At 40.1% G+C, this 288,358-nt stretch overlaps 4 protein-coding genes, 1 long non-coding RNA gene and 1 pseudogene across 17 annotated transcripts; 4 read left to right on the forward strand and 2 right to left on the reverse strand.

Moving 5' to 3' along the window:
* Positions 1–11,117: 11,117 nt before the first annotated feature.
* On the reverse strand, positions 11,118–41,923 carry Gen1 (GEN1 Holliday junction 5' flap endonuclease). Of its 8 annotated transcripts, none has more exons than XR_010052061.1 (15): positions 41,707–41,845; positions 37,277–37,506; positions 36,255–36,441; positions 32,471–32,647; positions 29,372–29,482; positions 26,652–26,725; positions 24,239–24,327; positions 22,919–23,069; positions 22,255–22,291; positions 21,414–21,494; positions 20,368–20,498; positions 17,790–17,851; positions 16,524–16,572; positions 14,999–15,148; positions 14,228–14,365 (listed from the first exon to the last, which is right to left on the reverse strand). XR_010052061.1 is itself a non-coding variant. In XM_039111944.2 (14 exons), the coding sequence occupies exons 2-14, from the start codon at positions 37,435–37,437 to the stop codon at positions 13,044–13,046; spliced, it is 2,727 nt and encodes a 908-aa protein (XP_038967872.1). In that variant the 5' UTR covers positions 37,438–37,506; positions 41,707–41,845; the 3' UTR covers positions 11,118–13,043. The 8 variants fall into 8 exon arrangements, 5 of the variants coding, with proteins under 5 accessions (XP_038967872.1, XP_006239958.1, XP_063117719.1 ...); XR_005505464.2 differs by having other exon boundaries at positions 14,231–14,365; positions 15,005–15,148; XM_039111944.2 differs by lacking the exon at positions 16,524–16,572 and having other exon boundaries at positions 11,118–14,365; positions 15,005–15,148.
* On the forward strand, positions 23,063–30,939 carry LOC102547959 (uncharacterized). The gene is made up of 2 exons (XR_005505801.2): positions 23,063–25,482; positions 25,604–30,939. It is a non-coding gene; the product is annotated as an uncharacterized LOC102547959 (long non-coding RNA).
* Positions 41,924–42,252: 329 nt separating the features above from the next.
* On the forward strand, positions 42,253–96,718 carry Smc6 (structural maintenance of chromosomes 6). Of its 6 annotated transcripts, none has more exons than XM_039112188.2 (27): positions 42,253–42,391; positions 48,016–48,158; positions 50,281–50,398; positions 52,717–52,822; positions 54,619–54,755; positions 55,372–55,433; positions 57,388–57,468; positions 58,300–58,401; positions 60,405–60,524; positions 60,617–60,715; positions 64,035–64,181; positions 64,581–64,669; positions 64,843–65,007; positions 65,462–65,640; positions 66,269–66,473; positions 68,984–69,098; positions 69,419–69,579; positions 71,690–71,825; positions 72,885–72,965; positions 73,862–74,032; positions 75,815–75,952; positions 78,720–78,865; positions 80,700–80,825; positions 85,359–85,464; positions 91,544–91,696; positions 93,591–93,688; positions 94,759–96,718. In XM_039112188.2, the coding sequence occupies exons 2-27, from the start codon at positions 48,021–48,023 to the stop codon at positions 94,871–94,873; spliced, it is 3,294 nt and encodes a 1,097-aa protein (XP_038968116.1). In that variant the 5' UTR covers positions 42,253–42,391; positions 48,016–48,020; the 3' UTR covers positions 94,874–96,718. The 6 variants fall into 6 exon arrangements, with proteins under 6 accessions (XP_038968116.1, NP_001101484.1, XP_006239960.1 ...); NM_001108014.1 differs by having other exon boundaries at positions 42,288–42,411; positions 94,759–95,269; XM_006239898.5 differs by lacking the exon at positions 42,253–42,391 and adding an exon at positions 42,665–42,803.
* A 5,445-nt stretch (positions 96,719–102,163) lies between these two features.
* On the reverse strand, positions 102,164–222,999 carry Vsnl1 (visinin-like 1). Its single transcript, NM_012686.2, is given in 4 exon segments — positions 102,164–103,427; positions 107,958–108,173; positions 171,676–171,842; positions 222,774–222,999. Coding segments are annotated over 3 exon segments (576 nt in total). The 5' UTR covers positions 171,838–171,842; positions 222,774–222,999; the 3' UTR covers positions 102,164–103,229.
* Positions 223,000–241,662: 18,663 nt separating this feature from the next.
* Mrps10-ps1 (mitochondrial ribosomal protein S10, pseudogene 1) lies at positions 241,663–242,254 on the forward strand (annotated as a pseudogene).
* A 3,439-nt stretch (positions 242,255–245,693) lies between these two features.
* Rad51ap2 (RAD51 associated protein 2) lies at positions 245,694–252,646 on the forward strand. The gene is made up of 3 exons (NM_001399054.1): positions 245,694–248,769; positions 249,329–249,403; positions 252,281–252,646. Exons 1-3 carry the CDS (start codon positions 245,718–245,720, stop codon positions 252,397–252,399), a joined length of 3,246 nt encoding a protein of 1,081 aa, NP_001385983.1. The 5' UTR covers positions 245,694–245,717; the 3' UTR covers positions 252,400–252,646.
* The last annotated feature ends 35,712 nt before the right edge of the window (positions 252,647–288,358 follow it).

Below are 288,358 nucleotides of genomic sequence, written 5' to 3' on the forward strand. Positions count from 1 at the left end.
CACCAGTCAGTATTCGCTCACTGAACGCTTTCTTTGCTAATCCCTGTGTGGATGTTGAGGATTCAGAAACACTAGATGCTTGGTGTAGTGTAGAAAAAAAATGCAAACAACCCCCAAAACACTGCCAGGTAACATTTCAAAAACATATAAGGAATAGTAAGGCCCCAGAGAAACAATGTTATTAGAGTATTAGAGTAGATGTTTACATCCAGTTTTCCATGAGTTAGCAAGTTGGTAAAGTAAAAAGGGCTAAGGTATTAACTCCTGAACAAGATTCTGAGGAATACAAAAATCAAATTTAATTCTAGCATCAGCGAGGAAATGGAAGAATTTTTAGAAGATAAATATTGTATTTCATTGAGGTATGGATAATAATCTTGAAAATACAAAAAGCAAAAGTCACCTAGGATGGTAAGTTACTCCATTTGAATGGCTTTTCAAAAGACAAGGGACGTATGCATTTCATGAGCAAAGGCATTGATCTCTGCTCAGTGAAAAGCAAGTGCTTTTGAGAGGCTAACACTTGAGCTTTACAACAGAGAATGCCTCATGCTGAAACTAGAGACTGCCATAGCCATCTGAGCTATGGAGTTCCTAGGCTACATTCTGCAAAGAAAGTATATTGCTGTGTATAGGTTCCAGTGGGCTAGGGAGAGGCCATGCATACAACAGTTGGTGTACTAAGATATTTCCTAGTACTCTGTACACACAAAACTTAAAAGTCTTCCCTTTTGCTTGCATTCTAGTTTGGGAAATAGATAATAAAAAGTCACAAGCAAACAACTGCACAATATGTCAGGCATTGGTAATAGAGCTGTAGATTGTGGTAGAATTATACTAAAAAGTCAGGAAAGATGTCCAGGTCTGAGGCAAGAACTGAGTGTACAAAACATATTTACAGATACAGAGAATCTCCTCCACTAAGTAGGAAATCTGACTTCCACCTTTAGTGGTTTTTTATTAAAAAAATAATATGTTTACGGGCACCCTGCATGTATGTCTACACACCACGTACATGCCTGGCACCCCTGGAGGCCACAAGAGGGCATTGGGTTCTCTGAAACCAAGTTAGAGATGGTTGTGAGCTTCTGTGTAGATGCTGGAAGTTCAACCCAGTTCTCCCTAACCACCGAGTCACCTCTCCAGTCCAACTTTAGCATCATTTTAACCCAAATGGCCTAAAGAAATTCCTTTTAAACTCACAAACACATCACCAATTGCCACACAGAATGTAAGAACTATGCAGGAAAACTGCGCTTAATAACTGTGCTGGGTGACTGGATGAACATTAGTTACCAATTGTAGTTCTGCAAATACATTATACACTTTCCAGAATTATAACCATAGCTCATAGGTTCTTAGGATCTCTTTTAGGGTGCTAACCTGGTGAGCTTCCTTTTTCCAGGTATCGCTACCCCATATTACCTAGTACAGGATTTTTACTCAAAGGCAGTGTTTGGGCTCTATTTAGCTTGAAATTAAATCTGAAATGCTCTTCCAAATGATAGTACCTGGCATCTATCATCTGTTAAGTGCCCCAATGTGCCAGCAGTGGCAGTTAATTTACAGAAATTAAAACAGGCTTGTAGGATGCATTCATCACTTAATCTCTAGGGCCTAGTGATGTCTATCACTTAATAGATGTGACATAAATATTTCAATGAGTCTCAGAAAGGTGAGGAAATATCTGGGGAAATCTGTAGCAGAAAAGCCCTTGAGCAGCTCTCTGCTCCCAAACCCCGTGGGAGAGAGACCTCACCGCCTGATCAGGTGGGCACTCCTGAGGCTGCAGAGCGGAGGAGACCACCAACACTGCCCACCCCTGCCCACATCCCTGGCCCAAGAGGCAACTGTATAAGGCCTCTGGGTTCCCGTAGGGGAGGGCCCGGGAGCGGCAGGACCCCTGCGCCTGAGACACTGCCGGAACCTGAAGGAAACAGACCGGATAAACAGTTCTCTGCACCCAAATCCCGTGGGAGGGAGAGCTGAACCTTCAGAGAGGCGGACACGCCTGGGAAACCAGAAGAGACTGCACTCTGTGCACATCCAGGCGCCAGAGGAAAACACCAAACGTCATCAGAAACCCTGGTGCACGGAGGCTCCCGGAAGGAGCGGCACAGATTTTCCCGGTCGCTGCCACAGCGGAGAGGACTTAGGCAGTACCCCACGAGCAAACTTGAGCCTTGGAACCACAGGTAGGACCAATTTTTCCCCTGCAAGAGACCTGCCTGGTGAACTCAAGACACAGGCCCACAGGAACAGCTGAAGACCTGTAGAGAGGAAAAACTACACGCCCGAAAGCAGAACACTCTGTCCCCATAACTGGCTGAAAGAAAACAGGAAAACAGGTCTACAGCACTCCTGACACACAGGTTATAGGACAGTCTAGCCACTGTCAGAAATAGCAGAACAAAGTAACACTAGAGATAATCTGATGGCGAGAGGCAAGCACAGGAACTCAAGCAACAGAAACCAAGACTACATGGCATCATCGGAGCCCAATTCTCCCACCAAAGCAAACACGGAATATCCAAACACACCAGAAAAGCAAGACCTAGTTTCAAAATCATATTTGATCATGATGCTGGAGGACTTCAAGAAAGACATAAAGAACTCCCTTAGAGAACAAGTAGAAGCCTACAGAGAGGAATCGCAAAAATCCCTGAAAGAATTCCAGGAAAACACAATCAAACAGTTGAAGGAATTAAAAATGGAAATAGAAGCAATCAAGAAAGAACACATGGAAACAACCCTGGACATAGAAAATCAAAAGAAAAGACAAGGAGCTGTAGATACAAGCTTCACCAACAGAATTCAAGAGATGGAAGAGAGAATCTCGGGAGCAGAAGATTCCATAGAAATCATTGACTCAACTGTCAAAGATAATGTAAAGCGGAAAAAGCTACTGGTCCAAAACATACAGGAAATCCAGGACTCAATGAGAAGATCAAACCTAAGGATAATAGGTATAGAAGAGAGTGAAGACTCCCAGCTCAAAGGACCAGTAAATATCTTCAACAAAATCATAGAAGAAAACTTCCCTAACCTAAAAAAAGAGATACCCATAGGTATACAAGAAGCCTACAGAACTCCAAATAGATTGGACCAGAAAAGAAACACCTCCCGTCACATAATTGTCAAAACACCAAACGCACAAAATAAAGAAAGAATATTAAAAGCAGTAAGGGAAAAAGGTCAAGTAACATATAAAGGCAGACCTATCAGAATCACACCAGACTTTTTGCCAGAAACTATGAAGGCCAGAAGATCCTGGACAGATGTCATACAGACCCTAAGAGAACACAAATGCCAGCCCAGGTTACTGTATCCTGCAAAACTCTCAATTAACATAGATGGAGAAACCAAGATATTCCATGACAAAACCAAATTTACACAATATCTTTCTACAAGTCCAGCACTACAAAGGATAATAAAGGGTAAAGCCCAACATAAGGAGGCAAGCTATACCCTAGAAGCAAGAAACTAATCATCTTGGCAACAAAACAAAGAGAATGAAAGCACACAAACATAACCTCACTTCCAAATATGAATATAACGGGAAGCAATAATCACTATTCCTTAATATCTCTCAATATCAATGGCCTCAACTCCCCAATAAAAAGACATAGATTAACAAACTGGATACGCAACGAGGACCCTGCATTCTGCTGCCTACAGGAAACACACCTCAGAGACAAAGACAGACATTACCTCAGAGTGAAAGGCTGGAAAACAATTTTCCAAGCAAATGGTCAGAAGAAGCAAGCTGGAGTAGCCATTCTAATATCAAATAAAATCAATTTTCAACTAAAAGTCATCAAAAAAGATAAGGAAGGACACTTCATATTCATCAAAGGAAAAATCCACCAAGATGAAGTCTCAATCCTAAATATCTATGCCCCAAATACAAGGGCACCTACATATGTAAAAGAAACCTTACTAAAGCTCAAAACACACATTGCACCTCACACAATAATAGTGGGAGATTTCAACACCCCACTCTCATCAATGGACAGATCATGGAAACAGAAATTAAACAGAGATGTAGACAGACTAAGAGAAGTCATGAGCCAAATGGACTTAACGGATATTTATAGAACATTCTATCCTAAAGCAAAAGGATATACCTTCTTCTCAGCTCCTCATGGTACTTTCTCCAAAATTGACCATATAATTGGTCAAAAAACGGGCCTCAACAGGTACAGAAAGATAGAAATAATCCCATGCGTGCTATCGGACCACCACGGCCTAAAACTGGTCTTCAATAACAATAAGGGAAGAATGCCCACATATACGTGGAAATTGAACAATGCTCTACTCAATGATAACCTGGTCAAGGAAGAAATAAAGAAAGAAATTAAAAACTTTTTAGAATTTAATGAAAATGAAGATACAACATACCCAAACTTATGGGACACAATGAAAGCTGTGCTAAGAGGAAAACTCATAGCGCTGAGTGCCTGCAGAAAGAAACAGGAAAGAGCATATGTCAGCAGCTTGACAGCACACCTAAAAGCTCTAGAACAAAAAGAAGCAAATACACCCAGGAGGAGTAGAAGGCAGGAAATAATCAAACTCAGAGCTGAAATCAACCAAGTAGAAACAAAAAGGACCATAGAAAGAATCAACAGAACCAAAAGTTGGTTCTTTGAGAAAATCAACAAGATAGATAAACCCTTAGCCAGACTAACGAGAGGACACAGAGAGTGCGTCCAAATTAACAAAATCAAAAATGAAAAGGGAGACATAACTACAGATTCAGAGGAAATTCAAAAAATCATCAGATCTTACTATAAAAACCTATATTCAACAAAACTTGAAAATCTTCAGGAAATGGACAATTTCCTAGACAGATACCAGGTATCGAAGTTAAATCAGGAACAGATAAACCAGTTAAACAACCCCATAACTCCTAAGGAAATAGAAGCAGTCATTAAAGGTCTCCCAACCAAAAAGAGCCCAGGTCCAGACGGGTTTAGTGCAAAATTCTATCAAACCTTCATAGAAGACCTTATACCAATATTATCCAAACTATTCCACAAAATTGAAACAGATGGAGCCCTACCGAATTCCTTCTATGAAGCCACAATTACTCTTATACCTAAACCACACAAAGACCCAACAAAGAAAGAGAACTTCAGACCAATTTCCCTTATGAATATCGACGCAAAAATACTCAATAAAATCCTGGCAAACCGAATTCAAGAGCACATCAAAACAATCATCCACCATGATCAAGTAGGCTTCATCCCAGGCATGCAGGGATGGTTTAATATAAGGAAAACCATCAACGTGATCCATCATATAAACAAACTGAAAGAACAGAACCACATGATCATTTCATTAGATGCTGAGAAAGCATTTGCCAAAATTCAACACCCCTTCATGATAAAAGTCCTGGAAAGAATAGGAATTCAAGGCCCATACCTAAACATAGTAAAAGCCATATACAGCAAACCAGTTGCTAACATTAAACTAAATGGAGAGAAACTTGAAGCAATCCCACTAAAATCAGGGACTAGACAAGGCTGCCCACTCTCTCCCTACTTATTCAATATAGTTCTTGAAGTTCTAGCCAGAGCAATCAGACAACAAAAGGAGATCAAGGGGATACAGATCGGAAAAGAAGAGGTCAAAATATCACTATTTGCAGACGACATGATAGTATATTTAAGTGATCCCAAAAGTTCCACCAGAGAACTACTAAAGCTGATAAACAACTTCAGCAAAGTGGCTGGGTATAAAATTAACTCAAATAAATCAGTTGCCTTCCTCTATACAAAAGAGAAACAAGCCGAGAAAGAAATTAGGGAAACGACACCCTTCATAATAGACCCAAATAATATAAAGTACCTCGGTGTGACTTTAACCAAGCAAGTAAAAGATCTGTACAATAAGAACTTCAAGACACTGAGGAAAGAAATTGAAGAAGACCTCAGAAGATGGAAAGATCTCCCATGCTCATGGATTGGCAGGATTAATATAGTAAAAATGGCCATTTTACCAAAAGCAATCTACAGATTCAATGCAATCCCCATCAAAATACCAATCCAATTCTTCAAAGAGTTAGACAGAACAATTTGCAAATTCATCTGGAATAACAAAAAACCCAGGATAGCTAAAGCTATCCTCAACAATAAGAGGACTTCAGGGGGAATCACTATCCCTGAAGTCAAGCAGTATTACAGAGCAATAGTGATAAAAACTGCATGGTATTGGTACAGAGACAGACAGATAGACCAATGGAATAGAATTGAAGACCCAGAAATGAACCCACACACCTATGGTCACTTGATTTTTGACAAAGGAGCCAAAACCATCCAATGGAAAAAAGATAGCATTTTCAGCAAATGGTGCTGGTTCAACTGGAGGGCAACATGTAGAAGAATGCAGATCGATCCATGCTTATCACCCTGTACAAAGCTTAAGTCCAAGTGGATCAAGGACCTCCACATCAAACCAGACACACTCAAACTAATAGAAGAAAAACTAGGGAAGCATCTGGAACACATGGGCACTGGAAAAAATTTCCTGAACAAAACACCAATGGCTTATACTCTAAGATCAAGAATCGACAAATGGGATCTCATAAAACTGCAAAGCTTCTGTAAGGCAAAGGACACTGTGGTTAGGACAAAACGGCAACCAACAGATTGGGAAAAGATCTTTACCAATCCTATAACAGATAGAGGCCTTATATCCAAAATATACAAAGAACTCAAGAAGTTAGACCGCAGGGAAACAAATAACCCTATTAAAAAATGGGGTTCAGAGCTAAACAAAGAATTCACAGCTGAGGAATGCCGAATGGCTGAGAAACACCTAAAGAAAAAGCTTCAACATCTTTAGTCATAAGGGAAATGCAAATCAAAACAACCCTGAGATTTCACCTCACACCAGTGAGAATGGCTAAGATCAAAAACTCAGGTGACAGCAGATGCTGGCGAGGATGTGGAGAAAGAGGAACACTCCTCCATTGTTGGTGGGATTGCAGACTGGTAAAACCATTCTGGAAATCAGTCTGGAGGTTCCTCAGAAAATTGGACATTGAACTGCCTGAGGATCCAGCCATACCTCTCTTGGGCATATACCCAAAAGATGCCTCAACATATAAAAGAGACACGTGCTCCACTTTGTTCATCGCAGCCTTATTTATAATAGCCAGAAACTGGAAAGAACCCAGATGCCCTTCAACAGAGGAATGGATACAGAAAATGTGGTACATCTACACAATGGAATATTACTCAGCTATCAAAAACAACGAGTTTATGAAATTCGTAGGCAAATGGTTGGAACTGGAAAATATCATCCTGAGTGAGCTAACCCACTCACAGAAAGACATACATGGTATGCACTCATTGATAAGTGGCTATTAGCCCAAATGCTTGAATTACCCTAGATCCCTAGAACAAAGGAAACTCAAGACGGATGATCAAAATGTGAATGCTTCACTCCTTCTTTAAATGAGGAAAAAGAATACCCTTGGCAGGGAAGGGAGAGGCAAAGATTAAAACAGAGACTGAAGGAACACCCATTCAGAGCCTGCCCCACAGGTGGCCCATACATATACAGCCACCCAATTAGACAAGATGGATGAAGCAAAGAAGTGCAGACCGACAGGAGCCGGATGTAGATCGCTCCTGAGAGACACAGCCAGAATACAGCAAATACAGAGGTGAATGCCAGCAGCAAACCACTGAACTGAGAATAGGTCCCCCGTTGAAGGAATCAGAGAAAGAACTGGAAGAGCTTGAAGGTGCTCGAGACCCCAAAAGTACAACAATGTCAAGCAACCAGAGCTTCCAGGGACTAAGCCACTACCTAAAGACTATACATGGACTGACCCTGGACTCTGTCCCCATAGGTAGCAATGAATATCCTAGTAAGAGCACCAGTGGAAGGGGAAGCCCTGGGTCCTGCTAAGACTGAACCCCCAGTGAACTAGACTATGCGGGGAGGGTGGCAATGGGGGGAGGCTTGGGAGGGGAACACCCATAAGGAAGGGGAGGGGGGAGGGTGATGTTTGTCCGGAAACCGGGAAAGGGAATAACACTTGAAATGTATATAAGAAATACTCAAGTTAATAAAAAAAAAAAAAAAAAAAAAAAAAAAAAAAGCCCTTGAAACTAGGCATAGCTGACAAAAAAAGCATTTATCATTGTTACCCCATGGAAGAGAGTCTCCCTCAGTGTGAACTATGGAAGAAAGCCTAAGGACTTCAGCCTGACCTCACAAAGTCTGTAGCAGAGAAGTCAGAGAAGGGGTTCAGTGTGGAGGCAAAAGAAAAACCAATTTGCAGGGCTCAAGTAGCCAGAGGCAGACTTTTAGTAGAATATTTGAAAGCCAACACAATGAGGTGATGAATGCAAATATAAACAAAATTTCATAAGAGAAGTCTACGCACAGGTGTCATGAGTCTATCAGCAAGAAACCAGAACATACAACAGAGACTTTGAGAACAGCCAGGACAGTGAAAGACACCTTGAAGAGGGAATGAAAGCTGGTGTCACACCCGAGACTAGTGTCCACAGATTTATAAGGAATCCAGACCACCCATTCCTACCCCATTTTGTTACCTTTATTTCATAAAACTCCAAGAGCACCTATGAATATTATGTATTTCCCTGGATTACATGGTCCTATCTGCCTGTAACAATGCACAAATCAAGATAAGGCACTTGGGAATTTTTAATGGGATATTTTCCTAAACATTCAAGACATGGCAATACAGTTGCCAGAGTTGGTGGAAGCATTGCACAGAACTTAGCTGAATATTTACCACAGCTGGCACACAACGCACGTCAGTTTTCCTTTCTTCCTTGGCAACTTGGGTGATTTCTACCTTGTGGCTATGAATAGTAATGTCAGAGTCACTTGTATACTTTTTTTTCTTTTTTCAAATGTGGTTGTATGTTTTCACTGAGTATATGTCTGGGAGAATTACTTGGTACCTGATATTGAAGAACCATGAAACTTTTTCAAAATGGCTTCCTACCTCACACTTTTACTACAGTGGGTTATGAAGTTCCAATTTATGTTCTTGGCACTATTTTTTTTTTTTTTAAGTTTAGCCATCCTAGCAACTGTGAAGTGGGAACTACTGGTGGCTTGCATTTATATTTTCCCAGTTGACTGGAAAAATTTTCATATATATGCTTATTAGCCCTTTTTTTTTTTGCCTTTAGAGCAGTCTATTTAGGCATTTTCTCATTTTTAGTATATGTGCTGCCGAAGCGAGCACCATTTTCTCATTTTTAAAATTATCTTTTTACTACTGAATTGTAAGAGTTCTTTTTACAGGTAATTTATACCTATGATTTTGAATGTTTTCTCTCATTACAGACTGTTAACACTTATGCCATTTAAAATGTTTAGATAAAAATCTAGGGTTTTATGCCTATGTTTTAAAAATTTATTCACTTTACATCCAAATATCAGCATTCTTCTCCTTCCAGTACCCTTTCAGAAATCCTTCCCCAGTCCCTCTTCCTGTATTTTGAGAAACCCCCTTCTGGGTGTACCCTCCCCCAAAACACACACACACACACACACACACACACACACACACACACACACGCATGCACACACCCTCTCCCATTGAGGCCAGCCAAAGCAGCCTAGTTAGGAGATGATCCATAGGCAGACAGGCAACAGGCTCAGGAACAGACCCTGCTCCAGTTATTGGGGGACCCACAAGAAGACCAAGCTGCTTATCTGCTACATATGTGCAGGAAGCCTAGGTCCAGCCCATGTATGTTCTTTGGTTGGTGATTCAATCTCTGGGATCCCAAGGGTGCAGGTTAGTTGACTCTGTTGGTCTTCCTGTAGAATCCCTGTCCTCTTCAAGTCCCTAGGTCTGTTTTAATGTTGTATTCAAGAAGCCCTTATCCAATCAAAAACGAAAGATTTCAGCCTCTTTTCAGATTTTTAAATTTCATATATATGCATACGCATGTGTGCATGTGTCCCAGGATGCCTAGCTTTGGATCCTAGATTTGGAGTTATAGGTATTCATGAGCAACCCCACATGCGTAGTAAGTGTTCTTATTGAGCCATCTCTCCAGCCCTCAGCCTATTTTACTTTCTCCTAGAGTTTTAGATCCCAAGTTATTGATTCAAATTGCATTTAAAAAAATGATATGAAGGCTGGGTGGTGGTGGTGCACATCTTTAATCGCAGTACCTGGGAAGCAAAGGCAGGTGAATTTCTGAGTTTGATGCTAGCATGGTCTATGTATTGAGAAAAGGACAGAACTGTCCTCTCCTTGGGACAGACGATGAGAACTGCCTTGAATGGAGATGTGATGTCCTCTTACAGAGCAACGGTTCACAGGATGCAACTTCTGTGACATTAGCACCCCTCAACTGATTATCAGAAGCTCTTCAAAACTTTCTTTTCTCTTGAGTATCTTCATACCAAGTTTGCTCTTGGTACATCTGGTCTGGACCTCTGCAGCATCTGTCTAGAATGCCTTTGAAAACCTAATTTAGAGTTAATTATTCTACCCAGCCTGTTATAAATGGATCATTTGTTTCCATCACTGAGAAACATGGAACTTCAAACCCTGGTCTCAAGTCATTTTCTAGTAGAGGTAATAATGGACAGGATAGAAAACCTAACCTGTTGTTCTCTTGTTATCTTGTATTAACTTGCAAATATCACTCTTGTCTAATGTCCTACAACCACTTCCCCACTATTGTAAACATCTATTGCTCAAGGGCCTATCTTTTCTAGACAACACAGTTTCTGTACCGTTCTTGGTTTTGAGAGCAGGGATGGGGCAGTTAAATGAACCAGGCACCTGAAAGGGAACAACTTTATATTTACCCTTTGTCCACCAGCTGCATAGATATTTGGTAATGTCCTGGCCTGTGAGCTGAAGATATTACAGGCCTGATATATATTATATTAGTTTCTAGTGGATTAGAAGTATCAGTGTCAGCATTCCCCTAGTTGGAAATTCATGCATACATCAAGCCTTGGATTTGAAATGTTGTTAGTTCCCAATAGGTCTGTGGCCATTTCATGATTTACTATCTACCATGAGTACTCTTGCTATTAGATGCACCTGAAGAAAGAAGTATGAGGTAAGGATTAAAATCGTTCTTACACGAACAGCCAAAAATTCCAGAAGCATTTATTGAGACTTGTTTCCCCACTGAATTGTCTTCATACTGGCTAAAAATTCAACTGACCATAATGTGAGGGCATATTTCTAGACTCAATTCTGTCCAACTGATTTAGCATTTATCTACACACCTACCCTTATATCAGTATAAAATATTTAAGTTAAACAGCTTTGTAGTAATCAGGAATCAGGAAGGGTGAATTCTCCAATTGTCCCAAGAAGTGCTATTTTGTTAAATTTCTATCTGAATAATGAAATCAGCTTGCCATGTTCTGGGGGTGGGGAGAGGAGCAAACAGACATGAGATCGATGGGATTGGATTGAAACCAAACAGTTGTTTATCTTCCTCTTCATTGGTTAGTTTTTCCAGACAGGGTTTTTCTGTGTAGCCTTGGCTGTCCTGGAACTTGCTCTGTAGAGCAGGCTGGTATCCAACTCTTCCTCCCAAGTGCTGGCAAGTAAATGCAACAGTCTAACAGTACCACCAAGGTAAGTCTTCTGAGCCACGATCTGCAATGTCTCTTTTTATTTACACTTTCATTTTGTCCATTGTTTTTCAATGGTCACTAATTTTGTCATGTTCAATGTGTTCATTTTCTTCATGTTGTAAACAGAGTAACTTTAATCTTCTTGGTTAAATTTCAGTCATACACTGAATATACAGAACTACAACTATGTAGTTAGTAAACTATTTTTTGAATTTTGCAACCTTGCAAACTTACTCTTCACTTTTAATAGTTTTTATTTTGGTTTAAAAAATTTTTTTTTTGTTTTTTCAAAACAGGAATTCTGTGTAGCCCTGGCTGTCCTGGAACTAACTCTGCCTACCAGGCTAGTCTTGAATTTAGAGATCCACTTACCTCTGCCTTCCAAATGCTGGCATTAAAGAAGTGTGTCACCAAGCCTGGCTTGCTTTTAATACGTTTTTGATGGATTCCTTAGGATCCTCTACTTTCAGGCTCCAGTCACATACAAACAGCTGTAACTCTACATGCCTTTAGGATTTTTACAATTTATGTAAGATTTAAGACTTATAGGAATTAAAGTCAACATTACATGCAAACTAAAATTTAAGACAAAAGGGAACAGTTCTATAGATTACAAACAAAACAGAAAAATAAAATCACAAGAACCAAACTGGAAAGATGGGATCCACACCATTACTATTATTACTGTGTGATCCTGAGGAAGCTTCCAATTCTCTTTTGGTTTACATCTGATTTAAAATATTTCCTGCTTACAGTGCCTGTGAACTTCTGAATGTATATAAGGTAACTTTCCTTACCAAGACTTCACAATCACACTTCACTACACATCCTCTTCCATTTTCACTCCTCAAACATGACATTACTAAAAGTGGAAGAGCATGCTAATGGTTCTTTAACATGAAGGGGAAATACAGCCATTAGGAAGGGTCATAAAAGATACTGCAACACCATTATAAAGTGTTACCATCTTGAGGATGGCTAGACAGTAAACAGTTGCTTTAGACCCTAACATAAGATGAACAAAAAATGATAAAGCATTTACTTTGTCAAGAAATAATATGTTAAAGCTAGATAATATAAAGATACCTCAAGAAGACATTCAAATGTTCTAAAAAAAAAAACCATTTCAAGTTGTCACCAGAGGCTCATCTTTTATAGTCAAAATTTTAATTTTTTTCCTTTCTTAGATAACTGAGATTGGTCTGACAATCTCCATATACCAGAAGATGACTTTGAACTCCTGGTGCATGATCCTCTGGACTCTTTTAACCTCAGACATGCTGTGATTATAGGCATGAGCCACACCTAGCTGTTAACATTTTAAAATTACAATTTTGATTTAAATGGCACATAGTCATGTACATTTTCTACCAAACCCAAGTTTGCTTGGCTTCTGCTCATGTTACCAGCATTTACACACATTAAATTTAAGTATTATAAAGTCTACTTTGAGTGTTCTGGAACCTGAGCTTTAACCTCTGGCGTAAAGGGAGAGGACTTTCCCAGCAGTCAGCAGAGTCCTCATCCTTGTTATGACATTGTAGAAAACTCTGGGGATTTCTTGCTGGATCTGAGAACTTGTTTTCTTCATCTTCAGCTATTTTAAAAGACTCAGTACACAGTTTGGTTTCGTTAGATTCATCTTTCGGATTTCTGTGTTTGTTGTGAGTACTGTCTCTGTCATGGACTAGGCTATGATTATGAGAGCTGTGTTTCAATTTAGGAGCAGTATACTTAGCTTTCCAGGACACTGCAGCATTCTCTTCATCTGAGGAATCTCTCTTGAGGCAAACACTACTCTTCTTGACAAGGTTCTTAGTTTTCACATCAACTTTTGGATTATGAGGTACAGCAGCAGTTGGCAGCCCAACTTGAAGACTGGAAGTCTTTACTGCTTCGTCATTGAAAGAATAAGGTAAGGAAGTATTCACCCTGAAGTTTTCTTGAAGGAAGTGGCTGTCTAGAACTTTAGAGTTTCTGAGCTCTTTCTGAAGATATACCCCTGTAAGATCCTTCGAAAAATGGGATGAACCACCAGAGCTACTGTAAGCAATGCAAGAGTGATTCATTGTTAGGGGTAAACTTTCCAGGTCAGCATCTGCTCCTACATTATACTGAGGGCATGAAGATTTTATATGTATTCTTTCCTTTAGAGGCAAATCGTGAAGATGTAAACCAGTGATGCTGGAAAGGAGATGCTCTTCAGGACCACTCTTCTGAAGACCTCTATTGGACACTTTGTTGCTTAAGGTACATTGTTCTGATTCATATGACAACTGTTCAAAGGCAGGAAGGATGGCTGATGATTCAGGTTCTGATTGTAAATCTTGAGAGAAAGTGTTTCTTTGAACTGCTGGAGAATTACTAAAAGAAGTACCTGCCCAGTCAATGGTACTCAAGTGTAGATCAGTAATCACAGAAATATTATGGGATGAAGAACTGGGCTGACTACACTCTGAAACTAGAAAATTACTGACATCTTTAGTTTGCTTTACAGCCAAAGTTCTTGGAGAAGGCATTAACTGTTCTTGCAAATTCAAACCAAGAGCATTTTCAGGGGAAACAAAACTACTCAATGAGGGAGAAGTAGACTCCTGTGCTAAAATAGGATCTGGAGAAATTTCCAAATCAAATTTGGGATTCTGCTTGGGGAAGGCTTTTGATATAGGTTCTAAAGTAATAAGTGACTGGGAACTGATCACATCATCTGATTCTGGTAGATGGCTTCCTTTGGGCTTAATTTTTATATCTGAAAAGAAAGAAACAAATATCTTTCCTTTTCTTCATTAGGGTAAACAAACAAACAAACAAATACAAGAAAAAAAAATCAAGCAAAAACAAAAATAGTACCCTAAACCAAAAAGTTAAACCACTAATCTAGGTAAGATTTTTTTTGCCCACCTCCACCCACTACCCAACACATTCCTATAAACATTGTAAAATATTTTCTTTTGGAAAAATGTCATTATTGAGTTACTTTCCTTACTAATCTCTGAGGGGTAAAGAAAATGAACTTACAACACAAAACATATTGGCAGGAGCCGCTCTAAACTTAGCGAGCGATAGCATCACAGCACACTTGTATCCTGTACTTAACTTATTCAAGTGAGTCAACACAGTGGTGAGCTCCCAGCACTGTTTTAAAAGGACGAGTGTGGGGCTTGGTACAAGATGTAGAGATAGAATACTTGGCTGGTAGGCCCTAAAGTGTGGTCCCAGCACAGCAGCACCAAAAGATCAAGTACATGAGGACACAGAAGCAAGAGCACTGTTCTCACTCTTGATTTACAAAACTTTCAACTAAATGTAGACACGATCAGGATCAGTTCAGACAGGTCAGGTGACTCTCCAGAAACACTAGAGCATGGCACATTCAACATACCCTTACTTTTCTGTTTCTTCCCTTTAGTTTCTGACTGTTGTTTCTGGTAGATAGCTACAACTTCAGGATAGGCTGCTTCAAACAGTGATGCTTCTTCGATTGTAAGGAGATCCAGTCCTCCAGGTTGTGTATCTTCTACCGAATAATGTTCTAGATTAAAAATATAACAAACAAAGCAGACAACTAAAGATTTTAAAACAGATAGATAATTCACCACAAACCTTGCTCTACGACGCTGTCGTTTCTCTATTATTTATTCCTGGTAGTTTCATACAGAAATAGAGTATCCTGCTCACTTACTGTAACCTCCTCATTGCTCTTGCTGGCTGCTGGCTCTTTCCTTCCTCCTCCTATCCTCATGGATTTTGTTGGTGTTGATTTTTAAACTGACTTTACTTCCTTTTCCTATTAAGATCTGAAAGGGAGATTTCTTCTCACGTTAAAACTTTAAATTTTCTTGTTTCAGAAACGGCAGCATCAGTTGAGAGAACAGATTCTATCCAGTTTCCTTCAAATTTCATAACTTTATTTTCTTTAAGGCTGAATAAAATGCTATAGTGTTATTTAGTATAATTTTTCATGATTTATCATTTACTGCTATACATCTAGATTGTGTCTTATCTAACGTGACTACAGTAACAATAAGTATGTATGTTTCTGGAAGGACAGTCCTTTGAGAATCTGCCTAGGATTGGCATAGCTGGATCCTACAATAATTCTATTTGTTTATTTAGTTTTCCTACTTTTTAAAAGGAATTTCTATGCTGATTTACACAGTTAGCTGTACCAATTTTACACTCCTACCAACAGTGAATAAAGAGTTTGTTACTCAAAAAAAAAAAAAAAAAGATGTAAAGAGTGGGTATGAAGTATTGCTATGACAGACCTGACCATACAGTTTTGGGGAGGATTGTGGAAGGACTTTGGAACTCTGGGCTAAGCTCTATAGGCTGTTCTGAAGGAGCTTGGAAGATAAGAATGTTGAGATCAATGCTGAGGAAAAAGGCCTGGCTTCTGAGGTTTCAGAGAAAAATTTGAGAGTTCCCTAAAGACTGTATGGGGGTCATTGCTTTTCTGAATTAAGATTTTTGTAGTTCCAATCAGCTGAAAAATCACAAGAAACAGCTGTGATTGATAAGAGACCAGTGCCACTGAAGAGAAACCCTTGCTTTGCCGGAATAACTGATACTTCTAAGATGGGGATGAGAAACTAGTGGTGATTAAGAGTGAATCAGCAGAGAGGTGGTGGCACACACCTTTAATCCCAGCACCAGGGAGGCAGAGGCAGGTGGCCAGCCTGGTCTACAGAGCAAGTTTCAGGACAGCCAGGGCTACTCAAAAAAAAAAAAAAAAAATCCTGTCTTGAAAAAAACAAAACAAAACAAAAAAGAAGAGAGAACCATTGAGTGGCTGTACCTTTTGCAGGCAGCCAAACCTGGTATTATGAGCGTCACCTAAGTGGTTGATTTTGAAGACCTGAGGGAGTTGTGGAGAAGAGCTGAGATTTGGTACTGTGAGGGCTTACAGGAGGTCACTGGTGAAGATGAAGCATCTGTGCAGTTCAAGATCCAGGACTGAAGAGGTCATGCAGAGGTTGCGGTTCAGCACCATGGAAAGAACCAGGAGAGGCTATTGGTGAAAGTGCAGCCCAGTGGCAGCGGGAGAGGACTGGCAAGGAGAGCAGCAGCTCTGACATCAAGGCAATCTATGCGACATACTCATATCACATAGCAGCACTTATACTCATATCACACAGCAGCACTTATACCCATATCACACAGCAGCACTTATACTCATATCACACAGCAGCACTTATACCCATATCACACAGCAGCACTTATACCCATATCACACAGCAGCACTTATACCCATATCACACAGCAGCACTTTGGAGTCCCAAACCTGATCTGAGTTCTATACTGCTGAACTTTGGTTTGACTCGAATGTGACTCCAACTGTGCTCTGGTTCTTCCCTGATAGAGTAAGAAATTATTTAATTTATTTTGATTTTATAGGAGCCCACAGTTAAGAGACTGGATTTTTAGAGTTTTCCATAGACATGGGATTTTAAAAGAGAAGTTGGAGATTTTGTTTTGTTTTTGTTTGTTTTTTTAAGAAACTGAACTTTTAAATATTTGAATTGGTAAAGGTTGTGGAATTTTTAGCCTATGTTTGTATTTTGATATTAAAATGAGGTAGAAGGAAAAGAACTGAATCCTGCAAATTGTTCTTCAATCTTCATTTACACTATAGCATGCCCTTGTGTGGCTGATCCCCATAATCCTATACATAAATACATAAAAATAAAAGCCCATGAGTCTGTGGTCATTTCCACCCACTTTTCTGGTCTGTAGTCCGGAAGCTGATCCAGAGCTCACACTCTTTTGATGTTGTAGCAAAAGTACAAGTTCCTCTTAAAACTAGATATAATAGGGGAAAGGGAGAAAGTTTTTAGCTACTCGTCACTCACCCCCATTGCTTTAGAAACAGCTTAATATAAGACCCCAAAGACAAGACAGTGGTGGAACCAATTTCTTAAGAAATACAAATCACAACTACTTTGGCATTATTTCCAAACATTAAAGAAATGTCAGAGACATTAAAAGTAAAAGCACTTGAATTTTATCACCTTTATTAGTCAATATGTATTTAAAATAAAAAGGTAAAATAAAAACATAAAATTTATAGTGCATGTGATTTTTCATAAGCATGTATGTATTTTATATATTCGCTACTTTACATTTGAATCAAATGCTATAAATTAAACATTCTGTGTATAACCAATACATACCAGGCTTTTCCCATTCTATTTCAAGACAACAGACTCCATTTCTGATTCGAGGTTTAACAATTCTGAAAAACAAATTCATATTACCAAGGTCTAAATATACAAATTATTTGTAAAATTTTAGCTTATACACTTCAATCTCCATTAATATTCGATGTAAAAATATAAGGAATTACTGCCTACATATTCTTTGGAAATAATTGAGTAATTTCATTGTGAGGTAGAGTTGAAAATCGTTGGATTTACTCAATATGTGTGTGTATTATATTTATTCATTTTATTTTATGTGTGAGTGTTTAATCTACAAGTATGTAGTTGTATATGTACCAGCTGCATGCCTGGTGCCCAAGGAGGTCAGAAGAGGGACTCAGATGCCCTGGAACTGGACTGGCAGGTGGCTATGAACCAGCAGGTAGATTCTAGGAACTGAACCCAGGTCCTCTGCAAGAGCAACAAGTGTTCTTGACCTCTGAATGGTCTCTTCAGTCCCCATTGTATTTTCATTATTATGGAGTATCGCTTTTTCAATGATTTCTGTTTTAAAGTCTACTTTGTTACACTTCTTTGGTATTTGCCTACTAAATCTTAAATCTTTGTTTTTGAACTTTGTGCACATAGTTTGCATTTTTTGAAATTTTTAGTCTTCACTTATCCAATGTAATCTGTATTTTTTAAAGTTATTTATTTTATTATATGAGTACACTGTAGTTTTCAAACATACCAGAAGAGATTATCAGATCCCATTATAGATGGTTGTGAGCCACCATGTGGGTACTGGGAATTGAACTCAGGACCTTTGGAAGAACAGTCAGTGCTCTTAACCCATGAGCCATCTCTCCAGCCCGTAATCTGCATTTTTTTTTTGGTTCTTTTTTTTTTTTTTTTTCCCCCCCCCCGGAGCTGGGGACCGAACCCAGGGCCTTGCGCTTCCTAGGCAAGCGCTCTACCACTGAGCTAAATCCCCAACCCCCGTAATCTGCATTTTTTTTTTAATTTATTTATTATATATAAGTACACTGTCACTGTCTTCAGACACACCAGAAGAGGGCATCGGATCTCCTTACAGATGGTTGTGAGCCACCATGTGGTTGCTGGGAATTGAACTCATGACCTCTGGAAGAGCAGTCGGGTGCTCTTAACCGCTGAGCCATCTCTCCAGTCCCGTAATCTGCATTTTTATAGACAAATTTAATCCACTTACATTTATTGTGACTAGTGAAAGCTGGACTCATTCAAAACTCTGTTTTATGTTAGCAGTTTTTTTCTTTGCTACTCACTTTCTCTTTCATATATACTCTTGGATTTTAACTGTAATTCTGTAATTATTTGAATGTCATTATATTTCTAGTAGTAACATATCCATACACAACAATCATAATACTCTCAAAAAATGTATTAAAGATTTAAGACTAACATTTGAAATACAATCTAAGATAAAGAGCTATACCATTTATCAATCGTTATGTGAATATAACTATGCACGTGTATAATTTCACTCAGTTCATTAAAAAAAAAAAATTGACCAATGTTTCAGCCCACATTTTCCTCCTGGCTTCTTCACTCTGTTTCTTGATGTTTACTTTTTAAATAGTACTTTGTAAGCATGTGTGTTTGCTTGTTTTGAGAAAGGGTTTCACTATGCAGCCCTGGTAGGCCTTAACTCACAGAGATGTGTTTGCCTTGGCCTTCAGCTCTGAGATGAAATGAGTGTGCTATACTTAATAGTTTTTTTTTTTTTTTTTAAGACACAGTCTCACTATGTAGCTCTGGCTGTCCTGGAATACATTATGTAGACCAGGCTGGCCTCAAACTCAGAAATCCTCCTGTTTCTGCCTCCTGAGTGCTAGGATTAAAGGTGAATGCCACCACTGCACAGCTGCTTAATAGTGCCATAATGAGAGTCTCATGCAGTAAAAATCTCCCAGTCTTCAAGTACATGAAGAAGCCTTTACTATGAATGGCAATACCAGTCATTTTTACTTTACAGAATTACTCCATCATTTTCTACTTGTCTTCTGGTTCATTGAAATAATTCTGTTCAACCTGGTTCTTTCTGTATTTTCTGTTCATTTTTAAACTTTTTAAGTAGCATGCTTTAGAAGTTGGAAGTATGTCAACAGTTGAATTTACTATGCTGTCTTGAGTTTGTTGTGAATGTGAGGTCTTAATATGCTTATAATTTCTGGGTTTTCCTCCACTTTTGGAAAATAGATACCATACCCATAGGGAGCAGTATTAACACTTCTGATTATCAAATGTTCAAGTGGAAAGAGTTTTCATCACAAAATTCCTTTTACTAATAGTTTTAAAATTTATTTTAAAATTGAAATACTTATTTAAAAAATAAAAATTATTTTTTAGATTTATTTTAAACATATTTGTTTTGCCCACATATATCTCTGTATCACAAAGATGCATGGTGCCTACAAAAGCCTGAAGAGGGCATCAGATCCCCTGGAGCTGGAGTCACAGATGGTTGTGCAGTGCCATATGGGTGCTGGGAAGTGAACCCTGGTCCTCTGCCAGAGCAACTGTTCCTCTTAACTGCTGAGCCACGTCTCCAGCCCCAACCACACATTACCTAATTGGCTGTAGTTGATTGGAAGTCTTTCTACCAAGTTTTCTTTCTATCATGTCATAGCGGGTCAAAAGCACCAACAATTTTTCACACGCATAGTGACTGGGCCACTCCATTTTTTGAACAGTAAATCTCTATAAATACAGTAAAAATAAATGTTAAAATAAATATTAATTTTAAAACAAGAAATACTCCCAAGACAGTATTATTTTTGCTTTAAGAGTAGTGCTAAAGTAATATTAATGAGCATATTTCCAGAACAAAACCAACGAGCTCCCTAAGGAGAAAGTGACAAAGGACAACATGGTTGAGAGGGTTCTCTATTCAGAGTGCCAGTTTATGTGAGAGAGGGTGGGCTAAGCTCCTTGACACCTTCTAGGCCATTTTTCAGTCTGTAAATGGAGAGAATGTAACTCTGTTGACAGATTAAGTAGATTAAGTGGGAAGACATTTAATAAGTATAATAGTTGTCAGCAAGGTAATGTGCAAGTAGATTCATTGAGCCATCTTTTCCCCTAATTACAACATCAGAGGTTAAAATAATTTCATTTAACACTCATGGTGATTTGATGAGGTGGTGATATTACTTCTATTTTTTTTTTTTTTTTTCCGGAGCTGGGGACCGAACCCAGGTCCTTGCGCTCTACCACTGAGTCAAATCCCCAACCCCATATTACTTCTATTTTAAGGACATTTCATATTCAGTATATTTGATCTTAGCTGGCACCCCTTGCCCTGAACCTTCTTTCGTAGACATATTCCTGGATTCAATTTGTCTGCACATGGTAACTGAGACATCTTTCTGAGAAGCAGTCTGTGTTTGCCTTATGGTCTGGAAAGTATGGATCTTACACAGCCAAGGGGTAAAGGTTAGAGATGAATACTGAATAACAGTGGGGCAGTCAACAGATACCTGCTTTAGTTCTTAGAACAGTCAACACTTATCTGTTTTAATTTTTAAGTCTCCTCTCACACATGGAAGCTAACAGCCTTCTGATCTTCCTTGAATCTAATTTTGCATTATTAAGTAAGAATTTATTTTCAGATACCTGAAACAATAATAAATCAGGTCTTTGGTACCTGATCGGTTTTAACAGTTTATTCTTATTCGAAAGGAATTCTTGGATGACCTAAGTGAAAAATAAAAAGACAAAAAAAAAAAAAAAAACAGGGATCAAGATTTAAAAGTAACTTTTATTCTCCTGTCCTCTCCAAAGGCTTTCTGCCTCCTTCTGCTGACCTAGGCCTAATCTTGGAAGCTTCTAGGCTCTATACAATCTAATCTAGGCCTACACCTAGCATGTTTTCAGCCTCTGAGACTTACTGCTGAATAAGCTCACCCCTTCCAGTTCTTTCTGAATTCTGGCTGGCTGGTTCATCTCAGTTGTTCTGCTCTAACTCCTCTCCAAGCTGACTGATTTAATCTGGCTTCTCTCTCTGTCTCTCTGCCTCTCCTGAATTGCTCCTTGGCCTCATACAAACCTTGGTAATCTGTTCTAATCTGGCTTCTTCTCATTCTCTAGCTCGATCTGTCTTCATCTGTGTCTAGATTGTTCTGTCTCTACAGCCTGTGTCTCTGTAACTGTCCCAGTAAAACGGCCTCTGAATTCCAGGAACTCAATTCTACTGCCTACCCCTCAACTCACTGACTCAACCGAACTCACTGAAGAGAACTGCCTAGCACTCAGAAATCTGCACGCCTGTCTCTTGAGTGTTGGGATTAAAGTTGTGTACTGGACCTAAGCTTCTCTTTATCTGAAACTTGCTCTATACCAGGCTGGCCTTGAACTCAGAGATCTGCTTGCCTCTGTCTCCTGGGATTAAGGGCCATGTTCTGAATTAAAATTTCTCTACACAACAATTAAAAAAAATACACAATTGGATCATTACCTCATGGAATGGAAATCCTTCGCAACTGCAAGCTTTCCTAGAGGTAAATTATATATTTTATCAATACAATGAGATAATTAGACAGACTGAAGTCTCATCCAATCTCCTTGTTTTATAACAAATATCCACCTACAGTATCGTATATACAATTATCAGGCCTTTCTCTGAAAAACAAATTGCTACCTTTTCAGGTAAAGCTTTATTTTTACTTTTTATAATATTTAACTGTGTTTCTGTGATTTTGTGTGGACGTGTGGGCAAAGGTCAGAGAATAGCTTGCTAGAGTAGGTTTTCTCCTCTACCATGTGTGCTCTGGCGACTAAATTCAGGTTTGGCAGCAAGCATTTTTACTTGTTAATTCATCTCCCCAGCCTCTTAGATGGATTTTTTTTCTTCTTCTGGTTTTCTTGAGACAGAGTCTCATGATGTTACTCTGGCTGGCCTGGAACTTGGTATGTAGACCAAGCTGGCCTCTCTGCCTCCTAAGTGCTGGGAATTAAAGGTGTGAGTCCCCATGACTAGCCCAGATGGATGAACATTTTTTAACTGAATGAAGAACACAGTATCTTCTAGACATATAGGTGAAGGTTATTGGTAAATCAACCAAAGGTATTTATACAGGTCATAACAAAAAAAAAAAATTAAGTGGCTAAAAGAAACTTACTTTTTAATATTGTTTTCTATTTCATTTAGTTGCCTATTATGGTCTGTCTGGTGCCATTCACAAGGACAGAGGTATTCATAATCATGTGGTTCACAGTATCTATCACTTTTACATAGTGTGCACCCATTGCGTTCATGATCCTTAGGAGAACCTTTTTGGAGACACAAAGATGTGTGATTTTTTTATTGCTTTGCAGAATTGGCTTCAATATACCCCTTTTCTCTCCTGTCATCTAAAATTTCAAAGTTAGTATTGTCTAGTACAGTGGGTTTCAGTATGCTTAGGCTGAAAGAATAATGTATCCCATAGTAGTTCCTAGGACAAATTATAACTTACTATCATGAATCTGCTCACAAAGTACTCATTTATTTGAAGTATTAATTAATTTATATCCAATAATGGATTAATAATAAAATCTTTCTGGCTTATATAGTAGCTACAAGGTAGGAAAGTAGAATGTTATTAATAGTAAGAAAGATTATTTTCTTAATATAATATTCATGAAGAGCTTCTTTACTGAGCATATTAAAAGACTAGCCACTTTGCCTTCTCTGCCAGTGTGTACTCAGTTACATGAGAGCTCTTTAATGCTTGGAACAGGAAGAGTATCATTGCAGCACAGGTATGAGTGGGACCCTCCTTTCCTTTGAAAGCAAACACAATCAGTAATATTTTTTAGGTTGTGGTTTTTTTGTTGTTGTTTTGAGACAAGCTCTCATGTAGCCCAGGCTGGCTTCAAACTCTCTATGTAACTAAACATGGCCTTCAACTCAATCCTATGGTCTGTACTTCCCAAGTACTGAATTACAAGTATTGAGTGTGTATCACACTCAGTTCATGTTCAATGCTATCTTTTTCAACTAAGACTGATGATGATCCAACCTATTTTCAACAAGAATGAACTAATATTAGAAACTAGTTTTAAGTCATTATCCATATAAAAAAATTTACTACGGGACAATGGATAATTAAGCATATAAACATAAAACTTTGTGTAAAAATATGATGGTTTACCTCCATTTTTCTGTAAGATTTGTATTTTTTATAAAATAGATTCATATCTCGAAAACATGATTATTTTAAAATCTAAATAACTGGTAACACAGTATGATATTTTACTCATTCTATATTTATCATTGCTATAACATTTCATTTATCCAACATAAAATAAATGTTTGCACTAGCTATGTAACTCAACTTCTGACTCTAAGGCATTTCCAAGTAGTGTCTTAACAAAGGTATAAGAAAGTATGTTGAGAGCAGAACTGGGCAAATGGATTCAGACTCGAATATTCTGGAGTATTTCCTATGCCTGCTTACCTGGATGGGAACACACCGAGCAGTGAACCACTTTTTTTGCTGCTGATTGTGGAACAGAGTAGCCAGGTTCTTCAGTCCACTGGTTAAACCTATTATTAGAAAATGGTTTAAAAAAAGAAAGAAAAAATTGAGTTAATTAAAATAGAGTCACAAATGTCAGTTTATCATATTCTCTTTAACCTGTCAAATTACTTTTTCTTTGGTGATTATAAACTCACTTGCTTGGCCTGGGAAAATGTTTAGTTTTTCTACAAGCTTTACATGTGGTTCCAGGTAGAGAAGAATTCCAAAAGGAGGCAGAACGTAAACACCTATATGTTTGTATAGATTATATCTAATCACACTCATTCTGTTCGTTTGTTTTGTTTTGTTTTGTTTTCCTTTTTTTGATGAGTTTGTCAGGGTCAAAATAATTTGTATATGCCTTTTTTCATACTGTTTCTGTGTGCCAGAGTATAAAACAAGCAGAATCATATGAACAATCATTATTTTGAATGAGAAATAAGGGTAAAGAGTAATTTAATGCCAGGTTTTAAGAGATATACATGTAGAGGGGCGTGGTGGTGCATGCCTTGGACCCCAGCACTTTCGAGGCAGATCTTTGAGAGTTCAAGGCCAGCCTAATCTACAAAGAGAGTTCTAGGACGGCCAGGGCTGTTATACAGAGAAACCTCGTCTCAAGAAAAACAAAAACAACCCCCATCCCCCCATAAACTTAACCAACACCAACCAACCAAAAATCCAAAAACCAAACAAACAAAAAGTGTGTATGCAACTGCTAAGATTTTGAGTAACAAAAGTTTTGATTTTGGCTGATGTTTCAGGTTACCATAATACTATCAAGGACAGCTAGATACTTCTGAGAAAGCATTAAGTGAGTTCAAAGGGCAATGTGTGGTGCTGAGGTAATTAATTAGCTGTTGGAAATTTTGATTCCATTTATGAAAAACTAAGTATATTAAAAATCTATAGTAATAGTTTCTGGATAAATGACAAAGCTTCAAAGAATAAAAAAATAAGGAAAATAATATAAATTATTAAAATTAGGAGAATGGATAATTATAAAAGATAATTATATGGTTAAATGATTCCAAATAGTACATATTTGCTGATACTATTTCAAAGAGAGTAACTTAGAATTTGGTAAGTACCATATTTACTTGTATTTCATTCTTTATTTATTTTTATTTTCTTTTCCCTTTTTTCGGAGCTGGGGACCGAACCCAGGGCCTTGCGTTTGCTAGGTAAGCGCTCTACCACTGAGCTGAATCCCTAATCCTTCATTCTTTATTTTATTATAAAGACAATCGAGAGGGTTCCTTTAGTCATCCCCATGCCAAACTGTACCATCTCTTTCCGTTTCAGCACAGTAACCACAGAACTCTATGAGAACGTGCTGGAGACTTAGCTCTACCAACAGCTTTACAGCTGGAAGAGAAGCACTGAAGGAAAGAGTGCAGTGATCTGAAGGACTCTCCAGGTGTTTCTTCTCTTTTGCCTCCTTAGAGTTTCTTCTGAGGCACACACCACCTCAGAACTAATTAGGGGCAATCAAGACTATGTTCAGCTTCCCAGGTCTCTTTTCTTTCTTATTTTATATCTTATTGTCATCTTTTATAAACTATTGCTTTCATCAAGCACATATAACTACAAGTTTTTAAGAGAATAAGTAGTTTGTAAATTTCAATGTAATCTGTATCTTAACCACATCCTCAGCTGTACCACTCAAATTAGAATTAACGTATTACTAAATGTATAGCAGCAAGACAAGGAATAAAGCTAAAGTCTTTTAAGTTTTATTGTAGTGTTGTGTATGCATGTTTATACAGTGTGTTTGTGTCTTGTCTGCTGTGTATGTGCGAGTGCAGGCAGGCATGTATATGCCACTCTGCGTATGCAGAAGTCAGAGGACAACTTTTATGCATTACTTCTCTCTATCACGAATGCTAGCAATCGAATGAACTCAGGTGGTCAGGCTTGTCCTGTTACCTACTGAGCCATGTAGCTGGCCCAAATTAAAAGCTCTTTATCAATTTTACTTGTTGAGTATTCAGCATGCAATATTGTATTTCATTTATAGAAATTAATGTAGTACCAAAGCATCAAATACAAAATTATTTTAATGTTATGTTCATCTTTACTGGATACCAATGATCTGAAACAGCCTATGAATAATGCACACGGTTATAATGATACACTAGCCCTCAGACTGTGCAGTGAAGCAATAGGCACCACACACTTAAGAGCATTAGTGTGAGCATATATCCATTTCCTTCCTTCAAAAGACTTCAAGGTAAGTAAAAATTAATGACTGAAAACGAGTAGTTCAAAAACAACCCTTTCTGTAGTAGGATTAACTACTAAGTCCAACAAGCACAAATGTCTGATATGGAATAAAAAACTGTTTAGTTACCTCTGAAGCAAACTTTGACCTTTCAAAATCTGCAAAAGTTTTAACGCTTGTTCTTTTCCAACTCCAGGCACTCCCTTCCATAAAGTGGAAAAAAAACCTTAAATGTTAATAACAGGAATAATAGGGACACATATAAAGAGATAGAACAGTGACCAACCGCATTTTTACACAGCATATTTAAGAAAAGGTTAGCCTGTAATTCCTATTGCTCTATGAACAAACTGACACGGTGTGTGAGGCAGGGAGTCTGAATGGCTTTCTTCAGTCATGACACTGCTTAGTGCAGCAGCAATAGCACTGCACGTGTGTGTTACTAGACAAGGACGATGACTACACAGCTCACAAACAAGTAAAGCCATAATAAAAACTAGCACTGCTATAAAACAAGAGCAATCCTTAAACGTCCTTGATAAGTTGGTCAAGCACACATTTTAACTGCTTTTGAGCTTAAAGCTGTGGATTGCTTACTGCACTCTCCTTTGCCACATTTATTGTCACAAGGGACAAATGTATAAAGGTGGCTTTTAGCATTCTGATTGTCTTTGCATTTATTTACTTATTAGTTTGTGTGTATGTGCAGGATGTGTGTGAGCATGTGTGATGCTGGGGACAACATACTATGACAGGGACTGCCAGCAGTAGGCCCGTGACAGCTCCTTGTAAAGAAGGGTGGTCCTGAGAAGCAGGAGACACATCCCTCCAGAGGACCCGCCATCTGAAATAAGAGGCTGCCTGCAGTAGGCCGGGATGGAGACATCTCAGAAGCTTGAGGCAGCTTCTTATAAAAAAGGGTGGCGTCTGGGACCCTGAGAAACAGGAGACATCCTTCCAGGGGACCCGCCATCTGAAATAAGAGGCTGCCTGCAGTAGGCCGGGATGGAGACATCTCAGTAGCCCACAGCAGCTCTTAGTAAAAAGGTTGTTCCCATTTCTCCTACCCTTAGCCCTGGACAACGTCTGTATAGACTTCATTCGTGCATGACTGCCTTTCAGTTGGCCTTGGTGTGCATAATTATTCTATTATATCTGTCTTCCCTACTTCTTTCTTCTTCTGCTCTGGTGAATTCTGTAAAACTAGATGTTCCTTGATGTAATGATTCTTAAACAATTGGAAATTGAGGCATAGGGCACAGCACAGCCCTAATGGCTCACTCAGGTGCATGCTGTGTGTTCTCATCTTGGAAACAATGAAATAATTGCACAATAGTAGTTCCAGATTAATGCTTGACTTGAAAAGAAACTTTAAAGAAGTTGTTAGAAAATGAATTAGAGCCAACATTGGGACCTTAAGAAAGGAAAAAGTTGGGGTTGGGGATTTAGCTTAGTGGTAGAGCGCTTGCCTAGCAAGCGCAAGGCCCTGGGTTCGGTTCCCAGTTCCGGGGAAAAAAAAAAAAAAAAAAAAAAAAGAAAGGAAAAAGTTATTGAAGTTAGGAAATAAGTTTTACATAACATTTGAGAGTGGTTCCTGGATAAGGAAGTATAGAATATATAAAATTATATACTAGTAAAACTAAGTCAAAATACTGGCATTCTTATAAGAGTCATTATGTGCAAGGAACAGAGAGCCAGCAGAACTACTGAGTTAAGGGTTAACTTGATTCTTTCTGGCCGCTGCCTGGCAACTTTGCCCATGTCATTTATCATTAGAGCTTCACAGGAAAATGCAAGTAGCTGACCTCAGAGCTTTGAGCTCTTTAGTATAATAAGTCAAAAGTTAAAGTTTAAATAATGATAAGTTTACAATTATTATTATTTTGGCCAGAGGCCTGGGAATAGGGAAAGCTTGAAACTTTGAGGAATAATTGTAATTCTTAGTTCTTTGTGGGATGTGGTTATTCTTTTGAATTTGATTTGGCAATGATTATACAATGTCTTTTTTCTACCTGCTTTTGGATTATCAATAAAAGACTGGGGCAAGAGAAAGGCTGCAGAGTAGATGAGAGAGCAAATGTGAGAGCAAATCTCAGAGCGAATGAGAGAGCGAGTCTGAGAGCAAATCGAGTGCAAGAGCATGAGAAGAGCATGTGCAGAGTGAGTGAAGAGAGAATGTGAGGTGTGTATGAAGAGTGTGTGTGTGAGTGAAAGGAGTGCGTGTGGTGTGTGTGAGATGTGTGTGAGGTGTGTATGAAGAGTGTGTGAGAATGAAAGGGTACTGAACAGAGGTGTGCATGAGTGTGGGAATTCGAGAAAAGAAAAATGCAATAGAAAAAAACAGTACGCAAAAAAACAGAAAACAAACAAACAAACAAACCAGAGAATGCAGAGTGTGTGCAGCCTCAAGCTGAAAGAGAGGGAGAGGAAGAGAGAGAGAGAAACTTTAAGCCTTGAAATTGCCTGTCAGTTTGTACCCAGAGTAGTCTGTGTATGTTTATTATGTGCCTTCCAGATATCCCTGCTTCCAGTTGAGAACCCCGAACCTGTGTCCAGGCTGGACCCCGGCAATGTGCTATGGCACAGAGGTCAATTTTATGTACTTGGCTTTCCCCTTCACCTTTATGTGTATCGCAGGCATGGACTCAGGTGGTCAGGCTTGCGGAGCAGTCAGTGCTTGCAACCATGGAGCATCTCATCCACCCAACTGACTTCTGTTAGTGACTGTCTTATACTTTAAACGCAAATGAATCCATAATTATATGCCCAAACTATGCTCATGAATACACACACCACATGTGAAATATGAAAGAAAGATAATGAGAAAGCGATGAATGAGCTCGGCTTGCCTTCGGAAGGTAATCACAACCAAGAAGTACCGCCAGTCCCACCAGAGCATCTCGATCCAAGCCTAGCTTACTCTTGATAGATGATACCGTGTAACAGTCAACATGTGGATCCTACAGAAGAAGCACAGAAGTTTTATCTTCAAAGCGTTTTTTGTTAAACAGAAAGAATCAGTTGTCATTTAGACCTTTTCTAAAAATTTAAACAAGAAAATTATACTCATCACAACAGTATGGATAGAATGTTACATTTCAATGAATGAGTAAAGGGGAGCTGAAAGGTCCTCCCTATCGGGCATCTTTCCAAGTCCTGGAATGTGTCTTGCATGTTGCTGTGGAGAAGGGAAGTCATCAACAATGTAGCCCAGCTGTGAACCCTGGCAGCTACTACGATGACCAGCATGAGGATTGAATACTGGCACAAATGTTCTGAGTGTAGCCAGCTGCTTTATGATTAGATCTAAGACTCACCCTCCAGGAGGAAACACATTCCTGGTACTGTGTAGCTGCCTGAGAAGCCATGGTTAGGGAGCTCATAGGTCCCAGAGGTGAACCTACTATTATTTTGCTCAGTGGACATAGTATTGAACTGCCTTATAAATTTGCATCCGGTATCCATGGATTATTAGAGTTCTGGGACTTTATTAGAGAGCAGTGGGCTTTATGTACAGAGAATAAGTGTATGTACAATATATCACCCTTCCTTTCCCCAAGGCTCAGGGACTATGGTGGAAGAGTGTGCAGAAAGATTGTTAAGCTAGAGGTTGGGAGGACAGAGGAAAAAGAGTGTCTCATAAACACAACAGAGCCACTGCACCTGTAAACTCACAGCAGCTGGCTTGCCTGCCAAAGCTGAGGGCAGTCCACATTTCAGCACTGAGCAGCACAAGCAGGAGAGGCGCAGGAGCCTCCACCCCTAGCTGAGGAACCATTGACAGCTGATGGTTTCTGTGGGAGGGAGAGTCAATTTCCTCTAAGGGTGCAAACTCTAGTAGGTTGCCGGGTAGATAGCACATACCCAATAGTATATGGGCATTACATTTTTTTTTTTAAATTTGGTCAACTTAACATAATCTAAAGTCATCTGGAAAGGTGAAACCTCAATTGAGGAAATACTTCAGTAAGACTGCTATGTAGGCAAGTCATTGGGGGTGCTTTCTTAATGACTGATGTTGGTGGGAGCTGACTGTGGATGGTGCCATCTTCCATGAGTTGTATTTAAAAAAAAAAAAAAAAAAAAGCTGACCAAGCTATGCGGAGTAAGTCAGAAAACAGCATTCTCCCATGACCTCTGCATCAGTTTTTGCCTCGAGATTCTTGTATTGACTTCTCTCGATGACAAGGAAGTATGAGTCAAATAAACCCTTTTCTCCCCAAGTTTTTTTTTTTTTTGGTTGTAGTGTTTATCACAGCAACAGGAAGCAAACTAGGACAGAGAGAGCAAGGGCGGCAATTAGATCTGGGAAGAGTGGGTGCTTAGTCAAAATACATTGAACTCATGTATAACAGCCTCAAAATTTTATTAAAAATATTATATTAAAATAAGATAAACCTTCATGGTAGGCAATTTCTTTTTCTCTTTATTGCTTTTGGTATCTAAAAAGTACAATGTATGGTATATACTGTAGAAAAAAACCATTTACTATACTTATATTACCTAAAGTTAATTATTAGTAGCTTGGTACACATTCTTCCAAAAAACGGTATTTTTCTGATATTTGTTATTAATATTTACTATTAACTTTTAAATAAAGGTAGAATTATATAAAAATACTGTTTTGCAACATTTCCCCCAGTAATATGCCTCGGTGTTATTTGAAGTCAGTAGCACATCTCCGCCTTCCCCTTTTGAGACAAGGTCTCAACTGAACTGCTGTAAAGCAGGCTGCCCTGGAGCTCAGGGTCCTCCTGGTATGTGCCACCTACTCTAAGACATACCTGTGACCGTGACTACTCAGTGACTCACACTGATTCCCTCTCTCAGTACCTACAAGCATGTGGAGAAATGGCATGAAGCTTAGCCTTGCTGGCCCTAGTATACCAAACGATTAGGTGTAGGCTGCCATGTACACCCTCCATGTCTGCCCTCCTCCAAGTGGCTGCAATAAAACACTAATGGCCGGGAATCCCTAGCTAGTAATCACAACTGTGAAACAATTAAACATTCCTGAATGAGCATTTGCTTTCTAATTTTTATACTTATTATTACTGTAACAAAGAATTCCCTGCCTTGTATCCTTCTTCTTGTACATTTGGAGAAGTTCTGAGGATTAAATACTGAAACTGGAATTTCTGGGACAAAATAATGCATTTCCCACATAATTTTATATTATATTAGAGGAAGACTCAAATTTTGAAAAGAATAAACTATTTGGCGATACTTTACTTTCTTTAACTTACATTTTCTTATTTATTTGTATGGGCCTGTGTATGGTCCTGAGTGAAATGGAAAGAACCACTTGTGGGAGTCAATTCTTTTCTTCCACCAGGTGGATTCTGGGAATCACACCCAGTTAAGGGCCTGTCTCTACTGAGTCATTGTGCTGGCCCACAATGCCTTTTAAAATAGTTTTTAATTTACTTTTCAGTAAGTAATTAGCTTTACCATCTCTATCACTTCAAAATAGTGATTACAGGGTTGGAGAGATGGCTTAGTGGTTACTCATACTACTCTTAAAGGGAATCCTTGTTCAGTTCCAAGTACCCACGTCAGGCAGTTGACAAATTCCTGTACCTAAGGTGGATTCAATGCCTACATTCATAAGCACACACTTTCCACCACATACATACAAATAACATTTAAAAATTAAGTTTAAGGGGTTGGGGATTTAGCTCAGTGGTAGAGCACCTGCCTAACAAGCACAAGGCCCTGGGTTCGGTCCCCAGCTCCGAAAAAAAAAAAAAAGTTTAAAAAATTAAGTTTAAATATATATTATACATTTATTGCATAAAAATTTAAAACGTTTTCTAGCTTATTGAAATGTACAGTGATACTTTAAATTAGTAAACATTTAGCAATAACTATTTGCCACGCATCATGGAAGCACTTTATATACATTATCTTAGTATAAAAAAGTATCAAGAGACAAAGAAAAGCTATACCTTTGTGTTCATGGTGAAATTCCTGTACACAGTCTGGGCTCCATAAAGGAAAGCATCGCCGTCGTTGGTGAGGCAGCCGTCCACATGGCCGCTGGCATTAAGGTAAGCACACATGGCCTCAGCTTCCCCCGCAGCCTGGACCCAGGGCATTCCTAGGCACTCTAGCATTTCAAGGCACTGAAACAAATACGTGCAAGACTGTCAACTTTTCTGAGGTTTAATTTACTTCTACATTTAAAACAGTATAGTACCTGTCTTCTGGATATTAAAAAATGACATTCAAGAAACGCTTAAGAAATCTGGCATTAAGAAGGGATTGCTAACCTTTTAGGTGAAATAATTAAAACAATAATTTGGTTATGCCTATTTAATTTTGAAAATATTATCTTGCAGGAAGCAACACTGAAATACTGAGAATTCTACATTACTATGGTTGGTACTGACACAGTCTTTTCATTCTAAGAGGGAGTGAAAGCATTCTATCTTTCAGGGAAGCTGATTAAGCTTAGATCAGGAAATAAACAACTCTAAGGATTCAGGAAGTCCCTGACCTTGACTAGTGATTAGGCTTTTCCCTTCTAATGAATATTTAGTATGGACTGTTGGGAAACAGATTAGCTGGGCTGCCTGGAAGAGACAGACTAAGCTGATACTCGACCAACTGAGCCAGCCGGAATGGACACTCTCAGCCTTCTAAAACCACAGCAGGTTATGCAGTGCGCCCCGAGAAAGTTAGCAGCCTGTAAGAGCTATTGCCTGTATCTGAGCTACTTTTGATGACAGTTGTCTTTGAGTTGTTCCTGTTCCTCTAACTGACCTCTTACTCATTCCTGTAAGTACCCCACCCCCACCCACAAACCTCATAAGTTCACCAAATTGGATTCTGGTAGTGTCCTTTCTTTAGTTTGTCATTGGTCCCATACCTGGTAAGCACTTCCCACAGATAGCGTCATACAACAGTGGGACAACTCTCACAAAGCTAAGTTGTTGGTTCCTCCTAGGAAATCAAATACCCTGCAAAGCGGTTTTATCCTTTTATGATGCATAAATAATCCACTGTGAGATTCCACTGGGTCATGCCTTTGATCTTACTGAGTGTAGCCATATGGACTACAATAGTTCACTTTTCCTTGCCATTTACAGTTTACAGTCCTTTCTGAATGGAAGAAAGCTGAATACGAACAAAAGAGGCTAGGCAAATGTACTTCTACAGATTGTCAGAATAAACACCCATTGCTCAGGATGTTCAATTTTATGTATAATATAAAACAAAAAAAGGTGCCAGATGTAGCCCACGTCTAGCAACAGTCTCAAGACTTAGGCATATGACTTTGGGAAAGCATTTTTGCCACCAGCATATCATCTCTCTTTACCCTAGCTAGGGATTATCTTTTCATACTAAGCAACTTTGTTTCAGCTTTTTGTGCTATTGAAATTCAAAACTCTTCAAAGCAACAGCACAGGAGTTTATGATACAGCTGGTTGCCTTTTATCCTACTTATTCTATTGGATGGATTTGGCAATGATTAATTTATATTTTTCACCTCCTGGGAGTGCAGAAATATGAGCCGACTGATAGGTGAGTAAAACGGAATGGACAGGAAATGCCTAAGAGTGCCGTACTGACTGTAGTACATGAGTAGGAGCGGAGCAGTTCCCTTAGAAGACAGAGATACAGCATGTTTAATAATTCTAAGGGTGAGATTCACAGATATTTCCAGGAACTAATTTCACAGGAAATTGTTAGAATGCTGTACAGTTGTTTACTTCAACTATTAAGTCATTAAGTTTGACTACTCAGTAACTAACAATTATTTAAAACATGAAAGATCAGAAAACAGCAGTTCCAGAACCACTATTTATGCACTGTCTTCTAAAATATCTCATCATATTAAATACCCTCCCTCTATGATTTTTAAAGACAGGATCTCACTCTGTAGCCCTGGCTGGCCTTAAACTTATAGACATCCGGCTGCCTCCCGAGTGCTAGGATTAACCATGACTGGATTACATATCTTTGCTTCTGTATAGTGCAAAGATAAATCAAACATCCAGAGTTCTTTTGTGAGTATCAAAATTGCTCTCCTGCCAGTACTTGTAGGAAAGTAGTTGGTGAGCTATCATTCTAAACCAGGTTGTGCTGAAACACGCCTTTAATATCAGTCCTTGGCAGGCAGAGGGAGGCTGATCTCTAAGTTCAAGGCCAGTCTGTTCTACAGAACAAGTTCCAGAACAGACAAGACTATACAGAGAAACTCTGTTTAAAAAAAAATTCTAGAATTTCAACTTGTCAATTCTAGTTTAAATAATTTTATTTGAAATCTCAAAATGGTAAGAAAAAATTACACACCAAGAAAGTTCATAATTTCATGAATAACGGAGAAAATTTAAAATGTAAATGATACACAGTCATACGAGCAATTCATAGTCTCATGCACGTTACATAAACACCATAAGTTATAATTTCAAACAGAAACAACTGGGAACTACCTATATAATGTGTTAAGTGAAAAGCCAACAATGAGCTATAACTCCTTAGAAATATACCGTGAAAGTCTCTCCTAGAAATGGCTGCATAAACAAAAGTGGAAGACTGGCAATAACAATAGACATGCTAACTCAAAATGGGGGAAATCTCATGGAATCCCACTCCTTGACAAAGAACTCTAGGCAACTCATGACTGCTGATACAGGGAGAGTTAGCCTCTCCCAGAGATGTACCCCATACTAAGTAATCAGCCCTAAAACCACACACAAACAGTAAAAATGAACTCGGCAGGTTGTATTTGTATATTTTTACAAACTTTTACACACACACACACACACACACACACACACACCCCGATAAAGAAAAAGAGGTTATCTATTTGAGGAGGATGCATTGAAGGAGTTGGAGTGAGGGGACTTGGAGGGCTGGAAGAAGGAAAGGGAGAGTGATATAATTATAATTAAAATTAAAAAATGTAATTTGATGAGGGAGGATCATGAATTTATGACCATTTTAAGATATGTAGCCAGTTCCAGGACAGCTTGGGCTTTACAGCAAGATCCTATAACAAACAAAACTTCCTAAATCCTGCTGGACAGCCTTCAAAGTGCCAGAAGCTACCATGCTTATAGCTGGGGAAAAGCTACCTATAGTCAGTCTGTCTGTCTGTCTGTCTGTCTCTTAGACTTGCATGCTACAATATCAACTTGCTAGGTAAGAGGTGCTTACTGTAGTGACTGTTAGAGGGACAACCAATTGATCTCTGATGAATCTGAGGTGCTTTCCATCGAAGCCTCTGGTATTACAGTCCAGGTAATAACTGGAGAGGGCATAGGCATAGAACCTACTACTGTTGCTTTGTTAAATGGACATGGTATCAAATTGTCGCCTAAATAGTTATGTTTATACCCATAAACCAGTGATGCCCTTAACCTTGATCAAAGAAGCAAACAACTTATAGCCGTCATGCATTCTGAAACTGCTGGAGTGAAAAGGAAAGATAATCAAATCCCTACCACGGATTATTTACTGTAGACATATTTCTCAAGCATTTATAAATCACCTCAGAGTAATACTATCCCCATTTTACTAAGAATTAAGGCGCAAATAAGTTAAAAATCCCACCCAGCATTTCTAAATGTCAGTGCTAGAACATGGCCTCAGGTCTGTTTTACTCTATTATAAACTCTCTGTACATATTGCTCTTGTAGTCACAACTTATACGGTTAATGAGTGTAAGTTTATAAAATATCCTTTAATTCAAATAAAAATTACTAGTTGAATCTGAATGCTCACCTCTCGTAAGACTGACTTAAAATGCGATCTCCCTGTTTTCTGAGACCTCGATTTTCCAGAAGGCCCGTATCGAGTCTGAGTCCTCTTGTTCATGACATCAGCTTTCAGCTTTGGTGGCTCCCCTTCCATCACAAACACCAGTTTTACATTCATTTGAGTTAAATATGAAATACGAAAAAATAGGTTCCTGAAGCATACAAATTAGTAACATATTAATCATTATATTGATAATAAGACCCAATAGCAGTATGAAAAATGGTTTAAGAACATTAGGTTAAAACGCTGTTCAGTTGAGAACATTTTAAGACATTTATTTGTGCGTGCCTGCATGTGTGCATGTGTGCATGTGCGCCTGCGGTAGTGTGGGCACATGCACGCCCATGTACTTATGGGGAGGTCAAAGAACAGCTTGCAGGAAGTGGTTGCACTGTTCCACCATGTGGGTTCTGAGGATCACACTCAGGCTGTCAGGCCTGGTAGCAAGTGCATTTATGACTGAAGCATCTCATTGGGCTGGTATTAAGATTCTAAGAACAGACAAGCATATGACATTTAAGCAGGGGCAATTTTTGACTATACACACTGCTATCTGAAAACTGGTTTGGAGGAGAGGTTAAGAACAGGCAAAGGAGAGTAAAAATACCATTCCACCAGCAGAGATACTGACAGAACATGAGGTTGGCAGACAGCTGGACACCGAGAGGAAGTTGTGAACACATAGTGTATTCTGGAAGTGAAACTGGCAAGAATGACTATGGACTGACTGAAGATGAGAGATCAGACGGGTGATAATGGCCTCTGAGCAGCTGGCTTTTAGTAAGTGAAGCATGCCAGTGGAGATAGATATTTGAGCTTTAAGCTTAGAGAGTAAGAAATACATATCTTAAGTCATCAATATAAAAATATTAAATCAAGGTATATTAAGTATATTTTAAAACTCAAAATATAAGACAATTTAAAAATGTTGACACCAAGACTAGCCACACAGTGACTCATCCCTACTCACAGACCCTTTACTATACCTGAGGTGGGGCTTCATGACAGTTCCAATCATTTTCTTCACTGTCTGTGCCTCGCATACCCAGAGACTCAAATCAACGGCAATGGTCTTCCCACAAAGATCCTGCAAGTGGATATGTTGCTTTACAGGCTCCAAAATTTGCCACAGGTCATTCACTCCCATCCTGATGGTTGATTATCTGGTGTTATCTGAAGTACACTTAAGCAAGGAATCACGGAAGCAGGCAAACAGCTAAAGAAACAAACAAAACAAAACCAACCCCCAAATCCAAGGTTAGTTCATAGAAACTGATGAAAAAATAAGGGGGGAAGAAATGATGTAAGAAATACTGGAGAAAAATGGAGTTACTTTTTTTGTTAGGTTTTTTTTAAAGATAAGGTTTCTCGGTATAGCATTGGCTGTCCTGGAACTAGCTCTGTAGCCCAGGCTAGCCTCAGACTCAGAGATCTGCCTGCCTTTGCCTCCGAAGTGCTAGAATTAAATGTGTACACCAGGACTGCCAAGTCAAGTTACATTTTTATTACAGGTATTGTTTTTAATTATATGGCTATACAGCTCACAGTGGAAAAAATGAAATTTAAAACATATTTTAAAATTAATGCTAGTCTTTTTTTCTTGTAAGGTACAGGAAAACAGGAATAAACCGCCTTACACACTGTTGTCCTGTCTGGGTATTTTTTTCAGATAACTTTTCTTTATTCAATATCTACGCCTATTTTTCATTTCCTTTGTTGTTACTTGCTAAAGATATATAATGTGTACAATAAAAATTAAATCTGACTACATGAACACAATTCAGATTATTACCCTCTGAATAATGAACTTAATTAATTCAGCCTAAAAATCTAAGGTAGATGGCAAAAATATATTAAATTGAAAGGCCATTATTCATATGCAGAAACCTTCTGAAAAGTCTACATTAGAAATCACATGCAGATGCACTGGAAAGGCTGTTGTATATAATTCCATCAGTTTTCTGAACCTTGATTTGACAATGTACAGTCCTGCCATGAGTGCTACTTTGTGCACTTATTTTTTGTAAAGTGTATAAATATATATGGCCCCGTTATTTTAGAATACAGAATACACAGCAAGTACTAAGTAGCTAATTGGGAGCCTGATAATTTATTTTACATCAATATGTTCTGCTTGCTGTAACACTGGCAGATTGAGTTAATTTGAAAAGTTGTGGTGAATTCTGGAAAGAGCAGGAGTACATTCATTTTCTAAGACATTATTATGAAGGTAAATAACATTTATAAAGTGCAAGCAATTAATACACATTAACACCAGATAAAATTTGGGGGTGAAATTCTCTGTATTTTTGCTTTAATTTGTGACTTACACTGGATACCTAAAATGACTCATTTTAAAAGGAAGGATAAAAAACACTAAAGATGTCTAAAATCGTGATAAGGGATCATTTTACAAAAAATTAAAATTACATATAATACATGTTTACATGCACACAAATATATTTTATTAGTTACATATTTATATATTATGTGTTATACCAATTGTAATGACAGTGCCCCCTGCCCCAAAATAAACATACTCATAAAAATCCTAGTGCCAGGCACTGTCAGTCAGGAAAGACCAAGAGATCCCAAAACAATATAGACTATTGCTGTGACCTTGGTAAACTTACATATATTGCTCTTGGAAACATACAATAAATATCTATTAGTGCTTCTAGAAGTTCCTATAAGGCCATCAACCATTCACTAGATAAAACAAACTACAAAAAGTATGACTAGAACTACAGTAAGGAATAAAAGCATGAGCATATAAAATCATAAATTCATATTCTAAAACAGTATCACTGGGCTGGAGAGATGGCCCAGGGATTAAGAGCACTGCTGCTCTTCCAGAGGCCTGATATCAATTCCCAGGAATCACATGGTGGCTCACAACCATCTGTAATGGCATCTGATGCCCTCTTCTGGTGTGTCTGAAGACAGCAACAGTGTACTCATATATAAAATAAATCTTTACAAATTTATATAAAACCCTGTTTTCATGCATTTATTGTGGTTATTTTATAAAGATATAAAGATTAAGTTACCACAAAATTATGTATTATAACTGTAATATAGAACAATGTATACATTCGTATATAATTTTATAAATATACACACACATAATGTATATGCTTTGTTTTGAGACAATCTAACTATGTAGCTCTGGCTGTCCTGAACTAAGTGCTTGTCTCTTTCCCAAATTCTGGGATTAAAGATATGTGCCATGTTTGGCTATTTTAAAAAATACTACTTTAGGATTTTCTCCACCATTTCTATAATCTAAGTTTAAAAAGCCATTGAAGAGTGGCCATTAAAAACAATCTTAGTAATTCCAAAACAATGGTATGAAATATATATTGTATTAAAAAGCACATACGACTTGTTTTAAAAACACAGCTAAGCCACCATGCCCTGCTTTCTTCATTTCTCTGAAGTTATATTACATGACAATAGATCCTAAAAGATTGTGAAGTTCTAAAAAGCGACCAAATGGAACAGTGCTTAAGATGTATAACTACAAAAAAAGACAGTACAGAGAGTTCTTGATTAGGTCATAATTCATACTTGAAGGCAGATTAGCATTAAGTAGACCTTAAAAATACTATTGCCATTAAATCCTCCAAGACTATGTAAATTTGTGTCTATACTCAAACCTCTTATATTAACTACTGCTGTCACTCTCGTGATGTATTACTGACAAAATGTGTCTTCTATCACATTTCTAATTTTTAAGAGTTGTGAAACAAAGGAGTCAACAAAATCATAATTTATAGCAAATAGTTTTATAACTTACTAATAGTTTCAGTGTATAAAAAAGAGCACTGAATTTGGAGTGCATAAAACTAGGATTTAGGTTTTGGATCAACTGTATAGTCTCAGAGAGAAAACAAGCTTTTCTACAAAGGTGACATACTAAACAGGATAGATAACAAGATTCTCATAATCTTTGACTCTGGTAGCAGGAATATCCAGATTATGGCTTGAAAGACGTTAAGTTGCTATATTAACAAAGACTTAAGAATTTACCTCAAGTTAAAACAAAAGCAGATCCTTTGATGTAACCATATGGTGGCCCATAAATCCATTTATGCTCTTAAAGCTTCCTTAAAAGCTATTAAGTTTCTATTGGTTAATTATAAAACTGAACGAGGTGAGAAAAACAGACCCTTGCTAATTCCGCTAATGAATCAAATGTAAAGAACATAAAAAGAAGTCAGTAGCTTGATTTATGCAAAACTACATTTTATTAAGGCAATTTTTTTTTTACTTTGTCAAAGTTTAAAGACAGGACAGGAAATTACTAAATTTCCAAATTCACATTTAGTTAACTCTATTTTTCAAATAAAATTGTCAAGTAGTATAAACCTTCATCGTGCAGTATTGTATCTGTAGAGAATTTACCACATATTTTCAGCAGGTCGTGTGCTGTTTTAAATTTTTTTTCAACTATATTGTCAGATGAATTTAATTTATTTGAGGCTCATGTTTCATTTGCCTACCAGTATTTATTAGGGGTGTAAGTAGGTGCTGGAGATGTGATAATGATCAGATTCTGGATTTAAATAATATCTTAGTAGGGTGAGGCTGTGGAGGGGAAAATTAGCATTTTAATCAGATGATAGCAGTGCCAGAAGAAATCAAAGCACAGGAGTATAGAGAAAAGCATCCACTAAAGCTTCCCGGAGGAAGTGACATCTAGGGAAGAACTTACCACTTGTGTTTGTCATTAGCTATTCAAGAGGATGGTTCCGCTCCACATTTTGGCCTACACTGACTGCATCACACTTTTCACTAATCCACAATAAAGAACTCAATATATTTTACTTCTTGAAGTGAATGGTAGCTCTGAACAAATGAATTTACCTCCTTACTGGAGACCTGAGGATACCAAGGTTGGGGTGGGTGACCCGACAATGAAGTGAACAGTGAATGTCATTTCCCCGCTCCTGACATAGGAGGTAAGACTGAAACTTGGCAGCGAGGTTACTTGCTTAGGTCTGCATTATTGATGTGAAGTTGTGTAAAGACGGAGTGGATGATTAACACCGGATTGAGAAGCGAATGGAGATGGGCCCAAAACAACTTTCATTTGGATATTTATTTAAAGCGATGTCCACCCTAGGGTGGAGCTAGTAGGGGAGAAAGGACTACATACACAAACCCAAAAGACACAAGAAAGTGGTAACTGCTGCAAAAAAATCTAGTTTTACAACTGCAACCATAATGCAGAGCGGTGTGAGTGGGCATCGGGGAAGGTCGCCCAGATGGGCCTGAACGAGTGAGTGTCCTCGGAGAAGGGCCCTGGGGACCCTTTAGGGCAGCTGTGGAGACGAGCTCGCCCTCCCGCCAGTGTTCTAGAAGCCGGTAGAAGGGCCAGGCGGCCGCCTTCTGCCTGTCCCGCGGGACTTACCCAGACACCCCCTCTTCGAGGCTGTGGAAGGAACACTTCTGTCATGTACCAATCTGGCCGCCAGGAGTCTAATAACTATCGCTGCCCCTAAGTTCCCGAATTCCCTCAAACCAAAGTTAAAACAAACAAACAAACAAGACCAAAGGGCGGGGAAGCCTCTCACAGCACTCCCAAGCACTAAGCTCCCGGCAGCAGTTCGAATCCAGCGCCATCGCCATTAGTCCCGCCCCTTCCGGGAAACCGCTCGCTTTCCTTCCAGACCCGCCTCGCCCTGCCCTCGGCGTTTCATTTTCCCCTCTTGCAGTCGGCCCTGCGGACGCATGCGTAGAGCTGTTGCCAAGGCGCCCGGAGATCTTCCCACCCGCCTCCCCAGCGGTCTAGATCCGCCGCAGAGGGGCGCGTGCCTCCTCGCTTCCCCACGCTCCCGCCTGCTGAGCGCACTTCCGGTTCCCTCTGGCCGACTAGAGCGGCGCGAAAGCCCGGGAGCGCGCAGGCGCGAGCGGAGTCCGGGGGCGGGGAGGGGCGGGGCGCAGGCGCGGACCGTCCCGCGGCGGGCGCCTGTCTGCAGGGCTCCCGCCTGCATTCGGGCGGGTGTGCCCTGCTTGGCGGCCGAGCGGTGGCCGAGGTCCGACGCCCTTAGGGTGGCCTTCGTGTCGTGACAGCCGTGCGGACTAGCTTCCCCGAGGTGACCGCGACTTGTTGGAGGTAGAGTGAGGGCGCGTGCTTCCTCTCTCCATGCCCGGAGCCCCATGCCTCGGCGAGCAGCCTTCGGCCCTCCTGGAAGCTGCGGGCTGCGGGCTGCGGGTGCTCAGGGTCGGGCCTGGGCGCGGGCCGGGAGGACCTTCGCGCCCTCGGAGGAGACGCAGCTCTCCGCCGCGGGAAACTTGGCCGTGGGCGCCGGCCCGCCCTCGCGCGTCCCCAGGCGGCCCGGGCGTTGGCGGGCAGCCGCAGAGGTCGGGCCCGGACTGAGGCCGGCGTCGGAGCTGGGTATTCCACGCGCAGGCACCGTGTGTGGGGGGGCTGGAAATGCCGCTGAAATCTGAATTTGCCGTTAAATCCAGTTTCCCTGAAAGACCACTCGGATGAACCAGACTAGAGTAAATCATGTTTGAATGGTTTGGGTGGCATTTCTTGCTCTTCATTACAGGGGAATTGGAGGGGGAATCGCAATTGGCAACTCTAGAAAACAGAACCTGAGGATAGAGAAAGGAGCTTAGGAGAATAGGGCTTGAGTAAGGCTACTGATTCCTAGAAAGAGCAGCTATTTGACATTTAAAAGCCCGAAAACAAGTTATGTGAACCCTTAGTGCAAAATGATTAGAAAGAAGACTAAGTTTGCATTTTAAAGGCAAGCTGTTCTGAGATTTCTGTTCAAAGTTAGAAAAGCCCCTATCCCCTGACTCTTAGGAAGGCTGATGTAGTCTTTTTAAATGTATAATAGTATATGCAGTGGCCAGCAGCTAGTTTTAAGGGAGTTGTGGGTGATGGGGGGAATCTATTAGAATTTCTCCTTAGACACCCAGTTAGTATGTGAAACTAATTTTTTTTTTAATGTTTAAAATCCGTGTAAATTCTTTTTTTGGGTGTGGGGGGTGTGAGTTGAAGAATGTAGTGCTCTTGGTAGACTTGAGGTCAGTCCCCAGAACCACATATGGTGGTGGAGCAGGCATGTAATCCTATCACACAGGAGGTGGAGGCTAGAACATCAAAAGATACTCTGCTAAGTAGCAAGTTCGAAGGCAGCTTGGGTTACATGAGGCCCTGTCTCAAAGAAAAAAAATTTTTTTTCTGCCCTGGAGATGGTGGCTCAGGCCTGTAATCTCAGTGCTCAGTAGTGGCTGGAGTGAGATAGTGGACAGTTTGGGCTACTGCAGAATTCCAGGCTAGCTCAGGCTACAGAGTAAAATTGTCCAAAAAAGAAAAAAACAAAACAAAACAAAAATCGTTGTCTGAATGGGTGTAGAAAGTTTAGAGACAAAGCTTACTTGTAATTGCTTAAAAACATGCTTTTGTTCCTCACAGAGGTAGTGTTTCTTTATTGAAAAGTAATGCTACCTCTTTACCTCTTGGTTCTAAGTCACAGGACTCCTGAAAGATTAATTCACTATGAAGTATTCAGTATTGAGCTCAACAGGCTAGTATAAACAGCATATGTTGAGTATTAGTGTAAAACAAGTTTTCCCCCACAGAGGTTAATTTTTCTAAGTGCCACGAGTAGAATTTTATGTAAAACTTGCCTAAATCTTGACTGTTTTGTTAGGTAAATCAATTGAGATGTAGTAGGCAATCTAGGAGTATTATTCAGTGATAGACTGCCGCTTTAACATGTAGGCACCTTGGATCCAATCTATAGTGACCCCTACCTAAAAGGTAGTTGACTTACTTTCAAGGAATAATAGATAATTTAAAAATTTACTGCAGTAGTACATGCATTATATTTGAAGTACTTCAGATTTTTATTATTTTATGAATGGATGGTTTGCCTGCAGGTAGGTCTGTACCATATGCATGCCTGATGCCCATGGAGCTGTTAGATAATCTAGGGCTGGAGTTATAGCTGAGATTCAAGCTTGAGTTATTGGGAAGAACAGTGCTTGTTACCTCTGAGCCATCTTTCTAGCCAATTTACCATACTTAAATGTCACAGTTGTTTTATATACATACAGTAGTAAGTCCAGGTAACTGAGGCTCCAGTGTGGTCAGTTAGACTGTGTGTGTGTGTGTGTGTGTGTGTGTGTGTGTGTGTGTGTGTGTCTGTGCCTGTCTGTCTGTCTGTCTTTAAATTTACAAGTTAAAGTAGTTATGTCTTTTTCCACCCTGCATTCTTTTCTTGGTCACCAAGTTCAAACTACTTTTTGTAATTTTCTTTCCTCCACTTGTGGATTGATTCCTATTGAAGTGTATATTTTAGGGTCTCAGGGTCTATCCTTGGAACACTTCATTCAAACTCAAGTGTTTGCAAACAAAACATGTATTACCCTTTTCTCTTGACAGATATACCATCTGTTTATAATGGTAGGTAGTATTAGATGAGAAAATGAAGTTTTGAAGCAAGCCCAAAGGAACAGTTAAAGAATGTAGAATTCTTTTCCTAGTTTTTGGAACTAGATTCGGGAAGATAATAGATTGTCAGTCACTGAATGTGAACACATTGTTGGTTAAACTCAGTTGTGTATGCCAGGAGGAACCTAGACATGAGCGGTTTGACTTATGTTTGAGACACTTGAATTGGGATCTGTTCTGCCAGCATGTGTCTGCAGCTAGTTACTAAGGTGGCACCATGGAAGTTGAAGTCTTACATTTGAGCCCCAGTTTTCCACATGGTAAAATAAGGACATGATTTATGTCTTAAGTCAGGAGAGTTTATTGCAGAGCTAAGCATGGTTACTCAACAGTGTGAATTCTAGTCACTTAGACTTTACCTAGTCTTCTGGACTGTTGGGCTTCACCTCCACCCCTTCATTCCTAAAACTGTTGTAGTTTCCTTGAGCATTTAAAAAAAGAAAACTGTCTACTTTGGCATCATTCTTAGTGTATTCCCTCAGTTGCAGAAGATACATTTATTTAAAAATAGTTCTAATAGTCATAGAATTAAATAAGTCTAATTCTGTTATGCTGGACACTACTGTTAGTCTCTACTTTGGCATTAATGGGAAGTATGAATTGTAATTAAAGTGCAAGAGGCAAAATTTGATAATCCTGCTAAAACTTGGAGGAGGATCTCATTAAAATTTCATCTGTATTTAAATGCTTCACTGAGCCCTTAGTTACTGATTTCTCTTTTTAACTTTTTTTTTTTTTGGGCATGTTCCTCACTATTCTTACCTTGAAGTTTTGCTTCATATAAGAGAAGAAATGATACTATTATTTGGTGTTTATTTGTTATAATCCCAGCACTTAAGATCCAAGATAGCCTGGGTTATATAGCTAGGCCTGTGCTAAACAAACACACAAACAAACCAAAACATCAATTTTTTAAAAAAAATTGTAGATATGTAAATAAACTGTATCGCTCTATCTGTGTACACAAGATCTCTGAGGAACCTTTCCCCTTTTGTATCTGTTGTGTCTTTTATCTCGTTAGTAATAACAGCCTTACAATGTTTTTTTTAACCTGTATCTCACTTTCAGGACATTTGTACATGTTTCCTGAAAGTCTGTCATCTTTAAATCACAAAGTGATTCCTATTCAAAAGGGAGGATCCTTCAGTGTCTCTCAGATGCAAGTTACTTTGGAAACCTAGAAGACTGCAAATCCCAGGCTATCCCCAGCAAATAAAAAACAGCCTCAATATGAAGTGTTTGAGTGTAGTATCTTTTGTGTAGTGTAGACTGTTATGTACATTGTAAACTCATCATGCTTGGTCTAGTAGTGTACCTCCCTTACCCCAGTTTTACTTGCCAAAATGCTTTCTAATGATGAAGCACTAAAGTCAGTCAGGCCTTTTCTGATTGCTTTCTGTCAGATCATCATCTGTTAGTCATTAGTAAATATGATGCTTGAAAGGCATTTAATGTTGGGTAACCAAAAAGGAATTGTTTCTCTGTTTAGTAATTCATAAAGGAATAGCGAGTGGACACAGAACCTGTTGCTGGGAAATAATGACCCGGTGGCATTTGGGGAATTTAAATTAGCCACAAGTTGAAACTAACATACATTGATTCTTGCTATTCATTATTGGGGGGGGGGTAGGTAAAAGATGTTTGATTTTTAAGATTTGGCTTTTATAAGAGATTTAAGTTAAATATTAAATTACTTGCAAAGAAATATGTCAATAAATAATTATGATTAATTGTAATATTCCCTAGAAAAGTACTAGTTTAGGTTACATATCCCTCAGACACTAATTTCTTTTTTTCTTTTTGTTTTTTTTAGACTTTCTTTTTTTTTTTAAACGTATTTATTTTATTTATATGAGTACACTGTCGCTGTCTTCAGACACACCAGAAGAGGGCATCAGATCTCATTACAGATGGTTGTGAGCCACCATGTGGTTGCTGGGAATTGAACTCAGAACCTCTGGAAGAGCAGTCAGTGCTTTTAACTGCTGAGCTATCTCTCCAGCCCTAGACAATGTTTCTATGTGTCTGTCTTGGAACTACTGTGTGTACCAGACTGGACTCCAGCTCAGGGATCCACCTGTTTCTCCTTCCCAAGCGCTGGGATTAAAGTGTTATCACTGTGACCAACTGCTAATATATCTTTTATAAAGATACTTGATTTCAGAATGGTACATAGTTCAAGTCCTTTAAGAAGTGTGATTTGCTGGTTCTCAAATTGTATGAAACTGCTTTTGAATCACCTGAAATCTTACTTAGACTATTATTCCCATGCTCTAACAGGGAGCCTGAGATCTGCGATTTTCCCAGGGTATAAGATACTGTTTTCTGGTCTTTGGACTACATTCTGAACATCAAGTCTACAGATTATTTTATGGCCCTCATGTCCGCACTGCTCTAACTTGTAACAAAGCCAGTGCCTGTTACCTGACAGTTTGCAGAGCCTGGTGCAGGAGTTTATGAAACACTGCTGAGTGCACCCTGGATTCTGCCCACATCTGCCTGACATAGAATGTGCAATTGTGTTTCTTTGTTTCAGAAGTTTTCGGTTTTAATTTCTGTTATAGAAAATATTGATAGATGCAAGTCAAAACTCTTCGAAGTCTCTTGTATTATTTAAGTATTTGGTTTATGACAATCAAGATGAATTTTCTAGGGAAAAGGGAAACCACTAGTTGAAGCATTGCTGCTTCAAAACATGTGCCTTTGGGAAATAATTCAAAAGGCAGAAAAAAAAGTTTAGTATTACTTTTTGTTATAAAAGTTGGATGGTTGTAATAATTTCAGGAAGGAGTGTGTCTTCTTTGTTAATGGGAAACTAGAAGACAGCCTTTCACCAATAAAATACTTTTCTCCTTAGTGGATTTGGGAAAAAAATATTCATTTGGGCTCCTACTAATTTAGTTATAGCCATGAATAACTATGAATTTGTTCCTTTAAGACAATATAAAATTACTTTATCTGTATGAAAATTAGAGGTCTAACTCAAGCCTGGAGTGACTAACAGCGTCTAGGTTGTGTTTCTTTTTGGAGGCTGGAGGGGGAACTGTGCCTCACTGTTTTTCTAGTTTTTTGACTTCCACTCCTTAACTCCATGTAAGGTGAAATACTTTTATTTTTAAAAGAATGAATAGGCATAGTACTTAAAATTAAGTAAGTTTTGTGTGATGTCTTTTGTTTACTGTTTATTGAATCGTCTTTATATGCTATCCTTGACTTTTGTTATTGTTACTATTAACATTTGTTCAGATCTGATGGCCAAAAGAAAGGAAGAAAATTTTTGCTCTCCTGAAAATGCTAAAAGACCAAGACAGGAAGAACTGGAAGATTTTGATAAAGATGGAGATGAGGATGAATGTACAATTTCTTTCACAAATGGAACCTCCACTTTGGTAAGTATAGAATTCCAAAATAATGTTTTTCAACTGATTTGTTTTTCATGATCATTTTATATGTCACATTTTAAAATAATTTGTAGTTAGGAGGAAGCAGTAAGAGTTTTAGAGAGCTGGGTAAAAATAGCATCTGATATGGAAGTTTGTGTTAATAATTACAAAAATTAAAGAAAATAATGGGAGAAATAACTGTCTTCAAATAAAATTGGCAAACCTGTAGTAAGACCAGCAAAGGTAAAAGAAAAGACATAAATTGTCAATGTCATGAATAGAAGCGGTGATTACTGGCTTGACCCTATAAACTGTTTTAAAAGAGTAAGAGCATGTAATTGTCCTTCACACTTTTATCTGAGATAGCACTATATACTCAACGAAACGATAAAGTATGAAATGGTGATATCACTAGATGGCAAGAATGAAGAGAAGTGAATCATTTATATATTGCTGATGGGAATGTAAATTGTTACCACTATGAAGAAGTTTGTTCCTCTTAGTACAAAGCATAGAATATTTTTAATAGCTCTATTTACAGACAGTTAAATTAAAAATAAATCCACATGTGATTTGGTGACTATCCTATGGTAATCTGTTTCATGAAATACTGCTTAGCAGTGACAGAAAGTCAGAGCCTGACAGAGGCCACAGTGGACAATTGAGCCAAATGAAAAAGAGCAACCCCAAAGGTGATGTTTTGCATATGCTTATTTACTCGGCATTCTCATAATAACTTTCACAGAAGTAAAGAACAGATAAGTGGGCAAGTGGTTGTGGTGGGTTGAAGGGGATGTTATCATACTTATGATCCCATACAACGTGAGAGATCGCATGCAGGAAAACATGGTGTGTCTGTCTAGATTGTCCGTGAAAGTGTCTTGCTCGAGATACTATGCTTTCTTGAAATTTTACCATTAGTAGAAGCTGAGTGGAGAGTACATAGGGTCTGTTTTCTTAATAATTGCATGTGACTACAATTATCTTAAAGTAAAAATATTTTTTAAAAATTCCTGAATTATACCCGATATTCTAATCATGCAGTGATGTAAATAGTTCTCCTTTTTGAGGAGATATATGGCTACAATTGAGATAGACTTTGTAAAGAACCCATAAAAATTGCTGATCACATTAGAGTACCCTCTAAAATTATAAGGACTAGCAAAATATGGTTGTTTATTCTGGTACTTAATATCTATGAAGTCAGGTGAGTGTTACTAGTCACATACTGATTAAACCATTTATAAACTTAATTCTGACATCTTATAATATGGGAGGTTTTTTTTCTGCTTTACAAATTTGGGAATCCTACCTTTTGTTTTTTGTTTTGTTTTGTTTGATACAAACACAGGGTTTCTAGGTGTATCCTTTGTCTGTTCTGAGACAGTCTGGCCTCGAACTCATAGCTCTGCCTGCCTTTGCCTCCCAAGTTCAAAGGCCTTTACCCCCACCTCCCGGCTTGGAAATCTCACATTCTTTTTATATTACTTGAGCTCATTCAGCTCTTGTAAGTGGCTGAAACAGAATGCCAGAAAGAAAAGCATATGCACAGTACTGTTTAGATTCTGTTATGGAAATGGAATGCCATATTATGGAATTCCATGTTCAGACCATGGCCAGATAGTAGTCCTCTTTCAGAAATATTCTAAAAACAGTTTTGTATTTTATAGTTATACTCCACCAGTACTTCTCAGGGAAGTGGAGGTGTTGTTCTCTGCCTCCCACAGTATTGAACAACAACTGAATATATTTTTTGGTTGCTACACAACTGGAAGACAGATGCATGCTACCAGCATCTATTGTGTAGAAAAGAGATGTAGGATTCTGCTTAACGTTCTACAGTGCATAGGACAGACTCTGTAGCAAAAAGTATTTGACCAGTAGTAGTGTTAGTTTTGCCAATGTTAAGAAAATGCTTGTGATATATTTGCTAGATCTTTTAAAGACTATAGAATTAGTGTTATCCTAAAGAAAATTCTCACTTTATTTACTGTTGGTCATTAAAATTACTATTGCACATGTGATATTACTTCATTAATAAATACTACTGATCTGTTAGATGCTTGGGTATTAATAATGAGTGTATTAGAATGATTGATTTTTTTTTTAATTCCTTTATTGTTAATAGACTGCAGCAGAAGTTGGAATAATTGAGAGTATTCAGCTAAGAAATTTCATGTGCCATTCAATGCTTGGACCTTTTAAGTTTGGTTCTAATGTCAACTTTGTGGTTGGCAATAATGGAAGTAAGTGCCTTTGCCCTCTTTATACTCTGTGTTGTGAGGACAGTGCATGAGCTTTTTCAAGTAGCTGACTATTAATGATAATAGATATTTAGGTCTATCCTTTATGGCTTCCCAGGATTTATTCAATTTGCAGTTTAAGAAAATACTGAATTAATCTTAAGTGTGATATTTAAGTAGTAGATATAAACATTTCCTATTTTTTGTTGTCTTTTAGATTTTTTTAAATGTGTATGAGTGTTTGCCTGCCATGCATGTATGTGAGCCTCAGGATGCATTGCCTTCAGAGGTTAAATCCCTTAGAACTGAAGTTACAGATGATTGTGAGCTCCATGTAGGTGTTGGGAACTGAACCTGGGTCCTGTCCAAGAGCAACACATGCTCTAAGTCACTAACCACACTGTCTCATTTTGTCTTGCTGCCATTATTCCTTCCTTCTACCGCCCTCCCTGCCCCTACCCCTTCCATTTTCTTAAGATAGAATCTAAGTTATGTAGTTTAGACTCACCTGAAAGTACTAGGCTAAGGAGCCCTCTGTCTCCTCAATAGAAATGCACCATAGCAACCTGGTGTAAACACTCGATAGGGTGCAAATGAAATGCCTTATAAATCCAAACTTGGAAGTAACAATTCCACTGTTGTGATTAATGAAGTTCTTATGAGGAGAATCTGTGCTGGTACTTGAATGAAACTTAAAGATTCTTTAAGACTTATTTGTCAAGAAGTTGAGATGCTCTAGTCACAGATGGCTCATTCTCAAGTGTTCAGAGGATAGAAGATATATATGGAGAAGAAGGCTTAACCTTAGGTCGTTTTATCATATGGTACATGGTTGGAAAGGACAGGATATGACATAAGAGAATTGTATTCTATGCTGTACTGTTGAGCATCTGAAAGACTTGATAAAGATTTTAGAATTTTACTCAGATGTCAGAGGGTAGCCAGTTAAAAATTTGTGAGTGATGAGTAGAAATGGACCAGATTGTTGTGACAGACCAGCTACATACTAGGCAATGAAATTAGGTGTGTGTAACTACACAGTTCCTTTCTGTATTATTGCTGCCTTTGCCATTTGGTGATGAAGGAAGAGAATTGGGCAGGAGAGAGTGAATAGAGAAAGGGATATTTATTACAAAGCGCTTGCAAAGTATACTAAGTAAAGAAAGGATCATGATTTCTTTATAAGAGTTTTAATGATTTCTTTTATAAATCTTAATAAAGGAGAATTAACTAAAGCATTATACCTGGCAAGTAAGGAAAAGATAACTAAGAACTTGAAAGACATTCCAAATACTAAATCAAGGTAATCATTAATTTATATTGGCTAATTTGGTAGTATGTTATAGAGGATAACACATAGTTGTTAATTGATTGGTGGATGATGAAATTCAGAAAATACTATTACCTGTTAATTAAGAGATTTTTAGGGGTGGAGATATGGCTTAGTGGTTAAGAGCGCTGACTGCTCTTCCAGAAGTCCTGAGTTCAATTCCCAGCAACTACAATGTGGCTCACAACCATCTGTAATGGGATCTGATGCCCTCTTCTGGTCTGCAAGCACACATGCAGGCAGAATGCTGTATGATGTATATATAATAAATAAATATTTTTTTAAAAAAGAGATTTTCAAAGTGGAGTTTTGGTGTTTTATACCTTTTAGAATAAAAAGAACTGTACTTCAAAACAGTTAAACGTAAAAGAGCTAGAAAATATTCAAATTAGAGGTTAAAATATTCAATTAATTTAAAATATTAAGTTAAAACTGTCAAAATATTAAAAATATGTGATTTTTAAAGTGTTTTTTCTCTAATGTGTTTAATGAGTATATGTGTTGATTCTGAGAATGCATCATATAAGGAAAGAGACAATGTTCCTTCCCATGTGGAGTCTAATACCTGAGAGCTATTTTTAAGTATTGTACCTAAAATTTATCATGAAAGTAGTAGCCACAATTAAATTAATGTAATAGGAAATTATGTAAATTCATTACATATGTAAGTGTAATTAGTAGTTTTATTTAGTAGTTTGATGTAGTTGATGATATCGATTGAGTTTCAGGTTGAAAAGCATTGACCACTTTTCCTCCTCTCATATTGTGTGTAAAGATCTGGTATCTGAAATGTATGAGTTTTTCCTACTGGTGGTAGTGAGGTATTCTTAATGCATAACTTTCCTTAGTTTGCCACTTTACCACTGGAAGATAATTATAATTGAATTTGTAACTTTGAACTTGAGTTTGAGACAAATTCTCAGATTTTTTTAAATAAAGTTATAAAGTCAACATTTTCTGTCTCTGAAGTTTTCATTATGTGCTTTTTTAGGTGGGAAGAGTGCTGTGCTCACTGCACTCATAGTTGGTCTTGGTGGAAAAGCAGTTGCTACTAACAGAGGATCCTCTTTAAAAGGTTTTGTGAAAGCTGGACAGAAGTGAGTGAATGGTTCCTGTTTGAGGGTTGTTTTGTTTTGTTTTTTTAATTCCTTCCCTATAGAAGTTTCTCCTCCCTCTCTCCACCTAGTCCCTCTTCCTCATATACCCTCTTTCCCAGGTCTACTCCTCCTCCTCCTCCATTTTTCCTTCAGAAAAGGGCAGGTATCAGGAATATCAACCAAACATGGTATGTCAAGTTGCAATAAGACTAGGCACAAACCCTCATATTAAGGGTAGATGCTTTTATTCTCTAGTAAGCATGCTTTAGAACCCTGGATAGTGGGTATATCCACAGGAGGGATTTGTATGTTAGTCCTTTGTCCTGCCCTTGTTACCAGCATGGCCTTCTGCTTCCTGTTTTCTTCTAAGCAGATAGATAGCTTGATTACTTGATACTACACATTACCCACTTAAATTTGTTATTTTTTAAGGAAGAAATCTCAGCAGCAAATAGCAGTGAAAATAATTTTATGGTCGGGGATTACTAAAACCTGAGAAACTGCCTTAAAGAGTCACAGCGTTAGGCAGGTTGAGGACCACTGCTTTATTACAAAGGATCGGTGAGTTATCTAGGAAGGTAGATCAGGACCTGAGAAGTGAGAGGCTAGGTTTACAAAGTGAAAGACTTGGGGCCATTAATTTAATATGAAATGTTATTTCAGACTTAATTTTCTTTCTGTCTGGCTGTATTTGTGTGTGATCTTCCTTCTTTGGGTCTCCTCTCCCACCTCCCCAGTCCCTTTTCTTGGTTGGTTCTGTCTTGTTCTGTCATGTTCATTCTCTTCTTATGATAACTGAGTATGTGACTTTCGTCTGTGGGGTTTATGTTTCCTTTCTTATTCTTTGTCTTGGTCTTGGCCACTGAGTTTATGTGTGAGAACATTTACTAGTTTTTCGGTTGGGTATGTGTGTAGAAAGGGAGTTTTGTCTCTTGTCTCTCTGATTCAGTCAGTGACTGGCGTATATGACTCTTTCTGTCAGTCAGTTAGGTTCGCTTCCCTAAATCTTCTGTTGTGTGCACCTGCTTTTTTCTTTAGACTTCATTGTCTCACCAGTGTTTTGCACCATATGGGTTTCTCTGTTGAGACCTCAAAGCTGTAACTAATGAACCATCATTTTTTGACTTGGTCATGTTGAAATTTGAATTAAGAAAAATTATTTTGAAGTTATTTTAGATTTGCAGAAGTGTTGTAGAGATAATGCAGTATTTCTGCTGTATTTGTCACCCAGCTTCCCCAGTGTTGACCAAGGGTCACTAAAATGTCCCTAAGGAAACTATATAATTCACATTAATGCATAAACTTCTTAACTGATGTGTACAGGCTTATTTTCCTGAACTTGAATTTTAAAAGAGAACATGACTATTCCATACAGCCTTATGTATATTCTACACAAGTTTTGGAACTGGGGATGTAGACCGATACGTGGCTAATATCTTGCCAGGAGGGAAGTGGGGGGAGTATACAGCAAAGCTGATGTGTACCAGCTGTTCTAACACGAGCTGGTGGGGGCCATTTTCATTCAGACCTCCAAGTTCCACTCTGACCATAGGCTCATAGCCATATCAGTGCAAAGCTGATTTGTACATCATAGTCAATTTTTGATGATTGTTCTCAACTTTATTTTTCTGTCAGGTATAGAATGTTTCTGACAGAGAGACACACAAAATGATAGACTAAGACCCTTGCTAATCTTCAGAAGCATTAGGCGGATTACTTAGGGAACTTAAAAGTTTTGGTAATCTAATGTATTTGCATTGTACCATCCTGTAATTTGGTTAACCTCGTTGTTTCAGCTCAGCAGATATCTCAATAACATTAAGGAACAGAGGAGATGATGCCTTCAGGGCAAACGTGTATGGTGACTCCATAGTTGTGCAACAACACATTAGCGTGGATGGAAGTCGATCTTACAAACTAAAAAGTGAAAAAGGTTTGTTGGTTTTCTTATTTCTTACAAAACGTTAGTAAACAGTTCAGAGACTTCTTGTGATTGTCCCTACAGTATCCTCCTAGTCTCGTGGGGTCTTGTTTTGTAACCTGCTTGGTTGTAAAAATAGTCACACACACACACACACACACACACACACACACACACACACACACACACGTAAGTATGTGTATATATTATATGTAGTTGCTGCTATAGGGCATAAAGTCAGCACCATGTTTAACAAAACTAATTTGTGAAGTAAGCTGTGTCGTTTTGTTTTCAACTATTGATTTCCTTTTTTCCCCTTGGATGTCTACGGCTTAGAGCTAGCAGAAAGTAGGAAAGGGCACAAAGGAGGAGGGGAAGTTTCGTTATGGAGGAAGGTATAGGCTGGGAACCTAGGGAAGAAATATGCACCGTGACTGCCTGTGGGCTTTTTCCTTCCTCTCTATTTGGACAGGGACTTATGTGTCACTCTAATACTACATATATTTACTGCATTTTTTTGTTTGTAAAATTGGCATGACAAAAGGTGCTCAGTATTTGCATTTTGTAGATAATTGTGTATTTTCCCTGCATTTTACAAGGAGACTGGTCTTTGTGTTTTTATAACCAGGCACCGTGGTTTCTACAAGGAAGGAAGAGCTGATCGCAATTCTTGACCATTTTAACATCCAGGTAATTGCTAAATTTGTTTTTCAGATTAATTAATGAAGCTATCATCTTATTTGGCATGTTTATAAGTAAATAAGATGGCTTCATGAGTAAACTTATAAAGAATATGTACTTTATTTTTAGTGAACCCCCTTAAATTTGGCTAATTCAACTCATATTTTTAGTGCATTGTTTTTGTTAGCATAGTCAAGAATATCTTGTTAAAATGTATTTTAATTATGCCATAAAAATCCTACCTACTCAAGAGGCGTGACCTATGGTAGTGCTGCTGATCCAGGGTTGGTGGCAAGGTGTTTGACAGTAACACTGGGTCTTATTTTCAAGGTCACGTAGTCAGGCAATAGTGGTACACACCTTTACTCCCAGCACTTGGGAAGAGGCAGGCAGATGGATCTCTGCATTCGAGGCTAGCCTGGTCTACAAAGTGATTTCCAGCACAGGCAGAGTTACACAGAGAAACCCTGTCTCCCAAACACACCAAACACCCCCCCCCCCCAAGAATTCAGATTAAGATCTAAGAAAGCATTGGAAAACATTTTTCTTGTGCTCTCCCTCTTTTCCTTCCTTTGTTTTTTGAAATAAGGACTGAATATGTAACTTTGGCTGTCCCAGAACTTGATATGTAGATCAGGCTGAGATCTTCCTATTTCTGCCTCTTCTTCCAAGTGCTGGAGTTGGGGTTGGGGATTTAGCTCAGAGGTAGAGCGCTTGCCCAGCAAGCTCAAGGCCCTGGGTTCCCAAAAAGAGGAAAAAAAAAAATTCCGAGCACAAAGTGCTGGAGTTAAATATGAGTGTCATTACACTAAACTGTAAGCATTTTTAAAAGCAATAAAAAGCCCCAGAATTTTCCTTAAAAGGTACTGTTTTTTAAAAACACTGGTTTACCTTAAAAATCAACAGTTGTCATTTTTAATGGTAATAATGAAAGTTTATTTTATATATTTTAGTAGTCAATCATAATTTTGTTTAAGCTATGGCTTATTTAAAATGACTTGTGCTCCAAATGTTAAATAATATGTTTTCCACTGTTTTTGTTTTTCTATTATCCTCAAAAAATTCTAAAGACCTGAGAAATCATAAAGCACTGATGTGAGAAAAACAGTAGTTGCCATCAGTGTTCTGATCACAGATAACTGGGTTGAACTTTTTTGTGTAATGTAAAAACTCACCAAGTTGCCCAAGGCTATACGTGGGGGATAAGGGTAGGGGTGGGGGGGTGGGGGCGGATAAGAATGCCGGAGGGCTATCTCACATGCTAAGTATTTACATATGTGTCCTTTGATGCCGGCTACATTGAATGGTAACCTGTATGAAAGGGAAGCCTATTTTTCCCTTTGTGAGTGTGTGTACGGGTGTGGGGGTGGGTATACGGTATGGGTGTGGGTGTGGGTGATATGCATGAACGTAAGTGTGTGAGTGCTCTCTGTGGAGGACCAAAGTTGACACTGGGTATCCTCAGTTGCTTGCAACTGTACTGAGTCAGTGTTTGTCATTGAACCTGAAGCTTACCAGCTCCTCCTGCTAGTCTACCTAGCAGGCTCACCCTGCAGAGCCTTTGTCTCTGTTCCCTAAATGCTAGGGTTAAAGTTGGCTGCTTCCTGATTGACTTTTTACATCCGAGGGTCTGAATTGTAGTTCATTTGCATGCATAGCAAATGTTTTACCCACTAAGCCATTTCACTCATCCCTGAAAAATCTAAGAAAAGCAGGTAAGAGGCTTCTTGAGCTTATAAGTTCTGTAGTAGAATACTGAATGTGACTGCAGTATCTTTTGGTATTGTTCAGTTTTGAAATACTACTGTGTTAAAAATGTGTAACTGTTTTTTGTATTAGTCTTAATGCTATATTATTACTAATGCTTTGATTACAGCTTAGTTTTCTTGATTGATCATTTGGTTTGGTTTAAAGCATTAAAATGAATATTTTTTTAATACCTTTATTAAAATATTTGTTTCAGGTGGATAATCCAGTTTCCGTTTTAACACAAGAGATGAGCAAGCAATTCTTACAATCCAAAAATGAGGGAGACAAATACAAAGTAAGAGACTGTAAGCTAAGTATAAACCTAAGGTTGTGCTTTCACATACATATAAACTTGCTCATATAATGGGCATTGAGATTTTTTCCCACTTAAAATAATAATATAAAAATACATTTAAATTGCCAAGTAAGATGTAAGTATGGGACTGGAGAGATAGCTCAGTGGTTAAGAGCACTGCCTACTCTTCCAGAGGTCCTGAGTTCAATTCCCAGCAACCATATGGTGGCTCACAACCTTCTGTAATGGAATCAGATGCCCTCTTCTGGTGTGTCTGAAAACAGCTACAGTGTACTCAAATAAATAAATAAAACCTTTAAAAACCTCAAATTTAAAAAAATAAAGAACTATGCTTATTTTTTTTTTAACTTCTATATATATAAGTACACTGTAGCTGTCTTCAGACACACCACAAGAGAGCATCGATTCCATTACAGATAGATGGTTGTGGGCCACCATGTGGTTGCTGGGAATTGAACTCAGGACCCTTGGAAGGGCAGTCAGTGCTCTTAACTGCTGAGCCATCTCTCTAGTCCCTAAATTTGAATTTTTGTTCTAAAATAATACATTATTATTTTTTCAAATAATATTTAAGGAAATACATTGAAATGGACAATTGGCCCATACATAATAACCTCTTAACAAACTTTAAACCATTTAAAACTTTAAAAGATTTGTTCTTGGTGGTTTATGTGTATGTGCTTACATATTTAATACCTTTTGTGTAACTGTTTTGGGAGTTTTGAGGGCCAAATTTTCTCTTTGCTTTTACACTATAAGCCTTGTAGGATTTTGTAAATCCTAATTGTATTTTTGTTTTTGTTGATATAGTTCTTCATGAAAGCAACCCAATTGGAACAGATGAAGGAAGATTATTCATATATTATGGAAACGAAAGAAAGAACAAAGGAGCAAATAAATCAGGGAGAAGAGGTGTGTAAATACTGTAAAGCTTTTTGAGATGAGTTCGTTCCTAGATTGCTTAAGGTAAAAGTGTCATAAAATTACATTCCTATTTATATATCTGTGCCTTCATTTAATGAATGGCATTTTTTATAGCATACTGAAGTATATGACATTTAATTTTTACAACTAAGGCATTTTATATCTTCATTTTTGTTTTGTAATAATGGGTGTGTATATGTCTTAGTTCCCCTTTTAGACTAAACTAGTATATTGTATCATATCCCTTCATGTATAACTAATTGGTTGTGCAAGGCATCACTGATTCTTACTATAAATAGATTGAAATGTATAAATACATTACATTGGGTACAAACCACAAGCTGATGTTAAACATAATATTCACTTGTAGTATGATGGCTTATCACATCAGCAAGATACTAACATGTAAGTGGCCAGTGGTTTGCTAGCTGCTGTCATACCATATCTTAACATTTTAGTCATCAGGCTAATTGCTTAGATCTTTGCCTTGTTTTGTTTTTGATTTTGTTTTTCAAGACAGGGCTGGCATTCCTGGAACTCAACTCTGAACACCAGGGTGGTCTCAAACTTAGAGATCTGCCTGCCTCTGCCTCCTAGTATTAGAGTTAAAGCTATATGCTACTATTGTCCGGTGAACCTTTGAATTTTTAAATTAACTCCCATCAGTCATACCCTGTTTCATTCTGTTTTAAACAACATTTTGAGTGGCTTTAATGGTAGTTATCAAGGAAGAAGTTGGTTATATTAATTAGAAATATAGGAGTAAAATTTGTTCTTGATGACATTGTTGAGTCCAAACATATAATATATTTTATTTAGATGACTCAGGAAAGGCAGACCAACCCCGAACCATAAGAAGAAGTCATGGGAGCCATATAAGCAAGGGAAGAGAGAATTGAGAAGGAAGTGCTCAGGGTTGAGAGATGTAAATGTTGACAGAACCTGTCACTATTAAGTTGCAAAGTCTTCACTGATGTCTGTGGCAGGGTAGGTTTCAGAAGTGAGAAAAATAGGAGCCAAATTTGTAGAGATAGGAAGTGGAACGGATACAGATAGTTTTCATGAAACTTGGCGAGAAAGGAAATAATTGTAGAAGTGGAAAGTAGTGCCCACAGATAGAGAATAGTGGTTTTATTTGTAAGTGTGAAAGAGAAGTGAGACTTTAGGCTCCAAAGCGGGGAGTGGATAGAGACTAGACCTTTTCGATAAACAGGCCACCTTTCTTCTGCTAGTCACTGCAGATGACTTCTGTAGATTTGAAAGTAACGGTGCTGACAGTTGCTGAGCTTTTCCATGTGCTGAATTGCACAGCCTCTGAAGGCAAAGGGAAGGTGAGTTAGTGAGGAAACAAGGAGGCAGTGTGTGTACGTTGGGAAGGATTTTGGGATAGATTGAAATGATCTTAGAAACAGGAACATAATTGGATAGGGAATCAAAGCAAATTTGTAGTGTTAAGGCCAGGTTGGATACAGATGAGAATGAACAGGACCATCCACATAGGTGTAAAGAATGTGAGGTCTACAAGCCATCTAATAACCTGTTCTAATGATAGGATATTTTGTATTTGTTTCATTTATTATTAAAAGAGAATTAGGACTCATTTGATTTCAGGGAATAATTTCTTCTCTTTCCAGTATCTGGAATAGTTTCTGGATACTTGTTATGCTTGGTTTGGAAGATCAGGCTTGTTTAGCCTTTTGAGAGGAATTTAGTGATATGGATATATAGATAGGGAATTAAGCAGGAAAATGACAGGGAAGCTTGAAGACTTCTTGAACAATCTTTTCCTCTTAAGATTTGTTCATTTTTATTGTGCCCAGCTTAGCAGAATTATTGTATTTAGCACAATTGTACAAAAATTTTTTTTTTAATGAAGTCATTTTCTAGTACTTTTGTGTAGTAACAGTTTAGGCATTGTTTTAAATACATGATACACAAAATGTTTCCTTCTGATGTTAATAAAAAGTTATCTTTTTTTCCCCCCTTTTAAGCGACTTACTGAGCTAAAGCGCCAGTGCTTGGAGAAAGAGGAACGTTTTCAAAATATTGCTGGTTTAAGTACAATGAAGACGAATTTAGAGTATTTGAAACATGAAATGGCATGGGCTGTGGTAATTTTCACTCTTGTTCATCTGTATTCATGTAGAGAAGTCACGGACTTCATTCCTGTAGTTGTAATAATTGGTATATAATTACATTGCAGGTCAATGAAATTGAAAAACAGTTGAATGCTATTCGAGATAATATCAAAATTGGAGAAGAACGCGCTGCCAAACTTGACAGGAAAATGGAAGAGCAGCAGGTACTTAGGGCCTCCTCTTCAGAGATACAGTTAGTTGAGTCATGAGGTTGCTGGGGCTGGTTATGACCTACAAGCCATCGATCGGTATTATCTGTACTCAAATCTGTTGAACTTGTACCAGACCTGTACTTTTCCAAACACTGCTTGGCAACTGCTTCTGTCACTTGAAACAGAATTGTATCTAGCTGGAGTAGCCCTATCTGAGGCTTGGCCTGCTTGTGGGCACTGGGACTTGGCTAAGAAGTCGAAACACTGAGCAGTGGAGAGGTACCGAAATAACTGTCAGGTAGAATAGCACTCAAGTTGAGTGTTAGTAATCTGAAGACATTAGGACTGAAAACTTCCAGGACACAGTCAAATGACCCAGAATCTAGATTTCATGTCAGGTATTTCCTAGTGCTACATTTTGTATTAGATAACTTGTCAGATTTTAACCTGAGATTTAAAATGTCATTAGAAAATACTGTATCTGAAATTTTAAAGTCATGAAATCCTTCACATGGATGTAAAAGTTTCTAGAAGATTTCCAGAAGACTTTTTTTTATTTAAAACTAGTCAGCAGGTCATGTCTTGCAGTCTTGTGAAGGATATAGATATAGAACTCATATACTGTGCAATTTACTTGTTTAAAAATGTAATTTAGTGGATTTCAGTGTATTCATAGGCTGTGTAACTGCTACGTAAAGATTCCCTACATTTTCATGCTCAAAATATAACTTGTAGTTTCTTTGATCTTTATAGGTAGAGCTTAATAAAATTTTTCTACTACCAGCTCCTTATCACCTGATACTAAATGATAATGAAATTCATTTTAACAGTTTTCTGATGAACATATAATTTTACCTCATCGACTAAATGCAAACTTGTAAATAAGATAGGTATACATGTTCATTTTTATGTAAAGGATTAAATCTTGGCTCAGTATTTGATTCTGTGGGACATATAGCATCTTTAATAGTTTTTTCAGAGTTTATTGATAATCTTGATATCTTGGTGCTGAGTATGCCACTTTTAGTATCCATATGCAGTACGAAGTAGCAAAAGGCTTTTTAGGCTTATTTCAGAAACTTGGAAATTTTGTTCTAACCTCAAGGAGAATTTTTTTTTTTTTTAATCTATGAGTACACTGGTGCTTTCTTCAGACACACCAGGAGAAGGCATTGGATCTCATTGCAAATTGTTTTGAGCCACCATGTGGTTGCCAGGAATAGAACTCAGTACCTCTGGAAGAATACTCAACTGCTGAACTTGTTTTTCTTTTTGGTTTGTTTGTTTGTTTTTTGTTTTTGTTTTGTATTTTAAGGAGGAATTTTTTAATCAATATTTTGATTTGTTTTTATGAAACTGCAGTCAGAACTTGAACAGTTTAATAGCAACATCCTAGCACAATGATAATTCCTAGATACAGTAATTTGATATAAACTAGGAATGCTGTTAGGAAGTTGTGAAAAGTCTTAAGCCATTATGTTGCAATAAGAACAGAAAACTACATATACAACAAAAATACGGTGGTTCATAACATAAAACTCTCAAACCCGAGTTGAGGTGTGTTTTAGGCAGGTTTATTGGTGTTATGTGATGTAATGGTGTGTATAGTACAAAGCGCATGTATTGTGTGTTTAGAACTAAGTGTAGAGTGACATTGCATGATCAGCATGGGCAGATACTGTCAGGAACACCTAGAATTCATTATATATTTGATTTTCTTTTAAGTTTTTGTCATTCAGGAGCATTTTGCTGTTATCACAGTTTTTGGGATTTCAGCATTTCATTTACATGATGTCATGTGTGGTTGCAATTCAGTTGAAGAAGCAATGCTTTATAAAGTGGCCCTTCCTCATTTACTTTGTATGTCAGTGTGGATTACTTATGTCAGTATCTTATTCACCTTTACTTAAGGAATTTCTAACAGCAAGTATGATTGTAGTATAGGATATATTCTCCCAGCTTACTGCTTCTTGTCTTTCTTCAAGACCACAGATGTCTTTACTTTTAAGGATTCTGTTGTTAATCCATATGTGGAAAAATAGTAGCAATGAATAGTACATTTGCTTGGCCATCCCTGGGCTATGTTTCTCACATCCTCTTCCGGTAATGGAAGTTCAACCCTTCTTACTCTAATTATCTTGTCTTAGTTAGGGTTTTACTGCTGTGAACAGACACCATGACCAAGACAACTCTTATAAGGACAACATTTAATTGGGGCTGGCTTACAGGTTCAGAGGTTTAGTCCATAATCATCAAGGCAGGAACATGGCAGCATCCAGGAAGGCAGCCTGGTTCAAGAGTAGCTGAGAGTTCTATATCTTCATCTGAAGGCTGCTAGCAGAACACTCACTTCCAGGCAGCTAGAATGAGGGTCCTAAAGCCCACACTCACAGTGGCACACCTATTTCAGCATGGCCACACCTTCTAATAGTGCCACTCTCTGAGCCGAGGAGCATTTACAAACCATCATATACCTCAAATTTTGTTCCTGACATAGTAGTCCAAAATTTTCTCCCAAGTCTGTTTATCCTCTTGGCCTTACTTCTCAGCTTGTAGTAGAAGAAGTCCTTAAGTACGTTCTTCAGAGGTATTTTCTAGTTGAATAATAAAGCCCAAGTTGAGTAATAGATGCTCACCTCGTTTTCAAAAGCTAGCAGTTGTGAAGAAAGCTATAGGGCTTGCTTCTGTGTAAACATTTAGCATTTCTGTAATAAATTATAAAGTTGTAGAGGGTAAGGACTCTATTATAGTGATAATATATCCTTCCTACCATTCATTTTTTTTTTAATTATCAAATTTATTTGTTATGAGTGTTTCACCTGCATGTGTGTCTGAACCACATGGCTGGTGCCCATGGAGGCCAGATGAAATAGATCCCCTTGAACTGAAGTTGCAGATGGTTTTGAGTTATGGCTGCTGGGAATTGAACTGGGCCTTCCGTAAGAACAGTAAGTGTTCTTCACTCCTGAGCCATCGGTTTGATTGCCTAATATCTTTTTGCTTTAACTTTAAAGGCTTCATCTCATTCACTTACTTGTTATGTGTGTATGTGACCGTGTGTAAAAACATATTTATAGCATCCACAGATGCCTTGCATCATGCCAAGGGATCAGAGGACAACTACAGAGTCAGTTCACATCAACACATTCATTCTCAGGCTGAACTTTGGTGTCAGAATTGGCATCGGGTGCCCTACCTGTTGAGCAATCTCGCTTAAACCCAGACCTGATATCTTTGGTAAAATTAATTTTATTGCAATGTGAACTGTTGATAAGTTTTATCCTTTTCTTTGCATTAATGGAAAATACAGTAATTTTTTTTTCCCTTAAAGGTCAGACTTAATGATGCAGAAAAAAAATACAAAGATATACAAGATAAACTAGAAAAAATTAGTGAAGAGACAAATGCACGAGCACCAGAATGTATGGCCTTGAAAACAGATGTCATTGCAAGAACAAGAGCCTTTAATGATGCTGAGGTGGGAGGAATCTTCTAAATTTGAGTAGTAAATGCTCTGTTAAACATCATGACTGTTGTGTTAGCTTCTCCTTTTCACCTCTCCCTGCCAACACCACCTAGACAGGTTCTGTGTGCTGTGTAGACTTGGCTGTTTTAGAACTCCATCTATGGACCAGGGTAGTTTTTTTACATGATGTCATGTGGGGTTACAATTCAGCTAAAGATGCAGTGCCTCTTGGGATTAAAGGTGAGCCTCACCAACACCAGGTCTATTAATTTGTTTTTTAAATTAGTGTCTTTTTATCCAGATCAAAATATGTTCCATTCACTCATTAAAACATGTTTCAAATGGTTATGGGTGTGCTTTGGAATGTGTATTTCTACATGTTACTAAAATGTGTTTAATGTTTTTTGTTAGGTTTTATATAATCGTTCCCTAAATGAATATAAAGCATTAAAAAAAGATGGTGAACAGCTTTGTAAAAGAATTGAAGAGCTGAAGAAAAGGTAGTACAATAAAATCGAATTTCCATAGTCACCTCACTGTAATAATTAGGCACTGTGGAGTGGTGCATCTTTGTGTTGATTTTAATGAAAACTGTTTACAGTAGTAGCTTATGCTTTTTAAATCTTTTGTTTTTATTTAACATTTTTTTTGTTTGTTTTATTACTCTCCTTAGTACCGACCAGTCATTAGAACCAGAGCGATTGGAAAGGCAAAAAAGGATCTGCTGGTTAAAAGAGAAAGTAAAGGCCTTACAGGATCAGGAAAATACAGTCAATCAGGAGGTTGAACAGTTCGAGCAAGCCATAGAAAAGGACAAACAAGAACACGTCCGAATTAAGTAAGTTTGTCCCTTATATAAGGGGAGAGAACTTTTTTTGTGATAGTAAAAAAGATCCTTTTGAACTTGATTTGAGTCAGGGTCTCATTGTGTAATCCTGACTGACCTGGAAAGCACAGCATAGAACAGCTTGACCTCTAACTCAGGAACACCAGCCTCCCAAGTGCTGCAACTCAAGGCCTGTGCCACCACACTGGAAATGATAAAGAGGTAGTAAAAGTATGTTTCTAAGACTTACATTTCAGCAACGCGGGATTCCCAGTCCATTACTGTTGCATCACTTTTTATGTGAATTTGAGAACTGCTGGCTACTGTTTGGTAACTCATTTATTTATAAATAAAAATCCCATTTTTAGCATAGCAAGATTATTGGTTAACATGGAACTATTTTGGACAAAGCCCTAATATTTGTGTATAATTTAGCACATAATGTGTTTATATTTTTATATTTTAGGAGAGAAGATGTAGAAGTGAGACATACACTCAGCTATAATCAGAGACAATTGAAAGAACTGAAAGATAGTAAAACTGATCGACTAAAAAGATTTGGTCCTCATGTTCCAGCTCTTCTGGAAGCAATAGATGATGCTTACAGACGGAGACAGTTTACCCATAAACCTATTGGCCCTTTAGGTATTTCCCACTACTTCTGAGAATATCATCAATATATATTCTTAGTTCTAGGAAGTATTGTATTTAAACTAGCTCTCTAGGTATGTATAAGCTTTAATTACACTAAGGGGTTTTGTCAGCGGGGTAGGAGGGACAAGAGTCTTTTATCTAGTCGAGAACTCTTAATCCCAATCCTCCTGTGTCAGCATCCTGAGTGTCTCAGTTACAGGATGTGTTATCACTCCTGGCTCACATATTTAAACATAATGAGAAAGTCACTTTAAATACCTACCTTTCCTTTCCTTCTTTTAAAGTCTAAAACAGAAGAGAAAGAATTTAGGGAAAGATTGTAATCAATTAACCAGACAACCTGTAGACATGAAGCTGTAGGAAACAGACAAAAGCAGCTCTACTCTCCGACTCATGTACTCTTTATAACAAGACTTCCTTCTCACTTGTTACTTCAGACAATGTGGTTTCCAGTCCAGTCCTCTTAGTTCCAAAGTCCCTGCTCATTTATTTTTATTTGTTTCTATTTAGGTTTTAGAAACTTTTTGGTCGAGTTTTTCTAGGGAGTGATCTCTCTGTAGGACAGTATTACTTAAGTGTTTATAAATCTTGTGATCTTTTTGTGGGGGATCACTTTTAGGTGCTTGCATTCATCTACGGGACCCTGAACTTGCATTGGCCATTGAGTCTTGCTTAAAAGGACTTCTGCAAGCCTATTGCTGCCATAATCATGCTGATGAAAGAGTACTTCAGTCATTGATGAAAAAGTTTTATCCACCAGGGACCTCTCGACCACAGATAATCGTTTCGGAATTTCGGAATGAGGTATATGATGTGAGACTCAGGTAATCAGATAAATACTGTCTCTGGTTTGCTTACTTGTGTGTGTGGTTGAAAAGATGTTTCATAGGATGCTTGCAGAACTGTTTTCTTCTAAAGGGGATGATATCTAAAATTCTTATTATCTCTAGCTGACCAGTCCACTTTATACAGAGAGAGGTATGTGAGCTTGCCACAGTGGTGTATGCCTATAGTTCCAATTACTCAAGAGATATTTTGAATGTAGGACCTAGAAACCCACTGCAAAATTAAAACAAAAAAGAAAAAGGTGAAATAAAATAAATAAGAGTCCAAGATTGCATTTTAAAATATTCTTTCCATCTTCACTTTTGTCAAAATAATACTATTTCTGATTATTTTGTAAGTCTCATACTACCTCATTCTTTTCTGAGTAAATTTATGTAGAGACACTTAATTACCTTTGTATTTACTAAGTATTAGTAAAATGGATCAAAAAATATAGGATATAGGTTAATTCAAATGAGGGAGTCATTAAGTTATGTTAGGTAAGACAGAAGAGGTGATAAATGACTAGCCTTTTAACTAATGAGTTTGTCAAAGGACAGAAACGCTTAATTGCAATTTCTTATGTTGAAAATGACCTAATGGACTGGTGACCTGCATGGCTGGTGGGTGCCATATGGGGAAATAGGAAGATGTTCTTTAAAGTTACACGAGGGAGGATGATGCCTCCATGAACCTGCTGTTGCTTGTTTTTATTAAAGATTTATTTCGTTTTTTAAACTGTCATTAAGTAGGGGTCTCGGTTTGTACAAGTGAATAATAGTGCCAGAAAAGGGAGCTTGATTCCCCAGAGCTGGAGTTAAAGGCAATTTTGAGCCACTTGATTTCATGCTGGGGTCCTCTGTAAGAATGGCAAGCACTCTTCACCACTGAGCCCTCTCTCTAGCCCTTGTTCATTCATTTTGGGACCAGAAAATAGTCCTGAATAGTCCTGTTGTACGGACTGCTTGCTGTATGACCTGCCATGGGAGCCCTTGGTGAAGGGAAATCCTTGTCACTGCCAAACTATTATGTGGTTTTCCAGACTGTGTTAACAGAGACTTAGCAAAATAAAGTCTGATTTACTGTGAAAGGTTATAAAGCTGAGCTAAGTTTGCGCAGTATATTTGAAGTTTCCTGAGAGGTAGGTGAGTTCTGAGGGCCTTGGGAGTTGCGTAGGAGGCCTGGAAATTATGCTATTAAAAAGTTTAAACTAGCTGCTGAGAATCACTGAGGAATTTGAATGATACTCCACTAAAGATACAAAGTCTATAGTAGCTGCAGGATTTTTTTTTTATTAATAATACTTCTTTATAGATGTCAGTAAGAACGTCTATTTTTATTACAACTGAAGGAGATTGTTTTGAATGTGTAGGTGTGATAGGAGGAGAGAAGCAGTTGAAGACACTCGAGAAATTAGTACAAAGTGTGGTCTAAGAAAATGTAGAACTGGCTTTATGAAGTCTTCAGGCTTAACAGGCTTAACCTAGGAGGAAAAATTTTGGTAAGACAGAAATTATAGAAATTACAGTTTCCTAAAACAGGTCTGGTTGATGACACAGTCAGTGGTTTAGTTGGTATCAAGTATAAGGTGCTAAAGTACAAAGTTATTGAATCCCTGGAAGGATTTGAATTGTGGTATTTTTATTGTTGACTGGCTATTGCTAAGAGCCTTGAGTAGGTCTAATAATGTTGAGCTGACTTAAGTGTTCTGAAGGAGACTTGTGTATATGTGTTTACTTTGTAAACTGTGGTTGAAATATTAATATAACAATGATATGTTTTAATGTAAAAAAGATCAGAACTATTAGAACATTGCCTGTATCAGTTACTTAAGATGTGCTTTATTCATTTAGGAAAGGATTGTTGGTTAGCAAGCTCTCATGACCTGCTTGCTTCCGTGGTGGGCTTTACAGCTCTGTCCAGCTTTTTATGTGTATACTGAGCATCTGAACTGAGCTTCATATATGCAGATCAAGCCTTCTTGCTGAGCCATCCCCTTTGCTGTTACTCAATGAAATAACTGTTGAGCTATTTAAGATGTGTCTTAATTAACTAGCCTTTATGTTTGTGTATAGTTATACGAGAAATGACTTAGAAATTTTAACAGTGCAACTACTATAATCAATTTTGAACATGATGGTTGTGAGTTTTGGTTTAAATATGTATTGCCTACTTTAAATTCTACTGGCCACTTAACTGTCTTTATGATATTAGGGAACTTGTTACACTCCCTGAATCATCCTCATCAGAAAAAGCAGGATAGAGTATGTTATAGTGGTTGTTAAGAGATTATATGAGCTCATATTTCTATGTGCTTAAAACAGTGTCTTAACTCTGATTTAATGTAATTGTTCAGCAAATAAACCTTAAAGGTTAAGTGTTCAAATATCAGATATTTTATATTCTTTATTGTCTACTTACCCATTAAATTATACATTTTGCTTTTTATATGTGTGAAATTTGCTTGTGTTTAAAGTTTGTTGAGTTGCCCTCCCCCTCTGTCTCCTAGAGCTGCTTACCATCCAGAGTTTCCAACTGTTCTGACAGCTTTAGAAATAGACAATGCTGTTGTTGCAAACAGTCTGATTGACATGCGGAGCATAGAGACAGTGCTGCTGATCAAAGTAAGGCCAGTGGTTCATATACTTGCCATTTAATAATCTTCATAGCTTATTTTTTTCATAGATACGTTTCACTGTTATACTCCTATCTCATCATGGAAGAATCTATAGGATAATATAGCATTAGTTGGTTTGTGCAGTTTGTTTCCAATGGAACCGTTGTCAGTTTTAGTTGTTTATAAAGTATTTCATAAATACATTATTATGGGAATTATTTCAATGTTTAAATAAAAATACTTGAATTTTCTTACCAGTGGGTAAAAGTTTTATGTGCCCCAATCAGAATGGTAGTGTTTTAAAAAATAAATACTTTTTTATTCTAGAATAATTCTGTAGCTCGTGCAGTCATGCAGTCCCAAAAGCCACCCAAAAATTGTAGAGAAGCTTTTACTGCTGACGGTGATCAAGTTTTTGCAGGACGTTATTATTCATCTGAAAGTACAAGACCCAAGTTTCTAAGCAGAGATGTGGATTCTGAAATAAGGTTTGAATTCAGTGCTTCACTATTTTATTCCCACTGTCCACTTCGGGTTCCATTTTCTGTGATTTATTTATTTAGTGTTTGGTCTTAAAAATGTCTTTAACTAGATATGGAATTCAGCACTTACTTTGACAACAGTATTTAGGACCAAATGCATAAAATAAAATGTTCTTAACAGTTCTTCTACACATTAGATGTCCTTCTGCACTCTGTTACCTGTCCTCAAGCTGTAAGGATGCTCTGCACTAAGCATGTGAACTAGCGCTTGCTTGGGCAGCGTGTATACTGAAATTGGAGCTGTACAGAGGAGACTTATGTGTCTCCTGCAAAAGGAGAGATTATGCATTTGTAGCATTTCATGTTGAAGCAATAAAGATTGTACAGGAGCTGTATCACTGCTCACCATCGAGTTACAGTAATTTTATTTTATTTTTTTAAATTAACAAGAGTCCAGCATGCTAGGCTACTTTCAGACACAGACTTCCTTATCTATCTTATTTATAGAGGTACATTGTTTGAGAGTGCAAGAAAGAAGGTCAGTTGATATAATTAAAATACTGGCCTGGGAGAAATAGAGCTGATAGAGAAGACAAATTGAGAACCTAAAAAAAATAATATAAAAATCATGTCCTAATTATAGACAGGGGTTTACAGAAAACAGTTTTTGATACTATAGCATGCTTTTCCAACTAAACTAATGCCACTTGGTAAATTGATGGCTTCGGCAAGAGTTAATGACTGAGGGTGTATTCAGGATGAGTGAATTTCAGATAAAGGTCTGCTGCTGCTGCTGTCCTGAGGAGAAAGGATCATTAGTGGAGTAGCGTACTGCCTACCATGCATGTGGTCCCAGAGTCATCCTCCAGCACCACTCCAGAGGAAAGGAAGGAAGAGAAGAGGGGTCATCTAAAAAAGTGGGCCAAAATAGAAGGATTCTAAGTAACTCACATGTGGAAGAAAATGAGGAGTTTGTTGAGGGTTCTCATTTTCAGATATTGAATTGAAAAGTAGCATGAAGTTATTTCAAGGTTTTGGAAATTTAAGATTTCTTGAGAGCGGTAGAAAAAAGATGGTGAAAAAAACAACCCACCAAATGGATGTTGTAGCACTTGGCTTAGTTTTTCATCTCAAGGCAGTCAGTCTCCTGTTAGGGAAGTATGTATGATGTGTAAACAGACTCTTAGAGTGATTGTATGTTTACAAGTATGTTTTTTAAATTGAACTTCATGGTAAACAATTTGATAGACATTACTGAAGTAGTATACTTTAGAATTGTCTTTCATTTGTTCCTTCAAACAAATATTTAGTGCTTGCCAAATGTGTTAAGAGAGAGTGGGTAATTTATTCATGAACAGTGCTGTGGAAACCAGCAAACTACAGTGCAAAATTAGAGACTGATAATACATTGATCTGAGTCAAGCAACTTGTATACATAGCTCATGAGGTAACAAATGTTCTTTGTCCATGTGTAAATTAGTAAGGCAGAACACTGTAGCATTTGCTGGACTGCTGCAGAAAGCCTTTGTGGTTTTCCTCTTTGTTTTCTTTTCCTTCTATTCCATATATATTAGCATTATTTCTTAAACAAAAATTGTTATGCTATTTTTTAAATCTCCTCTTACCACTCTGTGTGTGTGTGTGTGTGTGTGTGTGTGTGTGTGTGTGTGTGTGCGCGCGTGCGTGCGTGCCTTATCCCCCCACCCCAACCCCCCTGCCCTAGCTGGTAAACATTCTTCCCCGACCACATTTGTTTTTCTATAGTTGTGAGGCAAAGTATCTCGTCCTGTTCATATTTAATGTTGCAGTATAGTCTAGCTTCTCATTGAGGGATTGAATCTTTATCCTGTTTCTGCTTCCACCTAACTCCATGCATAATTCCTAGAGCATAGAATTCATATTACAACACTTGATAATCAAATAAAGTAAAAGTTCTTTGGATGATCTTTTGACATTTCTGCTAGTTTTCACTAATAATAACTTCTTAATTTGATAGGATTAGAGAACTGCTTTAATGGAATAGCGTTTTGTAAATAAGTTCTTACAAATAAACTTTTCTTGTTGTAAAGGAGCAAGATATCTGAGAATTAAAGTATTTTTTATCTTCTCTATCAAGTGACTTGGAAACTGAGATTGAAAATAAAAAGGGCCACATAATGAACCTTCAGCACCGTCTGTCTGCTCTTGAGAAGGATATTAAACGCAATGAAGAACTTCTTAAAAGGTGCCAACTACATTATAAAGAAATAAAGGTAAAAAACTAATAGCCTTTGGTTTTCCAACTTAACATTTCAGAGTTAATTATATAATTTTGTCATTCATCTCAGATATTTTGACTTCAAGCCAGTCTTTAAAAGAACTTTCATTTATGTGTTATATTAATTAGGGTTTGTTTCTATTGCTGTGATAAAGCATCATGACCAAAAGCAACTAGGGGAGGAAAGGTTTGTTTCAAGCTTAAAGTTCCACATCAGAGTCCATCGTGTAAGGAAGTCAGGGTAGAAACACAAGACAAGAATTAGAGGCAGAAGCTGATGCAGAAGCCATGGAGGGATGCTGCTTACTAGCTTTCTCTTTGAGACTTGTTCAGTCTGTTTTCTAAGAGCACCCACAACCACCAGTGAGGGTAGCCCTGCCCACAGTTAGCAGGGTTCTTCCATATCAGTCACCAATCAAGACACTGTACTACAGATTAGCCTGCAGGCTGGTTGGGTGGGGTAAATTAACATTTCTTCTTCAGATGATCCTAGCTTGTGTCAGGTTGACATAAACTGTCCAGCATATGTGTGTTGTATCTGTCAGTACTTTAGATTTTTTAAAAGTTAACATAAAGTTTTGTTTCTTGATAATGTTAGGTATAGTTAAAAGCTACCTGTAATTTAAGAGAAAAGATTAGTAAAAATGGTGGACAACATTACAGTGCTTTTCTTAAAATAAGTGACTACATGGACTTCGGGACCTCCCGGGGATTATTTGGCTCTTTGGGAAACACTGGATTTTTATAGTAATCTTTCAATAATTGAAAACAATTGGATATTTTAGAAAAGCATTTGCTCTTCCTGACTCAACAGTGTGATGACTTTGAGTCCTGAAGTAGCTTTCTTCTGTCCTCTTTGTGTGGAAGTGGATCAGTAGTAAGACGCTGAAGGCGGAAGCACATGCGTGTGTCTCCCTCGGTCCTTTTAACAATGGCGCATCCCTCTTGTCAGCCGCTGCATGCTGCCGGGTTATATGCATAGTAGATCTTGGTGCTTTCATTATTCTTTCAAGGATTTTTGTTTTTTAAAATTCTATATACTTTTCTTTTTTAGATGAAAATAAGAAAAAATATTTCTGAAATTCGGGAACTTGAGAACATAGAAGAACACCAATCTGTAGATATTGCAACCTTGGTAAAATACTTTTCTTCAATTTAAATGTTAAAGAATAAAACAGTAACTTACTTAGCTTAGTGGCTTGTTCACAAGTCTCACTTTTAAGAAGATCCTTTAATTGTAGCTATTCTATGATTGCCATTGCCCTTCACAGACATACTAGATTTCATCTGAAGTATGGCTCTGGAATTCTCCATTCTGTGTATGAGACTTTCCTTGTGCCACATAGGTAAATGTTAGTTTCTCTGCAAGGACTGAGAGATCAGGACTGACTGTGTTTTCAGTCAGACAGAGTTGATCTTTCTGTATTTCATTTCCAGGTTTATGTTCTACCTTAATTTTTAAAATTTTTTTGTGTATTTTAATTTTTTAGGCATCTGCGACATTCTATTCAACTTTTTTCGGAATGCAACAGACTAGGCAGATAATTCATGTCCTACCTAAGTGAGTGGCACTGTATCTGTCACCTGTCGTAAGCCGTGGGCAGAACCCGACGGTGTCTGTGCCGCACAGCTTTTGGCTGTTGAGTTTTGTTAGTAGTCATGCTCCTGCTTTATCTTTATTGATAAACTACCTTAAAGACATAGGCCATGTCTTCACGGACTTTTACTTAACTGCTATCCCATTGTCACAAAATACATACTGATATACACTGAGTGTATCATGATAATGTGGTAGCTTTTGATTGTACTTTCAGACTGAGTATTTTTTTTACTTGACTGCCAAATGGCATTCCTTCTTTTGATCCTTTTTGTTCTACGTTGTAAATTCCCATTTGGAATATGAAAATACTTTACTTGTTTGTTTATCTTAGCTCTGATTTTTGCTGTTTTTCTTTCTTCAGAATTGTCTATAAATTTTTTTCTTTTGGATAACTTGTATTTAATTTAACTATATATTTAAAATGTTATCAGGAAGATGAAGCGGAGGAAAATAAAATAAAAATGCAAATGGTGGAGAAAAATATGGAGCAACAAAAAGAAAACATGGAGAATCTTAAAACTCTAAAAATTGAAGCAGAAAACAAGTATGATACAATTAAATTGAAGATTAATCAGCTATCAGAGCTAGCAGATCCACTTAAGGTATTACATAATTGTTATTCTGTCTTCTATGTCTTTTATGCTAGAGCTTATTCAACAAACTCATTGTAGTTTGCCTTAAAGATCCTTACTGGTCAGATATAAATATAAACATAAATTCATGAATTAGGTCAATTAATAGAAAATAGTCTGCTCATGTTTTTAAAAGAATATATAATGAGATCATAACCTTAACTGCTTGTTTATCCACAAGAAGCAGCAGAAATAGGGGGTGTCTTTGAATGCCTGTTGTTTCTGTCCCCGCCTGAATCTTCCCATCTTTCCTTTAGTTATTCATGGTTTAGCAGCTGTGAAAGGCAGTTTGAAGTAAAATGTTACTTAACCCAATTATCAACACATTGCAGTAAATTTGAGGCTGATTCCTTTGATGTGTTTTGAGAGAAAGTCTCTCTATATAAACTTGGATGGCTTTGAACTAACACATCAGTCCACCTCCTGAGTGGTAGGGTTAAAGTCATGGCAGTGGACTGATTTTCTTTGACTTTATTTTTAGCATGTACTATTTATGACTAGATTTGGGGAATAAAATGAGCTGAATTAAATTAATTAATTATAAATTGATTAGCTAATTATAAATAAATAAATTAAACTGAATTTTAAGCCATGTTTGATAGGTTTGCTATCCTATATCTTATTGCCGATGCCATTTCTATGAGTAATTCTTTATTTTCAGAATTTGAAATTTTATTGATAAAGGACAATTCATTGGTAAATAAATTATTAGGGTTGTACAATTTAAGCATTAAAGTATAAGAAAAATAAAAGATAATATTTACTAAATAAATAAGAAAACAGGTCCTAGAGAAAATAAGCATTAACATACAAAAACCCCAAGAATGTAAAAAAGACAAAGTTAGTATTCTGTTTTAAAATAAGGAATGAAACTAGTAAATCTCAAAACTTGAAGAATGTGTAAAATAGAATTTGGTCTCAAGAATTGCAGCAGTGCCAACAATAAAAGTGAGGTAACGTTTAAAATCTTAGGCTGACAATGAATTGAGTAGGGTCACCTAGCACAGTCACGATGAACTAAAGCGGAGAAGGAAGAGTAACAGGTAAGTTATGCACTCAGGAGACTTAGGGAAGAGTGAAGAGCAAGCTGTGTTTTGGGCTGTTTCATTCGTTCCTGTTTCTGCTTTGGTGTGTGGTTAGGACACACTCAGGGCTTTCTGTGTGCGGTGTAAGCACTGAACCCCTGAGCTGTTCTCTCTGCCTACAGTGTATTTTCTTGTGCTCTGAGTTCGATGTTTGAATTCTCTGTGTTAGTAGCTAAGGTCAAACAAGCTCTGGACGTGGGAGTTCAGTAAGTTCAATAAAAGGCAGTAAGAATTTTCTACCTTAGCTGTGTGCCTGGCTTCAAATCATTGAAAGGTAGGAGCTGTGTCCTTAGGTAAACCAACCTGTTTTTAATCAAGTACTAGCAGGAAGTCCCCCCCTCCTCAGAATGTCACACTGTCAGTCACAAAACCAAGGTGCTTGTCTAACAAAGTAATTGAATTCCTAATCCTCCCACCATGATACTACGTTATCAGCTGCCAGATCCAGTGTACCTGCGGGTGGGTGTGTCCTCCGGGTCTGTGTTATCTGGGGCGGGCGGTTGTTAATGATTCTTTACCTCTTGGCCAGTGAATGCTTTTTCTCACAGAAAAGTACAGCAGGCACTTATCCACCATGTTGTTTCCTATCTATTCCCCAAAGCTCCACCACACCCATGCTGCTGCTTTGATCCTTTCTTTATAGATTGTTTTGCCTTTATTAAAACAGGATGAATTAAATCTTGCTGACTCTGAAGTGGATAGCCAGAAACGGGGAAAGCAGCATTATGAAGATAAACAGAAAGAACATATGGATACCCTAAATAAAAAGAGAAGAGAGCTTGACATGAAGGAAAAGGAGCTACAGGTTATCCAGCAGTTTTGTTTTTGCCTTCCAAATTATTTTATCTACAGTGTAAATTGTTAAAATTTTTGCAATTTTTCTAGTTTTTGTTATTCTTACTTTTTTACCGAAGCTGGATTTTTTTTCTCCATACATTATATTCTGATTAGTTTTCCCTCCCCAACTCTTCCTAGATCTTCTCCACTTCTCCCACCCAAATCTACACATTTTCTTTCTTATTGGAAAGCAAACGGACATCTAATAATAGTAAAACAAAAACTAGTCAGAATACAACAAAACAATGGAAAAAAGAGAACCAAAGAAAAAACACACAATTCATATAGATGTCAAGACACACATTTTCACACACAGAAATCCCGTAAGAACAAAATTTGAAGTTATAGTGTAAAAGCAAAAGAGCTCTAAGGTTAAAAAAGTCCAGACAAAGCATTAGAAGCAGTAAAACCTTCAATGAGTTTCTTTTGTGTTGGCCGTTTACTACCTGCTGGGCATGGGACTTACCCATGAGTGAGCCCCTTGGAGAAAACTAGTTTCTTTTCCTTTGTAGGTGGTTATCATTTGGAGATAGCTTCTGGCTTAGGCATGGAGCATTATGTCTCAGCCCTGGGACCTCATCTGGCTTAGATAGCAGTCCTGTTGTCTGGAAGGCATTGGGGTTTGTTTGTTTGTTTGTTTGTTTGTTTTGTGTTCTCTATCCCCAACGAGTTAAAGTCTTTCTGACTTCTCTTCTGTGGAGTCCGTGATTCCTGAGAGGAGGAATTTAACAAAGACATCCCTTTAGGATGGTGTGTTCTAGGGTCTCTCACTCTCCGCACATTGTCCAGCTGTGGGTCTCTATTTGTTCCCATCTGCTGCAGGGGAAAGCTTCTCTGATGGTGGCTGAGCAAGGCACCAGTTGACGAATATATCAGAATGTTGTCAGGAGCCGTCATTATTGCTGTTCCTTTAGCAGAACAGTAGTAGTAGTGTTCAGGTTTCCCCCAGGTCCCTTGTCCTACCCAGTCTCAGGTTCTTGACCACTAGGCAGTCAGTGCAATTTCTGGGTTCCATCTCATGGAGTGGGCCTGAATTCCAATCACATAATGATTAGTTCATTCAGCTTTTGTGCCACCATTGTACCAGTGTATATTGTATGAAGGTCACTGTTGTAGGCTGAAGGGTCTGTAGCTGGGTTGGTGTTTAGTGTGCCTTTTTTGTAGTGTGCCTTCCAGTACCGTGAACAGTAGTCATTTGGGGTGAAGTCTCCAGACAAACCCCAGTTAGACTTCTCCATGTTCAGTGATTTGTGTAGGTGTTGTCTTCAGCAATAGGCCTTACCATCAGTTTGTGGAGAGCAACCAAGAGCCTTGACGGTAGCCTGGGTTACTTGGTGGTTTCCAAGAGGTCCCTCAGGCCAAGAGTTTAATTAGATGTAACCTATGAGGATTCATTTAGTGGCAAGCAGTGTTTAGTTGGTGCTTTTGTCTCTCTTTCACTTGGTGACTTAAGTTTTTTTCATGTATGTATGTATGTATGTATGTATGTATGTATGTATGTATGTAAAGTATCTATTGTAATCTTTTTAGTTTTTAATAAGTAGCTATAAAGTGCTGACATTAAGTGGCATGCCCTTAAAAACGTATGCTTCCCTATGAAGTTTCCGTGCATGTTTCCTTTTGGTTAGTTCTTTTCTGCTCCCTATTCTCCTTTGTCTCTCTGCTTTCCTTTCTCTCCTATACTCTTTTCCCATCCTTCCTTAAGACCCTTTTTCTTCCATGTCATATTTCTAGAAAAAAACAAATTGTCTTTGAGTTTTTGTTTCCTACAAGGTAACATGTGCTTCTGTGAACTGACAGAAGACTTGGTGACTCTTGGAACATGAGGATTAACTAGACCAGATGGTCTTCCATTGTGTCTCAGAGGTTGAGAAAATGGCTCTCTCAGTTTGCAAACCTTTTTAAGGGCATGCCATTTAATGTCAGCGTTATGTCTGTGCGTTGCTGGGGTATATGCTGACTGAGTTCAGCTCCTGCCAGCTGTGCCTGCTCACAGCTAAACAGGCACTGCGTTTTTAGGGGATAATGGAAGGCAGTCAGTTCTGTTGTATGTGCTGAATTCCATCTTTGCTTTACGTCACAAGGAAAATGAGCGGAACTCCTAATTTGTTCCCCTATTTGTTTCAGACATTATACATTAGATTATGATATAAGATCTATATTATATAAGAAAATACTTAGCATTTTCTTCACTACATAGAAGCAGGAAGGTCTATGCATGTGTCCCACACTTGTCTTGTTACATGGGAAGCTATCACCAGCCTCAGCATCCTCACATCACCATTTTACTTTTTTTTTTTTCACTAGGAAATGGTAGAGTTCTTAGAAGTTATTAGTCTTGTGCATGGGGCTATTCTTTTCTTTGAACATTTCTAATGATGTTTAACTTTGTCTCTTCCATGTAAAACATGGATAGAAACACTATTAATATGGGGTGGAGAGCTGGCTCAACAGCTAAGAGCATGTTAAAACACTTGAATCTACTTCTCAGCAGCCACACCAGTGTTAACAATGGCTATAATTTCAGCTCTAGGGGGAGCCAACATCTTTGGCCTCCACAGGCATCTGTACTCATGGACATATAAATAATTAAATACAGTAAATCTTTTAAGAAAAAATGCTGACAGTAAATATGTGTCTTAAGTCTAAGTTTATTTTACTTTGCATATTTGGCAGAATTAGTAAAGTGAATTCTGTCAAGAAAAATGTAAAGATCTAAACATCTCTTTTCTTAGGAGAAAATGTCGCAAGCAAGACAGATCTGCCCAGAACGCATAGAAGTAAAAAAATCTGCATCAATTCTAGACAAAGAAATTAATCGATTAAGACAAAAAATTCAGGCAGAACATGCTAGTCATGGAGATCGGGAAGAAATAATGAAGTAAGTAGTCTTTAATTTTTTATTTTAGTGTATTATCCATAGAAGATGTAAGACATGTTTTACATGTAAGTTTAATTTGGATGAAGATTTACTGTTGGTTTGTAATTGCACTGAAGTACTGTGTTTGATGAGCACAGTAACAATGAACAGTACCTTGTGGAATGAAATTTTAACATAAATGCAGTTTATATTATATTACCATTCATACGGATGGGAAAGTGTTCAGCTTCATAGATGATCAAAAACTGTTTTCCATATACATGAGAATGACTGCAGTGAAAACATCAATAGTCCAGGTCATCAAGGCTTAGTGAAGTGGGTATTCTTACATTACTGATAAAAGAAAAGGCTTTAAGAGAACTAGAAGAGCTTACAGTATTGCTGTCTATTTACAGAACTTTGGACAATTATCAAATCGTTAGCCTTACTTCATTTTTCATAATAAGGTTTTGTTATAAAAATCAAATGTAAGAATCTATAATAAATAGAATTTAGAGAAAGCAGCTTATAGTTGTTAAAACTCTTCTGAAAAGCATTTAATGAGTATAAATTAAAATGCTTTACAGAATATATGTTGCAATTATAAGTGAAATTTTACATTTCTAATGTAGCAATCTAAAATGAGAAAATATTGTACTAATTCCTTAAATAGGTTTTTTTTTTTTAAAAAAGGAAATATAATGTTAATATTATATAGCTCTGAAGAATGGTTTAAAAAAGTAGAAAAACTCGAACTTTTGTACAAAACCCCTTTTTGGGTCACAAAAGGCTAAGAAAGAGGTCCAGCAAGATAGCTCAGCAGGTAAAGGACCTGTTGCCAAGCCTGATGACCTGAGTTCAATCCATCATGGAAGGCAGGCACTGGCTTCATTGATTATCCTCTACCTTCCACATGTGCCATGGTGCCACATGAATATACACACAGAAAATGTCTTTTAAAAACAAGTTTAACAAAACAGGTGATCTCAGCTTCATTTTCAAAACAGTGAGGAAGAATCCAACTATTCAGAAATTTTTGTAGGCAGTACATCTCTAAAAAAAGTTTCTAAACTGCATTATTTGGCTGTGGATGCCACTCAAAAGTAGTATACTTAACTAGCATAACCAGGGCTCAGGGCTCAGTCCTCAGTACTGCAGTTCTGTCTGTCTGTCTGTCTGTCTGTCTGTCTGTCTGTCTGTATGTCTGTATGTATGTATGTATGTATGTATGTATTATGCATGCATGCATGCATGTATGTGTGTGTGTGTGTGTATGTATGTATATGAATGAGCTGAGGAGGGGGAGTGACAGGTGTAACAGTTCTTGCTGTGCAGTCACCATCTTCTGAGTTTGGATTCCTTGCACCCTTGCACCCTGGTGTGGGGATACCTATCTGCACGTCAGGCTGTTGGCTTTCCTTCCTTTGGCACTTTTGAGTAGCAATGCCTTCCTTACCTCAGTTCCTTACTTAGCTTGTTTAGGATGGAGAGGTTCCAATACTGTCCTTACGTCCTATCTTTCCCTTATTGACATCTATTACTAAGCAAACCTTCTGGTGTGACCCCATTGTTTTAGAAGGTACTTCCTAAGGTCCGCCCTCTGACCTTACCTGAGTACTTACGCACATACATTTCCCATCCAACTGCATTTTCTAGGCTCGGACTTTCTTTTCCTCTTCATAGTCGTATTGTCTCTCCTGTAACATTCATTCTTTGTGGGAATATACTTTGACTAGAAATTCATGGAATTGGCTGTTCTTAAGCCCTCTATATTCTTCCTTTTCCTTTTCTTTCCAGTTAAATATTTTTGAGACTTGTGTGTTTGTATTTATTTACTATTTTATTTATAAAATAGGCAGTACCAGGAAGCAAGAGAAACCTATCTTGATCTGGATAGTAAAGTAAGGACTTTAAGAAGGTTCATTAAATTACTTGAAGAAATAATGACCCATAGGTACAAAACATACCAACAATTTAGAAGGTAAGTGCATTTTAAAGGTATGTCTCTTTTTGATTGTTTTCAACTATTTCTATCTGAATAGTCAGGTCTTTCCTCAGTTCAGCTCTATGAGGTACTGTGGAAGCATGATCCACGTTGAGCATTCTGAATCTGTAGTTAAGCTGATCTGAAAGGACTTTAACAACAAGCTCACCCAGCTTTTCCACTGTTAGGTAACTTTTACCAGCTAACTCTCCGATGCTGTTTACCTACCTAGTAGGTCGTTTGGGTGGGAACTCAGTGGTACTGAAACAGTTACTCTAGGACAGTGCATGTTACCAAGGGATGTTATTTGGGCTTATTAAAGCAGTATCTCAACTACTTTATCATGTTCTACTATTATGGTAGCTCCATGATTACAAACCTCTGTTTTCATGTAGTATCTTCAGTGTTTATAACTGTGCTTGTTGTAGTTGGGGCTAGATCAAGGAAAGGAGCTATTAATAACATACCCAAAGATGCACAGTCTCTGAGGAGTAAATATATCCCCCTTATACCAAAGAAGCAGGCAGCCGGGGCTGGGGATTTAGCTCAGTGGTAGAGTGCTTATCTAGGAAGCGCAAGGCCCTGGGTTGGGTCCCCAGCTCCGAAAAAAAGAACCCAAAAAAAAAAAAAAAAAAAAAAAAGCAGGCAGCCCACCCACCCCACCCCCGCCCCCCAAACAGAACAAAACAAACAAAAAAACCCAGAAGACGATATTTAGGGGATATAACCCTTTGTTTTCCTCAGTCCCTCAGTAATGCTTTTTCTTCCTCTTTAGCCCAAAATCTTCTATTGTGTTTTTGTTTATATAGTGTGTGTACATGTGTGTGTGGAAGAAGCCTGAAGTTCATAACAAGTGTGTTTCAACCCCACCCCCCACCCCCCACCCACACACACTTTTTAAATCTCTAGCCAGCATCTTTTGCTGACCCAGAAGCTCATCAGTCTGGCTAGGCTGCCTGGTCAGTGAGCATTAGGGATCCACCTGTCCAGCCACTAACCCCCATTATTGGGGCTAGAGGAATATGAGACTACGTGTGGGCTTTTAGATGCTTCTTGGGATCCAGTCTCAGGTCTTCACACTTGGGTGGGCACTTCAACCGCTGAGTCATCTTCCTGACCCTGAAATTCTACAATTTTTAGGCAATAGAAATAAATAAAAATACACATAGCTGTTGTATATGTGGGGACATTCAGAGGTACCATTAATTTTTTTACATTTATTTGTATATTTATTTGGAGTATGTATGTGTACTGTATGCTGTGGCATGACCAGTAGAGATCAGGGTAGTTTGTAAGAGTCAGTTTTCCCTTTTACGATTGAGTCTTGAAATTGACCTCAGGAGCTAGGTTTGGTGGCAAGCCTTTGTACCCACCATGCTGGCCTGTAGGTGAGGCTTTAATGATAAAATGTTCCGTCGTAGTCCTGAACTAAACTACAGTAAACATTGGAATGCGTGTTTGTAGTTGTTGAGCTTTTAGAGTGTTCCTAACGGGACACAGTAATTGTATAATTTGTGGAGTGCAGTGTGACATCTCAATTCATGTACATAGATGCAGCTAGTATGCAAAGATTACAGCAGGGGTTGGCTTTCCCACAATGGTAGGTATTTATCTTCCTGATGGAAACATTCACAATCATGTTTTCATTTTCAAATATATTTTTAGAACTTGAACTAAACAGATTGATTTTTATCCTATTAGACTGCCTTGAATGTTTTCTTGGCAGACTCTATTTCCGGCTGATTTTGTGCTAGTTTGGCACTCTTCTAACCAGTGCTTCTGAGTGCAGAGGGTTCACTAGCCCACAAGACATGAGCTGTCCCTGCCTCTGAGGTTTCCGTGGGACTTCTTTGGGTATCTCTGTCACTGTTTCTTTCCCACCTCAGGTTCAGGTAGTCTCCAGAGAGCGTATACTGGTTAGTACTCTGCCCTCATACATCCTCCACGGTTGTCCTGCTTCTCTAGTGCTCTGTTCTCTAGACTTTCCCCTTAAATACATTTGCTTTGCTCTTTGGTGAGTAGTCATGTTGAGGGTACTTACAGCGACCAATTAGTTTTTTTCCTGTTTTTCAGAGATCATTTTTACTGGAACTGCCTTTGCTATTTGGTGTCCAGTCAAAGTAGTTTGTCTGGGTTTTGAATAGGATTAGAAAAATTAGATACAGTTCCTGTTATTATTTACTACTAAACAGAAGTAGTATATAGTCTCTGTAAAAGGACTGTGTGTGTATGTGTGTGTTACGTCTTAGTTTCTTTTCCTGTTGCTATGATTAATACTCTGAGAAAAGCACCTTAAGAGAGAACGGGTTTATTTCTGCTCACAGTTCAAAGCAGCAGGAATTCAAAGCAGCTGGTTGTGTTTTATTCACAGTAAAGAAGCAGAGTGAAGTGTGAACTCATGCTGCTCTCTTCACTTCTTAGGCAGTGCCAGGATCCTGTACCCAAGGAGTGCTGATGCCTGCTTTTAATTAGCCCAGGACAGATAATCTGTCACAGGCATGCTTGGGCCTATTTTCCAGATTATTTTCGATTGTTGAGTTGACAACATGGTGTATTACTTAATAGACCCTTTAACACTGATAGGTTTTTCTACAGTGTTTACTCAGTTATAGAACAAGAATAGCCAATGTGTTAGAATCATTTCTCTCTCTAGCCTTTGTATTTTAGAACAATTTATGATAGAAGGCCTGTGAATGGAAGCAGCCAATAAATATATTGGAGTACTGAAGGTCTTTAGTAGGGGGTTCTGGAACCTAATTACCAGTACTGTAGCAGCAAAAGAAACTAAAAAAATCCAGACTTCCATATCCTCTAGTATGGGAAGGGATAGTGTGGTTTAGGACAGGAAACAGTGGAGAAATATTCATGCTTACTTTACTCATTAATGAGTAAAGGTGATAAAAAATATTTGTTATTTCTTATTCACCCAGACCTTACTCTGAATACTGTGCCTTCAGTAAAAGGGACCAGGGTTCCATGGAGAGAAGTGAGTGGCTAGTAGCAAATCTGTGTGGGGAAGATGTAGATAAGTCTCTTGTGGCTCGCTGGATCCATCCTCCCTTCCCCCCAGCTCCAACCACGCCCGCACAGTGAAGACAGAAAGACTTAGGAGATGGCTGTTTAGTTTCAATGGAGGACCCAAGGGCTAGGGCTTGAGGTGCATATTTTACATATCAAAGCAGACCTGGCCTCCAGATTTTCCCAGCATCCCTACTCGGCATACTCTGCTCCCAACCCTGAACTTTCCAGCCGACAGGTTGGGCTGCCTTTCCCCAGGAAGCTCTTCCCTGTGTAATGCAGACATTTTGGTCTCCTCACCTGCTCCTCTTTACTCTCTGAGTGCATGTCCCCTTTCCTCTTCCTTCTCTCCCTCCCCATGGTAACTTCCCTGCTTAGGTCCTTGGGGCTAGTGAACACACCCTTGAGCAGCTTCCCAGTAAACCTGGATTTTATCCAATCTGGCTTGAATCGGCTCTTTGACCTGTAGAGCAACAATTTATCAATAACTTAAAGGGCTTTCATTGGCAAAATCTGGGATAGTCTGAGGGGCACAGTAAAGATAAGAACTGAAGTCTCAGTCAGTAAAGCACTTGCTATGCAAGCATGAGGACCCAAGTTTGAGCACCTATTTTGTGCCCTGTATAAAAGCTGGGCACAGAAGAGTCAGGCACCATAGTGTATATTTATAATTTTGTTCATGGGGAGGCACTGTGGGGCTAATAAAAGAGCTAGCTAAGTAGACAAGCCCCAGAGTAATGAAAGACTGTGTCAAAAATAAGGTTGACAGAGCTAGAGAGCTGGCTCAGCAGTTAAGGGTTCTGATTGTTCTTCTGGAGTTCAATTCCCAACGCCCTCATGGCAGCTTTTAAGCATCTATAACTCAAGTCACAGGACCTATTGTCCTCTTCTGGACTCTGTAGATACTGCATATATGTGGCGCACAAACACGCAGGCACAGTAGCCATAAACATAAAAGTCTAGACACATGTACACAAGAAAGCCAAGGTGGACAGCTCCAAAGAATGACAGGTGAGGTTTTCTGGCACATATATGTGTGCGCATGTACATACACGCAAAAACTTAGGGGAAAGGTAACTAAGGCAGCAGAAAGTTTCTTTATAATGTGGTCCAGTGTCATCTGACTAGAGAAGGCATGATGGAACTTTGTTGTTACCCTCACCTTTTTTTCCGTTATGAACTTGGGGAAACTGGCACATAAATGAGATGTATATGCACCTTCATGTCTCTAAAGCTTAATTCCTTAGGGAGACAATTTGTTTTACACATGAGAGTAATGATGCCTTTTATTTGGGTGACTAATATATTTATATTGGATGACTGTCATAATGGGGCATATTAAATGTGAAATGATACTTTATTCATTTTATTATTTTCATATACAATTAACGAACTTGTTAAAATCCAGATACAAATAAATGTTAAAAACATGGAGGAAATCACCTTAATCACCTATTTTATAGCACGTTGAATACTGTTCTATGTTATAATGTGCCAAATTATTTTTTGAAGGTGTCTGACACTACGATGCAAGTTATACTTTGACAACTTATTATCTCAGCGTGCTTATTGTGGAAAAATGAATTTTGACCACAAGAATGAAACTCTTAGTATATCAGTAAGTATCTTGACTCTACATCTTCATTATTAGTTGTTTGTTTTCTTTTCCTGAACACTGATTGGCCTTATCCTATTACCTGTTGGAAACAGGAACTTATTTCTAAGGTAAAGATGGTCTTTCCTAGTATGTTTAACCTTAGGCTGCTGCTTATAAAGGGAGTAGCCTAGGGTTTCTTTACAGAGACAATCACATTGATTTCTTAGGATGCTAAGGACAGTTTTATTTTCATTATAACAAGTGTTTACTTTGTCAATCCTCTCCGATTGTTTAAAGTTTTTGCCTAGCACCATGTAGGACATTGTAGAGAATCCATTGTCTATAATCTGGGAAGCCATGAAATTTGTACCTCATAATTTAATTATTTGTTGTATTCACCTTTGTAGATTCTGTGGTTGTGGAAATGTGTACAAAATGTACAGTGTGGCGGTATGGATTAAAAGTTGTATAGGGGGGGCTGGAGAGATGGCTCAGTGGTTAGGAGCACTGACTGCTCTTCCAGAGGTCCTGAGTTCAAATCCCAGCAACCACATGGTGGCTCACAACCATCTGTAATGGGATCTGATGCCCTCTTCTGGTGTGTCTGAAGACAGCTACAGTGTACTTATATATAATAAATGAATAAATCTTTAAAAAAAAAGTTGTATAGGAAGGTAAACAGTTAACTGCTTTAAATAGTTGCTCCTGGTACCATAATTGCATCCTTCCATTCTAATATTCACAGTAAGTATAGATGTTTGGACTGCCATTGACATTTAGAATCTCTATATTTAAGCAAATTAGGAAGATAATTTTACTTTTCTTTGCTTAAATTTCCACTGGTTACCATCTCTCCACTCAGCCTTTATTTTTGAGATCCAGTCATTTAAAGATTCAGATTTGAGGGCGCTGGGAGGAATTAGGCCCGTGGTTGGGAGGTAGGTGGTATGTCATATAATCCACTGCTTCTACTGCACAAGTATAAGAAATCCAAAGAAATCACAAACACCTTAGTTCAAAAACATGGCAAGTTGTGGAAGCAATGGCCACGAGATGTATTGGAATTCCAGGGAGTGAGTGGGAGAGTCTGTCCAGAGGAAGCTAACACTGTGTGCGGACGGTCTTACTGAGCTTGGAGTGTTGGTGCTTATGAGGGATACTGAGACAAGACAGCGGCACTCGGGGAGTGCTTAGGCACATGACTAGTGTTTCAGTTCATTCTTGAGGGATGGAGTTTATGTGGTTAGCCACAGGAACTAATACAGATACAGATGAAGTCACCTGAGTCTGCTGGTCCAGCTTCCTCCCGGATTAACTGTCGGTTAGCCCTGAGTGTGTATATGTCATCCTCATCGAATGGAAACTTGCTCCCCTTGGTGGGCTGTTTTATTTTCTTGTGTCTGTTCATAGACACATCATCAAGCATAAGGCTAGGAGTTAAGCATGTTATCCGTGCTTACTTATTACTGTACCAGTAATTCTAGTCAAAATCAAGGAACAAAAGAATTGGGTTATAAAGGAAGTAAAATTCCTTACATTTATAGTTAGCATGTTCATCTGTGTAGAAAACCCGGTGACATCTACAAAACTAGCAGTTATAATTGGTTAAAAGTAGCTAGCAGGGTTACAGGCACAGTCACCGTTCAAAAATGAATTGTATGTTTATATATTACTAACATGTTCAAAAACTATAACAGCATTAAGATGTAAAACACAGACATCTGACAAAAATGTCTAAGGTTATTCTCTGAAAAGCTAAAAGTAGTAAGAGATTAATGAAGACCTAAGTGAGAAATTCATGGTTTTCATGGCTCAAAAGACCCTGCAGGGCCTGGGGAGAAGTTCCATCTAGTAAATTGTTTCCTGTGCAAGCATTAGAGCTCAAGTTTGGGTCTCCAGCATTACATAAAAAGCCAACCACTAAACACTAGTCCCGGTGCTTCGGAGACATAATGAGATGAATTCATGGAGCTAACAAATCTGAGTGAGTGGGCTCTACATTTAATAAGAGATCCTGTCTCAAAGAAATAAAGGAGGCTAAGACAAAGGAACCACGTCTGACGTGTATCCACAGCACACACATGTCCATATACAAGCATGTATACGTACAGCACACACAAATCAACATGTCAAAATTTCAGTCCTCCCAAAATCGACCTGTAGATTGAGCACCATATTTGTGTGGTTTGTTTTGTAAAATGTGGTATGATGCAGTGGGAGGGGATGCCTTAGCTGGCCCATACACACGCTCGCACGCACGCACGCACGCACGCACGTACGTATACCCAAGTACTAGCCATAGGATGAATGAAATTTATTTGGGCATTGAGAAGGCAGTGTGGGAAAGAAAGGTGACAGGAATAGAAAGAGGGAAGAGCAAGAAGGGAAGAGGCTGGCAGGACCACATGGAGAGAGATGGGTGGTGGGGTGGGAAACAGAGAGGGAGAGAAGCAGGGAGCAAACAGTCCTTCTATAGCAAGCCAGGCCTGTACCTGGCTGTTGCTAGGTAACTGTTGGGACGGAGCCTAGAAGAAATGCTAACATTTTGCATCAAAATAGCAACAGTCTTTTTTGTAGAAATTGGCAACCTGGTCCACATATGTATATAGAAATGCAAAAATTGTATATAAAATGCTAAAATTGTTAATAATAACTATGAAAAGGAAGAGCAGTATTTGAAGACTTCCATTACCTTAAGGCTGAGGTCACAAATAATAAGTTTCTGTTATATCCAGATTCATGGATGCCAAGCAGAGATTTCAAAGGTTCACAAGGAAAACTTAAAAGACGATGGATGTGTTTTGTATTTTGAATTGCTGTTTTGTATATAAATACATTTTCTAAAAGCTAAATCGCACATTTTAAATATGTGCAGGTTATTTTATCTTTACAAAATTAAAGAGGTTTTGCTGCATTTATTTGAGATTGCATGCTACAGTGTAAGGCTGCAGCTCCAAGAACAACTTACAGGAATTTTTTCTTTCCCTCTACCATGGGAGTTTATAAGTGTGTATAAGATTATGAGTCAGTCTATTAAAAGGAGACTCTAAATATCTTACCATAAAATACAGATCCTAAGTAAGAACGTAGAGCAAAGGCATGTCATGCAGTTAGTTAAGCACACTTACAAACTGCCACTAATAACAAAATCAGGTTCATCCCGACCACTAGAGACCAAAAGGAGTGTTTCATGATATTAAAAAGTTAATTTTTTCTTTCTTTTTTTTTTCCGGAGCTGAGGACTGAACCCAGGGCCTTGCCCTTGCTAGGCAAGCGCTCTACCACTGAGCTAAATCTCCAACCCCAAAAAAGTTAATTTTTTCAAATGCTGATTTTGTATATTCATAAAAGTACAGAAAAATTGAGGAAAATAAAGGACAAAATAGTTAAATATAGGTGGGAATTTTAGTACCTTTCTCAGTAATTAATGGAAAAATCAGGCTAAAAGTCAGTAAAGCTATACAAGCCTTACAGTATTCACCAAATTGACCCAGTAGCAGAAATGTAGAACGCTGGAGAATTGTAGTTTTGTGATGCATATAGAACATTTGCCAGCATAGACCATAATCTTCACTCAAAATTTTCAATAAATTTCAAAGAATTAAAGTTATACAATAATATATTTCAAAATTAAATGAAATTAGAAATAACAAAACCCTAAAGTTCTCCAAGTTTAAAAGTTATACAGCATATTTTTAAATGATTAAGGAATCAAAATAAGCAACCTGGGAAGTTGAAGATAATTTCCAGCAACAATAAAAAAAAAAAACACAGCAAAACTTGAAGGAGACAATGTAAATACTTATTAGAAGGGAATTTGTAGCTCTCTGTACATATTTAAGGAGGAAAGGTAGGTCCAATATTGATGATGTATCTTGGGAAGATAGGAGAGGATAACTGTGAATTAGGCACAGAGATCTCAAGACACTGAGAGCAGGAGATGAAGTAAGAAAGCACATGGCCAGCGGCTACAACACTGGAGAGAGCAGAGCAGACTGAACCTGGCCCTCTCAAGCAGTGGTACTATTACAACCTATGAGTAAGGGGTGGTTATTCGTGAATTACTCAACTCAAATTACTGAGTATCCTTTTGGTAAAACAAAACAGAAAGTGACTTTGATCCTTTATCCACACTTAGTATAAAATGTGATTAAAGCTGATAAAAGCAAGATTTAGAACGGTAGACTTCTGGGTGAATGGTAAAGAAACCATAGTAGATAAGCATATGGAATGATATCAGCAGTAACAAGAATGAAATCCTGTTGTCTGCATTGAAATGGATAAAACTAAAAGATGCTGTATTAAATAAGCCACACATAGAAAGTCAGATAGCACATATTCCTGGGAAGTGCTAATGTGAACAGAATTAGGGAGGGGAGAGGAAGAGGTAACAAGTACCAGAACATTTGATGGGATTCATAAGTCCCAGTGCTCCACAGCAGCTGGCCACTGTGGGTCACAGGAACTAGTAGACGTTTTAAGAAAAACTAGCCAAGAGGTAAATGCCCAAAAGTTCCACACACAAGTAAGAGGATAGAAATGCTACTTATTCCGACTTGACCAGTATATACTTCAAAATGTGTGGAAACAAAACATGTTATTCTCCATTAACAAGTGCATTCTTACCTAAATAAAAACTAAAAGTATTTAAATGAAGATTTTCAAAATAGAACACAAAAAGCAACACTAATAAGGTATACTATTGTGTAATTATTGTGTAATTGTATTTATTGTATAGTACAGTAAAAGAACTGATCTAGAACTTTTTGAGGATAATGAAAGAAAAAAGATTGAACCTGATTTAAAATCACCAAAAATTTAGATTAAATGGATTTAACCAATGGAAGATAAGCACATGGACAGTAGTTAGGATTGTCAGTCATCAGAGATTTTACGAATGTGTTAGCTACTGTCCTGATGACTAAAATGAGCAGGACTGGAAACTGGCTGGTAAGGACATGGATCAGAACTATTACATTGCTGCTGGGAGGAAAATTACATTAATTTGAAAACCTGTCTACTTTCAGGTCTAAATTCAAGGAAAGATGAATGCTTATGTCTTCATAAGATATCCTTCCCACCGGATATGCAGTGTACATTTAAATTCAAAATTTGTATGCCTCTTACAGGGTTAAAATGAATATATGCTCATTTGAGAGCAGCATATGTTTGACATAAAAGCTATCCTTTTCACCTTGTCAAGATATATTTGTTAGATTTAGTATGTCTGCATTCTTGTCAAAATAGAATGCCTGCTTATATTGCATTATATTATTGTCTCAGGAAATTATGCAGAAGAAATGCTTTTAATATCATTAATGGATTTTTTTTTTTTACTGTTCCCATGGAGGTTTTTAAAAATTGCCTACCTATTTATGTTTTACATCCTGACCACAGTTTCCCTCCCCTCCTCTCCTCCCAGGTCCCCCTACCTCCTTAAGTGTCTTTTAATTCATTTCCATTATTCTTGGGTAAGCGTCTTCAAGAGGGTTTGTGTTTTGACAATCTGTAATTATTAACGCACTGTAACCACTAGATGTCACTGTAATTCTAGTAATGAAAAATTATCTCAAGTACTTGAAATGTTTAATACAACAGCTTCAGAAGAACTAGTTTAAAATCTTTATTTTAGTAAATAGTGTTTGGTTAAATATTGGATTTATTGTCATAACTTTGGTATTTTGGTATATTAGGTTCCATTAAAATGATGAAAAGTGCTCCATTTGATTTCCTTTTTTAAATATTTATTTTATATGTATGGGCTTTGGGTCTGTATTCCGTGTGTGCACCAAGTGCATGTCTAGTGCCTAAGAAGGCCAGAAGAAGGTATGAGATCCCTGGAACTGGACTTCTAGATGGGTGCGAGCCACCGTGCAGATGCTGGAAATGAGACTGGGTCCTCGGTGAAGCATCTTAATTGAGACATCTCTCCAGCAGCACAGTTTGATTCTTTTAAAGTGAAACAAAAGTTGGACAACTATTGAAGTATAGAATATTTTGAATGTATTTTTATACTGCTAAATGATCTTAGGTTTACCCCTTCTCTCTCTCTCTCTCTCTCTGTAAACTATAAACTTACTCCTTGTGATCACCCTTAAAGGTTCAGCCCGGAGAGGGAAACAAAGCCTCCTTCAATGACATGCGTGCTTTGTCCGGCGGCGAGCGCTCTTTTTCCACAGTGTGCTTCATTCTTTCCCTGTGGTCCATTGCTGAATCACCTTTCAGATGCCTGGATGAGTTTGATGTCTACATGGTATTGTTAAAAATTTTAAGTTCTATAACTTTTATTTGGTTGGAACAGTTGAAAGAAACCGTCTTCCTTTTGCTTCCCCACATCAGTTTGTGATGTCAGTGCATGGCAGAGCCTGTTGTTCCGTTCTGTCGGTGATTACTGCGTGCCCTCCTTCAGCTTTCCTCTCCACCATGTACACCTAGTGTCTGCCTGCCGGGCTCTCCTTCACCCCTTCCCTAGCTTATATTCATGAAAACTCAGGGCTCTTGCTGACTGACGCCTTTGGTTATGGTCACACTTTCCAAAAAAAGAAAAGAAGGGAGGAAGGAAGGAAGGGAGGGAGGAAGGAAGGAAGGAAGGAAGGAAGGAAGGAAGGAAGGAAGGAAGGAAGGAAGGAAGGGAGCAAAAGTGACAAAGACGCAAGAGCCCTTGCCTTTAAAGGTTAAACAATGAAAGTTTTGAGACCAAGGGCGGCCACAAGTACTCCAGTGGCTTAGACATGTCCTCCGGCGTCTCAGTGTTTCTATGTAGAGAGGATTCACTACCTCATTGGATTACAGTGAGGCACAGGTGACAGTCTGTGTCTAACATGTGCCATTACTATTTTACACTGTACAGCATTCATTTATCAGACACTGCTCATGCTTGGTCTTTATTTATTGGAGAACTTGGTACTGTCCCCCGTTCTCTTGGGATGTGTTGTTTTATTGCCTCTGTACTCTTTCTGGATTTCCTTTTACCAGTCTGCCTTTCTACCTCTAGTTCTGATGTCACTGAGTGGTTGACATTTTCTGTTTGCTTTTTACTACATTGTCATTTTCTTGATCACTTATTTATAGCAGTGATATAGCGTACATCCCTCCATACAAGCTTATAGACTTACCTAATGGAGGTCTCCTGTTCTGATCTTATTTGCAGTCTAGACCTGTGCCCCACTACTTGTTCCACCATGCAGTAAACAGCCAGCATTCTGAGCTCAGTATGTCTAAGCCTGAGTGGATCTTCCTCTCAGATCATCTTCCTTTTCTAGTGTTTTACTTGTTAATGACACACCATCATCACCATCCTAGTCACTGAGCTTTAAAACCATACACATCTGATTAACTCTTCCCTTTTATTTACAAGCTGCCTAGCCTTGTCTCTTCCTTTTCTCAATACTCTACCTTTTCCTCCCTTCTCCCTGTGGTGGCTCCGGTCCCTCTGTCCCTTTACCTCCAGCTGTGATAACCTCCCCCTAGACTCTCAGACCTGTGTCCTGCTGTTCCTGCAGCCCATCCCCCATGTGTTTTATGAGCGTGTTGATTTATACAAATAGACCTGATTGAGGTCACCCTTTTAAAACCCCTAGGTAGTTATGTGCAAAGTATTAAATTTTATAAGATAGCATTGAGATCCATCTTGAATGCTGGAGTATCTGCCAAAAAATTTTAGTTATGCTAAACTGTTAGTAACTTTCTAAGTACCATACCTCTGTCTAGTGTTCTTCTTGTGCCTTATCTATTGAACTGTGCTTATCTTTCCATGATGCCTTTTTTGTGATGCCTTGTGACTGCTACACTTCCTAAATTCTGAGAAACTTGATGAATTTGGAACCAGGCAAATTTTATGTTTTTATCCTGAATAATTAACTATTCTTATACTTAAAGATTCACTATGTAATAGTTGTGTCATTGGTGTAGTTTCGTAGTACTTTAATCATTACTTGTCTCTGAGAGAGGAGACCATAGAAATGAATTGGGAGAGTGTTTATTCAGTTAATTTCCCTTTATAGTTACTGATGTTATTTTTTCATAGATTAACTTCTTGGCATCATATGTAACAAATAAAACTCTAAAGATTTGTTTTAGCCAAGAATGCTGCTTTTATAGAAATAATTGGTGCAAAACCAATCCTAACTTTTATCTTTGTTCTTCAGGATATGGTTAATAGGAGAATTGCGATGGACATGATCCTTAAGATGGCAGATTCCCAACGTTTTAGACAGTTTATCTTGCTTACCCCTCAAAGCATGAGGTAACTTCTTAAAACTTTCTGTGAACACACAACACGCGCACCCACCCACCCACACAAATTTATTGTGTATTTATTGTGATCATGTGTAGAAGTGACCTACATAACTTAACCCTCGGGACACATACACAGCCCCAAAGCCACACCTCCCGGATGGAGGTGTTTGATTCTGCAGGCAGATCTGTGAGCCCTGCCACCCAGTATGCCACCCCGAAAACAGCCAGTATGCTGCGTTCAGAGAGTCTGATACTCAGTGGGTCTTCCTTTCAAAGCATTTGCCTTTTTCTGATTGTATATGTAACAAAGGGAAAGAAATCTATATAGGATCTATACATGTACCACACACACACAAGAATCTCAGATAGTTAAAACAGTTCTGAGTGGAAGTGGCTTGGGACCCGTGTGGTTTTCATTTTTGCATGCAGCAGTGACCAGGCTATGGGTGGGCAGTGGTCACTCTGTCTTCTTGTTCAGCAGGGTTAATGTCTTCTACGTTCCCAGATGCTTAAACTTTGGTTCAAGTCATTGGCCCTTCTTTAAGACACATGTGGTCTACAATGTAATTTCGACTTGCTCGTATTTTTAATTTGCTCCTCTGTAGTTTTCTTGACCAACTAATATGAAGTGGTTTTAGTAAATTCTGTGTGAGACAAAGGAACAGTTTGGGATCCCTTACTCTTTGTCCTTGGCTACTTAACCCTAACTGGTCTCAGACTCTGCTCGGCCCTGCTCTCCGTCCTTTACCATGGCAGCTTCATCCTCTGTTCTGAAGGAGCCCAGGATCCGCTGCCTGTTTGATTTGGACATCTAGGCAACTCCAGACAAGATCAAGGGCTGTTCTACATAGCTGACATATAAAACCACGTTTCCTTTTCATCCAGATTGAAAACAGATAGGATGTAGAGAGAAGTTTGTTTGTTTGTTTTGGTGGGTGGCGTTTTTGTTTTAATTTTTAATTGCTCATATTGTTGGGAATTGAACCTAGGGTGAGTGAACTACAGAACTGAACCAGTTGAGTGTTAAATGGGTAAAAACTTGTTGGAAAACTGAGTGATTACTTTTGATTCTTCTAGCTCACTTCCTTCAAGTAAACTGATTCGAATTCTTCGAATGTCTGACCCTGAAAGAGGGCAAACCACCTTGCCCTTCCGACCTGTGACTCAAGAAGAAGATGACAGTGCAAGCTGACAGCTTAGTGCCTTGCCCTCGTACTGAAAGATTGTGAGGGGAATAATCTGGACTGGTGGATGAAGTAAAGTGGGATGAGAGGTACTCTGAAATAAAGAAGCTCCTTTAATATGACCTATCAAAAGTGTAAATAAGCCTAGAAAACCAGCTGCTGCCAAGAGTTTAAAATTATGATTGCTTTTCCTTGTGAAAATCAGTTTCATAATACTGGTTTTAAATCTTTTTCTGTTTGTTTGCTTTGGAGTTTCTGTATTTCGTTTGTTGTTTTTACCATCTACTTTTATAAATTTTTTCAGGAGTAAAATTTTGTACATAATGCACATGTACATATCTGTTCAGTTTGGGTTCATTTCTATAGTATTTTGTAAGAATTTAAATAAAAGTCTGAGCACCTGATGTTTAGTTTTGCGTTTCCAGGTTGTTACAGCCTAGTTTTAAAACTTAGCAAATGTCTGTGGAAAGAGCAGTCTCAGTATGGGACAGGGGGATGCAGTGAAGGAGAACTGGTTAGGCCGGACGCACTGATGTTTACATGTAGAGGTCTGCATAAGGCTGCTGGTACTGCAGAATCTCTACTTACCATTGTTTTTAACCCTGGGGTACAACCATAGATTTGGATACAGTTTTTAATCACTATACTTAATCAGTTATAAGATGGTCTTCACTAGACACTTTTATGCAGCCCTGAAGCACTGCCAGTTGTGACAAGTACTTTCTTTCTCCTTTGTCCTTTAACTATTCTCCATTCAAGAAAGAACGGGCCATGGCTGTGACACACTTTCCACTTTGACCTGTAGCAGTGACCAAGTTGTAAAAGCCCTCAGCTTTTGGTGGTGTACCACTAGGGTTTTAGATGCAAGATTTCAAGTTCTAGACCTGCCTGGGCTATAGAGTGAATTCAAGGCCAGCCTGGACAGCTTAGACCCTGTCTCAAAATGAAAGAGAAATCGAGGCCTGAAAATACAGCCTAGTGGTAGAGCAGGGCTGAAAAAGCCAGAGGATAAGTGCCTGCGGTCAGAGCCAGTAGCTGCGTGAGGCAAAATCTACACCTCATGACCTCATGGGAGATGGTATAAGTCACACCCTGAATTTAGAGATATTAAAATGTTTCTGTAATGATCAGTTTACAGTAAAATTTGGTATTTGTGATTTTTTTTTTTTTTTAAAGAAAACAGTGTATTTGTGCCTGTGTTGTTTCATACTAGGTTTAGGGCTAACCTTTAAATTTTGACTAGCAGCAAGAAGCATCCCTTTATTACCAGCAATAAATTAGAATACATATTTATGAACTTGAAAAGAAAGTATTTTAAGAAAAGTACTATTTTTCAAAGCAAGTATAATTCTATAATTATTAATTAAAACTGAGTTTTGTTTTGGTGGGGGAAGAGAATGTATTCTTAGAATACAATAGTTGCCAAAAATCCAAAAGCATTCTAGTCTAAGAACATAGAAAGAAGAAAACTAATGTTTTAAACTTTCCCCACCAACAATAAGCAGTATAACTCATTTGTATCAGAACTATTTTAACATACATACATTTTTTTCAAATAAATAAAAATGAAGTGAGACCAGTGCATTAATTTTAATTAGCTCAGGAGTTTCGATGTTTTGAGGTTTTGTGGTAGTTTTAAATGTGCTTCTACAGAATGAGAAACGCAGCCCTCAGATCCTGAGCGTCTCCTGCTGAAGACACTACATTGATTTGGCCTCAGAAAGCTTTGGTTTCAATCATAAGTGAAGTCTTCATCTAGTGTTCTAAGGAGTAATAACATCCATTGGAAAACAAGAAAAAACTATTGTTCTTTTAAAGTATGTGTAACTTCCAAAAATAAAACTTAAACTGTACATGTATTAAGGTCATGCTTTTGTGAACTGGGCTAGGAATAAGAGGGTAACCTGGAGCTCTTCGTCAACAGTGATGTATTTATACATGTCACTCATGTAGCCCTTGTCTCTACACGTCCCCAGACAGGATTTTAAAATTGACCCAGTGTAATCGTTTACAGAACGACCAAGTTTTTATTTCTCCTACTCCCCTTTGTGTTGGGGAGTGCTGACTCAGTGATGTGCGGAGTATTCATATGTGGAGACAAATGCTTGAAAGTCTGTAAGACTGGGCACTGGCTCATGCACTGCCCCAGAAGTGTTGTAATGGAAACTGACCCAAAATGCCGTTATGAAGCATCATGAGTTCCAAAGGTAGCTACATAGCAAGACCCTGTTTCCCTCCTATGTTTTTCTGAGTAAAAACTAGATGTAAGAATAAGTAGTAAGTGTTTATAAAATCCCGAGGGAGTATTCCAGTCATCTCAGTAACTTGAAAATAGTTAGTATATCTACAGTTATTGTGAGTGTTCCCCCAGGGCACCCTGTGTTAAATATTTTTGGTTCCCAGTCTGCTGTTATAGGGTAGCAGTGGAGCTTCAGGAGGTTGAGCCTACTTGAAGGAAGTTAGGTGTTCATGAATGGGGTTGTATCCTTGAAGCTCCCATCTTGGTCCTTTCTGACATAACCCCTGGGATGTCAAAGAAGGCAGAATCCTGGTTCCTGAAGTGTGACTGCTTTAGTGGAACAGTTCAGAGGATTCAGTTAAATCCACATTTCAGTTCATGGGCTTGCTTTCGGCATAACTGTTTCCCTCTAGCAGAAAATACCTTCCACAGATGGCCACCACAGGACCTTGTTCCAGGACCTTGCTTTGTGGACACACTCCTTGCTCTAGGTAGAGTGACTAATGGCACCTGGTAGAATTATGCAGTTTCCCAGGCCAGATCTGAATAGGCAATGAAAAGGGCAACTCCTGTCTTTGTCTCTGAGTACTCAAGTGCTTTTCCATGGATCCCCTTGGCTGAACAGGACTGAACTGCAATTGCCCATGTGGGGAAGCCTTAATACTGCTGGAAATGTATTGTGCCCTCCACCCTACAGCTATTCAAAGCCTCTGTGTTGTAACAGTAGGAGAGATAGCAAGCCAGAATAACCCAACGAGTTGTGAAATTAAGGAACAGGAGATAATAGGAAGACTTTAATTGGAGTGGTATGTTTATAGCCAAAAGAATATATTTTGGCACTTGAAAGTAAATGTTAGGAAATAAAACTAAGTGGGATCCTTACAGTACTGAATGGGAGATGTCACAAATCTAAATGGCCTTGGGAAAGCTATTCTCAAACCCACCTAGTCTTTCGGGACATCTAGTGAGGAACATCAAATTGGAGGTGCCAAGATTAGCCTCTTACGTAGTGGGGAGTGACATAACACAATTCATGATAACCCGATAATGGGAAATGACACAATAAATAGAATGCCTATACTGTATGAAAAATACCTTCTGGCCATGCCTGATGCCTGCAGTAGGATGTGAGAGCAGTATCTGGGGGACCAAGCTTGTGTCTCATTCCTGATTGCTAGATGTTGACTGCTGTCTTCAGTCCAAAACCCAACCCCACATCGTCAGGCCTACTCTTGAAAGGAACAAAATCAGACTCAGGGTCCCCAGAGGCCTAAGCCTGTACTGTAAGCTATTAATAAAATGACACCTTGGATTCAACTTGGAAAAGGAAAATCAAGGGTGAGACAGTGCATTAGTCTTGTTAGGGCATCAGGAAGATTATAAGGTTGGTGTTTAAGACCTTTGTAGACAAACTGCTTTCTCTAAGGGGGATTTGGGTCTTTCCCCTTAAACAGTAAGACTGTTAGTACTATTAAGAGTTTCATTCCATACTACTTTCACAGCGAACCCCTTCCATGGTAGAAGAGGACAGTGGAGTTAAAGTTCTTAAACACACTGGGGCAGAAGTTACTCTGCACTTAAGTGGACCCAAGTTCAGCTCCTGGTACCCTCATAACAGCGGTTGCCTTAACTCCAGGGGACTCAGTACCTGGCCTCTGTGTGTACCAGGTGTGCAGAGTGCACATACACATTAAACAGGAAAAACATACAAAATGTAAAAACGTGTTGACAATTTTACCAACTTAAAGACTTGGCACTACAGTAGGCGGGGCTCTCCCATCTCGTCAGAGTTGGCATTGATTAGAGAAACTGTGTGCTTTCCCTTTCCCAGCTGATGTGTTTAGTACAGTTGTTCTAAGCCTAGACCACCATTTCACACTGTGTGTGAGGGAGATAATTGGTACAGCGGGCTTGGGGGTCAGGAGTGGTACTCAGTGTGCTGCACCCAGAGTCCTAGGATGCTGGACCTCAAGCTTGCTCCCAAAGGTATTCTGGCATGAAGCTCTTACAGATTCTTGGGAGACCATTTCACATGGGATCTGGGCTAGACTGGCATGTTGTATTTTGAAGGTGATGATTGTAACTGGCATTTGCTACATTGTGGGTTCCTTTTTTCTTTCACCTTTCTCCAGCCCTCTTCTTCCCTTGTATGGCCCCCTCATACAATGTAGGAGAGAAAGGATAGAGGAGAGAAAGAGAAAAAGAAATCTGTGAATAAAGTTAGAGGTGGGAAATGGAGCAACAATATCATTAGACTACTTCCTGCTGATCAGGGGCGTCAAATTCCTTGGGCTGTCAGGATATCTAATCTTGTCTCTTTGCACATGGATGGCTGCTTGACAAACCACAACAAACTACAAACAACTGCACCCAACAGCATACAACAGCACATAGCCACCAGACAGCTATGCCAGCATCCCCATGGGGCCTTAGGGTTTATATATCCTCTGAAAAGTCCCCAGAATTCCAAATGTTACAAACACACACACACACACACACACACACACACACACACACACACACACACACACACACACACGAGGTGGGGGGAGGGAGAGAGAGAGAGAAACCATCTGTAGCTGGCAAAACCACACCCTTACCAGAGCACTAGGCAAGTCATAGTCAGCTGCTGCACAAAGCAGCCTCATGTCCCCATGCCTGGGATTAAAGTGAAAACATATTATTTCTGTGTTTAAAAAAGGCTAGAGAGAGGGCTCACTGCCTAAGAGCACTGACTGCTCTTCCAGAGGTAATGAGTTCAATTCCCAGCAACCACATGGTGGCTCACAATCATCTGTAATGGGATCTGATGCCCTCTTCTGGTGTGTCTGAAGACAGCTGCAGTGTACTCACGTAAATAAAATAAATCTTAAAACAAAACAAAACTACACTGTATATCCTCCAAGAACTTTGTCTCATGTAACAGAAGCCAGGATGTGGCTTTTTTGAAACCAGTGACTCCAGTGGAAGTGACACAGAAAATGTGGCCAAATTTCCTGCCTAACAGGACAGTTGTGTAGAAGCCAAGATCTCTGTAGTATTAGCTGCGGCCAAGGTACTGTGTTATAAAGAAGCACAAGCCAGCCTATGAAGAGAAGTCTTGAGAATCCCAGGCAGCCCAGAGTGCCCTGGAGCCCGTTTCTACCCCTGCCATTAAGTGCATGTGGCTGCATAGATTCCAAACTAGCATCAGCTGGACATTTAAGACATGAGGGGGTAAAATGCTTGTTTCACGTTAGTGTTTGGGGGTTGGTCTATTACCGAGTAGTAGTAATAGAAACCTCCACTACCACTCGTCCTTCACCTAATGTGACTTGAGTCCTTTTGTGGGCTGCCTTCCAGTTCATATACTATACTGAGCGGTAGGTTTTAGTCTTGGTCTCCTACTCAGCCTTTATGACATTTGTCCATGTTGTACATACCCAGTCTCTCCGGCGTATTTTACTCACCTGAACCTGTAATGATAAGCCAGTAGGTCAACTCCACCACCAACACAATCAGCCATCACAGATGTCCTGGGACACATCCTCATAGGTCCTTTCTGTGAGTGTTTTGTTGTTGTTTTGGTTTGGCTCTCTTTGGGGTGGGGCCGTGATGGATAATACAACCAGGAATAGAAATGCTAACCCAGAAGACACACATGGCTTTTCTTCAGTGTCAACCAGGCCAGTCAGTCTACATTAATCATAAAGGAGGACTAAAAAAACAAATTTTTATTCACACAACATCTACATTTTGCTTATAAAAAGAACTAGTGGACCTGTGAAAGCTTTAATTTCCTAAGTTTCTGATAGCTTTCTCTCAGTTTCTTTCACTCTGATCCTTCTCAGTGGTCTTACTCCAAATGCCACCCCCCTACTGGAAAAAGCCACCACCATATCCCATCCCTATTCCTTGCTCTTATCTTGCTGTGTTTTTCTTCGTGTCTTGGAGTTTGACATTCATGAGCATGTATAGTCTGTACACACGTGCGCGTGCGCGCGCACACACACACACACACACACACACACACACACACACACACACTAACTAGTGTTGGGTGCATAATAGGTAGTCAGCAAAGATTTGTTATGAATGGCCAGAGCCTTGTGTAACCAGGTGGCTCTCCTGGTTTACCCATGCTGCCCTTGCTGAGAAAAAACAGTACTGAAAGGTAGAGAATCTCAGACATTCTCTGCCTTACTTCTTCACATGTACAGGGGTTCAAGGTGCAAGGGCTTCTGTTCACTCATGGAGATGTGCTCTCGGGGCAGAGTCTAGGTACCTTGCTGTCCTACTAGCTTCGCTTAGTCATAATTACTTGTGGAATGAATTGGGTGGATGGTATCATTATTTTCTGACTAGTCATTTGGTAGTTCTAAAACAACGAAAAATGGTTATGGGGAAAAATGCACTCCCGTTAAGAGTGCTTTGGATCAAGGAAAGAATGCTGCAGTGTTTGATAAAAGTAAGCATGGACTCCACACAAGTTATTTTAATTGAAAGAGATTTCTCATGTAGGTGGTTAGTTTTTGGTTTGTTTGTTTTTGTTCTGTAGTCACAGCAGCTGCCCCTGAAAGGCTATTAGCTAGTGTACAGTTCAAATCTTGAGCAATTCATCAGAGGAAACGCAAGTGGACTGCACTGCGTGAAGACGCTGAACATCCCCAGGCATGGTCTGAAAATGCCAGCCCAATTTAGAGTTCTGGGTGACATCTCTCCCCCGACTCCCCAAGGTCAGAAGGGTCAGTTTTGTTCCATCATGAAAAATAAAAAGTAGGGCTGGAGAGATGGCTCAGCAGTTAAGAGCACTGACTGTTCTTCCAGAGGTCCTGAGTTCAATTCCCAGCAAATACATTGTGGCTCACAACCATCTGTAATGGGATCTGATGCCCTTTTCTGGTGTCTCTGAAGACAGCGACAGTGTACTCATACATAAAATAGATAAATAACTCTTAAAAAGAAAAAGAAAAAAACATAGTACACTTTTTACTTTTAACTTATTTTGGACGATCCTACCCACCCACTAAATGCACCTCCTCAGAGTTGTATAGAACATAAGGCATTGTTGGCACCAAAGTCACACTGAGATAAAGTTTATTGTCACATAATGAGCATTGTTTTCCAGAATGAACAAATCTCCTGTTTTCTTTAAATGTTACATGCCATATTAATTAGCCCTCTTTGGGGGAGGGGCTGGATGACAAGTTGGAAAGTGACTTTCCTTCCCCCCCCCCCTTCAGTCATTCTGCAAATTCCAAAGATGTGTGTAAGGGTAGATTTAGTAAGTCATCACTAGCTGACCCCTATGAACATTGAGCTGAAAATGGTAAATTAATAATTAGGGGACTAAATCAAATATTAGAAATTTATTTGGGACATCTATTGCCACCTTTCTGGAAGCCTCTGAAACGTCAAACAAATCAATACATTCCCATTATTATGTTTTTATGTTCAATATATAATACCTTTGTGTCTATAGATATATAGATAGTTATACTTAATGAATAGTTTAGCAGGATTTTTAAGTTGTATACTGCATTCATCCAAAACAGCTCTTTCCAGATCGAGAGGTTACAAATGAGGTAAGAATTAAGGCAAACCCAAAGGCATGCAAATGTAGTACATTTATATTCACTGATAATACAAGCTGTGTATTGTATGTGGGCCAGACAGGAAGCCAAGGGCCCCTCCTGTGTCTGTCCAGTACTATTTTACAGGAGAATGGTGACGCAGCCCATAATAAGTTACATTACCGTGGGGGGTCTCAGTGCTACTAATATTATATAATCAAGGAGACACAAGCATTAGCAAAACATGTACAAGAAATCATAGAATTCTTTGCAGCACGCTTCTGCCCAGGCTTTGGAGGAAGATGTAATTTGATGAAATGATATTACACATATCACATTGTGGCCGGTTGTTGGGTTTTTATAATATATGCTTTTAAAATTCATTAGCAAATGACATTCTCATGCACACAAGTGTTTCAAACACAAGAAGCAAGTCCATTTATAGGTAGTCCAAGCAATTGTGTGTGTGTGTAGTGTGTGTGTGTGTGTGTGTGTGTGTGTGTGTGTGTGTGTGTAGCTGCAGACTGAATGGAACATCAAGACTTCTGTGCAGTCCATAGCATTGACATCAGCTCATTTCTGAATGTCGCACTGCAGGAGTAATACAATGGAAGGGTCGCTTTTTGCAGCTTCTTTGAATTCATCCAATGTAATCTGGTCATCTTTGTTCTTATCCATCTTGCTGAAAATCTTGTCCACTCGCTGTTCTGGCGTGAGGCCATCCTCATTCATTTTCATCATGATCACAGTGCCCACCATCTTGTAGATAGCCTTGGGAAAAAGAACATGGTAGGCGGCATTACAAGAAACCCAGGAGTTTGCTCTTCCTGTCTCCCTTCACCTAATTAGATCCTGTTTATCCTCCCAAACTTAGTTTCCCTTTCCCCTCAGAGGTTCACTTTTCATGTTCTAAGTTCCCATGGCAACAAGTACCTTTCCTCGGTGGAATATAACACACACTTTATTATTGTGCTAGCTAGTTTCTGTCAACTTGTCATAAGCCTGAGTTATTTGAAAAGAGGAACATCAGTTGAGAAAATACCTCCATTAGATTACTTGTATGATTTTTGTTATTATTAATATCAATAGGATGTGTCTAGCACACAGGGGTCAGGTGATGGTATAAGACAGCAGGCTGAGTAAGCCATGAGGAGCAAGCCAGTAAGCAGCATTCCTCAGTAGCTCCCAGTCATTTGAGACCTCTAGGTTTCTGCTCTCCTTGAGTTTCTGCCTTGACTTCCCTTAATAGTAGACCATTACCAGGATGGGTAAGATGAAGTAAACCATTTCTCCCCAATTTGCTAATTGGTCATGGTGTTTTATCACAGCAATGGAAACCCTAACGAAGACAGTTACTGCAATTGCATTGTCTTCCTCACCAGAGTGTACTAGGGACTAGATAGAAATCCTGTGTTTTTCTCACTTCTTCAGGACTTAGCACTGCTATGCTTGTCGAATAATAAAGCTTCAACAAATATTAGCTAAAAGAAACAATTCCCTTTAATTGGATAGGTTGATGGAGATGGGGTGTTTCATATTGGCTGGTCCTGAAATTTTATCTGTGGTGGCTTCTTCTGAGTTGCGATCCTTTAGTGGGAATATTCCAGCCCATTGAATGTGAGGAGGTAGGGATGGTTACATAGGCTGAAGCCGGGGATGTAGATAGCCAGATCTCGGTGGGATCCTCAGAAAAGATCTACACATCTGTGCCTAGAGGCCCAGGACACCTTTTCTGGAAAGGTTTTAGTGTGTGCCACCGAGTTTAGCATTTTTACATGGGTGCTAGGGATGGAACTTGGATCCCCATGCTTGTAAGGTAAGCTTTTAGCCCTGCCAATCACTCCCAATATGCTTTACTGACTCATCGCCATGGTTTTTTCTAAACATTTCCATGCCTTAGGGCTCAGTCTTCTGAAAAATGCCCCTTTTGACTTGTACTCACATTGATTCTATGCCTTTGTTCATTTAAATTCATGGGTAAGTCCTGTCTTACACAGGAAAGGGTCTATCCACCCAGAGTGGAAAGACTTCAGGTACCATACAAATATTACCGTGCCACATTCACTATGTCCAGAAGCCGGTAAAAACGATTAAACATGCAAAAAAGAGGTTCCCTGCCCCAACCAGATGAGAAGTCCAGCCACAAAACCTTGTGTGAAGAATGCACAGGGTTGGGCTAGAGAGTCAACTCCGCCATTAAGGGCTAGGCTCACAACCAAAAGGATAAGGGAATGCCCAGGGTTTAAGGGAGAAAGAATGAGCTAGAAAAGAGAAGAAACAGGAGAACCCCGTGGCTGAGAAAGAGAAGTGACTGCCATTGTCTAGGTAGGCCCGGTGTTACCCCAGGGGACCTTAGTGCTCCTGGGGCTCATCTGAACCTCCTCGCCAGACCTGCTGCTCTCTAGTCAAACACGGTTTCATAGAAAACCTGTGGCCAGGGCAGATCATGTAAAGACAGTCTGTAAATCATGTCTGAACAAGACAGCACATTGTCCAAGCCACAGGAAGTGATGGATCCCCAACCCCCTCTAAGACAGAAGTTCTCAACCTGTGAGTTGAGGGTGGTTAAGTCAAGGAACCCTTTGAGGGTTCCATAGCAGATATCCCAATAATTTCATGGTTGAGGTTATCACCACATGAGGAACTGTATTAAAGGGTCATGGCGTTAGAAAGGTTGAGAATCATTGCCCTAAGATGAATTATTGCCACTTTTTTTTTTAAAGTAATCACAGCTTTATCCTCAGTACTGTTGATCTTTTTCAAAGGTGGGATTTGTCAAGATACCGAATCAAAGAGGTTTCTCCTCTCCCTTCTCCATTGTGTGACAGCACCCAGTACAGAGTGACCGATCCTTCCTTGCACCCTTTCTGAATCACCCTACCAAATCTACCACCCTATGAATACTGAAAACCTAGGTGATGGTTAGCATTCACTGCCAATCTGGACGGATGAGAATCACGTAGGAGACAAGTCTCTGTGCATCCATGAGGGAATTTTCTAACACGTTAGTTTGAGGTGCAAAGATCCACTTTAGCTGTGGGCAGCACCTTTCTCTAGGATGGGGCTCTGTACCAAATCTAAAGAGAAAGCAAGCAGAGTGTCAGTACTTAGCCTGTGCTTCAGAACTGGCTGCAATGTGACCAACTGCTTTAAGCTCTTGCCTCCCGCCTTCCATTCCTTGAAGGATTGTAACAAACTCTGAGCCAGAGTAAACCTCTCTTCCTTTTTTTTTTTTTAAAGATCTATTTATTTATTACATACACAGTGTTCTGCATATATAGCTGCCTGACAGGGCACCAGATCTTACTATAAATGGCTGTGAGGCACCATGTGGTTGCTGGGAATTGAACTCAGGACCTCTGGAAGAGCAATCATTGCTCTCAACCTCTGAGCCATCTCTCCAGCCCAAACCTCTCTTCCTTTAAGATGCTTTTGGCAGGTGTATAGTCACAACAGTGAGAAACATAGCTTTCCTGGCTAGTCACAAATGCTGGAGTAATCTGAAAGGAGGACCTCAAGTTCCTCCGGACAATTCAGCTATAAGACTTTTCTTAATTAGTGATTGATGAGCAAGGCCCAGCCAGTGTGGTTTGGTTTCTATAAGAAATGCGACTAAGCAAGCCACGAGGAGCAAGCCAGTAAGCAGCATTCCTCCATGGTCAGCCCTGCTACCAGATTCCAGCCCTGTTTGATTTCCTTCCCTGACTTCCTTTGACGATGGTCTACAGATGTGAAAGTGTAAGTCAAAATAACCCTTCTCTCCACAAGTTCCTTTAGTCATGGTGTTTCATCACAGCAATGGTAACCCTAACTAGTAGCCAGTGTACCTCTTTTTGCCTTGATTAATAAGTAGTGTGAGTTGTGCAACAGCAGGTATGTTTTTGTTGATCTTTGGCTGAAGGACATTAACGACAATTTGAGAAAAAGTTTAGGGAATAATGGGATTGGTCATTAGGGGAGGAAATGTGGCAAGAGGTTGAAAAAGAAGAAACCTGGAAAAACCCACTGGGAAGGTGAGGTTGGAGAGAGCCAAGCTGCATGTGAAAAGGAAAATAGGGTTGAACTGGAGGGAGATGAGAAAACAAGGCCCCGCCCTCAGAATCTTTCGACTGTAGCTAGCCTCATAAATAAGCACCCGATTAGAGAACTAAGGTACTATTTGGTAGGCCCCTTGGAGAGCTCTTGTAGGCACTGAAGACACAGCAGGAAAAGCCAGAGGAGGATAAGTGACTGCACATACCAAGAAAGAGGGTGTGTAATCAAAGCATCCAACTTCAGAAGTGGGCAGAGTAGGGTAGAGGGGTGGGTTAGGTGAAGGACTACTGGCTGCCTAGGAAGTCGAGTGGTATAATGTGGGGAGTTCCCTGGGCTGCTGTCTTCTACCTTTATTCCAGCTCCATCTTGCCCATGATAAGCTTATTTCTCTCCCTGGGCTTTAGTGGCTACTACAGTGATGGGCCTGCACACTAAGACCATCCAATTTAAAGACATCAATACATCCATCGGTTCTAAGTGCCTGTTAGGTTCGAGGCACTGATTCAGGGTCTGGGTAATATAGGACCTATGTTCTGTTATACAGTATATACAAAGGGTGACCTGCAGCAGTGTTAAATGCTAAAAAAGGCCCCTTCTTGGTCAGGTTAGACTGTGTTGGGATAATATGCGTGCATTTGGGAAGGGTTACTGGAAGGAAGGCTTGGTGGGAAGTAAGATGTGAGTAGAGTAGAAGGTGCATCCTGGGCTCAAAGAGGAGAAACTCAGGAGAGATGAAGCACTATGAGAACGCTAAGGGGACTGGCATATCCCAGGAGGCAGCACAAGAAGAAATATTGATTGATGATCTAACCAGAGCAGTAGGCAACACAACTGGAAAAGATCTCAGGATTCCATTGAATCTTATGGGGGTGGAGTGGGGTGAGATGAGGGGACCCCCACAGCTGCTGGCTGTACTGGGCTCCGACCCAGTTCAAAATGGTATAAGGAAGGGATTGCCATGTTCAGCAGGGTCCAACAAGAATAGGAACTAGAGGCTGACTAGATAATAAATACCCTTTGCTCCCAGAAAGCCCACGTTTTGTTCAAGGCCTTGTACTAAGTAAATGGCTGAAACACTAGTTTTAGTTACAGGAATGCCCTACTTTTGGCTCTGCAACTGCCCTGCCCTGCACTACAATGGGGACACGGTGGGAAAAACCAAAGCTTGGTGCATAACTAGCAGAGCTCCCGGAGACTGAGAGGAATGCGTGTCTAGGATGGGGATCTTCCCTGCCCACTACCTTGTGTCCCCTCTAGAAGACCCACCTCGATAATCTCCAGCATCTCCACCCTGGTGATCTTGCCGTCACCATCCAGATCATACATGTTGAAAGCCCAGTTCAGTTTCTGCTCAAAGCTGCCTCTGGAGGTGATGGACAGAGCACAGATGAACTCTCGGAAGTCGATGGTGCCATCACCATTCTTGTCGAAGGTGCGGAAGGCGTGCTGAGCGAACTTGGAGGCATCTCCATAGGGGAAGAACTGCAAAGAAGACACAAGTCACAGGTCAGGAGCGGGAGTAAGTAAGGTGCAGAGAGGCGCAGGGTAGAGTTTGCATCGAGAATGGGCAGAGGCTCATACGATGCTCATTACAGTGCAGCCTAGCTACGGAGCGTGGTTGGAGACTGTGTGGGCTTAATCTGTCAGCAGAATGCATTGGGCTGATAACATGGGAAGGGAGGCAGAAGGGGAGGCCTTCTCTCCACTTTCCTTGAGCATGAGCATAGACCATTTCCTGTGGGGACAAGTGACTTCCGGTTGGATGAGGTCCAGTCATTCAACACCTCACTTTTTGTAGTTCTGCTAGTCACCTCCGGGGCAGGACAGAGGCAGGTAGCAGGCCACATGGGGCAATGCAACATAAATTTCTAGGTTCCTTTAGGTCATCACACCACAGGATGCAGGGACCAGTTTTCTGCATCTGTCATGTGTCATCATGTGTCATCATGCATGTGTCATGCCATGACACAATGTGTCACCTCCCTGGGTGAGATTCCAGTTGTTTTGTTTTGTTTTTGAAACAGGGACTTTTCTTTTGCAGAGCAGACATTTAAAGAGCCATTAAAAATAGAACATGACTAGGCTTCACTTGTGTGAGAGAGACATAAAGAGCTTTCTTCACAGAGCCAGCAGGCAACAGGCTGTGTGGGTGACAGAATGGACACAAGGAGCAGAGGAGAGGTACGGCTGAGACCTTGAGAGTCAGTTCACAGTGGTCCTGGTGCCCCTAAGACAGGATCCCCGGTGTGCCACGAACAGCAGGCAGTTCTGAGCACTGACCGCAAGATACATGTATCTCATGACCCCAAACCAAACCAAAAGCAAACTGCACTGTCCAAAGCTTGCACAGAAGGTCTGCTTGCATTCTGGGTGACTATATCATAAGTACGAGTCATCGGCAGAGCACAGGGTTGACCTCTGCTGTTCCTGCCCTAGGTTTTGCTTGAGTGGGAGAACCATGTGAGCAGCCACTACTCTGATGGCCACCAGTGTGCTCGCTTTAGCCTATCTGTCCCCTTGGCCTCATTGACCCTAGGGCTATGGATATACAACTTGTCCTTATCTGCTAGGTTCTCCTATGCCCTATCCACCCTCTTCTTCCCATACCCAGAAGCACACTGAGACATAGATGAACTTCCTCCAGGTCTATCAAGATGGCTTAGTGGGTAAAGGTGCTTGCCGTACGACACAAATTTGATCCCAGGAGCTCAAGTAAAGAGGAGAGAGAACTGATTCCCAAAAGTTGTCCTCTTGACCTCCACCTACATGCTATGCCACCTGTGTGCCCACACTCATATACACATCATATATCATGCAAGGCATGCATAGATTAATAATAAAATAATTTTTAATTGGAAAAAGAAAATTCACCATAGAAATAAAATAGGCCTTTTCATATGAGAACTCTATGTGTATGGCCTACACAGCATTATAGGGGCAGGAGAGGCTACTGCAGACTGGTTCTAGTATATTGATTCTCAACTTGTGGGTCAGGACTTTTTTGTTGGGGGTTGTGGAATGACCTTTCCACAGGGGTTGCCTAAAACCAAAGGGAAACACAGACATTTATGTTATGATTCATAATAGTAGCAAAATTATAGTTATAGAGTAGCAACAAAAACAGTTTTATGGTTGGGATCACTATAACATGAGGAACTATATTAAAGGGTAACACCTGGGGGCTAGAGAGATGGCTCGGCGGTTAAGAGCACTGGCTGCTCTTCCAGAGGATGAGGGTTCAATTCCCAGCACCCACAGAGCAGCTCACAACTGTATGTAACTCCAGTTCCAGACACTGACATCCTCACACTGACATACATGCAGGCAAACACCAATGCACATGAAAAAGAAGTTAAAGGGTCATGGCTTTAGGAAGGTTGAGGATCACCTGGCCCAGTAGCTGTCACTTCTCTATTCTGTTCCTATTTCTGTCATTGTGTAACAAAAATCACCCCAACATTTAGTGTCTTAAAAGAAGGGCACTTGTTTTTGTTTTTCATTACCACAGAAGATACAAACTTCAAAACCACTTATTGCTTTCATATTCTTCCCCTTCCCTCAATTTCTCTTGAGACAGGGTCTCACTTTGCAACCCTGCTGACCTGGTACTCACTCACCAGGCTAGCCATGAACTCATCGGCTTCTGCTTTGTAAGAATCGGGTTTACAGACCTGTGCCACTACACCCAGCTATCAAACTTAACTTTATGTGGTCCTGGGGGCCAGCATTGGCCTCCGTTTCCTTGCTCCCCAACCGTATCCCGTTTTTCCTAACTTATCAGTCCTTAATCAAAATCCCAAGGCTTCATTTTTGAGTACCAGCCTGGACGTTGGGCATCCTAGACATTGGGGATGCAGAGACCAACAGCTTGAAGTCCATGTGTGCCTCGACTTCACAGTCACTGCCCAAATCATCTGGAGTATGCCGTGGACTCTGTGAACTGTTGAGAGGTAAAACGTGGGCTGAACAGAGATCGGGGGACCTTTGGAAGGGGTTCTGCAGGAGAGTGCTTACTTCCTTGTGACCTGCTCAGTAGGATTCTTACCCGTCTCTCCTCTAGCTACTGAGGGACTTGAACATGAGGTCTGGATGCCAGGTTCTGCCTGTGGGAAGGAGGGAATGTATACCTGACACATTCTAAGGTGCATGCTTGCTTTTGTGGGTGATGGGCACCAGTGGAGGTTGTCCCTTTATAGGCAAGTATTATTGATGTGCTCTGCTTGTAGGGAGGTTTGGTGTTTGAGAGCTGGCCCTAGAATGGAGCAGAGCAAACCCTTCCAAGATTCCCCCGGTCCCCCCACCCTCCCCCACACACAGGGTGGTTTATCCAGCAGCCTTTACGCCACCACCAGAGAACACTGGGCACTTTCCTTTCCCCCCTCATTTCTGGCAAGGTGATCATTTCACCTTTTTACGTCTCTCAGTATACTTTAAGTTAAGAGATAGCTGACAGCTTTATCTAAAAATAGCTGGACACTGCAGGTCAGTATATTAAAAATTAATTTAGAACTGGAAATTCTTGAGAGGGAAAAAAAATCGATCCCAGATTTTGGACTATAAAAATTACATGTGCCTTGAAGAAGGTCCATTTACTGACTCTGGGGGGCCGTGCACTTGCTGTGGAGGAAGCATTGGCTGGACAGCCGTCTCATGTCTGGAGTGACCATTTCCTCGGAAAACTCCTTCTGTCATGTTCTGAGCTTTTCTTATCAGAGAATAACTCTCCTTTTGATGGCTTGGTCTAATCTCAGACAGATCATTATGGAAAAACGGAACCACAGTCTGTTCAAGTCTCTCCAAGAAGAAAGCAGGGGCTTGAACTCCAACCTATTTCTCTCAGTGAAGAACAGGGCCTGAGCGTAGTTTTTCTTTCTCCTAATATTACTCTTGACTTCTCTGCACTTCCATATTTATATATTTCTTCAACTTCTATATTAACTATTGATATGAAGCCATTTTCACTGATTGAATTTTTTTGTTACTATTTTAGAATAGGGTTCCCCTGTATCCTAGGCTGACCTCGAACGCTTAATCTGTCTGCCTGCTTCCTTCTCCCAAGTGCTAGGACGGCAGGCATGCACCACACACTACTGGCTTTTGAAACAAGCATTGAGATTATGCCTATATGTCTGTATAGGATACTATTGTTACCTCATTTAATCCTTATAATAAAGCCTGGTATTACCAATTTTATTTTAGATCTGGGCAGAGGTGGTACACTCAGGAGGCAGACAGACAGATCTCTGTGAGTTCAAGACCTGCCTGGCCTACGGTCTGAGTTCCAGGACAGCCAAGGCTACACAGAGAAATCTTGTCTTAACCCCACTTCCCCATTTTATCTATCTATCTATCTATCTATCTATCTATCTATCTATCTATCTACCTACCTACCTACCTACCTACCTACCTACCTACCTACCTACCTATCTATCTATCTATCTATCTATCTATCTATCTATCTATCTATCTATCTATCTATCTATCTATCTATCTATCTATTTTATGGATAAGTAGTCAAAGCTTGAAAGATTAGGGAGTTTGTATAAGATCTAGGCTGTAAGAAGCAGGATTCGAACTGAGATCCAGCCAGCCACTTCTATCTCACTTTGTGATTCTCATAATCAGGAGTTGGTTGAGGCAATAAACAGAAATCGTCGTTTGTGGAAACGTTATATAATTCCTAGCTTCCCTCATCCCCAAAGCCTGGAATTCTCTGCTGTGTTTGTCGCCACCTGCTGGCAGCATGTATGTGCTTCAGAGAAACACTAGAATGCAACCCAGGATTATTTCTAAGACGGGTTCATTCTTTAATTTTCAAAACATTTCATGAGCAGCTACTATGTGTCAACCTTGTATTAACTGTTGGTAACACAAATGGAAACAAAGCAAGCATTAATGACAGTGGAGGGATTTCTGGTAGCTTGAATAAGAATGGTCCCAATAGGTTAATGTATTCAGATGCTTGATCCCTACCTATTTGGTGGAACTAGTTTGGGAAGGCTTAGGCCTTGTTGGTAGATGAATGTCACTTGAGATTTCAAAAGTCCACGCTGCCATTCCTATTTGTTCGCTGCCTGGTGCTTGTGAATCTAGGTGTGAACTCTCAACTACTGGTCCAGCACCAGGCCTATCTGCCAAGTGCTTTGTCCCCTCCCCTGACCACCACAATAGTCATGGGCTCACCCTCTGAAACCGTAAGCCCCAATAAACTCTTTCTTCTATAAGCTGCCTTGGTCATGGTGTCTCATCACAGCAATAAAAAAATTAATTAAGAGAAGATATTAATTAACTACTTCATCAATAAGTACAAAATACAAATTGTATATAAATTCACGGATGAGGGGGGCAAACGGAAAATTATGAGTTTTAAACTTTAGGGAAATGAGTGGTCACTTCCTTTCACCTTACCACCAGGCTTAACTATCCTTTGATCTTCTGCATTGCCTAGAGTTTCAGGACCACACAAATCTCTACTGTGTGAACTGCACAGCCCTACCCCAGGGAGAGTAACACTCAGGAAAGGAGACCCTACGAAATGCCTATGGTCTTTGCTTCTCTCTCTGGTAGAAATAGGAGTCTTTGTAGAACCAATTAGCTCTATAGCAGAAGCTTTTCCTGAGACAGGGGTTATCTCTGCATTTCTTTGCGGGGTCTACCCAGCAGTGAAGGCTGAAAGGTGCACTATCTCTAAGAGGTGCTGAGGCTTCAAGGGAGTGGGTGGGTGGGAGTGGGAGCATCCTCTTAGAAGTAGGGGAAGGGGGGAGGGGATATGGGAGAGGGGGAAAGGGGATAACATTTGAAATGTAAATACATAAAATATCCAAGAAAAATAAAAATTAAAAACTATTAATTTAGTATTAAAAATCATTTTCCTTAATATTTGGTGTTTATAATATCTCATTCTGATTAATTCTTTAATAAACATTATGTGTGTGTGTGTGTGTGTGTGTGTGTGCTTGTGTATGCATGCGCACGTGCGTGCTGAGGCCCCCAGCCTTTCTGTTCTTAATGTAAGTCATGTTAACAGCCTGTCTTTCTCCAGAAATGGTCTCAAAGCACTAAGCCTTCCATGCAGGCTGCTGTCTCTCACTCAGCTCTCCTCTGCTCCTAGTTGCTGACAGAATATGTCTCACCCATCTAGAAGTAATGAGACATGCCAGTCCCCCTTGAATCCTTTAGCTGGCCTGAAATGGGAAGCACTGTACAAGCCAGACCTGGCCCTGCCCCAGCCTCCTGTGATGGCTGATGTATTGTGCCAGGAGTGTGTGCACCAAGGGCGTTGCAGGACTCTGCCAGCTCCCCGTCTTCTAACTGAAGACTATATGTACAGCCCTCAGACCACAGAATTGGATTCTGTAAGTTAGTCAGTCTGGAGCAGAGGTCAAGATGGAACCAAAGAGAAGAGACCTCTGGGTGGCTGTGCTACACTGGGCCATGGAAGAGAACAACACTCCACCCAAGCACGGGTCTCAGTTGTTATTAAGATGACCACCCATTGTCCCTTCTGTTCTGTGAACTCAGTGCTGTGAACTGAACTCAGATTAGGGAGAGCAGTGCCTGCCACTGTGCTACATCTCAGCCTCTTGAACATCCACACACCTACAAACACAGGCATAGTAATGGCTTGTAATGTGTAGTTTTAGGTCAACTTGACACACGATAATTGAGAACCTCAATTAAGAAAATGCCTCCATAAATTTGAGCTGTAAGCAAGCCTGTAGGGCATTTTCTTTTCCTCTTTTTTTTCTTCCTTCCTTCCTTCCTTCCTTCCTTCCTTCCTTCCTTCCTTCCTTCCTTTCCTTCTCTCTCTCTCTCTCTCTCTCTCTCTCTCTCTCTCTCTCTCTCTCTCTCTCTCTTTCTTTCCTTGTTTCTGTAGTCAGGGTTTCTTTGTGTAGCCCTGGTTGTTCTGGAGCTCACTCTGTACCCTAGGCTGTCCTCCAACTCATAGAAATTGGCCTGCCTCTGCCTCTCAAGTACTGGGTTTGCTCTGGGAACATTCTCTTAATAAATGATTGACGGAGGAGGGCCCAGATCAATGTGGGTGGTTCCATCCCTGGGTTGGTAGTCCTGGGTTCTATAAGAAAGCAGGCTAAGCAAGCTGTGACGAACAAGCCATAAAGAATCATCTCTTCATGGCCTCTGCATCAGCTCCTGACCCCAGATTCCTGCCCCGTTAGAGTTCCTGTCCTGACATCCTTTGGTGTAATGGACTAAAGATGTGGAAATGTAAGCCAAATAAACCCTTTCCTCCCCAAGCTGCTTTAGTCAGTGTTTCATCATGGCATAGTAACTTTAACTAAGAGGAGTTGGTACCAGGGTAGTGTGGCATGGCTGTGACAGACCTTACCATGTTGTTCTGGGTAGGATTGAGGAAGGACATTAGGATTTTGAACTAGAAAAGCCATGCAGTGTTGAGATCTCAGTGGGCTATTTTGTAAGGACTTGGAAGATAAGAATGTTGAGGGCAAGGCAGATGATGGAGGCCTGGTCTGTGAAGTTTGACAGGGAAGTTTAAAGACGATCAGGGCCATTTGTTATTTTGAACTAAGATCTGTGGTTCTGGTTAACTGGGGCTGAAGAATTGGCTGTGATTAACAAGATGGCAGAACTATGAAGTGAAACCTTTGCTTTCCTAGGATACTCGAGGCTGGTCAGTTGGAGCTGAGAAATTAAAAATGATTAAAAAGAGTCCAGCATCACTGAAATCTTCTAGAAAGTGTTTCCTGAGGGTCAGCACACAGAAGCTGTGTTCTACACACGGCCAAGTGCTGGCAGTTGAACTTGGTAGCATAAATAAGGACCCAAGTGGTGCTAATTTTGAAGCCATGAAGGGATCATGGAGAACAGCTGAGGCTTGGCACTGTGTGGCAGGATGGAAGTTCCTGGAGAGAGCCCAGGAGAGGCTACTGGTAAAAGTTTAGCTTGGTTTCAGCAGATGACATTGACATTTCGAAGATGCCAGTACCGTGGGATGGCTACCAATAACAATAGTAGCTATGGTGTAGAGCCAGAGAAGTGAATCAAGCCCTTTGAAGGAGCCCAGAAGATCGTGAGTAGAGCCCAGAAGTAGGGCATTTAATTACTTACCCTCTTGGAGTGTGGTTTTGCTTTGCTATTCCCTCTTAAAGTAAGAGAATATTTTTAAGTTTTACATGAGCTCCCATAGTGGAGAGATTTTGACCTTTTAAAAAGAGATTTTGGCAGATGCTAAAGAAAGAGGAACACTCCTCCATTGTTGGTGGATTGCAAACTGGTACAACCACTCTGGAAATCAGTCTGAAGGTTCCTCAGAAAATTGGACATTGAACTACCTGAGGACCCAGCTATACTTCTCCTGGCATATACCCAAAAGATGCTCCAACATTCAACAAAGACACGTGCTCCACTATGTTCATAGCAGCCTTATTTATAATAGCCAGAAGCTGGAAAGAACCCAGATGCCCTTCAACAGAGGAATGGATACAGAAAATGTGGTACATCTATACAATGGAATATTACTCAGCTATCAAAAACAATGACTTTATGAAATTCATAGGCAAATGGATTGAACTAGAAAATATCATCCTGATTGAGGTAACTCAAAGAAAAACACACATGGTATGCACTCACTGATAAGTGGATATTAGCCCAAAAGCTTTAATTGCCCAAAATACAATTCACAGACCACATGAAGCTCAAGAAGGATGACCAAAGTGTGGATGCTTCACTCCTACTTAAAAGGGGGAACAAAAATATTCATAGAGGGGATATGGAGGCAAAGTTTGGAGCAGAGACTAAAGGAATGGCCATTTCAGAACCTGCCCCACATGGGCATACAGATCTCATATATATATATATATATATATATATATATATATATAGTTACCAAAACTAGATAAGATTGATGAAAATAAGAAGTGTTTGCTGACAGGAGCTGGATATAGCTGTCTCCTGAGAGACACAGCCAGAGCATGTCAAATACAGAGGTGAATGCTAGCAGCAAACCATTGAACTGAGAACAGGGTCCCTGTTGGAGGAATTAGAGAAAGGATTGAAAGAGATTAAGTGGCTTGCAACCCCATAAGAACAACAATGCCAAACAACCAGAGTTCCCAGGGACTAAACCACTACTCAAAGGCTATACATGGACTCACCCATGGCTCCAGCTGCATATGTAGCAGAGGATGGCCTTGTTAGGCACCAATAGAAGGAGAAGCCCTTGGTCCTGCAAAGGCTGGATACCTCATTGCAGGGGAATGTCAAGGGTAGGGCAGGAAGGGGGGATGGTTAGGGAGGGGGAAAACCCTTATAGAAGAAGGGGAGGGGGATGGGATGGGGGGCTTATGTCCGGGAAACTGGGAAAGGGAATAGCATTTAAAATGTAAATAAAAAAATATCCAATTAAAAAAGGGAGATTTTGAATTTTTTTCCAAAGAGACTAGGTAAGGGAACTGAACTTTTAATATTTTGAATTTGTAATGATTGTGGGAATTTTAAAAAGTTATTTACATTTTCAATTTGAGATTTTGGGGATAAATGAGAAGGGAAAGACTGGCTTAACAGTGATGAGTTTGTGTGTCATCTTGACAAGAGGTCAATTGCAATGGCTAGTTTTATGTCAACTTGACAGAAAACACAAGCTAAAAATCATCTAAAAGAAAGGAACCTCAAAGTCTCATCTCATCATGGAGGCTGATCTCAGAGAGGCTGCAGTACCATTTGCGAGTCCTAACATCTTCCAAGATCACTTGCAGCTTAGGGGTAGGGAATAAGAGGAAAATGATGCCTGGGATCCCAGCTGCGGGTCATGTGACCCACTCCCTTCCTTCCATTATGGAGTATATACAGCTTCCTTACCATTACCATAGACCTACCCATCGTGTACTATTCTGGTAACTTCCATGGCTTCCAGGTCCAGAGTCTTTACTCCCAGAGAGGACAGGATGATTATATGATGCCTGGAGGGAGAAGCCATGTCCTAATAAACCTCAGTGTACATACATTGGGCTGATGGTTGACAAGACCTTGAGGCTAACCTGGTTTTTTAGTTTTGGCCACCAGCTTTCCAATTCCATGAGGTCTAACCCAGGACATGGTCTCAATGCCTTGGCCTCTCTGTTAACTCCACTGACATGGGACATTGCTATCTCTGACCTCTTTCCTGCATGTCTACTCTTAGGTCTCCAGTCCAATCTCTCCATAACTCCAGAGGAAGCAAGGGTCCTATCAGGTATCCAGCTGCCATCTGAACCTTTGTGTTCAGTTTATGGGCCCTTTTCCTGGGGCTTGTTACTCCTCGAGGCTCTTGCTGTGCCCTCTGGCTACTGCCCTGCTGTGCATGTCTATCTCTGTCTCTGTCCCTCTCCCCGTCTCTCTCTCTCTCTCTCTCTCTCTCTCTCTCTCTCTCTCTCTCTGTGTGTGTGTGTGTGTGTGTTTGTGTGTGTGTGTAACATTGTCCTCCTACTGCCATTGTCTGAAAAGCCCCTTTTTACCCTCTGTCCACCCCATGCTCAGTTTTGAGCTCCTGGGTCAGGTCAATCTTCTGCAGTCACTGTGTGCAGTCCAGTCTTCGATAACAGTTATAGTTGTGAAGTGCCCACAGGACTGCTGACTTATATCCTCTGTGAGCTAAATAGAGCGGTGAATGATTTTTGCCACCACTTTAATCTCTGGTGCCTGGTACTAAGCCAGGCACACAATAGGTCTTCAATGAGTAAGAAACAGCATAGCAAGTTAGCTCAGACAGGTGGCACCACTTGCAGTCTTACTCAATGGGCAATGCAAGGGGAGAAGTGTGTTCTGAATGCTCCTGAAGTCAGCTGTGCTAAGGAGGGCTTACCATTTGCCTCAAGCCTCATTGTCATTACTTATTTGATGATTCATGGGAGATGAATCATCCTAGAACAGCACGCGCTCTCTATCAAGTGGTGGTGGGAGGTGAGAGAGAGAGAGAGAGAGAGAGAGAGAGAGAGAGAGATCCCCTTAATTAGAGATGGTGAGTTCAAACCCACTTTCTTGTTTATGTGTTCATTCAATGGACACTCACAGGAGCCTGTTGGGATCTGGCTCTAAGATGTATGGCCAAGAGGGAGGCCTAGCTGGAGACTATGAAGGAGAAGCCTTCATAGGTCTGCCCTCCTGTGGGTAGATGTAATCATGGCACATCCAAAACACCCAAGCTTCTAGGAAAGTGACTGGGGGTACAATCCCCCTTCTCCACTCGGAGGGCTACTCAGGTTTCAGAGCTGCTCCATCTCCTTGCTCTTTGTAATAATATACATGTTTTCTTAATCAAGCCTCCCTGGCATTGTGTTTATTGCAATGCAATCTGCTTTTTTATGGTTCTTGCACATGACACTGGGTTTTTAGAAAAGAACTGATCTTGAAAGTCAGTAAGTCTTGAAATCTTGTAAATTTCTAGAGAAGAGAGTTTGATTCTTGGGTCAGAGGACACATTAGGACACATGTCCTAAATGGGATGATGGGAGCTCCATATAGCCTGTGGGAAACCCAGACAAACTCATTTCCAAGTTTTCTTCCCTTTGGGATTCTTACCATGGGAAGAGCAAAATCACCTTATGACTAAGGAACGTTTTATATTTCGTTCTTTATTGTATCTTCCCTTCCTCTCAGAGTCAGTCCGGCACATGAGATACGTGCTTTCTACATGCCTGTTGTAAGGATGCCACATGCTATAGAAGAAAGGAAGTGACAGGGTATCAAGGCGTGGCTTACCTCTAAGACTCATGTTACTCTGGATATAAAGAGAGGGATAAATCAAAGAAGCTTCAGGATTCCTTCCAGTTATAATTTTTAAATTTATTTTTCTGATTCTAAGTAAAATATAAAATAAACAGGCAGAGAAACAGACAGATGCAGTTGGGTGTGCCTACAATTCCAGAACTCAAGAAACCAAGGCCTGGTGATTGAAAGTTTGAAAGCACATACTTTTTTTTTTTAAAGAATTATTTATTTCCAGGTATAGGATACACTGTAGCTGTCTTCAGACACACCAGAAGAGGGGCATGGCATAGAATCCCATTACAGATGGTTGTGAGCCACCATGTGGTCGCTGGGAATTGAACTCAGGACCTCTGGAAGAGCAGCCAGTGCTCTTAACCGCTGAGCCATCTCTCCAGCCCAGAAAGCACATACTTTTAATGGATCACTGTCTCCACTTTTATATCTCTACCTCTCTCTGTTGCTATCTTATCTCACTGTCACTATGCCTTTTAAAAGTATTAGAGATCCTGAAGTGTACTGTTGGCTATATGGACCAAATTAATTCTCTTTCCTTCCATTCAATACACAATTTTCAGTGTAAATTGGGTCAACAGCATCTTGATTAGGGAAAGGGGATTCCTCCTTTGCTTGATGATAATCATGAGTCACCAACTTGTTCTCATTTGTTACAAATAGGAGGTCAATAATAAATCACAGCCTGGGAATTGTCATGCATTTCCATTTAGAGCCAATGTGGTATATTAGAAAGAAGGTTATTTGTTGCTCATAAAGCTAGTTGATTCTGAAATTAGGCAGTCGGTGAGCATCCTTGAAGGTGCTGGCAGAAACACGACTGTCATAGGGAGAGATGGAATGCAGCTACTCATCTGGCTTTCTCTTTCGTTGTTCTTCTCAAGTGGACAACATGGCAGATTTTACCTGATTATTTGTTTTCTCCCTGACTTCTCCAGAACAAAGCGGTCTACTTATAATCAAGTCATTTCATCCTACACTCAACTCATTTCATGGCCATCTCAGGGACACCAAGGAGAGTGCCCAGCCTGGCTACCTCTCAGAATTCTACACATTAGGTCACCAATGTAATACAAGGGGACAGGTGACAGCAGTGACAGAAGTTCCAGTTGTGAAAGAGGAATGAGTGTGATACATGAACATATAGAGTCCTGTTGCAAGAATACACATATGTCCTCTGTTGTCTGAAGGGAGGAATTGATCTGCCAACTCTAACATGCTCTTCTAAACCCTGCCAACCACTACTGCCCTCTCTTCAACTTTCAGATTATACAATTCCACATAGTCTCATCTCTGCTAATGCAGGTGTAGGATGAGGTTTGATAACAGAAGGAAAGACAAAGAAATCCTGCCATGTAAAGAAGTGAGGGTTGGGGACTGGGGAGACAGCTCAGTTGGTAAAGTGATTGCCATGTCAGCCTGAGGACTGAGTTTGAACCTCAGGACCTATGTATAAAAAAAAGTAGGCTAAGTGTTATGTGTCAAGTGAAGCATGGTGAAAGTCAAGACAGGGGGATCCCTGGGGCTCACTGGCTAGCTAGCTTAGACTAGTTGGTGAGTTTCAGGCCAAGTAAAAGAACTTGTCTCAAAATCAGAAAACAAATACTCAACAGATTCCCAAAAAAACAAAGAAACCAAAAAAGTCAGAATGGAAAGCACCCAAATAATGACTTTGGAGATTGATCTCTGGTTTCTTTATATATGTGTATCCACAGGCACTCCCCATATATGTGCATTTCCACACATGAACATATGTATGTGTACACACACACACACACACACACACACACACACACACCACACAGTAGGTAGGATGCCACAGTAGTAGGTAAAAGCTTTGGGGACCAAGGATATGGGATTGGATCTCACTTGTGTAGTTTACTAGATGTAGGACTTTGATCTAAAGGTTTATAATGACTTCCAAAGCTTTAATTAAGTCATAAGAATAAGGGGTTGATTTGAGAGTGAACTGGCTGCTGTGCTGATTGATCCAAGGATACACAAATTGAGTTAGAATCCCTGGAATTGGTACCTGTCCTTCCACTTGCAAAGAGCTGGTGGACTGACCACATGGTGGTATGCTGACTCCTGCATGGTGTTTGCTTGGTGATAAGTTAGCAATGAAAGATCCTGTTGATGGCCTTACTATTACTGTCTCTCTGAGAAAGGCTGTGTTCCACACATGTGCCAAGAATATGAAGAACTTTGAAAACACACACACACACACACACACACACACACACACACACACACACACAGAGGTGGTGATGTTTCATTCATTCATTTGCCCTTCTTCCTTCTTGTTCTTATTCTTCTTCCTTTTCTTCCTTCCTTTCCTTTTCCTCTTCCATTGTCTTTTTCCTTCTTCTATCTTCCTCCTCCTCCTTTTTAAAAACCCCTGAATTGTAGAAGTGCAAGATGACTTTGCACTTCTAATCCTTTTAACTTTAGTTCCCCAGTTCTGGGATTATAGGTGTGGGCTTCCAAGTCCCATTTACATGGTGCTGGATATTGAACTGAGCTATATCCCAGCCCTGTTTTATTCTTTAATCATCCTGTGTATCTCCTTTATGGGCTAGGTTTTGGCTAGATACTTAAATGTATACAGAAAAGCATTAAAAATGTCCCGGTCTCATGTGGCAAGTACAGAATCACAAACTTAGTAACACAGGAAGGGCAAAGGTGAACTCAGCTGGAAAGTACTAGGCCTATGGGTGTTCTCTCTCAGTACATGTAGGGCATATGCTGGCCCATCTATGTCTATAGTCAAACCCATGTAGACGCAGGTCATCCAGATAAAACATCTGGTAAGCATCGGTGATCCAGTTGAGTCAAGGGATGTAGCCAACAGGAAACACTCTGGGGAGTTCAGGTTTTCTTTTTCTTTTTTTTTTCAGATATCTTGAGCAACATACTCCTTTATGATATCAGTTTCTAGGAGACCAGCAAGTGCAGATACTCTCAGAGGAATACCAGGAAATCCCTAGCTTTCTTTTTCTATGGTGCTAGATCCAGAAACTAGGTTGGGGAGGAAATCTTGTTTGAAATAACGAGATCTTTAGTGGGATGAAAGGAACATGGATGATGAGACAAGGGCTTTTGGGGTGGGGGTGGACCAACCCATGACATTTTTAGAATTCATGTGCACAAATACAAGGAATTGGATCCTGTCATGTAGGGTGGCTGTGCAAGGACTTTGGACACCTTCCTTGCTACCTACTGAGACAAATATCTATGAGAGACCCGAGTATCCTCAGGATATGTTCTAGGAAGGACCTCCCCTCTGTATCACTTTCCTTCTCAATGTGCGTCCTTGCTCTTTGCCTGATCTTTTCCTAGGGAATAATGTTAGAAAAGTTCTATCAAGTTTAACTCAATGGTACAGAGACATCAAATAGGGATTAGCTGTTGGTACGTGGGGAGTCTCTTTAGTGTGTGCCTGGGGCACAGTGGCAAAGCTCCTTCCACACCCAGGCACGAAGGGCAGGTGGATTCTTGTGCCAGATATGGGGCTTTCTCTGCTTTCAAATGTCCTGTGGGGCTGTAAAGCAGGCCTAGTAGATAGGAGGAAGAGTCCTAGTCCGGGCTGGGTCACATATTGACTGATCAACACTTGGCAAAGGGCTAAGCTGTCTGAGCTTGTTTACTCTTACACAGAAAAGGGAATTTATTCCCTGTCAGCTTTAGCCCTTCCACCAACCTCTGGAATGCTAAATCTGTACAATTTTTGATATTGTCTTTGACAAGAAGCACTGATTTAATTATACTTTATAGCACTATATGCCAGGCATGTTTCCAACACTTACTTATGCATGTGATCCTCTGTCAACCCAGTGATCTAGGTACCATTGCTATCCTATTACACAGGTAAGTAAAGAGAGGTACTAAGCCAGTGGGTCATGACCCCTTTGAGTATAGAATGACCATCAGTATAGATGTCATCTAAGACCATCAGAAATATCAAATATTTACATTTGGATTCATAACAGTAGCAAAATTAGTTATGAAGTAACAATGAAATAACCTTATGGTTGGGGTATCACCATAATATGAGGAACTGTATTAAAGGGTCACAGCATTAGGAAGGTTGAGAACCACTGCATTAGGATATTAGTTAGTGGCAGGATCTTGAACTCAGGCAATTTGGACCTAGGGCTAGACATTTCACACCTCTCATCAAACTAAAATGGAAACACAGATGTGAAAAAGTGCAGATTCTCCATTCTATCATTATGGGCCATCTGCATCCATTGTAGTGAGACCTAGGCAGCAAGGAGATACCCTGGGGCTTAGTAATGCTTAGAAATCTCTGAGTAGTCAAAATGCTCAGACATGATTTAGTGCCTGTGGCCTCTGGAAAAAACCCAGGGCTCTTGACTTACTTGTTCAAGAAGGTCCAGGTATGTGTGTGTGTGTGCGTGTGTGTGTGTGCACATGCGTGCATTCACATGCTTGTATGTATATTTATATGTATTTGTGTATGTGCATGCATATGTGTATGTGTATTATGAGTGCATGTATGTTTCCTGTGAATGTGCATGAGTGCATATATATGTTTATTGTGTGAAAATGTTGTATGTGCAAGTATGTGTTTATATGAATGTCTTTATTATTTAAGATTGTGTCTGCATTTATGTGCCTATATTGAATGTGTGTATATGTTTGTATAAATATGTGTATGTGTTCTTAGGGAGTATTATGTGGGCCACACCTAAGGAAGTAGTGCATCAATTGAAGGACACAACAGAGGTTTCTGCCTGTGGTTAGTTTGGATGGCACGCGACACCTGTTGCAGTGGGTACAGTATAAACACACCGTGATGGGCTCTAACCGGCCTGAGCAGATCTGGGCTTCTTAAACCACCCCGAACAAGTTCATCTCTTAGGGGAAAATGAAAATTCTCACTGGGACCAGTTTGGAAGGGATCTGGGTTCTGCATATTGATGACATCACAGGAGCTGCCTCCACTGATGCAACTGGGGTCTGATGACTTCTCTGGGGTCTTCAGGGTCTGAAGCAGGAAACTTAGACACACTGGACAGTCAGCGAGGCATCCTGGAAGGGGCAGACGATGAATGTGGCTGAGGCTGGCAAGCACCTTATTGTGCAGACAGAGCAGGCAGTGTTGGAACTGGAGCCCAGCCTATAGCTGTCCAGTGACTCAGCCAAGCCTGCTTGGAGGGCAACAGGCTGGAGACTGATGCTGGGGGGCTGAGCTAGGCCTGAGGAGTCTCCCTGCCACCCGTCCTTGTTTATTGTTGGATATCCTGACTCCCAGCAGGGAAGCTCTCCTCTCACAGTTCCATATTTATCTCTGAGTCTTCAGGGAAAGCAGAGAGCTGCCTCCCACAGCCTCCCAGGGCTCCCTCCAGCAGGCTCATGAATAAAGATACCTCTCCTAGGAGAGATCTCCAGGTTTTCCCTCAGGGGAGGGCAGGGCCAGTGGTACTTGAGAGTGGGACTCCGGTAAACCAAAGGGTGGTGTCAGGAGCAGAGTGGGGATGCCACCTAAAGCACTGGAATCATTTCTTCACTTGATGCCTCAGTTTCTCTGCCTACAGACCAAGAACTGGAGCAGAATGCCCGAGGGGCTCCTCCCTTCCAGGTGAAGCTTTACAGCCATTGATCCCGAAAGGAAGGAAAATATTTTCTAACTTCCCAAGCACTCTCCAAATACAGGGCAGACCATGAGTAGCTCTGGAAAAGTACAAGGGAATACAGTTTAAAAAATGTAGTTGATTTAACCTGTCCCATTCAAAACCCACCACACCAGTATCATGTCAACACTGAATCAACACGAAAGCTGTTAATGAGATGTTCTTTTTGGGTGGGGATGGGGGTGAGAGGGTGTTTGAAATCACTGAACTCAGCTCCGCCTAGCCACATTCCAAGTGGGAATGCTAACAGAAATCATGTGAAGCTTTTGTACCAGAGTAACACCTTCCTTTTCCCTAAAAAATTGCTTCCTGTTTCCTCTTTTCCAGTTACTGTGCATCAGAGACACTGCAGAAATTACCCTGGCTTTATGTAACATTCCCGAAATGTTTGTTACTTCAGCAAATCCTAACTCCTGCTCCCTAGAGATACATCAATATTTTCCCTTGCTCCAAGAAGCATCAGGACCTCCCCCCCCACCCCCAGGGGCTGTGTTGTCTTAGAGCAATGGGTGAGCTATAGGGGTCATGTCAAACCCTGGGCTGCATTTCTGAAGTGTGACTATGAGCAGAGCTCTGTGTTTCTGAGCCTCAGTTTTGGGGTGTAAAGATGTCTGTTCCCTAAGGGTAGCTGGGAGAGTTGATGCAATAGCTTATGTAAAGCATTTGTAAGATGCCAAGCGCAAAGAAGATGCTAAAAAAAGCGACCTATTCCCAGTCCTCCTGCTGTTGTCATGTGGATACTGGTTGTAGAATCTATCTCATAATTTGTAATGTCTCTGAAGACTAGATGTGGACATAATTGGCTAGAAAGGACACAATTGACTTCACATTTATTGACACATGTCATTTTAACTCTTTTGGTCTGTTTATTTTAGATCCCACAACAGACTTAAAAGGTCAAGCTTGTAGATGAGGAAACAGCACAGAGAGGCAATGTTACTTCCTAAGGTCACACAGTAAATGGCAGAGCTGAGATGCAAGTGCCCAAAGGCCAACTGCAGAGCTCCCTGGTAGCACATGAATGAAGAGATTTCTGACCTCAAGTTCTGCGATCGTGTAGGGCAGGGATCCAAACCCAGATTTCATCAAACAGAGTCCCATCACTGGTATTTACAGATTTCCATTTGCCTGTAACCTGTTACCAGTCCTGCTTTTGGCTGCCCTGCTGTCCAGGGCTTTCTTTGGGAGGGAATGCTGGGTGTGTCATTCCCAGAAGACCTCTGACACTTCTGGTTCAACACCAGAGCTTAGACTCTGCCAACTTTGATCATTTCTTTTGAGGATTGTACTGGCTGGTTTTATGTGTCAACTTGACACAAGCTGCAGTTATCACAGAGAAAGGAGCCTCAGTTGTGGAAATGCCTTCATGAGATCCAGGTGCAAGGTGTTTTCTCAACTAGAGATCAAGTGGGGAGGACCCAGCCCATTGTGGTGGTGCCATCCCTGGACTGGTGGTCTTGGGTTTTATAAGAAAGCAAGCTGAGCAAGTCAGGTGAAGCAAGCCAGTAAGACACATCCCTCCATGGCCTCTGCATCAGCTCCTGCTTCCTGTCCTGCTTGAGTTCCAGTCCTGACTTCCTTTAGTGATGAACAGCAATGTGGAAGTGTAAGCTGAATAAACCCTTTCCTCCCCAACTTGCTTCTTGGCCGTGATGTTTGTGCAGGAATAGAGACCCTGACTAAGACAAGGACTATACATTCCTACCCTGCAGCCCAGATGCCTCCTCAGGAACCTACCTGGGTCAAGCCCTGTGACTGTAGTAACTGGAGTGCTAGTCCAAAAAGCTTTTTAAGCAGTGGAGTTATCTGAAATATGTGGAAGGATGCCTTCATGGCAAAAGTAGTGTGCCCAGAGGGGTGTGTGTGTTTGTGCACATACCTGCCTGTATGTGAGTGTGAGTGTGTGTGTGTGTGTGTGTGTGTGTGTGTGTGTGTGTGTGTGTGTTGTAGAGCTAGGCTGGAGTCTGAGTGGGCTTTCTTTTATTTAGATCCAGCAGTCAGCCCAAGCCCACCACTTGGGGGCAGCACTGTTTTTGTGCTAATATACAGTAAGGCCTTCTTGAAGCTGGACTCTTAGTGAGATGCAGGTCAGAAGAATTCTATGAAGAAAGGCAAGTGAACAGCAATGAGTCTTCTGAGCTTGGGCCTTGAGAACTTTCCCAGTTTCGTCGAGTATCCAGTCTCAGGTATTTCAATCCTATATTGATTATAAGGAGTCCTGGGTTCTGCCCACACTCTTCCTGCTGGGTACCTTACCATCCACACTCCTTGATGGTTCCCACTGGTCCTTTGTATCTCTCCTCAAAGGAAACTTCAGAGCTTCTTCCCAGAGGTTTTCCTTTCAGTCTTAACCCTGTAGCAATCCACCCTCTGCTGAACCAGTGATGTCCTCTCTGATGGATGACGGCATCCTGAATCTACCATGGTAATGTACCACCCCCACAGCTCTGCTATAATGCCCTTCAGAGAATGCTCGGCCTGACTTACTTATAGATCATCAGTGCTTTAGAGCACAGAGTCCTGAATTAACATTTCCTGACTGATTCAATAGCTGAAGGTGGCCTTTTCCCCAGCTCTGCTGCAGACAGACAGTTCTTTTCTTAGTCTCACTATTAAATTAAACCAAGAGGGTACTTTTAAGGCCAATTTCAACATTTCCGTTCATAGTTCTTTCTGAAGGATGGTTTGCTGAAGGACATGTGTGGCATATGCTTTTAAAAACACACATAAGCTCTTCAGTGCAGCTAGTATTTTCTCCTGACTATAAAGACAAAACACATTTATGAACACAAAATCCGAACCACAGTGACAGAGGGATAATTATCCAAGGCCCTACCACTGACGGGCATCCACCGTTCACAGTGAATATTTTCTAATACTTGCCCATTGACTTGGTAATTATGTATTGAACACTGGTAATGTTTCAGGCCTCAGGGACTGAGAAGTGAATCATACTAAGAGCAACAAAAGCCACACCATGCACACATTCTTCTCATGTGTGTGTGGATGCACAACTCAGTGCCAGCTCAAAGCAATCTGCCCACATGTGTGAAGTATAGTTATGCTTTTAAATGCATGTTTTCACTTCCTGCTACGTTGTTTAAGTCTTCATATCATTGTTTTTTAAAGTTAATTAATTTATTTATGTACATGCATGCTCTATCTGCATGTACATCTACATCCCAGAAGAGGGCATCAGATGCCAGTATAGATGGTCGTGAGCCACCATGTGGATTCTGGGAATTGAACTCAGGACCTGTAGAAAGGCAGACAGTGCTGTTAACCACTGAGCTGTCTCTCCATCACCACATACCATTGGTTTTAAATAATTGGTTAATATTACTGTGCATACATGCTATATAATTTCCTTAATAAAATATTTGTTTATTGGTTTATTTATTTGCAGTGTAGTGCCCGGTTCCTCATGTGTAGTTGGCCAGTTTATTGAGCTACACTTGAGTTCTCAAGTAATGGTTGAAAACATCACTGTCACTAAACCTTGGTAAAATAATTCCATTTATAAAATTGATCTAGTTATCTTCTAAGCATAAATTACCAGCAAAGAAATGAATACAGTTGACTCTTGACCCATATTATCAGAGGATCATGGGACAGTTAATCAAGATACTCATTCATTTTACATAGCCTGGAGCATTAACACTCTCCTTAATCTTGCTTTTGACTGGACAAGAATGATGCTACTTCAGGATAATAGCACTCCCATATTTCTCTGACTTGTAGTGAGGTTGAACATCTTTTGTATGTCTCTTGGAAAACCATAAGCAACTTTCTTTCTTTTTCTGAACAAATAAGGTACACCCAACTTGGTGCCCCCGGAACACACATGGTCCAGGGTATCTAATTAGCACAGAAACCCAACGAATACATTTGGAGATGATGTCATACCAGTGTGAAAAAGTAGGACCCCGTGGCAAATCCATTTTTCTAGATGACTCTTGGTTTTGGTGTCATACTTTGTTGTTCTTGTTGTTTATAAATTATTTCTTAAAGCCATGTGTTTGTGTGTATGTTTATGGCTGGGCATATCCACACACACACGAGAAGAATGCGTGGATGGTGTGGCTTTTGTTCCTCTTGGTATGATTCACTTCTCAGTCCCTGAGGCCTTGATCCTTGCAAGCCAGATGCTGTGGGAGCCCCCAGAGCTAGACTTGTAGGTAGTTGTGAGCCATGAAATGTAGATATGGCAGCTGGATTGTAGGTTAATTTATGTCTTCCCAATTGACTAGGCTCTGGGGTATCCACAGCATTCCCCTTTCTTATGGGGTTGCAAACTTCAAGTTCTACAAAGGAGATGCTGAATCTTCAGAGTGGTTCAAGAGGACACTCTAGGGTAGAAGCCAATTGTTAGCCACTTCCACCTGAGTCAAGCCTGCTGGATGCAGAAGGGGCCTAAATAGAAAGGGAATTTAGAAATAGATATCTCCTTCTGGAACAATAGCTATCAGAGAAGCTGAGAAGGTATTGTTCAGTCAGAGTAAACAATTGCTGACAAGGTTCACCTTCTAGGACAATGGTTTTCAACCTTCCTAATGCTGCAACTCTTTTATACAGTTCTTGATGTTGTAGTGATCCTTCAACCATAATGATTTAGTTGCTACTTGAAAACTGTAAATTTGCTACCATTATGAATCATAATGTAAATACCTGTGTTTTCTTATGGTCTTAGGTGACTCCCATGAAAGGGTTGCTTGATCTCAAAAGGGTCATGGCCCACAGGTTGCGAGCCTGGATGTTCAACTATTCTAGGCTAAGTGCATCATGGAGGCATCTTATTAATTCTTGTGTTGCATCATGGGAAGGGTGCTAAGGAGTGGTGATTCACTAAGGTCTCATCACTAGTGCTTCGGATCTTTCTACTTTCTAGATTTTCAACAGAACCACTCTGGGCTGGTTCTGACTGAGTTAGGTCCCAGAAACCTCAATCTGAGTGAAGATGAAGGGTGCAGTTGCTGCACTAAAGGGCAGAGACATCTCTGGAGCCTTTTGCTGGCCAACCTGAAGCAGGGCCAGGTGGGAGAGGCCCAGGGAAGATGTGGCAACAACATGTGATTTGGGCTGATACCAATCCTTCAGAATTTTACCTGGCTCTAATCCCTGCCTTAAAGACTGGCATTCTTTTGTCTAGCTGAAACAAGGAGTTATGAAATCGAGACAAGGAAAGAGCTGAGGTGCAGTGACTGTGGGCAGCAGAGATCAAAGCAGGCAGGGTGAGGTAGAGAATGAGGATGCCAGAGGGCACATTGCTTATCTGAATGTGGACCACAGAGAAGGCTGGTCTCTAAGCTCTGCTGAGTTGCTGGAAGGGAGTTCAGATTAGTCAGGAGACTAAGTTCCAGCTGGAAGCATGGGCCTGTCTGAGCTCATTCTTCAAAGACCAGGGTGATAGATGAGCAATTGGATCCCTCACAGCTTGGGAGTAGGTGCCTACCAGAGGAGCAGGACTCTGAACTTTACTACTGCCATTTTGAAGAGAGGTAGATCTGCCAACACCTTACAACCTACTTAGGAACACTCAGGTTACCATAATACCCCGTCTTCCTGGGATAGAACTACACACCCAAAACCCTGTCTTATTTAATGTCACTTAGGGCCCAGAATTCTCTAAAACACTGATCTCACCAAAGCTACTCTTCACCTTTAATAACTAACTTCTCTGGCGCCTTTCTTTTATAGGGGAAAACAACATAGACCAGCAGACAGTGATTGAGAATGGCATGGATGGACCTTCAACATAGATTACTAATCTATTATGTGTTCTCCTTTCAGAACTGTGTATAGATTTACTAATTATTTGTTTTCATATAATTCTCTATGTTCTCATGCCTTTCATACTAGGTCAATCCGGGGCTTGTTGAATAGCCAGTATGTACTAGACCCAAATGAATCCAGAGACTATATGATACAGCTACTGCCAGTCACTGTTATGGTTCTTGCTTACACAGGCTGGACTCTCTCTTCAGCATGGAGACTTTCTTAGCCTTCTATTTGCATTCCTCCTGTGGTGCCCATCCTATCTTGTCCTCCCTTGTTATATGGCTAAACGTCCACGTCTGACTTGCTATATTGGCATAAAGTGATCATGGAGAGGAAACTACCTCAAAGCTCAGAGCAGGACAGAGGATGCATGCTTGACTAATAGATGAGAGCAAGCTTGTGACTTGTCTTCATGTAACTGTATCGTAAGTGTGCGAGGTGTTCTTGTCCAGATTTCCCTCCCTCCCAGCAGCTGTGTGGAAGCCCTGGTGAGCATTTGGACTCTCAGAGCTTAAGCTATTTGGGATGCAATGTTGGCACGAATATAAGGCTGCTGGGATGATCCAGGAAGAGTGGGTGTTGTATAAAATGGTTTTTATTGCCACTAAAGATCTTCCCAGGCCTGTGCAGCAGGCATGTTGAAAGAGGTAGGTACTGGCCAATGGTCAGAACAAATTGGAAGTGAAGCTTACATTGAAATGTCATGATTCTTGACATGAATCATCCTGTGGATTAACATAGGAGTCTTCTAAGTACCTCTTCTGATTCTCCTGGTGAAAGTTCTAGTCAGTGACAGGGAGATACCTGCTCTGTCCTGAAACTTTGGCCAGTGCTGAGAGCTGGGAAAATGCTAAGCACTTGCATTTTTAGTTGCAAAGAGTCACTGGTAATTGGGGTCAACTATAGGCTGATGGAGTCCAGGAAAAAAATGCTAGCTCAGCTTGGATGCTCAGTCCTGCATTCATCCATTCTTTCCCTGGTTCAAAGAGGAAGCCCATTCTCTCCTTTCCAGCAAATAAGGTGTGGTGAGTGGGGATGGGTGAATATCCCCCATGGTGGGCTCAAGTGTGCTTGCCCAGGAACAGTAGGGCTCTACACAAAAGGAGAACTGGCTTTCACCTCTTAGTGGGAGGTTCCTTAGACAGTTGCTTAGTGACTGCTGGGTTTCTGAGTGGGTGAAGAGACACAGAGACACAGAACAGAGGAGGGTGCCGAGGAAGCACCTCCCCATTTCTGCCAACTTCTTATATTTTTAAGCTCTAAAGGTCCAGGTTGTAGATTCTGTTTGTATCCACTAGTCTGCAAGGTAGCCTATGCAGTAGCTAAAGGGGTGGGGTATATTAGTGAGGCCGGAGCTCCCAAGAAGCAGACAAGACTCTGAGGCACTGTCCCAGCACAAGCCTATTCCTTATTGATGGAGCTCATGGTAGATGTGGACAGACCTCAGCAGACCAGAGAACTGGAAGAACATCCATAAAAAAGATGCCTCCTGGCTTGTTTCATTCAGTGACAAGCTCCCTGGGTTGCCCTTTTGTCTGCTCCATCCCAATGTGTAAAAGAGCTTGGTAGTAGTAAAGGAAGGAGGTGGGAACAAAGTGGATGAGTGATAGGTGCCACACCCACTCCCTGCTTTCTTCTTGCAGACAGTCAAATTATGCTGGGAAGAGAAGGCACAGCATGAATTGAGGTAGAGATGAATTTCTTTGAATGAGTAGGACTATAACCAGTAACTAAAAGTAACTCAGAATGTGGGGAGTCTTGTCAAGCAGGTAAGACACAGGATAGGGAAGTTTCTAACTGCTGTGTGGAGTTATAAAGAAGAAAAATCATGTGTAGCATGCACTTCACCCAGGCAATCTTATTTAACAGTGATACATTTGAATATGATTTATTGTATTACTTTTCTGTTTGCTGCTACAATCTCAATTTTAACTTGAATCAATGCCTGTTTAAGTTTTCTAATTCTGAGAAAGAGAGTGACAGGTTCTCTTGGGTGTCAGTTATGGTGTAGCAACACCACATACCTGGTGGCTCTGGAAGAATCCAAGCCATTGTTTCTTACTTCTCAAGGCTTACTGTCATCCTTTGGCTCATGGTCTTCCCCCTCTGTCTCAGAAACCAGAGGTGGTAGGCTCAGTCTTTTCCTTGACACTTGACTTTCAAACTGTAACACAGCTGACATCTTTCAAATATCTACTTTTGACTTCCAGAAATGTTTCTCTTCATTTATTCAAATCCTCTTTATGTCTTCAATAACGTTTTCATCATATAACCCTACTTTTATTTCTCAAAGCTTACAACTTGACATTTTGTTCCTGTTAAAGTCTAGTGTTTTCTGATTATTTATATTATATAAGAGAGGCAAGGGTCTTTGTGTTTTCGGTGACTACATCTAAATATGTAAAATGAATCATCGTTAATCTATTTTTTCCTGTTGATTTTCATGAATTTTTGAGGGACACTTGAGCTTTCTCAGTAATGAAAAATGTACTTCTTAATTTTTGGTACCAGTATTACTTTCCTATCATAATGCATCAGGAGAATTTCCATGACAAATGAAGTAGTCAATGTCATGAGTGTCCCTTCCTCAGACTGGGTTGAATAGATGTTTCTGTCTAAGGCAGATGATAGCTATGGAGATCTGTGGCAGTAAAGCTTCCTATAGCTTTTCCTTTGGTTACTGATTTTTCTTTTAAAGATGATTTTTATTTGAGCCTATTCAAATAACTGTTTATTTGATAATATATTGATACAATTCTATTACAAAGTATAATTTTTCTAGTACTAAACTGTCTTTGGACTCCTGACAAAATAGCTCACTTGATTGTGGGTGAGTGATTATTTTAATATGCATGAAATGTGGATGAGGAGGATATTCATTGACTTGAGTATCTCCATCTTAAAGTGGAGGAGATTCGTCAGAAGGCAGGAGAAGGCTCACTGCTTTGGAATGTCTCTGAGCTCGATATCTATGATGGGTGACAGGAGAAGGGAACCAAGCAGAGGGATGCAGAGGAAGTAAGGAGGGGTGCCATACAAGGCTTGGGGAAAACTTCACTATTCAGAAGCTTTTTTTTTTCTCTGTCATGGTGCATCGGGGTCTTCGCAGCTGCCCAGAACTGAAACAAAATGAGGAGTTTTTTCTAGACACTGCTCTCTTTTACAGGACTGCCTGGAGAGATTCCTGATAAAGGGAGAGATGTTGGAGTGTGTGTGTGTGTCTGTGTGTGTGTGTGTGTGTGTGTGTATACATGCACATGGATATTGTTCTAAGGCATCATTCTTCATAAGGTTCATTCCTGTCCAAAACAAAAACTAACCACATTTCTCCTGACCCATCATTATGTAACATAAGTCTATTATAATTTTCCTACTTTCCTTGCTTATTCTACTCATTAGCACTTGATTATGCAAATATTCCCTTAAGGTTTTTATTATGCTTAGATATGATAAATTTGAAACTGCTCTCCTTTGAAAACAATGCACCATTTGAATTACCCTTTCCCAGTGAGTTTAACCCAGAGATTTCTTCCTACTTTTCTCTTGAACTTGTTAGGAATTCCTCCATATTCTTTTAAAATGCAAACACACACACACACACACACACACACACACACACACACACACACACACACACACACATTTCATTACTGAGGTTTAGAATCTTTGTAAGTTATCCCGACTAGGAGGGAGCCTCAATTGAGAAAATGCCCTGATAAGATCCAGGAAGCTGTAAGGCATTCTCAGTTAGTGTTTGATGGGGGAGGACATAGTCCATTGTGGGTGGTGCCATGCCTGGGCTGATGGTCCTGGGTTCTATAATAGAGCAGAGGAGTAAGCTAGTAAGCAGCACTCCTCCATGACGTCTGCAAAGCTCCTACCTCCAGAATTCTTTCCTGTTTGAGTTCCTGTCCTGCGTTTCTCCCATGATGAGCAGTGCTGTGACGGAAGTGTAAGCCTAATAAACTCACTTTTCCTTCCCAACTAGCTTTTTCGGTCATGTTGTCTTGCTGCAGCACTAGAAACCCTAACTAAGATGTAAGCCATTCGATTGAAGAACAATAACGAGTGTGTTTATGGTAGATATTCAGGACCATTTGTGTAGCTCTGGCTGTGCCCCGTTGTAAGTTATGCCACATTGTATGGACAAATTCCATTCATTGTGGCTGTGCCTGGCTCTGGATGATGCCATTTTTATAGAGCTACAGTTTACTGCACTTTGAATACAATTGAGAACAAATAATGACTCTTTATTTTGTTCGTGTAAATAGATAACCACCAATATCAATGGTGAAGCACAGACTGATGAGTGACTGTTGTGGTTTGAATAAAAATGGCTAGTATAGGTGTCTAGGGAGTAGCACTATTAGGAGATGTGGTCTTGTTGGAGGTAAGGGTGGGCTTAGAGATCTCAGTAGCTCAAGCCAGGCCTAGTGGCTCACAGTTTCTTTCTGCTGCCTGTGCATTTAGATCTGGCTCTCTTAATTAGCTCTGCAGCAACATGTGTACTTGCATGCCACCATGCTTCCCACCGTGATGACAGTGAACTAAACCAGTGAATTGTAAACCAGCCCCAGTTAGATGTTTTTCTTTAAAAGAGTTGCTATGGTCATGGTATCTCTTCACAGCCATAAAATTCCTAATTAAAACAGTGACTAATCCATGCAAGTCAACAGTAATTCTCATGGCTTTCCTGAAGTGGATTTGGAAGACATGGGCTATGAGCAAATCAAAACCAGTTCAGAAAAAACAGACCTGGGATTTACTGGATACATTAGGCCAACCAAGGGGATAGCACTAACCTGGAACACACAAAAGGCTGAGTGCCTAAATCTGGGGGACAGTGACACCCATTGACCTGTTATGATCCAGCACAAGTGTCATGAGATTGACAGGCAAGGTGCTCCCACTTTTCCTCAGGGCTTGAGCTCAGCACAGTTGGTTCTGAACATGGACCACTGTCTTGACTCTGCTTGCCTCCAGCAGTTATTAAACTGGCTTTATTATTATCTAACCATCTGCGGCAACTCTCTGCATCTCTCTGTATCTGCTCTCTGCCTCAAACTCTGAACGTTCTTAACTCCTTTTCAGCCATTCTGTCACCCTACATGTATCTGTGTGCAGCATAATGTGCAACTCAAGAGTTCATATTAGTTCTTACAATTGGAATATAGCCATTTGCAGCTGCCAGTAGTCACACTGGGAAGCAAAATGAGGATGACTTGGAAAAGCTTGCAGCAAACAAAATTGATGTAACTTGCAAATTGAGTATTTAATAAATTCTGATAGGCACAAATGAGTTCACTGATGTCTCCAACCTAGCGTGCTCATATCCACCTGCTCTCTTCCTTCATGGTCAGTTGTTGCTTTTAAGTGCTGGGAGTGATATCAAGCAACATAGTTGAAAGTTGTATGTACATATATACAGAGCCATTCCTAGTCCCCCCACCTCTGTGAGCTAGGCTCACTAACAATTCAGTTCACCTTTCACAGTCAATGCCCTCATGTGCAAATTACCATCCTAATAGAGCTTGAATAAAGATTACATCAAATAAACAATAGGTATAGAAACCTTGTAGAGCACTTACTTCTTATTAGGTACTCAAGGAGTAGGGAGTACTATCGTTACTCTTACAATAGCAGCTTGTCAAGGAATCCCATTCACAGAACCTGAGTGTAATATGCAGAATAAGGCTCTCTCCACAAAGGTGTAAATGTCTTAATCCCAGAAATCAGTGATGCTGATGCTTTACATACTGCAAAAGGGATACTGCAGGAGAGAGTAAACACAGCAGCCAGAAATAGGAAAAGGATATTTGGATGGTCCAGCTGGAGCCAGGATAAAATCAGGGTTTGTTAGCTGAGCCCAAGAGGCAAAAGCAGCCAGAGAGCTGACAAAGCTACACTGGTAGAATTTCAAGGGGCAGTGAAGTCAGGAGCCTGTGGAAAGCAGAAAAGGCATAGAAATGTGCTAAGAGAGTGGACCACGGCCTGTGTGTTCAGAATGACCAGGCCTCTGCTGCCAGCCTTAGTTTAGCCCAAGGAAATAGAGTTCAGATTTCTGACCCCCAGAATTAGAGTAAGTCTGTGCTGACTTAAGCTGGTCAGAATGTAGTCACTTGTTACAGCATCAGGAAGAAAGTGATCTCATCCCTGGACACGGTATCCCTGGACATGATCACCAAACTCCTCTGGTCACCAGGTGCAATGATGACAGCAGGTCCCCTCAATTTTCCCTTGTCATCAGCATCCTCAGATTCCTTTCCAGATCAAAGTTACTCTCCGAATCTGGGAAGGTGTTGCCACTGGCTGAAACATGTTGATATGAACCTTGAGTATTTTTGCTTGGGCAAAGAGGTACTAAACTGTGTGTGCGTGTGTGTGTGTGTGTGTGTGTGTGTGTGTGTGTGTGTGTGTGTGTGTGTGTGTTTGCATGCATGTGTGGATATAGATATAGGCAGCTTGGTGCAAAAAAAAAAAGACACATCATAGGAGCAATAATTCAGCCATATTCAACTTCAGAATGCCCAACCTGCTAAGCTGAGGATAAATGGTGGTTGCCATGGAAACAGCATTTTGATCCTGCTTGGTACCTTCTCTCTGCAGCTCACTGCTGTGCATACCATGCACTCACACCCAGCATTTGGCAGCACAGCATGGCAGGGTCCTGTACACTAAAGGATGATGAATCTTGCTATTTAAATTCTTTCTAAATTAACTCCATAGATGGCAAAAAACCAGGAAATAGGCTTTGCAAAAGGGTAGGAGACCCCAAGGAGCAATGGATAGAGCCTTGAACTCAGAGTCTCTTGAACAAAAGCGGGGAGGGGTTGTTACCTCCCTTTTACGTGGTAGGCTGGGTATGGTCTGAATGACCCAAAAGCCTATCTTAGGTGTAAGATAAATATTATGGGAATGTCAGCTTACACTACAGTAGAGCAAAGCTGAAGAGTGGCCTCATTAATAGCAATTTCTCAGTACTTTGGAGAGCCAGGTCTTTTCATTCTATCAAGTCCGCAGAATAGCTGGTGTCAAAGGAAGCCCTATCTTTTGCATAAGCACATTCATATGAAGGTGAGTGGGTGAGTAGAACCAGTGATGAACCCAGCCTTGAGGCCTGTCCAATGGAGAACTCATGGCTGTTCTACTCCCAGAGTGTTTAGCAACCAAGTCACAGCTCTGAAACTTACCACTGGACAGTGGGGACCTTAGAGTCCAGAGGGCACAATGGAGAAAGAGCTTCTAAAGCCACCTATGAGCAAGGTGACTTTTCTAAGAGTGCTCAATTAGTCCCCTTTCAGGAGCTACAGGAAACAGGGAAGTTGAGACATACACATACAAGATACTTCAGCGCAGGGTCTCTGTCTATGTTGACCATACTTGGTTGTGTAGAAGGTGTGTTTACATCTCCCGAACTCATCAGCTCATATCATGTTGACTACCCGTCCAAAATAGGGTTTTTGGAAAAGTACCTTGTTGCAGAGAAAGTTCAGGAGGTGGCAGTGATGATGGGGTGTGGCTACCACATGCCCCACATGGAGTCACCAGCTGAGGCTCATTCCTTAAATATGAGAGCCCAGCAGGAACTGTGGGGGTAGCTGTGGGGCTACCCGGAGTCAGGAAGCCACATGCAGCTTGTTAGACCTTGATTCTGTGTGATGCTCACAGTATGCGAGTGCTTGTACCCTTATGTGACCACTCCAGGGAGAATGCCACAGGCAAGAGAACAGCTTGAGCTCAAGGCTAGGGGTGCAACATTGAAGAACATTTGATGATTACAGCTTGACTACAGTGAGGAAGATTCTTACATTCTTTGGCAGACAGAACTCATCACCTGTCTACCTTTGTGATTTTTTTCCTTACTGGAATAATTGTGCTTTTGGTGATTTTATTTAAACTCACCACAAATATCCAGTTCCTTGTTCTTACTGTGCCCCCCTCTGTCTATGTGTGCCTTAACCAACTAACCAACCAACCAAAAAGAAGAAGAAGAAGAAGAAGAAGAAGGAGAAAAAGAGAGAAAGAAAGAACGAAAGAAAGAAAAAAAGAAAGAAAGAAAGAAAGAAAGAAAATAAAGAGAAGTTCACTGAAGATACATAAGTATCTTCATGGAAATGTTTTGATTGATTTCCAGAGGGGGTGGAGGGAGAGAGAGAGGGAGGGAAGGGGGAGAGAGAGAGAGAGAGAGAGAGAGAGAGAGAGAGAGAGAGAGAGAGGATATGCAGGTGGCATTCCCATTCTCTGGTAGTGTGATGCCTGGAACCACAGCAATTATCTTATGATACATTAGAAAATTTCAGATGTCCTGAAGTCAGGATCCAATGCTATTCCAATACCTGTTTATCCAAACTTCTTTTGTGAGAAAAAGAAACTATCCATTTAAACCTTTATTGAGTTTTCCGTTACTCATTACCCAACTATGAAGCCAGGCGCAACACAAGAGGGTGAAGTGATACTTTTCCCAGGAAGCGAAGCAAACCACAGGAAGGTTTTGCCATCATTTAGAGCTAGTATAAAATGAAAAGTGGTCTGTGTGTATTGTAAAAATTTCAAGGCACAAAGAAGTATATGACGTTAGGTAGTGAAGGGTTTCTTGCTTTCACCAATCCCATGTCTTAGAAGCACTGAGAAGGCAGAGGGGCATAGAGAGTTGCAAGAACATTTTGCAAAAATAAGATTGTGCACCGATCAGTACAGTGTCTGTGACTGACTCTTTCAAACTAAGGAGAAGTCACTGATTCAGAGGGGCTCCCTGGAGATAAAATCATATCGTGGGAGTTGTATTTAGGGATGTCATTTCCTTACAAACCTATAGACAAAAGATAAGCTAAAGAAAACTTCTCTTTGCATTGAAAACTAAGTGGGGAAATTAGAGTTATTGGCGACTTCTTTAGCACAGGTGCTTTGTCATCTCGCTCACTCAACTTCAGATCCTCTGTGATATTATTTTCATATTACAAACTGCAATAGAACTTCATTCAGAATTGAAACCAAGTTTGATCCGATTCAAAGGTCTGGTCTGTTTCACTCAAAAGCGAGTTTGCATTTTGTATGGCTACCCAGTCATCAGCATCTTATTTTCAGGTTTCTCAGCGCAAATGTCTGAATTCCCTTAGGTAAGGCTTGCTGCAAAGTGAGAGCCTCCAGCTGCTTCCTGGTAACCTGCTAAGGGGAACCGTGCTCTGGCTGTAATCCTAGGGGGATAAATGCTTCCTCTAGGCTTGGCCAAAGTGGTGTGCTGAGGGATGAATTGGCCTGAGTTTGAAAAAAAATGGGGCAGAGAATCATCAGAGAGATAATGGCCCATCATGGTCATGTGGCGCTCCTTGAGCTGCCTTTTCTGCCACCTGCGAGGCAAAGGCAGAGGCACTTCCAAAGCTTTTGGAAAAATGATAACTGGCAAAGCCCACATGGAGTAGTAATTATACTGTCATAGGCACTTCCTGGTGCTAAGGGCCAGGCTGATCTGCCAATAGGATTCATCTTGAATATGTAATTTGCTGAACATTGCTAAGCCAATGTTTTCCCCAACCAGGAAGTCTGACAACAGGACAATGTGACTTTTGTCAATGCCTTGCCTAAGAGGTGCCAAAACTGTGTTGACACAATTGCTGTGCTGGTGAGATAGGCTGAAAGCTCATCTGCCCTCATTGGCAGTTACGTAAGGGTTCTCTGTGGAACTCTGTTCTGGTTCAGAGCCTAGCTGAAGTATGACTATGACTTCTCCAGGACCACGTTTGAATCAGCTACCCTCCAAGTACATTTCCAGCCCTCGCCTCTCTCCTTGTCTTCTAGGAATCCCCTTTCAAGTGCTCTGAATACACTCCCGCTTAGATTTAACTGTTTATACATCTTCCCTGAACTCAGCTGTGGTTGTGGGGGACAGGGAGTGGTGGAGACACACAGACTGATATTTCTCTTCTCTTCTCTTCTCTTCTCTTCTCTTCTCTTCTCTTCTCTTCTCTTCTCTTCTCTTCTCTTCTCTTCTCTTCTCTTCTCTCCTCTCTTCTCCTCTCCTCTCCTCCCCTCCTCTCTTCCTTCTTTCCTTCCATAACCCATTTTCCCTCTTTTTTGATGGATTTCATGTACTTCAAGCTGTTCTTGAATTTATATAGCCAGAGCTTACCTTAAATTCCTTATCCTCCTGCTTTCGCCTCTTAAGTTTTGGGATTTCAGGCAAGCCCCACTACAACTTATAGTGTCTAAATTACAATTGACCTTCCCATAGCCACTTACATTGCTGAGGCTCATCATTTTTGTTGGATTAGTAGATGAATACGTGGGAGGGGAGGGATGTATGCATACTTTGCTTATGAGCAACAGGGTAAACAGTGAGAAGATGTAGAGAGGGTCTGAAGACAAGTCAGGCTGCCCAATTCGGTGATGAATGAAGCATCTTTGTGCATATGGTACCCACTGCCACTTGGACAGGAAATCAGGGACTTGTGATAGTGGTGAAGAGGGCTTAGTGTAAAGGGGACAATGGATTGAGTATCCAAGAAAGTCCTTCAAGTTTATGTAGCCCCACCAGCTATTATGAGAAAATAGATCAAACAAGAGATGTGTCCTTCCTGAGGTCTACTGGGATCTGTTGTGGGGCTGAGATTAAAGCCCAAATGTCCAGTCCAGAGTCTACACAGCTGCTCAGGTATATTCTGAATACCATCCTATAGCCATCATCTGAACTTGGTCCTAATGACCTCATAGATGTAAGTTTTCCAAGAATATCACTAGCCTTTTTAGCTGATTTCTCTTTTCTGTAGTTCCTCCTTTCTACCTCAGTTAATAGGTCTGTCTGAAGTTGAGACTCTCACTACAGGGCTAAGGGTGAGGTATTGAGTGTTATGTCATCATTTAAGTGAAGAAACCAAGACTCAAAGCATTTATGCTACTTACTTAAGGGCATGCAATAAGTTGGAGCTGGGAATCCGGAGTTGGAGCTTGTACCCAGCTTAGCCATTTGCCAGTGACTTCAAACATGTCACATTTTGTCCCTGTGCTTCAGAGACTTGTGTGCAAAATGCTGAGCATAATAGTATCTAGAGTCTAAGTCTATCACATGAATGCAATAAATAACATAGACAGTAGGCACCCAATCACTCCTGGCCACAGTAAGTGCTTCATGGGTGCTTCTAGTCTCATTGTTCTTGGCATTCAATTCTGCCTCCCAGGATCCTGTTTGTTTCTCTCAGAATGACTGACTACCTGACACATAGTAGGGATTCAAAAGATGCCACCTTTGTCTTTCTTAAAAAAAATTTCATTATTTATTTATGTCTCTCTCTGTTTCTCTCTCTGTCTCTTTCTGTCTCTCTCTCTGTCTCTTTCTCTGTCTCTCTGTCTTTCTGTCTCTCTATCTCTCTGTCTCTCTCTGTCTCTTTGTCTCTGTCTCTCTGTGTCTCTGTCTCTGTCTCTGTCTCTGTCTCTGTCTCTCTCTCTCTCTCTCTCTGTGTGTGCTTGCATGCACACACATGCACAGGGAGACAAGTAGAGGGTGTTCAGATCTCTTGGACTTTGAGTTCTAGGTTGTGAGTTACTTGTGCATACTTGCAAGAGCAGGAGGCTCTCCCAGAAGCTGAGCCGTGTCTTCATTTTCTCTTTGTCTTTTTGCAATCATCTCAGTGCTTTATGGAGCAGAACTTTCAGCAGTCTTGAGAACAGAAATCAGCTCTGGTACCCCAGGATCAAAGCAAGTTGAATTCAGGGCCGCCAAGTACAGCCTCTGTCTGGCTGGGGTTCAGAGGGGGTTCCTTGGCAACATGCAGTGGGATGCAGCACCACAGGCTTCCAGACCCATGTCACTCACACATCCCCATCCAACATCACCTTCTCTGTCCTCAGCAGGGCTGTTATGATAAAGGGATGACTAATGGGCAGGAAGGGGATGTCTTGCCAATGTGCTTGTTTCCATTAGATTACAGCTGTATTTTTAGAGTGCCTGAGAAATATCTAGGATCTTGCCTTGCAAGATGATTTTGTGTTCTGGGCCTAGGAAGAAATAAATCTTACTGAAGAAAAAAAAAAGGGAATGATTGCAAATTATTCTTGCTGTCTAAAATCCCTTTTCTGGTTTTTTTTCCAATGTTACCTGCTGCACTGGGTTAAGTCATGGCTAAATTTTTTTCTGAGATGCCTTCTCAGAGTCTTGTCCAGGTATTCTTCTATTCTTCATTTTCACAGCATTGTGAGCTGTACTTACCACACTGTGTCAACAGTGACAAGTTGCTCCATGCTTTTTCTTTCTCTCCCTCAGTGTGTGTGTGTGTGTGTGTGTGTGTGTGTGTGTGTGTGTGTGTGTGTGTGTGTGTGTGTTTTCATTTGTTCCTTCTTGTTCATTCTCCTGGGTGCACATGTGCATGCTTAGGCAGGTAGAATCTAGAGGTCAGCTTTCATGTGTGGTTCCTCAGGAGGTACACTTTTTGTTTTTTTTTGATGAGGTCTTTCATTGTCCTGGAGCTCACCAAGTAGAATAGGCTGGCTGGTCAATTTATCCCAGGGATTCTTTTGTTTCTGCTTCTATAGCATTGAGATTTAAAGTGGTGTCAGTACCCCAGCTTCAAAATTTTTATTTAGAGGATGAAGAAATGGATCATTGCTTAAGAACACTGATTGTTTGTTCTTCCAAAGGCTCTGAGTTCAATTCCTAGCAATCACATAGTGGCTCACAGCCATCTGTAATGGAATCTGATGCCCTCTTCTGATTTGTCTGAAGACAGCAGCAGTGTACTCATAACATAAAAAAATAAATTTTAAAAAATAAAATTTTATTTATTATTTGAGAATTTCCTATTCGAACACAACTGTTTTGACCATATTCACCTTTATTTATACCTTCCTATATTTTCTAGAATCCCTCCTTCAAAACTTCAGAAATGTATATCTTTTTTTTTCAATGTACTAATTCACCAAATGTACTTAGTGATGTTTATGGGCACATGGGTGAAGGGCTAACTCTCCATTAAAGCATGGATGCTAATGCCCACCTTTCTTATATAGATTCTGGGAGTTGAGCCTAGGTCCTCATGTTTGAGTGTCAGGTACTTTAACAATTGAGCTCTCTTCCCTATTCTTGGCCTCTTTTAAATTAACTGAGTTCTTGAGGGCAGGGGCCTCAATTGCTGACTACATTTAGAATACCCCAGCTTTTAACTCAGGGCTTTCCTTGAGTAGGTGTTCAATAATGTTTAATGACTGAATGAATACAAAGTGGTTGAATGGATGTATACCTGAAATGTAAAGACCAAACAGTTATACTGCATCAGTAAATCCTACTACAAGTGACATTACAGGTCCAAACACCTGTGTTGAGCAAACGTCAACTTATACATTGGCATTTGGGTCTTATCCTTTGCCTCATTTGCCTAATGATACTCCATGCCTCTGTACTTGTGATGTTCATGTTGTAAAGGTAGGTAAGTTCCCTTGACACCAACTGAGGAACCAGCAGTCTAGGCAGCATACCGTGTGAGACTCTTGAGGAGGAATTAGACTTCGGAGCAGGTGATAGGAATGAGAACAGGATAAGATATCCTCCAAGTCAAATTAAAGATAGCAGTTTCTCTTATTTTTAGAGTATAGTCTTCTTCCTGTGGCATACAGATTGAACAATAAGTGGGAGTTCTTAGTGTAATATTTTATTTGTATGACTTTCCTATCAGGCTCCAGAAAAGCCAAGGAAGGTGTCATGTTCAATCTAAGCATTGGTGAGGGGTAAACCTGAGACACACACAAGGGGTCTATTTGTGTCTATTGGGAACTCTAACTCATTCACAAGGAAACTCAAACAACCAATTAAACTCCTTCTCTTCCACATGATCATTTCATTAGATGCTGAGAAAGCATTTGACAAAATTCAACACCCCTTCATGATAAAAGTCCTGGAAAGAATAGGAATTCAAGGCCCATACCTAAACATAGTAAAAGCCATATACAGCAAACCAGTTGCTAACATTAAACTAAATGGAGAGAAACTTGAAGCAATCCCACTAAAATCAGGGACTAAACAAGGCTGCCCACTCTCTCCCTACTTATTCAATATAGTTCTTGAAGTTCTAGCCAGAGCAATCAGACAACAAAAGGAGGTCAAGGGGATACAGATCGGAAAAGAAGAAGTCAAAATATCACTATTTGAAGTTGATATGATAGTTTATTTAAGTGATCCCAAAAGTTCCACAAGAGAACTACTAAAGCTGATAAACAACTTCAGCAAAGTGGCTGGGTATAAAATTAACTCAAATAAATCAGTAGCCTTCCTCTACACAAAAGAGAAACAAGCCGAGAAAGAAATTAGGGAAACGACACCCTTCATAATAGACCCAAATAATATAAAGTACCTCGGTGTGACTTTAACCAAGCAAGTAAAAGATCTGTACAATAAGAACTTCAAGACACTGAAGAAGGAAATTGAAGAAGACCTCAGAAGATGGAAAGATCTCCCATGCTCATGGATTGGCAGGATTAATATAGTAAAAATGGCCATTTTACCAAAAGCGATCTACAGATTCAATGCAATCCCCATCAAAATACCAATCCAATTCTTCAAAGAGTTAGACAGAACAATTTGCAAATTCATCTGGAATAACAAAAAACCCAGGATAGCTAAAACTATCCTCAACAATAAAAGGACTTCAGGGGGAATCACTATCCCTGAACTCAAGCAGTATTACAGAGCAATAGTGATAGAAACTGCATGGTATTGGTACAGAGACAGACAGATAGACCAATGGAACAGAATTGAAGACCCAGAAATGAACCCACACACCTATGGTCACTTGATTTTTGACAAAGGAGCCAAAACCATCCAATGGAAAAAAGATAGCATTTTCAGCAAATGATGCTGGTTCAACTGGAGGTCAACATGTAGAAGAATGCAGATCGATCCATGCTTATCACCCTGTACAAAGCTTAAGTCCAAGTGGATCAAGGACCTCCACATCAAACCAGATACACTCAAACTAATAGAAGAAAAACTAGGGAAGCATCTGGAACACATGCGCACTGGAAAAAATTTCCTGAACAAAACACCAATGGCTTATGCTCTAAGATCAGAATCAACAAATGGGATCTCATAAAACTGCAAAGCTTCTGTAAGGCAAAGGACACTGTGGTTAGGACAAAACGGCAACCAACAGATTGGGAAAAGATCTTTACCAATCCTACAACAGATAGAGGCCTTATATCCAAAATATACAAAGAACTCAAGAAGTTAGACCACAGGGAGACAAATAACCCTATTAAAAATGGGGTTCAGAGCTAAACAAAGAATTCACAGCTGAGGAATGCCGAATGGCTGAGAAACACCTAAAGAAATGTTCAACATCTTTAGTCATAAGGGAAATGCAAATCAAAACAACCCTGAGATTTCACCTCACACCAGTGAGAATGGCTAAGATCAAAAACTCAGGTGACAGCAGATGCTGGTGAGGATGTGGAGAAAGAGGAACACTCCTCCATTGTTGGTGGGATTGCAGACTGGTACAACCATTCTGGAAATCAGTCTGGAGGTTCCTCAGAAAATTGGACATTGAACTGCCTGAGGATCCAGCTATACCTCTCTTGGGCATATACCCAAAAGATGCCCCAACATATAAAAAAGACACGTGCTCCACTACGTTCATCGCAGCCTTATTTATAATAGCCAGAAGCTGGAAAGAACCCAGATGCCCTTCAACAGAGGAATGGATACAGAAAATGTGGTACATCTACACAATGGAATATTACTCAGCTATCAAAAACAATGACTTTATGAAATTCGTAGGCAAATGGTCGGAACTGGAAAATATCACCCTGAGTGAGGTAACCCAATCACAGAAAAACACACATGGTATGCACTCATTGATAAGTGGCTATTAGCCCAAATGCTTGAATTACCCTAGATGCCTAGAACAAATGAAACTCAAGACGGATGATCAAAATGTGAATGCTTCACTCTTTCTTTAAAAGGGGAACAAGAATACCCTTGGCAGGGAATAGAGAGGCAAAGATTAAAAGAGACACAGAAGGAACACCCATTCAGAGCCTGCCCCACATGTGGCCCATGCATATACAGTCATCCAATTAGACAAGATGGATGAAGCAAAGAAGTGCAGGCCGACAGGAGCAGGATGTAGATCTCTCCCGAGAGACACAGCCAGAATACAGCAAACACAGAGGCGTATGCCAGCAGCAGACCACTGAATTGAGAATAGGTCACCTGTTGAAGGAATCTGAGAAAGAACTGGAAGAGCTTGAAGGGGCTCGAGACCCCATAGGTACAACAATGTCAAGCAACCAGAGCTTCCAGGGACTAAGCCACTACCTAAAGACTAAACATGGACTGACCCTGGACTCTGACCTCATAGGTAGCAATGAATATCCTAGTAAGAGCACCAGTGGAAGGGGAAGCCCTGGGTCCTGCTAAGACTGAACCCCCAGTGAACTAGACTGTTGGGGGGAGGGCGGCAAGGGGGGGAGGAGGGGGAGGGGAACACCCATAAAGAAGGGGAGGGAGGAGGGGTATGTTTGCCGGGAAACCGGGAAAGGGAATAACACTCGAAATGTATAAGAAATACTCAAGTTAATAAAAAAAAAAATTGATCCCGGCCCGCAGCAGCTCTCTGCTCCCAGACCCCGTGAGAGAGAGACCCAACCACTTGGTCAGGTGGGCACTCCTGAGGCTGCAGAGCGGAAGAGACCACCAACACTGCTCACCCCTGCCCAAATCCCTGGCCCAAGAGGAAACTGTATAAGGCCTCTGGGCTCCCCTGTGGGAGGGCCCAGGAGCGGCAGGACCCCTGCCTGAGACACCACCGGAACCTGAAGGAAACAGACCGGATAAACAGTTCTCTGCACCCAAATCCCGTGGGAGGGAGAGCTAAACCTTCAGAGAGGCAGACAAGCCTGGAAAACCAGAAGAGACTGCTCTCTGTACATACATCTCGGACGCCAGAGGAAAACACCAAAGGCCATCTGGAACCCTGGTGCACTGAAGCTCCCGGAAGGGGCGGCACAGGTATTCCTGGTTGCTGCTGCCGCAGAGAGCCCGTGGGCAGCACCCCACGAGCAAACTTGAGCCTCAGGACCACAGGTAAGACCAACTTTTCTGCTGCAAGAAAGCTGCCTGGTGAACTCAAGACACAGGCCCACAGGAACAGCTGAAGACCTGTAGAGAGGAAAAACTACACGCCCAAAAGCAGAACACTCTGTCCCCATAACTGACTGAAAGAGAGGAAAACAGGTCTACAGCACTCCTGACACACAGGCTTATAGGACAGTCTAGCCACTGTCAGAAATAGCAGAACAAAGTAACACTAGAGATAATTTGATGGCGAGAGGCAAGCGCAGGAACCCAAGCAACAGAAACCAAGACTACTTGGCATCATTGGAGCCCAATTCTCCCATCAAAACAAACATGGAATATCCAAACACACCAGAAAAGCAAGATCTAGTTTCAAAATCATATTTGATCATGATGCTGGAGGACTTCAAGAAAGACGTGAAGAACTCCCTTAGGGAAACACAGGAAAACATTAATAAACAAGTAGAAGCCTACAGAGAGGAATCGCAAAAATCCCTGAAAGAATTCCAGGAAAACACAATCAAACAGTTGAAGGAATTAAAAATGGAAATAGAAGCAATCAAGAAAGAACACATGGAAACAACCCTGGATATAGAAAACCAAAAGAAGAGACAAGGAGCCGTAGATACAAGCTTCACCAACAGAATACAAGAGATGGAAGAGAGAATCTCAGGAGCAGAAGATTCCATAGAAATCATTGACTCAACTGTCAAAGATAATGTAAAGCGGAAAAAGCTTCTGGTCCAAAACATACAAGAAATCCAGGACTCAATGATAAGATCAAACCTAAGGATAATAGGTATAGAAGAGAGTGAAGACTCCCAGCTCAAAGGACCAGTAAATATCTTCAACAAAATCATAGAAGAAAACTTCCCTAATCTAAAAAAAGCGATACCCATAGGCATACAAGAAGCCTACAGAACTCCAAATAGATTGGACCAGAAAAGAAACACCTCCCGTCACATAATAGTCAAAACACCAAACGCACAAAATAAAGAAAGAAAATTAAAGGCAGTAAGGGAAAAAGGTCAAGTAACATATAAAGGCAGACCTATCAGAATCACACCAGACTTCTCGCCAGAAACTATGAAGGCCAGAAGATCCTGGACTGATGTCATACAGACCCTAAGAGAACACAAATGCCAGCCCAGGTTACTGTATCCTGCAAAACTCTCAATTAACATAGATGGAGAAAACAAGATATTCCATGACAAAACCAAATTTACACAATATCTTTCTACAAATCCAGCACTACAAAGGATAATAAATGTTAAAGCCCAACATCAGGAGGCAAGCTATAACCTAGAAGAAGCAAGAAACTAATCGTCTTGGCAACAAAACAAAGAGAATGAAAGCACACAAACATAACCTCACATCCAAATATGAATATAACGGGAAGCAATAATCACTATTCCTTAATATCTCTCAACATCAATGGCCTCAACTCCCCAATAAAAAGACATAGATTAACAAACTGGATATGCAACGAGGACCCTGCATTCTGCTGCCTACAGGAAACACACCTCAGAGACAAAGACAGACATTACCTCAGAGTGAAAGGCTGGAAAACAATTTTCCAAGCAAATGGTCAGAAGAAGCAAGCTGGAGTAGCCATTCTAATATCAAATAAAATCAATTTTCAATTAAAAGTCATCAAAAAAGAAAAGGAAGGACACTTCATATTCATCAAAGGAAAAATCCACCAAGATGAACTCTCAATCGTAAATATCTATGCCCCAAATACAAGGGCACGTACATATGTAAAAGAAAGCTTACTAAAGCTCAAAACACACATTGCACCTCACACAATAATAGTGGGAGATTTCAACACCCCACTCTCAACAATGGACAGATCATGGAAACAGAAATTGAACAGAGATGTAGACAGACTAAGAGAAGTCATGAGCCAAATGGACTTAACGGATATTTATAGAACATTCTATCCAAAGCAAATGGATATACCTTCTTCTCAGCTCCTCATGTTACTTTCTCCAAAATTGACCATATAATTGGTCAAAAAACGGGCCTCAACAGGTACAGAAAGATAGAAATAATCCCATGTGTGCTATCGGACCACCACAGCCTAAAACTGGTCTTCAATAACAATCAAGGAAGAAGGCCCACATATACTTGGATATTGAACAATGCTCTACTCAATGATAACCTGGTCAAGGAAGAAATAAAGAAAGAAATTAAAAGCTTTTTAGAATTTAATGAAAATGAAGGTACAACATACCCAAACTTATGGGACACAATGAAAGCTGTGCTAAGAGGAAAACTCATAGCGCTGAGTGCCTGCAGAAAGAAACAGGAAGGAGCATATGTCAGCAGATTGACAGCACACCTAAAAGCTCTAGAACAAAAGAAGCAAATACACCCAGGAGGAGTAGAAGGTAGGAAATATTCAAACTCAGAGCTGAAATCAACCAAGTAGAAACAAAAAGGACCATAGAAAGAATCAACAGAACCAAAAGTTGGTTCTTTGAGAAAATCAACAAGATAGATAAACCCTTAGCCAGACTAACGACAGGACACAGAGAGTGCGTCCAAATTAACAAAATCAGAAATGAAAAGGGAGACATAACAACATATTCAGAGGAAATTCAAAAAATCATCAGATCTTAGTATAAAAACCTATATTCAACACAACTTGAAAATCTTCAGGAAATGGACAATATCGTAGACAGATACCAGGTACCGAAGTTAAATCAGGAACAGATAAACCAGTTAAACAACCCCATAACTCCTAAGGAAATAGAAGCAGTCATTACAGGTCTCCCAACCAAAAAGAGCCCAGGTCCAGACGGGTTTAGTGCAGAATTCTATCAAACCTTCAGAGAAGACCTCATACCAATATTATCCAAACTATTCCACAAAATTGAAACAGATGGAGCACTACCGAATTCCTTCTACGAAGCCACAATTACTCTTATACCTAAACCACACAAAGACACAACAAAGAAAGAGAACTTCAGACCAATTTCCCTTAGGAATATCGATGCAAAAATACTCAACAAAATTCTGGCAAACCCAATCCAAGAGCACATCAAAACAATCATCCACCATGACCAAGTAGGCTTCATCCCAGGCATGCAGGGATGGTTTAATATACGGAAAACCATCAACGTGATCCATTATATAAACAAACTGAAAGAACAAAACCACATGATCATTTCATTAGATGCAGAGAAAGCATTTGACAAAATTCAACACCCCTTCATGATAAAAGTCCTGGAAAGAATAGGAATTCAAGGCCCATACCTAAACATAGTAAAAGCCATATACAGCAAACCAGTTGCTAACATTAAACTAAATGGAGAGAAACTCGAAGCAATCCCACTAAAATCAGGGACTAGACAAGGCTGCCCACTCTCTCCCTACTTATTCAATATAGTTCTTGAAGTTCTAGCCAGAGCAATCAGACAACAAAAGGAGGTCAAGGGGATACAGATCGGAAAAGAAGAAGTCAAAATATCACTGTTTGCAGATGATATGATAGTATATTTAAGTGATCCCAAAAGTTCCACCAGAGAACTACTAAAGCTGATAAACAACTTCAGCAAAGTGGCTGGGTATAAAATTAACTCAAATAAATCAGTAGCCTTCCTCTACACAAAAGAGAAACAAGCCGAGAAAGAAATTAGGGAAACGACACCCTTCATAATAGACCCAAATGATATAAAGTACCTCGGTGTGACTTTAACCAAGCAAGTAAATGATCTGTACAATAAGAACTTCAAGACACTGAAGAAGGAAATTGAAGAAGACCTCAGAAGATGGAAAGATCTCCCATGCTCATGGATTGGCAGGATTAATATAGTAAAAATGGCCATTTTACCAAAAGCGATCTACAGATTCAATGCAATCCCCATCAAAATACCAATCCAATTCTTCAAAGAGTTAGACAGAACAATTTGCAAATTCATCTGGAATAACAAAAAACCCAGGATAGCTAAAGCTATCCTCAACAATAAAAGGACTTCAGGGGGAATCACTATCCCTGAACTCAAGCAGTATTACAGAGCAATAGTGATAAAAACTGCATGGTATTGGTACAGAGACAGACAGATAGACCAATGGAATAGAATTGAAGACCCAGAAATGAACCCACACACCTATGGTCACTTGATTTTTGACAAAGGAGCCAAAACCATCCAATGGAAAAAAGATAGCATTTTCAGCAAATGGTGCTGGTTCAACTGGAGGTCAACATGTAGAAGAATGCAGATCGATCCATCCTTATCACCCTGTACAAAGCTTAAGTCCAAGTGGATCAAGGACCTCCACATCAAACCAGACACACTCAAACTAATAGAAGAAAAACTAGGGAAGCATCTGGAACACATGGGCACTGGAAAAAATTTCCTGAACAAAACACCAATGGCTTATGCTCTAAGATCAAGAATCGACAAATGGGATCTCATAAAACTGCAAAGCTTCTGTAAGGCAAAGGACACTGTGGTTAGGACAAAACGGCAACCAACAGATTGGGAAAAGATCTTTACCAATCCTACAACAGATAGAGGCCTTATATCCAAAATATACAAAGAACTCAAGAAGTTAGACCGCAGGGAAACAAATAACCCTATTAAAAAATGGGGTTCAGAGCTAAACAAAGAATTCACAGCTGAGGAATGCCGAATGGCTGAGAAACACCTAAAGAAATGTTCAACATTTTTAGTCATAAGGGAAATGCAAATCAAAACAACCCTGAGATTTCACCTCACACCAGTGAGAATGGCTAAGATCAAAAACTCAGGTGACAGCAGATGCTGGTGAGGATGTGGAGAAAGAGGAACACTCCTCCATTGTTGGTGGGATTGCAGACTGGTACAACCATTCTGGAAATCAGTCTGGAGGTTCCTCAGATAATTGGACATTGAACTGCCTGAGGATCCAGCTATACCTCTGTTGGGCATATACCCAAAAGATGCCTCAACATATAAAAGAGACACGTGCTCCACTACGTTCATCGCAGCCTTATTTATAATAGCCAGAAGCTGGAAAGAACCCAGATGCCCTTCAACAGAGGAATGGATACAGAAAATGTGATACATCTACACAATGGAATATTACTCAGCTATCAAAAACAACGAGTTTATGAAATTCGTAGGCAAATGGTTGGAACTGGAAAATATCATCCTGAGTGAGGTAACCCAATCACAGAAAGATATACATGGTATGCACTCATTGATAAGTGGCTATTAGCCCAAATGCTTGAATTACCCTAGATCCCTAGAACAAACGAAACTCAAGACAGATGATCAAAATGTGAATGCTTCACTCCTTCTTTAAATGAGGAAAAAGAATACCCTTGGCAGGGAAGGGAGAGGCAAAGATTAAAACAGAGACTGAAGGAACACCCATTCAGAGCCTGCCCCACATGTGGCCCATACATATACAGCCACCCAATTAGACAAGATGGATGAAGCAAAGAAGTGCAGACCGACAGGAGCCGGATGTAGATCGCTCCTGAGAGACACAGCCAGAATACAGCAAATACAGAGGCGAATGCCAGCAGCAAACCACTGAACTGAGAATAGGTCACCTGTTGAAGGAATCAGAGAAAGAACTGGAAGAGCTTGAAGGGGCTCGAGACCCCAAAAGTACAACAATGCCAAGCAACCAGAGCTTCCAGGGACTAAGCCACTACCTAAAGACTATACATGGACTGACCCTGGACTCTGACCCCATATGTAGCAATGAATATCCTAGTAAGAGCACCAGTGGAAGGGGAAGCTCTGGGTCCTGCTAAGACTGAACCCCCAGTGAACTAGTCTATGGGGGGAGGGCGGCAATGGGGGGAGGGTTGGGAGGGGAACACCCATAAGGAAGGGGAGGGGGGAGGGGGATGTTTGCCCGGAAACCGGGAAAGGGAATAACATTCGAAATGTATATAAGAAATACTCAAGTTAATAAAAAAAATGGGGTCCAGAGCTAAACAGAATTCTCAGCTGAGGAATACCAAATGGCTGAGAAGCACCTAAAGAAATGTTCATTATCCTTAGTTATCAGGGAAATGCAAACAATCCTGAGATTCCACCTCACAGCAGTCAGAATGGCTAAAACCAAAAACATAGATGATGACAGATGCTGGCAAGAATGTGGAGAAAGAGCAACACTCCTCCATTGTTAGTAAGATTGCAACCTGGTACAACCACTCTGGAAATCAATCTGGAGTTTCCTCAGAAAACTGGACATAGTACTACCTGAGGACACAGCTATACCACTCCTGGGCATATATGTAGGGCAAAAGATGCTCCTAAATATAACAAAAACACATGTTCCACTATGTTCATAGCAGCCTTATTTATAAGGGCCTAAAGCTGGAAAGAACCTTCAACAGAGGAATGAATATGGAAAATGTGGTACATGTACACAATGGAGTACGACTCAGCTACTAAAAACAATGACTTCGACTTCTGGTTGCTGCCCTCACGGAGAGCTGAAACCCAGCTACAAAGAGCGACTTCAGGCCCAAGACCAGAGGTAAGACAAACTTTTCAACTCCAAGTGACCTGCCTGGTGGACTCAGGACACACACCCAGAGGAACAGCTGAAGACCAGGAGACAGGAAAAACTACACCCGTGAAAGCAGAACACTCTGTTCCCATAAGTGGCTGAAAGAGAACAGGAAAACAGGTCTACAGCACACCTGACACACAGGCCTATAGGACGGTCTAGCCACTGTCAGAAAGAGCAGAACAAGGTAACACCAGAGACAACCTGATGGCGAGAGGCAAGCACAGGAACCCATGCAACAGAAAAAAAAAATTAAAAAAATTCCTTCTCTTAACCAGTTCTGTGTTTTCCTTTCTACCTATTCGCATTATCATACTAGTAAGCCACTGAGGTCCTGTGAATCAGAGCAAGTTGCAGGGTTTATGCATGGGAGTGGAAGACTGGGGAGCAGGAGAGAGGCCCAGTGACCAGGAGGCAGAGTTGCTTACCAGTTTAGACTTCTCCATGAGAGAAAAAGAAGTTCTAGGCATTTTGAAGCCAGAGGAATCTATGCCATCCTAAGTTAGGCACCTACATAAAGGAATTGAGTCTTTAATGTACAGAAATGCGCGCGCGCGCACACACACACACACACACACACACACACACACACACACAGAGAGAGAGAGAGAGAGAGAGAGAGAGAGACAGAGAGAGAGACAGAGAGTGAGAGAGAGATGCATGTATGCAATGCATACCCATAGAATTGTTTTCACACTCTTAGCAAGTTCTTTCTGTCTCCTGCATGAATTCAACTGTGACTTGATCTAGGAGTCATTCGCCCATTTGATAATAAATGCATGTCCATATATACATTTATAATATAGAATAATAGGAAATGTACGATGTTCTTTTAAAATGTCAAAAATAAATGGTGAGAACGATGCTTAGAAAAGTGGTTGTGCCTGCATGGTATACTACTACAATTCTGTTAATCAGAGTCCTGCCACATAGAGACTTTGTCAATCTGCCTTTGAGGACTTTTGTATTGAGATGGTAGATGTGGTGTCTGATGGCATCCCTTTTAAAATGTCACTATTATATCTTTATCTCAGAAGGTGAACAGACAATAGCCCCAGTGCTCCTCACCCCTGAGGCTAGGACTTAACTCTTCCCAATTGGTCTGGTATTATGTTATCTCTCCCAAAGCCAGCCAAAGCTTCATCTAGCCAGTTACCCTGGCAACCCAGCTGTGTCATCTTGAAAGATGTCTCCGGGCACTGGCTTCTGAATTTGCCAGAGACTTGACTCAGGCTGAGTCGTGAAAGCCACAATATATTAACTACAACACGATGTCATCCTTGATTGTGCTCCTGGAGGACATGTCACAATGGTTAAAAAAACATGGATAAAAATAAGCCCTTGACCTGACTATGTGGTGGAATTTACTCACAATGCAGGCAAAGCTTTCTATTTTGGGAGATCATCTATGTCTTGTATGGTTTCCTTTGCCTTCCTTCTACAAGAAAAAAAGCCTTTCAGTTTTTGCACTTTTCCTTGAAAATCTCATTACCAACAAAATGTAAGCGGCCTAATTTTCATCAGCCATCCCTTTCATATTGAAGGTCTTTAGTTTTACACTTTATCCTTTCATTTTCTCCTTGGGAAAATAGTGTTTAAGAAAGTTCCTTGATGTGAAATTATCTAATGTATTCATAAAAAATCAGCTTGTCACTTGACTGAGAGAATGGGACATTACATTTTCCTGCCGTCTTGCCCTGCATTCTATTTATTTAAGCACTCTATATGGAAGGGGCCGCACTGAGCCTCTGGAGTTTACTGCTCTGAACTACATGCTTTGAGATGCCTTTATTCCTTTCATTTAGTCTTTGAATTGAATTTCAGTTAAGTTACAAGCAGTTTTTTACTCATTCATTAATTCATCTCCTCAGCTAATTGACTTCGTTATTGGACACTAGAGACTCAATCATAAATAAGCTGTGGGCTCTGCTCTCCTGGGTAATTGGAAAGGGAAAGAGCTATGATATTAACTGATCCATACTACAGGAATCATCTGTCTAGCAGAGATCTGGTGACAGGTTTATGCAATTCTAGAATCTAGGCATTGGAGGCAAATTGACAAGGGAAGAAATGTAGGATCATCTCCCTCCTCCCCTCCCACCACTCTCTCCAACTTCTCTCTTCAGCCACCCTGACCTTCTCTCTTTGCACCTTCATCATTATCCTCATTCCCATCTACAATTCTAAGAGTTGTGTTCCTTACTATACTTCTAGAACAAAGTAGAAGATTGGAAAGACCTTCCACATAACCACAGGATATGGGTAGTGATTTCTAATTCTTTTCAATAGACCAAGAGCCTAGAATCCTAGGAGCCTTGTAACTCTCTGACTTCATAGTTTGTTAGCAGCAGGTCCTTGCCCAGGAACCAGCTCTCCCTGACTCCTGCCCTACTCCTCTGTGTATTTATTTGGGTGCTTTTTCCTTCAAGGAGTATCAGAGTCTGTTAAGATTGGCCTCACCTATGTATTTTGCTGGGGAGTCAGGTTGGCATTTCTCCTCAGTCAATGACATTGTCTATCATAGCAGCACAGAGACAGAGAGGTTTCATCTCTCCTGCCCACATCTCCAGATACTAAACAGATTCATTTTCAGCTGCACCAGTGTAGCCTCTGCTCTCAGTTACCCTCCCACTTATATAGAAGCCGTCGTGGCTGGACCAGACTAGATGTAGGGTGTTGTGGTAGGTCCTTAGCCAAGATGGCCTTCTAACATTGGAAAAGGGGCAGTGGCCACTTGAGGTGAAGACTTGAGGCTGAACAAAGAGGAGGACATGTATAATAAGAATAGGCTCTTCTCTCATGATTTCACCATATCCCAGCCACAAAAAGAAGGGTTGTTAGCACTTACCAAATACTTGAATGGTAGCTGCTTGTAAGATGGGCATTGTATTAGTTCATTTGGTTGTTGCTATGAAAAAATATCCGGAAGGAGCAAACATGAGGAGATGGATTTATTCTGAAAATGTAGTTCATAATGATGGTAGATGGCTCTGTGGGGTCAGAAAGCCTAAGGCTGATTCTTGTTGTCTAAATAGAAAGGAAAGAGACTCATCCTGCTCAAGGAGTCTCCAGATCCCCGAAAATAGTGCCACCAGCTGGGGACTAGGTGTTTCAACACATGAGCCTGTGGGAGACACTTTATAGTCAAGCTATAACTGATGTCAAGAACCCTTGACAGCTGTGGGATCTGGAGATGAAGCAAGTGAAGGACCCGCCCAAGAACTTCCTGCTTCTCTGGGGAAGCACCTGGGTTTATATAGTGGGCTTCTGTCCAGGGCTGCGCTAGCTAATGTACCCATGTTTTAAGCTGGGACCCAGCACAGGATCAGAGTGGCTGTCTGTACTTTTGGTGAAGAGACCCAAAAGCTCAGTGATATTGTGTATAACCTCACCTCCTAGCTGTGTGGCCCTGAGTGATGGGGAACATACGCAGGGAAATGAACAAAGCACAGCACTCATCTTGTTCCTCTCTCTGAAGACATGGCGGTGGACATCACTGATAGGACAGCTCATTTATCTTTGCTTTTCACCTAAAGCACAATGACCTTCCTTCACCTTGAGGAAAATTAGAATACCAGAGACTGACTCAGAGAAAATCCATTTAGCTCTTATGGGAACCTCTCTGTTAACGTTTTAAAATGTTTACTTAAAAACCAGTAAATCCACATCTTTTTCGGCAAGTCTTCATGAATTCTGTATAGAATAGAGGCTCAAGACAGGCTCATTCCTTAAGCAAGAGGTGTCACAGGGCAGGCATCTCTGGGAATTGAGCTTCAATGATGAAACAACTCTGTGGTTCTGAACAGCTGGCAGGAAATTCTAACGTGCTCTGACCAGGGTCCTACCATTCCAAGGTGGGTTCTTAACCCTCTCTGCTCCTCCTGCTCAGTACCAGGCCTGAAAATGGGTGGTCTCTGTCTCTCCTCTTTATATATTTTTACTAGGCCTTGACCATACCTCCTACCATGTCACCTCTTAGAGAACTGTGCTAAACTTTCTCTTACCTGTTGATGTCTTCTCTTCTTTTGAGCCTCCAAAGCCCTTACTCTCCCACAAACTTATTTAGCATTTTGTGCCCATTTATGGTATGGGGTGTTCATGCTGACCCTCCAGTGTTGAGTTTAGAAACATACATGCAAGATACAGACAAATACTCGTTGAAAAACTTAGTCATGCATGTCACTATTATTTACCAAAGGGCACAACAGGAGTTCCTGAGGCTTTCTCTTTGTGGCACTAGGAGTGTGAGAAAGAGAAAAAGTAACTTGTAATCATTGCTACTGTTTATTTTGTGGGTCCAAAAGAAGACAATGATAGACCACTAGCAGTGTGGTCTTCCTCTTCATGCACATCCTGGCAAGCGGTGTATGGCTGCCTTCATCTAGAGGCTGTATGCACAACATTTAGGACTCAGGCATTTTGTGCTATCAATGACTTCTATGATCCAAACTCACTCATCTTCCACCCTGAGACCTCTTCAGTTATCTGACAATTTAGACAACCATCAAAAACCATCTTGTTCTTTCCCTCACTAACCCCATCGCTTCATGATTGATATGTGCTTAATGATTGTGACCCCAAAGTCATATGTTGAAATTCTGTACTTTATGGTGATGGTATTATGTTGTGATGGCATAATTAGGTCACAGGAATAAGATTCCTATGAATGGGTTTACAGCCTTAGGCAAAATGCTGTAGAGAGAAATTAGGGAGAAGACTCAGTTTGTAAAGAATCATGCAAGTGCTTGAACTTGGATCTCTAGAAGGCACATAAAGTTGGACGTGGTAGCATATAACTATAATCCTGGCCCTTAAATGTGAGATGGGAGATGATACAGAAGAATCCCCAGAAACTTGTGGTCACCTAACCCAGTATATGTAGTAGCGGTCAGTAGAAAATGTTGTTTCAAATATGGCAAAGGGCAAGACTGAAATGGAAGTTGTCCTTTGACCTCTACAAGCATGCTGTGGCATACACATACCCCTCTCCACCATACCACAAACAAGAGCACATTGTTTCCTTTCACCTTGGATGGATAAAAGAGAGGAAGCACCATTTATGAATCAGAAAACAGGACCTCCCAAGCCACTCCATTTTCCAGTGCTAAGGACTATGAAAAATAAACTTTTATCATTTATAAACTACTGAGAAATATTTTGTCATAGCATCTCCCATGGACTAAGCAGCTTTGCTGTTAATCTTCCTGTTAGGAATTCCATTATTGAGACAGCAAACTTTATTTTGATTTCAAGATGTAATGAAATTGACCAAACTCTTTATCTAGAAACTTCATAGACCAGACAATTGGTACTTGTCTGTATAAACATATTTTCTATCTCTGTTTTAGCTATTTATACAGACTGTTATATATTTTCTCTAGGCTGGGAAGCTTATAGGATTGTGGATGCCTGTCCCCCAAATCTTTTCCTGCCCCAGGGCTCTTCATAAGTTATAAATTTTCTATGGACAACACTGACAATTGTTTTCTGAAAATGACTGACAAACACATCTCTGTCCTCAGAGGATTTTCCCTAAATTAGAAATAATGAGGTTCTCAGACAATTTAGGCTTATTTTACAACTGACTTTTCCCCTTTTTTCCCTAGTGGAAATAGGCCTGAGTTTGATCCATGTGCATCCAGGGCAGGATTCAAGTTATGGTAACATGAACACAGATATAAGATGACAGCCACAAATTCCACAATGACCTTCAGAGAAGAATGAGAAAAGTGGCCAAAGGCCAAGAACCATTTCAAGTGGAGAAAAAGAAGAGAGAGGGAGGGGCTGGGGATTTAGCTCAGTGGTAGAGCGCTTACCTAGGAAGCGCAAGGCCCTGGGTTCGGTCCCGGCTCCGAAAAAAAGAACCAAAAAAAAAAAAAAAAAAAAAGAGAGAGAGAGAGAGGGAGAGTCCTAAGTAAGGTCAAGCGCTTTCTTCTATCAGGAGCTCACTGGGCATTTCCCAAGTAGGTAGGTGACTTCATTGAGTCAAAGACCCACTGATCGCAATACAACTTTATAACTTCAAAGGGTCAGAAAATCTAGCGAAGCAAAGCAGCCTTACACTGGCAGCTTAATATATGAATTTGCATGTTCAACTACATCCTCCTAAAAGAAACTAGCTGTTTATTCTTCTCTGGGTCTATTTCCAACAAAAGCTGTTTTTGGACAACTGGTTGCAGATAACACAGCAGAGAGCAGGTCTATTTGGTTTCACACTCTCACTATCAGACACACCCCTTTGAGTATCAATGGGTATAGTGATTTATCTTGGAGATCCCTGTCCCATTCACACACACCTGGGTGCCTATTTGTAAAATGGAGTAAAGTGTGGACTTGGGGACTTGCTAAGGCTCTTTTCAATCTTAAGCTGAAGACAGAGAAGTTGAGGTGTGGTGTAAAAGCATTCCTTTAGGATGTGATGGTGGCAGAATTATCAATAGCCCTCTAAATACACCAACCTTATCATGGGAGAGCCAGATCCCAGGGTGGAGAAGCCGCACAAAGTGATTTCACACCCCTGAGACAGGAGAAGGTTATCACTCGGACCTCTCTGAGGGCGAATGCTATCTCTAACTCTAGCTCATTATTCTTCAAATTTCACTGCAGTGAAATGCAACTGGAGCCTCGCATAGAACTGTGTTTTCCCAGACTCTCTCCTCATTGTCTTTTCTTTGAGATTTAAGATCTAGTTCTTGTTTTCCACATTAATTCAAGTTGAAGAGCAGCCTCAGTTATGTTGGCAAACATTCCAAATGTAAATGTATTCCAAGCTTCTCAGTAAGAGTTACAACATCCTCACTGCCCAGTCGACATGACATTATGTCTTATGTAACAACAGTTTCCTTAAGGGATTAAAATGCGTCTGTGTATAGGTCTGTCCAACAATATTTTAGTAAGCTCTATTCTTAGTTACTTCTGATTAAGAAGCAGAATCCCACTCCTTGAAAACTGATTATCCCCCAATTTTTTTGAGCCATAAATTCTATTATCAAAATTTTGAGAGTCATTGGTTGATATTAGGAGGCTGGGCCACTTGGAAACAGGAAAGTGTATGTTGGACAAGCATGAGGACCTCGGTTTGAGTTCTCACCATACACATAAAAGCTGGGCATGCTAGTGCGTGTGTGTAACTTCAGTCCTGACATGGGTGGGAGCAGGTGGAACCCCAGAGCTTATTTTCGGAGCTAAATTGATATGCTACAGGTTCAGTGAGAGATGCTGTCTTCAAAAAAAATAATGTGGAAATTGACACACATGTGCACACACATGAACACATTCATACACCTCTCAGACAAACCACCCATGCACACACACACATATATACTCTGTCCCCAACAAGATGGAAGTCATCTGTTGCTTCCTTTAACAAAATATTTCCTGGAGAAGCAAGGTCTTGGTGCCTTTCCAAGTGTACTGATAAAGAGCTGCCTTTCAAACGACTCATTCTAGATCTTGAATGAATCAGGGACCGTTTACTCAGGCATACACGCATGCACATGTGGCACACACATACACACACACACACACACACACACACACACACGCACACGCACTCGCATACACATGCAAACAGACAAGTTGAGCAAAGTGAAGATAAATTATATTCTCTCTCTGTGCATGCTACATTTGTGTGCATGGTGTCTATGTGTGGTATATACACTCATGTGCAGTGTACAAGGAGACTAGAAGAGGATAATGGTTGTATCCTGCTTTATTAATTCTCAGCCGTATTCCCTTGAGACAGGGTCTCTTACTAAACCCGGAAGTAGGCTAGTGAACTGCAAGTCCTAGGGAGGATCTTCATGTCTCTGTTCCCTCTACCTTAGTTCTGGGGTTACAGGCACACATAACAATCACAATTGGCTTTTAAATGCAGGTTTTGGAGATGTGAACTGAGGTCTTCAAACTTTCTAGCAGAATCTCTCACTTGCTGAGCCATTTCCTCAGCCCAGAAATGTCTATTCTTATTTGCATGCTATTGAAGTTAATTTGAAAGTCTAGTTCAGAAGAGAGTTTTCTTTTCCCCTTCCTTTCTTTCCTCCTCCCTCCCTCCCTCCCTCCCTCCCTCCCTCCCTCCCTCCCTTTCTTTCTTTCTTTCTTTCTTTCTTTCTTTCTTCTTTGTTTTAGTCACCATCTTAGGCTTTTACTGCTGTGAACAGACACCATTACCAAGGCAAATCTTATAAGGACAACATTTAATTGGGGCTGGCTTTCAGGTTCAGAGGTTCAGTCCATTATTATCAATGCAGGAACATGGCAGCATCCAGGCAGGCATGGTGCAGGCAGAGCTGAGAGTTCTACATCTTCATTTGATGTCTGCTAGCAGAATATTGGCTTCTAGGCAACTAGGTTAAGGGTCTTAAAGCCCACAAGCACAGTGACACACCTATTCCACCTTCTAATAGTGCCACTCCCTGGACTGAGCATATACAAAACATCACAGTCCCAATAACTAGTGCCAAGGGACATAAAATGTTCTGCCAGTGGTTAAAAGTATCTTCTGTGCTTTTTGAAATTTCTTGGGCTACTCCAATGAAAGCTGTGCAGGGAGAGATACATACACCGTTCTTTACTGGTGATAGCATCCCCAAAGTTTACCAAAGAATAGCTCTTGCTTAATATCTAGACATGCTCTCAATTTGTTAGCTATGCATTTTCTCCACCGCAGCCACCTGAGGTTAGCAACCCTGTGGAGTGAACTCATGCACCCGCTGATTGCACAGTCAGCCCAAGTGACTAGTGCTAACATTTAAGAGCCACTGATATAAGCCAACATATAGGTTTATGCAAATGCTGTGGCTTATAACCTGATGAAGGCACTTATCCAAAGTTAGGAAGCAACCAGACAAGACCAAGTCCCTAAAACAAAGGTTTACACATGCAATCCTATATTTATTATGTATTATATAAACTTTTGGGAAGAGTGCCTTGCATTCCAGAAGGTAGACTTTAAAAGCATATGAGCAAATATTGAAAGTAGAATCCTAAGTCTGTATGGAGAACCATAGGATACTTTCTAAATATATTATTAACTTGAATGTATTTGTTATTTTATTAAAATATATTTATTATCAAATTCTCAGGTTCTTCTATCTGGATAACTTTATCTCCTAGTTATGTGTGTATGTATACATGCATGTAGTGTGTGCATGGGTCATGTGTGTGTGTCTATTCCTAAATGGAGACATGCTTGAAGACCAAAGGAGGATGTTGGGTGAACTACTTTATTGATTTCCACTTTCCTTTTATAAAGGGTCTCTCACTGAATCTGGATCGAGGCTGTCAACCAGCAAGCTCTACAATGCTAGGGTTCCAGGCATGTATTCATATGCTTCTTACTTTTCATGTGGTTTTGGAGTCTTATACTTGTGTAGCAAGTGCTTTTACCCACTGAATCATCAAGCCAGGCCATGTAACATTTACCTTTGTTTTAATATTTGACACTGGATAATTCCGTGAACAGAATTTTCAGGACTAGACTTGTTTTCCAATGCTTTTAGCCCAGAGGGTTATTCAATATTTTGACACATGAATGATGTTATCTACAAATGTACTGAGCCAAATTTATTCATAGCTAACCCATGGCTACAGGTTGGATATGCCTGGCCTAGAGAAGTTTTACTGGACACCACCAATATGTTTTGCTGCAGATTAAGATGATTTTGCAAAGTGAAAATAAGCCTACTTTCCAGCTCTTCCAGGCATGGAGCTTCCTGAAGACAAGGCATGTCTCCACAGGACTGACTCCACTGAAAGGAAACAGTCTATGAACAAGCAAAGGAGCCAGGCAGAGACACCGCTCATTGATGGAGGAGCTGGAAGGACATTTTCTAACACCAAATTACAGAAACTCTTTAGGAAATGACCACTTGGAGGGACATGGAATGATTTGGCAGGCACTCTCCTGTTATATGTGAATAAATTTTATTTAAAATCCAAACTGTTGCATCAGTGATGATCAAATTGGACTCCAGGGCACTGCCATCCTCTGCCTTGCCAGCATCTAACACTCTTTTGGGAAGAGAACTTGGGACAGTGAAATAAGCTGAGGCTCAGGAGACTTGGACTGGATCCTAGCCAAACGTTTAGTTCTTTCATTGTCTCTGGGAAATGACAAGCTGTAGGAAATGAACAAGTGAGTCTCCTTTCTGGAGCAGGGTGCAAGGGTGGGATAAGAGTGATTGGTGGGGGACTGACTTAAAAAAACACCCAGTGGCCTCTGAGATAGTTTAGTGAGTAAAGGGGCTTGCCATGTAAACCTGATGACTTGAGTTTGGTCCCCTGAACCTCCATAAAGGTGGAAAGAAATGACTCCATGTATGTCTCTGTCTCTGTCTCTCTCCACCTCTCTCTCCCTCTCCCTCTTTTTCTCTAACACACACACACACACACACACACACACACACACATACACACACACACCCTACACCGTGACTCCAATCCCCACTCACTTTAGCACCTGGCTGTGGGAAAGGCTTTGTTCCTGGGAGGGCAATCCACAGTGTTGTAGGAATCCACAGTGGAAGGGGAAATGGCACAGCCTATGGCTGTGTCCTGAGATCCCACTCCTCCATTCTGGAATGCACAGTGGATATCATCATTTGATTAAAGCTTAGTTCTCTATTGAATCTTCCTAAAGCCTGAGTCTACTGCTGTATATCTCCCTGTAGTGCCATCAAAGTTGGCACACAAGTTAAAACCCACTTCAGTCTTGGTTCTCTGAGAATAAAGAGTAGATCACTCATGATGCAAATGGTAAGCTGTAAATAATTTTCACCTCCTTTATCTTTGGGACTCCAAGTGAGGTGACAAGGCTTATTATTTTCACCTATAAATAAGGAAACAGATCCAGAGAGGCAGAGAATTGGCACCTGTAGCCCAGCTGAAATTGAACTGCATATCTGTTGGTCTCTAGATGCCAAAACTATTTTAACTAATCCTATACTTCTTGTGTAACTCACCTTGAGATAACCCCAACGTCTCCTGAGGTCAAACATCAAATGTGTATCAACATCTACTTAGGGCTCTTTGCAGGACTGTGCTGGTATGACCTTCATGGTTTTGGAATTGATCTGGCTGGAGAGATGGGTGAAGGAAAAAATGGTAGACACACACTCATGTATGAAAGGGCTGGGATCAGGTGGGCTGTTTGCTCTGATGGAAACACGGAGACCCAGAGCATGCATGCATGCATCACATATATATGATGAAGGATGAGGCAGATTAGCTAATCTTAGTAGTCTCTGTAGAGAACAGGCTCAAGCTGCGGTCATCCAGAAAAAGGAAGCCGTGGTTGATATTTTCTCCACATACTGTCAATATCTATATTTGGACCAGGGTAGGGCCTTGTCATTCATATGAGTGTGATGTAGGAGGGTCCTCAAAACAATACATATTCACTCAGGAGTTTGTCCACTCCCAACACTGTACTAGGTATGTTCCTTGGTTTTGATATCACGGTGGCAAAGCAGGCTAGGAATAGCCTTAATCTAACCAAGAGGAGGATCCAAGGATCCCGGGAGAGGGTGCTTCCTCTCTCCTTCAGATGGTTGCTTGCTCATCTCCACAGTTTGATTAGTTTTGAAAATTGCAGCAGTTTTCCTGAAAATGGATTAAAATGACAAACTATCTTAATTATGTGATCTTGCTTTGGAAATCAAAATGATTGTTGGAAAGTGGAAATTCTTATGGGCAGAAAATCAGGTACTTGGTACTTATCGACAAAATACACCTCTTTTTCAGCCTAGCTGCATCAGTGCTGGGGGCGGGGAGGATATCGTATCACGTGCTACAACTACTGTGATCAGAGACACAGAAAATCCTGGGTGTGCAGGGAGCCAGGTGCTCCTCACAGGGTGCCCTTTCATTAGTTGCAGAAGGCAAAGGAACCTGGACTATACTAATTTTTTAGGACCACCATAATGAAGTACCAAGTACTGGATGGATTAGACAAGAGAAATATGCTGTGCTATACAGTTCTGGAGGCTACAAATCCTTGAAAATGCATGGACAGGGCTGGTTTCTTCTGAGGTGTCTTTCTGTGACTTCATGGTCTTTTCATGGTCTCTTCCTAAGTCCTGTGTCCAGGTGCAGGTGTCTTAGCTTTCCTGCTGTGAACAGACATCATGACCAAGGCAACTTTTATAAGGATAGCATTTAATTGGGGTTGGCTTACAGGTTCAGAGGTTTAGTCCATTATCATCAAGGTGGGATTATGGCAGCATCCAGGCAGGCATGGTGCAGGAAGAGTAAGAGTTCTACATCTTCCTCTGATGGCCACTAAGACAAAGACTGACTCCTAGGTGGCTAGGAGGAAGGTCTCAAAGTCCATTCACACAACGACATACTTCTTCCGACAAGGCCTAATAGTGCCACTCCCCGGGACAAGCATACTCAAACCACCACACAAAAATCCCAGTCACAGTGAGTGGGTGGGATCCGTTCACTCTATTTACCTTGCTTTAAGTTAATCAGCTCTTTTTTTTTTTTTTGGTTCTTTTTTTCGGAGCTGGGGACTGAACCCAGGGCCTTGCGCTTCCTAGGTAAGCGCTCTACCACTGAGCTAAATCCCCAGCCCCAGTTAATCAGCTCTTTAAAGACCCTATACTTGAATACAGCCACATTCATAGGTACTAAGGAATAAGACATCAATGTACCAGTAGAGAGGGGACAGAGTGCAGCTGATAAGAGGTCCTTAAAAAACCCATCGTTTAATGAATATTTTGTCTTTTAAGGTTAAAGTATTCCACCTCTCACTGTATTAGTAACTTTCTTATGTTAGTAGTCCACTTTGAAATTAGCATCTCTCCTATCCATTCCTGTCCCATCACCAAGCATCAGTGCCAATCGTTTTGGAACAGTGGTTATCTGTACCTTCTGTATTAGCTCAGGCAAGCCTGCTGGGTAATGATAACTGTCCTGAAATTGTCTGGAGATGGTTTCACCACAGGGCTTCCTAAGAAGGAGCTATGTAGTCAGCAACGATACTTCCCAAAGCTTCTCTATGGCAGGCTCCCTGCTCACCACTGGGTTTATGATGATTGCAAATGTCGTGTCTATGGTCTACATTTCTAAAGAATAAAACCTGTGTCATACTTGTAGGCACCATGTCTAGCTGTGTGTCACAACGCCCACTCCTGTAGATGAATGGGAGTGGGTTGTTGATACAGGGCAACACCACACATAGGCACATACACAAGGATGTAAATTACTACATCAGGATAGTGAGATGCCCTCACATACTCTCTTTATACACAACCCCACAGAGATGGCCAAAGACAAGGCCAGGTAACTTCTCTTAACTGCTTAAAGGACTTGCTTTCCTCTCAGGTACGAGCTCTCTTTCTTGGAGATTTGTCCTGTAGTGTATTCTGTCTACAGGACTTTAGGACTCTCTTTGTGAGGCCCTACTGAGAGCTGCACGGTAGGTGATATTGGTTTACTTTTGTGTGTGTGTGTGTGTGTGTGTGTATATATATATATATGTATATATACATATATATATATATACTGTTTATGGTGTGGATATGTTCATGTGTATGTGCCTGTGTGTGTGTGTGTGTGTGTGTGTGTGTGTGTGTGTAAGCTAGAGGTCAAGATCAAGTGTCTTCTTCAATTTCAATTCCTCTTATAAGTCTCCGAGACATTGTTTTTCACAGAACCCGAAGCCTGCAGATTTGGCTATGCTGGCTGTCCAATGAATTCCAGGGAGTCCTTCTCCCACTTCCCACAGCACTGAGCATCCCCAAGCTTTAACACCTATCTGCTTTTGCCTTTCATGTGCTGCAGAATTTGCCTTATTTTTCTAAACCTTTCCTTTCACGTTGTTAAACGTCTACTTAATGAAGATGTTCTTTTACATTTGAAACTTAAAAAGGCTTTCCTTGTGAGGGGTAGGGTGAGGGTCATGGCTCCTGGCCTAGCAGATGAGTGTTTCCATGATTTGGCTTCTATCTTAATCTTTATCATATTGTTTTTAGAGCAACTGAGGTGACATCTGGAATGGCAAAGAGCTGAGGCAGCAATGGAGGCTATACAGAGATGGGAGGCTGCAGTGGGCTTTGTCCCATCAGACACTGAAGTGGGTTTGCCTCTCCAGAGGCTGCAGTTAGCTTTGCTCCACCAGACGCTGTAGTAACTTTGGCCTATCAGTGTGTTCCAGGATGGCTCTCCTGACCATACAGAGAAGAACTATGTGAAGGACTCATTCTCCAGGATTCTGAGTTGTCTTGGTGAACACTGGTACTCTTCTGAAATCCTTAAAAGAAGTCATTTCTCATCAAGTGCCCCCTGGGCCTCTTATATAGCCCTCAGCCTTCCCTCCTCACCTATCGGAGCTACCTTCTGTGCCTGTACATGGCATAGTTCTCCTGTGATTCTCCTTTGATCTCTGTCCTTGGATGACTCTGAGAGGACTTTGCTTTCTGCCTATTTGACACAAGAACAGAGTCTATATGCAAGTCTCACTGTTAAGGAGCTGAAATTAGAGGCTACTTAGAATATCCAGAGCTTAGAAAGTCTTGTATCACTTTTCTGAAGCAAAGCCACTGGATATGGTTGGGGTGAGAGTTGGGGGTTGAAGTGGGAATGGGGGTGGCAGGTGATTCTGGTCCACCTGCTTCTGTGTGTCATAAAACACAGTAATATGTGCAATGCTTACACAGTAATATGTGCAATGCTTACACAGTAATATGTGCAATGCTTACACAGTAATATGTGCAATGCTTACACAGTAATATGTGCAATGCTTACACAGTAATATGTGCAATGCTTACACAGTAATATGTGCAATGCTTACACAGTAATATGTGCAATGCTTACACATCTGAGCTTGAGGCTGAGGCTTTTGCAGCTTATGAATGGCACAGTGCATTTCCTACTTCTTCAAAGACAAAAGCCCCTTGGTTTTAGACAAGTAGCAGCACTCTGATCTCTTAATCATGACCTTCGGTGACATGAAGGTGACTGACACAGCTCATTTGTCTCTGCTTTCCTTCATGCTGACAGTAAAAAGTTTCCAAGCACAGGTTAATTCCAGATGAGGAAATGGCAAAATAGGAGTCTGAAAGTGGAGGGGAGTCACCAGATGACCTGGGAGGTACCTCTGCTTAGAATTAACTTATATCAATTAAATAGTGGGTATATCTCCTGGAATTTCTACACAAAATGCTAATGACTCATTACTTAGATTTTTTTTAGGAATGCCATAGTGATCTTAAATATGTGTATATACTATATATAATATATATTATAAATTGTATGCACATACACAAATACTTATGTACACAAACACACATATTTGTGTGTGTGTGTGTGTGTGTGTGTGTGTGTGTGTATGTGTGTGTGTGTTTTCATTTCCTGATTTTTATTGTCAACTTGATACCACCAAGATTCACCTGGGAAGAGGGAATCCTAATGGAGGGTTTGCCCAGATCATATTGGCCCGTGGCCATATCTGTGAGGAATTGTTTTGATTGTTGATTGATGTAGAAGGGCCGAGCTCACTGTGGGTGTTACTGCCCCTGGCCAGTAGTGCTAGGTTCTATAAGAAAGTCAGTTGAGCATGAGCCAGAAGGAGCAAGCATATAGCAGGGTTCCTCCATGGTTTTGGCTTCAGTTCCTGCCCTGACGTTCCTCAATAAAACTGTGACTTGGAAGTATAAGCCAAATAAATCCTTCAGCCAGAGTGTTTATCACTGCAATAGAGAAAGAAACCCCTACTCTGTCTGTGTATATGTGTGTGTATGTGTGTGTGTGTTCGCCAGAAGAGGTAAGAGGATGGATGGCTTGTATGACTTGGTTCCCTTCCCAATATCTCACTATGTAGTTTCTGGGGGATCAAACTCAGGTAGCTGAGCTTGGTGACAAGTGTCTTCACTAGCTAAGCTGTCTCATAGGCTCCTCATGGGATCTTATAACATGTACATGCATATCGCACAGCCTACATTCCTTTCTTGATGTTATGATATTTTATACATTCTTTGGGTTCTTACATGCACACAAATTGATCAGTCATTACTTGGAAGGCCTGGCAGTCATTAGTAGTCCATGCAGTATCTGTTTGTTAATTTAGTTTGGTAGCTGGTCAGCTTTTAATTCCATAAACAACCACATACTCACCATTCTAAAACATAGCTGAAACTTGAACATGATTTGTACCTTATCACCCAGCCATAGCCCTATCTCCTCCCTCGCTTTTTCCTCTTCGTTCCGTACTACTTCACTTTCTGTTTGTTAGCACCTCTGCACTAATGTGTAGTCCTACGAAGCCCATTTTAATTTCTGTCTAATGTAGAATCCCTGAACTTACTTCTCTGCTGGAGTTCAGCTAGCTCGATGGTTGTACTGGTGAGTTCCTGTTTTGTCGTTGTGTACAGAGCAGCTTTGAGCATGTCCCGTTTTGAGCATGTATAAGAACGGAAATGCTGGATTGGAGACTTTGGTAAATGCTCAGCCTTAATCCTCAAAGCTCTACGCAAACCTCCCATGCATGGACACACACCTGGAGAGTTCACATAGCTCGCACTGACATTTGTTATAATAAAATAATAAAAAGCGACATTTCCTACTTGGTATTTCAGTCAGAAAAGGTTAAAACAAAAAAAAAATGCATCTCTTCCGCCAGTGTAACATTATGTAAGTGTCCACAAGATGGAATGCCCTAGATTATGCCAGAACCACAGTAATTCACAAACGCAGGCAAACAAGAACGATGCCACTGCAGCAGAAATTATACTTTGATGACAGCCAACATGCAGGAAAAGATTAGCTTCTAAGCAGTATAAAATATGGAATCCATGTGGTAGATGTCAATGATTCAATATATGTAACACCCTCTGCTTTTAAATGAGCTGTGTCGGGACACTGACCTTACCTGTAGTCAGGAGAACCTTTCTTGGTCACTCACAAAAACATTCTCTTTAGTAGAGAGAAAAAAATACATGTCCTTCACATATTTATGCAAGTGTGGTCAGCAGACTCTATTTCTGAGATTTTTATATCTCTTTCAGCTGGTACTCTTACCATCTAAAGTTATATTTAGTATTTTAGCAATTATTTTGTTCTTGTTCAGAAATTGCTTCACTTGTCTCTAGAAGCACACATGTGCTAACACACCCATGCATTGCATACCCCTTTGCATCAAGACAGCCTTTTGAAGGTTAGAAGGGAAAGCCACCAGAGCTGTCACTAACCAGCTAGTGCTCCTTTGGAATAAGAAGCATTTGGAATCCCATACCTTCACATAGAGCTGCTGGAACTCTTCGAGATTCAGCCTCCCGCTCGGACAGTCCTTGAGGAAGCCCTTGTACCACTGCTTGAGCTCATGCTCATTGAACTCGGTGCTCTTCACCAGGTCCTCCATGACTTCTGGGGCCAGTTTGCTATTCTGTTTCCCCATTTTGCCTGTAGAAAACCACACCGAAGAAGTTAGCACAGCGACTGGGAGGGTCTTTTGGTCAGAATTCACTTCTGCCTGTCTGATCACAGTTTCTCCAAGTCTGCATCCATCCTTCTCCTTGGTTCTAGAATAGCCAGGAACAGGAAAACCCCTTTGGACAAGCCTGAAGTTTTGCAGCTCATCATCTCTGTCATCATGTCACCTGTCACACGGCACTGACTCTTATGTGGAAACCAGACAGCTGTTGTTCTTGATGTTCATGCTAGTTATATGGGAACTTGTTTGTTACTCCTGTGAATTATAGTTCATTAACACTTGGTACCTACTCATCTAATTCTACATTGGTTTTGCAGGGGTATTGGGAGATATATGGATAAAAACCAAGGGAGGAGCTTGTAACCAAATGTTTAAGAAGGAATTTGGAAATCTTGGTCATCTGTCATATTTATCTCAGTTGGATGAATTTCAAAGACCTGTTTTCTTGGGGGGAAGGGGAATAAAAATGGCCCATTTTGATTAGTTACATTGATTCTACCTCTTCTCATCTCTGAACATTTCCTGCAAGACTGTCTTCAGCATTGGCTTGTTCTAAAGATTGGTTGTTGAATTTCTATTGACTAAACTTCATCCTGTCATTTTTAATCATTCAAAGCTAAAATAACAGTGTATAAAGTCATGTCTCCTACATGAGTCCTATGTTTGTGTGTTCAAGAGTAGAGCACAGGCTAGGAGGACAGGTCAGGTTCAGAATTGGCAGATTGCTACTTTGACTTGTAATTAACTAAGCCTGCCAGTTACAAAAATATTAATTACTGTCCTCTCTCAATTTCTTCATAAAAATAAATCATCAGATATAAATAAAAACCCAGCTTTACTGTGATGGTCAATCAAGAAAGAAGTAGCTAGGCAAAGATTATGAAGAATAACTTGAAATTAATAGTTGTATTTTTGCTAGATCACAAATCTTTGCAAACCATTTTAAATGTTTTATAATAATAAAATAATTAAAATGTGGCCAATAAGTCACAATGGAACTGAAAAATTCATGAAAATATGAGGACACATCAGAGGGAGAAAAGTAGCAGGAGATCTTTAAGATCTAGTGAGTAGAGTGATTTCAGTTTTAAAGAATATACTCAAACGGACCACTGATTCTATGCACTCCAAGTAGGTCTCTACTTGCAACAACCCCGAGGGGAAATGTCATCTCATATTTTACTGTTGTAATTATTTTGATCTTGTCCTAAATCAGATCGCACAGTCTTCACCAGGAACCTGCCCTGACATTGAGCAGGTCTTTCACCTTGTCACTGTCCCAGTAGCATAGGACAGTACACAGAATTCTGTAGGAAGGGCAGTCATTTTCCGTGTACCTATGTTTGATAAAGGGGCTCTGGGATCAACAACTCCGCCCTCCGTCATAGAGCCTCTTTATTTACTTTTGCTTGGAATTTCACTTTTAAGTCTTCTATTAGCGCATGTCTCTTAATTATAAGTTACTATGGCACTCCACAGCTGGATGTGGAAATCAAGTGGGTACTCAGGTGTGAGATTTAATTAATCTGGGTAAGAAAACTGTAATTCACTGTTAGCCTCATATTCAAAAGACGGAGCACCAGAGCTCTCAGTCCATTATTTTGTTCTTTTTGGTAGAGAGGCACCAACCGATTAGAATCCCACCTCACAATAATAATTACTGAGGATATAATGTTGGCTTGGAGAAGGCCCTACACGGAGCACTTCTCACACTTCAACAAGGATGAGGATAGCTCCCTGAGACTCGGAACGCTGTGGTAACTTCTAGAGTCATACACCTAAGGAAACTGGATTTACAAGATTAGACTGAGTCAGCAGAGATACACAAGGGATGGGTATGCATCCAGGAACAGAAGAAGAGGAGGGTCAGAGAGATAGAGAGATATAAATCACTTTCAAAAATGGACAAAGGAGAGATGGGTCATGTTGCTGGGTTGGCTGACTTGTTAGAGAAAGATTTATCAAAATCACACACTGTAGATAAGTATAAATTAATAGTTAGAAATAGGTTAAAAGTTATGGAAAAACCACACCCCAAATATTCAACAGTCTATCTGTTTAAGAGAAAGTGGATTCTCCATGGATCATTTGATGCCTTAAGCTGTTCCTACTGGCTGGGAAAGGATGAATGTCTTTCTCACACACAGGGGCATTGTTAGGGCTCTGAGTCATGATTCTGGAGAATCCAGTGCATACCTTCATGCCTTTTGGTTACAGTCAAGGTTAAAGCTATTGCTCAGGTGTGCCCGGAGTGGGTGGATCATGCACAAAGTCTTGTTATGGCCTGCTCCCGTGATTGCGCCATTACCTGCCCCCCAACCCACAACAGCCCAGGCCTCACCAGGCTCTATCACTTCCTAAATCCCTCATTCTATTCTCATCTCCTGCAGTGCACAGCTGCATGAATAAAGCCACTAACCTTGCCTGGATCTGCCACCTCAAACTTCAGCACTGCCCCCCATGTCTCCAGCACGCAGCCCATCTCCCTGGCAAGGCACACCCTCTGCTGCTTGCTAAGTAGCGTCACTTCCTTCCGGTCTGTCTCTTTGCTCTATATGGTTATAATAATGGGCGATTACAGATTTCAGAGCTAGCACAGAGCAGCACACAGTTGCACAGACTTGCAGGTTCTCTAGGATGATGCCCCATTTGTCTTCTTGTCCAAGTCCTTCATTTCTTTAAATGACCTCAGCTCACATCTTACCACTTCTGCAAGATGTTGATAGGGGAGGCACTGTCCACCCTGGGGCACTACCTTCTTGGTAAAGCTTCCATGATCATTTTTTACCTACTGGATTTTTTCTTTTAAAAGGTTTTTCCTTCCTCCCCCCTCCCTCCCTCCCTCCCTCCCTCCCTCCCTTTCTTCCTTCTTCCCTTCTTTCCTTCTTTCCTTTTATCCTTCCTTCCTGTCTTCCTTTTTTCCTTCCCTCCTTCCCTCCCTCCATTCCTTTTTTCTTTTTGAAAGAGATAGACACAGAGACAGACACACACACACACACACACACACACAGAGAGAGAGAGAGAGAGAGAGAGAGAGAGAGAGAGAGAGAGAGAAGAGAGAGAGGAGAGAGAGAGAGAGACATGGCAGGTATGTGTGTGTGGGGTGACTGTCTTTGCCTCCTTGGTAATTTCTATTAGATTCTCCACAAACACATTTTGAGGAGATGAGCAGTAAGAAAGATTCACATATTTGATATGCATTTTCTTGGGAAAATCAGTCTCATTATCTCTATATGAAGAGAGCCATTGGAGTCATAAGTCTGAGATGCACTCCACAGATGGTAGAAATGTTTTGCTTAACTGTGTGGAAAATAGCCTATCCTCCTAAAGACACTAAAGACAGGTTACCTGTCTTTCCTCTTCCTTTAATTTTGAATACCATAAAGGTGCAGTCTATATCTTTCACCTCAGTATCCTTGGTGACTGACATAAAGACGGCATTTAGCAACATTTTTTAAATTAATGGACACATACACTTCCAACTCATAGGTCTTTCATTCTGGTCTACAGTGATACCAGCCAAGTAATCGTTCTCATTATGGAATGAGAATGGCAGAAAGGGTAAAACTTACAGCGACTTATAATATTCCCAAGCTGAGTTCCCATGACGTGCAGGGAGGAGAGGCATGCTACCTCTGTCTCCAGCTTACTCTGTGATCTTGGGAGAATCCATCTTCCCTCACACCCAGTTTCTCCACTTAACAAGGGAACAAGTTGGATCAAGTGATCTTTGATGCTCTCCTAGCTCCACTATTGTCTGGTTGGCTGCACACATTTTCTAACTATGAATCACAGAGTTCAGAATGGCTTTTGCCAGCACTTGTCCACTTTGTATTTCTACCTGAGAATCCATCAGCACTTGAGCATTTTTATTACCCAAGAAGGGAGGGGACAGCAACTGTGTTTTATTTTTAAACTGGTATTCCAGGCAATAAGGGAAAAGGCAGCCCCACCCAAGACCAAATGAACTTCTTGGTGCCTGAGATGCAGACGATAGGCTTTCAAGAATAAATACACAAGAAGCAGATTGAGGTCCACGGTGGGTACAAAAACTCATTGAGAATGGAACCCTTGAACAGAAAGCCCAGTCCACTTACTTCCAAATGGCACTTTGAATAGATGGGGGCTTGTATATCCTCTTGCTGCCAAAAGGCTTTTGGGTAGCAAAGTTCACTCATCTACCAATGCTGTCAGAAGGAGATGAACAAAACTTCCATTTTGTTACTAGCGCTTCAAAGATCAGAGAGACAAGGTGATTTGCCCTAGCTTAATGACCATGGGAAGGGTTAGTAAGGCATGATCATAGACCTCTCATACCCCTTGGCTTAATGATACAGGCCATCATCTTCTCCTGCCTGGAATCTTCAACTATTGCAATTGGTGGTCCTGCCACAAGGTTTGTTTATTTTCTGTCTACATACTATCCTGTCCAGTAGCAGATTCTAGAGCATAATGAATAGAGTAGGTCACTGGGAACAGCCAGGGAGATCCCGTAGGAGAGGAAAGCCTTCTCCCACACCTATAGACCCTTCAGGATAATTGTGTGTGTGTGTGTGTGTGTGTGTGTGTGTGTTATATTCAGTTTCCCAGTACATCCCAGGACCTGCTGAGTTGCAATAGGCACACAGAGTCACACAGTAAGCTCCTCCCAGGTAGTCTGGCAATCAGCCTGGTTGGATCTTAATAAGATTCAGCTATAAAGGCTGGGTGGCTGAGATGGAGCAGCCAAGCCACATGTGCAGACACACAGCAGCCTAAGTACAGTGGGAAACAAGCTTGGACACAAGCCCAGCGGAGCAGAAGGAAGGGCTTTGGGACCCAGGCCTCAAACCTCTGGAACGCATGCAATGTGCAGTAGGGTGGAAGACAGCTTGGATGGGAGCCAGGCTGGTTCTAGTGTCGAATTACCAGCTCAGCCTCAGACAAATTAGCTCTTAGCTCCAGCGCTTGGCTTCTTGTCTGTGCACAGAGATAACTGGACGAGGCTGGTCTTGCTCACGTGTCAGTTGCTTGCTGTGACAGCCCTTTGTTCCCTGTTACCTGCCTATACCTCAATGCTACTGCAAGGTTCTGTTCATTCAGGCCTTCTCCATGACACCAAGTATAGCTTTCAATCCTTATCTCTTCTTATACTTAATGTAGGGATCCCGGCTATAATGAGGGAGGTATTATAAACCATGCAGACAGAAAACCCTCAGAGCGACTAAGTTTGGCAGGAACTCCTAAGCAAATTCTGCGAGAAAGGGTCTGCTCTGGGTACGGCCAGATATAAATGGGAAAGAAATCAGTCTGATCCTTGAAGGCCTCACAAATACCTAAAATTCAAAGCATGGTAAAAAGATGGTCATAGCAGAAAACCAGAGTGACAGAGGACAAAGAGAATCCCACCAGTCAGTCAACCTTATCTGTGACTAATTCCCAGATGAAAACTCCATTATACCTGTCCAAACACAAGAATCTTCCCTGCTACCTTTGTAGGACTCTTTCTCCTACTCTCTGGCAACTTGCAAGCCAGACATTTATCACCATTTGTTCAACTCTGCCTTACCCCTGCATACCATTGAGGGATGAGAGCAGCCAGAGCAGGACACAGGGAACCCACGTTCTGTCTGAATCCTCCCTCTCCCTCCTGGTATCCCTGATATGGGGAGTCTTTTTATACTGGGGACTGGCATACATTATACACTTAGGGAAGATGGAAGTCTGAGAGAGCTGCTTCTACATGCTTCTGGTCCAAGCCCTCTGGTTTTAGACTAGAGGATTTGACACTAGGGGAAGTGAGAGATTCTCTTAGATCACAGAGGCAGCTGAGGGTTGAACTGTGGTGAGAAGCCTGGGACACTGAGTCAGCTGGTGACCCCCAACCCCCGACCGTTGCAGTATGTTGTCCCTAAGCCAAAGGCTCAAAGGCCAGCATAGCCAAGCATGTTTATCTTTGTGCAAAGAGGTTCAAACGACCCATGTTACCATTCCCCTAGGGTCCTGAAAACAAATAATCATTTCAAAAGCAAGCTGCTACTTTTTAAAGGACGTTGAAAGGGTTGAGAACTAAGAGTCATAGTTGCCCAGAACATTGTTGAGTGGTTTCCTTTCGAATAGAGGCAATTACTTGAGATCTTGATAATTTCTCCTCCATTTTTTTCCCCTTCCTCCAAGAGCCAAGTCCTTATAAGCAGTATGTCTCAGGGGATAGCAAGGGTGTTGATGGCAGGCTGGCATTTCAGTGCTGTCTGGGAACCAAAGCAGCTTCAGGGAAGAGAAGTCCTTTCTCACAGTGTTCTCTGATGCCATTGCCTCAAACCAGAAACCTCGTGGGATTGCAGCTGAAGTTCTGGCCCACAAGCTTGAAATAGGCAGTGGGACTCAGGCTCCATCCTCAGGGACTCAAGATAAAAAGCAAAAGTACATATTTGATCTATAATAAATGAGGAAAAAAATACTTTGATGGCAGCAACAGTGGTGCTGTTAGGGCAAGCGACAAGAGATCTGTTCAGGAAAGTGTAATGAATACACGAAGGTGAAAGTGAAAGTGGGCCCCAGGGATCGACCAGTCGTCCCACAGCTTGGTTTTCTAGCTGGAGACCTGGGGAGGTCTCTTACACCAGAGAACATAGGGAGTTAGTAACAGTGCCCATCGATGCCCTCAGCAAGAGGCCTGAACACTGCTGCTGTGCCCATGCCTTTGATCCTGGGGCATTAAGGTGAACTGCAGGCCCCCACAGAATTGGAAGGAATCTATACGAGTACCCAGGGTATGAAGAGAAACCTCCCTGACTAGGCCTGTCTTACCCACTCTCTACCAATTTGCTGTCTGAGCTGTCCTGATGTAGGATACAGACTAAAATCCTGAAGTGGTTCTGGGGCTTTAGAGGGATGGATGGTCTACTCCTGACTCCAGGCTGGGAGCTGACAGGACTTACTAGATGTCCCAAGAGAGCTCATGAGGTCTCTTCAAAGGGCCGTAAGAACAGACAGCTACGACAGTTCCATCTTCTTCCAATGTTTTATAGACACTAAACATTTCTTATGATCTGAGAAGTATAACTCAGACCAAAGCCATATTGATTCCTCAGTACTTGTTCATAACTTTGGGAAAGTTTCTTCTCTGTTGTTCATTTCTCTCCCTTTCTATCAGGGCTCAATGTCTCCCTTATATTCAACTGGATTGAATATGAGGGGACAGCAGTATGTGCTGGACACAGGCTCTGGTTAGACTCAAGCTTCTGATAAGTACAAGGAGGTGTCGTTTGATGAGGTACTTTAGTCAATGGGGTCTAGGAACCTCCTTTTCAAATAGAAATGACATTTCTTTGTGGGGATGTTATGGGGTAAAGGAGGTGACATGTTCAGTTCTTTCCAAAAACACCTTCCAAGAAGCGATGCTCAGCCACAATACCTACTATTAACCCCACCACAGGCATAGCAATCATGCTGACCTAGAATATGGAGAATTGGATGTTTCCAGATTTTGTACAAGAGAGGAAACATCCAGGAATCACCCTAGATGGCCTCACCAGGTTTGCATGAGCAGAAGTACACAAGTCTCGGGGCAGAGGAATTCTAAGATGTCTCTGTTGACTCTGCATCATGGTTCGAATAAAAAAATACCCTATAGGCTAATGTGTTTGAATATTTACTCTCCTGCCAGTGGTGTTATTTTGTGGTGGATTCTTGGGAAATACAGCCTGGTTATCAGAAGCAGGTTGCTGGGAGCAAGTATTGAGGGTGACATGGTTCTGGGCCAAACTGCTTACTGATCTGTTCATATGTTACAATTAATTAATTCCATAGACTTCTGCCATGAACCTACTTACCCACTCCAGCCACCGTGCCTTCCTTACTATGATGGACTAGTCACACCCTCTGACCTGAAAGCCAAAATAGAACCTTCTTCCTTTAAGTTGCTTCTGTCATGTTTTCTGTCACAATAAATTTTCTGGTTAGTTTTAATTGCCATCTTGCTATAACCTATAGTTGCTGGGGAAGATGATATTGATGAAGAATTTTCTAGATCATGTTGGCCTGTGTGTGTGTGTGTGTGTGTGTGTGTGTGTGTGTGTGTTTGTGTGTGTGTGTGTGTGTGTGTGTGTGTGTGTGTGTTTTGGTGAAGGGGGTGAAGGGGGGTTGTCTTGATTGCTAAGTGGTATGTAAAGACTGAGTGTATTGTGGGAAGCACCATTCCCTAGACAAAGGCTTCAGAACAGTATGGGAGGAGAAAGTTAGCTGAAAACAAACATGTAAGCAAGGATACACATGTTTATTCTCTCTTTGGTCTTGTTTGTGGATGTGAAATTTTACATTCCTGCCTTGACTTTCCTAAAACAATGGACCTGGATTACCAAGTCAAATAAAGCTTCCCTCCCTAAGTTGTTTTTGTTAGGGTATTTATAACAATAGAAAAGAAACAAAGACAGTGACATATGTATACTTAATACATCTGGCTTACTTTAAATAAAATTGTTTTATATATGATTTGGCCTAGAGTGAGGAGTAGGTCATTCCCCCAAAGCCCCAGGGCCACTTATATATGAAAAGTCACTTGAGGATCCTACAGTCCAGATGAAGCATTAACTGTTGAGCAAAAGAGATTTCAAGCCAGTTTTTGGCTCAGCCACTGAACAGACGAGCGAGTTGATTAATAGCTGGTGACCTTTCCTCTGGGACTGACTCAAACAGCCACCCACTTTTCTGCAACCTGCACCTTATTTTCATTTCCCTGTGCATCCAACCATTCTATGTATTTCTGAGGAACGGCTTCTATGAAAGGAAATGGGCTGTCTTTGGCATTGTCAGAGCCTTGCCTGGTTCTATGAGGTAACAGAGGAAAGGCTTTCATTAATAATCACAGCCTTCTGTCCAACAGATTGTGTTCTGGGTTGTGCTGCCAAGACCCAGTGGGGAGGGACCATGGCCCTTATCTCAGAGCAGCAGGGAGCTACTGAGAAAGGAGTAGGCCAAGACTGTCCCCTGTCACCAGCACATCCTCGTCATGGTGTTGGGCCTTAAGCACCGTCGTTGCTATCCTCTCATTGCTTTCTGGGTGAGCCTTGGTTCTATGGCAAGGGCCAGCGACATGGTCACATGCCTGCACAGTAGCTGTGTCTCAACCCCCTCATGTTCCAAATCTCAGGTCACTCAATATGCCCTTTTGAGAGATGTTTGTACTTACCATGATTTTGAGATGTTATCACTATTGCAGTTCTAAAAATGTACATTAATATATATATATATATATATATATAATGGGTATTTGTTTTAGATTTGTGTGTGTGTGTGTGTGTGTGTGTGTGTGTGTGTGTGTACTCTCAAGGAAGTTGGGTCTTTCTTTTTTGATCTTTCTTTCTAATATGTGGGTTCTTGGGCTCGAACTTAGGTTGTCAAGCTTCATCATAAATACCTTTACATCTGAGCCATCTGTTTGACTATGAGCCCTGCACTCTGTAGGCTCAGTTGTCCTTGAACTTGTGGGTGATCCTTCTGCTCCTCATCCCTAAGTGCTGGGGTTACAGGCATAAGCCAGCCTGTCTGACTGTCTGGATCTTTAGTACAGATAATTTTCAAATTTTCATATGAAGAAAGCTTTCTGTAAGTAAGATGTTCTAGTGGGAAGCAACGTGATGCTGAAATCAATCAACACCCCCTCATTTTTGAGACAGGGGGTAGTGTAGCCCAGGCTGGCTTTGAACTTGCCACCTGAAGTTTACACAGAGATGAGGACGGAACCAGGCTGATGAGAATGCATCATGATCCACAGGATTGAGATTGACACAAGTGTGTCCCTGATGTTCCCCAACGGAAGATCAGAAGAGAGAAGACATCACAACAACCTAGTAAGCTGGGAAGGCAGGTCACAGAGCAGCATGCGTGTATCACCTTGCTTTACTTTATATACACACTTGCCTAGCTTACACACACAGCAAGTTTGGGCACATTTCTAATTTACATTAAAATCTTAACAGTGGTTGTAACAGTTGGCCATACAGTGCTGGCATTTCACTCACTCCTGCATCTCTCTGGGAGTGTATAACAGTAATAGTCAGAAAAGAAACAGTATACAATCTCCATTTCATCAGACAAACCTCAGTTTTTGCAATCTTGGACTGAGAACTGTGCTATTGCTTTTCCTCAGTACTGGTCATTTTTTTTTTAAATTCATGACATCACTTCAGGTTTCACTGGCAGCCACAGACTCTCTGTTCTGACACAGTTAGTTGAAGGAAATGAATACAATGATACCTAAGAGAACCCAGGAAGGTTTCTCCACACCCCAGAGAAGCTGGGATAGTGAGAAAGGTTGCCAGAAGAAGGGTCTACCTGACTGGGCCAGGGACTGCCAGAGACTCAGAGGCTTTGTTCTGTCATCTTGGACTACCAGTGCTATCAGGCTGGCACCATGCTTAAAATTTTTCATGGTTGCTAGATGTAAGTGAGGAACCAGATTACAAATGCCACAGTAAAGGCTGATGTACCACCGAATGCTGTTTAACAATTGGAATTCTAAGGTAGAAAATTCAAAGGGAGAGACAAATGACGTCTGAGTGCCTGAGGCTAGGTCTAGGGTTGCCCGTTAAAGTGCTGCAAAGAATCTATCTGCAGGACAAATGAGAGAACCTAGAAGACCTTGAAATCTGTTAACTTCTCCAGGACAACATTAACATTAACAAGAACATCTGCTCTTGTTCTTCCAGGACACAGAGAATGAGGATTTATTTGAAAGTGAAGCTCACCATTTGCAGGTACTCAGCCAGCAACTTTTGGCTTCAAAATATGTACATAATCTAAGGCAGCTGTCCTCAACCTGTGGGTTGTGACCCTTGTGGAGGTCAAACAACACTTTCACAGGGGTTGCATATCAGATGTCCTGCGTATTAGATATGTACATGATGATTCGCAACAGTAGCAAAATCATAGTTATGAAGTAGCAACGAAAATAATTTTATGGTTGGGGGTCACCACAACATGAGGAACGGTATTAAAGGACCACAGCGTTAGGAAGGTTGAGAACCACTGTTCTAAGGATGGAGTTTTCTACCTCACCAAACTCTGTGGGCTGATCTTCTATTATTTGATAGCTTTGTGGGGCTCACCCTTCTCTGAAGCGCCAGGCCCATGCTTTAGACTCGAACTTTGCTTCTCTGTTGCTGTGACTCAACAATGCCTGAAACCAACCAGGATGAGGCAGGGGTTCGAGATTTATTGGGCTGACTATTCTATGTTGTAGTCCATTATAAAGGTAAGTCAGGCAAGGAACTCAAGAAGGAAGCCAGAGGCAGAAACTGAAGGAGAGGCCATGGAGGGGTGCTGCTCACTGTCTTGCTCCTCATGGTTTGCTCACCCTGCTTTCTTATAGCACCCAGGACCACCGGCCCAGGGGGAGTATGTTCACAATGGTCTGGGCCCTACCCACTACATCAAACGTTAATAGAGAAAGTGTCTCCACAGACTTTCCCACAGGCCAATCTGATGGAGGTGATTCCTCAGCTGAGGTCCCTACTTTTCAGATGATCCTAGCCTATGTCAAACTGACAAAACCTAACCGCCACATAGTCTTAACCTTGACAGAGTTTACTTGAATGACTTTTATAATAGCCTAGGTTCTCACTGAACTTTAGCTTCCTCATGTCCACGATTCTATAAAAAAAATAACCTTCCACCTTCCCTAATGAGCCAGGTCATTGTAAGGAACCATTTGTGGATGCTGCTTATAAATGGGACAACTGTTTCCAGCACCTAACTGGGTATGGTTTTTAGGATATGTGAGATGTATAGAAAAAAATGGGCATTTTAAAACAGGAACAAAAAAGGAGTGAATTTCAAGCCCCTAGCCTGACAGAATAAAACACCTGTTGCTGAGCAGCCAATAGAAAAGGAAGTCAGAAAGGGGAGAGGATGCAGCATAAAGGGAGAGACGCACCCACATGCTCGCTCTTAGAGCTTCAGTCATATTTTCCAAAGGTTGTGAGAAGGCTGCTGACCCTCTTTGATGTGTGGCCAGTTCTGAATTAGGCTCACCTTGGCCTTGATGAGCCTTTGTGAAGTATCCAGAAAGCTTGGAACAAAGCACTTCATTACGGTACATGAGAAATATCTTGGCTGAAAGGGACAATGCCAAGGCTGGGGGGACTAAAATTAGACCTTCCGGTTGTGTTTGACTTGGCTGCTTGTCTTGTGTGCAGGCTGCTAGTATGGCACCCTCCCTCCCAGCCTTGGGCCCTCTGAGAGCACAGGTAACAGGTGTTGAAGGAGATGAAATGCTGCTTCTTTTGGTACCCTGTAGGGATGACAAATGCTTCTGGGCCCATATCGCTGTCACTTGGAACAGAAGGTTGAGCAATACTCAGTTTTTACAAAGCTAATTTACAGATTAAGATAGAAATGCGTTGTTTGTTGCTCATTAATCTAATGTCCCTCCATGTTGAAACCATTAGGGAGCCTCAAGACAACCACAGAGTGTGTTTGAACCTTGCAGGTGTTTATCTGAGAGTTTTCAATTTTACCCTGTGTAACCACTTCAGGATCCAGGGATTTGGTTATCCCTGCCTCAGATCATGCTGAGGAGTGGCATGCTTTTCATAGAGGAGCCAGGCCTCATGTCATATTGAGAAGGCACAACTGTTAGCTGGTGCTCCAGGCAAAGTTACCAAGTCTCTCTCATCATCATATTTAGCCAACATTAAGTTGTGCATATAAATAACTACTGCAAATTACAGAATGAAACACCAAATCTATATGCCCGACAGACAAATTAACAGTAATGACAGCAGTTTTCAATTAAGTACATACTGTGTGCTCATGGATTGTTTTCTTCAATTGCACATGTATGTAACATAAGTATATTCTCGTGTTTGTGTATGTACAAGTGTCCTGTCCAGTTTTATGTCAACTTGACAAAAGCTAGAGTAATTTCTCTTATGGACAAGATGCCTCCCTAAGATTGGGCTATAGGCAAGACTGTAGGGCATTTTCTTAATTTGTGATTGATGTGAGTATGTGGGAAGGACATCCCATTGTGCATGGCACTATCCCTAGGCTGGTGGTAAGAAAGCAGGCTGATATGCTTAAGTCCTGCCCAAGGGGAAGAGACCCTGCTAGCAGAAAACAGTCTCCTCCTGGCTGCCTTTGGGTCAAAACGTAGAATCCTTGCCTCTTGCAATATCTTGTCTGCCTGGAGGCTGCCCTGCTCCCTGCCATGATGATAATGGACTGAAGCTCTAAAACTGTAAGCCAGCCCCAATTAAATGTTGTCCATTATAATATTTGCCTTGGGCATGGTGTCTCTTTACATCAATGGAACCCCTAACTAAGAAAGATACCTTGTAGACAACTTGGTGCCTGCTTGTAATCCCGCCACTTTGTTAGAGAGTCTAGCTGACTCTGGGCAATGCTGTCCCTCTGCAGGTAGTCTTGGCTTGTAGAGGAAACTTTGCTGGAAATGAGTATGGAATTGAACTATTGGGATTCTCTCATGGTTTCTGCTTTAGTTCCTGTCTCCGGTTTCTTGCTTTAGCTTTTCATGATGATGAACTGTAACATGTAAGTCAAATAAACTTTTTTCTCCTCAGGAAAAAAAAAAGAGGCAGGCTGAGCAAGCCGTGAGGAGCGAGCCGGTAAGTAGCACCTCTCCAAGATCTCTGCATGACCCTCAGCAAATGCCTCAGGTTTCCACACTGACGGGTTCCTGTCCTGACTTCCTTCAATGGTGAGCAGCAATATGGTAGTGTAAGCCTAAGAAACCCTTTCCTCCCCAGGGAAGGTGTTTTACCACAATAGTTACTACAAAAATTAGAGTTGCCATTGTGACCCGTGTGTGTGTGTGTGTGTGTGTGTGTGTGTGTGTGTGTGTGTGTGTCCACACGGGCACTCCCATGCCAGAGGATAAAGTTGGTTGTCTTCTTTAATCACCCTCTGTCTTCCTGTTTGAGAAAGGCATTTTCACTTAACTTGGAGCTCAGCAGTGATGCTAGGCTGGTTTGCCTATGGGCCCCAGTGATTCTCCTGTTTCTGTTGCTTCAGCTCTGGGACTACAGGTAGATGATCCATGCAGTGCGGATGTTGGGGGGTCTAAATTCAGATCCTTGTGCGTGTCTACCAAGCAATTTATCCATTGAGCTATCTCTTTGGTCCCACTTCTAACAGTTTGATGAAGCAGGTCCCACCATGTCTTTCATCTTTGGCTAGGAAGTTCACCTGTGCAAGGTCACAAAGCAATGGAAGACCTGGAGTCTGATGGGTATCAGAATATAGTGTTACACATGTTGCCTCAGTGAAGGAGGCAAGAGACAAGACAGGTAGAATAGAAGCTGCCGGTTCGGTGTACTACCCCACAGCTCTTTTTGGCCTAGGTGCTATTCTTTCTATGACCCTGTTTCTCCAAGTGAAATAGCTTTAAAGGCACTCAGAGACGCAAACCCTTATCTCCCCACTGCCTGCTTCCAGGCTTCAGTAGAGGGAGGGGGGGTTTGGGTACAAAATACAAAAGCAGCAATTAAAAGGTTAAAGAGTGTTCAGTCTACAGAAGCAAAGAATCTGCAGAGGAAATATGAGCTCCCCTCAAATAAATGCAGGACTTACTGGCACAAAAATAGTCATATAGATCAGCATAACAGGATGGTGAGGCTAGAAATAGATGCAGCTATGCATAATCACTTAATATAAGATGAAGGAAGCTTTTCAGAATGCAGGGGGAAGGAAACATATTTTGTATGTGACCTCATCATCCCTTGAGAGCAAATTGGATGAAAAAAAGTAAGTTAACCACACTATATGTTCTATATTTAAAAAATCATTAACATTTGGCATAAAAATGTTACAAGCTATAGCATTAAATTTTAATATGAAGGCAAGTCAAGAAGAAACTATTAGCAACTGAAAATCTAGAGAAAATATTCACAGCTTTGTATTTGCACACTTGTATATAAACATATACAAGTTACTAAGGCAACCCCCCAAATCAGAAAAAAATGAATGACTGAATGCAAATGGCTATATTGCAAGAGTAAACACAAATAGTAAACAAACTGGGAGAAGCATGACTTATTTCTTAAGGTCAGGATGGATTTTCCTGACTGAAATACAATGATAGCAACCATAAGGCTAATAGACAAAAATGCACACAAAACATCAATATTTCAGAAGTCTAAAAAATAGGTACATGTAAATAACAGTGTAGAGAAATACATGCAATATAAATTACTTTTAAGGGCTAAAGAAGCTTAAAAAAAGGAAATGGGAGCAACCTGGTCAAAGCCCAGGAGCAGAATGTAAATAAAAGAAGAAATAGCAACGACAATATTTTCTTTACAGAGAAATGTGGTTAAATTGTATGCTGTTCCCTAGGAATTGCTAGAAATCATAAGGCATCAAGTTCACTTGATCCAAGTGGGAGTGGAAGAGAAAGAGAAAGAGAGAGTTGTATGTACATAAGTATGAACACATGTGTAGGTATGTTTGCCTGTGTACATGCACCTGGAGGCCAGTGGATGACTTTGGGTATCTTCCTGTATCACTCTCTTTCTTGTTCTTGATATGGAGTCTCTCACTGAACCTTTGGCTTGATGATCTGCCTAGGAGTCCACTGGTTTCTACTCACTTTGTCATCTGTACACTGGAGTTATAGACATGTGGTACTTTTGTGTCATAGCTGGGGATTTGAACTCAGATCATCATCATTACACAGCACTTTACCTGTTGGGGCCATCTCACCAGGCTCTGGAGAAGGTAGCTTAAGGAAATAACACAAGGAGGAAAAGTGATAGACAGGGATATGCTTATTTCAACTTCAGCTGATAATCGTAAAAGTTCTAGATTATAACCATTCCCCATTAGGGAAGTGGGTGGTAAATTTCAGAATGTTATCTCAACGAAATAAAAAGATGAATGCAATGTTGAAACACTGAAAATTGCTTATGATATGCTAAGTGGAAAAAAGATAAATGCAAGATTAAAGTGCTCTATAATTACCATGCATATACAAAGTAAAAATTGTTTTCCTCCCTTTTTTCTTGACGGGTAAAAAGTGTGAATTATGTGCAGAAACCATGCTCCTGTATGAGAAGACAGAACGAGATAAAGTGCTTATTTCCTGTGCCAGCCAATGGTTCAACGAGAGAGATAGCAAGGTAATTAATTGCAAGTTCCAAGAGGGAATGACAAATGCATTCTCATAGAGGACTCTGCTAACAGAAGAGTGTTAGATTGTATAAATTAAATTGTATAAAGCTTCCTATAGGTTACCTTATTAACTTCTATTTGAACAGAGAACCTGAAAGGCTCTCTGTAAAATCTAGCAAATGTTCTCTGTTATGAAACTGAGAAACTTGAACTGTGGAAAGAGTAAGCAAATAGTTTTCCATTAGACAGAGAACTGCACTTACAACTCAGGCCAGTGTTTTCTTTTTTTATTTTATTTTATTTTATTTTATTTTATTTTATTTTATTTTTTTATTATCTTGAGTATTTCTTATATACATTTCAAGTGTTATTCCCTTTCCCGGTTTCCGGACAGACATCACCCTCCTCCCTCCCCTTCCTTGTGGGTGTTCCCCTCCCAAACCTCCCCCCATTGCCACCCTCCCCGCATAGTCTAGTTCACTGGGGGTTCAGTCTTAGCAGGACCCAGGGCTTCCCCTTCCACTGGTGCTCTTACTAGGATATTCATTGCTACCTATGGGGACAGAGTCCAGGGTCAGTCCATGTATAGTCTTTAGGTAGTGGCTTAGTCCCTGGAAGCTCTGGTTGCTTGACATTGTTGTACTTTTGGGGTCTCGAGCACCTTCAAGCTCTTCCAGTTCTTTCTCTGATTCCTTCAACGGGGGACCTATTCTCAGTTCAGTGGTTTGCTGCTAGGCCAGTGTTTTCAATGCAGGTGTTGAGCCTTTGCCATTATTTTCCAGGATGCCTATTCTGATGGAACTCCAGAGTATCCCGATTTTAGCTCATGATGGATCGCAGTTGTTTTCTCATGGTTTTAGGGCTCAGTTCTTTTTCTCCCCTCAGCCTAGGAAGTGACAGCATTAGCTGTGTAATCTCCTCCAAGTATCCTTTATTCTTTTAGTTGACCAAATCGAGCTGTTTCACGTTTAGCCCATTCTTTCAAAACATTTATGGATTCATTGAGTGAAATAGTAGAGTGTTAAGAATGGGCACTGGAAAAAATTTCCTGAACAAAACACCAATGGCTTATGCTCTAAGATCAAGAATTGACAAATGGGATCTCATAAAACTGCAAAGCTTCTGTAAGGCAAAGGACACTGTGGTTAGGACAAAACGGCAACCAACAGATTGGGAAAAGATCTTTACCAACCCTACAACAGATAGAGGCCTTATATCCAAAATATACAAAGAACTCAAGAAGTTAGACCGCAGGGAAACAAATAACCCTATTAAAAAATGGGGTTCAGAGCTAAACAAAGAATTCACAGCTGAGGAATGCCGAATGGCTGAGAAACACCTAAAGAAATGTTCAACATCTTTAGTCATAAGGGAAATGCAAATCAAAACAACCCTGAGATTTCACCTCACACCAGTGCGATTGGCTAAGATCAAAAACTCAGGTGACAGCAGATGCTGGCGAGGTTGTGGAGAAAGAGGAACACTCCTCCATTGTTGGTGGGATTGCAGACTGGTAAAACCATTCTGGAAATCAGTCTGGAGGTTCCTCAGAAAATTGGACATTGAACTGCCTGAGGATCCAGCTATACCTCTCTTGGGCATATACCCAAAAGATGCCTCAACATATAAAAGAGACACGTGCTCCACTATGTTCATCGCAGCCTTATTTATAATAGCCAGAAGCTGGAAAGAACCCAGATGCCCTTCAACAGAGGAATGGATACAGAAAATGTGGTACATCTACACAATGGAATACTACTCAGCTATCAAAAACAACGAGTTTATGAAATTCGTAGGCAAATGGTTGGAACTGGAAAATATCATCCTGAGTGAACTAACCCAATCACAGAAAGACATACATGGTATGCACTCATTGATAAGTGGCTATTAGCCCAAATGCTTGAATTACCCTAGATCCCTAGAACAAACGAAACTCAAGACGGATGATCAAAATGTGAATGCTTCACTCCTTCTTTAAATGAGGAAAAAGAATACCCTTGGCAGGGAAGGGAGAGACAAAGATTAAAACAGAGACTGAAGGAACACCCATTCAGAGCCTGTCCCACATTTGGCCCATACATATACAGCCACCCAATTGGACTAGATGGATGAAGCAAAGAAGTGCAGACCGACAGGAGCCGGATGTAGATCGCTCCTGAGAGACACAGCCAGAATACAGCAAATACAGAGGCGAATGCCAGCAGCAAACCACTGAACTGAGAATAGGTCCCCTATTGAAGGAATCAGAGAAAGAACTGGAAGAGCTTGAAGGGGCTCGAGACCCCAAAAGTACAACAATGCCAAGCAACCAGAGCTTCCAGGGACTAAGCCACTACCTAAAGACTATACATGGACTGACCCTGGACTCTGACCCCATAGGTAGCAATGAATATCCTAGTAAGAGCACCAGTGGAAGGGGAAGCCCTGGGTCCTGCTAAGACTGAACCCCCAGTGAACTAGTCTATGGGGGGAGGGCGGCAATGGTGGGAGGGTTGGGAGGGGAACACCCATAAGGAAGGGGAGGGGGGAGGGGGATGTTTGCCCGGAAACCGGGAAAGGGAATAACACTCGAAATGTATATAAGAAATACTCAAGTTAATAAAAAAAAAAAAAAAAAAGAAAAAAAAATTTCACCAACAAAGAAAAAAAAAAAAAAAAAAAGAATCTTTCCTTTCCCACATCCAGCCCAAGGATCAGCTGTTGCATTAGGGGTACGGAATGGATTCAGGGAAGTAAAAAAAAATGATGACACTTGGATATTCTTGTGGCACTGCTAACTTCCAAGAGATCCTAGGAAGTACAACTCCTTGTTTTGCTCAGCGGATCCCTTAATGAAGACTGTTGAACATGATATAATCATATTTTGGGCAGCAATGATGGTCCCAAATGATTATAATAGAGTTGAAATTTTCCAATGATCTAGTGACATTACAGCCATCTAATGTGATGCTGGAGCTCATCCAGGCATGCTGGTGCATGCTTGAAGTCCTAGCTACATAAGAGGTAGGAGAAGGTAGATTAGAAGTATAATGTTGTCCTTGGCTACAAAGGCAAGTTTGAGGCAAGCTTTGCTACATGAAATCCTGTCTCAATAAACCAAATGAATGAAAACGGTCATGTTGTCAAATTGTCTTCTAAATATTCTGCTTATGTTCAGACTTGGGTGCTCTTGGCCTTAGAGAGACTTTTTGCTCTCTTCAATGGGTATCAGTCAATGGAGAGATGCATGACTGGTCAAAGTGCTAAGAATAAGAGACTTAATGCTCACCCCTAAAGGGGACATCTATATTTACCTCACCGTTACTAAGGATCATGGAACATCACAGAATAGGAAGAAAAAAACGTAAGAGCTACAGGATGTGGAGGAGTACTCTGAAATGCCATCACCTGGATATGACATAGCTACCTCTTTCATAAACTCCCAGTAGCTGTGGTTACCTGTCAAACTCAAATCAGCTAAAGTTCTGGCATGAATGGAATAGTGACCTCCAGGCCCATCCCTTTATTGAGGAGCTATTAGTGGCTATTAGTTAGTGGCTAGGAACCAGAGATACCTTTATTAGGGCTCTGGTGAATGGTAGGCTTCCTGTGCTCTAGTGAATATTCTTGATTTCAACTCTCTCTCTCTCTCTCTCTCTCTCTCTCTCTCTCTCTCTCACACACACACACACACACACACATGCATGTGCACGCATGCCAGTGTGTGTGTGAGTGTGTGTGATATGAAGCTTGTTGGAAGGTGTGTGTTAGAAAGAATAAAAAGATCAGTAGGAATGATAGAAGGATGGGAGAGAGGAATGGTTTGAAAATGAACTAAATACACTAAATCCATGCATGAAATTGTTAAATGATAATAAGGACAATAATAAGTATTGTATTAGGCTGATGCAGCCTCATCTATCTCATGTTGACTGCTTTTCTTAATTGTACCAAGTGGTCAAATTGAGTCATTGACTTTTTATCATGTCTGATTGTGTAACTGCATTCTAGGATCCTTGCCCAATGAGAAAATTGCCTAAGGATGATTTCCTCAGTTTGTATCCCTTTCAATAAATGATGAATGATTATGCTCATAAAATTTATGGTCTATATTTGGTTGCTCTATTGAAAGGACTAATGTTAATGTGTCCAAAAATTTTTCAGCCATAAAATTTGTTTAAATTACAACAAGGAAAATGAAAACAGGATTAAGATGTGTGATTCAAGTAAGAAATTGGATTTTAAAGCATGAGGTAAGAGTCTTCTCTAAAATTGTGGTTCAGGAAGCTGTGTTTCATGAAAGAACATGGCAGTTCAGAAGAGGTCTTCATAATGGCTGGGAGGACTGCAAGTTCTGGGGTTTGTAAAATTGTTTCTAGGGGCAGAGGGAAGTTTTAATCACTGAACTCTGATGACTTTTCCATAGAAGTCTACCTTTCATTTATATCTATTGATCTGTCTTTTGATTATATATCTGCTGTCTTTCTATCATGTATGTATCTATGTATCTATGTATGAATATCTATCTAATTTATCTATCTACCTATCAATCATCTATCTATCATCTATATTTATCTGTCTTTTGATTATCTATTTTATCTATTATCTTTCCATCCTTTGTCTATTCTCATCCATCTATCTATTTACCCATACCTATCTATCTATCTATCTATCTATCTACCCATCATCTATGGAACGAGAAGAGAAATAGGATAGAGTTGAGCAATACTCTGAGGACGACCTATGTAGCTGGACACATTTCAAAAGCCTAAGTTAGGTAGAACTGTGAGATACATGAGGAAAAGGAAGAAGAAATAAGTATCAACTCAAACCTGAGTAGACAGCTTCTTTGATGTTCAAGTTAAGCTGGTTGTCAGGGTGGCATGTTGGCCTTTTGAGAACTACATTCATACACTTAGCAGTTCAAAGCAGAATCCTAGAATCCACTAATCGAGAGGGAATCTAAAGATCCTGCCATAGATCAGTTCTTTCCCTTTCTATGTGAAAAAACAAACAAACAAACAAACAACCAAAAACAAACGAGGCTAGAGAGGAAGCAAGTGCTTTTTTAAGCATTTAGAAAGCAACTGGAAAATTGTGGTTCCCAATACCATGATCTTGTTAAATGCAGCTTTTCCCAGTCCATCAATAAAACAAGTAGGCTTCAAAAGAGACAACTTAACTGACATCGCAGAGTAATATCAGGGATGGAGGGTGTAGCTGGCAGGATGCAATATGACTAAATAATTCAGGGGAGAGTCATAGTTCACAACTTTAGTTAGGAATTTAGGAATCGGCAAAGAGTCTCCATCCTTTGTGTCCTAATTAGTTAGAAATGGTGTTATTTCTAATAGTGAATCAACCCTATGTCCTCTATCCCTTTGACTCTACCTCATTTCCGACACAATATCTTTTGTGAATATTACGTAATTAGTCTTCATTCCTCCTCTCTTGACACTGCTACCATGACTATCAGGCTAGAATGAACATCCAACCATTCCAGGCATTTGATGGCTCTTTTATGAGATACACAGAAACCGCCTTGATGCCCATGAAGTTTGAAGCATGGTTTCTGTCTTAGTTAGGGTTTTATTGCTGTGAACAGACACCATGACCAAGGCTACTCTCATAAGGACAATGTTTAACTGGGACTGACTTACAGGTTCAGAGGTTCAGTCCATTATCATCAAGGCAGGAACATGACAGCATCAAGTCAGACATGGTACAGGAGGAGCTGAGAGTTCTACATCTTCATCTGAAGGCTGTTAGCAAAATTCTCACTTCCAGGGAGCTAGGACTAGGATATTAAAGCTCATGCCCACAGTGATACACCTACTCCAACAAGGACACACCTCCTAATAGTGTTAAACCCTGGCCCAAGCATTTATAAACCATTATAGTATCTTTACTACCCCAAAATCTTACTCCAAGGCTATTGGTAACACTGTCTTGGCATTTTGAAAATCATATTAATATTTGATCAGTTTTCTAGTAATACAGTAGGAACTTGTTGAGTAGACAAATAGGTAAAAATAAGATTAAAGATACTTCTTTTTTAAATCTGCAGGTATTTTTTCTTTTATTGAAAATAGATTTTTCTTATATAGTACGTCCAGATTATAGTCCTCCCCCCACCCTACTCCTCCAAGTTTCTCCCTATCTTTCTTGTAATCTGGATCCACTTCTTTTCTGACTCTCAGAAACCAAACCAAACCAAACCAAAACCTTCCACAGACAAGACAAATCAAACAGAAGGAAAAGAGCTCAAGAAAAGGCACAAGAAACAGGCATGGATGCAGATACCCAATTATTTGCACACTTAAGAATCCCATAAAAACATGAAACTAGAAGCTGTGATACATACACAAAGGACGTGAAGGATACAAAGAGAGAAAGAGAAAAAAATTCCCAACATGACATTATAAGACAAGGAATCTCCAAAGATATCTTTGAATTCTCTTTCTGTTGCCATCTACTGCTGTGCATGCAGACACCCTTAAGAGTGGTTTGCTTCCCCAGTTAGATTCTGTTACAGTAAACTAAATTTTCATTTATAAATGGTTATCAACTATTTCTGGGTTAGGGATGGGGCATGTGTCCATTTTTCCTTTCTGCTTCAGGACCCCATGTGGTACAGACCTACACAGACCCTGTGCTTGCTTCCTCAGTCTCTGTGATATGTGTGTTGTTCCTGTAACGTTTAGAAGGCCTTGTTTTCTTGGTGACCTCCATTCTCTCTGGGTCTTAAACTCTGACTCCTCTTCTGCAGGTTTCTCTGAGCTCTGCTGGGAGGGATTTGGTGGTGACATCTGCTTAGGGCTGAGTGTTCCACAGTCTCTCTCTCTCTCTCTCTCTCTCTCTCTCTCTCTCTCTCTCTCTCTCCCTCCCTCCCTCTCTCCCCCTCCCTCCCCCTCCCTCCCTCGCTCTCTCTCCCTCCCTCCCTCCCCCCTCAGCACAATGTCTGGCTGTGATTCTCTGTATTTGTTCCCATCTGCTGCAGGAGTAAGCTTCTCTGATGATAACTGAGCAAGGCACTTCGATTTGTTTCCCTGTCTAGAGCCAATCTTTCTTAATTTTATAGATCCTTCACGAATTCATCTTCACTAGGTCTGCTTACCCCTTGGATGAGTACTATGTCTGTCTTGTTCACTAATGGATGTGCGTCATTTAACAGTTGAATAGATACATGGATGGGTGGAGGAATAAACAAACCATTGCAATAGAGATTTTGTGTATTTGTTACAGTTAGGCAGAGGTGTCAATCACCCACATTTGTGGGAATTCACAAAGGGGTTCCAGTAGAACCCATCTTTGTGATGGATGAGTAGGGGCTGTCAGGCAGAGGGTATAGCTAGAATAAGGCATATCATGGCATGTTCAGGAATGATCGAGAGAAAGAAATACTACTGGAAATCTCCAGGTGGGCAGAATAACCTACTGGAAAGGGTCAGTCAGAATAGCATTAGGTCCCACTGTCTGTGTGAGATTAAGCCCTGGAAACTTTCTTACCTTCCACAATCTCATGCTAAAAGGAATTGCAAAGATGAAACACTCAAGGTGGATGAATACTGAATGATGAATGGCATCGAACAATCATCCTCCACCCCTAGTCTGCCTCTTCTCCTTATATTACTTTGTTTAGTGCAAGTATATTGTGCTGTTCCAACAACTTTATAAATGCCCAAGTCTTTCCATTGAGGGCTCTTTGCAGACTCCAAGCTCCTATCCACACATCTCATCTATCTTGTTGCATGTGCCAGAAGCAAGTTGGCTCTTGCTCAGACTAAAATGGGAATTGGCTATGGAGTGATAGGAAGCAATGTGCTACTTACTCTCTGTCTTAGGGTTTCTATTGCTGCAACGAAACACCGTGACCAAAAAACAAGTTGAGGAGGAAAGGGTTTATTTAGCTCACACTTTCATGTTGCTATTCATCATTGAAGGAAGTCAGGAGAGGAACAGAAACAAAGCAGGAACCTGAAGGCAGGAGCTGATGCAGAGATCACGGAGGACGGCACTTACTGGCTTGCTTGCCATGGCTTGCTCAGCCTACTTTTTATAGACTCTAGGATCACCAGCCCAGGGATGGCACTATTCACAATGGGCTAACTGCCACCTCCGCACCCCCCCTATCGCTCACTAATTTAAAAGAATGCTCTACCAACTTGCCTGAAGCTGGATCTAATAGAGGCAACTTCTCAACTGAAGGTCCTCCTCTCAGATGACTAGTTTGTGTGGCAAGTTGACATAAGACTAGCCATAATATCCTTTATGGTTTTTATTAATTTACTTACCACTTAAAATTCTTATTCATTTACTATCTATATCTTACTGCATTTCCAAAATGACATCTTATAACTTTTGGGAATGAAAGAATTACTACCACGCACAAAAGCAGAACAGGTATTTTCTCAGGACTACTCTTAAGAAAATCTGTGCATATTCATCAACCTTCCTTATCACATCCTCTGTCATAGTATCTGTCTTACTTAGGGTTTTAATGCTATGAACAGACACCATGACCAAGGCAACTCTTCCAAGGGCAATATTTAATTGGGGCTGGTTTACAGGTTCAGAGGTTCAGTCCATTATCATCATGGCAGGAGCATGGCAGCGTCCAGGCAGGCCTGGTGCAGGAGGAGCTGAGAGATCTACATCTTCATCTGAAGGCTGCTAGGAGAATACTGGCTTCCAGGTAGCTAGAATGAGGGTCTTAAAGCCCACACCCACAGTGACACACCCCCTAATAGTGCCACTCCCTTGGGCTGAACATACACGAATCACCACAGTATCCCTTGATGACTATTGCTTAAGAATGCTGTGTCCTTTTGACAGTCTCTGGCATGGAGAAATCATTCTCATATGGGGCCCTTTGCGTGATGTTTTCTTACTATAGAATTTGCTTTTCCTGACAGCATGTATGGCTGGCTTCTCATCATTTGGGGCCATGACATCCAAACAATGTCATTTCTTAGGTCTCCCTGACCACTTAAAGGTGTCCTCAGACACACTGATAGGTACCATATACATTGCCTGTCTTTATAGTCTTTTATAGTACACAAAGGAATATAAAGGACTATCTCAGCTTACTGAATATTTTCATTATTGTATGTGATTATTTTCACTCTGTTTTTGCTGGAATGTAAACGCTGAAAGGTTGAGGCCCTGGCCTATTTTGGTCACTGCAGTTTAGATCTAGTTTAGTTTGTGCTACCAAACAGATTAAATGAGTGACATAACTTTCTGTAATTTAAACATACAAGCTCCCTGTCTTGATAGCGACATTTGACTGTTATTGTGGAAAGTGCTTATTTCACATATCAAAGCGAAGAGCATGTCTATCAAGTTGGTTGACAGAAAGATCAAATTCAAGTTCCATTTGCCAGTTTGCCTGCTCATGACTCAAAGGGGCTATATATTGGGTTCTCAACTACTATCAAATTCAAGGAGAAATGCAATAAATAGCCATGAACAAGATTAGGGGTTAAGATGTTTAGATAATTATGATTCATTGTCTTGGGTATCTAGAGAGAATACTGGCTCAGGTAACACAATGGAGTGGTTATTTTGACTCAATCCATTGTTAAAGGCTCTTGCTATTCTGGATATTTTTTTGATTGTGAATCAATTCTTTCTCAGATACATCAGACTGGTTTTGGAGAGAATTTCTCATCACCCAATTTTGAATAATGGAAAAAGCACTGGGCCATTTTGAGTAAATTAGTTTTGCCATTTCGGCAATTAATTAGTCTTTCTGAGACTTAGTTTTTATCATCCAAGTTGTGACAATACTGCCTCAGAGGAATTTTTGTAAAATTAGAGGTAACATAAGAAATGAGCCAAGCATAGTGGCTAATAAAGGAGAGGCTCACAATCTTTTATGTCTCATCCCAGGGGACCATGTCTATGAGTTATATTTGCATATGTAAAACAGCTCTAAGTTTCTATAAATCTATAGGTACTCATTCTTATAAAAATCATGAATCCAGTCACAGTCAATCCTTGGTATTAATGGCTTTTACATTTGAAATTTCAACTATTCTAGTAAATTTTTGCCTTTAAAAAGTAGAGGAATAAAACAATGTAAACAGAACAGAAGATTTCAAGAGTTCATGGAATAGTGTGCACCTATAAGGAAAGTATATTCAATAAAAATGTCTTTGATATATGATTGTCCAGAGAAATAAAATTAGGCTTTTATCTCATGCCAATCAGAAAACAGATGAAAATCTGAACAAATAATATGTACAAATTGTGGTTAAGAGATCGATACCTGTAACTAGCTCAAAATTAAAAACTTTGTTCCTAGGACAAAAGCAAGCATGGACAAGAGATGGAAGCTAAGAGAACTTTTCTGCAATGATTATAACACAGGCGTTGTATTCCAAATGTGTGTTAAGTATTCCAAACAGTGGACGAGAATCCTAATGAAGAGTGGGTGAACCTTAGGACTGCATTATTTGCCCAGGAGGATAAAACAATTACAAAGCACAAAAGAGGTTTTTCTATCAGCTCGGAGAACTTATTTTAAGCATGTGGCCACCAAGTGTTTGCAACGATGCAGAAAAATGTCTTATTTATATAATGTGCTACTAGAGGGAATGCAAACTGCCTCATCTTTCTATTTTTGATTTTTGACAGGAAAGTTTTGCAATAGGACTATCCCTGATTCTGAGTGGTGTGAGAACTTGCCAAGTTTTCACCTCTACTAAGGGTGAGAAAGTAAAACATAAGACATACATCTGAACTCCGAATTTCGATCTTTCTCTGGGCTAGCACAATTTCCAGGTACTGCCTGGAGAGCCTGGGCCGTGGTGGAGGACCACAACTCCCCATAAGACCCGTGGTCACAGGGATAAGTACTACTTTGCAGCCAACTGTGCTGCTGCAGGTTTTGGATAGAGATAATATTCAACACTTGTTATATAACGAGGCTTCATATATGTTGACATAGGCCAATATATTCTGCGTATTTAAGGTAGGCGAGATGAAGCTAGGTTAGGGATATGAAATTCTGCTTTGACTTAGGATGTTTTCATCTCATGACAGGTTTGTTGGGATTTAACCCCCATCGTAAATTGAGGAGCTCCTATATCTAACTCAGGAGAAGATTCTCAAAGAATTATCTTCTATAATTTCACTTCATCACAAACATCTCACGTATATACAATGGGAATATATGAGTAAGATGTACATTGACTCTGAAATGAAACAAAAAATAATAACACATTTAGGAGTTAAAACTAATGATCAATGCTATATGAATAAAAAGATGGATATAGGGGGTTGGGGATTTAGCTCAGTGGTAGAGCGCTTGCCTAGCAAGCACAAGGCCCTGGGTTCGGTCCTCAGCTCCGGAAAAAAGAAAAAAGAAGATGGATATATTATCCATGAAAGCCCTGCCCTTTTCTGAAGGGAAGTGGAGGAGGAGAGGATGGGAGGGAGAGAGGGGAGGAGGGAGGGATAGACTGGGAAGAGGGAGGGGAAACTGTGGTTGGGATGTAAACAAAAACTAATTAAAAACATAAAAAAGATGGATGTAAAATCATTTTGAGAAAAGCAAGTTGGAGAATGATGCCTATATAATGATCTTATCACTTCAATAAAAAAATAAAAGGCTGGAGAAATGGCTTGGTGGTTAAGGGACCTTGTTGCTTTTGCAGAGAGCTTGTGTTCATTACCTAGCAGGTGGTGGATCACATTCATGGCTAACTCCAGTTCCAAGGATCTAACACCCTTACATCGTTTTTTAATCTCCTTGGGCATAAGACACATATGAAATACACTTACATACATGTAGGCAAAACACTCATAAACCAAAACAATCAATTGTTACTGTATAGATATACACATTTAGTAAAAGGCAGAAAAGTCAGGAAGAAACACGTACAAGTTAAAAGGAATGATGTTTCTTCTTGGGAGCTAGTGGATAGTGTAAAGAGAGACAATGAAAACCACCTCAAAATATGAGAAGGCACTAATACTTACAGTTTCTGGCGAATAGGTCAGTGGATTGTTGTTGTTTCATAATTAAGTGCTAGTTGTTTCATAATTAAAGTGTAAGAATATTGTCACATTTTGTAGTTTAGTCTTCCCTAAAAACCAAGACTGACTTTTCTGATTGCTTCATAATGTTGATGATTCGCTAATCAAATGGCCATCTTTGATTTTGGATAATCGGGTTTTCTTCTAGCTTTTGTCATAGAGAGCAACTATTCATTTGAAAGGAGCAGATTACTAATGAAACACCATGCCCTAAGCACGAGGAGTTTACAAACTTAAAGCATGCTAAGTCTAAATTTAGAAGATGTTCCTCTTCACTTTCTATTAGGGATTCTTAGGTGATTTCATTCATTTTGTTTTATATTTTTGTGTCTATTGAATGTGTATGTACATGTTCATGTATGTAATTGTATACACATCTGTACATGTGCTTGTATAGGCTAGAGGTCAACACTGAGCGCCTTCCTTAATTGCTTTCTTCTTTTTTCTAGACAAGATCTCTCAAGAGACCCAGAGTTCACCAATTGGCTGGACTGGCTAGCCCACAATCCCCTGGGTTTCTCCTGTGTTCTTTTCCCCTTCACTGGGATCACAGCAATCAGGTTCCAAATTTGGGTGCTGGGGATCCAAACTCAGGTCCTAACACTTGTGCCTTTGACTAATCAAATTCCCTGCTGCTTTATGTAAATTAGTGTACAAAGTAATGGATTTCTCTATTGCATTTCATAAGCTTTGTTCTTATCTACCCCTCACTCACTGTCCATCCCTGTTGCCTACCATCATACCTCTTCACAGTCCTCTCCTCCTTATTTCATTCTCATGAGATTCAAATCTGACATAGCAAACCCAGACGGAAATTCAAATTAGATATTGGTAGCATTAGGGATGCTTCCTTGGTACCACAACTGCATCTACAGTTAATATGCTCAGGCTAGTATTTGAGCATATTCATAACAACGCTCACTTCCCCGATCTCAACAGACTATTGGATCACTTCACAATGTTTTGTTTTGGTTTGGTTTTTGGACTTAAGTAAATAATGAAGTAAAACTTGAGAAATCTTGGTGCTCTGACCCAGAAGTGATAACATTGGGAAGTGAATACTTCCTTCAACCTTCTGGTTTCCTGCCTTTGACTGGAGCACACAAAATGAGCATGTGATCATTTGTAGTTGTCCTTATAAAATCCTAACCATGAGTTATGGAATGATTTCTTAGAGGGCACCTGAATAACCTAACGGGATGCTGTGATACAGAACTTACTGGTTCATACATATTTGTTTTATTGCCAAAGGGCTCACACTCTTTGGCCAGCAGCTATGACTGCTTTTTTTGTTTGTTTGTTTGTTTGTTTTTGTTTTTGTTTTTTTTGTTTGTTTTTGTATCTTGTAACTCTGAAAGTGCCTTTTAGGTTGGAAGGACTCAGGGAAGACACACAAAGACACAAAGGATGTTGATGGGCCACACAGGAAAACTTCTGTTTAGCAATTAGAGACTTGGGCTAGAGCAAAGCAGCACAAAGCGATGCTTTGAGTTTTTTCTTTTGTTGTTGTTGATTTTTTTCTCTTTTCTTTCTGTTCTGTTTTGTTTTGAGACAGGGTCTCTTGTAGCTCAGGTTGGCCTTGAACTTGCTGTATACTGTATAGTTAAGGATGACTTTGAACTCTGGAGGCCCCCCACCCTGCCTCCATCTCCCTAATTCTGGATTACAGTCCCTTGCCATTACGTACTTTCTTTGTCCTTTTTAATTTTATTTTACATTACCTAGTATACGTTCTAAGCCTGAGATGCTTCCTGACTTTGTAAATAAAAGGTAGATAAAAGTGACTGAGGAAAACATAGGCATACATACACACTATATATTATGGATATACAACATATAATTATATATATAGCTAAGGATAAAACTCAGGGCCTTATACACGCTACAAAGACTTTACTAAGGAGCTTTGCTTCTAGTGCTTTGTATTTTGCTAGGTTCATGCTGAGTAACTCAATCTGACCTTTGACCTTGAATCATGACCCTCCCCTCTCCACTTCTCAAATGCTGAGAATACAGGTATGTACCGCAATGCCAAGCAAAAAGCTTTTAACAAGGAATACAAAATTTATCTGTAACACCACTACGGACTTTGTTTTTGTTTTTTAAGATAGTCTTACTCTAAAGCCCAGGGTAGCTTTAACATATGGAGAGCATCCAGCCCCAGTTTTCTGAGGACTTAGATTACAGAAGTGAGCCACCATGTCCAGTTTTCTTCCTACTATATTAGTGGGAAATTAGGTACATAGATTAACGACCATAGGTCAAATAATTATAATAAGCTTGAATATTAGGATTATAACCTTTATTTTCCCATGCATTTTCCCATTCTTTTCATTGCCAGATATTACATTTTTTAGTGAAATTGTTGCCTTTTAAGATTATAAACCCAGACTGCAAACATGTAATTCTCAATTGTTCAGCAATTGCCTATTTCCCTCAGAAAGAGCCGTCTCAGCTGCCCTAGTCTTGCAGGCAATTGATCAATTGACCAATGATCTCCACTCAGCATTGTGCATTCAGTACTGAGTGCTGCTAGGAATAGCTTAACACCCCGTTTCAATGAACTTGCCAATAGCTCAAGTTCATCCTCTGCTTCGGGATGGCCAAGCATATTAGTCACTCTCTTAAAGCCTCACTGGCCTCTTTTGTTAAAATCAAACATCAGCTCTCAACCTGTGGGGTCCAACCCCTTTGGGAGTGGAAAGGACCTTTCACAGGGGTCACACATCTGATATCCTGCATATTAGATATTTATATTACGATTCATAACATTAGCAAAATTACAGCTATGGAGTAGCAATAAAAATAATTTTATGGTTGGGTGTCACCACAACATAATGAACTGTATTGAAGGGCCACAGTAGTAGGAAGATAGAGAAGCACTGTGTTAGATGGAGAGGCCAGTGCCCACCTGCTGGACTTTGGTGTTTGGTTCTTGCATTGGGCATCAACAGGCTGTGATGCCTCAGCTATTCTTGGCCTGCAAACAGTTAGTTCTCTTCCCCTCTTCCTGATTGCTCCTTTTCTCAAGCATCAAACATATCAGTTATTAATATGTCCCATCTCTTCTTTCATCAAAATGACTCTATCAATATTTCATGTCCAGGGGAAGCGGTGGTAAGTGGTTTTTACAGTGAGATGCCCTTAAATTTGATCAAGGTTGGGTCACTGACACAAAGGGCCCATTGCAGGCCAATTGATGAGATCGGGGAGCTCAGAGAATGGAAAGGACTCTCCAAAGAAAGATAAAAATAGATGTGCTCTTTTAAGAATTTGGAATGAACATCAGATGAAATGGAATCATTCATCAACAGTGGACACAAGGACTCAGTTGGTCAAATGATGGAATAGCCTGCATAAAGCCCCATGTTTAATCTTCTATAATGCCTACAAAACACATTGCGCATGCTTGTAATCCTGGCACTCAGAGGATAAAAGTGGAAGGATCAGAAGTTCAAGGTCATCCTCAACTACATGATGAACTTGAAGTCGGTCTCACGAGAGTTTGTCCTTTAACGTGATAAGTGAATGCAGAGCCCAATTCTAGAGAGAAAAGTTGAAATGGAATATTCACAGAAAGATAATTCTTGGATCCCACAAAAATTACCCAGAGTTCTATTTGTTTCCAATGGCTTCACTGCTCCTCTTTGCAGAACAACACTGAGAGGCAGGTGAAACAGCACTAACACACACTCTCACTTACTTGGGACAGAATCTTGGTTCTAACTTTAAGGCTAAACTTATATGGGAATGGAAGGTGGGATACCTATTTATTTAAGTTTTGTACCTGTCTAAAGGTCATCATCAGGAAACAAGCATCGTGGCTTTGGTTTCTAAAGAATGCTGTAGTCTTAACATTAACTCTGCTCTTATATCAAGCAAAAGTGTTTACAGTAATTTAATGAATATAATTTGTTTTTGTGTTGTTGAGGCAAAGTCTGGAGGTGGGGAAATCTACTGGATTATTTTCAAGGATTTGGAACATATGAAAATCCTGAACCTTAGAAAATAGATTAGTATAGTTTTCATATCATTGTGTAGTTTTCAAACACATATAAAATATCATTGCTATTATTAAATGTGGAATTTCTTTTTCTGAGACAGAGTCTCACTTTGTAATTCAGGCTAGCTTCGAATTCATATGAATCCTTCGGTCTCAGTCTCCTGAGTGTTGGATTACAGTTGTGACCACCATGCTTGGCCAAATCAAAAATTAATTCTATATGTTGCTTGATTTATGCGAGTTGGTTGGTACTATATCTTCCTCCAATCAGCTCCAAACATTGAGAGTCTGAAAAAGTTGAAACCATTTGAAGCCTGGGAAGTATAAGTAAGTCTGGGAAGAATGGGGACACAAGCTGTGGACTGCACACTGGAGAAACACCTCAGTGGATCGGAATTGCAGCAATCGAGCAGGTTGAGGTATCACTGATCTGGTCAGCTGGGTGAGAAGGTTCTGTGTGAGCCAACTTTTGCATTCTGAAGACAATCCATTAGAGCAGTGTAAAAGGACTGTATTTCCTGGGTTAGCTTCTAGGGTGTACTTTTAAGAATCATAAATAGGGGCTCTATCTGAAGTCACACCAGTACCATGCCTATGAATATAACCTTCCTCTTTATATTTTCTTTCATAAATATACCCCACTAACATTCACCTCCTGAACAGCTCTGAACAGCACAATAACAAGATGTCATCACCTGCAACGTGGACATTATCAATTAGCCTCTCCTAATATTACTGATCTTACCATTAAAGCCATAGTTAACTACCACCTCTAAAGCTAAGGCACCAGATGATACCTATATGCTAATATTTATATCAATAAAAGGAATACTGTCATATAATAAAGCCATTGTTTGAATTTCATAAGTGAAGTGACTCCTAAATTCAAAATATTTTGTGGCAAATCTGGATAAGGACTTGAGCCTGATTACAGAGTTCATATTTCTTTCTATGACACCATGCTCATAATATTAGACCAAGAAGTTGTCTAGTGGCTTTAAAACATTATGTAGGAGCACGTGGGTCTGAAGAATTCTTCCTGATGTTATTGTACGTGGTTTCCTTCTGCTTCCTTTTTAGATAATGGTATCCCTGATCTCTGTCTGTTATGAAGCTAATGCCTGGTCCTGACATCTCTAAAAATGGAAAACTGTCCCGTCTATAACCCTCACACTATGGAATTTTGAGGTGTGTGTTTGCATGTGTGTTCACGTTGCGTGTGTGTGCTTATATTTGTGAGTTTAGTTCTATGTACCCTTGCATTCTTTGCAGTGCCATCACTGTTTCTTGTAGAAAATTTTAGAAGTACTTGGCTGTATTTAACAACCCGAAGATCCATACCCCAAATGAGAAAGGGGAGGAGCTTATTGGGAGAAACAGCCAACACAAAGATGCTTGTAGATTTTCGTGTTTGGAAGCCATTCTGGAGGATCTCACATCAGAGGCTAAGGATCTGTTGGAGACTGACCAACATCAATAGTTCTGCAGTCCTCTTGTCACTTGGGGTCTCCTGGGTGAGGAATGAAATAGGAGATGCTAAATCCTGCAAAGAAGACCCAGAGTCCACAGAGAAAAATGGGAGAAATGCAACAGCAGTCCTCTTTCTAAGGCCTGGAGACTGTAAACAACCATTAGACAATCCCAGGGGGGTGGAGATGGAAACCCAAATCTCAGAGGATTTCCCAGGAATCTGGAACCTCTTATTTCAGCTGTCCACAAATAGGTCTCCCTCTTGTATTTTCTTATCAACATCACATATTTTCTTCCATGGCACTTAATTTTATTTGTAATTGGATGCTTTTTTAAAATTATTTTATACCTGCTACTAGACTGTTTTTGATGAGGGATAGCCTCATGCAGATGATGAATGTTCAGCAGATGTTGAAAGAACTGAAGCAGAGAGCTAGTTCTTCATGAAAAAGCTCCATGATGAACAGAAGAGTAAAAGCTATGTGGAGTGGGTTGAAAGTGAGCCGGTCTGATTTGATTTTAGAGCTATCACTTGCAAGCTTCAGGACTTTAGGCAAATTCCTTGATTTCTGTATCCAATTCTCCACCCAGAGAGGGAACAAAAGGTATTTCATGGATTGCTGCTGAGCATGGGCGATGTAATCTGTACTTAATGCACTTGCTGGGGTTGCTGGCAAAAAGATAACACCGGAAATGGATGTTTACGGACTTGGCATGCTTTATGGCACCATCACTTCCTCTTCCTCCTCCTTTGAGGGATTTGCTGTGGGTGTTTTGAACACTGGAGCACTACAGTGAAAGTTTGTGTGACAAGCACAAACTTCAGGTGACAAACAAAGCAGGTGCATGTTTCTTTTTTTCCCTGAAATATCTTCTGCGGATGCCCAGAAATTCCCACCATCCTGTTCCATCTTTTAGACAAGGGTTTGAACCATCTGTCATCCTATGATTCATTGAATGTAGATTTATTAAGATTCTATAGTTGCTTAGGCACTGAATAAGGCCCTGAATGAGCATACAACTGAATTGAGTGAGTGCTGAGTCTCAGAACTTAGTTTGAATGTGTCAGTCCTAGAAGGACCGGGAGGGAATGTTTATTTGCACGACACTGTAAACAATCGTAATCATAGCTTTGTGGTAGGTTCACCACCTGTAGAAACCTCACTTGATATCTACAGGTATGTTGAAGAATAGATTTAGTCATTCATATTTTACAGATAAAGAAGCAGATACTGAGTAGCCAAGGGATGGTGACACAAGGGTTTGAACTTCTGTCGTGATTCACAGTCAGAATTTGCTCTCTCCTCTGCAGTCTAGAATTCAACCACTTTTAATGGTCTAGTTGACTTGTGAAGTGGTAAATGGAAGTTTTATAATTTACTTTCTTTTGTTAAAACTTACCTATAAATGATTATTTGATAAACGTAGTTTTGTAATAACTGATAACAATAATAGGAGACCCTAAAAGCTAGAGGTTTACTGGTTTAGGGCCCCATTGCATTACTGGGAAGGAGATATGAATATATTCTCAAAACGTAGTAAAAATACTGCAAAGACCACCTGCAACTACAATAGAAACCAAGTTATTTTGGCAAAAATCTGTAATCCCAGGACTGGGGAAGTTGAGACAGAATTGTGCAATGGAGGCTGTCGAATAGGATCCTATCTCAAATAAATAAATGAATATGTAAGTAAATAAATAACCAAAATATTAAAGTCAGAATCCAGTTTTAATTACGCTATTAAACTCATTGACCTGGAGCTGCTTAAAAATCAAGACATATTTGCTATTATATTTATTTGTTTGTTTACTTATTTATATTCAGGGTCTTGTTGTGTAACTCTGGAACTCTCAGTGTAGTCCAGGCGAACCTAGACTCATGGCAGTCCCCCAGTCTCAGCCTGCTCAGTTTTGGGATTATAGCGTGTGTTATTTACTATACCTGGTGGACGCTATGTTTTCAAATGTAAAGAAACTACTCAGTTATTCTGTTTGGCCAAAGTACTACTACTTTAATACTAATTTAATATCAGATCTATTTCATTTGGTTCCTTGAAAATAGATATCTGTGACTTTATTTTAAAGACAAGGTCTCATGTAGCTGAAGCTAGCCTTGAACTGCTTACCTTTCTGTCCCCATCCCCAAATATATATGCATGTGCCATCATGCCAGGTTCACTGATTCATCCTGAATATATTTGTTTATCTGGGGCTCAGCTCAATTTGTGGCATCTGGTAGAAGCACAATGATGTTAGCTGGATGAGTGTGAAAAGTTCCCATCCAGAAAGATTCTCTTGGGACCACCATATTGGAATGGGGGTTGGCATGAGATGCAGTGAAATTTGTCACTGTATCCAAGATTCCCACTTAGATTTCTGTGTTTGTTTATTAATAAATCTTATTTCTAGGGAGAAAAATGCCAAAATTTATTTCAGTTAAAACATAAAAGAGAGTATTCTGTCTTAAGTCATATGGATATTACCCCTAGGATTTTATAGCTACAACTCTTTGAGGGAAAGTTAAAGCAAGCTTGGGGCTACTGAGTAACTCAAAGGATGACTGTAAAGCTCGACTGTCATCAGTGAAGCCTCTCCTTGCAGTTGATGGTAATTGTCACAGAGACTCACAACTGAACAAAGCGTAGTGAACAAGAGACTTTATCAAGCCTTCTCCTCAAGTCTCACAATCCATGTGGAAGAGGGAGCAGGGAGATTTTTAAAGAGCTACTTCACGGAAGCAGTAGTTTTGAGACACAACATGTCAGTATGCAAACTCACAATGACTGTGACAGCATGTATAAGCACGTGCAAATGTGCTTAAGTCAGACAAAACTTGAGCATGGAGGAGAGTTGAGAAGACAAAGTCTCTCCGAAAGTGGTAGCTGCTAGGACAGGAAAAAAAATTCATTTTCTTCAATGGAGTAACACTGTTATGTTCCAGTGTAGGTCCCCTGAGCAGTTGACAAACATACACTGGACTCTGTGTTTGTTTTATTTTGGTGTATCTATTGTTGTTTTTGTTTGCTCTGCTTTGTTGTTTAAAAGAGAAAGAAAAAGTTGGGCAGAGAGGGTAGTAAGGAAGGATCTGGTAGGAACTGGGGGAGGGAAAAGAAATAACCAAAATGTACTGCATACATTTTTCAAAGAATAAGTAAAAAAAATTAAAAGTTACAAGTAGCCAATACTAATTTTACTAAAAGCAACCAATGTTATAATAACTATTATTATTATTTTTTAAAAGATTTATTTCTTTTATGTAAGTATACTATAGCTGTCTTCTGACAAACCAGAAGAGGGCACCATGTCTCATTACAGATGGTTGTGAGCCACCATGTGGTTGCTGGGATTTGAACTGAGAACCTCTGGAAGAGCAGTCAGTGCTCTTAACCACTGAGCAATCTCTCCAGCCCCTATAATAATTATTAAGAAAGCAATAAAAGATTAGGCTTCTGCCAAGCCTACAGTACATATTATTTTTATCTTAAATATAACATTGCGAACTAAGTTACATTTAACAAATATGAAGACTGGTGTCAGAAAGACTAAATTATTGTACATGAGACCACATACACATTAAGTGATAGGGTCAACTTAAAATTGGTTCTAACATACAATTAAATTATTTCCCCAATGTATTGATATCTGATCATTAAGATTTTCTTACTCAGAACTTACATTTTATACCTTAAACTGAACCACTGAAGAATGGTTTTGGGCTTTGCCCAAATTTGTAAAATAAAAAGCCAGTTCAGGCATGGATCAGATTGGCTCTTGTTTAAATGAGAAGCATTCCCTATAGGCTTAGGCATTTGAAACCTTGGCACCCAGTTGGTGGCACTGTTTGGAGAGGCTATGGGGGAGATGTGACCTTGCTGGAGGAAATATGTCATTGGGGGTGGGCTCAGTGTATTTAAAGTCTTGCTCTTCGTTCAGTTCTCTCTCTACTTTATGCTTGTGCGTGAAGATGTGAACGAGCCCTCAGCTTCCTGTCCCTGCTTCCATATTCCTGCCTGCCATTATGGACTCTCCCAAAATAAACTCTCTTTCAAGTTGCCTTTTGGCTCAGTGTTTTATTACAAAACAGAGCACAAAAGGAACCAACACAGCTCTATTTGTTTATTTTCCATCAGCTTACCTCTTAGACATAATTGTAGCCTCTGATCACAATATATAATGACATATACTAATTTTAGATATTTAATTGGTATGAGGTTAAACATACTTTAAATATTGCAATGTTTCTGAACTTGAGATAATTTTAAAGTCGCAGGTTTCCTCTTTATGAGGGAAATGATTTAGAGTTTGAAACATGTTGGTGGGGAAGACTGAGAGCCATTAGTCATTAGCCACTTTGGCACAACTGTGGTCCAGAAACAAAATGGGAATGCTCTCCAAGGATCAGTAGCCAAAGCACTCCAAGAAGTTTCTTCAAGCTTCTTGGACTACTCATATTTTTCCCCTTTTCCTTTTCAGAAAGGAAATCAGAATTAATTGAAAACTTTACACATGCCAGAGGCTGTCCTAAGCACTTCCAAATATATAGTAGTAGCCCATGCTACTAATCTCAAGGCATAACTTTCGTATTCCAAGCCTTACAGGACTTGTTCAGAGTGACTGGGCCATATACATGGCCAAAGCTCTCCCATTTACACTGTATTTCTTTCTGTTGGAAAGCAATTTTGTTTTGGATAAAATAGGCTGCTGACTGTTCACTACTGCTATGTAGACTGCTTGAATTCTGATTCACATAACCCATATGGGTCCTAATAAGATTTGTATTAGTCACTCTTCTCATTCTTGTGACAAAATACACCACGAAAAGAATTTGATAAAGGGTTACTCTCTCTCTGGTAGAAGGTTCAGTCATGGCAGGGAAGGCATCACAGTAGGAATATTAGATGGTTGGTCATCACGAATGGAAAATTGGGAGAGATGAGTGTTGGTGCCCATTGAAATTTCTTGCCCTATCTTTTATTTGTATTGAGTGTTGGACCCACATTCACAGGATAGTGGTGTCTACATTCATGGTGGATCTTCTCTTTTCAGTATAACTTCCCTAGAGTGCCTTCACAGACATACCCAGAGATATGTCTCCTAGATGATCCTAAACTGAGTCAATTTGACAATGAAAATGAATCATCATGAGAATCATTAAGCAGTAAGTGGGTATTTGAAGACATTAGGTATTTTTTCCTTGTGTTAAAAGTGCTGTTGATGTTTTAAGGAGACCATAAAGATATACATTTAAATATTCATATATGGAATTATAGCATGCCTTAATGCATTGGAACTAATCCATTGGAGGGGGTAGATAGAGAGTGCTAGATGATAAATCAAGTGTTCTTGATAATGATCCTTAGAGCCAGTCAAAGAACATGTGGAGATTCCTATTATCATTTTCTGCTACTATGTATACTTTCAACATAATAGGAAACATCTCTGTTGTATGATTGGAGATTGGGTAGAGAGGGGCCCTCCAGTTTGATTAAGACTTCCATTGAGTAGCTATGTGAACCTGGACAACATTTTCCCTTCCTGAGACACACTTTTTCAGTTATAGAATGAAGCTTACCTTAAAATACTTACCTGCTAGATCTGCAAGGTGGAATCAAGGAAGCCATGTGCAGAAATAGAAATACCCAGCACAGTTGCTGGCACAAGCTAAGTTCTTTACAAAATAGCTGACTAATAGTACAAGGTACAAACAACTTCCGATTTCAGTTCTCTCCAAATACTGCCCAAGGAAAGCTTCCAGTAGTCACATGAATTCAGTCATGGCTCACAGCCAAAGTTGAATGATAGAAACCTTCTATGTATGCTGTCTTCTACCAACACCTCTTTGGAAGAGAGTCAATGTTCCAAGTTTTCCCTATGTTCTAGGTTATCTAAGTCTATGTTTCTTTCTTCTGATGATTACCCTTCCCAGTTTACATGGCAGTTTTTAGTATCCAGACAGCAATTTCTGCCACAATGTTTTGTTCAATGAACCATACAGCATTTTGTCTTATTCCTTAAAGCCAAAGCCAGCTTATGGAATGAGATCACTACACTGTTTTATTCTCCCATTATTGTTTCAAATATGTCTTGCCAGGTTTTCCTTTCCTATCCTATGGTAATATTTTGGACTAGTTTGTATTTATATTAAAATTATTTTCATAACAGTTTTGTCCATCTATGTGTGCTGGGGAAGGGTTGTGGGGATTGAACTCAGGTTGTCAGTTTTAGCAGTGAATGCCTTCATCCACTAGCCATCTTGTTGGCTCCTGGTCTACAATTTTTCAGGTTACTTTGGAGACAGCAGAAAAGTGGTTGTTTCCAGAAATTAAAAACATTAGTATCCTTTAGACATAAATTTGTGCTTTGTATCCACTTTGGTTTCTCTTTTTTGGCATAATTTTATTTGTTTTTGATTTTCTGAGACATGGCCTCATTCTGTAGTTCCAGCTGGCCTAGAACTCACTATGTAGATGAGGCAGCATTCAAGAGAGTCTTCCTGTCTCTGACTCCCGACAGGTGTGGACTGTCCTGTGTGCTTTACAGGTGTGCATTGCCACGTCTGCCTCCCAGCCAATTTTGATGTAGTCATGGAGAAATAGAAATGGGCTTTGCACAAAAAAGAAAGAAAGAAAGAAAAAAGAAAAAAAGAAAGAAAAGAAAAAGAAACGGGCTTTGCTTTGTTCTCTCATTTGTTCTGGACAGGAGGTGAGGGAAGAGGTTGACACAAGAAACAGGCAAGACCTTAAATGATGGTTCCATAGCATCCTGGACATTAGTGTTCTGGAAGTCAGATCCGTGCTATTTCTCACTCTTCCAAGGTGTTTGAGGAATAACACACCTTGAGGGGTAATGCACACTCGATTTACTAATGACTCTTATTCTACTGGTCTCTGGTGACAGGTCATCTGAAGAAGCCAGGTGCTTATCAGATGTAGTTGCTTTTCTCTAGTATCTTCCAGTTTTTCAGGAGAGTGGCTGTGAGCACAGTGATTATAGTATGTGCCCAGATCGGTCAAGAGTGGACAAAGATAGTTTTGGTTAGCAAGTCCAGACTAGGGTTCCTAAGAAAGGATCAGATTTTAATTATCGGTGCTGTAGACAGCTTAGGAGCCACCATTTCCACTCTTCTCACAGGAAACTTGTCCTGACTGCCTTAGGAGGTACAGAGCTGGACTACACAGACTCTCTGTGGGTGTGGGCATCTATAGGACTTTTGTTTTTTTTGGAAGCTGTGCTGTGCTGTGCTTTCATGGTTTAGGTTTGAATCCAAGAGAAGAAAGAACAGTTACAGCTCTAAGCCTTTTACCTTAGTGGGTTGAAAATCCTATTTCTAAATGGTCCTTGATAGAACTAGCCTGTGGGCATGAAACATGGCTGCCTTTCTTCCCACAAAGGCCTCTCTGTAAGTAGAGACATTTGCTCTACTAGGAAATGTTTGTGGGCTCAGGTTCTTCAGCCACATAGGAAATCTCATAGAGATGATGTAGATAATTCTTAAACATTTGGTGAGTTAGGCTTTCCTGTCAACTTTTGGTGAGTGAGTCGTTCTTCTTCAGACATGTATGAATGTTTTGTCTTCATGTATTTCTGTTTGCCTGGTCCCTGTGTAGGTCAAAAGAGAACACTGGATTCTCAGAGTGGATTTCTTCTTCCTTCCTTCCTCCCTCCCTCCCTCCCTCCCTCCCTCCCTCCCTTCCTTCCTTCCTTCCTTCCTTCCTTCCTTCCTTCCTTCCTTCCTTCCTTCCTTCCTCCTTCCCTCTCCCCCCCTTCTTTGGAAGGTTTCTCTGTGTAGCCTTGGCTAGACTCCCTCTGTAGATAAGGCTAACCTTGAACTCAAAAATCCGCTTGACTTTACCTCAGTGCTGGGATTAAAGGCTTATGTCACCAGGCCTATTATTTTAGTCAAAGTCATAAAAACAAACAGAGAAAAAACAAAAAACAAAACACAACAAAAAGAGGAAGGTTTGCTTGAAGCTATGTGTAGTTTATTTATGTATAGGCATAGTCTCTCTATGGACCTGCAGTTGTGGTGGACAGAGGACAGAAAGACTGATTTTCGCAGATATAATCTCCATGTAGAATCTTTCACAAGATCAGTGTCTTGATTCCTCAGTTACCTTTTGAAAAACCGAAGTTAAACTAAGATTCTAAAGCAAACTGATAATAATAATCTCATTTTCTTCACAGGGTACAATATGTAGAGTATGTTCACAAATTCGTCAAACTCTCACTAACCCCTAATTAATCAGGCTGGGTCAAATTTTTCACTGGAGGAAATTAAAACTCAGAGAAGTGAAGTTACTTCTCCAAGGCTGCACCCTGTGGTGCCCAGAGTATAGTTTTCACAACCAAAAGACATTTCTAATTAGTCCTATAATTAGTCCTGACCCCACGCTATCTTCACCCCATAGTTCACCTCCTGGTCTCGTTAAAGCAAGTTTCCTGGCTGAGTTCTTCAGAAACAAAACAAAATGCTAATACACACATTCTAATACAAGATCCCTTTGCAAACAGCATTAGAAATATAGTTCCACAAAACTTAGTAGACACAGTGGCCTTGACCACAGGACCAAATACACTTATGATAAATATGAAAATTTGAACTGTGGGTGAGTATGGAATGCAGTTGATCATTTCTCCTCTAGAAATGTTTCTAGAGAAGTCTTCGAGGAAAAGTAACCATCAAAGCTTTGAAGAACTATCTTCAAGAAATAAGTTCTATTATGTCCTTACTATCAGCTGTTCACCATCATTTCCAAGTATGCAAAATGGGGACCTTTCAATATACGCCATCTTAATGGGATTTCTACAAGCACTGATTTATTATATATCAATTGCTCTAAAATAGTTTTTAAGATTTACTGACTTTTATTTTATATGTGTAAGTGCTGCCTGCATGTATGCATGTATACTGTGTTCATGCCTAGCATCAGAAGAGGGGAACAGATCCCTTGCAAATGGAGTTGCTGTGGACAATTATGAGCTACCATGTGAACTAAACCTGAATCTTCTGCCAGAGCAGTCTTAACAGCTAAGATATATCTTCAGGCCCTTCTCTAAAGTATTTTTTTTTTGCTGAAAAATTTAGTAAATAATCTACAGTGAAGATAGTGAGGGTTTATACCATGAGTGTATGTGTTGATCTACCTGTATGTGCATATCTTTCCTCTGTCACCTCTGTTAGAGGGCTGCCCTTTGCTCATGGCCTATTTACATTTGACTGCACTTCTACAACCCTCAGCAACAGAAGGCTTTGGGAGTCAAAGCCCGATGTGCACATATTCTGCATGCATCACTACGGTCTTCATTTCTGCCATTTTCTTGGTATTATGTGATGGGCATTTTCTTGATGGACAAAGCATACGCAAGTGACTGAGACAGAGCTGGCACAAGAGGTGAAGTCCAGTGCTTCCTGCAGTGTCGTACAGGTGTGAGAGGCACCTTGGAAGAAACCACAAAGAAAGAAATGATTCTATTAAATACACCATTGCGTCACTGGAGTGGGAGACGGCTGGCCGTCAGTTGAATGTTGTCCACATGAAACTTTGGATTTCGTAGTACAAAGTATGTCTTAAGTCAATAAAAGATTTTTTTTTCAATTGGATGCAGAAACACAGCTCTAAGTTAGGACACTAAGTGTGTTAGCATCGTTTCTCTCATGTTACACCCATGACAGTACCTGGCACATGTGCGTGTTAACAATAACTCTGCTCCCAGCCTGGTTCAGTAGGACAAACATTCTTAAAAAAATACAGCCGAGCACACCTAAGCTAGAGTGGGAGAAATAATGAAATGCAGACTGAGAAGGGGGGCAGGAAGAGGGGGATGGGTGTCAAAGAAGGTCTGCATGGGGAGAGATTGCTTACTAGATGCTAACTATTTCAGTTGCTATATGTACATTTGTACAGTTGACCTCAGCACTCTTACAAGGTAATATTAAATCCTCTATTTACAACTAAGAAAATCAGCACAGAAGATTGGAACCAAAAATCCTACTTCATACTCATCTTGAACTTGTATGGAAGCCTCAAAATGGAGGACCAACATTTGTCAATGGTAAAGGGAGGAAAAGATGTTCCTTAAGTCTGTAGATTAGAAATCACTTACATGCCCCAGTAAATAGGGGAAGAAGTAGAAGAAAGGGAAAACAGCCCGTAGAACTGTTAAAAACAGTAAGGTTAGCGTGCGCGCGCGTGCGCGTGCGTGTGTGTGTGTGTGTGTGTGTGTGTGTGTGTGTGTGTGTGTGTGGAAAATATGCAAATAAGTTTTTGATTTACTAGGAAAAAGCTGTTTGGATTTTCTTTTAAACTATGAAAGAAAGCCCTGAGAGAAAAAAATGAAAGAGTAAAATCTAAAAGTCTCCTCCCACAGATACGGGTTGAAAGATTAGTCATGGGGTGAGTTTGAGTAATAGGGTGGGTGTGAGGAGGGTGTGTTTTGGAAGGTAGTGAAGAGTAGCAATGTTGGAGTATAACATTTAATCCTTTAACAAGGCAGGGCTCTTGAGCTGTTTTTACTAAATTCAGTGTAGGGTGGTAAGGGAGGACAGAGGCTGTGCTTTTAGGAAGATGCTTCCATAAGTGGTAATTGAGAAAAATAAGGTTTTGTTTGTGGGCCTATAATAACTGATAATATTTTCAACTGATCTGTCAACATTGTGTTTTGTGAGAAATATTTTTAAAAAATGATTGTTTTTTTCTAGACAAGGTTTCTCTGTATAGTCCCGGCTGTCCTGGAACTCTGTCTGTAGATTGGATTGGCCTGAAACTCAGTGATTCATCAACGTCTGCCTCTTGAGGGCTGGGATTAAAGGCATGTACCACCACTGCCTGTCTTTAAAATGAAATATCTTTAATTAAGAGACCCAATTTCTAATTTTATAAAGGCTAGCAACTATTGTATTATCTATCTTGAGATCGAGAGCCACTTGGTGGATGAGAGCACTCTAGGTTTTAATTGTAATTTGAACAAAAGAGTATAAAATGCTCATCCAGACATTGTCCAACAAGTCATGGGAAATAATGGCTATTATCATATGATTTATCAAAAGTAAACAATCGTTGGTTACATATCAGACCGTCTCTGTAAGGCTGGCACTGAAGCAAGACAATGGAGATACCCAGAAAAAGAAACTTACCTGTTTCGTGTGCGTTAAGGTAGCTAACATTTATAGAGCATCTCTGTAATGTATTCACAGGCTCCTTATTATTAAAGCGTCAATAAGTTTTAAGATTCCTAAATAATTCGCTATTCCATTTTTTGTTTCATTCATTAAGTAGTTTCTAATGCATTGCCAAGATCCTTCACCTAGCAAAGTTCTCAGTGAATCGAACCAGGAAAGGAAAGCCATCATTAGAAGCAAACCATTGGGAAACGCAGTGTTGTGGTCCCTTCCCAGTGGGACCACATGAACATAATTCCATAGCTTTGAAGACCAGATCTAAGTAAATACAGTGCATAGCTGTCGTTGTCTATGTTTATCTTTCCTTGTTGACCTGTCAATGTCAAGTCTAGATATAGACAATATAATTACTCTTTCTGCTTATTAATAAGCAGTTTTATAGTATCTTACTATATTTTATTTTATCAAATTCCCTTAGAAACATGTTTGTTTTACAATGAGAGTCACAAATGGGATGGATTCAGATGGGAAGGGAAGGGGAGAGGAATTGGGAGATGAAGAGGGAGGGGAAACTGTAATTAGAATATATTATGTGAGAAAAAAATCCATTTTCAATAAATAGAAAGAAAAGTCAATAAAAGAGTAGATTGACATGCTATTCTTGTCTTTTAGGTTGTAAGCCTAGTTTTTAATGGCTGAGCAATCTCTCTAGCCCAGTATTCTACTTTGAAAATAAAAACCGATGTATAATTTACTAATTATAAATATTAAATTATAAAATATTCTTTCATATATAATATTTAATTTTAGTAAAAATGTATTAAATTGTGTGTGTGTGGTGTATGTGTGTGTGTGTGGTGTGTGTGTGGTGTGTGGTGTATGTGTGTGTGTGTGCTGTGTGTGTGTGTGTGGGGGTGTATGTGTGTGTGTGTGTGGTGTATGTTTGTGTGGTGTATGTGTGTGTTTGTGGGTGTGTGGTGTGTGTGTGGTGTGTGTGTGTGGTGTATGTGTGTGTTAGTGGGTGTGTGGTGTGTGTGTGGTGTGTGTGTGTGGTGTATGTGTGTGTTAGTGGGTGTGTGGTGTGTGTGTGTGGTGTATGTGTGTGTGTGTGGTGTAAGTGTGTGTGTGTGGTGTATGTGTGTGTGGTGTAAGTGTGTGTGTGTGTGGTGTATGTGTGTGTGTGTGGTGTGTGTGTGGTGTGTGGTGTGTGGTGTGTGTGTGTGTGTGTGTGTGTGTGTGAGATGCCTGTATTCCCATCTGTTTGTGTGTATGCACATGAAGGTACATGTGTTCACGAGCACACATGTGGATATCAGATTGATATTGGACGTCTTCCTCTATTGCCCTCCATCTTCTTTGTTGAGACAGGACCCTTCACTGATCTCAGAGTCCACTGACTGAGCTTGCTGGTCAGTCACCTCCAGAGAGCTGCCTGTCTCTGCCCTCATCAGTGCTAGGCTGATGGATGTACACCACTGTACCTGGAATTTCTATGGTTGCAAAGGATTCAACTTGGGTTTTACACTTCTGCAGCAGGCACTTTACCAATTGAGTCATCTCCCCAGTTCCCCCAAAGACACTTAAAACAGAATTAATTATGCATATGGTCTTCACAGAAATTATTGACTTACTTTATTTGAAAGTTACGCGCAAATATTCAGTTAAGAAATATTAGTTTCTGCTATGAAATATATGTAGATATTGTAGAAATACTATAAAGCTCACTAAAACCTTGATTTCATACTGTTCAGAAAGTCTTAAAGGTGATAGTTTTTCTTATTTTTTTGTCTTTTTTTTCCGGAGCTGGGGACCGAACCCAGGGCCTTGTGCTTGCTAGGCAAGCGCTCTACCACTGAGCTAAATCCCCAACCCGATAGTTTTTCTTAAATACCATCTACGTTATTTGTGTTAGAGGAATGGACTAGATAACTATGAGGGAGATAGAAACAGCAATCATTCTTTGGCATTACACATCTTTTCTTTGTTTTTCAGGTTGTGATAAACGTATGATATTACATAAAACTGAGATAGACAAAGTCAAACCTTAGATTTTCTGAATAAGTTCCCTTCTTTGTGTGTTTGCATGTACATGTGTGAGTGTACATGTCTGTGCACATATGCATGGAAGTCATGGAAGCCATACATCAAACTCTATCTACCCCTTGTTTTCTTTTCTTTGTTGTTGTTGTTGTTGGTTTCTGTTTTTGAGGCAGGATCTCTCACTGGGATCTGGAGCTGCCTCATTAGGCCAAGATGGCAAGTCAGTAAGTTGCAAGGCTCAGCCTGTCTCCACCACCCCAGTCCTGGGATTATAAACATACACCCTTTTACCCAGGTGTTCATGCAGGTGTTAGGGTCTGAATGTGGAGTGTCATATTTGCATATAAGCACTTCACCAACTGAACCATTGCTAAACCCCTATGAACGCAATTTAATTCCCTCTATAAAAACAATTGTTTTACATTCCCAGTAATCACAAATCTGAGGTGCACAGAAACCACTCTGTATGACGAAAATGACCTTTTGGAAGGGCCTTAACACACTGGGCTTAGCAAGAAGAAATTGCACGTTTGCTACTGATCTCGATGCTGGAAGCCATTCTACAAAACTCCTTTGGGAGTCCCTCTGAACAGTTCAGAATCCACATGTGTATACAGCTCCACTAAACACAACCCTCCTGGTCATGCTATTCTATCTAGAAAATCCTGTATCAGAAGGTTATTAATATTCTTGGGCGTGTTTTTCAATTACAGAACAAGCTCACATATTCCTAGGCCCTTAGCAGCCACAGGTCTCTGGGTCTCCATTGAGGCTACCTGGTATCAAGAACAGTCTGGGACAAAATTCCAACATCACAGCTAATTAACTGAGAAAATATATATATATGTATATGTATATATATGTTTATGTTTTATATATAAAACATATCCAAGACAGAACTCTTCCCCTTTTAGATTGAACGTCATCTAAGACTGTTTATCTCCTTTTGTGAATGGAAAAGCACCACCAAGGCCTTCCTCTGCCCTGTACCACCTTGCATCTCCCTTCCCCCATGTTTCATCATCTGGGGGATAGGAATAGCTGGCATTGCCTCCTGGGGACATTTGTGCTGGTTGTAGCTGTCTTCCTGAGTGTCTGGGAGATTATATTTTTGGAGAAAGAACAGGAGGGCCAAGATTATCTCTTAAAGGCATGGAACTGTGTGTAGGCACTCTAGAAATATTTTTATGGATGAAAAGGGGGAAAAATGAGAAAATTGGGGGAAGGGTGGAGCAAAGGATAAGGAAACGATGAGAGAATTCGGAGGGTGGGGAGGGATGAAGCGGGCTATATATGTACTATGGCTCTTGTTCAGTTAACGAGTGAAGGAAGCTGCGTAGAGGGAAGAGCATACCACCCCAAAGAAAAGCTGTGTGCATATGCATGCATGCATACTCGAAAGCTCCAAAGGGGTCACGGGGCCTCATTACCCTTCTCTCTAACCCCACCAAGCATTCTCTCCATAGCCTTTCTGACCCACCCCACAGCAGGTGACTTCCCCTGGAGGATTTCCACACAGCCTGGAGATGCACATCTCTGACTTGGCTCCTGCCTTCCAGGAGCCCGGGGAGTTGGCAGAGTCCACTGTATGTTTATCCTGCAGCTCCTCTGCTCCACAACATTCCCATTCCTGCAGCTGCAGCAGCTTGGGAGGAGGCTAGACTGGCAGAGGGGTGGGGATGGCACCTGCAGTATCTCTGTAGCCTGGAGCCACTGAGGGATTCTGGGAGTGGAGCCAGGAGAAATGGATCTACCCCAGGCAGGTCTCATACAGGATCTACCCTTGCCTCTGGTTTGCTGATGCCTCCCAGAAACACTAAAGGTCTTAAATAAATTGAGATGCACAGAGTGCCAGGGAGAGTAGACTAAAAGTCAAAAGGGAAAACAAACATAACGCAATGAGGCGGGTTTCTTAGAGGTGAGGGGCAATGGAGAGCGTAAAAGCCCCTCCTCACCCAGCAAGACCATCTCATGCCAAATGAAATGAGCACGGCACATACATCTGAAGACCACAGCAGTATCGCTGAGAATGCTGAACACTGCAGAGGAGAAGAGAATGTTTGCACTCAACATGACTTTTTTAATTGTCCCATAGGCCGGAAGTTAATTGGTCTCATCTAGTTGCATGGCTGTGGGCCTCATTTCCAAATCTGTAAAACAAGAGCTTTAGAATAGATGGACTATTCTATAAAGGGCTCTGGCTGATTTTAGCTTCTATACCTGTCAACCTAGGAGCCAGAGAATCTGAGGCACAGCATCAGCGATGTTTAATACGTGACTCTCCCATTTCCTCTGCCATCTATTTACCCATGCAGAGCAACACACACACACACACACACACACACACACACACACACACACACACACACAGAGGTCACTGAACCAATGCCAACTCAGGGATGGCAATAAGTATGGCTCAAATGTGACCACGATTGGTCTTTCTGCCCTGGAGTAAGGAAGAGGAGAGAGGCTGTGTGATGTCTACTTTGGATTTCCAGGGAGAGGCTATTCTCGAATTTTCTAGCCCAAATTTTATGCATTGAAGTAAATCGCATATTCCTTTGAGGGGCTGAAAAATGGCTGGACTGATCAAACCATCGAAAGATGAGCAAAATGTTCCTCTCTTTTGTTTCTTTTATTTCTTACATTCATTTATTTTCATCCCAGAGATCAGATTGACTTTTCTGTGGAAATCCAGTACACAGCAGCCCCTCTTCTCTTGTCTGCCTCATACCATTCTGCCAGTCTGCTTCAATGCAGCATTTTCTGGGGGTTGTTTAGCTCCCCGATCTTGGTGAGAGGACACTGGTGAGTACGGTCTACAATGATGCAGACCCCACCCCCATGACACACGCAGATGGAGACACTTTAAATGATAATGGGCTAAAATGAGTTTGCACAAGTTTCATTTTAAATTTGTCTCAGCCTAAAATTCTTTTAAACTAAGGGGAAAAATATGTGGATATAAAACTCCCTGGCTTCTCATGCCTTCAAGTGGGATGTGGCTCTCAGACAGTGTGTACTTTGTGCCTTCCACACCCACCAGCAATTCCATCTCAGTTTAGTCTCCAAAATATGGACAGGAGGGCAACTCTGGAAAAATGGATTCCCACTCTGGCATTTCACTGAGTACATTCGCGCAGAGATGAGCTCTCTCCCTCTTCCTGCCTGTGAGAAACATCCCTGCATCTCTACCCCCTGCCCTTACACATTCTCACACCTTGGAGGGTATATTTTGGTAATCTGTTTTTCCCTCAAACAGGGTTTGACCTTGTGAAGACCCCTCTTCCACTTTCCGAGGCAGGAACAACCCAATTTAAGTTAAAAACACAGAACGACCTTTTCTCCTTTAAAGCAACATTTGCAAATGCAACATGCCAAGGGGTGCAGTTCCCAGCCCTGCATTCCGGAAGGCGAATGCGGAATGCAGAGTCAGGTAGCTAGCTAGTTAGGTCTTCATACAGCCACTCTCGACTCTGCTCAAAATCAAAGATGCTGTAGAACAGAGCTTTGCTTTTCTTAACAATTCATCATTGCGACGAATAGGGAAAAGAAAAAGAAAATAGCATTTTTCCAAGTACTAAGCAATATACTTGTGTGCCTAACTCCTTGGGTTTTAAACACTAGCATCCTGCATAGCAACCAATCCCACACCAGCCTCGTCCACTCAGTTTTACTTAGCAAACACCTTTTGTGCTTCTCCACCGTGAAAAAAAAATGGTGCACCAATCCCACGTATAGACAGGTTGGTACTTAACTGCAACCGCTCAATAGTTTTATCAGCAACTGGGAAACTTCACAGTCGTATAATTAGCTACTTAAGTCCGTCTAAGGAAACCTACCTATTTGTAGTCTTATACTGAAAAAGCTCCTAGTCTCACCTGTCTTTAATCTAGCCGAAGTCCCCTGAACACGCCGCATATAAACACTCCTTCCCCCACCGCATTATTCCAAAAGGTCCCCTATGAACCAGCAGCACATTCCGACCCACTAACGTTAACCAAGGCAACTGTCACCATGCATTTAGTAACATCTATGCAAAGCAAAATATGTGACAATAGCCCAAGCATCTCTTGACAATCGGCTGCGCTACACATGCAAAAAATGCAACGAAGATTATATTTTCCACTTACAGTTATAGCGCTGTGCACCGTCACTTAAGGAAAATGATAAAACTAAACAGTTCTTTCAAAAAAATATATATATTTAATTCAGACTAACGGCTAAACCGTCTCTGTGAGTGGTTCTCTCTCGCTTCTTTTCTGGGAGCTCCGGGCTGCTTAAATCCCTCTTGGATTGCGCCTTGCAAGCCCAGTGGCCGCTGCAACACGCTCGGGTGAATCTCTGCTGCAGATTGGGAATCCCATAGAAAACCTAGGGTCCCTGGAGCTGCGTGCGCAAGCGCGCGAGCCTCCACCTCTCTACTCCCCCCGCCCCCTCGTTTCTCCCTCCACCCTCCTCCTGCCGCTCCGCAGCCCAGCCTGGAGAGTTGTGACCAAAAGCCGCTTGGCGATGGCGCATGCTCAGATGCAGGGCTCGGAGTTTTTGCAGATTCCTAGGCTCCGGATTTTAGCAGACACTCAAAAGGAGATCGGGAAAAGGAGCCCGGCTAACTCTATCCCTGTACCAGGATGGGAACGAGGTAGGGCAGATGGTGTTCATTCACCACTCCCTGAAATTCTGGGGCCAAGTGACTGAAAGCTATGCCAGAGGAGACAAGAACACGTGGGCTTGTTTTCCTCTCTGCACTCAGTTTTAGCCCAGCCTTTGACCACCTCTTGTCAGACTGTAGGATGAAGAGAACTGCAGAAATCGCTGGAGAAGGCTGCCAGGCGAGCCCTAAGCACCTGCCCTTGCGCCACTGAGAGAATTACTGGAGAATGGGAGCCAAGTGTCTGGTGGCTGGGCCATGTAGAAGCAATGGGTGTTAGAGAGCTGGTCTTGAGGCTTCTGAACCTTGGTGACTATCCACGAATGATGAAAAGTGCCATCTTTTATACACAAAGCAGTTACATACTGAATATTCTTTGCTTCGGGCAAGGATTAGGTGTGGAGAGAAAGTAGCCAATAACCCTTCAGATTCAGGTTGAAGGTTTGGGGTTTCACCTTCCTCATCATCCCTAAGGTCCTTCCTAAATGGCTGTCCTCTGCCAGCTCTACCCCGCTGCCCATTGGCCTGCCAAAGCCTAGAAAACTTGGCAAAGAGTAGTGCCTAGTAAATGCTGGTGGCTTCTCTACCTGGAAAGCAAGGACGAATTCTCAAATACTCCCAGCTGATGGGGTTCTCCAATTTACTGTTTCCCTCATTCTCTGATTTTTCTTTGGAGTACCCACTAGCAGGCACTGCCCTGTGTTTACAGGGTTGATGGCGTTTATGACAATCTGTCTAGAGTTTCATTCTTGTGGGAACTTCATTTTCAAGGAAAGGAGGGTCTGGGAACCTAATGAAAACCAGTGTTTTCCTTTATCCCGGTGCTCTGCGTTTGCCCACGGTCTTTACACACCTTGGTACATTCAGAGAAACTGCAATTCCTAGAGCGCCCCTGGTGGTCAACCAGCTTTAAAACGGTTGCCAGGCGGCAGCAGTCTCCAAATTGGGAGAGCGACTTGGAATGCATTTGAAGTTACTAAGGCTGGCCAGAGAAACTGGGAGAGGGTCTCAGGCCATGGCACTAAGCAGGTTCAAAGCTAATCTCATCCAGCTCAGGAATGAACGCTCTTTCCAGGCCAGACTCCTCAGAAAGGTGCCAAAGACAGCGCACCTTCAGGAATCCCAGAACAGAGGTAGTGGCCATCCCCTCCCTGTAGAGCTCTTCCGCCACGTGTGGGTGACAGTGAAAACCAGGGGGCTAGGACAAGGCACGCTGCAGAGCCGAGCACGGAGTGAATCCCGAGGCGCCCGCCCTGCGCTCCCAGGCCGCAGTGCGCACTGCGCAGTAGGGCATCCCCGCGGGCTAGGCGGGTTCTTTCGGTTTCTCCCGAAGGACTAGTGGCTCAAGTCCGATTTGAATAAGTCGCTTTTGTTAGCCAGGGAGATCACCTAGGAGAGTTTTCAAAGCAATGCCCCATCTTGTTTTCCCCACTGAGGCGGTCTGGTGTCTCCTTGGAGAACAGCCAATGCACTGCAGTCTGTATTAACTGAAGGGGTCACGATGTTATTTCTCAGCTTTAACCAGACCAACCAGCTTATTGAGTCCCAGGGGGCCCACTGGTGACAACATTCAGTTTTAGATAAATTACTTTGCTCTGTGCTTAGGGAAAAAAAATGCACATTTGACTTTAGTTGCTTGTTCTCAGAAAGCAGGCTGTTGGTTGTGTTTTCAGAAATAATTCCGTTGAATTCCACAGCGTTGTGTGGTGTCCAAACTATGGCATCTTAATCTAGTCTTCACTTACAATGTTATACCCACTTTATACTACTAATATGTTGGGTCGTTTTAAAAATTAAGTGGTTTTTATTGAGTTACAGGGGTGGAAGACCAGCTCTAGGAGACAGTAAACACCGGCCAGCAGAATCAGAAAGATGTCTTCTCTTCCAGATTGTAGATTTGAGGTAGGACTGTCCAGGGTTTCAGCGTGAGTCCTCTACTGTCTCCTCTCTCATGCAAATGTGGGTGTCCCTAGTGACCATGAACTACAGCAATGATATGTAGTCCAGAGATGCTATGTACATAAGGATACAGGACTGAAATACAGCCTCATGTTGACTGAGGAGTGTCATGTACATGACACCACTCCTTTATATCAAAAAGTCAACTGGCAGCTTTTATACACGTTGGGTATTCGCGATGAATATGGGATGGGATGAGTATAAGGAAGGCTAGTCAGGAAGATATTATAAGGAGGAAGAGGTTTTTTTTTTTTTTTTTTTTTTACAGATACTAGATGAATCCTCAATGGGTCAGAAACAATTGAGGAGTCATTTTCCTTTTTCTCCTTGCAAATTATACTCTTAAAATTGTACTGCACATTGACCAGTTATAAAGATGTATTTATGAGATAGGAAATGATGCTATTCTATAAGTATGGATGTATACAATGTAAAGCAAATGCCCCAAGCTAATTAGCATATTTACCACCCCACATACCACTTATTTCTACAGAATAACTGAAATGTATCTTCTCAGCATTTATATAGAGGTTTGTTTTTTTCTTTTTGGTTTTACTATGTAGAACAGGGAGACCTGGAGCATACTATGTAGCCCAGGCTTACCTTGAACTTGCAACAATTCTCCTGCTTAGGCCATTCAAATATCAAGATTGCTGGATGAAGTACCATAGCATCTTGACAAAGTATATTCTTTAGAGAAGATTCTAGAACTTCTATTTCATCTTTATTCTAGATTAAAATAAATAAACAAAACAAAACCAAGAATAGCTTGTAAGTATACACAGCTCCATTTAACATTCCCACCAGCTTTAAGAGGAGCACAGGAATGCTAATGAGTATATGAAATGCCATCAGAACAAGCAGTCAAAGCCTGTGGGCCTGTGACCTCATGGTGACATTGAAGTGCTTGTGTATAAAATACATAAGCTAGCTTGACATGAAAGTATTCAGAAAACTGGGAGAAAAACTAAGTGAAGGACATAGCAAGGCAGAGAAAAGGGACAGAGGTGTAATTTAATTTAATCAACGGGAGACATTCATTTAAATTGACAAAGAATAGTTACAGTTATTTTTGTGTGTGCATTTCATAGATATAGTGCTAAGCAGGTCATTTAAACTAGCACATCTGCACCTTACTTCATTAAACCATCACTGAAATCCTATGAATCTTCTCTTCTGACTCCAATCCATCCTCCACTGCACAGTTCAGCCTTTCATGGTTGTCTGAGATTAGTTTTTTTTCATTCCTTTTTCCTTTGGTATGTGTATTGTATGTATACACGTGTGTGTGTGTGTGTGTGTGTGTGTGTGTGTGTGTGTGTGTGTGTGTGCCTATCCACATGTGGTCATGCAGATAGTCAGAAGTCTTCTTTGGGTACTGTTCTTAGTCACTATTGATTTCATTCATTCACTCATTCATTCCACCATATTTTATTTTGAAATGGGGTTAGTCACTGAAACAGAGGTTCACTAACTGACTGGACTGGACTCACTTTCTCCAGCCTTTTAGCTCTGAGGTAGTTATAGTTCATTGTACTCAGCTATTTTTATGTGGGTGCTGGGGAATTGAACTCATGCATGTGGGCCAAAAGACCTCCAATCTTTTTCCATTCTCACAATTACTCTCACAATTACAAAATCATTACCTTTGTGACTAAAACTATTATGTAGTGTCTCCTTTTAATCCAATCCAATCCATACAGAATAAATGAAACAAAACAAAACAACAACAACAACAACAAAAAAACACTCTTAGCAGAGAACATTTCCTGCTCCTGTGGGCCCATACAAACCCTCTCCATGCTGTATCTTTTTAGCTCCCTGTTCCCTGTTAGACTGTGGCACTTGTAGCTTTCGAAGCACATGATAATGTATTACCCATGTCTCTTTTTGCAAGAATTCCTTCTTCTGGGAAACTCTTTTACTTTGAGTGACCTTTAAGAGGTCTATTAATCCTTCAAGTTCAACTGAGATAGCATCCCTTAGCAGACAAATCTCACAGTACATAGACATTTCACAAGGTCACTCTGAAGGTCAACCAAGTACATATACAAAATAAAAATTGTACAGCTCAGATTGAAGATAGGCTACAATGTAATGACAACCCACTTAGTAATTGTTAAGGAATAGCTTAGGCTGTCTACATTTTATTTCTGAAAGCAAAATGAATATGTTACATTGTTTTAAAATGGTCATTTAAGCTGTACTTAAAATCTTTATGGTATAAAGAAACATTATAGCCATTACAGGAGTGTCTTGGTCAAATTACTCTCATTTGAATTGAGTGTGATCAAGTGGAGAATTAACATTCAAACTATTTAAAAACATTCATTAACAAACCTATCTTCATTTTTTATTATTGTTTTCTGGACATTAGGAATACATTGCAAGTTTCACTATTATAAGACTCTTGCTGAAGACACCACACACTTTGGTTACAAGATACAGAAAAATCCAACTGCAGCTGAGCTAGAAGCTCTGTTTCTATTGTACTCACAGTGCTTAGGGCAGGGAGATGCAAGACAAGCTACTGAGGGAGAAAAGTCATCCACAGTCTTATTCATCTATGGGCACTGTGTCATAATACCGACCTGCCAGCCAAGATAAACCCACAGTTGTGACAGTGTCACAACTGGTATATGGACGCAGCAATCAACCTCTTTCTGCTTGGACCTGAGGTCCACTCTGTAAGAGGGAGCTAATACCTTGTATTGCATGTCTGGTTAAAATCATATGGCTGGGAAGGTTATAGAACATATGAGGGAGCCTACTTACAGTTGTTTTGCAAAATAGACATGCTGTCAAAATGCCTTCTAAATATTCATGCCACAGACAGTGCTGCTCTTGGCCTTGGATAGAGAAGCTTGCTTTGCAGTGGGCAGCAGTTAATGCAGAGTTATTAGTGGCTAAGAATAAATGGCTGCCAAGTGCTCATGTATAAAGAGCACTTCACATATCACCTTCTCTGAAGCCCAAGGAACATCGTGGAAGAGGGGAAAAAGAAAAACGTAACGGCCTGAGAATGTGGAGGAGCACTGTGAAATGATGTCTTCTGGATGGGACATGGCTGGTGAAACTATAAACACACAGTAGCTAGTTTCATGAATGAGATCTTCACAAGATGGGACGTGTCAACATTCCCTCATGGGTGGAAAAAGGAATCAGTAGTTTCTTGAGAAACTATTGGCAGTTAATGGTGACCTTTAAGAGGCCTATTAATCCTTCAAGTTCAACTGAGATAACGTCCCTTAACAGAAGAATCTTTCTTCTCACAGAATGTACACATTTCACAAGGCAACTCGGAAGGACAACCAAGCACACACACAAAACATAAAATGTATGTCTCTGAGTAAAGATAGGCTGCAATGTAATGACAACCCATTTAGCAATGAATTCTGTATGGAATGAAAGTCATATTTCCTCAGTGCTATGACCAATGGTCAATTTCTCGAACTCTGCCTCACCCTCCCACCCAACTCATACACTCAGTAGGTAATTATTTAAGAAAACATCATGAAAGTAGGAGGGGAAATTGTTGGAAATAATAGCAGGTTCACCAAGAAAAGGAGGGGGAAATGAAGAATAATGGAGATGAATATGTTCAAAATACATTGCAGGTGTATATTCAATTGTCAACATTGTATACACGTATGGAATTGCCACAAAAGAAAATTTAAAGATAGAGAAATCCTCTTCTCCAACTCCCCCCCCCCAACTTCATGATCTTCTTCTCTTTTAAAAATAACCACCGACTCTGGTTTATGCTGCCCATGTACTCATGGGTGTAGGGCCATTCAGTGGAACATGTTGACTTACCAGAGTCCATACCATTGAAGAAAACAGATTTTTCCTCCTAAGAAGCCAGAGTTGGCTTGATCTTGTTCAGGTTTGTGCAGGCAACCACAGGTGCTGTGAGTTCATGAGTGGAAAGAAGGTGAATATAGTCAAAATACATTGTATGACATTCAAAGAATAAATACAAATATAGGACATATTTTAAACAGAGAAAAAACTACAAGATTTCCCACCTCCACATTGGCATGTCTACTGAAATTGCCATTGTTCAGATCTTGTTTATGTAGTCACCGTATTTTAAAGTTGTATAAAATAAAATAAATGAATAATTTATGTCAACAAGAGAAAAATCTTTTGTTTTACAATTCTTACACAACTTCACAATCTCATATTATTTGATCTCCAGATACCAGTATCTTTATTTTTAATATTTCAAAGGAAAGGCCATATGATAACACTTTCTAAAGGTTACACCTATACTGTTGTTGAAGTAGGTGTGACTGAGAAATCTAATCACATGTCTCAGTTACTCTTCTGAGGCTACAGAATGTTCCTTTCATTCCCCAGGTGCACGTTCTTATTTGGAATCACAAGAATATTGAGTAGCGGGTTCAAGTGTAAAAAGAATGGGAATTATTATTATCTACACTCATAGAAGACAAATAAAATTATTTGACTCAATTTGTTTTCTTTGGTTAGATTAAAAAAACACACACACACACAGACAGTTTATTAACCATTTGTTACTGAGTTCCATGGAAAAGTTAAACTGGGAATCCAAGGCACTTAATTGAAGAGTTTTTAAAGCAATATATTCAATCAAGGACAGGTTCAGTTTTATATGGTGTGGTGGTTTGAATGAGAATGGTCCCAATAGGCTCACATATATATTTAAATGCTTTTCCGTAGTTGGTGGAACTGTTTGGGAAGGATTTGGAAGTTTGGCCTTGTTGGGGAAGGTGTGATATTGGAGATGGACTTTGAATTTTACAAAACCTATGCCATTCCCAGTTAGTGCTCTCCTTTTTATCTCCTATGTGTAGATCAAATGTGAGCTCTCAACTAATGCTCCGGTGTTATGCCTGCCTGTTTGCTTGCTGCCATGCCTCCCACTCACCCTCTGGACTATGTCTCTAATAAATTTCTTTTTTTCCCTGTAAGTTACTGCCTTGGTCGTGGTGTCTTTTTATAGCAATAGAAAAATAACTAACATATGTATTTTATATAAATACAATTTTTGCGTATGATTTTATTAGAAGGCAAAATTGCACTCTCCCGTTTTGTTTTTAGTTTTGAAACCACCAGGCAGTAAAACAGGTTTAATTGGAGGTGAAGAGAATTGTAAGAAAAGTTTTTATAATCACATCAGACTATGGGCTTATCAAAGAAAAATTGCCAAGGACATGGAAATAGTATTGATTTGAAGCTGTCAGGGGAAGGTGAAGGTTGTGTCATGTGATACAGACTCATGTGGTGTTTTGCTGAGGCAAGACCTGTGGGAGGATGCATGATGTTTGGAAAGAGTGTAAATAAGACTCAGTAGACAGTTACAGGGCACCTGCATAGCTAGCCTTGCAAAGCTTTCTTGGTCTCATGTCTTTACAGATCTTTAGTTTGTGGAGAGAGGCACAGCAGAGAAATTCTCCTGGTGTCCTGGCTAATTCTGGTCACTCCTGCTGACTTGTGTTGATTCGGCTGAGGCCTGGTGGTTTCTGCTGGATCTTGCTGCCGCTGCTGATTCATGTTTGTATCCTGACACTACTGAATCTCCCCAAGAACTATTTTTAAATAGATCCACATCCCCTTGTCCTATTTACCATTTTTTTTCTCCTACCTTTGGATGGTGGGCTAGAAGGGGTGATGAAGTGTTTGAGAGCCCTTATTAAAACTAGATTTTGAAATATCTAAACATACAGGAAGGTCTACAGAATTTGATGCTCACTTACATAAAAAGGGGAAGGTAGAGTGAAGCACAATCATCCAATTGGAGTTGGGCTTCCCAAACCATGATATTGATTTTCAAAAATGAAAGAAACACATTTTTAAATAAACAGAGAGACTGAGAGATGGTCCAGTAAAATTTTAGAACAAAAGTTTGTCAGGCAACTGTGAGGAACTGAGTTCAAATCCTAGAACTTGCATAAAATCCTAGTGTTAGTATTTGAAATTCCAGAAAAGAAGGAGAAGGAGACAAAAGAATCTTCAGAAACTCCTGCAGCAGCTACTCTGGAGTATGCAGTGGAAAAACAGCAAGGACACCTTAGTCCGTCCTTTGACTTTCATGTGTCTGGTCACATTACACATAGAAACTCAATAACAATATACAGTAAGTATGTAAACGGGGAAGAATTTCACTTCTGGATGTGTTTGTCATCTGGAAAGCTGTGTCACATCCACACAGAGAGGTCAGTAGACATTAAGCAGAGGTGAGACTGATAAGAGGTCTCTGTCTGGGATACAGAACTAGAGTTACCCACAGGCAGGTAAAGAGCTAAGACCATGGGGGTTGATGGTGGAGGAAGAGAGGTGACTGTAGAGAGGCGGGGTGAGAGGGTGAAACTTTAGGAATCATCCAAATTTGGAAAAAGGTATTTGGTTGTGTAAATTATAGTCATTTTGGCACAAATACACTGATTGCGGGTTGGGTTAAAGAATAAAATAAAGCAATACATTAAACTGTAAGAATTCTTGAACATATTGTATGTTCTTATTCCTGTTAATAGACAAATAAATAATAACAAAACAGTAACAGCACGCATAGTGTGGCCACTTGACTAGACTCAATTAAAGGGACCAGCTTTAGAGTTGAAGAGCACTCACATTTGAGTTTGACCAACATAACATATTATCATCTGCTATCATAGTGTTCAGGGTCATTAGTAAATGGGTACAGCCTAAGAATAAATTCTGTGACAGCCACGATCTCCTAAATTCTTACTACTTGGGATCAATTTGAAAAATTTCACATGTCTTGTACTATTTGAAAAATAAATAATTGGAACTTGAGAGTGAATCCACTCTGAAAGCAACCTGAAGCTGATGGATTAAAGACAATTTTACAAAGCTCAAGTTTATTCCATTGTCTGTAGGAATCCAATTTAAATGATTAAAAATAGACCCTTCTAATGCCCTTTTCTTGTTATTTAAGGTAATAACCATGTCAATCTAAGAGATGGGCAATTAATGATATTATTTTTGCTTGTATTTACTTAACCTAAAATCTGAGTGAACAGTTTGCTACTTAAGTGTAGAAAAGAGAACACAGTCACTGTACTCTGCTACTGTTGTATGGGCTTCCAGTTCTCATAGCAGTGGTTAAGGGGTTATCCTGCAGCCATTATGTAACATGAAGAGTGAATTTAATGGGGAAATTAAATGGGTGCTCTCAAGGGAGTGGGTTTCTTGTTTATTTCTCTGGATGTTTCAGTTTGGTCTTTCCCATAATGAATAATGATTACTTGTTGGTCTAGTTTTGAAATTTTGTCTGTCTGTCTGTCTGTCTGTCTGTCTGTCTGTCTCCGTTAGGGTTTTACTGCTATGAATAGACACCATGACCAAGTCAACTCATTTAATTGAGGCTGGCTTACAAGTTCATTATCATCAAGGCAGGAACATGAAGCATCCAGACAGGCAGACATGGCACTAGAGGTGTTGAGAGTTCTACATCTTGTTCCAAAGATGAACAGAAGACTGGCTCCCACATGGCTAGAAAGAGGGTCTCAAAGCCCATGCCCATAGTGACACACTGCCTCTAAGAAGGCCACACCTACTCCAACAAGACCACACCTCTTAAAATGACACTTTCTTAGCCAAGCATATTCAAACCACTTATCATCTATCTATCTATCTATCTATCTATCTATCTATCTATCTATCTATCTATCTATCTATCTATCTATCTATGTCTATCTGTCTATCTATCCAGCTAGCCATCTATCTACCTAATTTATTTATTTAATTTATTTAGTATGTGTGTGGTATATGGATGTGTTCACTTTGGTGTGTACCCATGTACTTATGGATGTATCTGCACATGTGTGTAGGTGTATGGGGGAGGTCAAAAGTCCAAGTTGAATGTCTTCTTCAGTATTTCTATTATTTTTTCTTTTCTAGAAAGAGTTTCTCTCACTGAATCTGGAGCTCAGTGACTGGAGCCACTGATCTTCTGGGATCTGTCTGTTCTACTTTCCTACCTTGTGCTGGCATTGCCGACAGATACTACCATACCCAACTTTTTACATGGGTGCTAGATAGGGTTCTGAACTCAGGTTATCACATTTGTGGGGCAATCATTTACCAGCTGAGCCATCTCCCCAGTCCCTTGCTGGTATTTTATTCAATAATGTAACTGTGTGGAAAGATACGAAAGATGAATGTCCTCAGTTCTGTGACAAACTGTATTCCCTCAGAGGAGGACAGCACTCTCTGGGGCATATGGTGATTCCTTCTGTGGGATAAACTCTGAGTAGAGTAAGTGACATGCTATGATGATCAGTGGTCCCACCAAATTGTATGTCTAAACTGAAGAGCAGAAGCCACCCCAGACTCACTCATAGTATTTCCACAGCTAAAGGAAGTCCTGCCTTTTCGCTGTAGTATTAAGAATCCCTTTCAGATTTATAACCAAAATGAGGAAGTTCTCAATGGATTAGCAGGTTTCCATGGGAAAATATACATTATAACATAACGTTAAATTCCTATAGTCACCTAGAGTCAACTTTCTGAAGACACCACATACTTTGGTTACAAGATACAGAAAAATCCAACTGCAACTGAGCTGGAAGCTCTCTCCAGCCCACATTTCAATGTCTTAATTACATCTTATGTCTTTCTTTTCTCTCCTAGAACATTTCTTCCCCCTGACCACCCCAGACCCTTTCAGTGGACTCATATTTAGAATGGTCAATGAAATTAACCAGGACATAAAGTTCTTTTTGACTTTATGCTCAACTTTATTATGAAGCAGAACCTGTGGGGTAGAGTTTGTCCCTGGATTATTTAAATTGCCAGGGTCTTGGCTCAAGATAGACCTCTGCAATTATTTGGCCAAGTCATTTTTCTTGTTCTTTATGTATCATGCTCAGTAAGTTATGTTGCTGTGGTTTTGTAATCGAGCAGAATGAATCCTTTGGAAATTTTGGTTCTTTATGAGGAGACTTGATGCATCGCCGACAAGCATTCTACCATGGAACTTCCTACCTACCCCAGTTCTGATGATTTAAAATACTGTTCTGGGCCTCAAGAGATGACTTAAGGCTTAAGAACACTTGCTGTTCTTCCAGAGGATGGCTCACAACTGCCTGAAACTCCAGTTGGAAGGGATATGATGCCCTCTTCTGGTCTCTGAAGGTCTTAATACACAGTCACGGAAACATACACTCAGATACATACATAGCACACAAATAAAAATAAATCTTAAAAAAGTATTCTTACAAATTAAGAATCATTCTATTTTATAGTTGGTATACACAATGTTGGTACTACCAAATGTTTTACTACCGAAATGTGCTAAGAACAACTGTCTGTATGCCGACTTTAAAGAGAAAAATTTAAGACTATTTATTTTATTTTTTATTATTCAACAAATTATAATTGTATATATTTGTTCAAATATAATTTATATATAATAATTTATATAGATTATTCATTTGTTAAACACAATGTCATATGATAATAAGCATCTGTTGGAAGAATCTGAGATGGTCTAGTAGGTGATTATATTTCTTTTTTTCTTTTTTTTCTTGGATATTTTATGTATTTACATTTCAAATGTTATCCTCTTTCCAGGTTCCCTCCTCTCTCATCCCCCCTCCCCTTGCTTCTATGAGGGTGCTCCCCCTCCTACCCAACCACTCCCACCTCAACACCCTGGCATTCCCTTACACTGGGGAAACAAGCCTTCACAGGACTAAGGGCTTATCCTCCTATTGATGCCAGACAACGCCATCCTCTGCTACATATGTGGCTGGAGCTATGGGTCCCCCCTCCAAGTGTACTCTTTGGTTGGTGGTTTAGGGATTTTTGTGTTTCCTTTTTAAGTGCATCTACTTGTTTACCTGTGTTCTCCTGTATTTCTTTAAGGGGGTTATTAATGTCCTTCTTCAAGTCCTCTATGATCATCATGGATGTGATTTTAAATCCAAATCTTGCTTTTCCGGTGTGCTGGGGTATCCAGGACATGCTGTGGTAGGAGAATTGAGTTCCGATGATGCCAAGTAGCCTTGGTTTTTGTTGCTAAGGTTCTTGCACTTTCCTCTCACCATCTGGTTGTCTTGGGTCTTGCTATTTCTGACTGGAGCTTGTCCCTTCTGTGGGCCTGTGGGCTTGTGATCTGAGGAGTGAGAGCACCAGGGAGACCAGCTCTCTCTGGGCAGGATTTGGGTACGAAGGACTGTCGTACAGCCTTAGCTATGGGCACCAGTGATTCTATTTCTTATTAAGCAATCAGGTTGTGCAAAGTATAATGGAATATTTTTAGAATTACTTAAATAGAATGTGACATAATGTTTGAGTTAATTTCTCTATAGTTAGAGTGATTAAAAAAAGGAATTTGGATTTGATAGAGGGAATTTCTAGGTTTATGTGACAGGGCAACTGTGCTTCTGCAATAGATGCAGAAATCATCTTTTGGCAACCAATGTAACCATTTGAAAGCCAAGGAATACTCATCTGCCCTGAAAAAAAAGAAAGCCAAGGAATATGCGTACATACTGCTTTAAGCAGGTGTGTGTGTGTGTGTGTGTGTGTGTGTGTGTGTGTGTGCCCGTGCGCACACACGTATGTGCACTCTCGTGTGTGCATACTTGTGTGTATGTGCTAGGGTTCATTTTTCTCTATTTGCTTCCTTGGATCTGATTCTAGTCTTCTAAAGCCTTAGTAAAAGTCTAAATAGTCTTCATTTTATTTTTCATATGAGTATCACCAGTCCTATGCTTTATGAGTGTTTATATACATGCCATAGTGAAAAAGTACATGCTGGTTAAAAACTCCTTGCTATAATCCAATCTTTATACTTCAAAATAAGAATTTCATTTATATTTAAATCCTATTTATTTTACATATGATATGCTTTTAAGCCGATCATAAAAATATTGCCTGTCTTATGAAAGGTCTTATGCTATAAGTACTGGATGTACAAAGGCAAAGACGGGATAGCATGTATACGACTGATCATTGCAGAGTTCTGAGTATTATGGTAGGTGTCTGCAAAGCTGAAGGGACATGGATGAATAGTTGCTTGGTATAGAGATAAACAATAAGCTTAGATAAATGGAATGGGTGAATGGATGAGTGAATGAATATATTTTATAAAAATCAGATACTGGGTACCATTACTTCTGTAGTCTGCTAAGTCTTCAGATTAGTTTCTTCCTTTCTTTAGTACCGGCAGATACCTTCACTGTGGCGCTTACTGGTTCGCTGACATGTATGCATGTCCCTGTCCCATATTGTAAGTCTGGAAAGAAAAGACCCTTTTAATTTGAACCACTCTCACCTAAAACTGTGATGAGTGTATAACTCTGATGTCCTGTGATGTCTACTGAATGAAAAAACTAAACAAAAACCCAGACATGTGAGATTTGAAGGAGCTTTGCATTGCAAAGTGTGATAGACAGGAGGGGAGAGTGAGATGTCTGGAGGTAACAGTAGCAAAAGGCTCTCAAAAAAAAATCAAGAACAACCTGATTTCTAGGCCATGTATTCTTAATTATCCTTTAATATGCACAACTTCCATCAGAATGCATTCTTTTGTGTAGTGTGAGTGTGTATGTAGATCAAGTGTGTCAGATGTTTTCCTCACTAATTCTCCATTTTTTAATTGATTGATTAACAAAATCTCTTAGGAGCTAGCTCACTGAACTAGCCACCCTGTCTAGCTAGTAAGCTCCAGGTATCCTTTTGTCTTTATGTCCCCAGCATTTGGGATTACTGCTGCATGCCGTTACAACTCATCTTTTATGTCCTTGATGTAGATTTGAGTTCAGTTTCTCATGATTGTGCAGAAAGCTTATTGCTATTTGAACCATGTTTCCAGGCTCAGCCCTAGCTTCCCTCTCTCCCTCCCTCCCACTTTCTCTCTCTCTCTCTCTCTCTCTCTCTCTCTCTCTCTCTCTCTCTCATATATACATGCAAATTTTCCTCTGACCATGACAAGTGTGTGGTGGTACATGTAGGTTCAGAACTATATATAATATGCAAATAAGTGTGAAACAGAAAGGGTTAATCTTTTTTGCTCCAGACTTCCAAATGTGAACTGTACAATCAAGTCCTGGTCTTACTCATGCAAGTCTTACTTACAATTCCTGAATTAAAACCTCCCCTTTTGTTTTCCCGTTAAATGTATTTTATATATCAATGTGGATATGTATACTTCTATAAACATACGAAGTGAGTGAGAGTATAGGAATTTTCATTGACTTTTGAAATGCTTATCATATAACCAAGCAACATGACTCGGCTCAGCAGAAAACTCCAAGCTGTGCAGAAATGCAAAGCATAGATTTGGATGATTAAACAAGTGGAGACGCTGCCATTCAAAAAGTTCAAAAATCTCTTCCAAAGGGTTAACTAAAAGGATGTCACAATTATTTTTAAAAGAGATATTCCTTGCAACTGCAAGAATTCTAATAAAATTCAAACTCTTTTAGTACACCGACAATGATTTTTTCTCCTTTTTTCTTGGCTTTATTAACACTTCATTAAAATATAATGACATTATTTCCCTCCATTCCCTTCTTCCCTCCAACTCCATCCTTGCCCCCCTCTCATTTCCTCTCAAACTCCTGGCTTTTACTCCTTTATTATTGTTACACACATATGTTTAAGTATATAGTCCTCAGTGCACTCAGTGCTGCATGTACATGATGTCAGAGCTGATCACATGGCATTGAATAACCAATTAGGGAGTTCCTCAGTGGAGGGAAATGCTTTCCTTCTCTCATCCCATCTTCTACTTGATGCTGACATTTATTTTTTTTTTCCATCTTTATTAAATTGGGTATTTCTTATTTACATTTCAAACGTTATTTCTTTTCCCAGTTTCCAGGCCAACATCCCCTAACTCCTCCCCCTCCCCTTCCTTATGGGTGTTCCTCTCGCCACCCTCCCCCATTACCACCCTCCCCCCAACAATCTAGTTCACTGGAGGTTCAGTCTTAGCAGGACCCAGGGCTTCCCCTTCCACTGGTGCTCTTACTAGGATATTCATTGCTACCTATGAGGTCAGAGTCCAGGGTCAGTCCATGTATAGACTTTAGGTAGTGGCTTAGTCCCTGGAAGCTCTGGTTGCTTGGCATTGTTGTACATATGGGGTCTCGAGCCCCTTCACGCTCTTCCAGTTCTTTCTCTGATTCCTTCAACGGGGGTCCTGTTCTCAGTTCAGTGGTTTGCTGTTGGCATTCGCCTCTGTATTTGCTGTATTCTGGCTGTGTCTCTCAGGAGAGATCTATATCTGGCTCCTGTCGGCCTGCACTTCTTTGCTTCATCCATCTTGTCTAATTGGATGACTGTATATGTATGGGCCACATGTGGGGCAGGCTCTGAATGGGTGTTCCTTCTGTCTCTGTTTTAATCTTTGCCTCTCTATTCCCTGCCAAGGGTATTCTTGTTCCCCCTTTTAAAGAAGGAGTGAAGCATACACATTTTGGTCATCCGTCTTGAGTTTCATGTGTTCTGTGCATCTAGATTAATTCAAGCATTTGGGCTAATAGTCACTTATCAATGAGTAATATCATGTGTGTTTTTCTGTGATTGGGTTATCTCACTCAGGATGATATTTTCCAGTTCCATCCATTTGCCTGTGATTTTCATAAAGTCATTGTTTTTGATAGCTGAGTAATATTCCATCGTGTAGATATACCACATTTTCTGTATCCATTCCTCTGTTGAAGGGCATCTGGGTTCTTTCCAGCTTCTGGCTATTATAAATAAGGCTGCTAGTGGAAGGGGAAGCCCTGGGTCCTGCTAAGACTGAACCCCTAGTGAACTAGATTGTTGGGGGGAGAGCAGCGATGGGGGGAGGATGGGGAAGGGAACATCCATAAAGAAGGGGAGGGGGAGGGATTAGGGGGATGTTTGCCCGGAAACCGGGAAAGGGAATAACACTCGAAATGTATATAAGAAATACTCAAGTTAAAAAAAAAAGAATCCTTATTTTGTGCGAAAAAAATAAATAAATAAGGCTGCTATGAACATAGTGGAGCACATGTCTTTGTTATATGTTGGGGCATCTTTTGGGTATATGCCCAAGAGAGGTATAGCTGGGTCCTCAGGTAGTGTAATGTCCAATTTTCTGAGGAACCTCCAGACTGATTTCCAGAATGGTTGTACCAGTCTGCAATCCCACCAACAATGGAGGAAATGCTGACATTCATTAAACTATCAGGCAGATGTTGTAAATAGCTGGACACTCTCAATTGATTCTCTAATAGTTTGGGATCTGGGAAAGTTTACTTCTACCTTTTGAGCTAAGCATTCATGGTACATAAATTAGGTAAGATTTAGAGGTGGAAAAGATGGGCAAAGATAGAACTGTGGATCTAAAAGATGCAAAGCAGTTGTGTTTTGGAATCATTGTGGAAAAGTAAGTGAAATCTACCACTTTAGTCCAAAAATTCATGTTCTGTCCAAAGTTGAATCTCCACTTTACATATTCAAGGAGTGACAAGACATGTAGTCCTTCAGGAAGACAAATAATGTGTCAAGGCAACTCTTGGCTGTTAAAGTGAGTAGATTTGGAATCAACTTAAAGGTTGGCTAATGGCACTTCTTGATGGGATTTTCGATGTGAGCAGACCCAACCTAAGTGTCAGTAGTACATGCAAGAATGAAACCTTTGCTTATTTTCTGACTCCCTTTATGCTTGAAGGCAAGTTCTTCTATCCTGATGCTGCTCCTGCTGCATTCTTCTGACAATATTAGAACAAGCTTCTTCAGCTTCCTACATGAAGCCTACCAGTTCTTCCTGAATTTCCAACCCTTCGGCATCAGATTGTAATTGCTAAAACATCCACCCTTGGTAACCGAGCAACTCTGGGCCTCTCTTGTGTGAGTCAGCCACTGTTGGATGACCCAGAACACAAGTAGGCAAATCTACTAGACCCCTTTAAATACGTATTTTCTATAAGTTCTATTCCTTTAGAGACCTCTAATAATATATAAGAAGAAATGAAAGGTAGTGGAGTTTGTCTTAGTCAATGTTATATTGCTGTGAAGAGAAACTATGACCTTTGCAGCTCTTGTAAGATACTTAGTTGAAGCTTGCTTATATTTTCAGAGGTTTAGTCCATTGTCATCATGGACTAAATGGTAGTATGGAGGCACAGATGGTGCTGGAGAAGTAGCTGAGAGTTCTATATCCAGATCTTCAGGTGGCAGGAAGAGAGAACCAGGGCCTGACTTGGGCTTCTGAAACCCCAAAGGCCAGCTGTATTGGTGTACATTCTCTCCAACAAGGTCACCCCTACTCCAACAAGGCCACTTCCTAATCCCTCTCAAGTAGTATCATGATGACTAAGGGTTTAAATATATGGGCCTATGAGGCCATTTTTATTTGACCATCACAGAGTTTGTGTTTTTTTATTGCTGTGGTAGAACCAAAAGCAACCTGGGGAAGAAAAGGTTTATACTTTATATAGGCCATTATCAAGGGAAGCCAGGGCTGGAATCTAGAGGTAGGAACTGAAGCACAGGCTGCACTGGCTTGCTCCTTCTGGCTTTCTCTGTTTTCTAACACAACTCATCCCCATCATTAATCATAAAGAACTTGGACTCCTAAAGACCAGTAGAATTTCATGGAGGCAGTTCCTCAATTGGGGCTCCCTCTTAGCAGATATGTTCAGGTTTGTGTCAAGTTGATGAAAAACAAAACAAAATAACAATGATAACCAAACCCTTTAAGTAGGACAGAGCTAAACAATGGATAAACTTGAAATATGATAAAGTAGAATTTGTGTATTATTTTAAAGTATCCAAGTGTTCAATGAAATGCTAAAGCAAAGAAATAAGACAATTCATATTTTATTAGGAAAATGCTGCAGTAGTATTACGAAATTGAGGAGAGTCTAATAAAACACAAAGGAGCTCATTATAGGGGATTATGAAAAAATGGTGTGGGATTGAAATAAAGATGAAATACTAGGAATAAATCATGGGGCTTAATATCAGGGTCACATTTGTGTAGAGTCAAGGTGTTGGGTGCTGGGAAATTTGAGTAAGTAGGCAGAAGAGAGTAACACTAACAGTTTCTAGTTTAAGAGAGAGGTTGACCAATAAAGTAGGCACTAAAACTGGAAGAGGAAGAGACTGCTTTTGGTTTAAACCATTTACGGATACATTGTTTCGCTTTAATTGAGAAGTGATGTACGACTATTGCTCTGCTGAATGACTCCTGAATGTATCATACTTTATTCTGTTTCCCATCTATTGCCTTTTTCCCCACTGTTAAAAGAGTGCTGAGTCTGCAGGTCATCTGCCCAGGGAGTCAATACAGCTGGGATGAAGTAGAGATGCTTTCCTGCATCTCAAAAGTTACAGCAGACCAAGATGGTGGCTCATGTTGCGTGTGTGTGTGTGTGTGTGTGTGTGTGTGTGTGTGTGTGTGTGTGTGTGTTTGTGTGGCTATGTGCCGGCACCCGCTGCAGGAATTGGTGAATTCATCTGTAAATGGGTCTAAGAGTAGTATAATCAGAACTGGTAACCTCCTGCTCAGTGCCAGTATGAAGGGGGTACCATTGTCAAACCTGTACATGGATGTCCCAAAGGATCTGACCAGACCTATGATAACCACTTCCGATGAGCCATGTCCGTTTTAGTGAAAGTCCATGACAAGGCTGTATTAGACAGTTCTGAGTATTTTGCCGTGCTTGCTGCTAAAGAACTTGGCATTTCTATTAAAGTAGACGAGCCACCAAGGAAAATGAGTGCTTCACTCTCCTCAAGTCAGTACACATCTTCAAGAAGCACAGAGTCCAATATGAGATGAGGATGCTCTACAGATGTCTGGAGTTAAAACATTTGACTGGATGCACAGCCAATATCTACCTGGAATATATCCAGCGAAACTTACCTGAAGGGGTGGCCACGGAAGTAATAAAGTCATAGATACAGCAGTTGCCAGAAGACAGCAAGGAGCCAATGTGGGAAACAGTTTCCGAGGAGAAAGAAGAAAGCAAGGCTCAGGGAGAGCGACTGTGCCAGGATCTGAACTGAGCAGGCCTCGTATGTTACATGGAGAGTACTCCAGGTAAGGAGAGTCAGGGCCCCCTGCCCTTGCTCTGTTGGGTTCTCACCCCAGGGCGGCCAAGCTGGGTTTCAGGGAACAACCACTGTATCAGTCTGTTCTGTATACCAGATTATGCTTGTGTTCTGATTTGAACAAACATTAGCAAACTTCTGTATAACCCGAAACAAAAGAACCAGATTTAAACAAAAAGAAAAAGAAAGTTCCAGGAAACCTAATACTGGTAGGGATCGGCCAGGTGGATTAAGAGTAGAACATTGAGAATATGCATGGAATATAACAGTATCAATCAAACATTCTGAGGCAAGTGGTTAAAAAACAAACACACAGAAAACATGGAGTAGAAGAGGATGACGTAAGTCTTCATTGTAGATGAGGTAAGCCATGCTGAGGACATTGGCATTCAGCACTGGCATCCCAACATACAGAACGAACTCTGAACGGTTCTGACAGGCGCCAGTGCAAAGCTCCTTAGTGGAGCTTATCTCATGAACTCAATCAGTATTTCACTTGTTCAGTTCAGATCTGAACCGCAATAAGACACAGGCTGAAAGGAAGTAGACAGGTGCTGCCCTGGAATCTCAGTTTACTGTTATTAAAAGAGACAAGTACTTTCAAAGGACAGGGAGGTAAAAGGATACAGAGGTGTGACATTTGAGATGAGCTTTCAAACAAGCCTATGAGTTGAACATACAACCTTCTGTATTTCTTACATCCCGTTTCCTTTTGAGGTAGCATTTGAAATGGAAAGGGAAAAATATAAATAGTAAGTGACTACAATAGGCATTATTTATAAATAGGAGTGGTCACTAGTGTGATTTTAAATATGTGAATGGAAGAAAATGAATTTATTTTGGTCTCAATTGCTGTATATTGCTGCAGGATATATATTTATATATGTGCTCATTATATATGTATACATATATATGCACACATTTGTATATCCACATCTATGGAGACAGGTGGGAAGAAAGCATTAAACATTTATGTATACCTAATAATGCCTTGGATGTAGTTCTGGATATTTTATTGAATTAAGTTTTATCACATTTATATTTTGACTTCTAGTCCTTAAAATTCATAGTTGTTAAAGAGGGCTTAGAAGAGAGTATGTTTTTGTAGTTTAAAGGAAAATACAGCATACATAGAAACAACCAACAAGAGGACTGGGCTTTATGCTCACTTTACAAAAATTACATGTTTTTAATAAACATGTATATAATAATAGACATTTAAAAGATCCTTTTCTTCTTTATGATTACAGGATTTACAAAAATTGGCACTGGCCAGAAATCATAAAGACAACTTTCTTTCTTTTTTTTTTTTTGTTTTTTTTTTTGGAATTAGTACATCTCCAGAAATTATATTTTTACTATTGTTTTCAGCACAGATTTTATAAAACTACTTATTTTGTAAAACAATGAGTTTAAATATGTGTTAATCATACTTACAAGATAAATTTATTGCTAGATTGACAATTGATATGAATTCTCATTGCATTTTGCTCATGTACATAATCAGACAAAAAACTAGATTGGAAGAGATGTTTAAACCTTTTCACTAGAAAATTTATAAATGGTTTAGAATGTAAACATGTCTAACTTGATTTAAAATTATATAACATGTAGGCCTGCATACATCATATATGCTGTTCTATTAATATGTGCAATTTTGTGCTTCACATATCAATTCAAATTAAGGAGAAAACATAATCAAAAGGTTGTAAAGCAGGAAGGAGTATTGCCATTACCACTAGTCACAGCAATGCAAAAGACTTGAAGAAAAGTTTGAACTTAAAATATGTCTCCTACAATCTTCCTTTTATTAACAATAATTTCTTTTATATTATTCATTGTGTTTATTAAAAATACTTGCAGTTCAGTTCATTTCTTTTTTTTTGGAAAAAGATCAAGTTGTAACATTTTATTAAAAATTAAAAATGAAAATTTTGAAAATCCAACTTGACCAGATAGGAAACCATTTAAAAACCATTAAAGGTGTATTGAGAAAAAAAACAAACCTTCTTTTTCTCAAATTATCTATTTCTGAAAGGCAGATTTTGATAAAAATAATAAAGACCCATGGTGCATACACCATGCATTTATTTCTAGTGTATCTGACCAACGGGCAAAGAGTGAGCAGTTGAGGTCTTCAAATCCAACTTTTGTTTGCTTCTTATTGCTCTAATTTCATATTCATTTCTTTTGTTGGATGACAAAACCAGATGAAGGTAGAGATGATGGTAAATTGGCATTTACTCAGCCCCACACTGCTCAGCCTCAGAAGCAGAATTCCTAAGGCAGCACAAATATATCAAAAATTTGTCAGCATGCATCACATTCTTTTTTTTAATTAAGAAATTATTTTTATAGTTCAGTACTATGCCAAATTATTTATGTCATTTTTCCCCTCCCCATCCTCCCTCCATTACCGCCCTCCCCCCAACAATCACGTTCACTGGGGGGTTCAGTCTTAGCAGGACCAAGGGCTTCCCCTTCCACTGGTGATCTTACTAGGCTATTCATTGCTACCTATGAGGTTTGAGTCCAGGGTCAGTCCATGTATAGTCTTTGGGTAGTGGCTTAGTCCCTGGAAGCTCTGGTTGGTAAGACAACTTTCTTAATGCAGAGGGAAAAATGAAATAGCATTAATATGAGCCACTACAGGATTATTGTATTTACATTAAAGTTCAAACATGTAACTTTTATTTCTAAGTAAACTTATCCATAATATTTGGGAAGTAAATTCTACAACATCTGTGAAAAATATAGTCCTAGTCTTAACTGAAGAAAAAATAATTTTCTAGGTAGTAAGTTCTGACCACTTTCCCCTAAATATGGTTAAATACCAGCCCCTTCTTCACATTTTTAATTTAATGAAGAGGGAAAACTGACTTTAACTATAAATGGGATGTTTCATTTATTTTTTTTATGCCCGGATACAGAAAGATTTGCTCTGGCGCTGACAGAGCCACTGGATTTTATGGGACAATCCACCTGAAACAAACAAATAAACAAAAAAGCCCCGAGGAAAAACAGCTTCAAGAGGAAAGCACCGATTTTCGAACTTTAAACAAATAAGACTGCCCCTACAAAACTCAAAACACAGATTCCAAATTTCCCCCTCAGTTCTACAAGGCCTGAAACGCGTACTACAGCTAATGTTCTTGTCTTCAAAACGGCGCTAAAAGTTGGTGTAACGGTCAGGAGCGCTTGGGGCTTAGACAGACAGGTGGAGGCGGAGCTACGAGGAGGCGTGTCGGGGCGTGACCAGGGTGGGGCGAGGCCTGGACCGATTGCCTAAGTCTGGCCTCGAGGGGCGTGGTGGAGGTGTGACAAGGGCCGATGCGGGGGGCGGGGCGTCGCCGGCTCGCGCCCTTTAAAAGGCCGGAGCGAGGCGGGAATCTCTGACAGATATTTCTGGTGGGCGCCCATGTCTCTCTCCCGCCCCGCGTGGCCTTCAGGGCCTGCCTGGCCGCTCTCCTCAGAACCGCCTCCTCAGGACCCCGCTGCGGCGTCACCCAGCAGCAAGCGGCGTCGTCTGAAGGAGCCTGACGGCGTCTGTGAGGCGGGATGGCCACTGCTTGTGGTGCCTCGCTTGTCTGAGGTAGAAAAAGTCTGGGAGTGGTCGCCCAGACCCTTCACAGCGTTCCTCATTCCAAAGAGCCCCGGGAGCTCAGGCGGTGGGAGGCAGCGGTGTGACCCGGGATGTGGAGACACAACATTCCAGACACAGAACTGTTGGCAGTCTGGAATCTCAGGAAGAGCAGTTTGTTCGAGGGCTCCAGGAAGGTCTTGTGAAGCAGGACTGAAGGACGGGGAGGGTGTGTACCTTGGTGACCAAGCAGAAGTGAGTCATGCTCCACCCAATACCCTCATGCCCCATGTCCAAGGAGTTAAACAGGAGTCTGAAGAACTTCCTGAGAAGGAAACTATTCTGAAAGAAAAGAATTCTGTGGCGAGACAGCCAAGAAACCCATTTCTGGATGTAACGTTTTCTGAGGAAACTAAGTCAGCATTACATGAAATTAAGGACAGATGTAAAGTTGACAGTGTTATAACCTCAGAGAAAAGAGAAAACGTTTCATCATCTACACTAAAAATACCAAAAATTCAAAACCAGGCCTGCTTGGAAAGTGCCAAACCCAGCTATTTTAGAGATAGCATCACAAAAAATTTCCCTGAGTTTCCAAGGGATTTAAATAGCAACATGTCCTTTGTCTATTTAAAGGAAGTAGCAAAGAAAAAGAATGACAAAATTGTGGCATATGTTAGGGATTTCACAAACATTTTCTTGTCCCAAAATAGACCTGATGCTAAGAAACAAAAGTTACAGGATAAAAAATACGTACATGTGGAAAATGATTTTTCTGACTATTCTGAAAGTAACCACCAGTCACTCACAATTGAAGGGAAAATAGACTTGATCAATTTAAACTACTATCGGCATGGTAGTATCGAGTGTGATGTAAGAGACTCTAAAAAGAACATCACTCTCACACTAGAAAATGCAAATTTGGAGGGAGCAGAAAGGAATCAAGACTATTACATACCTACCAGACAAAAAGAATCTCAAAGCCCAAACTATAACAAATCTATTTTGAAAAGAAAACAGCAAAATTGGAGAATGAAAAAATTTAGGATTATTTATGAGAATATGAATAAACACGGAGAACATTTGAATTTGGCGTTATGCGGAGACCTTTTACACAAGGCAGATTATCACAGTGTGAAAGTCAGGAATGTAATGATAGGAACTCTGGGTTCTCCCCCCAATTTAATAAAGGTTGTTTGGTTTAATGGTAAAGGCGAAAATATCAATATGCTACAGCTGAGATACTATACTCTACAAAAGTACATTTCAGGAAATAAAGAAGATAGTACTTTAATCTGCCATGAAATGTCAACATGTGAAAAGCAGATCGATACTCAAAAGAGTGGCGTTTTGAGCAAATATTTACAAAATAGTATTTCAGAATTCTTAAATATGATTCTGAAAACCAATACAGTTTCTTTGCTCGATAACTTTGATTCTTTCATAAGAAATGCAGGTGACGGGGAATCAGAAGAGGGTTGTATTTTCAAATATATAGTGAATTTGAATTATTTGAAAAATATAATACAGGAAAGACATATTGTGTATCTAACAAAGATGTTGACTTCTTCAAGGCTATTAGAACATAATACAAAATCTACAGTTAAGAAAAGGAAGCTATTTAAAATGGAACATGTTCTTGAATGGGCTAAGAAACAAAACATCAATTCTCTTACTATGACAACTAAAAAGTTTCCAGTTTACAAAGTATGTGAAAATGTTCCCCTTTTAATGAATTTTGATAGCACAGAAGAACTTTCTCTGACAAAACAACCTAGTTATGAGAATACAAATTGTGCTGAACAACTCCTAAATATGGGAGATTTGGCTTATTATATGTTTGGTATTAGCAACTCACATGTGAAGTCTGATCTTTTATTTATACAGAATAACTGTGGACATATTAATGAAAAATATTATGAAAGTAGTATGTGTAGTCAAGATTTAGATACTGAAAGAAAATGGAAGCATAAGGCCATTCACTTAATTTTTAAGTTCATATTTGAAGATGTCTTTAATGTTAGACAACTGTGCATGTTGTTAAGCCAAAATACATCACACAGTGACCAGATTAATGCAATGGCCATAACTCTGAAGATCAACTTGGAGGATTTGTTAAGTAAAATAGAAGGGAAAATATATGATTTTGTTTTGAAGAAAGAAATGAAGGTCACAAAAAGTTCAAGTAGTTGCCAAGTTCATAAAGCTATTGACACAAAGAAGCAAGAGAGTAGTTTTCTCCCAATGGACAGAATGTCTTCAGTGCAGTCAGCTTCGCTAGTGAGTAAGAGCATAAATATGGAAGAAACTAAATCTGTTAATCAAAATAATGGGACTAGCGCAAAAGAGGATGGAGGTATTTTGCAAGAAATTGAGCTAACTAATTCAAAGCATTTCCATCCAGAGAATGAGTCTGCATTGTATGCTAATCATCAGTTTGAAAGTGATTCAAGTGGGGAGAACAATGAATGTTTTCAGGGCTTAACTGCTAAATGTTTATCAACAGAAACTCTGCCAATAGCAAACGAGTTTGAGATAAAGAGCAAGTTTGATTTAGTACTTGAAGAACTTCGTATGTTTCATGAAATTAGTAAGGAAAATGAAATTCCAAGTACCATGGAAACACACAATAGGGAAGAAAATTACTTTGGAGAAAGTAATGATGTTAAGGAGGCAAGAATGGAGATAGGAAACAAACTGGAAATGGTTGAAACCAGCACAAGAGATACATCTTTATTGCCTTGTGATGTGAAAGCAGGCCTCAACAAACATAAAAGGCACCAAAGTTTATTTAATTGGAAAGTAATACCTACTCATGGCGGACAGGCAGTTCCCAATGAGTCTTGTCCAGGATCAGAGGAAGAATTATTCCATTCTACTCCTGAGGAAGGTATGCCATTTAAATTTTATTTCTTTTTTGTTTTGTTTTTGTTTTTGCTTTTGTTTTTGTTTTTTGAGACAGGGCTTCTGTATAGCCTTGGCTGTCCTGGAACTCATTCTGTAGACCAGACTGGCTTCAAACTCACAGAGATCCATCTGCCTCTGGTTCCTAAGTGCTGTGATGAAAGGCATGAATAACCATTGCCTGGCTTATAATTTCTTACTCATGATAAAAAGTCACTGTTTTTTTCTCCTGTGTAGGGAAAATATACAATTCTGACAACAGATAAAATAGAAAAGACTGTTCATTAATGTATACTATTTCCCACAAAGATCTATTAAAATATTAGACAATAAACTGAAGATGAAGGAAACAAATTAATTAATAAAAGCTCTGGAATCTTATTTAATTTTTCTAAATCTTAGGAGTCAGTTGAAAGCAGAATTTATAAAAAGAGTTTGTTAATGTTGTTAACATTTATAGACAAAAGTCGCTTTCTCTAGAAAGAGTTTTAACCAGCTAGTCAATGCAGTGTCGTGAGTTATAATATGTTAATGTTTATTTTCAGATTATAAGAAACCTTTACCTAAAAGCTCTACTTTTTCTCCTGATGAATATAAAAAAGAAACTTTACTGAAGGGAGGTAAGATCTTTTGTTATTTTCTGGAGTATGTTTTAATATGGCTGTCATATTTTTTGAGCTTGATCAAACTACTATAGTTGGCAGAAAACAAATACAAAATTTCATACTTTGAAAAATATCAAGAAGTTACTAATTCCAATATGTAGACACTGGCTAAATATCAGTATAATACTTGAAGGTGCCCTCTGCAAAGTATGTTTGAATATTTGTAGTTATGTATGACAATAATCTAAATGATAAGATGTACTATTAATGTGTGATTTGTGGTGTATATACTATTAATCGACAAAGTAACAAAGGAGACTCCCAAATAGATTCCCATTCTTGAAATGCCATTCCCACTATGTTCTATACATCTTTACCTTTATATATCTTCTCATGTAGATACTTTATAAATAAAAACAATTTACTAATATTGACCTTGCTATGATGGCTCATCCCTTAATCTCTGCACTAGGGAGGTGTTGACAGGAGATTCTAGTACAGGTTTGAGTACAGAAACCAAGGCCCAACTATTCTAGCAATTATTTATTATTATTTAGGTGTTAATATGATTTTTGAACATGGCTATTATACTTATTTTTTCTTGTAATTGCTGTTAAGGGAAACAACCAAAGCAAAGTCAAACAGTTGCTAAAAATCCTTACCTAAGTAGTTTTTGATATAAGAATAAAGAAAAATATAATATTTATTCTAACTGGTACAAATGTGTATAGATAAGGATAGGATTAAAATTAGGAAAAAAGGTGAAGTTATAGTATTGTCAGAGATTTGCATAACAATTTTGGATCTAAAATGGCCACATTGGAAAGAAAATGTATTCACTCAAATATCTTTAGTAAGCCATAATTTCTCTCTCTCTCTCTCTCTCTCTCTCTCTCTCTCTCTCTCTCTCTCTCTCTCTCTCACACACACACACACACACACACACACACACACACACTTCTCATCAATAGAAGAATACAACCTACAGCCTCATTTTGTCTTTCCCTTTGTCTTAACTTACGATGAATTAACCACAATAGTTAATTGATGGCTTTGGAAGCTTAAAAGTATACAAGCAGTGTCTTCTTCCCTGAAAACAAGTGATGTTAGAGGGACTGGTATTCCACGAGTCTAAAACGTTAGGCTGGATAGAAAGACAGGGAACACTTGGCTTTAGGAGCCTATTTGATGGAGAACAGGAGGAGAAGGAACACACATCTACATTGTTGCATGCTATGTGGCAGCTGCCTGTTCACCTGGTATGTTATATGTCCTTTAGGCCACTGTTGCTTTGACTTTAATGTGCTGTGGGTCTCCTGAAGATCTCGTTAAAGGATTCTGTTTCACTGTCCTCAAGCTCTAGGATTCTGCATTTTTAACAATTTCCTAGCAGACACAGATGTTATTAGCCTGTTGGCCAAACCTGTAGTAGCCCTGGATGCCCAGAAACTCATTCTGTAGACCAGGCTGGCCTAGAACTCAGAGATTCACCTGCCTCTGCCTACCCAGTGCTGGGATTAAAATTGAGCACTACTATGCCCATCTAATCATGACGTATTTTTAAATACTGACTTTAAGAACAATTTCACAAAGCATTCTGGAATGCTCAGATTGCTTATTCAAACTGTGAATAAATTAATCAAGCATATAACAATAAGAAAAGGACTATGATTTACTTTGCAAAGAAATATAGTTTCAACACATAGCTTAATGAGAGAGGTCATTATTTTACAAAGACCTATTATTGATGGAAATTAGTGTAATAATTTCTCACCCATTGTAAAATTACCACAAGTCACTGTTGTATTAAAATATAAAAGAGTAAAGCATAGTTTGAAAAGGAACTCAAATAGATGATTAATTTTGCTCTATTCTGAAATAATCTTTTAATGAAGAAGTTCATTTTATATAAAATTCCTAAAACTGTCTAATATATAACCAAATGTACTAACATCAGCATGACCCAATAATTTGAGTTGAATATCCCTTTCATTTAAAAGATTTCCAAAACTCTAGTAATGAAACTTTTGCTTATCATTAAATTTATGATTTTAATGTTAAGTCAAGTATTAAAATGCATTTATAGCTTTTTGGAGGGTTACCTTGTTTTCTCAGGAACATTATTTATATGCAGTTTAAATTTGGAATTGATTTCATCAGTGTTTACATAGATATTTGCAATTTGCTCAACTTTGAAGTCATGGTGTTTAGTTTTGTTAAATTTAACAATGGCTCGGTGACAGTGTTTTTACTATAATGTATTAAAGTCATACTAATTCACTAGAGCCCAACTTACAAGGTTTACAAATGCACTATATAGTTAATGTGGAAAAAACCTCCTCTTAATGGTAATACAACATATCTACCTGTCTAAGTTAACGGTTCTAGGGAGAAATAGAGCTTTTGGAAACAATTGCATTTCTTAGAAAGTGATGTAATGTGATGTCAAATAAAACTAAAGATCAGAGTAATCCATAGCTATAATTATACTTGTATTTTATTAAATAAAAATCTCTTTTAGATACCAAATATAACTATTAACAACATGGCAGAGTTGCTTCTCTTAAAACTGAAAAATGACATTCATAAAACACAGTATCAAGTTGAATTAAATCTTAGTGTTTGGTTTTATTGTTCTTTTACCAGTTTTCTTAACTGGAATACTGGTCCTTTGTAGATGTTATATACCTTGAAAAGCTTCTTGTTTTTTTCTCTTGTATTTGCCTTTTTATATTTTAGAACTGGATATAGTAAGATTAAGTACAATAATGCATTTAAAGTGATTGCTATGTAAATTCTTGGCAAATGTGGCAATATCATGATTAAAATAAGGACTTTTAAGCAGATGGTAATTTTTGCCTCAGTCTATAAATTATGTTGTCCTCTTTGCAGGCAGTCATGTCTCGCATGGGATTTCCAGAGTACAGCCTCTTAAAACATGCAGCCGTCCCATTAGGGTTGGCTTGTCAAGAAGAGCTAGGCTGAAACAGCTTCATCCTTATCTGAAATGAATGAGTTATAAGGACTTACAAGAAGCTTCTGGACTATAACAGTTCAGCATATCTAGGAATGCTTTATATTTTGCTTTGTATAAGTGTTTTCCTTTAGCTTGCAAAATTTGCGCTTTTTTAAAAAATAAAGTACAGAGAGGTTCTTTTGTGTATAAATTATTTAATTGACTTTAAAAGAAAACTTTTCACTGATATTTCATGTCATATGATCAATATACACATTAAAGTATTTTCATGATCACTTAAACCATTTCAGCTTCTAAGTTTTCATGATATATGCATATAATCCCTTTGTAGAGAAAAATATATAACTTTGTCTACTTTCTGAAAGGATCTATGGCTTATAAAAGGGCAATGCACCTCTGTTCTAATGCACTCTCTACATTTGGCAGGTATATAGGATCTTGCCTTATAGAGCCTTCATTCCTTCCTCCCTCCCTTTCTCCTTCCTTTCCTCCTTCCTTCCCTCCCTCCTTTCATTCAGTCCTTCCTTCTTTCTTTCACACAGCATATCTATCTATTATCTCAAGCTGGTCTCATACTTATGATGATGACCTTGAGCTCTTGTCTCCCTTGCCTCCTGTGCTGTAGCTTCCTTCCTGTGCTTGATATTTGTAAGGAAATATAGAATATACATATTTTTAAAGTAACAGTCAAAAGAATATAGCATATTTAAAAATACTACACCGATAAATAATATTGACATACTGTGGTGGTTTAAACAGGAATGGTACCAGTATGCTCATATATTTGAAGGTTTTGTGTTGCTACTTAATAGGAATTAGGTGTGGCCTTGTTAGAGTAGGTGTGGTTGTGTTGAAGGAAATGTATCATTGTAGATGGGCTTTATGTTTGAAATGATCAAGCCCAGTATCAAATACTCTCTTGTTATTGCCTGTGATCTTCATGTAGAACTCTCTAGTACCATGTTGGCTTGCTTCTCACCACTGACAGTAACAGACTAAGCCTCTGAAACTGTAACAGCTTGGCTACAATGTTAATGCTTAACCATAAATATGTATTGATACATAGTAACTTCATAATAATGGGCAATTAGAATACTTACCCTTTTCCTATCTTCCTCTCTTTCTTCTATCATACCTCTTCTCTGTCCTTTTATTTCTCTGCCCTGGTGGTCCAGACAGGATCTAACTGTGTAGCCCAGCTGGTCTCAGATTTGCACTAGTACTTTTGCCTCTCAAATACTGGGATTAGTGTGTGCCACTGTGCCCATCTTCTGAGAAATTTCTCTAATTATGTAGATATCATATATTTTCTTGACATAGACATATATTACTTCAAGGAATAGTTTGCATTAATAAAATACCTTTTTTGGGCTAGGGGAAATTTATACATATTATATATAATTATATATAATATATGTGTAAATATGTGTATATACATTTACACACACTGTACACACATACACACACACACACACATCAGACACTAAATCGTATTTTCTTACTGTGTTGGGAAACACCATCATTTGCTAGATAGACAGACTTCACTTATTTTTCAAGGCACAGTATGTGCTGTAGGAGAGCATTTGGAGGAAATACTCAGTTTATCCATCTGCCCAACCTCAGGGCAAAAACAATAAACTCACAGCCTTGGGGAACAATTTAAACGAAGCACTGTGTATCCTGAACTCCAGGCTCGGTGGTTTGCTTCTTTGTCATGCTGACTTTTAACAGGCATCTCAAACATGTCATAGTCCAGGAGAAGCTCCTTCTGTTTTCTCTATAAGTCCCCCTTCATATACTTCTCATTTTAGTGAGGAGGAGGAGGAGGAAGAGGAGGAGGAGGAAGAGGAGGAGGAGGAGGAAGAGAAGGAAGAGGAAGAGGAGGAGGAGGAGGAAGAGGAGGAAGAGGAAGAGGAGGAGGAGGAGGAGGAGGAAGAGGAGGAAGAGGAAGAGGAGGAGGAGGAGGAAGAGAAGGAAGAGGAAGAGGAGGAGGAGGAGGAGGAAGAGGAGGAAGAGGAAGAGGAGGAGGAGGAGGAGGAGGAAGAGGAGGAAGAGGAGGAGGAGGAGGAGGAGGAAGAGGAGGAGGAGGAGGAAGAGGAGGAGGAGGAAGAGGAGGAGGAGGAAGAGGAGGAGGAGGAAGAGGAGGAGGAGGAAGAGGAGGAGGAGGAAGAGGAGGAGGAGGAAGAGGAGGAGGAGGAAGAGGAGGAGGAGGAGGAGGAGGAGGAGGAGTAGGAGTTCCATTAAGTGGCTCAGGGCAAAAGCCTTGGAGTCATCTCTTCAGCTCCCTAACTTCCAACTTACCTATTTCACTTTGGTTCCCTTGCTCAACTAACTGTAGTAGAATTGAGTTCCTGCTTAGTGAGCCTCTTGCTTCAGTTCTTGCTTCCATCTTTTCTGAACGTAGTATTCAGAAATAATATTTGCAATATAATTCAAAGCACATTACCGCTCAGCTCAATACAATATAATCATTTGAAGTCTTTGTTATTTTGAGTAAGAGTCAAATTCTTACTTTGGTGGTTAAGAGCTATCACAATCCTAAACTCCCTACTATTGTTTCCTTGTTTGTTCCACTAGCCTTCCTTGAGTCGGTAGGTGCTACCTCAGGCTCTGTGCCTTCCTTTCCTGGTATGCTTGCTAAGCTAGGCGTATAACTCAGTCTGTCATTCCCATAGAACTTGATCAAATGCTCCCTTTACATTAGTTACTGGAAATGGTTAACAGCTTCTTGCCATTACATATTTCTATGAATGGTAATATTATTATAAAGCACATAGGGTGCTTTAGGAATACTACACTTAAATAGACATTTGTCACTGAATCTTATTCTTACCTTTTATTCGTTCTCTATATCTTTACAGTAGATTTGGTTATTATAGTATACTAATTCAACAATTTAGATATTTAAGTATTTAAAAGATTAAGAATAGAAAGAAAATTTTTCACATTAAAAGCTTTTTTATACAATATATTTTGATCATATTCTTTCCCTTCCCCTAACTTCTCTCAGATCATCCCCACCTTTCTCCTCACTCAACTTCTTGTTCTGTCTGTCTGTCTGTCTGTCTCTCAAAAACCAGGAAAATAAAACAATGAATATCAAAAAAGGAACATCAAAACAAACAAACAAATAAACAAATGAACAAACAAACTTAGAACAAAAAGGAAATATATAAGACAAAATATACCCAAACAAAACAAAAGTACACACACATACACACACAACCCCATGGAATCTGTTCTGTGCTGGCCAACTGCTTTTTTCCTTGGGATTATGCACCACCACTGACTTTTCGAATTTTTCTGAACCCGAGAGTTCAAGAGACGAGTTTGATAAAGGTATTATTTAAGTATTATTTAAGACTAAGTGATCCAGAGTCTCTCACCCTTTGCAGTTGTTGATCTTTTTGTTAATTAGCATGAACTGCAAAAGGTAGCTTCTTTGAGAGGGTTGAGTGATTCTCTGATCTATCAGCATAGCAATATGTTATCAGGAGTCATTTTGTTGCTGTGTTCCATTAGCAGAATAATAGTGGGAGGTTTTCCCCTAGGCCCGAGATTTGTCTAGTCTCAGTTCTTGGCCATGTTAGCAGTGTTATATCTTTTTCAGTGTTAAAGAAACAAACTTGAAAAATCAGAAGCGAGTCTGGCATTTTAACTAAAATTACATTCATCTTATTTAGTTTAGTTTGCTTTGTCAATGCTAGGGACTGAACCCAGGTACTCATGAATGCCAAATAAGCACTCTACATTAAGCTATATTCCAAGCCCAAATTATATTAATTTTTAAAGCAACAATTCTAAGCTTTTACTTTCTCAAACATGCATTATGACCTTAAGTCATTTAATTTGCAATGTAAAATGAACATAGTAATTGTATCTCACAATGAGGTTTAGATATATTATGTATACTATATCATATAAGTATATGATTAAATGTATATATTTATATAATATAATATATTAATAATATGTAAATATGAGTTTAGAAAAAGCATACTTTCTTTTTGGTTTTAATAAAATATCCATATTTCAGTGAATATGACCATATATGGTCATATATCTTCCTTTAAAAAGTTTTTCATGAGTGATTCTGTATGCATACCATGGATGGACATCAGATGACAAGTTTCTGGAGTTAGTTGCTCTCTCCTTCAACCATGTTGGTTCCTGGGACCTGAACTCAGGCTGTCAGGAACACATCTTCATCCATCTTATCAGCTCTCAACTGTATGAGTTTGACAGCAAAATTTATCTTTCTCAGACTTTATTTTAATAGCCCAATGATTTTGAAAACACCAATTTTTATTAGGCGTATGTTTCAAAACAGTTTGTACATAGATTAAATACTTACTCCTCACGTAACCTTGCTGTCAGCTATAATTGCATTCTCCACTTTGGATTGTGAGTTACATTGACTTAATGGTTAGAAAGAATGACTGGAGAGTCAAACTTTCAATTACTGTGTTTTTCTTAACAACGTTTATTTATTATTTATTCATCTATCTTCATTAAATCCTTTATTTATTTATTTATTTATTTACTTATTTATTTGGTGTGTGTGTGTGTGTGTGTGTGTGTGTGTGTGCACATGAGCATGCTTGTGTATGAAGGTATGTGTACATGTGTAGGGGCCAGAGGAAAGTCTCAGGTGTGGTTCTCACCTGTCTGGTTTGAAACAAGGTTTCTTGTTGCTGTACATGTGAGACTAACTCACCTGTGAGCTTCTGGGGATTCAAGAGAATCCTGAAGAGTGGGGAGAATCAGCATTCTAACACTTGGTGAGAGTGCTAGGTCAGACAAACATGGCTGACTCTTACTTTTATATGGGTTCTGGGGTTATAGTTCATTAACGAATTCAGTTTATCTAAAAATCTCATCTTTCTTCATGCAGTCTAACTCTTGACATGCTCTGCACATTGTGAAGTAAGTGGACTCTTCGTCATAACAGATTTTCTAATCCATGCATTCTTTTAAGTCAGTGCCTTCATAATGGGGCCTTGCCTAATGTAGCTTTTGACACTGACCACAATTCCCTACAACCACACTAGCCTACTGATGTTCTACTCTTTCCCAACTAATATTCTCTCATTTGCCCACAATCTTTCCTCTCCTCTTTGTACTCTTCTCACTTACCTGTTTAAATCTTTTTTTCTGTTCTCAATCCATTCACTTTTATAACAGTGTTTCCAAGTTTCTGAACGTTTTCTGCTTGCTGGGTCCACTGAATGAATAACACACTTACTGTTAAATTTCACTAGCTAGGCACTTACTACACTTCTGTTGCCTCCTTGTTTATCTGAGGTTGTGCATGAAACTGTCTTAGAAACTTCTTGGTAGTCTCCAAAGCACTTGGTCAGTGCTTTGAACTGACATTGTTTATTGATTATATACTTAGTATCACTTAAGCATTTACTTCATAATTTCTTATGTTTGGGCTTATATTTATATTGATAAGTCTAGGAGTTTGCAGCATTCCTCTTCCAAACGGACTTTTAACTCCTGATCCTCCTACCTCTTCTTTTCAAATGCTCAGATAACAGGCAATGACCTCTATACCTATCTTCTTCCTTCTTCCTGACTCTATATTTTTTTACTATTTTGGCCAGTTTCAAAGTTAAAACTTTCCTTTACCCAGTGTGTTGTTAAATGACCTTTTCATAAGACTAAAACTTACTTAAATTTAGTTAGGCACTTATTTATTTTATTACATTTCAACAAACTCTTTGAAAATATTTGAATATTTTCATCAATAGGCAAAAATTAAAGTTGGTTCTCTTCTTACCCTTTTGAGTTTATGGTACAACACATGGTCTCCTACGTATACTGCTACTGTTCTGTCATCATGGCCATCAGTCACCAGCTGTTCTCCTGAGCAGGAGAAGTTGCAAAATGCTTCATAGAATTGGCATCAACAATCAACATTTGGTGATTGCTTCTTTACAAGAACCAACCATGGAGCCAGTTGATACCTTGTTGTCAGCTACACAGACACTTGTTCCAGTTGGTACTTAACTTTTAAAAATCGTTTGGGTAGCACGTTTCATCCGTACTTTAGTATATATTTTCAGAGTATCTCTTTCTATCTCACACTTCCCCTCATTTTGTGAGTTGCCGTGGAGGAGAGAATGACAAACAACAAATTTACTGATGGAAAATTTTAACTTTTATAGTTCTATAATATAAAATTTAGCCCAATGTTTTTGGGGGTATACGTTGATTCATTTCTCCCAGCACAAACTTGATTCACACATTTTTTCTTTTTTTTTTTTTAAAGAATTATTTATTTTATGTATGTGTGTAAACTGTAGCTGTCTTCAGACGCACCAGAAGAGGGCATCAGATCTCATTACAGACAGTTGTGAGCCACCATGTGGTTGCTGGGAATTGAACTCAGGACCTCTGGAAGAGCAGTCAGTGCTCTTAACAGCTGAGCCATCTCTCCAGCCCACATTTTTTTCTTTTTTAAAAGATGTTGTTCCGGAAGTCCCACACCCGCGGATCCCGGCCCGCAGCAGCTCTCTGCTCCCAGACCCGGTGAGTGAGAGACCCAACCGCCTGGTCAGGTGGGCACTCCTGAGGCTGCAGAGCAGAAGAGACCACCAACACTGCTCACCCCTGCCCACATCCCTGGCCCAAGAGGAAACTGTATAAGGCCTCTGGGCTCCCGTGGGGGAGGGCCCAGGAGCGGCAGGACTTCTGCGCCTGAGACACCGCCGGATCCTGAAAGAAACAGACCGGATAAACAGTTCTCTGCACCCAAATCCCGTGGGAGGGAGAGCTAAACCTTCAGAGAGGCAGACAAGCCTGGGAAACCAGAAGAGACTGCTCCCTGCACACACATCTCGGACGCCAGAGGAAAAAGCCAAAGACCATCTGGAACCCTGGTGCACTGAAGCTCCCGGAAGGGGCGGCACAGGTCTTCCTGGTTGCTACCGCTGCAGAGAGCCCCTGGGCAGCACCCCACGAGCGAACCTGAGCCTCGGGACCACAGGTAGGACCAAATTTTCTGCTGCAAGAAAGCTGCCTGGTGAGCTTGGGACACACGGAAGCAGAATTTCTCTAGGACCCCGCACGGTCTGTGTTTACCGGAAGTCCCACACCCGCGGATCCCGGCCCGCAGCAGCTCTCTGCTCCCAGACCCGGTGAGAGAGAGACCCAACCGTCTGGTCAGGTGGGCACTCCTGAGGCTGCAGAGCAGAAGAGACCACCAACACTGCTCACCCCTGCCCACATCCCTGGCCCAAGAGGAAACTGTATAAGGCCTCTGGGCTCCCGTGGGGGAGGGCCCAGGAGCGGCAGGACTTCTGCGCCTGAGACACCGCCGGATCCTGAAAGAAACAGACCGGATAAACAGTTCTCTGCACCCAAATCCTGTGGGAGGGAGAGCTAAACCTTCAGAGAGGCAGACAAGCCTGGGAAACCAGAAGAGACTGCTCCCTGCACACACATCTCGGACGCCAGAGGAAAAAGCCAAAGACCATCTGGAACCCTGGTGCACTGAAGCTCCCGGAAGGGGCGGCACAGGTCTTCCTGGTTGCTGCCGCTGCAGAGAGCCCCTGGGCAGCACCCCACGAGCGAACCTGAGCCTCGGGACCACAGGTAAGACCAAATTTTCTGCTGCAAGAAAGCTGCCTGGTGAACTCAAGACACAGGCCCACAGGAACAGCTGAAGACCTGTAGAGAGGAAAAACTACACGCCCGAAAGCAGAACACACTGTCCCCATAACTGACGGAAAGAGAGGAAAACAGGTCTACAGCACTCCTGACACACAGGCTTATAGGTCAGTCTACCCACTGTCAGAAATAGCAGAACAAAGTAACACTAGAGATAATCTGATGGCGAGAGGCAAGCGCAGGAACCCAAGCAACAGAAACCAAGACTGCATGCCATCATCGGAGCCCAATTCTCCCACCAAAACAAACATGGAATATCCAAACACACCAGAAAAGCAAGATCTAGTTTCAAAATCATATTTGATCATGATGCTGGAGGACTTCAAGAAAGACATGAACACACTTAGGGAAACACAGGAAATCATTAATAAACAAGTAGAAGCCTACAAAGAGGAATGGCAAAAATCCCTGAAAGAATTCCAGGAAAACACAATCAAACAGATGAAGGAATTAAAAATGGAAATAGAAGCAATCAAGAAAGAACACATGGAAACAACCCTGGATATAGAAAACCAAAAGAAGAGACAAGGAGCTGTAGATACAAGCTTCACCAACAGAATACAAGAGATGGAAGAGAGAATCTCAGGAGCAGAAGATTCCATAGAAATCATTGACTCAACTGTCAAAGATAATGTAAAGCGGAAAAAGCTACTGGTCCAAAACATACAGGAAATCCAGGACTCAATGAGAAGATCAAACCTAAGGATAATAGGTATAGAAGAGAGTGAAGACTCCCAGCTCAAAGGACCAGTAAATATCTTCAACAAAATCATAGAAGAAAACTTCCCTAACCTAAAAAAAGAGATACCCATAGGCATACAAGAAGCCTACAGAACTCCAAATAGATTGGACCAGAAAAGAAACACCTCCCGTCACATAATTGTCAAAACACCAAACGCACAAAATAAAGAAAGAATATTAAAAGCAGTAAGGGAAAAAGGTCAAGTAACATATAAAGGGAGACCTATCAGAATCACACCAGACTTCTCGCCAGAAACTATGAAGGCCAGAAGATCCTGGACTGATGTCATACAGACCCTAAGAGAACACAAATGCCAGCCCAGGTTACTGTATCCAGCAAAACTCTCAATTAACATTGATGGAGAAACCAAGATATTCCATGACAAAACCAAATTTACACAATATCTTTCTACAAATCCAGCACTACAAAGGATAATAAAGGGTAAAGCCCAACATAAGGAGGCAAGCTATACCCTAGAAGAAGCAAGAAACTAATCGTCTTGGCAACAAAACAAAGAGAATGAAAGCACACAAACATAACCTTACATCCAAATATGAATATAACGGGAAGCAATAATCACTATTCCTTAATATCTCTCAATATCAATGGCCTCAACTCCCCAATAAAAAGACATAGATTAACAAACTGGATACGCAACGAGGACCCTGCATTCTGCTGCCTACAGGAAACACACCTCAGAGACAAAGACAGACACTACCTCAGAGTGAACGGCTGGAAAACAACTTTCCAAGCAAATGGTCAGAAGAAGCAAGCTGGAGTAGCCATTCTAATATCAAATAAAATCAATTTCCAACTAAAAGTCATCAAAAAAGATAAGGAAGGACACTTCATATTCATCAAAGGAAAGATCCACCAAGATGAACTCTCAATCCTAAATATCTATGCCCCAAATACAAGGGCACCTACATACGTAAAAGAAACCTTACTAAAGCTCAAAACACACATTGCACCTCACACAATAATAGTGGGAGATTTTAACACCCCACTCTCATCAATGGACAGATCATGGAAACAGAAATTAAACAGTGATGTCGACAGACTAAGAGAAGTCATGAGCCAAATGGACTTAACGGATATTTATAGAACATTCTATCCTAAAGCAAAAGGATATACCTTCTTCTCAGCTCCTCATGGTACTTTCTCCAAAATTGACCATATAATTGGTCAAAAAACGGGCCTCAACAGGTACAAAAAGATAGAAATAATCCCATGCGTGCTATCAGACCACCACGGCCTAAAACTGGTCTTCAATAACAATAAGGGAAGAATGCCCACATATACGTGGAAATTGAACAATGCTCTACTCAATGATAACCTGGTCAAGGAAGAAATAAAGAAAGAAATTAAAAACTTTTTAGAATTTAATGAAAATGAGGATACAACATACTCAAACTTATGGGACACAATGAAAGCTGTGCTAAGAGGAAAACTCATAGCGCTGAGTGCCTGCAGAAAGAAACAGGAAAGAGCATATGTCAGCAGCTTGACAGCACACCTAAAAGCTCTAGAACAAAAAGAAACAAATACACCCAGGAGGAGTAGAAGGCAGGAAATAATCAAACTCAGAGCTGAAATCAACCAAGTAGAAACAAAAAGGGCCATAGAAAGAATCAACAGGACCAAAAGTTGGTTCTTTGAGAAAATCAACAAGATAGATAAACCCTTAGCCAGACTAACGAGAGGACACAGAGAGTGCGTCCAAATTAACAAAATCAGAAATGAAAAGGGAGACATAACTACAGATTCAGAGGAAATTCAAAAAATCATCAGATCTTACTATAAAAACCTATATTCAACAAAATTTGAAAATCTTCAGGAAATGGACAATTTCCTAGACAGATACCAGGTATCAAAGTTAAATCAGGAACAGATAAACCAGTTAAACAACCCCATAACTCCTAAGGAAATAGAAGCAGTCATTAAAGGTCTCCCAACCAAAAAGAGCCCAGGTCCAGATGGGTTTAGTGCAGAATTCTATCAAACCTTCATAGAAGACCTCATACCAATATTATCCAAACTATTCCACAAAATTGAAACAGATGGAGCCCTACCAAATTCCTTCTACGAAGCTACAATTACTCTTATACCTAAACCACACAAAGACACAACAAAGAAAGAGAACTTCAGACCAATTTCCCTTATGAATATCGACGCAAAAATACTCAATAAAATTCTGGCAAACCGAATTCAAGAGCACATCAAAACAATCATCCACCATGATCAAGTAGGCTTCATCCCAGGCATGCAGGGATGGTTTAATATACGGAAAACCATCAACGTGATCCATTATATAAACAAACTGAAAGAACAGAACCACATGATCATTTCATTAGATGCTGAGAAAGCATTTGACAAAATTCAACACCCCTTCATGATAAAAGTCCTGGAAAGAATAGGAATTCAAGGCCCATACCTAAACATAGTAAAAGCCATATACAGCAAACCAGTTGCTAACATTAAACTAAATGGAGAGAAACTTGAAGCAATCCCACTAAACTCAGGGACTAGACAAGGCTGCCCACTCTCTCCCTACTTATTCAATATAGTTCTTGAAGTTCTAGCCAGAGCAATCAGACAACAAAAGGAGATCAAGGGGATACAGATCGGAAAAGAAGAGGTCAAAATATCACTATTTGCAGATGATATGATAGTATATTTAAGTGATCCCAAAAGTTCCACCAGAGAACTACTAAAGCTGATAAACAACTTCAGCAAAGTGGCTGGGTATAAAATTAACTCAAATAAATCAGTTGCCTTCCTCTATACAAAAGAGAAACAAGCCGAGAAAGAAATTAGGGAAACGACACCCTTCATAATAGACCCAAATAATATAAAGTACCTCGGTGTGACTTTAACCAAGCAAGTAAAAGATCTGTACAATAAGAACTTCAAGACACTGAAGAAAGAAATTGAAGAAGACCTCAGAAGATGGAAAGATCTCCCATGCTCATGGATTGGCAGGATTAATATAGTAAAAATGGCCATTTTACCAAAAGCGATCTACAGATTCAATGCAATCCCCATCAAAATACCAATCCAATTCTTCAAAGAGTTAGACAGAACAATCTGCAAATTCATCTGGAATAACAAAAAACCCAGGATAGCTAAAACTATCCTCAACAATAAAAGGACTTCAGGGGGAATCACTATCCCTGAACTCAAGCAGTATTACAGAGCAATAGTGATAAAAACTGCATGGTATTGGTACAGAGACAGACAGATAGACCAATGGAATAGAATTGAAGACCCAGAAATGAACCCACACACCTATGGTCACTTGATTTTTGACAAAGGAGCCAAAACCATCCATTGGAAAAAAGATAGCATTTTCAGCAAATGGTGCTGGTTCAACTGGAGGGCAACATGTAGAAGAATGCAGATCGATCCATGCTTATCACCCTGTACAAAGCTTAAGTCCAAGTGGATCAAGGACCTCCACATCAAACCAGACACACTCAAACTAATAGAAGAAAAACTAGGGAAGCATCTGGAACACATGGGCACTGGAAAAAATTTCCTGAACAAAACACCAATGGCTTATGCTCTAAGATCAAGAATTGACAAATGGGATCTCATAAAACTGCAAAGCTTCTGTAAGGCAAAGGACACTGTGGTTAGGACAAAACGGCAACCAACAGATTGGGAAAAGATCTTTACCAACCCTACAACAGATAGAGGCCTTATATCCAAAATATACAAAGAACTCAAGAAGTTAGACCGCAGGGAAACAAATAACCCTATTAAAAAATGGGGTTCAGAGCTAAACAAAGAATTCACAGCTGAGGAATGCCGAATGGCTGAGAAACACCTAAAGAAATGTTCAAAATCTTTAGTCATAAGGGAAATGCAAATCAAAACAACCCTGAGATTTCACCTCACACCAGTGCGATTGGCTAAGATCAAAAACTCAGGTGACAGCAGATGCTGGCGAGGATGTGGAGAAAGAGGAACACTCCTCCATTGTTGGTGGGATTGCAGACTGGTAAAACCATTCTGGAAATCAGTCTGGAGGTTCCTCAGAAAATTGGACATTGAACTGCCTGAGGATCCAGCTATACCTCTCTTGGGCATATACCCAAAAGATGCCTCAACATATAAAAGAGACACGTGCTCCACTATGTTCATTGCAGCCTTATTTATAATAGCCAGAAAATGGAAAGAACCCAGATGCCCTTCAACAGAGGAATGGATACAGAAAATGTGGTACATCTACACAATGGAATATTACTCAGCTATCAAAAACAACGAGTTTATGAAATTCGTAGGCAAATGGTTGGAACTGGAAAATATCATCCTGAGTGAGCTAACCCAATCACAGAAAGACATACATGGTATGCACTCATTGATAAGTGGCTATTAGCCCAAATGCTTGAATTACCCTAGATCCCTAGAACAAACGAAACTCAAGACGGATGATCAAAATGTGAATGCTTCACTCCTTCTTTAAATGAGGAAAAAGAATACCCTTGGCAGGGAAGGGAGAGGCAAAGATTAAAACAAAGACTGAAGGAACACCCATTCAGAGCCTGTCCCACATTTGGCCCATACATATACAGCCACCCAATTGGACTAGATGGATGAAGCAAAGAAGTGCAGACCGACAGGAGCCGGATGTAGATCGCTCCTGAGAGACACAGCCAGAATACAGCAAATACAGAGGCGAATGCCAGCAGCAAACCACTGAACTGAGAATAGGTCCCCTATTGAAGGAATCAGAGAAAGAACTGGAAGAGCTTGAAGGGGCTCGAGACCCCAAAAGTACAACAATGCCAAGCAACCAGAGCCTCCAGGGACTAAGCCACTACCTAAAGACTATACATGGACTGACCCTGGACTCTGACCCCATAGGTAGCAATGAATATACTAGTAAGAGCACCAGTGGAAGGGGAAGCCCTGGGTCCTGCTAAGACTGAACCCCCAGTGAACTAGTCTATGGGGGGAGGGCGGCAATGGTGGGAGGGTTGGGAGGGGAACACCCATAAGGAAGGGGAGGGGGGAGGGGGATGTTTGCCCGGAAACCGGGAAAGGGAATAACACTCGAAATGTATATAAGAAATACTCAAGTTAATAAAAAAAAAAAATAAATAAAAATAAAAAAAATAAAAAAAATAAAAAACAAAGATGAATACAAAAAAAAAAAGATGTTGTTATTATTATATTTTTAATTAAATGTAAGTATGTACACCTGACTGTACGTACTCACAGAGGCTCTGGCCTGGAGCTAGAGTTACAGGGACTGTAAGCCATCAAATGTAGATGTTGGGAATTGATTCAGGTTCTCTAGAGAAACAGTAGCATGCTCTTAACCATTAAACTGGTCCCCCAGCCCCAACACATATTTTTCAAATTTTAATAATAAAAATTATTTTTAACTAGAAAGTTCATTGACTTTAATAAAACTGTAGAGTACAATTATATCCAGAAATATTTTGGGTACTGAATACAAAGTACTTTGAAAGCAATGACAAAAGAATAAATAGTGGCCACACCAGTAATTCCTAAAGGTACAGTAAAGTTGAGTAGGCTACAAATGTATTTGCTTAAGAGCTACAAATGCTTCATAGATCAAAAACTCTTCTTAAGACAGGAGAGTACAACTTTTATAGGCCATTAACATGTCTATAATTGTGACTTGTAAAAAGTTAATGGATTTTATTAGAATGGATTTTTATAGTTTTGGGTTTTCAGAAAAATAGAGCAGAAATTAAAGGGGTTCTGCACGTGGCTTCCTGCTTCTTTACTGTTAACACCTTGCACTGGTCTATGCAATCTACATGACGAACTAATATTCATATATTATTGTTCACTGAATCCCACATTTATAGTAGGCTTAACCTTTGCTTTGTAAAGTTCCAAAGGGTTTCTGAGTACATATTTCCATACATGCACCACCATAGTATCAAAGAGGAAAATAGATTTACTTGCTTGAAAATTTCCTCTATTTCATTTATTTATTTCTCCCCATTCAACCCTTTAAAAGTGCTGGTAACCATTGGTCTTTTTATTGCCACTATATTCTTGCTTTCCCAGAACATCAGAGAGCTGGGAGCGCACTGTATTTTGCAGCTTTCCAACATTGCTTCTTTTCACTCGCCAATAAGCACTTAGCTCCCACAATAGTGAATTTTTCTAGCAATGGATTTTTGCTTAATACAGACTTACAGTGAAACCATTTTAGATTTTTGCCTTTTAGAGAAAAACAGTTCTACTTTAAATTATGGCTGTGTCTCCTGAATGGATTCCTTATGGATTTTTCCATATAGGCATTCTGAATTTTAAGAAAATTACACCGTGAACATTAACAAAAGATTTCCTATGAGAAGAGATGTTTCAAAACATGTTAACTCTTGAAAAATGGCCCCCAAAAGGTTTTTCTCTTCTATTTTGTTAGCAGGACTTGTTTTTAGGAGCTGAAATGTGTCACAGACTAAAGTGGTCAGCATGAAAGTAAACATCAAAATCCCTGTGAATTAAAACCCATAGTGCTAAGCAACATAAAGGGATACTATGGTGCGTTGCTCTGTGGTGTCTTGTGTGACAGACACCATGATTTTCCATGTGAGCCTGGAACACTGGCCTAGAAACCTGCGACTACAGGGATGTTAATATTGACCATCAGAAACTGAAATCTAATATGCCTTGCTGCTTCCCAAGTACCATGAAGAATTTGCACATCTCTTGGTTTTAGAGAGTATGCAACTTTAGTTGACAAAAATTTAAGACATAAACTACCTTAATTAAAAGCTAAGAAAATTGTCAAGAGACATAAACATCTGTTCTGACTGTTGATGACCTAGAATATGTCTTGTAGTCTCACTGGTTTTCAGATGTTTCCTCCTTTGGTCTGTTACTGTAGTCACTAAAATGATTGCTTATCTCCTCAGCAGACTACGTGGGTTTTTAGGAGAAATAAAAGGAATTATATAAATGAAAACTAAATATAAACTATAGAGAACATATAATATAGTTAGGTATCTCAGTAAGTTTATCACACCATTAACGGATGTTAAAAATAAAAGGAATAGAGATTAGGGTAGTTCTTATAATTCATCTTTCATGTGTTTTAAACAGGAAATATCTTCTCTTTCTTAACTCATTCATTTATGGCTTCAAGAAACATTTATTGAGAGTGTGGTGTGAACTTGAAACCGAATAAAAGACTATATCTAAATTCTTTCATGTGTTCATTATATTAATCAATCCTTCATAAAATAATGTTTAAAGGACTCTATCCATCAAATTGTTCAGATCTGTTCAACTGATAAGACTCGTTTGTAACTTGATTGCCAGTCTGTATTGATAACACAAGACAAACTAATAAATGGCTGCTTCAACCTTTTCATTTATGCTGGGAAGAAAACCTTAGGTGTGACTTACTTTTCAATTTGGAAAAAAGTTTGTGGTGACTGTAAACATGGGTGTGAAAGAGATTACTTAGTTGGTTTTCATGAGAACAACACTAAGAGAGTGTAGGTATACGATGTCCAATACAACTCCTGGAACATAGTTTCCCAATAATTAGCATGGTCCATGTTTTAGAAAATAGATTTTCTCATCTCTTGCATGTTATAAATGAAAAATATTTGCATTTGGTCTCTTGCCTTAAAAAGAAAATCCATATCTGAAGCGTGGGAATGAAATTATTTACATTTATTTCAGAAGTGTCCATCACATGGTTTAAATATTTATTTATCAGAATACCTATTTTGTTAACATAGGCTTCAAACAATACACATGTTTGGGGCAATTTGTTTTGACAAGTGTCACAGACTATGTCCAGTCTCATGGAGGACCTTTAGCTACAAGCACATTAATTATTACACTGATATTTAGCTTTACCATTTGAAGCTCTTCAAGTGTTATCTGCAGCCAGATTCTAATTATATTCACTTTATTTATGTGTACAACCTTTGAAGTCTTTATTTAAAAAGTATAGTTTACACTTTTTGTTTTTCCCTTTTTTTTTATCATGAGTGACAACATGATAAAAAAAGTAAAAGCTCTCAATTATGCAATTCGCTCTAGTTTTTGACTCTAGCTGATTTTATGGATGGATTCTTAGCTGTAACTCACACATTCCCATGGGTCTTTGAAGACATTGCTGAGCAATGTGTTAGAACTTGAAGACAAAGTTCTGTTTCATATTTTTTTCTTATAAAGACTAGACTAAGGAAATTTTTAAATGAGAATTGAAAAATGGAAATAAAATTGCATTTGAAGTGCAATTAAAATTTCAAAAATATTTAGGCATGTAAATAAATTGAATATTGACAAAATTGAAAGTGTGAAGTATTGTTTGAATATAATACTACATGAGACAAGAGGATAGGGGATTGCTCAGTGGATGAGGTGCTGGCTTAATCATAAGTTCATGTCCTAGCACCTATATAAGCACCAAGTCCTAGCACCTAGTGTGGGAGCATCAATCTGTAAACTCCCCTGTCCCCTCTCCTGTGCTGGAGGAACAGAGACAGAAACAGGTGGCTCCTGGAGAATTTCTGGCCAGTTGTCTAGCTGAATTGGTGGCTGTCAGTTTCACTGGGAGACTTTGTCTTACTGTCTTTCAGATTTAGTACTATTCTAAGTACAATGATGGTTTCAAAGGGAGATAAAATATGACGTTTTAATCTAACCAAAGAGCAGAACACATTAACAGGCAACAGACTAGTCAAACAGTTTGGAGGGAGATTTATTCTGATTGGGAAGGGGATTTGTATAATATATATGGTAGTTAAACCTTGAAAGGTTAAAATTATAGATCAGAGGAAGGTAGCAGAAAGTTATATTTAGAACAGAAAGTAATAAATAATTTAGTTTAACTGGAAGTTTATAAAATTGTTAATGGGGCAAATCTTCAATTTTTATATAAAACCATGAAGGATTCTAGATCACAAAGAATTTATCATTCATGAACGTCATCTTATGGTAAAAATTCCTTATTTAACCTTTTGATGCCCCTTCTAATTTTTGGAATTTAATTTGTTTCAGTAAGCCAAACTATTTAAAGAGGCTTTCTGTGTTAAGCAGATGTATACTGAAATATCAGGACTTAGAACAAGTTATTTTTGGTTCCTTACAAATCACAAAGCTAGTGAAGAATAATGGATATTCTCATTTTATAGTGATTCATGAGTTTTTTGAGAAATTCTTTCTCCAAGAGTCTCCTATTTAATTATGCATACTTCAAAAGCAAGGCATCGTTCTTGGCTACCTACCAAAACTAGATGCTAAGGGCTTATTTTTGAAAACATAGCACACTTGAGTCAGAGGGCATGGAAATATTAATCTGGGAGCTGATTTGCAACCATCATCTCCATTAGTTAGCTTTCATAGTGCCAGAAGGTGTTATGCAGGCTGTTGAATGAGAAAGATCACCAATTCTTACGCAGCTGTGAACATTTTGAGCTACAATAACAACTGTCCTTATAAAAAGATATGCTCATTGGTGAAATAGTAACACGAAAGTTTTGGTTTATTCAATATATGGTTAACATTGATGAGATTTAAGTACTACTCTACAGAAGGAAACTCATGACTGGTACTAAACCTGGCCAAGAATACTTGATGGGTAGGCCATAGACTATTGAGGAAAAACTGCTACTATTATTATGTTAAATAGATAGACTATCAAACTAACTACTTCTAAATACTGTATACCCACAGATTAGTGAAACTCTCAAATTTTTTTTATTGGATATTTTTCATTTACATTTCTAATGTTATTCCCTTTCCTGGTTTCCTGACCATAAGCCCCCCTATCACATCTGCCTCCCCTTCTTCTATAAGGGTGTTCCGCCTTCCCAACCACCCCCCTTTTTACTCCCTGACATTCCCCTGCACTGGGCAGGACCAAGGCTTCTCCTCCCATGGTGCCCAACAAGGCCATCCTCTGCTACATATGCAGCTGGAGCCATGGGTCTGTCCATGTGTATTCTTTGGGTAGTGGTTTAGTCCCTGGGAGTTCTAGTTGGTTGTATTGTTGTTCTTATGGGGTTGCAAACCCCTTCGGCTCCTTCAATCCTTTCTCTAATTCCTCCGCCGGGGACCATGTTCTCAGTTCAATGGTTTGCTGCTAACATTCGCCTCTGTATTTGACATGCTCTGGCTGTGCCTCTCATGAGACAGCTATATCAGGCTACTGTCAGCATGTAATTTTTAGCTTCATCAATAATATCTAGTTTTGGTGGATATATATATATATATATATATATATATATATATATATATATATATATATATATATATGGCTGTGTAACCAATGGAGCAGGCTCTGAATGACCATTCCTTCAGTCTCTGCTCCAAACATATCCCCTCCTATGAATATTTTTGTTCCCCATTTTAAGAACTGAAGCATCTGCACTTTGGTTGTTCTTCTTGAACTTCATGTGTGTGGTCTGTGGATTGTATCTTGGGTAATTTGAGCTTTTGGGCTAATGCACTGAACATATATATATATATATATATATATATATATATATAATTTACATTTTAAATGGTATCCCCTTTCTCGGTTTCACATCCATAAGCCCCATATCCCATCTCCATCCCCTTTCTTCTATGAGGGTGTTCCCCCACCCATCCACCCACCTGTGCCCTGACATTCCCCTATACTGAGGGGTCCAGTCTTGGCAGGACAAAGGGCTTCTCCTCCCATTGGTGCCCAACAAAGTCATCTTCTGCTACATATGCAGCTGGAGCCATGGGTCTGTTCAGGTGTACTCTTTGGATGGTGATTTAGTCCCTGGGAGCTCTGGTTGGTTGGTATTGTTGTTATGGGGTTGCAAACCCCTTAAGCTCTTTCCTCTAACTCCTCCATTGGGGACCCCATTCTCAGTTCAATGGTTGGCTGCAGAAGCTTTCAATTCTTATCAGGATAGTTTATTTTTGAAGTGTACAACAATTTTTACAGAGACCCATAGCTAGTTGGAATGCAGATAAAGTAGCTGTGGAGTGCTCAGCCCTGAATGAGGTATCTATAGTATACTCTCTCCCTGCATGGCTCACACGGAGGAGGCGGCAAGATTGTAAGAGCAAGAGATAAGGGAGGACTGTTATCAGTCTGTAATCTGGCCATGTCACGGTCATTGTATTCATGGAATCAACAATAGTTCTTTTTGTCTGCACAAAACATAAAGAAGGTCTGGACAAGAGCAAGTCAGTCAAAATTTGGGTGGAGGGGGGGCTCATGATATCCCACCTCTACCTGAGGAGCTTTGGCAACTAAAAGCTACTGGGGTAGGGGGAGTCAGTTTTTTGCAGAGAAATGGCTCATGTTCTAGTGAATGGCTCTGTACCCATGAACACAAGGAGACCACTGATCGGATTCAGTTGGCTATTTTTCAGTTTTAAAAGGCTATGGAATTGGAAAGGGAGGTGTTACAGGGTCTTGGAAGGGTTAGAGAGGAAATGGGAGGGTAATATGAACAAAAAATATATACATGTATGAAATTGCCAATGAATGCAAAGTTCATAATAAAAATATAAGGCATGATGCTCACTTCCTTCCTTCTTTTCTCTCCCTTCCTTCCTTCCTTCTTCAAGCATGTATTATGGTAGATTTCCTAGTTATGGCCAACACATTGCTATATATCTTAGCAAACTGGTTGGGAGTCTAAGGAGCATGAGTACAAATTCCATTTGCTTAGCACACCAGCTCCCTCTTCTCCTGCCTCTAAGGTCGCTCCTCCTGTGTGTCTCTTCTCTTCTTTCCATCTTTATTTACGTCCTTCAAGTTTTATCTTTGCCTTTCAGTCGTCTTCTTCCTCCCCAAACACCACTCTTTTTATACTTACTCTCTGCTTCCTTGTTGACTTTTATAATGTTCCTGATTGAAGCTGTTTATGCATGGAAATGTAAAATAAACTCAGTACTGAGACATTGTGGTATATGTCTTCACAGTAGTATGAGATTTATTACTTTCGACTTCTACTGGACATTTTACTGTCCTATTTCTCTCATACAACTGTGAGGTCTTGGATGAAATGCATTTTAGATTCTTTGTCTTAGAATTGTCTCTCTCTCAGAATTAAAATAATTTTTCAATAAGTGATCATTTCAATACTTTCCTTTTTAATTATTGTTTTCTTCTCTTCTGCTTCTAAATATTTTTTCATTCACTAATTTATTTACATTTTGATCACGGCCCCCTCCAAGTAACCCCTCAAACAGCATCTCTCTCTACTTCCTCTCCCCTTTTCCTCTGAGAGTTTGGAGGTCCCCTAGGTAGCACTCTACCTTGGCACATCACATCTCTTTAGGACTAACTGCTACTGTGCTCCTACATCCTTGCCAGCATGTGCTATAGCTTGAGTTTTTTGATCTTAGCCATTCTGATAGGTATAAGGTGGAATCTCAGAGTTGTTTTGGTTTGCATTTCCCTGATAACTAAGGACATTAAACCTTTCTTTGTTTCTCGGCCTTAGAGATTCCCCTTTTGAGAACTCTCTGGTTAGCTCTGTACCCCATGATTTGATTGGATTATTTGGTTTGTCGATGTCTAGTTTCTTGAGTTCTTTATTTGCTTTGAATATTAGCCCTCTGTCAGATGTAGGGTTGGTGACAATCTTTTCCCATTCTGTAGGTTGTCCCTTTGTCTTATTGACAGTGTTCTTTGCCTTAGAGAAGCTTTTCAGTTTTATTAGGTTCCATTTATCAATTCTTGATCTTAGTGCCCAAGCCATTAATGTTATGTTCAGGAAGTTGTTTCCTGTACCAATGCATTGAGTGCAGTTCCATACTTTCTCTTACATTTAGTGTGTTCAGTTTTATGTTGAGGTCTTTGATCCACTTTGCCTTGACTTTTGTGTAGGGTGATAAATATGGATATATTTACATTCTACATCAGCTATCCAGTTAGAACAGCAGCATTTGTTGACGATATCTTCTGTTTTCAATTATATAGTCTTGACTTCTTTGTAAAAAATCAATTGTCTATAGTTGTATGGGTTTATTTCTGGATCTTTGATCTGATTTCATCAAACAACATGTTTGTTTCTATACCAATACCATGCAGTTTTTATTACTATTGCTCTGTAGTACAGCTTGAAATCAGGGATGGTGATACCTTCAAAAGTTCTTTTATTTTAGCTATCTTGGGATGTTTTTGTTTGTTTTTCCATAAGAAGTTGAGAATGGCTCTGTCAAGGTCTATAAAGAATTGTGTTGGTATTTTGAGGGGATTGCATTGAATCTGTAGATTTCTTTTGGCAAGATGGACATTTTCACTATATTCCTCCTACACATCCATGAACATGGGCTGATATCTTCTTCTTTCTTCATAGACTTGAAGTTCTTCATTTTTTTGTATTTATCCTTTTATTTGTTTTTATTGGATATTTTTATTTACATTTCAAATGTTATTCATTTTCCCAGTTTTCTGTCCATAGGCCCCTATCCAGTTCCATTTCCCTTCTTATATGAGGGTGTTCCCCCTCCCCAAACATCCCCCTTCCTACCTCCCCACTCTGACGTTCCCCTACAATGGGGGGTCCAGCCTTGGCAGGACCAAGGGTTTCTCCTCCCATTGGTGCCCAACAAGGCCATCCTTTGCTACCTATGCAGCTGGAATGGGACTGACCATGTGTAGTGTTTGGGTAGTGGTATAGTCCCTGGGAGCTCTGACTGGTTGGTATTGTTCTTACGGGGTTGCAAACCCCTTCAGCTCCTTCAATCCTTTCTATAATTCCTCCAATGGGGACAACATTGTCAGTTCAATGGTTTCTGCTAGCATTATATGTAATAGGTTTGATTGATAATATGATAATTATGTCATAGATTGATGTAATAGGAGAGTTAGATTCTAATGGTCCCACATTGTCCTCACTTTTCTTGATTGTGTTCTTGCACTGATCTTTAGCCAATTGGTTGTCTCTGGTGTTGCCTGGACTGGTAGTCCCTGGTGACAATAGGCCTCTTTTTATCCTGTGTGGCAGCAGGCTCCCAAGGAAGCAGGTAGAGCTAGTGCTTCCTGGTGCCTGCAGGCATTTAGGGAAGCAGGCAGAGCTATGACCCAGGAAGTAGAGTGCAGATCCAGGATTGCAGGTACAGGTGTGGACCAAAAGATGTATTGCAGAGGCAACAGGACAGACTTTATGGCTTCTGGTCTTTCTGGGGAGCTCAGCAGGCATGGGATTGAGGCATGGGCATCTCACTTGGTTGTTCCCATGTGACAGCAGGTCTCCAGGGAAGCAGGCAGAATTGTGGCCCAGGGAATGGAGTATAGATCTGTGATTGCCTAACTTATGGCTTTCTACCTTTCTGTCCTACAAGAACTAGGAAAATTTAATCATATTACTTCAAGAATTCCTTAAATTACACGTTTGTTTTCTGTTTACCTGAGTGTCACTGTATGTGTGCATATGTCATTGTGTGCAAGCAGTGGTTAGAGGACAGGTGGCAGGAGTTGCTTTTCAAGGTATCAAACTCAGAAATTTGATGGAGACTGCTTTTACCTGCTGAGCAAACTTGCCAGCCCTAACTTTATTTCTTAACTTATTTCTAATATCATTCTGTTTGCTTTCAATCTTACTGCCAATTTATTATTCAGCCTAACATACACTTCTATAGTTTTCTAGAAGTTTTATATTATATTCCATATTTTGCTTCATTAATTTTTTTCTATCAATCTATTATTCACACTTTTCGATAATGAAAATATTTTTCATTTTTGTGACTGTCTCAAATAAGTAATTTTCAATACTTTAGATCTTAACCAACCAGCTGGCATGCAGTGAATATTTCTTGAATGGAAATGAAGGGCAATATTATGCCCTTAACTTCATACCTGCTACTTGCTTCATATTTTTCTTTTTTCCCCACTTTGCTTTTTATAATGAACATTAAGATATGCATCACATCAAGTTAATGAATGCATATATATATATATACACATGTATATATATAATGAATGAAGATATACAATGAATATAAAATGTAATCTTAGCTTTCAAGAGCCTGGAATCCTGGGTGGACTTGAAGCCATACATCAAAAACTTAGGCACAGGCTTTGCAAATACAGCTATTCTTTATAGGTACTTGCTGCCAGCCATGGCCAACCCCTCATGTTCTTACATATCATGGTCAGTGATAAGTCTTTGGGTTGTGTCGGCTTTGAACTGTTTGCAGATAAAGTTTCAAAGACATCAGAAAAATAATTCATGTCTCAGCAACAGAGAAAAAGAATTTGTTTGTTTGGCTTTTCACGATGGGCTCTTTGTGTAGAAGCCCTGGGTGTCTGGAACTAGCTCTGTAGATCAGGCTGGGCCACAGAGACCCATCTGCCGCTACCTCCCAAGTGCTGGAATTGAAGGCATGAACCACCACATCCTGTTTGAAAGGATTTGTTTTTAAGGGTTCCTTTTTAATCACAGTTATTTTAGGATTCATATGCTAAAATGTCATCTTCTTATGCCATAATGGTACTTTTAAAAACTGACAATTTTATCTATGGGAAGAAATTTGATATTGAGAATGTTTTCCTGAAGCATAGGCCATAGTATCTATGGCAAATGCTGGACAAAACACAAATGCTTCCCAGGTTTTCATCTGCAATGCGAAGACTTGGTGATTGGATGGCAGGTGGGTGGTCACTAGAAAGGTGAAAGAAGGCATGAATGTCAGTGAAATCCATGGCACAGTAGGACTGGCAAACATATTAGTGTGCTTCTTAATCACGAGACCATGCCTGATAGAGTCTAGGAGAGTACTCTCCACTCTGTCTACTCCCAATATCCCATAATCTCTTGGTTTCCTTTTTACATATGTTCTTATTCTCTGTGTCTTGCTGAGTTTAAGAGTTAAGAGTATAATTATGAGTTAAAAATTAAATAAGAAAAATTGCACTCAGATATAAAAGTAATGACCATTTTCTATAATCTTATATTCAACAAGGGCAAAGAAATCTAAAAAATAGTGTTTAGTGTTTTAATGTTAGAAGCCCAGTTTGCCAGATTAGTGGAATATTTATATGTTTATTATATAGAACTATTAACAACCTAAAAATACAAATTTCATAAATTACCATTAGAAAATATAAGGATGATAAATTCAGATCTGCTAATGCTCATAAATAAGAAAGAATGAATTTTTGTAACATTAGTAATCATTAGGAAGGAGCTTATCATGAATTAGTTGTTATAACACAGATTATAAGGGGTAAAATGGATTTAGTGATATGAGTTAAACACATTTACAGGATTGTTTAATATACAGATCCAATATATTGTATGCATGACTATGTGCATGTTTGTGCATATGTACATGTGTACATACCTATGTATATAATAATTTGTAGGCCAGAAGTCAACCTTGGGTGAGATCTCTTAGTTTCTATTTACCTGGATTTTGGGGACAGGCTCTTTCATTGTCCTGAGCTCACCAAGAATACTAAGCTAGCGGGCCACTGAGCCTCGGCAGGCCACATCCCATGTCTTTCTCTTCAGTAGAAAGATTACAAGCGTACACCACCAATCTGGCAGTGACATTGAATTTCAGGTTCTCCTGCTTTGCTAGGTAACCCCTTTCGAACTAAATTATCTTTCCAGACTAGCAATATTTGTTGATTTAAATTTTGTGTTATGGCTAGATCCTCAGCCATGAAAAAAACCTTTAATTCTGGGAAAAATGGAATGTGACAAAATATTCCTGTCTCATTTAAATTAATAAAATATACCCATCTCGTTTGGAGAAAAAAATCCACTGATAAAGATGAGTTATTAAACTTCAATTATGACTGAGTATGTTAGGCATGCATCTTTCTGACATAATATTTACTTTTTAAACTCTTTGCTTTGACTTGAGTACTATATAAAATGTTAAGTAGTACACTCCTTCTCTGACATAAGGATATTGTACTAGGTATGGTTCTCTAGAGGAACAGAACTGATATAATGAATATCTCTATATATATTCATATATATGGGCACACATATATGTATATATAAAGAGAGTGGGGGGTGTGATTAGAGTGTCTTACAGGTTGCTGTTCGGCCAGTCTGACACTGGTTATATCTACCATCGGAAAGCACAAGAATCAGCAGTTGTTTCAGTCTACAAGGCTTTGATGGCTCAGATGGTCTTCAGTGCTGAATCCCAAAGAGGTATGGTGTAATGCCAGCGAAGGAATGAGTCTTGTCAGTGAGAGCAAAGGCAAGCAGGTAAAGAGCATGTTTCCTTTTTCCATGTCTTTATATAGGCTGCCAGCAGAAGGTATGGCCCAGATTGAGGTGTATCTTCCCACCTCAAAAAGATCCATATTTAGGGTGGGTCTTCCCACTTCAAATGTGTTAATTAAGAAGAATCCCTCACAGGTGTATCCAGCTACTTGGGTCTAAGTTAATTTTAGATGTAGTCAAGTTGACAACTAAGAATAGCCATCTCAGGAACATGTTCAACAGATTGCATTGTGGCTTTGTGGTAGAAGAGAGGCAAGAGATGAAAATAAATGTTCCGTGGCTTTTTGTTGCATCATACTCTGTATTTCCAAAAAGGATGGTAAACAAGTTTGCAGGAAAGATGAGTTTTCAGAGGTAGAGAGGTCTACATCTTATAATAGTCGTGCAGATTCTCTGTTTCTGTCTGCAAAGTGTTGACTGTAAGAACTATCTTTCAGTTTTTTTAAACTCAGATTTATACATAAACTTTGTAAGTTGTTCAGTAGAGTATTTGGAGATTAAATAAAACGAGGTGGCAAGATAAGAGTTTGTAGTGGGAGTGAGATGCACACAATTGGAATCATATAGCTCTTTTCATTACTTCAGTATGATAGCAGGGAAGAGGGGCTGGGCTAGTGTGGGGATTTTACTACTATAGCAAATTAATTCAAGTAACAGAGCTTGGTATACTAAACTGAGAGGAATGGCATAGAGACCTGTGCATCAGAACTATGATGGAGTAAAGTCCGATCATTAGGGATGAATACAGAACTTCCTCTTATTTTTATGTATGACCTTAAGGACATAGTTTGATATATGAGTATGAGGTCTCATTGATTCTCGATTCTGAGGCATATCCTGCAATAATAAATGAGTGAGTTTGCCCTGGTAACAAAGCCTTTGTCTTCTTCTCTAGGGCCGTGTGTTTCTCCTTTGTCAGTTTTGAGTATCACTTTTCATGAGAACGAAGGTTCAAAGGATAACTTCACGGTCTAGTGATTATATTGGAGGGAGAAAAGGATGGGGTAGACAGAATCACATTTAATTTTACACATATACAAAATTCTCAATAAGAAAGAAAAAATTTAAAAAGCAGTTTGTCAAACCAAGTGACCTGAGTTTGGACAGTGTCTCCAATTTTGCATCCATTTCTGATACTCAGGCCTCCTGTTATTTGGCTCCCTTATGTGTGAACTAGAAATAGAGAGTTTGTTATAGAGATTACATTAACTCTACTCACTAGGTTCCTGGCCCATTGTAAAAGTTTTAATAAATAATTTGATTCACATAGTAGTTAAATATCATCTTAGTGGAGTCTGGAAAACACTTTTATTGTTTCCCTGTCCTCAGTACTGTGTAGACACAACTGGAAGATTTATTAACAGTCATACGAGGGCCAGAGCAGATGCTAGTGAGCGAACTGATCCAGTGGGCTTTATACATGAAGCACAAAACTAAAATGAAGGCCATTTTAGTTTTAAAATCACCCTTAGAGCTCTCATACTGGAATTTACTTTTTGGAATTTTTTAAATAATACATATATACCCTACAAATTATACCAAGGTTATTTAAAAATAACTAGAATTTGTTTTATCCCTAAAAATTAGCATTGGCTCTATTTTCCAGAAACAGACTTTGAAATATTATGATGCTAAGTAAGCTCACTGACCATTTCAGGCCTTTGACATCTAGTGATATGTAAATTATGAAGCATTCCTTTCCTTCCACTAATCACATAAATACTGAGGTGAGTAATAACATGGACCCAACTCCCTTTAATGGCTAATTAGGTGGAGGCTAGCCACCCAGATTTACTTGTTCCATCATTTCTGTGTAAAAGTGTAGCCCTGGAATACTGTAGAAATTGTGTAAGACAGTAAAGAGTGTGCTTTGGAGGCTGACAGTGTCCTTCTCTAAGGACTAAGGAAAAGAGGTTTCTGGTTTCTATGTTGTAAACCCTGTGTGGTTTTACTGCCCATTGAACCTTGGACTGTGAAAACTTAGGAGCCCCAGGGCGCAGCGTTTGCTCACAGCGGGGCTGCCTGTCTGCCAGTCTTTTGACCTCTCCTCTGCTATTTGGCAGCTGGTCCACCTGAAGGTAACCTGGAGCATTGTCGATTTTATCAGACTCTTCATTACTTAAATCACCTCAGTCCATCCTGCTTTGGCCTAACTCAGCCTTTTAATGAAACTGTAGCAAGCCAGTTTCATGCTAAATCAGTAGATCAAAAAATCAATTCCACCGTCTAAAACCAGGCTAAAGGTGAGCTATTCAAAATGAACGTAAATTAATTTTGAGTTGTGAGAGAATATACACTTCTCTGAACATGGCACTTGGCAAGGGTTGCCAATTAACATTCCTACACTCTTATAGAAAAAGTCAAACCTTGGAAACAGAAATCCCCCTCTTCTCAGTGAGATTTCTTTGGAGGCTTCCCACACGGAATCCTAGGAATTATCATTGCTTTTATTTATGCTCTTACTCTACCCATAGAATGCCTTCAACAAATCACATTGGTTCTACCTTCTCAACACAGCTTTCCAAGCCTCACACCCCCACCCCTGCCCCCTGCACTGCCAATTTCTTCTCTCTGGATTCATCAGTGGCACTGATATTAGTTTTTGTCAACTTGACACAAACCGATACACATTCTGGAAAGAGAATCTCAGTGGAGAAATTGCTTCCAGCAGATTGACCTGTGGGATGTCTGTGGACACGTTTTCTTGATGAATGGTTGATGTTGGATGACTCAGCCAGTAAGAAAGATATATGAGCAAGCAAATGAAGCAAGCCAGTAAGCTGTATTCCTACATGGTGTTTGCTTCAGTTCCTGCCTTGGCTTTCCTCTATGGTGGACTATATCCTGTAAGCCAAATAAAGTCTTTCTTTCCCAAGTTGCTTTTAGTCATGGTGTTCATCATGGGAACAGAGGGCAAACTAGGCTTGGCACCGTATGGCTCTTTCTTTGTTTATGTTTTTCCAAGAACTTGCTTTATTGGAAGTTTTTCACTTACTTTGGTACCTAACTTCTCATTGGCATGTGGATTGTAGGAGGGCAGGAATTGTGTCTACTGTGACTGTTATCACATCATGTATGAAAACATTGACATGGGAGTATTTGCTGATGAATGAATTGTAATTCAGACCGTAGGTATCTGGTGAGAGCAGACTTATGACACATGTTACTTTTATATTAGCTACATGCTAATTTACATAATTAATAGTATGGGCTTAACACTTTTTAGGAGGAAACCATTCTGTTTGTTTACTCTGACATTGGGAATTACAGAGTACAATAATAGAGCTAGAACTGTGTAGGAATTGCTTAATATGGTGTGGGTGGGCTTTGGAATACTGGTATCATCCCTCTCCCGGCACTATGGCAAATGCTAATGGAATTTAGCCTTCTTTGCTCTGTCACATCCTTGTTCTACATTGTAAATAGTCTTGTGTAAGGATAAAATAAAAAAGAATTTATATATAATTCTTATTACATCATGTGAACTTATTCTGAACCTTTGTTTCCAGAGTATCAGAGATAAACATTCTACAAATTATTATTGCATCTGTAGTTAAATCATAATCCAGATGTGGTGCCTTAGTGGGCAGTCCACATTGGACAGATTTTTTTCCTTTAATACCTCTACATGATGATTTATGAAACAGATACAGCTTTTTCATTTTCATTCATTAAAAAAGATTTAAAAACAAGTATTATCAATGTTGACATTCAGGCTTTGCTCTCTATGTTCTTTTTAACTTTTCTCACATGTTTTTAAATTTTAAATTTTAGGACTTCAAAATTAACCCAATATTTTAGTGCCTGGTTATTGCTGAATGTAATAGAAAGATTATATCATACTTCCTAAATCTCTCATCTTATTTACAAATTTTAGTCCTGCCTTTAAAAAATAGTCAACATGTTCTTTTATGTGTATGTGCATGGTTGTGTGTTGTGTGCTGTGTGTGTGTGTGTGTGTGTCAGTGTCAGTGTCAGTGCATGTAGAAACCAGGAGTTGATGTATTTTTTCTCAATTGCTCGCCATCTTCTTTTGGGGGGTGGGGAGATACTATCTCACTGAACCGACTTCACTAGACTATTTGGCCAGTGAGCTCTAGGGATCTGTCTGTCTCTGTGTATCCAGCACAGGTATGAGCTGCTGTATCCAGTTTTTTATGTGAGTGTTGGGATACAAATTCAGTTCCCAATGCTTCAGCTGCAAGCATTTTACCAGTTGAGCCATCCCTTAAGCCTCCTATGTTGATTCTTACTTAGTTTTTTTTTTTATCCTTTTTGATTTTTGGTCTTATTCTGCTATACTAACTCAGAACTCATTCTGTCTTATATGTTAAGTCCTCCTTCCCAAGTGTGGCACTTGGTTTTTGCTTCTTCAATTTTAGTGAATCACTTTGGAAGCCTGAAAATCAATAAATTGTTGCTATAGATGGTTTTTAACCTGCCTCCTAGCCAATGCTTCTGATAATGTCAGCAAAGGAAGTCTAGTGTGTCCTAATTTAGTTTAAGCTGTTTGGGGCCTGGGAATCACCGCATAAGCTACTCAAATACCAATCTGAGTCAAAGAGGGATGGCCTATTGAATGTCACTCCCCAAGACTGATCAATCAGGCCCATAGTCCAGACTTGGGAGGGAAACCATGACATTGAGTTGAGATCCTACATGGCTTTTTAAGCTTAAAATCCACAAACGTTAGTGCCAAGTTATTCCACCAATCAAGATTTAGGGATGGGAATTTTCTTAGGAACATGTCTTTATTGTTCATTCATATTTTTTTTTTTTGGTTCTTTTTTTTCGGAGCTGGGGACCGAACCCAGGGCCTTGCGCTTCCTAGGCAAGCGCTCTACCACTGAGCTAAATCCCCAACCCTTGTTCATTCATCTTGTTCCCGTTGGTTGGGGTATTCAACTATGGAATGGGGTTTGCCTTGTCTAATATCCACATCTTAACTTGTCAACCAGTATGTCAGTTCCCTACATACATTACTCTGCCAAGTAAAATGTCAGTTCCCAGGGAGGTCTTGGGAACTTAAACTCGATTTAACGTCTACTCAAAATGGAAGACATATTCCAAGTAGTTTCTCATATTGGTGCAGGTGTCTCTCTTATGGTGGGGTCCATACCAGGAGCTGCTTATACTACAAAAGCTTATACACAGGTCCAGGATGTGTTGCTTATACTATAAAAGCTTATACACAGGTCCAGGATGTGCTGCTTATACTATAAAAGCTTATACACAGGTCCAGGATGTGCTGCAGGGTGGTTGGTTCAGATCTAAGCTCATTGTGGTTTACTATACAAAACAGTTCTAACTGACTTCTGTTGTGATTGGTTTCCAAGAGCACAGAGTATAACAGATTACATAATCAACTTGGGCATCAGAAAGTTTCCTAGTAATAGCAGAAACAATAAATGAGAAAGTTTCCTTATAATATTAGTAATGGCACAAAATAGCAGGCTAACTAGGGAACAGTTACCAAGGCCTTAACATTCACCTAGGCCTTAATATAAACAACATTATAGTAACACGGAAAGGTGATATTTTTAAGAAACATTAAGCCATATTCCACAGTGATTTGTTTGTAATAGTTTATTTATTTGTAAAATACTGCTTACCCAGAATATTTCAAGCCATCAATGAAATTACATTATTCTTTGAACTTTAAAAGGCAACAGTGGATAAAGGGACCAGGACATTTGGATCTAAATAGTTTCTTTGTATTTATTGGGAAAGGGAACTTTTTGTATAGAATGGGTCAGTATTCTGTGAGTAGTTACAGCCTTTATTAGGCCTGAGTAGCACAAGGCTCCTTACAAATCATCAGAGAAGTCTTATTTATTTATTTACAACTCAGATGCTGTCCTTACTTCCTGGTCCATTTTTAAGCTCAGGTATACACACAAAAATTGTCAGAGTTTTGAAGACATAGTCACAGACTTTTGTATCAAGGGTTAGGGAAGACAGTAAGGGTTTTGTTCTGTGAGTATTTAACAAATATCTTATAGTTTGCACACTGGTTTTCTTAAGACTATAGTTTGGGATGAGGAGGTTGCCAGTTTGGAAAAGTGTTTGTCTTTTAAACCCAAGGACCTACATGTGATCCTCAGTGTCTCTGTAAAAAGCCGAGTACAGCAATGTGAACCTCTAATGGGAAGGCTGGCATACCTGAATGGACCCCTGGAGTCACATACACAACACACGTGCATGTACCCATGCATATGACTTCAGAAGGTTTAAAACCCGGGTCTTCTAATCCTCCTTTACACTGCTGCTCACTCTTGTCACTTTCTTCCCCCCAGAAGAAACACTCTTCCCTGAGTCAGCTGCTTTAAGGCTTCATTCCTCTTCCTGCCTGAAATCTTTTATCCTATCACCTTGCTTCTTGAGCTTTTAAGCAGCATCAATGCATTGGTTGCGGACCGAGTAAAATGGTCCTATATCGGTTCCCACACTACTCTGTGCCCTTGCTTCATAGTACTGCAGCCTGTGTTTATGTGATTACCTCTTGGTGTGAACCAGCTTATCTGTCAGCTTTTATGCACAAGGACAGTCGGTGTCCTAACTTCTACACTATGCTCTCCACACAGTAGGTCCTCTTTGTATCTGAATGAATGATTTTGGATACTTTTTGCATTAGCTATTTAAATTCAGTTCAAGTTTGTTTTCACAACTGTGATGAAAAACAGCAACTTGACATGGCTGTCTTAGCATTTGGATAAAGATTGCACACTACACTTTGTCTCCTGAGAGACAACTCTCCATATTTCTTACCAAGAATTATATGGCCCCCATTATCAAGCTTATGAAGACTGAGCAACCCTCCTGCAGGCAACATGCTTAACCTTTATACCCTTAACTTATTCAGCTCTCGAATGGAGAGAATACTTTTGACTCAGAAGGCTGCAGTGTAGCACAGTTAAACAACATGTGAGACACATACATGAAAAAGTAATTGGAAGCAGTCATGGGAATTATTGAGTGGTATTAAGGTAGCCAAGTGATGGTAATATGCTGTCTTGTATTATGATCCTGCTGGGACTGGTTCAAATTCACCAGGCATCCCTTTGCTCTTGTAACTGCTGCTGTGCCTCTGTGCAAACTTGTCCTGCCTCCTCCTAGGACATCCAGGAGCACTGACCATCCCATTTCTTCCCCTCCTCCATGACTCAGGGCTTTACTGACATCTTAGGGTAGATGCCCATGGACCTGTGTGTTTTTATACTGCAAACCTAAGTGTGGGGGCTTTAGCATGCCTGGAACCATGGTTGACTCTGAAGGTTATTAATGCTTCCTCCTTTTCTCCTCTGGATGGACTACTCTGAAGCGCATTTCACGGGGTTTCTTAGAAGATGCTAAGCATCAGTTATCCAAAGCACTGGCCAACTCATTATCACCCATGTTATTCTTTTAGCAGCTTCTTCTCTTTTACCACATGGTTTCTCTTGCTCTTTACTTCTGTTCTCTGGGACTCTTGCTCACTCCCTTCCTTCCCCTTCCTTCCTTCCTTCCTTCCTTCCTTCCTTCCTTCCTTCCTTCCTTCCTTCTTCCTTCCTTCTTCCTTCCTTCCCTCCCTCCCTCCATTTCTCCCTCCCTCCCTCCCTCCCTCCCTCCCTCCCTTCCTTCCTTCCTTCCTTCCTTCCTTCCTTCCTTCCTTCCTTCCTTCTGTCCTTCCTTCCTTCCTTTTCCTTTCAAGACAGGGCTCCTTTGTGTAACACTGGCTGTCCTGGAACTTGCTCTGTAGACTAGGCTAGCCTCAAACTCAGACATCTGCCTGACTCTGCCCTCTGACTGCTCGGATTAAAGAGTCATACCACCACTGCCCAGCTGGGACCATCTTGTACATAAACCATTTGCATATAAGCCTTTCACCTTAGATCTACTTTTAGGAAGCCTTGAACATGGCACTTCTGTTCAAAATTGGGAGTAGTAGCTCAGAAAGATGAGGGGAATTGTTAGGAACATGGAGAGTGTGTTTTCATTGCTCCTGCCATCACACCCACTCCATAACATCTCTCCACTTTCTTCTTTGGCTCAGCTTATCAATGCTATTTATGTGCTATGTGTTTTGGTTATTATTAGGGGCTGTTAAAATATGACAGGGCGGCATATGCTAATAAAATGCGTGGGCTTCTGGAATACCGGCAAAAACTGTTTATGCCATGGTTAAAAGATTATTTTAAGATATTTTTTAGGTGTTTTGCCATCTGGAATGTCTATAAAATATAGAACTGTGCATCAAATTTACATGGTACTTCAATGTGCCTATGTATATAATTGTACCACTACAAGGTCTGCAAACAAGAAGTAGTGCAATTTCCACCAAGTTTGTGTCTCCTGATATTTCACACAATCCATAAGTCATTTTTGAGATGAAAAATAATTACTGACTATGGAAAGCATGAAATTATATATCATAGCATTCAATGCCTATCAGATACACTGCCAAAAGGACTTGGAGGTCATACTTAAATTACTTACAATACATTCACTGAGTTCAAGTAAGCCAGGAGCATGCTGTGGCTTTATGCAGTATTTACATTGGCCTGTCTGAAGCATTACACTTTCCAGAAGTTGGAAAGTGCCTGGTATTCCACGCAGACAGATCTGCTGTCACAATTTAATTTGCAATTGCTCTTAACAAATTGTAAACTTATGCCAAGTGGGAGGTGATGCATTAATCCATGTGAATATTTGTGAAAGCGTCTATGAACAGGCGAGTGAATCATCGTCGAGTTTGAATTGCCTTGTTCAAGAACAGAATTTGCTCCAGGGATCAGCAGGTTTCCTGTATCATGTGGGCCTCAGTTTACCAACCTCCAAAATCACTGGACTTCTCTCAGTGTGAATGGCTCCTAGTTTACTTTTCATCCTAGTAGTGGCTCTAAAGGGAAAATTTAAAAAAAATGGGGAGGATGTAGGACACAGTGGCATAAGTGACTCTGAGAGACGGAGCATGACTGTGGGATTCTAGAAGGTACTCACATTTTCCACTCAAGCAACAGGCAACTGATTACATTTGTAGTGTCTCTTGAATTACCTTCTGTACCTCACCCTAAACTCACAAAGATCTTTAAAGGCCAGGATCACATACATGAAGTCTGAAGTAGTTAACTGGACAAGTTGATGATTTGAGCCCAGAAGGAAACCTTCATCTGAGGATGGACAACCTATCATCCCTACAGTCTTACCTGCTACATATGACCCACTTGATAAATGATGGAGCCTGTGTAGACAAAGTAAGTTGGACTGTGTTGGAGAATACAGGCTGGGCAGAGGAGGTTGTAATGGAGGGGGTGACTACTGGTTTTCACCAGTGACATTAAGTGGGTGGGAGGAAAATGATGGCAGGAAAGACTGTGTTGATGAGACAGAAAGATGTACCACAGAAGATTTCACTTGAGAAACAGGAATGGGTATTCATTCAGTTTTGGAGCAAGAGAAAATGACTCATCCCCTCATGGATGGAGGGTAATTGGTAGAATCCACATGTTACTTTGTGTAAGATCTCAGTGCCACTGACTTATCTTTAGATACATATGCTTTTAACGTTTATCAGCGTTCATGTATTCACATTAATCCATCCATTCTTTTATTTATTCTTTCATGTAGTCACAATATCCAATAAGGATTGTTAATGAAAATTATTTAGCAGAAGTATTGACTAAGGACCCAGAGGATGCATTTTATGTTTGTGATTAAACTTCAGAAGTGCAATAGATTATTTTTTTAGCCGTCTTCTTAGATTTTTAAGTCACTTGTGATGTTCAAATCATTGCTTATCTGTTTCTCTTCCAGTTCGTAAAGGAAGAAGTTAAGACCCCACAACACTGAGAGCTTCCTGACATCATTAGTTGTCAGGGAGACACACATGCAAACCATAATGAGCTCTCATTTCACACTCACTAGAATGTTCCTGACAAAGGAGACAGAGAATGACGGATGTTTTATAAGAGGTGAAGTGGGAATAGAGGAGGGTGCAGCCCCTTTGGAAAATGGGTTGGCAGTTTCCCAACAAGTAAAAACTAACAAGTACATGGCCCTGCACCTGAGACAAATAAGAACATTTGGTTTACAGTCTTGTGAGTGAATGTTTATAGCAGTCGTAGTAGTCCTGGTGTCAGAGACTGTGAACAGCCTAAATAGTTTTCAATTTGTAAGTGGGTGGACAAATTAGGTTCTTATACAGTAGAATAATGTAGCAACGAAAGTAATGAACTTCCCATAGGCTACTTATTTACGAGCTTCAAAAACAAACAACATGAGGGAGTCAAGACATGGCTAAAGTTCGTAAGAACACTCTGAAAGCATACTAATCCGAGTTTGGATCCTGGCACTCACATAAAGAAACTGGTGTGGCCGAATGTGTACTTACAATCCTAGTACTA

Source organism: Rattus norvegicus, chromosome 6, assembly GCF_036323735.1.
Source record: "Rattus norvegicus strain BN/NHsdMcwi chromosome 6, GRCr8, whole genome shotgun sequence".
NCBI lineage: Eukaryota > Metazoa > Chordata > Mammalia > Rodentia > Muridae > Rattus > Rattus norvegicus.

Bases quoted from the DNA above. Each gene is read 5' to 3' on its own strand.
- Gen1 (XM_006239896.4), bottom strand. From the start codon at position 37,437: ATGGGAGTGAATGACCTGTGGCAAATTTTGGAGCCTGTAAAGCAACAT. The intron at 24,328-26,651 runs GTAACTAAACAG...TTCTAATAATAG, and splicing joins GGTCAAAGTTTGCTTCAGAG to GTTTAACCAGTGGACTGAAG. The intron at 22,292-22,918 runs GTAAGTTTCTTT...ATTTACCTCTAG, and splicing joins ATAGAAAACAATATTAAAAA to GAAAGCTTGCAGTTGCGAAG.
- Smc6 (XM_039112188.2), top strand. From the start codon at position 48,021: ATGGCCAAAAGAAAGGAAGAAAATTTTTGCTCTCCTGAAAATGCTAAA. The intron at 69,099-69,418 runs GTAAGGCCAGTG...TTTTTATTCTAG, and splicing joins AGACAGTGCTGCTGATCAAA to AATAATTCTGTAGCTCGTGC. The intron at 85,465-91,543 runs GTAAGTATCTTG...TCACCCTTAAAG, and splicing joins ATGAAACTCTTAGTATATCA to GTTCAGCCCGGAGAGGGAAA.
- Rad51ap2 (NM_001399054.1), top strand. From the start codon at position 245,718: ATGTCTCTCTCCCGCCCCGCGTGGCCTTCAGGGCCTGCCTGGCCGCTC. The intron at 248,770-249,328 runs GTATGCCATTTA...GTTTATTTTCAG, and splicing joins CCATTCTACTCCTGAGGAAG to ATTATAAGAAACCTTTACCT. The intron at 249,404-252,280 runs GTAAGATCTTTT...TCCTCTTTGCAG, and splicing joins AGAAACTTTACTGAAGGGAG to GCAGTCATGTCTCGCATGGG.